General features: G+C 37.3%; 1 protein-coding gene across 2 annotated transcripts; it reads left to right on the forward strand.

Annotated features, from left to right (window-relative positions):
- Positions 1-43,747: 43,747 nt before the first annotated feature.
- On the forward strand, positions 43,748-188,407 carry TTLL7 (tubulin tyrosine ligase like 7). 2 transcript variants are annotated; one of them, XM_035018164.1, is made up of 22 exons: positions 43,748-43,949; positions 87,629-87,730; positions 88,261-88,456; positions 88,660-88,791; positions 94,066-94,187; positions 95,045-95,112; positions 99,319-99,477; positions 100,797-101,013; positions 105,775-105,939; positions 111,278-111,436; positions 116,255-116,349; positions 118,324-118,471; positions 118,557-118,630; positions 119,645-119,780; positions 127,087-127,173; positions 131,737-131,935; positions 135,470-135,675; positions 136,682-136,816; positions 138,761-138,841; positions 159,071-159,231; positions 172,482-172,655; positions 183,651-188,407. In XM_035018164.1, the coding sequence occupies exons 3-22, from the start codon at positions 88,432-88,434 to the stop codon at positions 183,769-183,771; spliced, it is 2,664 nt and encodes an 887-aa protein (XP_034874055.1). In that variant the 5' UTR covers positions 43,748-43,949; positions 87,629-87,730; positions 88,261-88,431; the 3' UTR covers positions 183,772-188,407. The 2 variants fall into 2 exon arrangements, with proteins under 2 accessions (XP_034874055.1, XP_034874054.1); XM_035018163.1 differs by lacking the exon at positions 87,629-87,730 and having other exon boundaries at positions 183,651-183,771.
- Positions 188,408-254,445: the final 66,038 nt, after the last annotated feature.

Raw genomic sequence — 254,445 nt, forward strand, 5'->3', positions numbered from 1 at the left:
CAAGTTTAGGAGTGGCTAGAGAGAGAGCTGAATTGCTCAGTCTAATTAAGGGAGAATTCAAAATTCTAGGGTAATCCAAGACGTAGGGAGTGAGGAAGAGAGATGGGAAGGGAACAGTTAGTAAGATGTCAGGAGTCTGGGGTGTTTATATGGAGTGGTGCAGACAATGGCAGCTAAAAGATCTAACGTGATTCCAAGTTGTGTCCTACATAGCACTTATGGTAGTTCCCAGGTCTTCAACTACATTTTTGCTACATGCAACAGCTTTATATTTCTGGTTGCTCTGAAGGAAATGATGAAGTAAAAAGGACCATTTTTGCCTTTGCCTTAAAATTATGACAAAGAAGTAAATAACCATAGGTAATATAGAACAAGGAAAAAAATTGCTCAGAAGCAGATAATCAGAGCCAGAGGGGTCCATGAAAATATAAGCCCATCAGAAATGTGTATAAAATCATAAGGATACTGGATACTAAAATGCCTGTAGGGGCACCTGGGTGGTTCAGTTGGTTGAGCATCCTACTCTTGATTTCAGCCCAGGTCATGACCTCAGGGTTGTGGGATTGAGCCCATGTCAGGCCCTACACTCAGTGGGGAGTCTGCTTGAGTTTCTCTCTCCCTCTCACTCCCCCTGCTCTCTCTCTCTCACTCTCTTTTTCTCTCAAATAAATATATCTCTAAAATAAAATGCATGTAATAGGGATTTGAATCAACTTTTTGTAGGGAGTTAAGAAGCTGGATTGACTACAGAATCACCACCACCACCACTACGACCAAGAGTTGTAATTGTAAATAAAAGTTTTCTGTGTACCAGGCTCTGCACGATGAACCCAGATCAGTCTCTTTCCAGAACTTTTAATCAGTAAAACCAGCATTTCCAAAAGTCTAGTCTAGACCATCTGCATGAATATGATTGGGGAGTGCTTGTTTTTAAAATGCAGTTTCCTGGGTCCTATTCAAGTCTGTTACATCAGAATTTTTTGTATAAGTTCTAATCAATCTGCCTCTTAACAAGGTATGACCCTTACGTGTGTGTGTAATCCTTATATTTAAGTGTGATCACTTAAGTTTGAGAACCACTACCCTATTGTGTTTCATTCAAAGCCAAATTAACAGTCCCAACACAAGGTTGGTCAGGCAATCCTTAAGAATACTTGGGATAGCACTGGATTTCCGGAATTGGTACTGAAAACTTATTTAGTATATTCATTCTTTGCTATCTGCTTATATATGTGTACAGTATAGGAATAAGTAAGAAAAGAGTTGGAGGTGGAAAACTGTAACTCATTTAATTTCAAATAATTATCCAAGTTAACTACCCTGACATACAGATAATACAGAGCTCCAAGTCTTTAGAATTCTTTTGTGTAAATAACTGCATTAACCTTGTAACAAGTCTCCTACCCTGTCTGTCATACTTCCTATTAAACATTCCAAAAAATGTGAAATAGAGCATATCTAACAAAGACTGTGCAAAATATAAATGTACAAATTCAATGGTAGTAATAAACCAAAATCCATGTATCCATATCGAGGCCAGAAACAGAATATTACTGTATCTCAGATGCATCCTATGAGACCTCATTCATTGTCCCTATCCAAAGATAAACCATACCCTGAATTAATCATTCTCTTGCTTTCCTTAATATTTATTGTGGGACTTTTGTTTTTGTTTTTATTTTGCTACCTAAGCATATAGCTCTTAAAATACACTCTTCAGTTTTACCTGCTTTTGAAATTTATAAGAATTTTAAGAATTCTTCTGTAACTTGCTTCTTTCACTCAACATTGTTTTTTAGTTATAATCATGTGGATGTATATACTATAGTTCATTCATTTTACATGTTTATGAGTATACTGTTGTATGAATATACCACAAGTTATATACCCTTTATACTGTTAATGGATATTGACACTGTTTATATAATTTTTTAAACAATGTTGCAATAAGTATTCTTGCTTATAAACACACATTCAACAATTTATTTAGGCATATATCTAATAGTGGAATTATGGGTTGGTAGAATTTAAGTGTGTTCAATTTTCCTGGATATAGCAAACTGTTTTCAAAAGTGGTTATACCAATTTATATCCAATTTCTATTTTCCACATCCTCACATGCACTTAATTTTGTCTTATTTTTCCATTTTAACCAATCTGGAAAGTGCTTTTAATTTCCATACTGAAGAAATTGAATATAATTTCATATGTTTGAGAGCCACTTTAGGCATCCTCATCTGTGAAATTTCTATTCATTACTTTAACCTGCTTTTCTATTGAGTTGTTACCTATTTTCTTATTGATTTTTAGGGGATTTACTGAATCCCAATCCTTTGTAATCTATATTGTGGCAAATTATCTTCTCTTCATTCATGGTTTGAATTTTTATTTTCTTTATGATATTTTTAATGCATTTAAATTTTTATCAGCTTTACTGAAGAAAAGTTGACATATAATAAACTACACACGTTTAAATATACAAAAAGCTCTTAAAAAATAAAATATACATGTAAACACCCATGAGGCCATCACCACAATCATGATATTGAACATATCCATCATCTTCAAAAGTTTCACCATGCCCCTTTGTAATCTTTCCTTCATACCTCTCCTTGCCCATCTATTTCCAGGCAATGACTTTTTTGCTTTCTGTCATTATAGATTAATTTTTTTTAAAGATTTTATTTATTTATTTGAGAGAGAGAGAGAATGAGAGACAGAGAGCACGAGAGGGAAGAGGGCAGAGGGGAAGCAGACCCCCCGCTGAGCAGGGAGCCCGATATGGGACTCGATCCTGGGACTCCAGGATCATGACCTGAGCCGAAGGCAGTCGCTTAACCAACTGAGCCACCCAGGCGCCCCATTATAGATTAATTTGCATGTTGTAAAATTTTATATAATGTTCTCATGCAATATGTACACTTTTTGGCCTGAATTCTTTCACTTAGTGTAATAATTTTTAGATTAATCCATGTTGTTTCCTGTATCAACAGTTGATTTTTATTGCTGAGTAGTGTTCTATTTATGGCTGTGTTTATACCTATTGACCAATCTTTAGGTTGTTTCCAATTTTTGACTAATTCAATAAGGCTACTATGAATATTTGCTTACAGGTCTTCATATGAACATATACTTTCATTTATCTTGGGTAAATACATAGGAGTAGAATGGCTGGATTATATGGGACATACATGTTTAACTTTTAAAGAAACTGCCAAATTGTTTTCTTAAGATATTCTACCATTTTACATTCCCAACAGCATTGTACAAGGGTTTAAGTTCCTCCACATTAGCATTTTAGTAAGTCATTTCTTAATTTCAGACATTCTAACAAAGTACATTATCTTACTGTGGTTATAATTTACATTTATGTAATGACTGCTCCTACTGAGTACCTCTTCCTGTGCTTATTTGTCATCCATGTATCTTTTTGGCAAAATGTCTATTCAAACTTTTTACCGATTTGTTATTGGGTTTTTTCTCTTTCTTTATTATTGCATTTTTGAGAGTTCTTTATATATCTTGAATACAAGTCTTTAATCAGATATGTTTTTACAAATATATTCCTTCAGTTTGTAGTTTATCTTTTCATTTTATTAACAGTGTCTATCAAAGAAAATAAGTTATTAATTTTAATGAAGTCCAGCTTATCAATCTTTTTTTTTTTTTTGGATCATACTTTTGTGTCATATCTAACGAATTTTTGCCCTAACCCTGAGTCACAAATTCCAAGCTCTGCTGAATTCTACAGAACAGTTAAGAAAGAAAGAATACCAGTTCTGCAGAAAATTGAAGAGGAGGGAATACTTCTCAACTCACTTTATGGCTCCAGCATTACTCTGATACCAAAACCACACAAAGATACTGCAAGAAAAGAAAACTACAGAACAGTATCAATCATGAACATATATGTAAAAATTCTAAGTGAAATTTTAACAAATCAAATATAACAATATATAGAAGGGATAATATATCATGGCCAAGTAGGGCTTATCCTAAAAATGTAAAGTTGTCTTAACATTTGAAAATCAATCAATGTAATTCACATTAACAGAGCAAAAAATTAAAAAAAAACAACAACCCATATAATCATCTCAGTAGATGAAGAAAATCATTTGACAAAATCCAACTTCTATTCCTAATTTGGAAGAAAAAACAACCTCTCAGCAAACCAGGACAAGAAAATTTCTTCAAACAGATAAATGTCCTCTACAAAAGTCCTACCGCTAATATTCTCAGTGGTGAAAGATAAAATATTTTTTTCCTAAGGTTAGAAACATGATGTGGATGGCTGCTCTCACCACTTCTATTTAACATTTTACTAGAGGTTCTATCCAATGCAATTAGGCAAGAAAAATAATAAAATCCATCCAGATTGGTAAGGAAAAAGTAATATTTTATTTACAGAAGATTGTGTAGAAAATATGGTGGGATTTATAAAAAAGCTTTTAGACCTAATAAATGAGTTTAGCAAGGTTGCCTGATACTGGGTCATTATTTTAAAATCAATTGTATTTTTATATTTTAGTAATAAGCAATTAGAAATTGAAATTTTAAAAATAAAGTTTAAATATCATTAACAAATATGGAATGCTTAGGAATAAATCTGACAAAAGATGTGCAAGACTTATAAACTGAAACCTATTAAACATTGCTGCAAGAGGTTAAAGAAGAACTAAATAAATGGAGAGAAACACCATGTTCATGGATCAGAAGGCTCTGTTTAAGATATCAATTCCCCCAACATTCATCTGTCGATTCAGTACAATCCCAAGCAAAATTACAGCAGGTTTTTCCTATAAAATTGGCAAGCTGATTCTGAAATTCATATGGACTGAAAAAGACTTAGATTAGTTAAAACAACTTTGAAAAAGAACCAAGTTGGGAAACTTACACTACCTGACTTACAGATTTATTATAAAATTATAGAGTATTAGGGTTCTCCAGAGAAACAAAACAAATGGGACATAATAGAGATAAATATAAGAGGAGATTTAATATAGGAATTTGTTCACACGGTGCTGGAGGCTGAGAAGTCCCACAATAACTATTTGTAAGCCTGAGAACAAGGAAAGATGGCGGTATAATTCAGTCTGAGTGATGACATGAGAACCAAGGGAGCTGATGGTTTAACTCCAGTTTGAGACTGAAGGCCTGGGGGAGCAGGAGGGCAGCACAGCTGATGTAAGTCCTGGAGTACAAAGGCCCCACAATTGGGAACTCATGTCATCTGTGGGCGGGAGAAAATGGATGTCCCAGCTCAAGAAAAGAGAATTCAACCTTCTTCTTTTGTTCTGTCTGTGCATTAACAGATTGGATAAAGCTCACCCACATTGGTGAGGGTAGATATTCTTTACTCAGTGTCCTGATTAAATGCTAATCTGTTCTAGCAGCACTCTCACAAACACACTCAGAAATTATTTCACCAGCTAGCTGGGAATCAGTTAGCCCAGTAAAGTTGAAACATGAAATTAAGCATATGTACAGTAAATCAACAGAATGTGCTGTTGGCATAAAGATAGACAAGAGATCAATGGAACAGAATAGAGAATCTAGAAATAGACCTATACATATATTTTCAATTGATCCTTGACAAAGATGTAATAAGGTTAAGTTACACATTCAGTGCAGAAAGATAGTCTTTAAACAAATGGTTCCACAACAATTAGATATCTATATTTAAAAAGTTTTGATCCATATGTCACACAATAAAGAAAAATTAACTAAAAAATATATATATATGTACATATATAAATGTAAAACCTAAAACTTCAGAGATTTTCTAGTTAGATTTTGCTATTAGTTTCTAATAGCTGTTGCATAGTTGTTAAAGTACATTCTTTGCATTATTTCACTCTTTGAATTTGTGTATACTTACTTTATGGACAGTTATATTGTCAAATTTTCTACATGCTACAAGTCTGCATAAAAAGAACTTTTCCGGTAATAAGTAAGACAATCTGTTCCATGGCAGTATGTCCTACTATCAGCCCTGAGCTGTTGAGCTCTCTCATTTGTAGATTCCTCGTTGCCTTAATGAAGAATGTGTCTGCTGGGTTCTTCCATGAAATAAAGCTGGGTGGTGGATTCTCTAGTCTCACATCAAATATCTATTCAAAATTTTAACATCTGGAGCTTTCTGAGAGTCTTTAATACTGTTCCAAAGCATTTCTATTATCCCCACCTCATTTATGTAGGCATCATCATGTTCAAGCTTCCAAATGCTGTCTGAAACCATATTAGGACTGGCTCCAGGAATCTTTGCCGGAATGTCAAATCACAAGTCATGGAGGATGTTCCCTATGTCAAAAAAATTTTCCCTATCCAGTCTTATATTTCCTTACCTTCACTACCACCAGTCTACTCCCACAGGTATTCCTCTAGTTCCTGCAAGTACTTCTTAGCTGAAACTTGAAATTCCTTTCATGTATAAGGTGCAGTCAACTCTTGTTATTTGAGGTAGTTATTTTCTATAAAGTCACTGAGCCATTACTTGTAGGATAAATACATGGTTAGATTTCTACTAGTCTGGAGTCAAAACACTTTACTCAACTGATCAATACACACCTTGCTATATGTATGTTTCTGTTTTAAAACACCTTATTTAATATGTAATAATGATTGTGATGCCTGGGTGGCTCAGTCAGTTATGTGTTTGCCTTTGGCTCAGGTCATGATCCCAGGGTCCTGGGATCAAGCCCTGCGTTAGGCTCTCTGCTCAGTGGGGAGCCTGCTTCTCCATCTCCCTCTGCCTGCCTCTCTGCCTTGTGCTCTCTCTCTCTGTCAAATAAATAAATAAAATCTTTAAAAAATATGTAATATCGATTCGTTATCATTGAACTCACAGCCAGTAGCACTATAAATCATGACTAAATGAAGCTAATCTAACAAATATATTTACTCTGTAAGGCATCATAGCTTTCTTGCACTTGGAAACACTAGGCAGCATTTCAAAACTAAAAATCACCAACAAGAAACACAAAAATGTGGAAAACATGATACTAAATAGACTGGGAAAAGGACACTTGTTTAACAGTATGAGACCTGAAACAAACATGGTCTTATTTGACTTCAGCTGGGTGCGTGTGCAACAAGCAGCTCAGATTTTTTTGCAGCTATGCACATGATGACAAATGACCATGAAAGTGCTGTGAGTATTGATTTTGGGTTACAAATAAATTTTAGTGAGTAGGCAAATTCACAAATATGGAGTTCGTGAATAGTCATGATCAACTGTATTTTCTCCTCAAGCAGAGACAACATTTTTCTGCTCAAGGAGAAGGTAGATCTGATGCTGACACACATTATCTTCGAGGCACATGTCTCAGATGAGGGTCTTGCGAGATTTTTAGCTAAAGGGAGACTGCTCTCTTCTAACAAGGGGTAGGGGTCTCTTCTGCCATTCCGAGTATTCTGGTGGTATTAGTTTCAGCTTGCCAATGAGTTTTAGGATCCCATCCTTTTCCTATCAAGGCCCTGTTGATATTGGAGACCTGTATAGGCTGGGCATTCCATATTTATCATAGCACTGATACTCTTATAAACAGATCTTGAGTCTAATTTTCACAGAGTTTGGAGAAGGTAAGGATCACCTTAAACAATACCATTAAGTCACTAATGTATGAATTAATAGTTGGATGACCTGAGCTTGTCTTTTTCTTCTTCAGGCTTCTAAAAGAGTTAGCAAGAGCCTACAGCAGCTCCACAATTCTTATAATTACCATTGTTCCCATACTTTTCAAATGCCATAGCCATCCTGTAATCTAGTGCTTTATTTTTTACCTTCATCCATCCCAATCCCAATCCATCACCACAAAAAAGAATAGCCAGCAAAATTCTGAAAACAAAAAGCAGAAAGAGAGAGCTAGCTTTATTTATCAGATGTTAAAATACATTTTAAAGCCAAGGTGAATGACATCAGCATTATGGTGACATAAGACCACCACGGTTGTTTCTCTCCCTCACAATGAAGGGAACAGCATCAGTTCCCTTTGACCTGCATCATGGCCATTTGTTGGGTTATTTAATTTGTCAGTTTTAGGGCAGTGGCGTAATTTGAGCTTTAGAAAATGTTGATACCACTTAAAATCATTTTCTCCTTTATCTCCCTTAATGAGGTTTCCTGATATCCCATCCTTGTCCCTTCATTTGGGGAGTGTGTTGGATTGGAGAATGGAATTGGTAGAAAATTTGAAGTCCTTATTATTTCAGAGTGCAGAGCTGGTGACAACTTCTGAGGTTCTGCTTAGGTCATGCTTGACCCTATGGGGTGGGGGGTACAATGAGGACAGTAAAATCTGAGAGCCTGGTAGCCCTCCCCCTGTAATGCTGTTAGTAAGTGGTGAAGGGGAGTCTCTTTAGCTCTCAGTGGGGGGACTGGGGGGGCGGAGAATGTTTTCCTAAGTGCAAGGAAGCTGTGATGTATCTTATAGAAAAATATGTGTGTTAGATAAGCTTCATTCAGGCATGGGTTATAGTGCTATTTGCTGTGGGTTTAATGCGTTATTCCCCCTTCCCCAACAACAAATATTCAGCACCCATCCATGAATAAAAGTGACTTTGTGGGAGCTGTGTGATCTAACACCACAGCTGTGGGCCAAGAGCACCAGGAGGAGTCTCACCCACCCATGCATCAGGTAATATAGGCAGATGGACCTTGATCCTGGCTAGAGATAGTGAAATGATGCATTAAGTAGCTCCAGCCCTTCTTGACCCCAAACCAAGAGCCCCTGGAGAACACAATCTTAGACAATCACCTTTGGATGAGAGAGCCTTTGCTGAAGTCTAGGTTTCCAGAGGAGAAGATCTAGCACTCTGTTAGAGAAGAGGAACATGAGTTTTGGGTTTAGATGCACTGGAGTGAAAAAGAGGAACAGTTTGATTTTACCCAAATAACTCCTCCCCCAAAATGGCAGAGTTTAGGGCTAAGAGAGCTTTTCCTGGGCCCATGATTTCTCCTGTGGGGGAAAGGGAGAGTATGAGTGAGCACCCAGCTTCCAGCTGTATGAATGCTGCCAAAGAAACTCATTTCTCTCCTACCCCATTTAGAGAACTAAGTGGAGAGCTCCATGACTGGAGGGTGGGAAAAGTCTGGGGAAGGGATACATATGATCCAGAGGGCATTAAAGGGACAATGGGTCCTATTAACTGCATTATGAACTCCATCAAGAAGCCTACTCACAAAGTGCTGAGAAAACCCTATCTGTGGATACCCCCAATTGGTCCATGGGCAAACCCAGCACCTAGTGTGCCTCACCCACACAGTCTCTCCACTCTGGCAACACCCTGTGCATGGTTCTGAAGATGGTGGGCAAAAGCAAGCTTTAGAGGATGGCTAGTGAGCATGCACAGAAAGCAGGCCTAAATCTGCAGGCCAGCAAGAGACCACAAACTTGAGATGTGGCACCACCTTTGGGAAAACAAGAGGCTGCTAGCACTAAGCCTGGTGTGTTGCAGGATTGAGAGAAGGCATACAAGCCTAAGAATTCTACCACAAGAGGGAGCAAGATGCATGGAGCAGATGTATTAATAGGTTTGAGAAAACCTCAATCTCTAGCAAGGCTAATGCAAGTTACTTCTCACCTGAAGGCATTTAGTAAAGACTGGAGGAGCTGATACCATTTCAAATGAGAAGACAGCAACACAAAACTCAAAGGAACATAAAAAAAAAAAAAAATCAAGAAACCTTGACACCACTGAAGGATCATAATAATCTTCCAATAACTAAACCCGAAGACATGCAGATCCATGATTTACCCAATAAAGAATTCAAATTAGCTTTTTATTTTTATTTTTATTTTTTAAGATTTATTTATTTGAGAGAGAGAGAATGAGAGAGAGAGAATGAGAGAGAGAGAACACATGAGAGGGGATAGGGTCAGAGGACGAAGCAGACTCCCTGCCGAGCAGGGAGCCCAATGCGGGACTCGATCCAGGGACTCCAGGATCATGACCCGAGCCGAAGGCAGTTGCTTAACCAACTGAGCCACCCAGGCGCCCTCAAATTAGCTTTTTAAAGGGAACTCAATGAGCTACAAGAAAACACAGAAAAATACTTCAGTGAAATCAGGAAAACAATAAATGAACAAAATTAGAAGCTTAATGAATAGACATAAATCATAAAACAGAACCAAACAGAAATTCTGGAGGTGAAGAATTCAATGAATGACATGAAAAATGCAATAGAGAGCACCAATAGCAGACTTGATCAAGCAGAAGAATCAGTGAAATTGAAGACAAGAATTTTGAAGTTATCCAAACAGAGGAAAACAAAGAAAAAAGAATGAGGAAGAATAAAGAAAGCCTACCTGAACTACAGGGTACCATCAAAAGGACCAATTTGCAAATCACTGAAGTTCCAGAAGGAGAAGAGAAGAAGGGGGAAGAAAGCTTATTTAAGGAAATAATGGCTGAGAACTTCCCAAATCTAGATAGAAATTAGATATCCAAATTCATGAAGTTTATAGGTCATTCAACAATATCAACTTAAACTCTCTCCAAAACACATTATTACAAAACTGTCAAAAATCAAGGACAAAAAGAGAACCTTAAAAGCAGCTAGTGGGGGGAAAGCTTATAACTTACAAAGGAGTCCCCACAAGGCTATCAGTGAATTTCTCAGCAGAAAACTTGCAGGCCAGGAGAGAGTGGGATAATATATTCAAAGTGCTGAAAGGGGAAAAAAAAAAACAACAAAACTGTCAACTAAGAATACTTTACTTGGCAAAGCTATCCTTCAGAAATGAAGGAGAGATAAAGACTTTCCTGGACAAACAAAACCTGTAGGAGTTCACTACCACTAAACTTATCTCCTATGAGAAATGCTAAAAGGAGTTCTTCAAGCTGAAAAGAAAGGATGCTAGTTAGTACATATGAAAATATATAAAGCAGTGATAAAGTTATATAGGTATATATATATATATATATATATATATATATATATATATATATAGTCAAATTCAGAATACTCAAACACTGTAATATGGTGGTATGTTAACTCTACCAGTAGAGGGTTAAGGGCAAAAGTATTAAAAAATAATTATGGATACAATAATTTGATAATGAATACAGAATATAAGAAGAGGTAAATTGTGACATCAGAAACAAAAAACAGGGAGTAGAGTTTTTGTATGTAATCAAGGTTAAATAGTTATCAATGTACAATAGACATACCTATAAGATGTTTTACGTAAGGCTCATGCTAACTGCAAAGCAAAAACCTATAGTAAATTCACAAAGATAAAGAGAAGAGAATCAGAGCATACTACTATGGAAAAATCATCAAATCACAAAGGAAAGCAGCAAGAGAGAAAGAAAACAATAAAGGAACTACACGACAACCAAAAAAACAATAGGATAGCATTAGTAAGTCCTTACCTATCAATAATTACTTCATATGTAAATGTGTTGAGTTCTCCAATGGAAATATATACAGTGGCTGAATGGAAAAGCAAAACAAAACAATATCCAACTATATGCTTCCTACAAGACTCATTCCAGCTTTAAGGACACACATAGGCTCAAAGCGAAGGGATTATAAAAGATGGACCATACAAATGGAAAAAAAAAAGAACACAGGGGAAACTATATTTTTATTAGAAAAAAACAGACTTTAAGCTAAAAATGGTAATTAGAGACAAAGGTCATTATATAATGATAAAGGGGTCAATTTATCAAAAAGGTATAACAATCCTAAATATATATGTACCCAACATCAGGACACCTAAATATATTAAGCAAATACTAACAGACCTGAAGGGAGAAATAAACAACAATATTATAATAGTAGGGGATTTCAATACCCCATTTTTAACAATGGATAAATCATTTAGACAGAAAATCAACAAGGAAATGTTGGAGTTGAACCAGGTATTAGACCAAATGGACCTAACAGACATTTATAGAACATTCCATCCAACAGCAGCAGAATATACATTCTTCTTAAGCACATATGGAACAGTATCCAGGATAGATGATTCATCACAAAAGAAGTCTTAGCAAATTTAAGAAGAGTGATCCATATCAAGTATCTTTTCTGATTATAATGGTATAAAACTAGAAGTCAATAATAGGATTTGCTGATGTATTGGTTGTGTGATGTTAGAAACGGAGGAATGGAAGACATATAATTTTTTAGCCAGAATAATTCAAAGAATGAAATTTGACATTCATTAAGGTAAGAGAAATGAGGGGAAGCAGGTTTGGGGATTGAGAGTGGAAATCAAGAGTTTGGTTTTAAACCCATTCAAATTTAGAGATGACCATTAGACCTTCAAGTATCAATGTCAATGTCAAAGAGACAACCAGATATATGAATCTGGAGCTCAGGTGAGAAGTTAGAGATATAATTGCCCCTTATGTACAAGTTTCTTAGGAGACTTTATCATTATACCCAAGAACCTGGCATAAGTTCCCTGAACCACTTGTCTAGAAGACATTTAAAGTGACATTTCAGGGCAGACTACATCCAAAATTAGTGTCTCACTCTGTCACCAGACCAAAGTCAACTCCTTCTCACTCTGTCTCTCTCTTTGTCCCTCCCCTCCTTTTTCCCCTCCCCTCCCCTCTCCTTCCCTCTCCTCCCCTCTACTCTCCTCTGTCCTCTCTTTTCTATTCTCTGTTCTCTCTTACTTTCTTCCTTCACCATCTGCTATACTGCTTAGGAGATTAAAGAAGGTTTGGGTCCTGCTTCCTGACTGCTCAAGAGGAGGCAACCACTGGCCCTAATGGCTGGAGTCCTGCCTTTCCCATTGACCAATACTTCCTCAAAGGGGCCTGGATCAGGACTAGCATGACATTACCAAGTAGAATAGGGACAAGAAAAGGCAAACAGTAAATTTTTTAGAGCAGTATAAACCCATCAGAGACCTACCTAACCTCTGATATATATATTATTTGTCCAGTGAAACTACTAGGAATAAATTCTCATGCTAGTAGTATTCCACTGATTTCTCTTTTAATACTTTTATTATGATTCAGTTAAAACTTCATTTTGATAAGTAACAGAATGTTAGTAGATATTATTATTAAGAAATAACCTGTCATAAGAAAATTGATATTACAATTAACTACAAATTTGCTTTTCATTTCCAGTAAGGTTGCTTAAGCAATCTTTCCGTATGGTCTGAATCATTGGCTAGATCAAATTCTTATTTATCACTTTAGCTCAGAATTTAAATCACTTTTTTCAAAAATGTTTTATTTTACTTAAGCCAGGCCACTACAGTAAAGACAAGAGATTTATAAGCATATTATATCACTCCCTTGCTTAATTACCTCTAGTCATCTTTCACTGATGATAAAATAAACTCCAAACTCCATAGCCTCATTTCAGCTGCAGAGGAATGTTAGAGTCTTTGTTGCTCCACAAAGAAGGAGATTCAAGAATGATGTTCTGAAATGGCTGGGGACATGATTAGATAAGAGGGTTTAGGAGGGTACTTTCAGTAGGTGAACAACATGAAAGAACATTCATAAGCAGACCTATCTGGGACTGGAGTACAGAACATGAGCTAGAATATAGAAGAAAGTTGTGTGGGTTTAAATTCTAGAGGGCCTATAAGGCTTTTATTAGAAATTTTAATTGGATTGGACTAGTATTTGGAGACCGTTTTATAGCATCTGAAAACAGGAATATGATATAATATAAATATAAAATATTTTATATTTATATTAAAATATAATTTTTCCTTTAGGAATATGATTCATACTATAATTTGCAAGTTAGATTGGTCCTGAGAGTGTACTGTCTTTGAGGTTTCCAATTTAGTAAAGTAAATCAGAAAGAAACATTTGTAGTTGGTTTAATTGCATTTACCTAATTCTTTTTATTAATTTATTATTTATTAATATTGCAGTTCTGATGAAAGTAAGAAGCCTCATACTCTCAGTGAGGGAACACACAGAATATGATAGTGAACAACCAGTATAATGTCTTTCCTGGACCTATGCCCTGGTGTCCTTCTTAAACATTTCTTTGAAGCTTAAAAATAAGAATAAAGATCAATTTTTCATCCTCAAGGGGTGTGTGTGTGTGTATGTGTGTGTGTGTGTGTGTGTGTGACTAAATTTTGAAGACAATTACAAGGTCAAGAAAGTGTTTGGGTCTTTTTGGCTTTAGTTAGCCTAGATACTAGGTAAATGTAACTAGGACAAGATGCATTTTAAGCTCTCATTGCAGTATTACGTTGGCTAACTTATGGCAACTTGCATACTCTCAAAGCCTTTGATATAATGATGAAAAATAGTTTCTGAATGGAAATAAAAATTTTATATTCTTTGGGCTTAACAAGATCAAGAATTCTCTTCAATTAAAGACATACAATATTTAGAAGGAAGAAGCCAGAGGGGGAGTTTTGTAATTCCCTTGGGATTCTAGGTCTAATTTATGAATTCTAAGCTCATTTTTTTCTAGTTTCAGAAAAATAAATTGATGGAGCCAATAAATAACCTATCATTTATCTTGTTATTCTAAAAATATCAAAATATTCAATTTATATCTTTAGAAAATAAAAGTGACCCAAATAGTTGGGGAAAAGTAGGAAAATAATTTCTAAGCTTTAAAGAAGAGGATCTGAATAAATCTAAAATTCCTGATTTTTCTCTTGAAATATCAAAGCAAGGAAAAGTGTGACTACACCAACATACCTGGAATATCCTAATTCAATTAAAGGAAAGCATTCTGTCTTTAGAAAGGGCATCTTTAAAAAAGGCATTATGTATAATTTTCTAAATACAGAATCAGTGATTGTGTAAAACAGTTTCTGAAATAAATAGAATGAAGTCTGACTCATGCATTTTTTATTCAGGCATCCTCTTAAGATGATATTTTACTACAACTACATTTCTGGGGTTATAGACAGATGATGATGGGGTAGCACATGGGCCATGACCTAAAAAGACTTAATAGTATCTGGAAGGCTAGATTAAGTATTCCGTAAAAAGTAAGTCTTTAAAAGTACACAATCATGGGCCATGTCTAGTTCTGGAAATTTCAGAAGTTATCCCAGTCTACTAAAAGGAGAACATGAAGAGAAAAATGTGTAAAGAGTAGAGCATAGGTACAGAGCTGGAACTCTGGAGACAAAGATGTAAGCTCTGCTTTCAAGGCCAGTCCTTGTGCAGTATTAGGTGCTCTATATTTCTATTCCATCAACTTTCTAACCCTCATTTACCTCATCAGCAAAAATGAGAGAAACTAGTGTCTACTTTATGGTATTGCTGTGAAGATTAAAATGGGTTAAATCATGTAAAGTACTTAGCATAGCATATGATGCAAAGTAAATGCTAAATAAAAATGTTGGTTACCTCTTGCCGGCATTGTTGCCACAGCTTCTGTATCAGCAGGGTTCATTCAGAGAAGAAACACAGCTATAAGCTATATAGAATAAGGGACTTATTTTATGGGATAAACTTTACACAGATGTAGAAGAAGCTAGTCAAGAAGTCTATGTCAGACTCTATGGCCTTTGCATCTGGTGGGGAGCCTAACGTCTCTAGAGGTTAGCTGGGCTGGCAGTTCAAGAGAGCCAGATGAGAATTGGGGGAGAGCAAGGGCAGACTAGATCTTGCAATGATAAATGGAACTGGAAACTGGATTCCATGAGGACAACCTGAACCTCAATGGTATGAGGGACCTGCTAGAGAAGCTGGTATTCTTTTTTTTTTAAATTTTATTATGTTATGTTAATCACCATACATTACATCATTAGTTTTTGATGTAGTGTTCCATGATTCATTGGTTGCGTATAACACCCAGTGCTCCATGCAGTACGTGTCCTCCTCAATACCCATCACCGGGCTAACCCATCCCCCCCTCCCCCTCCCCCTCCCCTCTAGAACCCTCAGTTTGTTTCTCGGAGTCCATAGTCTCTCATGGTTCGTCTCTACCTCCAATTCCCCCCCTTCATTTTTCCCTTCCTGCTATCTTCTTCTTCTTCTTCTTCTTCTTTTTTTTTTAACATATAATGTATTATTTGTTTCAGAGGTACAGGTCTGTGATTCAACAGTCTTACACAATTCACAGTGTGCACCCCAATGTTTATAGCAGAAGCTGGTATTCTTTACCATGGATTTCACATATACCTGGCCCAGGACACTAGAAGACATCTGAGGAGAGCTGGAAAAGCTATATACCCTGTTGGTATCCCACAGCGTCAAGGTTAACTACCAGATTAACAATACCAAGGGTGAGCTGCCACACTGATGGCACCCTGCATCAAACTTTAGAACACAGAAATGGCAGGCTTAAAATTTTTCCACCATACAGATTTTGAAGAAGTTTTTCTTGTGGCCAACCCTAACCTGAGACTATACAGGAGAGGGCATGAGGGGAGACAGAGATCCAGTGTGGCTAAGCTAAAACAGTGAAAAGCCCCTACAGTTCACCTCCTGTCAACTTAACATTTGTACACACTTCTTTAAACTATGCTTAATTGTCAAATGCAGATGACAGCAAAATCAAACTTCCGTCTAACATGTTGCAAATATTTCTTATAGCATCAAAATCATGTACACTCTTTCTCCAAAGAGGATACAAAGTTCCTTATACATTTTGGATCATGAACATTTTTTTCTAGATGGATCCCATACACTTTTGATGCCTATAACTTAAATTCTGAGATACTAGGCTAACTATTTTTAACACATCTTACCTTAGATGATTTGTTTCTGCAACTGGTCACATAGTTGTAGCTGGTATCTATAATTGCCTCCTTTTGCTACCTGTTTGCCCTCAGCACTACCTTGGTAGTCATGGTGCCTTCTTTGGTGAGTGACTCAAACTTTCATTTCTGAAGGGTCTGGGTCATTAACAGTCCTGCCTATATTGGGTTGTTGTAGTTTTCCATTGACTTATTTGAAACAGCTTTGTTGAGGTATAATTTACATACTACTTTTTGTGTACAACTCTCAACGATTTTTAGTAAATGTACTTAGTTGTTTAGCCATCATCACAATTCAGTTTTAGAGCATTTCCATCATCCCACCAAGATCCCTCATGTCCCTTTGGAAACAATTTCCATTCCTACCCTCAGCAAGGAAACAATGAACCTACTTTCTGACTCTTGATTTGCCCTTTCTGGACATTTCATATAAATGAACTCATACAATATATGATCTTTTGCATTTGGCTTCTGTTCAGTAGCATGTTTCTGAGGGTCATCTGTGTTGTAGTATGTATCGGTAGTTTTTTCTTTTGAATTCTATCACAGAACATGAAAGTATTATGAGTTGTTTCCAGTGATCTTTTATGTTCCAGACATATTCTGCCTTACCTCATTGTATAGTAGCAATGCGATGTTCCCTTGATAGTTAGAATCAATCACCCCAATAATACATTTAACTCTCTTTTTTGTTGATTCACAGGCATAACAAACTCCAAACAGGCGGGTAGCAATCTCAACTTCTAATTTAATGGAACTGCTAATGTGTCTCCTGATGGAAATATGCCACCCTTGGGAACAAAGAACTATAGACCAGCAGAGACCAAACTCTAGATCAGCAGCCCAAAGTCATAGACACAGGAAGCAAAACTTTTCATAAAGGATCACAAAGGGAAGTACCTATGTATAAAGGGAAAATATGCAACAACAACTAAAAAACGTGACTATATTGGTAGTGCGCAGTTGCCTAATCTGTTTGCATGCCACTGTAATCCATGGTGGTCTGATGTTCATATGTCCGTACGGGCCTGAGAACTCTGAGCTGATAGGAAATGACTGTTCCCTTTACACAATAACATAGAGTCACAAGGCAAACAAAGATATTATTTAAAATTTTGTGAATTATTTGCATGATTTTTGCATAAATTTTGAAAATATTGCATTAGAATATTATTGATCTTGATTACTTTTTTAACACTCATTTAAATTTTCTACCCTATATGAGTACTTCACTCATTTTATCCTAATTCTGGCCCTGATTAGAGGTAATATTGAGAAGGAACATTCCCATTTCAGCCAATTGATTCCCAGACCTATATACTTCTGGAAATGGGAGAGCATCATGTATTGGTCACTGATTTCGAACAAACACTGTATCCTAGGGGACATAACGCCAGCCTTGTAGTGTTGTCATCTAGCTGATGCTTTTAACTGAGTCTTCAAAAGTCTATTCCATCATCCTATCAAACCAGCAGCTACTTCAGGGTGATGGAGTACATGATGAGACCAGTGAATTCTGTGTGTTTTGTTACCATACTTCATTTGCTATAAATTGAACTTCTTGGTGAGGAGTGAGGGGTGGAATATAAGGATGGTGAATAAGGCATTCTCTAATAGGTTCATAGATGGTGGCTTTGGTAGAAGCATTATAGGCAGGGAAGACAAATCCACATCTCGAGTGTCTATTATAATGAGAACGAAGTGCTCTTTCATGACATAAATAAGCAATATAATCAGTCAGGAGGCTCTCTGATTCCCCTGGGGAATAGTCCCATATGGTTGGTTGGTAGGTTACTTAGCCAGCTCAGCCTTGGTGATTAGAAATCTGTGTTACTAAGCAAATCTATAACCTTTATTCCTGCTGCCTTGGACAGTTTGTCATGATTGTACCAGACAAGGATGAGGTGGCTAGGGAAAGGTTGACTGATGACCACAGAATTGGTCGTCATGTCCACCTGCTTATTGAAAGCTTTTTCTGTTGAGCCTGTTCTTTGATGAGCATTTACCTGGGACACAAATATCTTCATTTCCAGAGACATCTATCCACATATCTCTTCTCCACACCTCCTGTCACCAGTTTTCCAGTTGTGTTCCTACCAATTTTCTGACCATCCAGTCCAATAATTAGCCACTGCCCATAACTCAGAGTAGATTTCCACCTCTCGTATTCCAGAAAAATGAGCAACAAGATGTACTAGTTAAAGTTCTGCCCACTGGCAGGACTCCCTTTGAGGCCTCTCCAGAGTGAGGCTATAATGCTGTGGTAGCCCACAGTCCATCACGCAGAACCGTATGTAAAATTAAACACTTTTTATCCCCTAAGTCAACTGGCCACAGGGAACATCCCATAAGAGGAAGGAGCAATTATAGCAGGAATAGAAGCCATACGTGTCTGGGCTATTTGCTCCTACAACTTACTTGTATCTTCAGGGCCTTCTCAAGACCAGTCTCATATATATAACTTTTATTTTACGATAGAGTGCTATTGTACACACCCAGCATTTATGACTTGGTGGATTAGACAACACTCAGTTCATGATGGACAGCTCTGGTTACATGTTACTTGATGGCCCATGGTAACTCAGTATTCCCTTTCTACTAGGGCCCGATAACAATCAGATGCTGTTTCTTGGAAGAAGTGTAGTTATATTTTGACAGTGGCATAACTTTGTTCCAAAATCTTTAATGTCTGCACTTAATTCATTTATAGATACCTTTCAAAGGCTCCATGCAGCATCCTGTTTACTACATACACTTTCAGCACCAACACGTCCCCTGGGTTATATGACCCAAGTGGAAAAGCAGCTTGCATGACAGCCTGGCCTATTCCAGAACCTTCATTTCTTCTGCATCCCACTCAAAATTGGCAACTTTTCTAATTACACAGCAAATAGGTCAGAATAGCACACCCAAATGAGTATATGTTACCTCTAAAATCCAAAGAAGCCCACTAGTTGTTGTGCTTTTTTCTTAGTAATAAGGAAGACAGATACAACAACTTGTCCTTCACCTTGGTTGAGGTAATTTAACATGTCCCTAGAAATTAGAAATTAGAACCCTAGAAATTCATTAAGATGTCAGGCCTCTGAATTTTTTGTGAATTTATTTACTATCACCTGGCATTCATGCATCTTACCAAAATGTCTAGAAGAGTTTCTATCTTTTGTGTACCAGGTCAATCATCGTGATGTCATCCATGAAATATAGCATAGTAATGTCCTACTCGATGTAGAAGCCATTAAGGTCCCTAAAGACTAGATGTTGGCATGGGATAAAGAGTTGCTATAATGAGGTAGGAGCAGGAAGGTATTTTGCTGGCCCTCATAGCTGAAAATAAGCTGTTTGGGGTAGTTTTCCTAATAGGTTTAGAGAATAAAAGTATATGCTAGATCAACACCTTGCATTCAAGGCTCAGGGATGTTGATTTGCACTAGCAGCAGAACTTCATATGGAACAGGAACCACAATTGACATTAACCTCTAATTAAGTTGTTTACAGTCCCCCATTGTCATTCTTCAAGGTACATCTATCTTCTGCACGGGTCATGGCTATGCTTGAAACACTCCAGTGTTTCCTTCAACCTATAGGACAAAATCTAAAATCCCTAGCCTTACATACAAGAAACACCTCGTATTATTTTTCTCATTACCTTTTAAGAGTTGTAAGCATTTTTTTCTTTATTTAGTGAATTTACTCTATTTTGAGTATATTTTTGCACTTGGAGTAGGTAAGTATATAATTTTTTCATGAGTAGCAATTTTTTACCAACATCTATTGAATAGTTCATCTCCTCACCAATGATTTCTCATTCTACCCTTGTCACATACCAAGATTCCACATATTCATGCATTTGTTTCTGAGTTTTTCATTTAGTTCCACATGTCTGTTCCATATGTACATATGTTTTGTTGTTCCTGGAACCATTGGGAAGTCCATGGAGAAGGAAGCATAAAGTTTTCCCCAGCTCCCCAGCTTTATTCTTTTTTTAAAGATTTTATTTTTATGCAAGCTGGTGCAGCCACTCTGGAAAACAGTATGGTGGTTCCTCAAAAAGTTGAAAATAGAGCTACCCTATGACCCAGCAATTGCACTATTTACCCCAAAGATACAAAAGCAGTGATCTGAAGGGGCACAGGCACCCCAATGCTTATAGCAGCAAGGTCCACAATAGCCAAACTATGGAAAGAGCCTAGATGTCCATCAAAAGATGAATGGATAAAGAAGATGTGAGATTATATATATACACACACACACACACACACACACACACACACACACACATAAACACACAAGGCAGAGGGTCATAGGGGAAGGGAGGGAAAAATGAAACAAGATGAAACCAGAGAGAGAGACAAATCATAGGCGACTCTTAATCTCAGGAAACAAACTGAGGGTTGCTGGAGTGGAGGGGGGTGGGAGGGATAGGGTGGCTGGGTGATGGACATTGGGGAGGGTATGTGCCATGGTGAATGCTGTGAATTGTTTAAGACTGATGAATCACAGAGCTGTACCCCTGAAACAAATAATACATTATATGTTAATAAAAAGAAAAAAAAATGTTTTATTTTTAAGTAATCTCTACACCCAATGTAGGAACCAAACTTAAAACCCCAAGATCAAGAGTCACATCCTCTACCAACTGAGCCAGCCAGGCACCTCCTTCCCCAGCTTTATGTAGCTACTTCAACTCTATTGTCACCCCTGAATGGCATCTATGCCATGGATTTGCCTCCTTATACAAACATTAAAATTCTAGCTCTCTGCTTTTAAGGACTATAGTCAGTCCTGATAAACTTACAAGCTATTACCTACCATTCTAACTTGAATTTCTGCTCATTTCTGGCACTTTGGATTTTCCCTTTCTTAATTTTGAGTTCACCAATAAGTTGAAAAAAATATTTTGTATTTTATGCACTGTTTCTATGTGTTTAAAGCAGGTACATGATATATCTTCCATGTCAGGTCAATCCATCATATCTACCACATTTCTATTATTTGGGAATTTTTTCTTTCCTTGAAATTATTTTCTTTGCTCCTAAATTCTCCACCTACTGGCTTTAATAGTCATTGCTTCAGGGCAAAGTAGATAAAGCTCTACAACAAAGAAGTTTGTAGAAATGTTAAGTGGAATTTTTAAAACACTCAGCAGGCCTCACAGTCTGAAGCCAAAGAACTTTTGATTCTCAAGGGCTAGGACTTCAGAGGAAAGTTGTTGTTTTGATTTCTAAAAAGGTTTAGTTTGGATCATCAAAGACAAAGCCTCTAGGACTAGAGTGTAGATATTATAAAAGATAAATGTTGAGTAGAGCAAAATGCAGAATATGACATAAGCTCCTCAGAAGCACAGAAAAATAACTGTCAGTCCAAAAGTCAATGTATCTACAAGGGAGTCACTACAGCAGGAGGCCAGGGAAACCTGTAAGCAAAAGCTATAGATAGACCACCCAAAATGGGGAGACCAGATGAAGATTCTCAAAGAATCATCAAGCCTGTGAGAGCCAGTGATGCCGGGGATAATTATGCAGTCCTACTCACTCCCAGACATCAGACAACAAGCTACACCATCAGTAGGAGAGGCAAGGAAGGATAAAAGGGCATTAAGAGAACCAGAAACCCCCTCTTCCACTACAATGATAATGGCTAACATTTACCAAGCACTTACTATGTTCTAGAACCTGTTCTAAGCATTCACATGCTTTCTCTAATTTAATTCTAATAACAACCTATAAGATTGGTAGTGTTATTGCCATTATTTTAAAGATGAAGCAATGAAATACAGAAAATTAAGGTTGCTATAATTTGGTAGATTCAAGGTTTTATTTCCTGTGTATCCAGACACTACTGAAGGAAAAAAAAAAAAATGAGAAGATAATCCTTGAAAAGGATGAAAAGCCAGATCAATGTTTGAATTTGAAAATAACTCTATTTACATCCTGAAGAAAATTGCCCCCATTGGTTAAGTTTTTCCAGGGAAACAGAGTACATGCATGTGCATGTCACACTAATTAATTAAGATATTTATTATAAGGAATTGGCTCACACAATTATGGAAAAGTCTGCAAACTGGAAACACAGCAAAATTGGTGGTGTGGTTCCAAAGGCCTGAAAACCAGGAAAGCCATGATGTAAATCCCAGTTCAAAAGCAGAATACCAAGGTCTCAGCTCACACAGTCAGGTATAGAGAGCAAGGTCTCCCATACCTTGCCTTTGTTCTATTCAGGCCGCCAGCACATTATATGAGCCTTGCCCACATTGGGGAGGGCAATCTCCTTTCCTCAGTCTACTAATTTAAATATTAATCTCATGCCTACCCAGAAATAATGTTTTAACAACAAACTGAGGATCCCTTGGTCCAGTCAAGTTGACACATGAAATTAACTATCAGAAGTTTACCCATAAAATTAACCATCACAAGTCTACCCCTTGTCAACTTGACAAAGCCCAATGAGCAAGAAACACTAGGAATCTGCTAAGCAATGGGAAGGATTTGGGGCAGAGCTTTGACATGTTCTAAAGCAATGATTGCTAAGGAATGTTTTCTTTGGCTATGTATTTTGTAATGTTTTATTTGAAACAGTACTTTTGTTATATTCATAACATCAGAGTTTTGAAAAATTAATATATAACCCAAACCATAAATTTTTACTAATTTGCTATAAATAAAGTCTGGAGGCAGACAGACCTGAGTTTGAATCCCAACTCTTCCCCCATATTAGATGTGCCACTTTGGGCAAGTTATTTAACCCTTTCTAGCCTCTACTTGCTCATATATAACATGAGGATAAAAGTAGTACCTAGTTCATAGAGTTGTGATAAGCATTAAATTAGATAATATATGTACAATGGTTAGCACAGCATCTGGTATATAATAAGCATATTTGCATACAACCATAAACACATAGCTATAAAGTTCAAGGAAGAGAAATTTAAATTTGACAGTATCTCATGAGAATTCTTATAGACATATCAACATAACTATGATGCAGTGTGGTAAGTGGCTTAGTAGAAGTATCTAAAAGTGCTATAGGAAAACAAAAAAGGGAGAAAGCAATGTGTAGGGAAATTGGGGAATGTTATAAAAACTAGATGATTCTTTAGTTAGAATTGTGTGAGAAGTGTATTTCTCTAAGGAGAACATGTTGATGAAGATTATTTAGATAGAGAAATGAAAGGCAAAAAGTCCTGAGGGTTAGCTCAAGCCATTGAAATGATTTTGTGATATAATGCAAAAATTCTCATCCATATCCAGTATTATAATCTTATTCATATTTACAATTTGGCTTTTTTTCCTGTTTTCTTTTTCTAAACATCAATTTTACTTAAAAAACTCCTTTCCCCCGTAATGTGATACAACTGTCAAAAAATTGATATGCAGAATCTAGAAAAAGAGATATGATTGGTTTTCTCTACTCTGCACAAAGTATCAAAATCTTTTTTCATTACTATAGTCAGTTCTGAGTACACAACATTAAGAGGGACAATGCAGGGATGACTGGGTGGTCAGTTAAGTCAGTTAAGCATCTGACTATTGGTTTCAGCTCAAATCCTAATCTCAGGGTCATGAGATTGAGCCCTGAATCAGGCTCTGTGCTCAGTGCAGAGTCTGATTGAGATTCTTTCTCCTTCTGCCTCTCCTACTTGTGCTATCTCTCAAATAAATAAGTCTTAATAAAAAAAAAAAGAGGGACAATGCAAACTGTAGTACTTTCAGATGAGAGCAACCAGTATAGTAATAAGAAAGTTGAATTATGATCTATGACAAACATTGGAATGATCCAGAAATAATTTGCCTAGAGGAGAGTGGCCAAAGAAAAGAGAGGGAAGCATATGATCACAGAGAGTAGAATTAGAACCACTGGCTATATGAAGTTAAGGTCAAACTAAATTCCACTAAATGTAAGGAAGAATTTTCTTTTCTTTCTTTTTTTTTTTTTTTTTTAAAGATTTCATTTATTTATTCATGAGAGACAGAGACAGAGAGAGAGAGGCAGAGGGAGAAGCAGGCTCCCAAGGAGCAGGAAGCCCGATGCGGGACTCGATCCCAGGACTCCGGGATCATGACCTGAGCCGAAGGCAGACGCTTAACCATCTGAGCCACCCAGGCGCCCAAGGAAGAATTTTCTAACACGTAATACTCTCTCAAATGATGTGGGCTTCCTTGGGAAGGAGTGAATGTCTCATCACTAGAATTGTTTAAGCAGAAGTTTGTCAGGGATATCATATAGAATATTAAAATGCTTTGTAGGGAATTGGGCTAAATGACATTAGCATCCCTTTTCAAACCTGAGATTTTTGAGAGTAAATGCCTGCCCCCTTTTGAATTTTGAAAATAAATGCTAAGAGCCCTCTATGGTACATATGGAAGCCAACCAAAGATGCTTAAATGATTAAGGATGAGGATGTGTAAATAATACACATAATCTACATGGTGAAGTAATGAAACAGGAAAATATCAAAGCCCCAATTGTAGCAATTCACTTTTACTACGTATGGTAGAGGTATAAACAATCCCAAAATCTTGATGGCTTACTACACAAAGGTTTCTTTCTTACTCTCATTACATGTAAGCTGAAGACTGACTAAACTCTGGACCACATCTTCTAATCTCTTTAGAGTCCAGACTGAAAAAGAAGCCTTTATCTAGACATTGCTAGAATTATGGAACCAGATGAAGGCCCTTACAACTTCTGCTTAAAGTTGGTATCACCATTTCTGCTCCATTTCATTGGTCACAGCAAGATATTTGACTAAGCCTGCCATCAGAAGGACAGGAAAGATGGGCCTGAAAGAGAGTAAATATTTTGACTACACTTAAACATACTACATACTACATACTACATAACTACATACTACATACTACATGACTACTCCTGTAGTCATGATTTGACATTTCACAATTCCACACAGTGAAATAAAAAACTTCTAGGGAGTAAGAAATACTTTTTTATATAGCATTTATTTTGGAGGTACTTTCTCCCACCAAAAGATAGAGTAACCTAAAAACCTACTACCTACTTTATTGCAGAAAGAGAAAATGGAACTCCCAGGCATTCATAGCAGGGATATTTGCAGAGTTGCAGGAAAAAGGCATCTCCTTATATTTCATCATTGTTTATGAAGAAACTTAAAGAAATATAAATATCTATGTCTACCTAATATAGTTGATTAGGCCTTTGTGCTTTCAAAATAAAATTTTAGGGGTTCCTGTGGTGCCTCAGTCGGTTAAGCAGCCAACTCTTGATTTCAGCTCATGTCATGATCTCCCAGTCGTGGGATCAAGCCCCATGTCGGGCTCTGTACTTAGCATGGAGTCTGCTTGAGGATTCTCTCTCTCTCTCCCTCTGCCCTGCCCCTTGCTCACACTCTCTCTCCCTCTCGAAAATAAATAAATAAATAAATAAATAAATAAATAAATAAATCTTTACTTTTTTTTGAATAATTACTCATAGAGATAGAGAATTATTCTCCAAAAGTCCATGATAAGATTTGCTTGGATGATAGGGATATGACCCTGTTTTATGTATGGACTGCTAAGCTGGGTAGAGGAGCTGGTGATGGAACTGGATCAAAATAAAAGAGATAAGAAGACGGAAGATTTCTAAGCATCTTATATCAAACTAAGAGTCTGGACTTACTTTGGAGGCTATTGAGAGCTAATGAAGAGGCTTTTCAAGCAGGTAAAAGACAGGATCAGAACCACTCAGACAATAATATGGAGGACAGATTGGAAATGGAACAAAATTCAAGGCAAGACTAGGTAATCATTAGAAATAGAGTAATGTTGGCCAGAAGTGAAAGGCCCTAAAACTAGGCCAGAAGCAGTAGTAATAGAAAAGTGAAAACAAGTGGGAAACCATCAGAGTTAAAAGAATAGGACTTGGTGACTAATTGGATGAGAAAGCTGAATGAGGAGGACTCTGATGGTTGTCAAATTTGGGGCTTGGCACAGCTGGGCAAGTATAGTTAAATGATTTAAGTCCTAGTTGCTACTTCCTAAATTTGTGACCTCCAACACGTTATTTTATCTTGTTGAGCCTCTATTTCCTCATCTGTAAAATTAAGCTGATGGTAATACTCCCATCATAGAACTGTTATGAGAAGTTATACTGTGTTACTAATGCTAGCTTTCAGAGACCCTCCAAGGTACTTTAGAGACTTGTAGATGCATTAAGATAGACCATTCTGCCATCCAGACTGCCATTTTATTAATACTGTATTACCAGAATGGATAGGCAACATGGAGAATAGAGAATGAATGTTTCTAGTCTTGCTTCAAAATGGATATTCTGAAAAATGTTTATATAAGAAAGTTAAAAACCCTTTCTTTTATCTCATCACTGTGTCAGTTCTGGTTTGGTTTACATATGTTTATCTTGGATGACTTTTATTCTCTCTTTTGTTGCTTACTAGATGTCTTAGAGCTTGAGGCTTCACCCAGCTCCAGGTTCAGTAGATCAAATACTCAGAATTAGTATAGATCTTACACATCCACTAGGGAGGAATGGTGACAATTTGGGGATTAAGTGGTTTAATAAAAAAGGAAATTGCATAGGAAGTAGGAGTAAAATTTTAAAATTCTGGATTAACTATGACTTTAAACCCCAATACTTTAGTGGAGAGTCACAGAATACTTAAATGCCCTTAACACCACCCTAATGCCTATTGCCCACCCCTCTGTAAGCAATAAGTGTAGCTATTACTTTTGTTGTGATGATGATGATGATGATGATGGATAGATGCCCAATTGAAGCATTGTCAAAGACTATTAAGATTTCTTGAAGTACATAAAAAATCAAAGGGGAAAAGTCTAATTGGAAAAATATATTTGTACATATTTACTCTAGATACATAAAATGAGTGAAATCTCTGCTTAATATTTGTCCTTCAATATTCATTCTCCTCTTCTTTTTCTTAGTAATAGAACTTTCGGACTCAGCCAGAAACTGTACATCCCAATCTACTTTGCAGCTAGGTTTGGCCACATGACCATCTGACTAATGACATATAAGTGGCAAGTGCAACCTCCATGTCACATTCTTGAAAGGAAGTTGCTGGTCCCTCACTTCCTTGTTCCTTTCCTCATGGGAATTGAGTGAGTTTCAGTCTTGTGAACTAAGACAAAAAGATAGAAGAACTCCTGAGGACCTGAATAACCTTGAGCAAAGCCACTTACAGCCCACCTACCACCAGACTGATACATGGGAGATCACTAATTTCTATTTTGTTTTAGCCATTGTATTTTTTGTCTCTTCATTATTTATAGCAAGTAAGCCTAATACATGAAATAAAATACCTGGTACAATGCCAATCAACTGTAAAAAAACCCTCCCACATCTTTAAAAGACATACAAATGATAAAAATATATCATTTAAAGATGGTGTCTAAAAATATGATTGTAATTAAGCCTTCATTCCTTTGGTACAGAAATCATCACACCTCTGTTATATGCATGCCTATTATTTGAATTTCACACATCAAATTTATTTGACTTTTGGAGGAGTACATTGTGAGTGAAAGTAGGGGATTCTCAAGTATGATTTTAAAGATGCACAGGCTTTATGAGTATTATGGCTCTCTTGGACCTCAGAAATCATATCATGGAGTATTTGTCTTGGTACCAGCACCAACAGGACTCTATTTATTTTGCCAGACAAGGCAGGGAGTCTGTTCCCATATTATGTATAATGGATATGTGTGAAAGGCTTAAAGCTATGTAACATGATGCAACGATGATCACAATGCTAAAGAAGCAGAGAAAATAAATGCAAAACTAAAAAGAGAAAAAGCATTTTTATGATCACAAAGAAGTCCAAGTTTCTTTGGTTGCCTTACTACCTACACTCCCACCCAAGCTCCTGGTCTTCTCTACACTGTGCTTTGACATTGAATATATTGAATACACCTGAGTATTCAGCCAGTATTATTCTGGTACCTTTTTAATCTCCCAGGTTCTCTACATGTACACACGGTACTAAATCCTCTGAAACTCCACTGATCAGATTGCTTCCCCCTACAATTACAAAACCCCTGAATTTTTATTTCCATAAATGGAAAAGCTGCCAACTGAATTAAATGATAGCTGGACTTCAAAAGATCACTAAACTAGAAGCCAGGCTTCTGGTTCCAGCTCTGTTATACATAACTGTGTGACTTTGGTCTAGTCACATAATTGTTCTGGGTCTGAATTTTTAAATGACAGAATTGATCATTTTCTAATGGCCATATTCTGTATTCTATATATATGGGTGTTATAAGAGGGATATTATTCATAGGGGGTCAAATTTTTGTTTTAGCATATTCATCTCAAGAGGAATACATATAGAAAAGAATTTGTTGCAAAGGGTGTATGCATCATATGCTTTAATGTATTTTAAAGAGAAAACTCCAAAATTATTGAGACTTTAAAAGATTCAAAATATCTTATTGAGTGAATACTAAGTGCTTGGCCCTGGAGATAGAGTGGGGAGTAAGGCAGACTTGGTTCTGTCCCTACAGAGCTCAGGGAAGGCAGATATCAAAAAAAGTAATAACATGCATGATGAGAAGTAGAGTAGGCTTTGGCTACTTAGAATTGGGGGACTTAGGATAGTCTGTGTAGGAGACAGTACTGGCATAAAGAGAGAGAGGTAAATTTTGAGGATGACTTTTAGGGACTAAATTACCATTTCTTTTGTGCAGAAGTCGAGTTTAGAGGTTGTGTAGACCTAGGTTTGAATTCCAGCTCTGCTATACACTGTGTCATCTTGGGTAACATCTTTAAACCAGTTTTCTTAACTATAAAATGGGGTTGATAATTGTACCTACCTCATAAGATTCTTAGCATGACTGGAGGAAAAAGTGCTATGTCTAACACAATAATTATACCAGCTATCATTATAATTGTTGTTGATAAACAGTATTGTGTCTTTGGAACTAGTCTAGCATTGATATCGGTCTTTCAGTTGTCTCCAGGAATCCTACAATTGGTAACATAGTCCTGAGTTGCACTAGAAATTTTCTTTTTTTAGAAATTTTTAATTTGCAAATTAGCAAGCAATCTTGCCAGTAGTGTATCTGAGACAGGGCTTCATAAAACTTTCCTGGGCTCTTGCCCCCACCCTTGCCCCAAGGTGGGGTGGAGAGGGAAAGCAGGAAAGGAATGGGGAAGGAGCAAGGAGTAAGACCTCTCAGGGAGTTCCAGCATATATCCCAGAGCCCAGTACAGTGGACCAATTGCTGTTCCAGTGAGAGGTGGACTTGACTTGGGTATGCAAGATATAAACCTTTGGTAGGTCATGACCTGTCTAATTTCAGATAGTAATCAAAAACAGAGTTGGCAAAACAGAACAAACAAAAAAGAATACAAAAACAACCCCAGGGGGGACAAGAGAAAGCTTTTTTCTTTCTTTTCTTTTCTTTTTTTTTTTTAGCTCAATTGTAGCTATATAAGAGAAGGTTGTATTTTATCTAAGTAACCAGCAGCATACTCTCCCAAATGCTCTCATGCTTCTGCAGGCAGACTTTCCAGTTTGCCAGACAATGAGGTGTCTGCTGTTATATTTTCATCCCTTCTACTTGACCCTTCTAGCTTCCTTGATAGCTTTGACTTCATTACTCCAAATCAGGTTCAGTTGCCTGAAACTTCTTTCTATCAGTCTTGGTTCATACAGCATAATATGATACAATATAATATGATATAATATAATATTATACAATATGATATGACAATAATATACAGAAGAATACAATTAGTTTGGGAAGAGCTGTGATCTACTCCAGAATTAGTATATTAACATTTAAAATGACAAGGAGGTTGACACCTCAGCACCTAATCCAGAATCTGAACTGATTAGAAATTGACAATAGTTGTTATTTACATATACCAATCTCTTCATTGGAAAAAGAATTAGGTAAATGTAATCTACATTTTCTCAATGTTTTAAGGATTCCTTTGGTAGCATCCTCCCCACAGAAGACTCCAACCCCTTGACAGAGAACTCTTTAAATTAAAATAATAATAAATAAATAATATAAATATATATTATGATATATGTATAAATATTATATATAAATATATAAATATAATATATAAATATAAATAAATATAATAAATTTATTATAAAAACCAACAATAAAGTAAAAACTAACGTGGTAATGAATTTTATTTTACATTCAGCCCAATATGAACAATAGCATCCTCTACTTGGGTACTTCCAGCCAATTTCTTTGTGAACTTCTAAATGATATTAACATTGGTATCATTATTAACATTGCTATTTCTAATCTATCATTTTATAAAGCTTTTAGCCAAAACCACCCCGAAGACCAGCACAATTTAGTGATTTTGATTCCTAGCACTTCTTTGAACATAAGTCAGAGCATGGTGTGGCATGGCAAGAACACTCAGGGGAACCTCCATCTATGGGCACCACATGGCTTCAGTGACTCGGAAATGGATGACAGAGAGAGGCCCTGGAAGGATACACGAGAGTGCTCCTTAGACACAGCAGTCAAATCTTTTGGGAACTTAGGGCATCTCCTCTCACAAAAGATACACATTCAGTCTCACTTCAGATTCTTAAGGACAAAAGCTTTCCACATCCCTTTTCCCATATTAAAATATCATTAATTTCCCCTTTAATGACTTCAATAAAAGGATGCCAAAAGAGCAATTCAGTAAGACTCAACTTGCATTAATTTGAGATATACATAGAAGAGGTAAAAATAAAGTGGCTGCACAGAATTAGCAGAAAAGAAAACTGGAAAATACGGTAGAACTGGAGGAAAATTTGAATCATTTCAAAGATGAATTTAAAAAAATAACTCAAAGAAAAAGGGAAAGATGACAAAAGCTACTATCAATTGAAAACCTTTTATCTTGAGGTCTTCAATTATGCTACACAATGAAGATGGAAAGCTTTATTCTCCAAGTTAACACTTCCTGCAGCAAATGAGAGAAGACAACCTATTGTTTGTTTCTCAAAGTAAGAAGCCAGCCAGACATTAAGTAAAACTAGAATTAGGAGGATTTTTGCCTTTTCTGAGCTAGTTTTTTGTGTTTTGGTATTGTTATAGTAAAGCTCCTACTGTGAGGTGAAATGTAGAATGTTTTAGTCAGTTACCTGGGATTTATCTTAATCACACACGGTAAGATGCAAACAAAAATGTGTTATAGAGGAAGTTTATACCCACAGATCCCTGGAGGGAGAAGGTCCAGCACACCCTGCAAGGCCACATAGGGAATATCACGGCCAGTCTAGAGGCAAAGGGAGAGGGGAAAATGTGGGCAAGAACCTTACTGTGGTTTCTGAGGGAAGGAACAGGGGAGGTAGGGTAAGCAGGTTTAGGATTTGCTAGTTTGAATAATTTCAGCAGTCTTTGGGAGATAGGGGCTAGTTGTGTGTACCTGGCCCTGGGGTTATTAGTAAAAGTGGCCCTGAGTTTGAGAGTCCATTAGAGGAAGTTGTTGGGAATGTGGGCTCTAAATCGGTAGTTTCTATATGAAAGACATGCTAGCAGCTTACCAGGAATCTCTAGGAATTAGCTGTCCTTGGGAGGGGTAGTCCTTCCGGGTTCAGCAAGGCCCCAGATGGCAAAGCATCAAAATAAAGAAGCTAGGCCACATGATTATTGCACAGAAATATGTCATACTTCATAACTGAGTCTGAAAAGTATTCAGCCACAATTCTTATTGAAAACAGAAAACTCTGAAAAACTTTAAAGTTTTCTCATCAATATATAAAAGCTATAGTTTAATTTTAACTGCAAATTTACTTTCTTTACTACTATTTGGAATAGTTCATGTTTAAGTGTAAATTTTGCAAAATTTGGGGCACCTGGCTGGTTCAGTTGGTTAAGCATCTGCCTTTGGCTCAGGTCATGGTCCTGGAGTCCTGGGACAGAGTCCAGCATGGGGCTCCCTGCTCAGCTCCCTGCTCTCCCTCTCCTCTGCCCCACTCCCCACCTCATACTCTCTCTCTCACTCAGATAAATAAATAAAATCTTAAAAAAAATAAATTTTGCAAAACCCTTTTTTCCTGCTTTTCTTATCTCATTTGCTACATTGACAGATTTGTATAAATGGTATGACATTTGGCTAAATGTAAATTTTTTCAAAATTAACCACTCTGTACCTTTTTTTTTTTAAGATTTTATTTATTTATTTGGCAGAGAGAGACACACTCTGTACCTTTTTAAAAAAAAAATACTGTATGAGGGGCGCCTGGGTGGCTCAGTCGTTGAGCGTCTGCCTTCGGCTCGGGTCATGATTCCAGGTCCTGGGATCGAGCCCCGCGTCGGGCTCCCTGCTCGGCGGGAAGCCTGCTTCTCCCTCTCCCACTCCCCCTGCTTATGTTCCCTCTCTCGCAGTGTCTCTCTCTCTGTCAAATAAATAAATAAAATCTTTGAAAAAAAAATACTGTATGAATAACAAATGACATTTTTTCATACTAAATTATTTAGCTTTGGCAAAAAAAAAAAATTAAAAAGCTCAAAAACTTAGTACAGGTGAAAAAATATTATGACTTTTTATTTAAATAAAGCATATTTCCAGATCTTTAAAGTGACCAATCAAATATAGCTCAGTGATAACTGTCAGTCTGTCAGGATTATATAACCCCTCATACAATCAGGTGTATCTAGGGATAATGGATCAGTCTCCTTTGTTGGGTCCTCCTCTTCTTGACCTTTTAAGTTCGGAATGCTTTAGGGCTCAGTTTTGGGGCCTTTTCTGTTCCTATGAATATCCATTCTCTTAATACTTTTGACTGGACTCATGACTTTAAATCCCATCTATATGTTTTTAACTCTTAATTTTATTTCTCAAGCCCAGATATCTTTCCCAAATTCCAAACTCATACATCCAACTTTCTATTTGACTGCTTCACTTGAATGTCTGATAAATATCTCAAGCTTAACGTGTCTAAAATGGAACTCCTTATTGCCTCCCCCCAACCCCTGCCCTACACCACCAACAAACCTTCTTCTCCAATATGCTTCTACAGATCAGTTAATGTATGTCCATATTTCCAATTAGTCAGAATGAATAGGGCCTTCTTGACTCCTCTCTTTCTCTCATATCCCATGTCCAATTCACAAGCAAATCTTTCTGGACAGCCCCGTCCAGCTTTCACAGCTCATTTTTTTCTGGTGCCAATTTGGGAACCTAAGTTTGTTTTAAATCTCACAGAGGTAAGTGTTATTTTAGTCTGCATTCACAACCTCTTTGATAATGTAATTTCCTCAGAAATTTAGGAGGCTTTTTTATCTATTTCTCTGCTGAAATTCCTCATTGATTTTTGTGTTCTCTTTTACATTTGATCCTTTAATATAGTAATCATGATTATTTTAAAGATTCTGTCTGATAGTTGCAACATCTGTGTCATCTCTGAATCTATTTCTGTTTATTGTTCTATCTCCTCTCAGTAGGTTGTTTTCTCTTACTTTTTAAAAGTCTTGCAATTTTTTTATTGACTGCTAGACATTATGTGTAGGACAGTAGAGACTAAAGTAAATAGTATTTACTCCTGGATAGGGCAATACCTCTTGTTCTGTCAGATCTTCAGTGTGGGCTTGAGTCAATATAGTCAAAAGTTGAACTGAGTTTGGGTATTCTTTTTTTGTTGCCTTCAGTGTATCACAGGCTTCAGATTCTTCTAACAGTTGAGCTACTACTCCTTTATGACTTGGACGGGAGACAGAGTGCTAAAGGGTTTCTCTCATTGGTTCTGCTCCACTTTTAGTTTTCGATCTCCACTCACACACTTGCCCCTCCCCCAATAGTAGAATGCTGATGCAGGAAAGATTCTCTGTTGTCCTGTTCCGAACTCATTCTCTGGCAGGCCTTAGACAGCTGGGCCTTGGAGGTTGAGCTTTCTCAGTATGTCTACACATCCTGCCCATGGCAACCAAACTCTGCCTTATGTCTGGGGTTGGTCCAGTGGCAGCAGAACTTTGGTAAGATTCAAGATTCAAGATGGGTTTTTTTGCCTCTCCTTCAGAAGCAGGTGAATTTTGCTTCTATTCCTTCCTTAGATGCATTGAGTTTTTGCCTATAACCTGTAGGCAAGAGGGTTTGCTGCCTCTCTTCCCAGTGATTTAAACTTTTTGCTTCATAGGAGAGAAGAAAACAGAAGCAAGTAAGACCTTGTGCTCATTTCTGAACAGTCACCCATTATTTCTTCATAGCTGCATTAGTGATGTGGCTCTCTCAAATCTCCTTCCCTGCCACCAGTCTTTTTGTGAATACCCTGTAGAGGTCTATAGGACAACTTGAGGATGAGTGCAGTCTCCCCTTGTTTCTGGGATGTCCAGCTATCCCAGACTAATGCATCAGTCCATATGTGTCTTTAATTTTTTTTTTTAATTTTAGCTATTCTTTTTCTTACCCATTTGCATGGTGGTGGCCAGTTTTTCCCCTGCTCTGCTATAGGTCAAAATGTTCATGTGTTCCAGCTCTCCTTGAAGGAGCTTGTGCCTCACTGGAAATCAGATTACTCAGTTGCCTTGTGATCTCAACTCTGAACCTCAAGGAAAGTCATGCTTTTATAGATTAACTACCGTTTTCCTTTTCAGTTTTTAGTTTTAGTGTGATAATCTTTACAACTTTGTACATCCTAAGTGGAAGCTGAATTATTGTGTTTTTCATTTTTAAGTTATAGAAATTAATTCTGGATAATTTAAGCAGAAAATCTTGGCGTATTGACATATTGATACTGGAGATTCCATAAAACCCACAGGTAAGGTAAAGAACCAGGCACAAATTAGACAAGAACTAGGTAACTTACTGAGAGGAGATAGGACTCTGAGAACAAGGACTTTGTAATTATCTTGTCAAGTTACCTTTATTGGAAGGAATGAATTCCAACTATCCTAGGTATTTGTATATGCGAGACAATGTTCTTATTGGAATTATAGGCAAACGACCACAAAATAAGAAATGTTTTATGAATTAAATTATTCATTTTTTATTTTATTCTTAAAAATTTTTTATTGTTATGTTAATCACCATACATTACATCATTAGTTTTTGATGTAGTGTTCCATGATTCACTGTTTGTGCATAACACCCAGTGCTCCATGCAGAACGTGCCCTCCTCAATACCCATCACCAGGCTAACTCCTCCTCCCACCCCCCTCCCCTCTAGAACCCGCAGTTTGTTTTTCAGAGTCCATCATCTCTCATGGTTCATCTCCCCCTCCGATTTCCCCCCCTTCATTCTTCCCCTCCTGCTATCTTTTTTTTTTTTTTCTTAACGTATATTGCATTATTTGTTTCAGAGGTACAGGTCTCTGATTCAACAGTCTTGCACAATTCACAGTGCTCACCATAGCACATACCCTCCCCAATGTCTGTCACCCAGCACCCCATCCCTCCCACACACCCCTACTCCAGCAACCCTCAGTTTGTTTCCTGAGATTAAGAATTGCTCATATCAGTGAGGTCATATGATACATGTCTTTCTCTGATTGACTTATTTGTTATATATTCTGTTTTTCCTTGCTTCCATGTTCTTGGTTTTATTTTTGAATATTTAGATAATAATGAGCATGTGAAATGCTAATCTACTTTGTTTTGGCAGTGAGTTATAAGGGAAGAATAGGCAGTAATATTAGGGAACCTATTTTTACTCTCTGAAAAAGCAAAATGATCATGTGAATTATTATAGGATACTTTAAGGAGAAGAGAATAATAGCCTTGGAAGATAAATGTTACCTCTAGTATCAAAAATACTTTTTAAATTTGTATCATTAGATGAATATCACTAATTATTTTCTATATCCTGAAAGTATTATGGGATCTATTAGTCTTGGCAGTGATTTAAGCCAAAAGGCAAGGTCAGAGGTAGTACAGAAATATATTTGATAGAATTATTTCTTGTGAGTCAGATTTTCATTCCTTGTACTTCTAAGGAAATTACTCTTCTTGGAATGTGAGAGTGAGCCAAAAGTTTTGCAAGTTTAATTTTGTATTATTTGCCTGGCAAATGGAATGGGTTTTCCTAAAGAATTGGCCTGGTAATAAAATGTTGTATGTTTGGGATACTTGGATCCACAAATAGGATGGAATATATCAGCTTCTCTTAGTAAGGCAGTAGAGCAGAACAATAAGGATGGGAGCTTAAGAATCAAAAAGAGCTAGATTTAGAAAAACGTGGACTTAAGTCCCACTTCGGCAATCTCTAGCTTTGTAACACTGGGGACGTTACTTAATACACTTAAAATTTCAGTTTTTAAATCTGTAAGATGGGAGTGATATTGTCTCTTCATGTGATTTAAGTGAGGATTATATGAAGTAAATGAAGTACTTAGCATAGTGTAGTTTACTTATTGAAAAGTGAATAAAAATACTATTATTATAAAAAAATAACTATTGTTATTAGCTCTCTTACCATAATAATCTACCTTGTCTGGATGATTTAGGTTAAATTATTTACAATTTTTTCTGGAGATGAACTTGATGAACTGAAATCCTGTTATTAACAAACTGGTTTGTTATAATTATCAACCAGAAATGTTATAGTGTCACCCTTAAAATAACCAGATATGCAAATTACAATTATAAGAAAAAAGCAAACAGAAAGCCTTAAACCACATCCTTGATAGAATGAAGAAGTGGGGTTGCACTGGATAGGAAGAACCATGTTCTTTCTTCAAAACATATCACTCTTTATGGAAACCCTCCACAAGACTGAAGATCACTCTCTTTGCTTGCGGGCCAGATAAGTTTGTAGTCCTTCGAATCCAATCATAAAAATCATAGAGTCAAAGTCAGTAGGACAAATATTTGAGAGTTTTTATTTCTTATCTGCCTCGTTGGTGATTTATTTTGAATCATTCCTTCCTAAGTGAAAGAGGGGTAACCTTATGGGTTATAAGCTAGATAAGCTAGACTTTAGTCTTTGGACCAGTCTTTGACTTCTTGTATGACTCTGGGTAATGGTCCTGTGACTCACCCAAAGTTTTCTTCTCCATCAAACTTTGATTATAAAATTGTTTCCTTAAACTTCAGCAGCTATGGGTCAAATGGAGGCATTGTAACTACAACAATTAGTATTCTTGCTTTCTTTTTCCATCTTTTCTAGATTCTTTCTTCATCTCCTGAAGTACCTTTAATTCCATTCAGTGTGTTCCTCAGTTATTTCAGGGAAAGAAATCAGTCTGGCCAGAGTTGCCTCAGAACTTAGGACATCCAATTATCATAGAGCGTTTGCCACTTTTCTTCCCCTCTGCTTGAACTATTTTTTTAAAAGATTTTATTTATTTATTTGAGAGAGAGGGAGAGAGAACGAGCGAGCAAGCAGAAGCTGGGGGAGAGGCAGAGGGAGAGGGAAAAGCAGACTCCCCACTGAGCAAGGAGCCTGATGCGGGACTCGATCCCAGGACCCTGAGATCATGACCTGAGCCGAAGGCAGATGCTTAACTGAGCCACTCAGGTGCCCCCCTCTGCTTGAATTTATAAGAAATCAGAGTCTGTTGCTGCCTTCGACGCTGTTCCTCTCTAGTTTGCTGGTATTGCTGATCCCTATGATAACTTACTGTCCTCAAAATGGGCCCAGCTGAAATTAGGAAAACAAACAAGTAGCAATAACTCCCAAAGTAAACAAAAAGACTCCCACCCATCTTTGTCAGGGAGGTCCCAAATATTAATGTTTTGTGCCTTCGATGTCCTACTGAGTTTCCAATAAAACAGGTTTTAGTTTTTCTTGAGCCCTCATCTTCCCAGAACGTGAACCTGAGACCTGGGCAAGATTAACAATGTGAAAGTAAGAAAGAGATGAAAAGAATTTTAAGTAAATACTAAAGGTGACTCTGGAGCAGTACATTAAAAAAAAAAAAAAAAAAAACCTAGACGAAAAGAATACTTTCTTAGGAAAATATACATCATCACAAATGACACAGAAAAAGTGAAAACTTAAGTAGACCAATTATAGAAGAGATGGAAAAAGTGATTAATGGTCTCCTATTGAAAAAGGCAGCAGGCAGATGGATTCACAGCTGAATTTTTAATCTGGCCATTAAAGAATAGATAATTCCAATATTATTTAAACTATTGTGGGACTTAGAAAAAGATTGAAAGTTCTCAGTTCATTTTATGAACCCAGAATATTTCAAATACCAAAGCCAAAGAAGGAATACAACAACAACGACAATGAAAGTGTGGGCCAATTTCATCTCTGACTATAAAAGCCACGTGTTTAAATAATATATTAGAGACTATAATAGAGGAATGAACCAAAAGACTAAACCACTATAGCAAAACAGCCTTCAGTAGAGGAGAGAAAAGATAGTTCAATTCCAGGAAGTCTATCTACATATTGATTACATTAAAAGTTAAAGGGGAAAAACCCAACCATTATCAATACATGGTGAAAAGACATTAGATAAAGGTCAAGCAACCAATGCCAAGGGAAACTTGAAGCAAAACAGGAACAGATAGAAATTATTATGTAATAAAGAAAAGCCCAATAACAAATCTTAAATGGCAAAAATTAAATATTTCACTTAAAATCAGGAATGAGACAGGCATCACTATAATCACTTCTATTGGTGATTCTAGCAAATGTAAATAAAATAACAGGTATAAATAACAGAAAAAGAGATAAAGTTCCAGATGCTGATGATATGCCTGTTTTCTTAGAAAACCCAAGATATTTTAATGAAAAAACAATAAGAGAACTTGCTGTGTTGGATTAATAAAAAATAACTTACAGAAATAACCCATCTCTCTCTATTCAAGCAAAATCTCATAGAAAAGGAAATGGGAAGAATATTTCATTTGGAAGACAAGTGCCAAAAAAATAATTTGGTAAGAAAAGTGCAGAACATATATGAAAAGATTATAAAAATAGTCTTGGGAAATGCAAGATAAAATAGAAACAAATGAAGAAGTCTATCATGTTGGATGGAATGACTTACTGTTATCAACATGTTAATTCTCCGAAAGTTAATACATAAATTTAATGCCGTTCTAATTAGTCTCCTTTTTCTCTTATGTAAAATATCATGTAATAATTGAAAAGAGCCTTAAGTTCCAAGTATCCACATACAATAGTAATTGTGAATGAGTATAATCTTTAACTTGAGGATTTCTGAAGACTTTTCAGAATGATCAAAAGAATACTGAAAAAGGCAGTGACAATTTAATAAATACATCTCTGTATAATAAATGTGAATACTAGTCTCCCATTTCCTTTTCAACAAGTGATGGGGTTAAAGGGTTAAGTCTAGGAGACTGGATGTTTGTGAGCCCCACACTGCTCTCATCCTGAGTGGTGTGGTCAAACTGGTCAAATGGTTGTGCATCAGAATCACTTGCAGTGCTTAGTAAGAATATAGATTCCAAGGTCTCACCCAAGAGTTCCTGGAATCAGAACCTGTAGCAAGAATTTAGAAATCACTGGTCAGCTCTATGCTGCAATGATCACTTCTTGTTTCAGGATTTCTTTTCTGAGCACAGAAACCTAGAAAAGGATGCCCAATGTTTCCATTGGGAGGACTCTCATTTAAATCCTCTTTGAGAAATGACTCATTTCCTTTTAGGCGTGAGAGTTGAAAATAGATTAAAAAAAAACAGATACAAAATAGATTTTCTACTGTAGCGAAAAATGCCATGTACAGCTTGCTTTCTGTATAGCAGGAGGCAGTAAAGGTATGTGGAAAGTAATGTCATGTGTTGGTTTGGGTTTGAAACCCAGCTTGGCCACTTTCTGGCTGTGTTACCTTTGACATATTAATTGTTGTAATTCTCAGTTTCTTCACCTATAAAATGAGGATGAAAATAGTACTTCACATAATAATAGTACTTACCTCAGAAATACTATGATTAAAAAAAGTGATAGCTAAAAGCAAACAGAAATAACACTATTAAATATTCTCACAAGAGTACCTTGGGATGTCAATGTCACCACACGCCTTAGTATGTGGCCAATACATAATAGGCCAATACATAGTAGGTACTTAATATTCTTTCTTTTTTTTTTAAACAGTAATCCACAGTGAGAAGTACATTTTATTGATTTCAGTACATATGTGTACTGAACGCAGGGCTTGAACTCATGACCCTGAGATCATGACCTGAGTTGAAATCAAGAGTCGGATGCTTAACTGACTGAGCCACCCAGGCGCCCCAGGTATTTAATACTCTTGAATTGAAGTTGAACATGGTGTGGCTCACTCTGCAGTTTTGTCAAAGGCATTACCTATTTTCTTTTTTTCTAGCTGTCTTATTCATGTCATTTTAAAAGTAATATTATTTGAATGTCTTCAGGTCATGCTGGTTTTGTGAATACAAATAAATCCACCTTAATACTGCAGCCTAAGTAAAGTTTAATAATCATCTAAGTTTAACAATCACCTTCCCCCACCCAACGTCCCTCATTCATGACAGGAAATCCTCAGCTGGGTCTTCCAGGTGCTCAGGAGCAATTCCACTAATGCTCTACTCTTCTGGGCTCCTAGTCAAGTTATCTTGACCGTGTATTGGCTGCCAATGCCCTTCTACTGGCAGAGTCCTTCTTTATTGGTGGTGAGGTTTCACGAAAGCTGATGGCAGACTGGGTGAGAGAATGGCCCTCTCCCCTAGCTCTGGGTCACTAGGGTCCAAAATAGTACTTCTTACACCTGAAATCCCACAAAGTCATTTCTGAAAGTAATTCCTCAGTTTCTGGACCTAACTTCTTCCCTCAGTGGATTCAAAAGCATTTGAAGACTCTATGGGAGAGGAAGGAATGCAGGCATCACACTATTCCCATCATTCCTTTTGACAATTTCTCAAAATGTCACTGGCAAAAATGTCCCCTTCCTCCTTCATTCAGAAACATACCCTCCAAGAAGCTCAACTTATACAACAGATGGCAGGAGATGTCACTGGTAACCGGGTTCTAAATCCTAGTTTGGTCTCAGATAAACCACCCAAGACCTTATCCTTCCTTTTTATATCCCTGCCAATCAGAGAGAGAATACTAATTCAAAAGACATCTTCTTTACTCCAAGTCTGTTCCTTTTTTGTCTCCTTGGAAAGTGAAACAACTGCATGGGGAGAGAAGAATCACACATTTCTGAGGCTGAGGCCATCCCAGCCCTGAGTCACAGCTGCCTGGCCTCACTAGGGATCTAGTACCCCAGCTCCTCAGCAACAGGGAGCTCTGGGGAGTTCTCTTTTGCTGGTACTGAGTTGTGAACATTTACAATAACAGTTAACATAATAACAATGGCACAACATGTGTAACCATTTAATTTTATTCCTTATTTCTCAAAAAGTTTCCTTAACATTCTGTGAGAGTTATTAATGCCTTGTTACTTTAAATTCTGGAAAAGTATATGAGGACCCATGACATTAAGTCCATTTAAAAACTCTTGTTCCTTTCTGGGAAGAATAATAGTGCAAAGTATAATATAGAATAATAGTTTAAGGGTAGTATAAAGCACAACATAGTGTAAATAATGATGTAAAAATGATTAACAAAAGGTAGTAGAGAATTCCTCCTCACCCTCACGTGAGGCTAACCATGCATTTTTTTTTTTTTAATTGATGTTTCCAGGTTAATTTTGGGTGAAATACAGCCTCCTCTTTCAGATCCCTACTTCTAACCTCAGGGTGACATCCACCTTAGATATTTAAATGTCCCTTTCTCCACCATGAAACCTAGTTTTCACAAAGGAAGGATAAATAAGCTCACATTCAAGGGCCAATCTTGGCTATGAGAAAGCTTTGTGTATGTTTCCTGGAGCATTCTAGTGGAAAGGCACTAGTCAAAAACTCCAGATTGCAATGCTTGTTCTGCCACTCATTAACTATGAGATGTGAACCCAGCACAACAAACTTTCTGAGCCCAGTCTATTTTAAAAATAGCAAAGATATCACCAATTTTACAGGAGTTTCTAGAATAAATGAAAGAATGAAACTGGAAACACTCTCAGTGCAATCCATAGTAGGTGCTCAATTTATGTTAAAAAATTATGTTAACTCAAAAAAGGACAAAACCTTAATTCAGAATGAATGGCTTTCAACGGTGGAAGGGCTTTTAACTGAGGTATTTGGAGGTGTTTTTTTTTTTTCCTTTTGCCCCCTTAAATTATATTTTAAAGGTAGTTGTCAACTCTGCTCTTTTTTTTTCTTTCTATAAGGAAAACTATACACTTGTCTCCATCTTCACCGTGGTCTGAAATGAATCTGCTTAAGACTGGTTGTGAAAGGGGCAGCGACCACACAAGTAGCTTTCACAAAAGTTTAGTAAGGGATGTCATGGTGGGAACTTCTCTTTTCAGTTCTATACAAGTTAATTTCATGTAAGGATATGATTTCCTCCCCACTCCCAAGACACTCATCTTTAAAATGGTAGACAGTGAACTTGAAATATTTTTGAATTTCTTTAATGCTCTTTTATAGAACTGTTAAAATGTACATTTTCCAACTGCAGTGGTTCGATATTTGTGGAGCAATAACTCTGTGATTGAAAAGTGTCCCTTATTTTCCTGTAGCTACAAAGCACCTATAGGATGGGGGCCCACTTAATTTTATTTTCTAACTTTCAGGCTGGGCTTGGATACCTTTTTAATTCTTTGCTCCACAAAGATGCTCGGGTAAAAGATCTGAGGAGCCCCTTCAAGGGCTCTGATGCTCCTCTCTGTTTTGTGGTAAGACGTCTAGAGTAAGATATGCACCAGAAGCTGGCGCCATAGGGCCCCACTGTGGAGCAGGAGGAGGTGGCTCGAAGGCAGGGCTCCGGCCAGCGCCCTTTCGCATCTCCCCAGGAGGGGACACCGCCCAGGCGCACCCGTTGCTAGGTCCTCTGTTTGCCGCGTTCTAAAGGAGCCCTGAGCGGAACCAAGGCAAACCCGGAGGGGGTGCCCGGGAAAGCTTAGGGATTGTGTTCGGTCAACAGCCAGGGAGAGCAGCTGCTCCTCTCTCGGTCCCTTTTGCCCCCAAGCCCTCCCGGCGCTCCTGGGAGGCGGAGGGTTCCCCTCGTTCTTGGTTCCTCCCAACCGTCGCCGGCCCTCGGCGCCCTCCGCGGCCGCCCCGCTCCGCACGTCGCGCACCCCCGGCCGCAGCCCGCGAATGGTCTGGCCCGTCGGTAGCCGCCACCCCCTTCGGCCGCGACAGCTGCTCCAGCTGCTCCGGGTGGAGCGCCCGAGCCCCGAGCTGTGGCTGCTTAGGGCGGCGGGCTGGCGGAGGGAGCACCGGACCGCCAGCGCAGGCTGCCGGGCCCGGGGGCAACCGCCCGCGGGAAAGCGGGAAGCGGAGGGGCCGCAGAGGGACCGCCTGCAGCCGGGAGGAGAAGACCGGGGCTGGGCTTTCCTCACCCCGGTGAGTACCTGCTGCCCGGATCCTTCCCGACCCCCTTTCACCAACCCCACACCCCCGAGGTATCGGCCCCCACCGGGGACGGTCATTGCTCTGGGGACACTGGCTCCCGCGGGAGCAGCGGAACCGGGAGCTGCTACTGTTAGGACTAATGATTCAGCACCATTCGTGCCCCGAGAGAGATTTGGGCGGAATGGGGGAGGGTGGTGGGGGTGGGGGGGGGGGACGAGGTCAGTTGCTGTGCTCTCACCTCAGTTTCCAGGCTTCAGAGGTACCACCCAGGCGGGCGGTGTCGGGTGGGGTGAACAAGGAGGCTCCCTGCTGGCTTGTTCCGTAATTCCGTCCTTTTCCCAGAGCATGGTACAAACCTCTGTGAGTGTGCGGTGCAATCTTTAAAGTGTGTCAGGTTAGTGTCTTTTTCCCACAGGCGAGTGAAGTATGGGGCCCTTGTCTATACCTGTCAGTTTCTTTACTTCTTGCTCCGTTGGATACTTAATTCAAGCCATCGTCCACTCAGTTTTTCATTGCATAGCATTCCGCCACTAATGTTGAAATAGAGGCTGTGTCCAAGTAGTCTTGTGTTCAGAGTGGGTTTGCTTGGTCTTGGCATAGGAGGAAAAGATTTAAGGGAGGTAGGAAATAATACTTCCAGAGTCTAGACACTTACTTTTAGGCATATTATTTCATTAAATCATCACGGCAACCCAGAACCAAAGGTGGAAAGTGAGGAGCCTGGAAGTTAAATTACGTGCTCAAGGTCACCGAACAGGAATTTGAATACAAGTCTCCCTGACTCCAAAGCCCATGGATCTTCCACTGTATTACAGAGTTGTATGTCCAAGTGTAAGGGTACATATAGATGGCCCATTAGATGTTAAACATAAAATTAATTTTCATAAGTGATCTCAAACAATAGCAACAACCTGTAAACTTACCGTATATGGAATTGTTGTTCTTTTAGTAAGAAAGGGCTTTGAATTATGTGGAAAAAAAACCCATTTTCTTAGAAAGCGTTTGCCAAAAACTAATATCTGGACAACACTGCAAAGGAGAGCTAGGTCATTGCAGGAGATGTTTAACACATTTTTGGCAGTGATATATGGTGGATGCTCAAATGTTGGAAAAATCAATTAGGAAAGTAAAACAAAACGAAACACGTGGAAATCTTTTTCTTTTTTAAAACTTAATGGAAACATTTGCAATAAGAACAGTTACCTAGTTCATGGGGTGTGTGACTGAACTGTTTTTGTGGGGTGTGTCGTCCCATGATAGGGTGACAGATAAACCCAGACTGATAATGTTATTTGATTCATTTCCACTGTGATGTGGCATAGTAGGTGATAACTCCATTTTACAGACTAAGGAACTGAAATAGAAGGTTCAAGATCATATGGCTAGTAAGTGGTGGCATCTAGACAAGTATTGACTTACAAAAAATATGTGTGTTGTAGCAAAATGTAGTTCTGTACAGTGGGAAACTGCATTGATTTGTTTTTGCTCTGCCCTTCAGAGTTAACAACTATATTGACCTGTGTACTCTTTCTGAAAAAATAACGGATGCTAGGTTTTTCTTTATCTGTTGCTTGGCCATTTGATTTGCCTTCCTTTATGATTTATGTATTCTCCCTTAAGATGTGAAACTCTTGTTGATATCTCCAGAGGCAGGTAGCTATAGTACAAATGCTCATTATCTCTAAGTACTGGAATAGTACTTGATGGCGGATAGGAACATAATCATCTTAGTCTGTCATTTCTAAAGTATTGAACTGTTTACATTGGAGAATTATTAATGAGGATATTGAGAGACTAAAGCCCATTGCCTAAATAAAGCCGTAAAATGGAGGCACAAATTTATATATGTTGTTCACACAAGACTGTGAGAGAAGTAGGATCACGTGATGACCCTTAAATTTGATTTCTAGGAGGTCATTTCTTTTTGTTCTTTATATGGCTGTAGTCTCTATCCTGAACCTCTGTGAGGCATCTTGCAGTCCAGTCTGTTTAACTACAAGGAGGATGGCAGAATTGGTATGAAAAAATAAGCAAAACTACGATCCCACTGCTATTTAAAAAAAAAAAAAAAAGAAAGTGCATGTCCTAGTGATGGTCAGCGGGAACATTTTAAAACAGAGGCAACACATTTTATTTAGATAACATCACCAAGTGTGAATATAATACCAACCTGGTTTGAGCACTGCATCTTTTCTCACTCTTGTCTCTTTCTGTACATATATATGTATTTGTTGAATGACTACTGTCTGCAGACCATTCAAATTCTTGACTTCAAGGAACTTAAAGTCTAGCTGGGGAGGTATTTACTTACACATGAGTAATTAACAAAATAATTAGAATTGGCCTAATATCAGGAAAAGGTGGTGCTATAAATGCTATATCAACACCTTAAGAAGGACTAATCACAGAGGCTGGTTTCATAACAGAATCAGTAACTCTTCACGGATGGAAGTGAATTCAGTCACTCTGCCAGATGGGAAGGATTTGGATAGGAAAAGACAAAGCCAGACAAGGAGGTTCAGCTAAGTGCTCATATACTGTTTGAATACACAGTGACAAATTGTGAAGAACCTTGCATATCAGGCAGTGAAATCTGCTCCTCATCTGGTAGTCACAGGGAACTAGCAGTGTAGGTTACTAAGCAGGCCAAGTTTCTCTTTTTTTTTTTTTTTTAAAGATTTTATTTATTTATTTGAGACAGAGAGAATGAGAGACAGAGAGCATGAGAGGGAGGAGGGTCAGAGGGAGAAGCAGACTCCCTGCTGAGCAGGGAGCCCAATGCGGGACTTGATCCCAGGACTCCAGGATCATGACCTGAGCTGAAGGCAGTCGCTTAACCAACTGAGCCACCCAGGCGCACGGCCAAGTTTCTCTTTGGCTGGTCTTGCTCATATTCTCCATATACCTTGTTCCAAGTGCCCTTCCAGAAAATGCTATAGTTCCTGGGTACTGATATTAAAAGGATTGTCAACTGAACCCAGGAGTTTTCTACACAAGTAACATTTTTCTACACAAGTAACAAAGAAGCTTGCCTTTTTGAAAGCTTCCCCTTTCTGTTATAAAATTATGAAGTTTGGAAACTATAAGAATATAAAAAGGAAAAAAAAATCACCATACTTGTACTAACTAAAGACAAGCACTATTAATATTTTGATGTGATTTTCATATTTCCTTCCACTCTTTTTTCTGTGCATGGTTTTAGTCATGATATATATATTACTTTTTAAAATATTTTTACTTTAAATTTTATAACATTAATTTTCCCTTAATTACAACTGGAAAGTGAACTTTAAAAATATCTACATAATTTTCCATTAGGTAGATGTATGATAATTTCTTAACCATTCCTCAGTGTTGGTATATTTTTGATGATAATAACTAACACTGTGATGAACATCTTTGTTCATAAATGAAATTTCTGGGTTAAAAAGTATGAAATCTTAGTTCAATTTTTTAAAATTGAGATATAATTAATATATCTCAATATATATCAATATAACATTATATTAGTTTCAGGTGTAACATAGTGATTTGATATTTATATATATTGCAAATGATCACCACACTAAGTCTAGTTAATATCCATCACCACACAGTTACAATGATTTTTTCTTATGATGTGTAGTTTGACTACTTCATGCAACTTTTGAAACTCTGCTGGATTCTGCATGTTCTCTGGACATTACAAATTATAAGATATTGGCGTATTATTAATTATTTACACTCACTCCTGTTTGTGGTTCCTCAGATTACACTTTTTCAGGCAATCTGCTCTTTTGGTTAGAGAAACTATTTGAATCATGGCTACTGGGCAAAATAGATGAAGGGGATTAAGAGGTACAAACTTCCAGTTATAAAATAAATAAAGTCATGGGGTTGTAAAGTACAACATAGGGAATATAGTCAATAATATTATAATGACTTTGTATGGTGACAGACGGTAACTACACTTATTTGGTGTAGTGGTGAGCATTGCATAATGTATAGCATTGTCAAATCACTATGTTTTAGACCTGAAACTAATGGAATATTATATGTCAACTATACTTCAATTAAAAAAAAAAAATCATGGGCAGTGCGAGAAAGGCGGGCAGTTGGGGCCTGAGGAGAGAAGATGTAAATGAAGCTGGAGAGCGTGTTTGGTGAGAGTCGGCAAGAGTTTATAGTCAGAGAAGGGAATATATGATGGACTACATTCTGGTTTTAGCATTGTATTTGTGGACCTCAGTTTCCTCCCCTCCATCCTCCCTTCAGGTATCTACCCCGCCCTTATCTTTCAAACTTCAACTTCTTCCGCCCTCCTGTATCAGATTCCTAGGTCTCCAGCTTCAGTATCCTGGCAATGCAAAGCATATGAACTTGCACTCTGATTTAGAGAATCCGCATAGGTGAGGGTGGGAATTTCAGACCTCCTGCCCGTTCTCAGGAGAAGCCCTGGTTACAAGGTACAAGGGAGTGTGGTGGACATCGACGACTTCTGCCCTCCCTCCCTTGTGTATTGCTAGAGACAGCCTCTGAGAACAGTGGCAGTTGAGAGACACAGAGCATTCCCAGTGTTTCCCGTGGGCATTCAGATGTTTCCTTCCTCTTGTTTCCAGTAACCCTCCACCTTCCCCTTGTTTTCAGTGATCCTCCACTAAAGGAAATTCCCCTGAAGGAGAAGAGAGACTATGCCTCCTTTACCCCAGCACTTGTAGGGACGAGTGCCACTACCTCCTTTGCTTTGGCTGGGCCTCTTACCCCCCAGTCTCTCACCTGTGCTTCCTCTGGATCCCACCCCCATCCTACTTGGAATATCAGAAGCCACTGAGGGGGGCGCCTGGGTGGCTCAGTCGGTTGGGCGGCTGCCTTTGGCTCAGGTCATGATCCCAGGGTCCTGGGATTGAGCCCCGCATCGGGCTCCCTGCTCGGCGGAGAGCCTGCTTCTCCCTTTCCCTCTGCCTGCCGCTCTGCCTACTTGTGCTTTCTCTGTCAAATAAATAAATTAAAAAAACAAAAAAAAGCCACTGAGGCAGGGAGGCCATTAAGGGTCTCTGAGGACCAGTGGAAGGGGAGTCACTGGGATGTGAATGTGCCTTGAGGACACAAGTAGGGAGCATAGGCAGGTTTTATAATGTGCCATTAGTCTTGGGAGACCTGAAAGGAAATGAAAACAGAAGCATCAACTTTACAAATCCACAATAGCCTCCTCCCCCCTTTTATGACCTGACAGATGAATTCTGGTGGAAGCTGGACATCGAGGAAGAATTTGTCCTGTGCTTAGTTGAGACCTATTATTTGAAACAATTTCCTTAAGCTCTTAGAAAGTGGTAAATTTATTTCCATTCCTCTTAGGCATTATCTGTCAAAGTTGAACTGGGCTCAGCCAACAGTTTCCCTAGGGTTAACTTAAAGTTAAAAAACTTAAATTTAAATAGGCTTGCCTATTTTTCTCCACTACCCTTATTTCTGTTAATTCCCATTTGACATTTATTTGTTTACACACTCCTGCCCATAGTACACATAGTAGTTGACAAAGCCAAAGTGTTGGGATTGTTTGGGCTCTGGGAAGGTGAGTGATAAAGCTGTTTAACTCTTTTTTTCCTTCACTTTTTACTTGCAAGTGACTGGTTGGCCTATGTTCCTCTGACTCCTTTGAAGGTTTAGAGTTAAGTGGTCAAATGATCACTGGGTCTTCTCCGAGGCTGAGCCAAAGGTCTGAGAACTCCTTCCCTTTGAAATTGATGATATTCTTGATTCACTGGGTACACTGACCCATCCTTATTGTTTGATTTTTTTTAAAATTGTGTTGTGGCTCCTGAGTTTCCAAACTTCTATGTTATTTTGTTCTTCTGCTTAGCCATGTGAAATGAAACATTATGTTTGACAAAGGATTATTTTGAACATTTCTATCTCTTTTACCCACTACTTTGCAAAGTCTGGCCTGTGTCACATCTAATTCAACGAGGTGGCATTAGCTTATTTTTACATAAATTCTCCTTTCTCCTCCATTAGTGTATTTTCGAGAAATGGACTTTTTAAAATAAACTGAGCATTTGTGGATTTGGAAGATGGGTCAGCAGTAATCCAGGCGGCAGCTTCAAGATTATTTTGCGGCTTTTTGTTGGGTTAGAATTTTAGAGCTGCTTAGGTATACCTCTCTTTTAAGGTGGTACCATCTTTCTTTTGTAAGGGAAGTGACGCCACTTAAAAGTTGTTTGTGTAAAATCTGCCTTAATTGATGTGGTTCTAATACTAGGTGTGACTGGTTTTATGATATGGATGGCCATATGTGTGCAGTATTGGTAGGAGAAGTTGGCAGCTATGGATTTAATTTAAATCATTACGTTTGATGGGAAAATATTCATGTGTAATTTTGTCATTATTTAAACTATTTTTCAAGATACTAAATAAATAAAATCTGTAACCATGTGTGATACTCATGGTGATTGCTTAAAAAATCAGGACAATAATTTTAGCACACATCTCGGTTTATATTTAGAATCAGTCAGTCTGCAGTTACCCAACAAATATGTGTGAGCTACTTTGTGGAGATGAACGATATAAATTGGACACTTTCTATAATCAGCTTAATTTACATGAAACGAGACGGGGGCATTTTCATTTACCTTTAGGTTTGATCACATGCAAGATGATAATATTTAGTTACTTAGCATGTCTCAATCTGAATATTAAATATTGTTTCTTCATTTCAACAATATAAAAAATCGAGTGAGAGAGAGGAAAAAAACAAGTATAATTTTTTTTTTTTTAAAGATTTTATTTATTTATTTGAGACAGAGAGAATGAGAGACAGAGAGCATGAGAGGGAGGAGGGTCAGAGGGAGAAGCAGACTCCCCGCCAAGCAGGGAGCCCGATGCGGGACTCGATCCCGGGACTCCAGGATCATGACCTGAGCCGAAGGCAGTCGCTCAACCGACTGAGCCACCCAGGCGCCCCAAGTATAATTTTCATGCACAATCATAGTAGGATTAAAAATTGATCTACAGCTGTCCCTTTAGATACTAATTTTGACAATAGATGCTAGTATTTACTATTATATGTAAACAAAAGGATGACTTTTATTCATTTAATATAGTTTTAATGGTTTTACTTCTTTTAGGATATTTGAGGAAAAAATAACTTGTCAATTCATTGAATATTTTATTTACTTATTTGTTTGTTTGTTTATTTATTTATTTATATTTTTAAAGTAGCCTCCATGCCCAGTGTGGAGCCCAGTGCAGGGCTTGAACTCATGACACTGAGATCAAGACCTGAGGTGAGACGAAGAGTTGGAAGCTTAACCCTCTTAGTCACTCAGGTGGCCCCACTGAATCCTTTTTAAAATCTCTGACATCTACATTTAGTGCACATCAGCATCCCCCTTGATCAACACACAAATTTCAACCCATCATTTCTGGAAAATCGAAACAAGTTATTTCTGCAACTTGCTACAAAAATTAAAGGAAAGTAGACATCTTAAATATTAAGGAAAATTTGAAAGGGGGGTAATCAGTGCTTCTTAAAATCAAGTGGACTGTATTTATGTGGAAAAGCTTTTTCACTTGTCAAAAATCAGTGCCAAATGAGTATTTCAGGAAGAAAGAAAAGTTTACTGCTCCATATGTGAGGCGGCTGTCATTTCAGAATAGGAGGCATTTTCTCTTTTAAAAATTTATCTCAGGCATAGAATATGTGATAGCTATTTTTATCCTTAACTAAGGAATTAAAAGTTAAATGTACTCCTCATTGGTTATAGTATAGCATATTTACTTCAATAACATGCTTGAGAGTATATCTGTGAATTTTGTTTTTAGAATCCATAAGGAACGAGAATAAATATAAATATGAAGTAAGGTTACTAAAGTGTAGCTGCTTCCTTTTTTTTTTTTTTTTAAGATTTTATTTATTTGTCAGAGAGAGATAGGGCTCAAGCAGGGGAAGCAGGGGGAGTGGCAGACAGAGGAAGAAGCAGGCTCCCCGCTGAGCAGGGAGTCTGATGTGGGACTGGATCCCAGGACTCTGGGATCATAACCTGATCCGAGGCAGATGCTTAACTGACTGAGCCACCCAGGCACCCCTAAAGTGTAGCTTCTACTGGGAATAAAATTAAGCAAATAGACTTAGCAATATTTATGAATACATATATTTAGATCTCCAGATAAAATTACTTAATGGTCCAGTAGTTTTCCTCTCTTTGATATAACTGAGCATATTGTGGTATTATGAAATCGATTATCATGCTTTCTAGAAGAAAAAGTTAATAACATTTTCCTTCAGAGTAGTATGAAAATATTGTGATTTATGTGTTTATTTGGGTGATTTCTGACATTTTGTAGGCATTCCACAAATGCAACATTTTCTTCCACTTAATATTTAGTATTTTTTATATAATTTTGTATTGTGATAAAAAATACATGATATAAAATTTACCATGTTAACCATTTTTAAGTACAGTTGGTAGTGTTAAATATATTTACATTGTTGTGAAACAGATCTTCAGCACTTTCTCATCTTACAAATCTGAAATTCTGTACTCATTAAACAACCTTCCTTTCCCCTTCCCCAAGCCCTTGGTAACCACCATTTTATTTTGTTTCTATGTATTTTATTACTTTAGATACTTCATATAGATGAAATCATATAGTATTTGTCTTTTTGTGATTGATTTATTTCACTTAATGTAATGCCCTAAAGGTTCATCCATTTTTTAGTATATGTGAGGATCGCCCTCTCTTTTAAAGCTTAATAATATTCCATTGTATATGTAGACCACATTTTGTTTATCCATTCATCTGTCAATGGGCATTTGGGGTTGCTTTCATCTCTTTGCCACTGAAAATAGTGCTGCTATGAACGCAGGTGTGCAAATATCTCTCTGAGACCCTGCTTTCAATTCTTTTAGATGTATACCCAGAAGTGAGATTACTAGATCACGGGGTAGTTCTATTTTTAATTTTTTGGGAAACTTTCATACTGTTTTCCATAGTGGTTACACTATTTTACATTCCCAACAGTGTGTAAGGGTTCTAATTTTCCACACCCTCACCAACACTGCTTATTGATTGATTGATTGTTCTATTGTAGTCATCCTAATGGGTGTGAGGTGATATCTCATTGTGGTTTTGATTTGCATTTCTCTGATGATTAGTGCTACTGAGCATCTTTTCATGTGCCTGTCAGGTGTTTGTATATCATCTTTGGAGATTTGTCTACTTAGGTACTTTGCCCATTTTTTTAATCTGGTTATTGGATTTTTTTTTTTGTTTTGAGTTGTTGGGAGTTCTTTCTATATTCTGGATATTAGCCCCTTATCAGATATATGACTTTCTCCTACTCCATAGGTTGCCTTTGCACTCTATTGATTATGTCCTTTAATGTATAAAAAAATTTTTGTTTAATATAGTCCCATTTTTCTATTTTTGCTTTCGTTGCCTATGTAGCATTGATTACTTTTAGCATTTTAAAAGTGTATTGACAGAATTATTTCAAGTTGCTCTTTATTCTTTCCCACCTTATTCTTTAAAGTCCACATGATTATTTTTGAGACTATGTAATTATGATGACTAGTGTAATTATTTAACAAATTAAACTGAATTTTGAAAAAATTTTTTGGAGGAGTCACTTTTTAAAATGTCCAGTGTAAGATTTAATTGCTATAATTTAACCATATGTTAATATGAATTGTTTAAACCTATACTTCAATTTAGGGAGAATTGACATCTTTACTGTGTTCATTCTTCCAATCTGTAAACATGGGATATCTCCAGGATTTGGGTCTTCTTTGATTTCTTTTATTAGCAATTTATAATTTTCATCATACAGATATTACCCATGTTTTGTTAGAATTTTTTTTTAAGATTTTGCCCATTTATTTGTCAGAGAGCGAGCAAGCACAAGTAGGGGAGCGGCAGGCAGAGGGAGAAGCAGGCTCCCTGCTGAGCAAGGAGCCCCATGCCCAACTCGATTCCAGGGCCTGGGAGCAGGACCCGAGCCAAAGGCAGATGCTTAATCAACTGAGCCACCCAGGTGTCCCTTTGTTAGAATTATACCTAATTATTTCATTTTATTTGGAGCAACTGATAATGACATTCATTTTAATTTGTTTCCATTTTTTTGTTGTCAGTATGTAGAAATGCAATTGGTTTTTGTGTATTGATCTTGTATCCTGAAACCTTACTGAAGTCACGTTTTGGATCTAGGATTGTAGATCCTTTGAGAATTTTTTTTTTCTTTATCATCTGCAAACCAAGACACTTTTTTTCTTTACAGTCTGTTAAAATTAAAATAAATCTTTAATTGTTTTTCTTGCCTTATTGCAAGTGCTAGGAATTCTAGTATTGTGCCAAATAAGAATGGTGAGAGTGAACATCCTTGCCTTGTTCATGATCTTAGAGGAAAATTATTCAGTCTTTTACTATTAAGTATGATGTTAGCTGTAGGTTTTTTTTTTTGTAGATGTTCTTTATTAGGTTGAGAAGATTCCCTTTCTGTTTCTAGTGTACTGGTACTTTTCATCCTGAATGGAGATCAAATTACATCAAATTTCTTTTTGCATTAATTGATGTGGACATACGATTTTTTCCTTAACCTCTTGATATGGTGGATTACATTGATTAATTTTTGAATATTGAATGAACCTTGTGCACATGGTATAAATCCTTTTTGGTCATATAAGCACATCACACACACATATGTTGCATTCAATTTGCAAAAATTTTGTTAAAGATTTTTGCATTTAACTTCATGAGGGATATTGGTTTGTAGTTTCCTTTCTGTTGTGCTTTCTTTATTTGGTTCTGGTTGTTAGAATACTACCAGCCTCATGTGGTACTAAGAAATTACAGTTTGTTGAATTTGGGTGTTGTGGCAAATTCAAATATCCATAATTACCTGAGCAGGCTATTACAATACTTCTTTTTCCAACTACATATCTCTGTGCGGCCAAATTTTTTCATATACTTCCAACAAAAACAACTTCTCAGAATAAATGCAGAAGTGGATAAGAGAATCTGTGCTCTATGAAGCAAGATATTAAAGAGATTTTTAAAAAGTACAAAGCACCGCTCATTTCTTTTTTTAAAAAAAATTATCGTTATTTAAAAATAAAATGTTTTTGTTAATACATAATGGGTTTCAACATATATCCATTTTAGTTTCTAATAGGGTAAATATTAATAGCTATAACCTACAAAAACTAAAAGTCAACAAAATTTAAAGAGTGTGAAGAGTTCCAACACCAAAAAAATTTGAGAATCACTACTGAGACAACCAAGACAAGGAGAAAAGTGAAGCCAAAGCCATGGGCATGTGCATCTCAAACTGGCATTGGTTTTACCAAGTTGTTCCATGTGCTTGTTTTCCTTTTTCTCCACTAATACTTTTATTTCACTAAAGATGCTTTTTTTCCTCCACACTGATTCACCCATATGTAGTCCTTTCCCCTGGGATAAATATGATAAAAAGACCGATAGAACCTTACAATGCAATCTTTATGAAATGAAATCCCTCAAAATTATCCCCATTCTTAAACCCACATATAGATATATGACTATATTTTAAGTTATAAGTTATAATAAATAGAATTACAATATTAATTCAGTGATTGCTTATGCAAGGAAGAAATAATTTAAAATATTTTGTCAAGAATTGACTCAAAGATAGTATAGGAAATATTTGAATTACTGTCCTTTGATTTTGAGTATTATAAATGGCTTTTCTTTTATACTTTTCCCCAGTACTTTATTGAATATAACTTATATATTGTATAATGTACAACTTGGTGAGTTTTTACAAGATTTTGGTAATTAGCATTTGAAGATTTGTAATAGGATGAACATATAAGATGAGATTTTCAAATCTGAGAATATCAATGAAGAAAAAAAAGAAGAAATGAGCTAGGAGAAACATTAGCTCACAAAATCCATGTTTGAAATCCTGTATGTATATTAGAGCTGGGCACACACTTAATTTTGAGTTTTCTAACTTCCAGGCAAAGAGGAAAACATGAAAAATTTAATGATTGAAAAGCTCATCCATGAGAAAAACAAACCAGTTGCCTAAGAGGAACAAAGTTGTTCCTGTCTAGAATCCAGAATGAAATTTCTCCTATAGTTTATTTAAAAGTGGATTCAGTATAGTGTAATACAGTTTCCTCAACACCCTTAACACTGAAAGTCAGCAGGATTCATTGGGCTATTTTTTATAATGTCCTTCATCTAGACCCATGGTGTGGATCTCTGTCTTTGGGGGAAATAACCTCTCAGGATCTGATTATTTTCTTCTCTAACATGAGAATAACATCTACCTTGGTAAAGACTGTATGTGCTCAATAAATAACTACTCTTTTTCTTAAAGCAGTTCTGTTAGGGTGGCTGTGACCAGCCATGTGGTGTGGCCCAGGTACATAGCTCTCTGATAACTGGCTTCATTCATGAATGGATGGTATAGTGTCTCAAAGAATGAAAGTTCTGCATATCTTTTAGGAATTTCTTCATGCATATTATTTTGAGGGGCAGTGCATTTGAGGCTTTATTCCCTCAAATTAATTTGTTGTCAGTCAAGTAAAGAATCCCATGATTTGAGAGTCTGGTGGGCTGAGTGACAGGAGTTTACCAAGTCTCTGTTACCTAAGTAGAAGGCTATTACAGCTCTGCACTAAAGTAGACTAAAGGAATGACCCTAGACTAATTTTAAAACTTCCTCCGAAGTCAGTTTTGCACCATAGAAGAGTGGATGGTGGAAGTCCCAGATGTATGACATGGAATGTGGCCCCAAATGCTTTTTGAAGGTGGCACAGCCTTCGGTACAAATAAAAGACGTGGGACTACCACTTCCACCTCTCTTACAGAGAAATGTCATTTTTTTTTCTTCAGACCAAAATATTTTTTCTAGAGTGTTTTTTAAGCCATCGGTCAAGTCTCTATAGAGGGAGGCTGAAAACCAAATTGTTGGGGGTTGGTAAATTCTCACTTAGTAAAAGTTGAATTAGGCCCTAGACTTTTTGAACAGAGCAGTAAAACTAGCTTGTAGTAATTTTGCAAGCATTCCAGAAGGTTAGTTTTCTTCCTTAGTAGTCTTTTGAAATCAACTATCAAAACGATGTAATCGGTGTTTGATTTTTTTTTAAATCTTTTGAGTCTTTTTTTTTTTTTAATTTTTTATTCTTGTGTTAATCCCCATACATTACATCATTAGTTTTAGATGAAGTGTTCCATGATTCATTGTTTGTGCACAACACCCAGTGCTCCATGCAGAACGTGCCCTCCTCAATACCCACCACCAGGCTAACCCATCCTCCCACCCCCCTCCCCTCTAGAACCCTGATGGACTCTGAAAATCTTCTGAGTCTTTAGTATACTAGAGTAGAATTTTCTTTCAGTAGTAATCCCTCGAGAATGCCTTAAGCAAGTCCTACAGTCTGTATCCATTTTCTACATCATTAAAAACCCTTCTGGGGCTACCCACAAGGACTAACAGATTCACTGTGGTGGTCTGCAGGCTTCCGAGGCTGGAGCACACGCTCTCCTCTCTGCTTCAGTGAAAGGCCCAGATCTTTCTTGTCCAAACTAATTTAGTAGGAAAGTCATGGTCTTAGGTTCGAATTAGGTACTTTTAATATGTGTTGAACTAAAGAATGAATTAGGATCAAGTTTATATCCTAGCCCCCATAACTGTTTTGAAATTATAAGCAACTAATTTGATAATAACATAGCCAAATGTCTTTCATATGAGAAATTTCCATTTTCATCACTGCCAGATTAGAATGCCCAGGTTTACATAAAGGCTCATTTATTTACAATATATATGTATTATTTATTTATAATATACACATACTATAATTCTATTATATATTTATATAACTATTAGTTATTAATAATTAAAATTAGCTATTAATAATCACTAATATATAGTATTATATGTTATATGTTATAATAAAATAAATTTTAGTTCTCATTTACTTCTCCTGCAAATATGAAAACACCTCTTGCTTTCTTGGAATGCTTTCTGGTATACTTTTGATTTAAACTGATCCCTAAAAAATGAGTTATAAAATGAATTACAAGTCAATTATAAAAATATTGAAAGATTGAAGATTAGATTTGTGCCACCTATTTATTAATCTTGCTTTCATGGTTGGATTTGTAGTTTCTCATAGGAAAGCTAGATGAATGTTTGATTTTTGGCAAAGAGCATTTCTTCTCTATGATATGTAAAATCTCCAGTATGGCATTTTAAAGAGTGATTAAGGGGAACAATCTTTTCTTTTCTCTTCTCTTCTCTTCTTTTCTTTTCTCTTTTCTTCCCTTTCCTTCCTTCCTTCCTTCTTTCCTTTCCTTTCCTTTCTTTTCTTTTTCTTTCATTCTTTCTTTCTGTCTATAATATATCTGTCTCATTTGAGTTTTGGATATGGTTCTGGTTTAGGGTCCCTTGGTTGGGTTGCATCCTTTAATTGGTGAGTTCTTGTCTGAGGAGCCAGCTAAATGGACTGGGAAGCTGAGAAAGAAGAGCTGTTTTGGTTCATACAGCCCCCCTGGGCACATTTGTAACTCAATCTCCCTTTCTGACTGGTGTCTGCATTATTTTTTATCCTGATGGCCTGCTTAAGCAGTTGCCTCAGATTCCATAATAGATGAAGGGTTATTATTTTAACTCTATGATGTTTAGGTAAATAGTTCGTAGGTGAGATAAATGTTATATAAAATCTAATGCACCAAAATGAAGAAAATAAGAAATTCATTGTTTTGTTATAGGCTACCTAGAGGGAGTTTTATTTAAAGTACTAACTTAAATATTTAGCATAGTATAGATGAAATCGTCACACAACTCTTGTTAATGGAATTAAATGAATAAGGAAAACATTGTTGTATCCTAAAAACATTCGTAAGTTGTCCAACCTTAGGACCACGGTATAGTTTTGGAAATTATTAATTGTACCTTCCTCCACCTCTTTTTCTGGCCCCAAAGTATCACATTTGAGTTAAGATTCAAATGTAGCAAACTCTAAGTTATGTCTACTTATAGTCCTCCTATCTGTGCTCTAAGAGGAAATACTTGGCTTATGGCCAATTCTTCACCCTCTTTGGGCATCATCAGAGCTGTGGATGCTGCAGCCTGTTTCTTCCCGAGATGAATCAGCGATGCTGTCTGCCGGTCAGCTCCAGCCACGGCTGGCTGTTGACTCTAATAGTTGGGCGCATAATGTTATGTGAAGCTGCATAATGTAGAAGATCGTAGAGCCATTTAATTTGGGCCCAAAATTTGAAACAAAGAAATGGTATGTGGTTTTCTTTTTCACATTTTAAGATTGCATAAAATTATAAAATTTGAAGGTTAACTTTGCAGAAAGACTGGCAGAATTTTTCACATGGATTACTGAAATAGATTTTTATGGAGCATGCTCTCTGGCATTCTTCCAATTTTAATTTTCATTTCTATCCTATTATAACTTCAAATAACTTTCTCCTAATGCTGAATAAATTTTAGTTCTAATTTATTTAAATTTATATGTTGTTTCCACAGCTACTTGGTACTTACTAGATATAGTGAATGATAGCTATTAAAAGTCTTAATTATTCAGAATATTGTGACGATATTTGACTTTTGACTGGTCAGGAATATAAAATATTAAACTCATATGTTTGCATATTTGTATACATATATTTGTATATGTGTATATATAATATTTATTTTTAAAATAACTTCTTGAATGATTAAATAGTCCCAATATTTCAATAAAGTCAAGAAATGGGGAAGACTTAAGATGCCTTTATTTAGATGAATATAGATGATAAAAACTTTGATGGAGTTAAGATCGAGAGAGAATAATTTTTTTTTTGTTTCCTTTAGATTTGCATTTTAGTAAAAATATTTTTTCCTCTTATCATTCGTAAAATGGAAACAAATCACAACTTATTTAGCATATTTTATTTGGTAAGTATTCAATAAATCTATTTTAATTTAATTTAATAGCAAGTATAGAAATAGGAATTGGAGAAGGTGATTTAATATTAAAATGGATAAGAGAGTAGGCTGGTATAAACAATGTAAGCTCATCCAGTAGAACTAATTCAAAGTTTGTCTTCTTCTTTGATGTAGGCTTTGGCAGAGAAGAGTATCATCTAGACTAGGTGTGGATAAGCCAGATATTAAGGTAGCTCTAGTGCTAATTTGTGATTATTCAGAAAGATAGAAGATGTGATTCATTCTTAATTTATATTTTGTATCATTAAAATTTCATGAGTAAAATAATAGAGAGCTGCTGTCCCTAATTGTAAAAAAAAAAAAAATTAAGCTACACTGTATATCAGGCTCTGTGTTTTGTTCATATTTCTGAGAATGAGAGACACTACCCTTTTTAAATCAAATACTTTAAAAATATGATACAGTGTGGTAGATGTTGTTAACAGTGGTGATACACCAAAGAACAGTTAATTCTGCCTAGGAGACAGAAGGAAAGGAGGGGACAACTAAGATGTGGTTTGAATGCTGGGTAGCAAAGGAAGACATTCTAGGATTAAAGAAAAACATAAGTGTACACAAATCAGAAGACAAATTACAGGGGTACCTGGCTGGCTCAGTCGTGGGGCGTGTGGCTCTTGATCTAGGGCTTATGAGTTTGAGCCCCACATTGGGTGTAGAGATTACTTAAAAATAAAATCTTGAAAAAAAGGAAAATGAATAATATTTTCAGGATTGTCTTTTTATCCTATGATTTTATCCCTACTTAGAATAACTTTCAAACATATTTGGCTGCAACTCATGGTAAGAAATATGATTTACTACTTGCCATAGTACACACACACACACACACGCAGAAATAAAAGTTTCAAGACTCAGTACTTACAGTTAGTACTTTTTCTATTACATGCAATGCAGTCTGGCACGGTTACATTTTTATCTGTTCTATTATTTAATTTAAAAATGCTATTGAATCTCACTGAATTGATTTCATGACCTTCTGTGGGTCCAGGTTTGAAAGGAAAACAAAAACAAAAACCTGTACCAGAGCTCAGAATTCATAAGGAGGCCCCTTTAATACCACTGTGCAGATTTGCAAAGCAACTAGTTGATTTTTTTTCTCAGCAGAGTTTGAAGATTGTAAGAAACTGACTGATGGCTTTGGAATATTTACAGTTCAGAAGGCAGCATGGTATAGTGCAAAGGTTTTGAGAGTTGAACAGATATAGGTCTTTGGCAAGTTACTGTATCTCTCTGAGTCTCAGTTTTCTGCTTTGTAAAATGGAATTAATAATACAATCTATGAGGACTAAATGAAATAACGTATCTATTTAAACAGCAGTTCTCAAACTTGGCTGTACATTTAAATCACACGGGAGCTTTAACAAATTTCTGTGCCCAGGCTGCATCCCAAACCAATTAAATTGGAATGTTTGGGGCTGGGACCCATCCATCAGTATTTGTTTTTTTCTTTTGAAACTTAATGCTTCCTGAATAGCAACTCTCCATATGCCCCTCCCTCCATGTCTTGGCAACCACCATTCCACTTTGTGTTTCTCCTTGTTTGGCTTTTTAAGATACCTTGTAAAGATGGTACCATGAAATATTTGTCCTTCGGTGACTGGTTTATTTCACCTAACATAATGTCCTCAGAGTTCATTTGTATTGTCATATATGGCAAGATTTCTTTATTTTTTAAAGCTGAATAATCATTTGTATGTATACATCACATTCTTTTATCCACTCACCCACTGATGGAACTTCAGGTTGTTTCCACATCTTGGCTTTTGTGAATCATGCCTGCAGTGAATATGGGAGTGCAAATATCTCTTTGTTGTAACCCTGATTTATTTTATTTTTTTAAAGTTTTTATTTAAATTCCAGTTAGTTAACATACAGTGTAATATTATGTAACTTTGATTTAAATTATTTTAGGTAAATACTCAGAAGTGGGACTGCTGGATCATGGGGTAGTTCTCTTTTTAACTTTTTGAGGAATCTCCATACTATTTTTCACAGTGGTTGTACCATTTTGTATACCCAGCAACATCATGCAAGAATTCCAACTTTTCTTCATCCTCACCAATATTGGCTATCTTTTTTTTTTTTTTTAATAATAGCCATCCTGATAGATGATATCTCTTTGTGGCTTTCATTTGCATTTCTCTGATAATTAGTGATGTCGAGCATCTTTTCTTATACCTGTTGGCCATTTGCCTGTCTTCCTTGGAGAAATGTCTGTTCAAGTCCTTTGCTTGCTTGCTTGCTTGCTTGCTTGCTTGCTTATTTATTTATTTATTTATTTATTTATTTATTTATTTATATTTAAATTTTGGTTAGTGTACATACAGTGCAATATTGGTTTCTGGAGTAGAATTCAGTGATTCACTTACAACACCCAGTGCTCATCACAACAAGTGCCCTTTTTAATACCCATCACCCATCTAGCCCATCCCCCACCCATGTCCATCCATCAACCCTTATTTTGTTCTCTATTGTTAAGAGTTTCTTAAGGTTTGTTTCCCTCTCCATTTTTTCTTTTCCCCCATCCCATATGTTCATCTGTTTTCTTTCTTAAATTCTACATATGAGTGAGACCGTATGGTATTTGTCTTTCTCCGACTGACTTATTTCACTTGGTATAATACATTCTAGCTCCAAAATTGCCTTTCTCTGACTGATTTATTTCACTTAGCATAATACACTCTAGTTCCACCCATGTCATTGCAAATGGCAATATTTCATTTTTTTGATGGCTGAGTAATATTCCATTGTATATATATACGTCACATCTTTTTTATCTATTCATCAGTCTATGGACATTTGGGCTCTCTCCATGGTTTGACTCTTGTTGATAATGCTGCTATAAACATCAGGGTACTCCTTCAAGTCTGTATTTTTGTATCCCTTGGGTAAGTACTTAGTACTGCAATTGCTGGATAGCTCTATTTTTAACTTTTTGAGGAACCTCCGTACTGTTTTCCAGAGTGGCTGCACCAGTTTGCATTCCCACCAACAGTGCAAGAGGATTCCCCTTTCTCTGCATCCTCTCCAGCACCTGTTGTTTCTTGTGTTGTTGATTTTTCCTTTGCTCATTTTTATTTTATTTTCATTTAATTTTTAAAAGATTTTATTTATTTATTTTAGAGAGAGATAAGGAGAGAGTACAAGTAGGGGGAGGGGTAGAGGGAGAAGAAGAGAATCTCAAGCAGACTCCACGCTGAGCACAGAGCCCGACGCAGGGCTTGATCTCAGGACCTGAGCCAAAATCAAAAGTTGGACGCTTAACTAACTGAGCCACCCAAGCCCCTCCTTTGCTCATTTTTAAATTGGTTTATTATTATTATTTTTTTTGCTATCGAGTTGAAGGAGTTTCTTATAAGATATATGGTTTGCAAATATTTTCGCTCATTCTGTAGGTGGTCTTTTCACTTTTTTTATTGTTTCATTTGCTGTGCAGAAGCTTTTTAGTTTGGTGTAGTCCCACTTTGTCCATCTTTGCTTTTGTTGCCTGTGCTTTTGGTGTCATATCCAAGAAATTATTGCCAAGGCCACTGTCATGAAGCATTCCCCCTCTGTTTTCTTTCAGGAATTTTCCAGTTTCAGGTCTTACATTTAAGTCTTTAATCCACTTTGAGTTGATTTTTAATGTATTGTGTAAGATTAGGGTCCAGTTTCATTCTTTTGCATGCAGATATCCAGTTTTCCCATCACCATTTGTTGAAGAGACTATACTTTCCCATCATTTATTCTTGGAATCCTTGTTGGAGATAAGTTTACTGTATTTACATGGCTTTATTTCTGGATTTCCTGTTGTTCTAGTGGTCTGTATGTCTATCTTTATGCCAATATACTGTTTTCATTACTCTAACTTTGTAACATATTTTGAAATCAGGAAGTGTGATGCCTTCAGCTTTGTTGTTTTTAAAGTTGTTTTGTTTTTTTGGGGTCCTTTATAATTTCATATGCATTTTAGGATTGTTTTTCCTATTTCTGTAAAAAGTGCCTTTGGGATTTTGCTAGGGATTACACTGAATCTGTAAATCATTTTGGGTAGTATGGACATTTAACAGTATTAATTCTTGCATTCTATAAACATGGGATGTCTTTCCATTTGTGTCCTCTTTAATTTCTTTCATCAATGTTTTGTAGTTTTCAGTTTTTCACACCCTCAGTTAAGTTTATTCCTAAGTATTTTACAGGCATTGATATTTTTTAAAGCTCCTCTGATGCAGTCTATGTTGAAATGCCTAATTGTAAAGCTATAGTGCAATATGTGGGGCATGGTAGATGTTTGCATCATGTCTGGTTTCCTTGGTTAATAATATCAACAATTATGATTGTAACTAACTTTTTTGTGGTGCTTACTGTGTTTTAGGCAATATGCTAAACACTTTTCATATCATGTAGAAAATACTTGCTTTGTTTTCTTATTGTTCTGTCAAATAATAGACTACCATATGGCTGACATAAAAAGGAAGAGCACTTGCTTATTAGAGAGGAAATGGCTACTTTTATCATCAGGAGCTCAGTTACCCAGGTAATTATTTCAATGAATTACAGAGTTAGCTTTCATTGAACTGCCTCAAAAATATAGATTGAATACTTTAAAGTAATTTTAAATTAAAGTTTAAACTTTACACAATGACTTGTAGGGTAGGTATAACAGAGAATTTGTTATGATAAATACCTCAAATATGTAACAATCCTAATTTTAGTGGAAGTATATTGATATGATGTAGTAGATTTTATCTGGTATATATTTTCTAGATTGTACAAAGAAGTGAGTGTTAACCTACAGATGCTTCTGCCATGTTATCATTCATTTGACACCAATATCTGTTAGGCTTAATGTCATGATGACAAGAACATTTTTCATGTTTGTTAACAAGGTCAGTATTTTCCAATGTATGAAGTAGATATATTTAGGAATCTGCTGGTATGCTGCTTGCTTTTGTTGTTTGTTTTGATTTGGATTTTAGAAAGCTTATTATATTTATTTTGCAATACAAGTTTCTACAGTAACTGCTTTAAAAAGAACATCTAAATTACTGCTTTATTTCAAATATATAATTTGTTCTTTTTCTTTGCATTTAAATAAAAATTTACTCATTGTTATTGTAATCTTTAGTTTGCTTCTTGGTTTTCAATAATAGCTTTTATAATGGTGACTGAGAAAGCATTTTTTAAAAACTGTATTTGTAAAAAAAAAAAGGGAAGCATTCTTTTTTCAGGATGTATGTGTTTTTTACATTTAGCACATCTTAAAGTAACAACAAACCATTTCTTCTGTCAAGTAAATAGGTTTGTAAATTGCTACATCAACTCTGCGTAGATGAAATGCATGCTTATCTTATTTTTTCCTTTGTGCATTTTCTTTCACCCTATTAATTATTAAATCATTTGTCGGGTGCGTATAGACTTAAATTTAAATGAGTTAATAAATGTAAAGTTCTTAGAGTAGTGCTTGGTGCTTATTAAGCATTTAGTACATGTTATTCATTGTCCAGTGCCAGTGACTTACAGAAATGCATAATCCAAAATTGTACTATGGTAGAGTCAGATATTTGAAAAGGAAATTAAAGAATTTTAAGTTTTGTGACTAAGAATAAAAGTTGCTATTCCTGCTTGTCAGTGCACTTGAAAATGAAATGCTTGGTAAGCCAACAGGCATCATATATTCAAAATTGAAATTAGATATATTTAATGTTGAAACATCTGATTCCAGGAGGAGAAATTAGCTTTTAGAGGCTTTACAGATAATTTAGTTTAAAAAGCTTTGCTATTAAGAATATTAAGAAAATTGAAGAATTTTAAGCCTAAAGAAGTGCTTAATCCTTTACATTGTTAGCCTTTGTAGACACAAGATTAAATTCACTCAAAAGCAATAGAACAGTTTGGAGGTAAAATATTAGTAGAGAATGGAAGAACATTTTCTTCTTGTAGGTTTCTTGATTGTAGGTTTTGAATGAATGAAGGATTGTTTCTAGGGCATTCCAATATGATAAAACCCAAGCTAGGAATAATTGACTTAGATTGGATTCTAGAATTTGTGAGAAGTATCTAAACTGTTGAGTTGAGTTTTACGAAGACTGACATGTGTTGTCAATGTGATTATCTGCCCTGTCGTCTTATTTTGCTGTCATCATTCTCAAATTATCTCCTTTGACATTGTGGAACTATAAGAATCTCTTGTGACTGAAAATTGAAATACAGAATGTGTCACACAGATAGGTTTTTAGGACAGCTTTGTCAGAGGCCATGTGATTTACTTAGGATTAATGACTAAGCATATTGTGTAGAGGCTAATGAAATCATACTTTCCTATGCGACTGAAAAAGCTGGCTTGATTTTGCTAGGAAGGAAAATTTAACTTTCAACCCTTCCCTCCCACCTTCTTTGTTTCACTTTCCTTCCTTACTCTTTTTCTTTCTTCTTCCTTCCTTCTCCTTATGAAAAATTAGCTGCATCCTTTGAAAAACTTTTTCATATAAATATGGTATGATATACATTTTTCCCCATTCCCTTTTTTTTTAAAGTATTTTTATTTATTTGACAGAGAGAGAGAGAGAGACAGTGAGAGAGTGAACACAAGTAGGGGGACTGGGAGAGGGAGAAGCAGGCTTCCCGTTGAGCAGGGAGAGCAGGGAGCCCAATGTGGGGCTCGATCCCAGGACTCTGGGATCATGACCCAAGCCAAAGGCAGACATCCAATGACTGAGCTACCCAGGCGCCCTCCCCATTCCCTTTTACTATGAGTTTGAAATATGTTTAAATGATCCCAGTAAAAAATAAGCCATGGCATTGTTGGTCATTAGCATACAACTGTGTGTTGTTTAAAGTGCTGTGCTATGTCTTCCCATCACCTTTATTGATTTCTAAAATGAAAATAGTGCTCATAGAGAGTTTACTGTGGAGATCAGTCGTGATTGGAGATTTGGTAAATCTGAATGTGGATCACAGTATAGGGATAAATTTGGGGCCTGGTGCAAGGAGGTAGAGGGATCAAGTTTTTAAAAAAACAATGAACTTGGTGTTGGATCTGTGTTCTAGCTGTAGCTGGTACCTTGTATGGCCTTAGGCAAGTTAACTAACTTCTTAAATATGAGCTTCTTCATTTGTCACATGAAAAAATAAATAGTCCTATTAAACTGGTCTTATAGTGCTGTGAAGGGCAAAGAGATTAAGAGAATGAATGCCTGAGTAAAACTGTTCTTTGCACATAAATGGAAGGATATGAGTCTTACCACTTACAGCAATGTAATTTCATCTATTCATATGCAAAATGAGGATGATAATAGTACTAGTCTCAAAGTGTTTTTGTAAGTTTTATATGAGATAATCTACATAAAGCATTTAACATAATGCTTGGCACAGAGCAAGTATTCATTCATTCATTCACTTATTCAACAAATATTTACTGAGTGTTTACCATGTCCCAGGTGCTCTTCTGGGTTCTTGGAATACACCTGTGAGCAGAATCAAATAAAGTCCCTGTTCTTTGCAAGTTTTTAGGTGAATGAGATAGAATTAATTAAAAATAAATGTAAAAAAGCTACAATAAATGCTATAAAGGAAAGGTACCTGATGCTGTGAGAATAATGTCAGGGAAGGTGGGCTCTAACTAGGCAAAGGCCAGGGACAGGTGGGGGTGGATTCCAGTCAGAAAAAATAGCATGTATAAAGTCTATGTAGTGGGTCTATGCAGTGGGTAGTTATGACACAGAGAAAGTGGCTAAGAATCAAGCTGGAAAGACAGGCAGGCTAGTAGACACATATCTGTTAGGGGTTCCATTAGGGAAGCAGAATCACTAAGAGTGATATGGAATAAGACATTTATGATAGGGATAAGAAGTTTATAGAGGGCTTGTATCTTGTATCTGGTGGTGGGTCAGCAGGGTTAGCAATCAGAAGGAACAACTGAGATGAACTAGATCCCACTAGGATAAATTGAAACCCCTAAGAACAAACTAGAGCCTGTACCTGACTCTTGCCCTCTCCAGTCTTGACAATGGGGCTGTCCTCCAGAAAGAGCTGGTATTATTTGCCAAGAGCTTCACATGTGCCTGGTCCAGGGAAGCTAGATGGGCCAGGATTCAGAAACCTGAAGGTCTGGCAAGGAGCTGGAGTAGCTGTAGGCTCAGATGCTTCCTATGTCAACAAGGGGAGCAGACAGATCAGTGTCAACATGTACAAGCAAACAGTGTGTGGTGCCTTATACTGACCCTCAGAGCACAATGCCTATGGCTTTACTCAAAATTGCATGCAGATTTCTTTTTGGCTAACTAACCTGGAACTAATTTCTAGGAAATATTGTTAGCTTAGTTAAATTGACTAGTACCAAGGGCTTTTTTGGAAAGGTCTTTTTTGGCCATGAGTGGGCTTTTGAATTTTATCAGATGAGCATTTTTTGGAAAGCTATTAAAGGAGTTTAAGCCAGCTAGGGTAGTGGGGGGAAGGGAAATGGGAGAGTAACATGACATGATTTATGATTAGATTTGCATTTTTTTGAATTGAAGTGTAGTTGACACAGTCTTACATAAGTTTCAGGTATGCAACATAGTGATTTGAGGACAACTTTATATATTATGCTATGCTCACAAGTGTATGTCACCATACAGTGCTATTATGTTACTATTGATTGTATTCCTTATGCTATATCTTTCATCCCCGTGAATTACTCAATCCATAACTGAAAGCCTGTATCTCCCACTCCTTTTCTGCTCACCTCCACCCCCTCCCCTCTGGCAACCACCAGTTTGTTCTCTGTATTTATGGGTCTGTTTCTACTTAGTTCATTTGTTTTGTTTTTTAGATACCACATACAAGTGAAATCGTATGGTGTTTGTCTTTCTCTGACTTATTTCACTTTGCACAATACCCTCTAGGCTCATCCATATTGTTGCAAATGGCAAGATCTCATTCTTTTTTATGGCTGAGTAATATTCCATTGTGTGTGTATATTTTTTGGAATCTATACTGTAGAAAGTGGATTGCAGGGGACTCAGAGTGGATATCAGTACATCTATTAGGAACCTAGTGCAGTGGTCCAAATGAGAGATTGATGGCAGCTAGAACTAGATGTGGAGATTAAGGGGATTGTAACAAGTAGATGGATTCCAGAGATAGTCAGAGGATAAAGAAAACAGGACTTAAGGATGGAATTACTAGGGGTTGAGGGAGAGGAAGGTGCCAAGATTATGAGTTTGGTTTGGATATTTTGAGTTTTTGGTGGCATTGAGAATATCCAGGTGGAAGTGTTCAGTAAGCAGTTGATATTAACATTAGTCATTGCTGTAGTCATAGATGTATCAGTAGTAGTTGTTAATGTTTTTATAGTTGGCTTAGTTTCTGGGAGCCTGAAACCATTTCTGATTTGTTATGGGTATTCAGAGCACTGCTCATTTCCTAGCATAGAATAGGACTAATTTAAAAAAATAATAATTTATTTATTTTAGAGAGGGGCAGGGGGTGGAGGGAGGGAGGGAGAGGGAGGGAGAGTCTTAAGCAGACTCTACGCTGATCTCGGAACCCAATGCAGGGCTCCATCTGACGACCCTGAGATCATGACCTGAGCCGAAACCAAGAGTCGGATGCTTAACTGATTGCGCCACTCGGGCGTGCCAGGGATCATTTTTTATATCCCTCCTTTGCTCTTTGGCATGTTGGCATAATCACACATTTTCTACTCTTTTCCCAGGGGTAACCTTCCTAATTCTGTTAATTCTCTTTCTTCTTGACTCCTAGAGGATACTTGTTGAAGGGGTCAGTAAACTTTTCTGTGTGTGGTCAGATGGTTTCTATTACAACTATTCAATCCTGCCTTTTTAGGGCAAAAACAGCCTTAGACAATACATAAAGAAATGGGGGTATCTGTGTTACACTAAATCTTTATTTATAAAATAAGTAGTGCCTGGGTTTGGTGTGTGCGCTGTAGTTGGACCCTTGTACCTAGCCCATTAGGTGTTTCATTTCTCTTGTATTTTTAATTATTTTTAACATACTGGCTCTCAAACATATTTAAGTTTTTTTCTATCATATCTCTCTTCATCAAAACAAAAAAACAAAAAATCAAGAAAACCCAAATCTTTCCTTTAGGGCTTTTTTCCATTAAACTACATGCCATTTTTTTTTCCCCTGTTACTTTTTGAAGGTCATCTCTTCCTCCTATCTAGTAAACTGGTAGTCTTTTTCTGTTGCTGTCTGCAAAATAATCACAACCTGCACTTTCCTAATAAAATGACTACTTCTTGGTTTTTTTCTTTTTGGATCTTTCCTTCTGTAATACTCATATGGTTGCCTAAACTGTACCTTTTTGGAAATCTTGTTCTCCCTTGAATTCTGTGACCCTGGAGTCTCCTCCTATTTCTGATGGTTATATATTACTCCCTTTTTAAAAACTGAGGTCACACACACAAATATATGTAACATATAGAGTAAACTGCACAAATCTTAAGGGTACAGCTTGATGGATTTTTAAGTATGTATACATTTATGTAAAGATCACCTAGGTCAAGATATAGAACATTTCCAGCATCCCAAAATGTTCTCTCATGACTATTCTCAGTCAGTGATCCCTGATCCTGCCTAGGGGTGACCTTTATTCTGACTTATATCACTTTAGGTTTAGTTTTTCCCATTCTTTTTTTTTTTTCTCTTTTACTTCTAGTGTAGTTAACATACAGTGTTATATTAGTTTCCGGTGTACAATATTGATTTCAACAATGTTATACATCACCCAGTACTCATCATGACAAGTGTACTCCTTAATCCCCATCACCTATTTCACCCGTTCCCCCACCCCCCTTCCCTCTGGTACCCATCAGTTTGTTCTCTATAGTTAAGACTGTTTATTGGCTTGTCTCTTTCTCTCTTTTTTTCTTCCTTTGCTCATTTATTCTATTTCTTAAATTCCACATATAAGTGAACCCATCTGGTATTTGTCTTCCTCTGACTGACTTATTTCACTTAGCATAATACTTTCTAGCTCCATCCATGTCATTGCAAATGGCAAGATTTCATTCTTTTTTATGGCTGAATAATATTCAGTTGTATATATATACCACATCTTCTTTATCCACTCATCTATTGATGGATACTTGGGCTATTTCCATAACTTGGCTATTGTAAACATTGCTACAGTAAACAGGAGTGCACGTATCCCTTTGAATTAGTGTTTTTGTATGTTTTGGGTAAATATGCAGTAGCACAATTACTGGATTATAGGGTAGTCCTATTTTTAACTTTTTGAGGAACCTCCATACTATTTTCCACAGTGGCTACAGCAGTTTGCATTCCCACCAACAGTGCAGAAAGGTTCCTTTTTCTCCACATCCTCACTGACACTTGTTTCTTGTGTTTTTTATTTTAGCCATTCCGACAAGTATGAGGTGGTATCTCATTGTAGTTTTGATTTGCATTTCCCTGATGATGAGTGATATTGAGCATCTTTTCGTGTGTCTTTTTGGGTGTTTTCTTTGAAGAAATGTCTCTTCATGTCTCCTGCCCATTTTTAAATTGGTTTATTTGTTTTAGGAGTGTTGATTTGTATAAGTTCTTTTTTTTTAATTTAATTTTATTATGTTATGTTATAAGTTCTTTGTATATTTTGGATACTAACCTTTTATCAGATATGTCATTTGCAGTATCTTCTCCCATTCAGTAGGCTGCCTTTTAGTTTCATTGACTGTTTCCTTTGCTGTACAGAAGCTTTTTATTTTGATGTAGTCCCAATAGCTTATTTTTGCTTTTATTTCCCTTGCCTCAGGAGGCATCTCTAGAAAAATGTTGCTACAGCTGATGTCAGAGAAATCACTGCCTGTGCTCTCTTCTAGGATTTTTATGGTTTCAGGTCTCACATTTAGATATTTAATCCATTTTGAACTTTTGTATATAGTGTAAGAAAGTGGTCCAGTTTTAGTTTTTTCCATTCTTGAACCACATCTAAATGAAATAATACAGAATATATAGACACACTATTTTATACCCAGCTTTCTTCACTCATCAGTGTGCTGTTAGCAGTTCATGTTGTGAATAGCTGTAGTTCATTCTTTTGTATTGTTGTGTAGTTCCATCATATAAATATACCACAATTTATGTATTCATTTTATGTTTCATTGATATTTGGGTTGTTTCTGGTTTGGGCTATTATTACTAAGGCCGATATTAACATTCTTGTCTGGGTCTTTTGGTAGACATATGTCCTTATTGGGATTGTTGATGTTTTGAGATAGAAAATGACACTAAGTATGAAATGTGAGGGAAAAGCTTTGGCAGTAGGAGCTGGAGTTCTAAGGAGAGTTAGGAACTAGAGGTTCAGCTGGTCTAAATCCCTTCTTTCCATATCTTTTTTTGTCCTTCACTTACCTTCTATTTTTAGGATATCTAGGACTATTGATGGGTTTTTACAGGGCAGAGGGACTAGAATGGGAAATTCATTATTGGAGATGGCAGAGGTCTCAGAACCTTAACAGCAGGAAGAACCAAGGATTATGTGCCAAGAACTAGAAGATAAGACTGAGTGGGCTGTAAAACTGCAGGGTCCAGAAGATGCATTCTGGGATGGGATACAGAGCCGAGAGTCCAGCAAACTCCAGGGAATGCAGTAGAGTTGACAGACAATTAACGTTCTGGCTGTGGGCCACTGAGGGGTATCCTGTGGATGTGAGCCACATATGACCATTCTCGCATCAACTCCATCAAAGTTACACACACACACACACACACACACACACACAAACCCAATCTAAGTAAATATAGAAACCTGCTATGCAAATACAACAAATAAACAATATAAACTATAGTATATTTGCTATGCAATATCAAATCTTCTAGCACCACCCACCTAAGCCAGACTGTCATTCTTAAATCCTCCATATGGAAACTGGATACCAGACCTTGCTAAGAACCAGTGCTAATATTTTAATATGATAACCAGGCTGTGGTGGATGTTCTATTGGTTGAATTTAAAGGTCATGTGTGAAATGGATCCATCAGGTAAAGGATGATTGAAGTCTTGGGCACAAATAATGTAATTTAGGGATAGTTGTTTGAGTTGATGCCCTCAGTGCCTTGCCCATATCCCTGGCACCTTACCACCTCATTATGCTCTTCCTATTTTCAATTGCCTGCCAATGTCCGCATTTCTTCCCCTAGGGCTTAAGAGGACTTTTCCAGAAGCCTTGGGACTAGGGACCCTTTGTGCAGGCCTCCTTCCCCTAACTCTCACTCACTTTCCCAGGAGGGCTGGAAGTGCCATGAAATTAATACATACTGCACCCCTACAGCAGTGCTTAACCAGTGATTGACCCCTGTTTGGGTTAACTCTGAAGCAGTTGTATTTTACACTGGTCTCTGAGTTCCCTAGGGAATTAAACTCCAGCCGCCCACAGTGTAGCTGGCTTTGTAACTTACCCTTTACTGGCTGCCTTCTCTTCCCTGTCTCACTTCCCTGATCCCCTATCAGTATTTCTTGCACATCCCTAAATAAACTACTTGTACTTGAATCCTCATTTTAGGGTTTGTTTCTGGGGAACTCAAACTAAGATCTTTTGAATAATACCCACAAGTAAAAAGGCAGGCAAGGGAAGAAGAACTGCAGGTCATTTATTTATTTATTTTTGATTAGTAATTATTTTAATTTCCGACTGCTGCCTGGAGTTTCTATGTGGACATGATGTTGATAATCTCAAACCTGACATGGCCAAACTGAAATCAGTTGCTCCCACTTTGATTAGGAAAAAAAAGATTTCTAGGACTTTACTTTCTTTCCATTTGTCTCTAAAGGGAAAAATTTTTATTTTTTTATTTTTTGTTTTTTTAAAGATTTTATTTATTTATTTGACACAGAGAGAGAGAGAGCATAAGTAGGCAGAGCAGCAGACAGAGGGAGAGAGAGAAGCAGGCTCCCCGCTGAGCAGGGAGCCCGATGCGGGGCTCGATCCCAGGACCCTGGGATCATGACCTGAGCCGAAGGCAGACGCTTAACTGACTGAGCCACCCAGGCACCCCACAAAAGGAAAAATTTTTTAAATGAATTCAGTATGTACTGTGTGTTCCTAATTTTTCTGATTTGGGGTGTGAATAGCATTTCAAACAAATATAACTGGTACTGTAACTTCACTGCTAGCTATTTTTACTTGATGATCTGAGTCTTGGCTTGAATTCCTGGAATCTGGGATCACTTAGTTTACATTTTGATTTACTCTAGAAGTGTTAACCTCAGAGGTAGTTTAGTAAATATTCCAAGTACCAAAATAAATGCAAAATGTAATTCACACTCATAATGCTTATGTACTACTTAGAAATCAGTCTCTTTTGGAATTAGCCAATTTTATAGATTTATTTTAAGAGGTTTTATTAATACTGTATAGAAAAATTCATCCTGACATATGATTCCTAATTGATTATTTCCATAGCTTTGCTTTAAAATATTCTGAACTTTCACAAAAAAAATGGATTGTGACATGTAAAACAGATAGATGGATATATAATATAATATATTATATATATTATATCCCAGCTGAGGTATATTTGTTTAGGTTTAGTAAATTAAAATAGATATTCTACAATTTTATCACTCATTCATGATAAAATAAATGATATTATACAATTTATTGTAAATCATTTATATTCTTTCTCAAATAATTATATGCCTCCCACATGAGTAAAAATTTTTCATAGCCAGTTTTAATGATTATACAATAACCCATTGTTTGGCTATGTCATAATTTACTAAATTTCTCTATTGGATATGTTTAGGTTGTTTTCAGTTACAGCCGTAAATAATGTCTTGATGTACATCCCTATTCACTAATATGCCTCAACATTTTGGGTGATTTTATTAGGATAGGTTCCTAGAAGCGGAATTATCAAGTTAAGAGCTTAAACACATTACATATTTTAGATTTTTGCTGTATTTTTAATTGCTTCCTAGAATATTTTCTTTAGTGGGTGAAAAAAATTATAAGCTACCTTAAATGAATGAATTAGTAACATATTGTTTTGAGTTTGGTTTCAGTTGTTGGGATTTTAATTTATTGCGTTCGGTTTTCTAATGTTAATAGTACTAAAGTCAGTGGATTGTTCTTAAAGTGATAGTTTATGTACACAAAAGCAGTATGTTTAGCTTTGTGTTATATGAATTATTACTTATAAATAACATTTCAAATTTATTAATGTAACATTGATTGGAGTCAGTATTATCTAGAGAGTAAACTGCAAAATTTAACCATTATCTGTCATGACCAGCTTGTTCTAGTGTATTTGCATCCTCCCTAGAAACCTAAATATTTTATTTACCAGATTACTTTATTACTTCATGGTCATTTTACTAACAGTAAACCTGAGTAAAATAATGTAACCAGGAAACCACTAACATTGAATATCATCAAATGGATGTTCTCGATAAATTTCTAAGAATATACATGTTTACTTTCAGATAATAATTGTAAACAATAAAATGAATAGAAATTTTTTGCAACAATTGTTTAAAATTATTAATTTAATTCAAGACACTTATGGAGTGCCTATGGTGCTCAGAAGGTGTTGCTGTATTCAAGGGAAAATTGCTCTCTTGTGTAAATTTTTCTTTATTACAATGAATAAGAATGTTCTCATTCTGAGAACATAGATTTTATATTGAAATAAACATTTGCCAATCTTTAACTCATTCTTGTCAGTAAGAAGAATAAATTATATAAAATTAAAGCATCAGCAGGGAGAACTTCTTTAATATTCATTATTAACTTTACATCTTTAATGTTTATTATGAATATTCCTCACTGCAACTTACCACCTCTTTGGGTGAAGGAAAATTCCATTATCCATTGTTATAGATTGAGATTATGAAGTCAGCATTCTCATTTTTCTTTGACAGCAGAAGATGGGACGTCAGTCCTAGGTTGAGAAAAATATCTCTGTTCTCTAGCCTCAGTGTCACAAGAGACCAAAAGAAATGGTAATTTTCCAGGCCAGTATCCTCGCTGACTCTTATTAGTGTTTGTAATAAAACCTATTCTGCTTGGAGCTCAGCTGCTTTACAGTCTTACCGACCTAGAACCCAGTTGAGAGTTAAGAAGTAGATATAATTGTCATCTGCACAGTGGAGGTGGAGTAATGTCTTCATTGAAAACATGAATTTAGGTATAATCTGTTTGCCTTTGGATCTCATACTAAAATTCTTATCCCCATAGTGGAAGGGTGAGGAAAAGAGGTGATGAGTAAGGAGAGCAGAGAAACTGGCAGGCAACTTCCTTGGGGATTAGGTGTGATGGAGGGGTAGGTACTCACGATTTCAGTATTTTTCTGGTCCAATAATGTTAGCCAGGGTCATAACCGCACACAGCTATGATATTGGCCTCCTCTGATTTTTGCCAGGGAGCTTGCTATTCTTTTTGACAGTGCCTGGGGCATGGTGCTTTCCCACACTTTTCTCCAAATCAGGTGAGTTCCCTGAAGCAGCAGAAGTGCTGCCTTTCATGCCTTGCCCAGCCCAGGTAGAACAGCTGCATGGATGGAAGTGGAGGGTGATGGGGTATGGGGACGTCTCCAAGCTCAAATGCCGCTTCCACTGTTCTTACTCCGAGTTCAGTAGTTCTTGTTGAATAAAGCCTTCTTGTAAGCCTTTGGGCATTTTCCAGGGTCCTGAAAAGGGTTTTGACAATTCTGGCAGTTTTATCATTGTTTTGGGAGAGCAGAATTGCTGAACTCCTCACTCCACTGTTTTGGAAGTTCTGCATTCTGGGTCCAATTTTAATCAGAATGTTGGAAGTTATATTTTGAGTGAGACCTGAGTAGAAAACCTTTCCAGATCATGAGTGCCCTAAATTATACTTTTTTTTTCTTTTTTTGTGGCCAAAGATTTTAGAATTTTAGAGCTAGAGGGGGTCTTAATTCCATTTTCTCTTTTTTCAGATTAATAATTGGAAACGTTAGTGCCTTGTGCAGTTATGACACAGATTGTTGGTGTCAGAATTGGGTTTGGAAATGGATCACTCACAAGGCAGTCCTTGCTTCCCCTTTTCCTGTGCAGGGGCAGGTACTGATGTCCTTTTTCTGCAGACTCAACTCTTTGCCACTGAGCTAATCCTGCCCAAATCAAAGAGTACATGAAGATTCTCAGCCCTGCTGTTGAGTGACGTCTTGTATGAGTTGTGCTGCCTTGAACCACAAGCTCAGGGTTGGGGCCTAGCAATCTTTAAGCTCTCCAGGAGATTCTGATGCACATTTAATTTTGAGAACTGCTGGCATAGAGTAAAGGCCCACCATGTCTTTGAAGTTGTCATTAGTTCTGCACTCTAGAAATTCTGATAAGCCGGTACACTGCTATTTTTCATCACAGTTAAGATCATTTTCATTGTAAGACACATTGTCTGGATATAATATTACTGTTCTCTGGTTAACTTCAGGCACTGCTTCTATTCTGTGTTCCATTATTGTTCATTAGAATAAAGGACAAAAATAGTTCTTACCTTTGCATTGCCATAAAAGGACTAGTTTCACATCAAAGATTATAGTGCCAGATAAACAGTGTTTTAAAATGCCTGGAATGACTTTTGGGAAATATTCTTATTTTAAAATAGGCTAAACTTATTGAAATATAGTTAAGTTTAATTAGTTTTCTTAATAGTGGGCCTGTTAAGGGGGCACCTGGGTGGCTCAGTCAGTTAAGCGACTGCCTTCGGCTCAGGTCATGATCCTGGAGTCCCGGGATCGAGTCCCGCATCGGGCTCCCTGCTCGGCGGGGAGTCTGCTTCTCCCTCTGACCCTCCTCCCTCTCATGCTCTCTGTCTCTCATTCTCTCTCAAATAAATAAATAAATAAATAATCTTTAAAAATAGTGGGCCTGTTAGATAAAGCCTATTAGTATTTTATTTCTTTACAAAGATTGATCTTATAAATTCACTTTGCACCTAGAAACAAAATAGTTGTATTATTCTTTCCTTCCTTAAGATCTAACAGTTATACACATCTTGGTTTAGCTGATGGAGGCATGCAGAGCATTATATGAGCTCAGCCTGTACATTTTCTTTTTTCTGTATGGATTTTCTAAACTTTGACAGCATGAATCTCAGACCATGGTGTAATTTTATTGGGATTTAATTTAATTTACAGGGATTTGAAAACTGTGTCAAATTTACCTGATTCTAGAAGTTAATACAATTGAAAATTTCTTATTTTAAGTTCAAAACCCCCTAACAAATAGTATCCCTCTGATATGGTAGCTCAGTAGTTTAGCTCCGATGTTTCAGGCTCTGTGTTTGAGATTGAAGAATATGTAATTTAAAAGACATTTTTAAAGCTGCTGCCTGGGAGCCAGTTGTCTTATGGAGGAAACGTACAATGAAGCTTCCTTTTATTTCATTTGAGTTGTGGCATTTTATGGAAGGTCATTTTGTGGTAATTCTCTTTATTTAAAAAACAAAATTAAAAATGGAACCTAAGTTCATTATTATTTGTAGTGGTTAGGAACCTGGTTTAAGCAAAAAAGAAATTCTTTAGTTCGGGAATATGTTATCTATCTTTCTCTCTGCCTTCTTTATGTGACTTCATCCTTAGGTTCTGTGTGGGTGTGAGGTGGGGACCAGCAATGCAGGTAGGTACCCTCTCAGATTCAAATCCAGCTCAAAAGAGAAGCTATATTCTTTAAGAATCTGAAAATGAGTTCTGGGCTTGACTCTTGCTGGTCTTAGTTGGATCCTGTGTTCGTCTCTGAACCAGTTCCATGGCCAGGAAGATGGGATTCCACAGTTATTTTAGATCTAAGTCATTTGGCCAGTCTTGGAGCCAGGATCGGCATCAACCCCATCTAAAGCATGTGGATCAAGGGGGAATAGTGCTTTACCAGCAGATATCCAGATTACTGCTCACAGAAAATAGGTGAGTGTAAGCTGTGGCAAAAATGATATGTCCAAAGGCATTGTGCTTATGACTTTGCATTTAGGCTGGTATATCTTCTTCAGAAACCAAAACAATAAATTCTGTAGGAATAGCACGTCCATTACAAGGTGCATTTAGATGTTGGTAACAGAAACTTAAAGTAATAATGAGTTAACAAGATGGAGGTTTATTTTCTCTGGATGTAGGCAGTCCAAAACTTATGTAGCATTTCCATGATAAAACCAATGTATCTTTGAATTGCTGCAGCTCCTGCAGTTGCATTTACATTCCAGGTGGAAGGGGGAAAAAAAAAAAGCAAGTAAATGAGTGTCCACCAATTGTCTCCCTTCCTGCTCAACAACTTCCACTTATATCTCATTAACTAGGATTTGGTCACATGGCCATATACACTTGTAAGGAAGTCTGGGAAATGTGGTTATTCATACTGGCACAATGCCACCCTTAACAACCCAGTATTTTGTTAGTATGGAAGAACTAGTGGATTGCTATTAGGCAGGTAGCTAGTGGTCTTTTGACATGTGTTAACTTATTAACTGATATGGATGATGTAGGAGGCTTATTTAACAATGCAATGAATTTTATATATTTAAGATTTAAAACTCATTTTAGAAGTAGCTAGAAATACAAATAATAAAACTAATCATACCCTAAAATTGGTAATGAGGTATGCACTGAATTGGTATCAAATAAGGTCAAAGGAAGAGTTAAAGATGGTTCTAATTGGGGCACCCGGGTGACTCAGTCAGTTAAGTGTTTGCCTTCAGCTCAGGTCATGATCTCAGGGTACTGGGACCAAGCTGAGCAGGGTTGGGCTCCCTGCTCTGCTGGGCGTCTTCGTCTCCCTCTCTCTCTCTCTGCCCTGCCCCCCCCCACTCGTTCTCTCTGTCTCTGTCTCTCAAATAAATAAATAAATAAATCTTTAAAAAAAAGATGATTCTAATTTATCTGTCTCTTGGATGTTTGGCTATAGTGATGTCCTCTGCCAAGATAAGGAACATAAGAAGAAGTGCCAGGTTTTCAGGGGAAGTTAAAGAGTTAAGTTCTGGACATTTAAAACTATAAATGTTGGTATCAGATGACATTCGGGTGATGTCATTTGTTCACCAGCTAAGCAGCTGCACATTTTGATATCTATTGTGCATTTTCTGGCAGAGAACAGAGAACTGGATATTTTAGAAATTTTCCGCTTCTCCTAGTCCCTCTCTTTGACCTTGTGATCTAGGTTACTGAAAGTTAGGGAGAGCTGGGTCCACAGGACCACAGTTCCAACTCCATAGCTTAGAACAAGAGAAGTCTTGGTGTAGTCAAGCATAGGTTGGGTGTTTTGAGGATGTGAGGTTCAACTGTCTTAGATTTGGTACTGTTCTTTGCAGGGTAAGGGAATGAGAGGAGGCAAAAATGGATTCACAAAAGTGAGTGATATATGCAAAAATTAACTGATAACATCACATGTTATTCCTAAGGAGCAAGTGAGACTTTTTTTAAGCTACTGGAGAATTAGAACTGCAGTATTATATTCTAAAGGAAATGCACCCATAGAGGCTTTTGACCCTACTTAAGCATTTTATGAAATCACCTTGTCTTTTGTCACTTTATTAACTGAATTATAGATGTTACGTTTTTGAACTTTATTTAGTTCAACATTTACTGAATAAGATTTTTGCCCTTTTCATTATTCTAAGTACTGAAAATAAAACAACTATTAATATGGGAAAAATGCCTTCAAGGTATGCTGTAGTATCATTACCTATTTATCAGTTTCTGTTTTTTTGTGTCATACTAGGCTAAGTTTCAAAGATAAGACATTCTACAGAGCTTAGTGGACATTTTGTATGGATGCTGTAATTTAACGAAAAACATCGAACCAATAATAAGCAGGCTAAGGCAATTTGGAAAACAAGCAGTACATTAGTGGGAGCTACTGTTGCTCAAAGTCAATATTAATTGTAACTAGAATGAATAAATAGTAGTTCTGTTTATTCTTATATAATGTCACACTTGGCCTCTTTCAGGTTTTTAGAAGTGGTTGATCAAATGGTTTTTTTTCAGGTCTAAAACACTACAGATCTAGCTTTTGGGAATATACCCCGTCTGAGAAAGAGACAAAAGTTTCTATGTTCAGGGAGTAAGTAGCTTCTCTGAAAACCTTTTTAATTTGTGCACACACTGAGTGGTGCCAATGTATTATTGTTAGGACTGTTGTTTGGGTGATGTCATTTGTTCACCAGTCAGGCAGCTGGGCATTTTGAAAATCTATTGTAATTTCTTGGCAGAGAGCACAGAAATGGGAGCAGTTAGCTTTGGAATGGACCTTTCTGTTTAATTAAAACTATTTTATATATAAAAGTAGAGGTTTTCCTTATCTACAATCACTAATTCTGTTGTGTTATTTTCTCTTTTTTTCTATGCTTTTCTGCAAATATAAAACTGAAATCATCTTACCCCTCAAAATGACTCTTCTTTCTGCAGGCATTTTCTTGATGAATGACGCCATCTTCTACCCAGTTCCTCTAAACCAGAAATCTGCAAGCCATCTGAGATTACTTTTCCTTTACTGATCACCAACTTCTGTTCCTATTCTGTAGTAGCAGTATTCTTTTGCCCTCTGTCTGTTGCTTCTATCTGTGATCAAGCTCGTACCATCTCTCTTCTGGACTTTTGTAACACCCTCTTAGGACCCTGTGTCCATTCTTGCCCCTCTCCGATCCAGTGCCCATGATTACTGTCAGCGTAATCTATTAAACAGAAAGTTGGATTGTGTTACTCCTTTTTAAGTCCCTCAGTGACTCCACATTACTTGTGAGTCAGGATCAGACCTAAGTTTCCAACAGTGTGACTGACTTAGAACACAATTCTTCCAAGGAAACATATGATGGTTCAAACAAAAGAATCTTGGCTATTTTATTTTTACCTATTATTTCAGAAGCCTAAACCATGATAAGGGTATATTCATTCTTTGTAATAGGAATGACATCTTTGGTGCCCTTTCTCTGTAGAACAGGACTGGCTAATTGCATCCTCTCCCTTCCTCTCAAGAGGTATCAGAGTTGGTCTTTATCATCCCCATGTAGTTCTTTACACTTTTATTTCATATGCATTAATTCCTAAGTGATCTTTCTCTCTCTCTCTCTCAGTGTATACCATATGTTATTATTTTATGTAATTTTAAACTTTATATTAATAATATACTAGTTTGTATTCCTCAACTTTTTTTCATCTGCATTATTTGTGTGATTCATCATGTAGTTCTAGCTCATTTATTTTTACTTGTGTATAGTTCTCTCACTGTATGTATGCACCAACAGTATACGCAATGTTGTTGTCCATCTGCAACCCCTCTCCCCACAACCCACCACTTTTCATTTCTGAAAAGGTCAAGTTACTATGCTCCTGGCTCAGTGCTTCAGAGAAGATGGTATATTATTGATCTTTGTGGTTGCTGTTAATCCTCCTCATATGTTTAATGATTTTTGGTAAATTATCTTTAAAATGAATGTCTTGACTGGTCAGCATTGGTAGCTGGTTTGGGCTCAAATAAGGAATGTAAACTATTTTTTTAGATTAACAAAATCTTACCTCACTTAGCAGGGCTGTCTCCAGTAGTAAATAAGATCCTTTGTAGCAAATATCTTCCTTTCTAGCTGCTCAGAGTCCTGCTTGACAAACGCTTTCTCTTGCACTTCTTGCTTGGCCAGGTGATTTCTAAGTCATCCATGTGGTTCTACTTTAGAAGACCAGTGGGGAGGGAATGGACTCCAGCAGTAATGTCCTCCACTTTCCTGGAGTATGCCCATGCTACCAGCTGTTGGCCCTCTAGTCCAGTGGTTCTCAAACTTTAGCCTGCATCAGAATCACCTAGAGGGCTTGTCAGTTGTTGGGCCTCATTTCCAGAATTTGATTAAAAAGTTCTGGGGTTGAGCCCAAGAGTATGCATTTCTAATAAGTTTGCAGGTGGTGCTGACACTGTTGTTCCTGGACCATATTTTGAGAATCACTGCTCTAGGCCAACATTTCCTAATCTTTATTCTATTTTTTTGACTCATAGGGTCCTTTAACATTAATGTGTAATTTCATATCACTTATATGAATTTTAAAATTGTTTCATAATTTTGTAATTTTCACATGTTATACAGAAAGACTTTAAGTTAAAAAAAATTTACATCAGTCTGGTATTAAACATTATGGTCATCTAGAGCCTTGCTACTCAAAGTGTGAGCTGTGGACTAGCATACCTGGGGACTTGTTAGAAATGTAGACTCACAGGCCCCACCACAGAACTAATGAGTCAGAATCTGAGCTTCAACAATATTCCCACATGATTGGCATGCACATTAAGTTTGAGAAACCCCTGGTCTAGAGCTCACATTAAATCCAATCCTGATAATATCAAATAAGAAACATTTCAGATTTTAATGTTGAAACATTGGCACATGTTTCACTTACCTTCATTTTCTTACTTGTACTTGAGGAAAATCACTATCTCTTTGAAAATAAAAATAATATATAAAATTTGGTTTGGGAACCAAGTGCTGAAATTTAATGATGTGTTACAGTGCAACAATAGGCAAAATTGTATTCATGACCTGATGTCTGGAAATATTACCTTCTTTACACACAAAAAAATAACTGCCTCATTTTGATAATTTTCATGAAGTAATAGATTTCTGACCGCAGCTTGCAATAACCTCTCTCCAGTAATACACTATATGTGTGGAGAGTGTTTTTTCCCCAAAGTAAAAGCTTAATTGTATATAATTTTTGCTATATTTATTATTTTTCAATTATTTTGAAGCAATAGTAGAAACATCTTTCATCAGATAATTACAGTTTAGAAATGCAGAGAGGATTATTTTGAGGCAGATTTGCAGAATTAACATTTAAAAATTTTCTTATACCTTGTGTTTCAATGTCATTGTTCATTATACCTCTTTTCTTTAGACAACTATTTATGTGGATAATAATAACAGGGCACATTTTAGGGTTGTGAAGATCAGAGTTTTATATGGAAAAACCTAGAAGAGTGCCTGGGCACATAGTATGTTTTATATTAAGTGACTGCATCAACCCCATCCTTCCCCTTTACTTACTTGTGTTCTTCCTTTTCCTCATCGGTGTTATTACAGTCCATAGCAGCTAAGGATGGAGAAGTTTAATTATCCATTGTATAAAATCAAGGGGCAGATGGAGCTCAGTACAAGTCTCAGCCTTTTTTTTTTTTTTTTCCCAGTCAGAGGAGAATACTATAAAGTGGAGCTATGGAGAACGAGAAAATAGTGTCCAGGGGTAGGTGGCAAGGTTCAAATAGGGAGTGATTAATTGGTTGGAGTCTGTAATGGGTAATAGTTGTTCGTGTTACTTACTGGCTTTCATTCCTTTATGAGGTGAGGGGAGGGGCAAAGGGAGAGGGAGAGAGAGAATCTTAAGCAGGCTCTATGCCCAGAATGGAGCCCCATACGGGGCTCAATCTCACGACCCTGAGATCATGACCTGAGCCAAAATCAAGAGTTGGATGCTTAACTGACTGAGCTACCCAGGCGCCTCCTAGCTTTTATTCCTGTTGGTCATATGGTATGATTCTTGTTGGCAGGGGTCATATGACTTATTTAGGCCATTAACTTGTGAGTAGAAATTTTGTGTGTCATTAGTTGCCTATCTATACAAGATCCTCCAAAACTCTTTCCCTCTGGCGCAGTGACTGTTTTAGGGTGATGGCTGCTCTAACAGCTTGGGTTCCTATGTGACTGAAATGCAGAGCATCCCTGGTTGGTATGTAGCATGATTAAGAAATAGACCTTAGGTACTTTAAGCTCCTGAGATTTGGGGGATGTTTATTATTGCCGTGAAATGTAGCCTGTCCTAAAACAGATTCTTCTTGATGGGTTTTGAGAACTGAAAAGTCATACAATAGGATAGCGAGTATGGAAGGGGGATGGGAGTAATTCAGATGCCAAGAACTATGATGCTGGGAGACAAGAACCAAAGAGAGTCATCAGCAGTGTGTGAAAATTTAATATCAGTACTGGGGACACAAAGTGGAGGGAGGGGTTGGGATCTCTCTGCCCCTCCTCTTTCCCTGTCCATCAGAAGAGTGATACACTATCAAAAGTATATAAAACTAGTTATATACACTGTGAAACGTGTTTGTTCTCCTTGTCAGTGTGAAAATAGTAATTTAAAAGTCAATGTAGAAAATAAATACCGAGGAACACCAGGATTTAGGAAAAAGAACCATATTGGAGGGCTTTAAGAGTGCTCACTGCCACAGAAATGTTTCCCCATTCCCTCCCCATCACACATGTTCACACCCTCACCATGCTTTCATGCACATATGTACACATACGCATCAGATTTTTATCAACTCCACTTGTGACAACAGGTCATTACTCCCCTTCAAATATCACCTTCCCCATGAGGACTATCTGGATTCTGTATTTAAAATTGCAACCCTTCTCCTTCCTTTCCCCCCACACTCTTGATCTCCTAACCAGTTGTGCTCCCTCCCTCCATAGTACTTAGCATTTTCTATAGTTTACTTAATATGTTCGCTGTTATTGTTTGTCTCTCCCGCACTAGAATGCAAGCACCACAAAGAAAATTGTTGTCTCTTTCATTCACTGAGAATAGACACTGATATATAAAAGTATTTGTTGAATTGTAGTATCTTCATGAAGGAAAAAAGCAGAAAACCGTCTGAATATGGATAGCTGCCTTGGTGTTCTGAAAAGAGAGATTAAATCTGATGTAACTTTGTGATCTCAACTACATTTTAAACCACAGCTTGTTTCTCTTGCTCTCATTCCCTAGCTTTTAAAATAGCTCCAGTCAAGCAGAATTAAGCTTCTTTGTGAAATTTTCAATATGTCATATTTAAAGACTGAATTTTGAAGGTAAACAAACTTTGCAGCCGAGTTTAAGAAACCCTTGGCTAAAGTATTTCGGAGGTAACTGAAACATGCTGTGTGCTTCTGAAAAGTAGGTAACCATGGCTCATTTGAGCGGTGTGATCAGTCTGTCCTCTCATGTCTCTCACTAAGAATAAAGTGAAATGGTTAGAATTGGGATGGTAGAAATTAAATAAGGCCTATAAATGGATAGACTAAATTTAAGGCCTTTAAATTCCTGTGTGGTGGGGGAAGAGTTAACAGTTCTTGTTTTGAGCTTTATACTAATCAGAGTAGTTCGGCTCATTATTTAAGTCAGAAATTAACAATCTGCTTTTAGAGCCTGTAACAACTACTAACTTATTGTCAGTATAGTTAGGCAGACATTGTCTCACACTCTTGTTGACTTTGTCACCTACTTTAAATATAATACGTACTCTGTTACCATAAGAGGATCTTTGTTTACTCCAGTAACAAGTTGTTGGACAAGGACTTGTAAACCCAAATAGTTACCTCCCTGAGGTATCAGAGAGCTTCCAGAAAGAAATCACACTGAACTTTAGACCACTCCTTTCTTTATTCTGAAAAGCAATCCAGTCTATTTCCAGCTTGGAATTGGGAGCTGAGATCAGGCTAGGGATGTTTACTGTGATTTCTCTGTTTGGTTTGAAGTATTGTGATTTCCCACAATACGCCCATATCTTGCAGCTTGTACTGCAATTGGGTTGCCAATTTTTTTTTTTTTTTTTATGTCTATATAGTATATTAGCACAGTGTCTGAAAATAGTGGGGCTTTGTGAATAGTATGGACAACTGGACAGAATGGGGTTCAAAACCTAGGTTTTCTATTTTATAAACTGTTACCTTGGCTTATTTAACTTATTTAGCCTTAATTTCCACATATGGAAAATTGCAGAAATGATATCTAAATTCCAGGTTTGTTAATGAGGTAAGATATTTTAGATTCTTAACAGTGCCTGCCCACAGTTGGTCTGTAATAAATAATAGTTTCCTAGCTTTCAGATTGAATTATTCTAGATAACTATTCTACTAAAAATGGTACCTGAGAACAAACTAAGTTCTAAATTTTCTTTAATAATGAATCTTCTTCTTCTTCTTATTATTATTTTTAAAGATTTTATTTATTTGACAGAGAGAGACACAGCGAGAGAGGGAACACAAGCAGGGGGAATGGGAGAGGGAGAAGCAGGCTTCCCACGGAGCAGGGAGCCCGACGCGGGGCTCGATCCCAGGACCCTGGGATCATGACCTGAGCCGAAGGCAGACGCTTAAGGACTGAGCCACCCAGGCGCCCCAATGAATCTTATTATTAATAATGACTATTGGATGTGATGTATATAAGAGTCACATTTTATGTAGCTGAATTTCTGATAAACCTAATAATCTCCTGATAAAGGTTTTGATACCATACCTTTGTTTATCATAATAGGTTTTATAATTTTTCAATGTGTTTAGAGACAATTTTACAAGAACTCAAAGATTCTTACATTGTGAAGGGAGAAATTAGAAAATTGATAGTATAGACTGGGAAGTATAGTATAGTCAGGGCATGAATACCTAGGTTCATACATACACAGTGAAAATACAGGTGTAATATAGGCCATGCTGCGGTGTAGCCAAATCAAATTAGTTCATTAAAAAATGTTTATAGCGGGGCGCCTGGGTGGCTCAGTTGGTTAAGCGACTGCCTTCGGCTCAGGTCATGATCCTGGAGTCACAGGATCGAGTCCCGCATCGGGCTCCCTGCTCGGCAGGGAGTCTGCTTCTCCCTCTGACCCTCCTCCCTCTCATGCTCTCTGTCTCTCATTCTCTCTGTCTCAAATAAATAAATAAAAAAAATCTTTAAAAAAAAAAAATGTTTATAGCATTCCTCTGTGTGCCCAAATAAGCTCGTTGTAATAACAAAATTGTTTTCATTTTTTAAGGCACAATTCAAATGTGGTCTACTTTATGGGGTCGTCACCTTCCTCCCCGCCGACTGCTGCCCCCCTCCTTAATGAGAAATCCCTTTTCTCTGTATTCTTCTGGTATGTGATCTCTGTCCTGGCACCTACTTCACTGTCATAAGAAAAGTAATGCTGCACCTAAGTGTCAGACATTGGGTTGAAGGTTGTGTGGAGTCCTAGTTAAGGGCACTGACTTTGACATCAGAGAGATGTTAATTTTAATTTGTCACTTGTTGTGTAAAGATTTGTCCTTTCTGAGATCAGTTTACTTAACAGTAAGACAGGGATAAAAGCTTCTGCCTCATGGTTTTGTTCAAAGATTAAGTGGCTTAAGTGGCCCACGATAGTAAGTGTTCAATAGATGGTTATTGTTGGTGTATGGCACGTTATTTATTGTGTGTAAATATGACATGCGACTGAAATAAAATCTCCTCCCTGTGCACTTTTTAGGACAGGGAACTATCACTTGGCATTTTGCATACGGTTTAGTAAGTTAACAAATACTTGTTGATAGAATACATTAACTTTCACCTTCACTTGACTTTTAAAAAGAACAGAAACATTTCATAGAAGTTGTCCTCTAAATGACTTTGTTTTAAAAATCCCTGCAGGTACTTTCTCATCCCATAACTTCAGTGTCCTGAAATCTGAGGATTCCGCCAAGATAATATGCTGGGAACTTGCAGTGAGTTGGAGCCATATCCTACTTAGGCGAATGCAGGCCTTCCAGATTTCCTGAGAGCTTGGTATAGCAGCACACACACTAACAGGCGCAGGCAATAATGCCGTCTTTGCCTCAAGAAAGAGGTAAGCGGATTGATGTAGTCACGTTATTATACATCCTCACTGAGAATTTTTTCTAAGAATCAAAAATTAATTGAGGATTCTTAAAGAACCAGAATTTATAGTTTTACTTTTTTTTTTTTTTTTTGTGGTGGGGCAGCTGTGTTCTCTGCTATGGAATTTTTGTTATTTTAGTGATATCTGATTGGTTTACATTTCTTTTAAAGTTATTCAGGGACCCTCTCCCCTGGATCTGAATACAGAATTGCCTTATCAAAGCACAATGAAAAGGAAAATCCGAAAGAAGAAAAAGAAGGGAACCATTACAGCAAATGTTGCTGGGACAAAGTTTGAAATTGGTGGGTCTCCTCAGAATCATGAGGTTTTCCTCACTGTTGGAAAGACTAAATTCAGGGAGATATCTTTTGTGTAATTGATTTTTAAATGCCTTCTCTAAATTGTTCTTTTTTATGAGATATTTAACATGTTAATAAACAAAAACATCAATGTAAACTAAAAGCTTTAGCTACTCATGGGATGGTATTATATATATGTGATTTTGGTTAATACTTATTTTTTAAATCAAGTATGAAGGAAACATTAAACAGATTAAAATGTTAGATGTAAAATTAAAAAAGTACAAAATTTGAGATTTTTATTAAACAATGACTGACTTCAGGAAGAGAGTAGAAACACATTTCTCTCTGTGTTTTAAAAAATTGTTTTGATGACGCTGTTGCTTTTTATTAATGAAATTCCAGTTTTAATGTATAAGCAGTATCTGTGGTATAGAGAATAGATAAGAAGAATAATTGTTTTAAATTAAGATACACTTGCCTAGCATTGCAGAACTCTTAACAAATACCAGAAGTACTCAACTAATCTTCCTCTTAGCCATTCTGCTTTAAGAGAGTTAAGGAAAGGGGCGCCTGGGTGGCTCAGTCGTTAAGCGCCTGCCTTCGGCTCAGGTCATGATCCCGGGGTCCTGGGATCGAGTCCCACATCGGGCTCCCTGCTCAGCGGGAAGCCTGCTTCTCCCTCTCCTGCTCACCCTGCTTGTGTTCCCTCTCTCGCTGTGTCTCTCTCTCTGTCAAATAAATAAATAAAATCTTAAAAAAAAAAAAAGAGTTAAGGAAAATCATACGAAGTTCAAGGATGTTAATTATTCTTACCCTTATTCATCTTTGAGAGTCTCATTTCCATTTACAGTAATTCACCAAAGTTCTTGGGCAATCAGTGGAATACTTCATTGGAATTGAGGTGCCCCGAGACTCTCTTCGAACAAGTGGTCCTCAGAGGCGGGGACTTGAAGCAAGTTAGCATGGGAGGGTGAGATGCAAAAGATTCAGGGTTTATTTGCAGCATGTTTTCTAGAAACAAGACTAAGGTGACCATTGTTAAAGTGATTGATGGTTGGTGTTAACTTATCCTCTTACTTTTAAGGTTCTGGTGGGGTTCATAAGGAACCTTGATCTATAGGAGAGTGTTTCAGTTCACTTCCCTCTCACTTTCCCAGGAAGTTTTCCCAGGGCTGAAGTTGCCTTAGCATTCTTTATACTGATTCCTACCTCCTTGCTGAACCTTTGCCGTGGTGTTTAACAGAATTCCTGGCTCAGTCCTTGGATCAGGGACTGTTGGGAGAACACAGAGCCAAGTATGGGGAAGGAAAAGAGAGAATTGGCCATGTGTCAAGGAGAAAGTGCTACCTTGCTTCTCCCTTATTTAAGCAAGTGATATGCAACAGCTTACTTCTTATAATTTAACTCCTGCTCTCTTGACAGTTTGAATTACATAATGAAAATACACTTAAGCCATAGTCAGCACACCTGTGTTTTTGCCCTGGTGTTGCCTGTTTCTTCATGTAGACTACTTTGCTGTAGTTTTAATAGTAATATTTTTATAACCATTGACCAAACATTTCCACATGCAGTATCTCATTTAATCTTCCAAATAACCCTGTAAAATAGGCTGCATTACTCCCTTCCTCTCTTTTCCTTGCCTTTCCTCACTCTAATAGTGAGGTAAATTTGAAGTGGCTTATAGCCATAAGAAAATAAACATGGAAAAATAAAGATAGTAAAATAAGATGAATCTTGTGGCTGGCAAGAATCCAAAATACATACCATGAGACCCTCTATAGTTAGAGATGGACATGGATTTAACTCAGAGCTTCCTAGCAACCAAAGCAAATATTAAATCATAATCAGTTACAGGATGCACAGTGCCCAGAAGATAAAATCATACTGGTTATTCAAAGGACATATGACTTCTGTATTCCTGAGTCTTGAGAGAAATTTCTCTAATAGTTTCTTATGAAGACATGTTGTGGAATAATGAAGTACATTCTCTCAGTAGTTCTATAATTATTACATTATGAAATTCCACATTATTTTTTATACATCCTTTATAGCAAAGTTGAAGAAACAAGTCCAGAGTTAGCAACTTACCAAGTTCACACAGATGGCAAAAGTGGAACTTGAACCTGAATTCATTTGTTTCCAATTCAGTTTTCTTTTTACTATATCATATTGCCTATATAAAATGTGAATTGGAATTTAAAATGAGAAACACAAATGTTTCTTCTGTATCTAAAATTCAGAGAGTTGCATGGATTCCTGTTTTTAAAACTCCTGAACAGCCTTTGAGAGCTCTGTGGGTCAAGGCAAAAGATCATAGGACAAATTGTGAGGAATGTATTTTTGTTAATTTTTATTAAATGCGGACGAGAAAGATCAGAGAGCGGGGTATGTAAGTATGCAAAGGGAAACGTGAGGAAATGGTTCATATGGTTATCCCTGTTTTACCAATTAGGCGTTTGGTTTGGTAGAAATTCAGTATGGAGGCAAGTATTTCACCCCCTTTTAAAAGAGAGCTCCTAAAATATCAGCATTTAAAGGCGTGGAGTTAGGCGTTAGCTGTCAACAGCTTTCTATTTGGAGCTGACGCATTAAACGGATTTCTTTTCCGTGCAGTGGAGGATGATATCCTTAAAAGATTCCAATTGATTTCTAAAATTTCAGTTCAAATAAAAATTTGATTAAATAGCTTACCTGAAAAAAGTGACATTTTAGTACGCGGCATTGTATTTTTCTTTGAAGTTCAACTTTGTCAGCTCTTCAAGCTTTGAATTTCATAATAAAAGAGATTTATATATGACTGACCTTACAGATTTTCTTTTGTGAATCTAAGGAAAGAATGGATCTTTTCCACTATTGTTATATAACCTGAATGTTCCCAGCCTCACTGGTTCATGTACACATTCATAACCACATTGTAGTAGCTCATTATACTCCCTCCCTCTGTAACTGCCACCAGTTCCATTTCTCTCTTTAAGGTCTTCTTGGTTATTTCTGAGCAGCCCCAGACAACGTCTCTCCTGAATTCAGGAACAGGTCTGCTCTTGAGCTGCTATTCTGGCCTCATTATTATTTTCTGCTTATGAGTGAGGTAAAGCAGTCTCCCAGGCTGGGTGGCTATGGCCCTTGTCCTTCCTGTGAGCCCTAGGTGGCACAGCAAGTCCCAAGCCCTCAGGTCACCAAAGCTGCATGGTGGTCTGGGGCAGACAAGAGAACAGCCCTTCCCCCAACTCTTACTTTGTACATTGTCACCCGGACCTTCAGAACAGCCCCAAGTTTTCCCGAGCCTCTCATGGAAAATGGCAACTTCAGCTCAGCATTCCTCCCCGACCCCAGCATCACGCACCTCCAATCACTGTTCTCTTCTTTTATGTCTGTGTGCTAGGAACCATTGCATAAAAAGTCCTTTCTTTCTCCTCAGCCAAAAAGCCATCAAGAGTCTCTAGGACTTGAGACTGACAAGTGTCTGCTCATCACTTTTATACTTGAGCCAAGTAAATTCAGACAGTTGATCCCCTCTTACCATTTCTCCTCATATGTAGGGTATACAGTAAAAGGAAAACATTTAAAAATAAAACATTGAAGTGCTGCTATATAGTTACACCTTTCTATTAAGACTCATATGATCTCACTGATATGAGGAATTCTTTTTTTTTTTTTTAAAGATTTTATTTATTTATTTGACAGAGAGAGACACAGCGAGAGAGGGAACACAAGCAGGGGGAGTGGGAGAGGGAGAAGCAGGCCTCCCGCCGAGCGGGAAGCCCGTTGCAGGGCTCGATCCCAGGACCCTGGGATCATGACCTGAGCCGAAGGCAGACGCTTAATGACTGAGCCACCCAGGCGCCCCGATATGAGGAATTCTTAATCTCAGGAAACAAAAAGGGTTGCCCGAGTGGCAGGGGGTGGGAGGTGGGAGGGATGTGGTGGCTGGGTGATAGACATTGGGGAGGGTATGTACTACTGTGAGCGCTGTGAATTGTGTAAGACTGTTGAATCACAGACCTGTACTTCTGAAACAAATAAACATTATATGTTAAAAAAAAAAAAAAAGATAGCAGGGAGGGAAAAATGAAGGGGGGGAAATCGGAGGGGAGAGATGAACCATGAGAGACTATGGATTCTGAGAAACAAACTGAGGGTTCTAGAGGGGAGGGGGTGGGGGGATGGATTAGCCTGGTGATGGGTATTAAAGAGGGCACGTAAGGCATTGAGCACTGGGTGTTGATACGCAAACAATGAATCATGGCACACCACATCAAAAACTAATGATGTAATGTGTAGTGATTAACACAACACAATAAAATAAAATTAAAAAATATTTATTTATTTATTTTTAAAGATTTTATTCATCTATTTGAGAGAGACATAGTGAGAGCAGGAACACAAGCAGGGGGAGTGGGAGAGGGAGAAGCAGGCCTCCCGCAGAGCAGGGAGCCCGACGCGGGGCTCGATCCCAGAACCCCGGGATCACGACCCGAGCCGAAGGCAGACGCTCAACGACTGAGCCACCCAGGCGCCCCAAAATAAAAAAATATTTTATAAAAAAAAAAGACTCAGAATTCTGTTGGAACCCAAAATTTATCCTAAATATTTTGCTTATCTTTATTCCAAACTTGAAATTCATTGGAAGACAAATGTTAGTATGTTAATCAGAGGGGAGCATATAAATAGTTTGTACTGAAAAACAAGCATTCTTCCAAGCATAAATTTTTTCAATAGGATTAAAGGGTTAGGAGCAGATAGGAGGGCCAGTTTCCAGATCTCTACTGTGAATTCTGCTTCATTATTTCATATACTGAGTCAACATAGCTGACTTGGTTTTAACTGCTAAAAATAATTTGAACTGGGAAGGTGGAAAGTATAGGATAGGTCTAATGATCGGGGACTATTTTTACCTTTTCCCTTTTAGCCCAAGGTCACAAAAAAAGCCATGAAGTACATTTGCCTGAGTAGAGGTGTTGTCTCAGCTGTGTGTATGTTTTCCCTGGGCCATGAATAATCACTGAACTCTTGAGCAGTGTTGTGTACCTGCTAAATCTCAGAGGGTTGAAACCAAGGCTTTTGAGTGCAACTTAAAAGCAGTTCTCTGTTACTGTGAGTATAATTTGGCCCTAGATAAATTGTTGTAACTAAAAATAAGGGTATGCTGTAACTAATGGATATTTTGCAAATGAAATACTGTGAGATAAAATTTAAATATATCAAAAATGTTTCCACAATGAATATATTTCAGTAGTATTTTAATTTTCATTTCACTTAATCATTTATTTGCAGTTCGTTTAGTAATAGATGAAATGGGATTTATGAAAACTCCAGATGAGGATGAAACAAGTAACCTTATATGGTGTGATTCTGCGGTTCAGCAGGAGAAGATTGCAGAGCTGCAGAATTACCAGGTGGGGATTAATCATGACCAATTATTGGTTTTAGGAGAGTTATATGAATTCCATTATAATTTTACTTAGATAGGGTTCTTAATGTGTGGACATATTAAATTTCAGTTCTAACTTACCTAAATAGCCTGTTCTGTTGCTGTCCGGTTGTACTCACTCTTTGCATAAAAGCCTGAATTCCTTCCAATCTAACTTTTAACCTCTTTCCATCTTTAAGGAAGAATTAATAGGAGAAAAAGCTTCCTACATGGGTATTTTGCATTATGCTTAAAGACGAGTGACATGGAATAGATTGCACAGAGAGATCAGGAAGTGGAAATACCTTGTAATGTCTGCTATGTGTAACCTGGCTTCATTTATTTTTAGACTGTCAAACAAACATATTAAAAAAGAGACATCAAGCTAAAAAGCCAAATACACAGAATTTTAGACAATCGACATTTTGTATAGTTTGTCAGTGTAGAGTGTAATACAAAATTGACTATAGGAAACAAACAAGGTCATTTTTGCCAGTATTTCTACAATGCTTATCTGTATGAATATAGTAAATATAGAATACTAGAAATAATTTGGACATTGAATCACCAGTTATTCAACACAGAAAATTGTAACTTTAATATCTGTGTAAACACCATTTTCTAATTTCTTAAAAAATTTGCGATTTTATTCTTTGATTATTATAGATTCTTTAATCCTATAAAGTCATTATAAGTCATTTAATTTTAAATGTTTTACATTAATAGTTTTTTTAAAACATTAAACTCAGAGGATGGATATAACTCTATTATAATATAAATGAATATATTCATCAAGTCCATGAGAATATTAAATTAAATATTAAATACCTTTGTATTTTTCAGAGGATCAACCATTTTCCAGGAATGGGGGAGATCTGTCGAAAGGATTTCTTAGCAAGAAATATGACCAAGTAATCTTCATCTTCTTATAATAGAGAAGACCTTCTCAAAGTTTGTTTTGAATATTATAGTGTATCTTTCACCAGGTTACACTGATTTGAAATGATATATATTTTTTTTTTTAGATTTTTTATTTATTTGACAGAGAGAGAAACAGCGAGAGCAGGAACACAAGCAGGGGGAGTGGGAGAGGGAGAAGCAGGCTTCCCGCCGAGCAGGGAGCCCGATGTGGGACTCGATCCCAGGACCCTGGGATCATGACCTGAGCCGAAGGCAGACGCTTAATGACTGAGCCACCCAGGCGCCCCGATTTGAAATGATATTTTGATGGAAGAGATAGAATTTTAGAGCTAGCAGGTCTTAGAAGTTTCCTGGTTCTTCCTTCATTTTGCAGAGGAGGTAACTTAGAATCAGAGAAATGAGTATCTTGCACAAGTCCAACAAATAGTTAATAGCAGAGCTGGAGCAGAATCCTGGTCTCCAGAATCTCAGGCTTCTTTTTTACTGCAATTTAGCAACATAATACACTGTGTGTGTACGTGTATGTTCATATCCTGGTTATTGAGCATCTGTATGTTATTGAGCATCTGATGTGTGCCAGACACTGCACAGGTGCTTTTGTTCACTCACATACACATAGACACATGTGTATGTCCCTACCCAGGGATATATGTGTATGTGTATTTACCTCTGAAGAGACCACTATTTGGAGTGACAGTCTGCTTTTATGGGAAAAAACGTTCACAGTTTCTCAAGTGTTATACCAAATGAACTGCAGAAATTTTATGCAATTTATATTTCTGTGGATTAGGGTTTTTTTCGTTTAAGGAAGTTGAGTGATAATTTGAGAAAATTTTTAAAAAAGAAAACTCAAACAGAGAAAGGTTAGTAAACTTGGTATGCAGCTGAATATTTATATGCATCATGTGAAAGTTTACACACCCACTCACTCAACAAATATTTTTTGTGTGTCTACTATAGACTAGAGACTGCTAACAAGTAAACAAGACAAAGAAGGCCTGGTCCCTGCCTAGAACTCAAATTTTAGTAAGAGAGAAAGAGTGATACATATAATACAGTTTGATGGTACCACATTAGGGGAGAGTCAGTGTATGGCTGTGACAAGGATGATGACAGAGGTCATTTCTAGGAGGGCCCAGATGGTTTTCTGGAGAATTCAAATGCAAAATGGATATCGAAAAGTGTATAGGAGTTCACCCTTTGAGAAGAAGGCAAGGAGACTATAGGCAAAGACAACAGTGGGAGAAACTGTATGGAGACTTAAACCAATATGATATGTTTGGGGAACTACTAAGCAGTTTCTGTGGTTTTGTAGGGTGCCAGGAGGCTCAGTCTGAGATGATGCTGCAGATAAATGCAAAGGCCAGGCTGGGTACACCATGTTACTATGTTTTATTCAATCATTTAATCATTGATTCTTTACTCTCTTTATGCAGCAAATATTTCTGTTTATCCTGAGAGAAAGGAGAACTTTTTTAATGGGTTTAAGCAGAGAAATGTTGTTTTTGATACTCTTGGTGGGCCTGTAGATAACGGATTCAAAGAAGGTAGGAAGGAAGGAGGAAGCCCTGAAGGAGGTGATTGTCAACATCTGATAAACCAGAGGAGAGATAGTGGGAATGGGGTAGAGAAAATACTTCTGGAAAACAGGGAAGAGATAGAATTGACAGGACTGGAAAGCTGCTGTGATGTGAGACTCAAAGGGGAGGAGGAGAGCAGTGTCCAAGATGGCTTAGGAGATCGTGTAGGTGGGGCAATTTAGTAACACAGGGTTATAGGAAGAACAGACTTCAGAGGAAAGGGAATTCCCTCTGTAAAGTTTTGGACATGTGTTTCATTGAAGTCATTTACTTTCATCTAACATATTTATTAAATATCTATTATATGCTGGGCAGTATGCTGGCCTTTGGGCACATGAGGTGATCAAAATCACATTTTTGGCTTTTACAACTTTGGGTTGCAACTGTGATAAGTGCAATGAAGTAGAGGTACATAGTTGTAAATCAGTGCACAGTGAAGGACTTCTGGCTGAGGGAGGCATTGGAGAGTTTCCCTGAGGATGTGATGTGGAAGCCTAAATATGAATGCTGAGTAGGAGTTTATCGGTGAAAATGGTAGAGAACAGCTTTCTGGGCAGGAAGAATAGTATGGTCTGAGGTCATATGGTGGAAAACAGCAGGAATAGTCAGGATACTGAAATAAAGCCAGGTGTGGCTGGAGCACAGAGACATTGATGGGAATGGGAGAGATTAGCTGAACAGTGATGGTTGGGATTATAGTCCTTATCCTAAATTCCACAGGAGAGGAGGGGTGGGGGTGAAGCTGTTAAAATGACCATATTTGCATTTTGAAAAGATCATTCTACCTGCTTTGTAGAGAACAGAAGTCGGTATGGTTGGGAGAGGCAAGAGGGTTAAATGTAGACCCATTAGTAGCTATTACAAATAGGCAATTTCTCATTTTTATAGAATCCTTGGAATTTTCCTTAAGGAAAAAGGAATCTTCTATTAGATGGAAAGTTATGACCTATTTATATAAAAATAGAATTAACTAAATTACATGTTTAATATCATTTAGTAAATCCATGACAGCTATGAGCAGAAATTATTCCCTATTTCCAAATTCCTAAGACTGCATGTCTGTTTTGAAGCTATACATTTTTACATCAAATGATTTGTGCTAGATTGCTAAATGGAATAAAGTATTTCTCTTGAATATATGCATGCTTGGATTTTTTCCATATATATATGTGAAAGAATGGTATCATTCATAAATACTCTATGTGGTTAGTTTAAAATATATTATTTTAATTAAAACTTTAAATTGATCTAATTTCATATCATTGTTAAAAATATAATAAATACATTTAAAGGTATTGGAAACAAAAACAAGGACATTAGCACTGTTACTGTGTTTCCTTTAGCTTTGTGTATATGTGTGTATGTGTGTTTTTCAAACCAGTCAATGTTAGCCTATTTTGTATTGAGATTATTTAGCTTATTGGCTTATTCTGGATTTGACAGGTGGAGTTGGTAATTATTTCCCTTCTCATGGTGGAAATATAACCTTCTTAGAGGGTTTTCTTGAAAGAGCACTTGAAATATGATAACCATAGGAACCTACAGTTGTGGAGGCCAAGTGGCTTATATATTCCATACCCTAGTTTTAGAATGTAGGCCCAACCTCTGTGCACCCCATGTTCTGTGGTCCCATTTTAGATTTTACCAATCTCATCTGGAGACAATATCTCCTTATCTATAAAAGACTTGCATACATTTATTAAAAGGGCCTTTTTTTGAAATAATCAAATTTTCTTTAATAGATAATATTTTAAAATATTTCCTCTAATTTCTTCATTTTTATTGGGATGTATATGTACATGTACAAAATCAATTATGTACAAAATCAATATGGGATCAATATGTACAAAATGGTTAATATTTGGGATTAATCAAAAGTAAACATTTTATACCTAGTTTTATCCTTAAGTTATGTATCAAATAGGCAGCCTGATTAGTAGCAAATATAAAAATATCAGGACATACATTGTAGCCATAAAACCACATGTATAGGCATATGTAGTTCATGTTAAAACAAAACAGAACAAAATTTCTAGTATACTCAGAGGCTCACATGGTTTTCTCAGAAAAGTAGTTAAACTTCAAAAACAGTATAGTAAAAGTTGATCAAAACTGCTCCTGATGGGTGCCTCAGAGGACTTAAAATTATCTTTAAAGAAGCAACATGAATGGTACCTGGCAGTGAACTATTTCCTGCTACCCAACCTCTCATCCCAGAGGCAGAGTTAATGACTATTTCCACATGTTACCTTGCCATGTATGTCTTTATTGCACTTACCACATTGTATTTAATAACCTATATGTAAATTCCTTAGGGTAGAGACCATATTAATTTATCTTAATATCTCTAGTGCCTAGCATATAGTATATACTCGTATGATCTATCAATATATTAATTACTACATAGGACAGAGAATCTTGTCTGTATTTTTCACTGATGTATCCCCTGTGTCCAGAATAATGCCCAGCACATAGTAGGTACTTTATAGACATTTGTTGAATGAATCAGTAAATGAAGAACTGGTGGGAATTTAAATCCTTGCGATGTTAGTAGCATAAAGAAAATTTAGAAAAGTTTGAATAGAAATTACTTTTCATATTATCTCTAATTTACAGAATGATCAAGTCCCGGCCTCTGGATTATACCTTTGTTCCTCGAACATGGATCTTTCCTGCTGAATATATGCAATTCCAGAACTACATGAAAGAATTGAAGAAAAAAAGAAAGCAGAAAACTTTTATAGTAAAACCAGCTAATGGTGCAATGGGTCATGGGTAGGTATTTTTCACCCAGAACATATAAAAGTTTAAAAAAAAAATTGGGCAAAAAGAATAAATGTGAGCATTCACTCATGGTTGAATATGAAAAAAATAATAAAATGGGTCTCTATTGCTTTTTTGGAACTACTTATTGAGCCATTTTACCCTGTCCCACAGGCTTCTGTTATTCAATTTAAAAATTAAGTCAGTTGAAAGACTTTAATAGGAGACAACAAAACAGAGAAAAAAAAATGTTTTCTAATTTTTTCTAAAACATAAAATTTGTATTTATAATAATTTTAGAGTAAGCTTGGAGGGTAAAACTCAGTTGATGTGGTAGAGCTAAACTGACTTGGAGAAAAAAGTGGTAAGGTAGTTACTCTTTCAATAGCTAGAAATTTAAAGCAAAATAAGTATATTAAGCTATTCCTTATGTTCTGCAAATAAGTGAAACCATATGATAATTGACTTTCTCTGTTTGACTCATTTTACTTAGCATAATCTCCTCCAGTCCCTACTAGGCAGTTTAAAACTCTGCCCTACTCTTCATTTCCTGCTTGTGCAGAGCCTGATGGTTAGCCAGAGGTAAGAGCTTAGGTAGGGCCTTTCAAGTGTTTCCTGAGCATGCACATGGCATTCTAGATTTCCAGAAATATGTCTGAACTTTTCAAAGCTTTTATTTCCCAAAGATTCTCATACTTCAGTTTTTCTTCCCAATATTTTTAGTTAGTATATTGTTTTCTCCAACCTTTATTGGTTGTCATAGGCAGCAGGAACTAATGCATTTGTCTTTAAATGTTTTCACCCCCCCCCCCCCCCCCCCCCCCCCCCCCCCCCCCCCGTAGCTGCCTCAACACTAGGAGAGTTCCTAATTAGGCAAGATAAGAGCAGTCCTTGAGTTCCTTCAGGGAGCCTCCAGACAGGTAAAACAACAACAGTAACAACAACAAAACTACCACAAGAATAAGGTCTATTCTGCTCCCTCCAGAACCAGAACCTGTACTGGGAACATGGGCTGTTGTTCAAGGCCATTGATAAGTTGAGGTTGGGGGATGGGACCAGAGTAAGTTAAAATGCCACAAAGCTCTTTTACATAGATTAGGCTTTTTTTTTTTGATTAAGTGTTCCCTGGTTGTTACAAGCTTTTGGTCAGTTTCTAGGTTTCCAAAAAAGTTGATTCTGACAATTTTTTGGCTGTTTATTGCATTTGTGGAGGGACAGACTTTGGAGTTCCCTACTCCACCATTTTCCTCTTGAGTATTATGTGTAACTTTGTAAACATCTTGACCCCATATCAAATTTGTCATTTAATTCTCTTTTTTTTTTTAACTTAGGATTTCTTTGATAAGAAATGGTGACAAACTTCCATCTCAGGATCATTTGATTGTTCAAGAATACATTGAAAAGCCTTTCCTAATGGAAGGTTACAAGTTTGATTTACGAATTTATATTCTGGTGACATCGTGTGATCCACTGAAAATATTTCTCTACCATGATGGACTTGTGCGAATGGGAACAGAGAAATACATTCCACCTAATGAGTCTAATTTGGTAAGTGATACCAGACAGAATATATGGTTTTATTCATTTGTTCAACTTGTACTTTTTAGAGCATGCATTGTGTGTAAAGATTATATGAATCAAAGTACCTCTTACCAGGTTTTTATAGTCAGGAATTGTGTACATAAACAAGACTGCTTCTAATTTATAGACAGATTTGTGAAAATTAGAAAAAAAAAAAAAAAGGTGTCTCCTCCAGCAGGCTAATTAGGAGAGGGCACTCCCTTTGGGTGCTGTGAGCACAAGGATGGATTTCAAAGCACATGTGTATGTAGTGGCCTTGCATAGAAATGACATGTACACATGTGTATACAGTGACCCTATATAGAAATGGATTTCAAAGCACATGTGTATGTTCTTTGGCCCTGGATGGAAATGATTTATTTAGAAATGTAAATAAAAATAATATCTCATTGAGAAGTACAGACAGAGTGTCATCGAGTTGAGTATAGGGGTAGTTTATGTTTAGCTTCTCATGGAGGAGGTGGTATTTGAGCAAGCTTTATATGACAGATATGGTTTAACATGTAGGATGTGGGAGAAAATATTTGAAACAGAGAAAGTGAGAGTTATCAGAAAGTAGAGTTATTAATTTGTCACTTTGCACAAAAGAAAACATGGTAAATTTACATTGACCAAATGTAAAGTAGAGACATAAATTGGTAGTTTCAGTGTGTATTTTAAAATCTATTAAATGGAACTTTCTGTAGATATTTTTCCATTAAGATTTCCTTTATGCAGCCATAACTCATTGATGAAAGTCATAACTGCAGTTTATGGTTTATGAAGGTCGAACTGTAATTTATTATGATAATTTATCATGAGAGTCACAAACTTTATTATCCATACTTAAAAGTTTAGTTAACCTCTACCCTATTTTTGGACCTACTAATTATAGTAAAAATTATATTTAATTAAGTATTATTTCCCATTTTGTCAAAAGCCTGGTTATTGTTCTTCTCCAATGTTATGCACACAATTAACTGCACTAAAAGTGGTCATATTTTAAGGCAGCACCTGGGTGGCTCAGTCAGTTAAGTGTCTGCCTTTGGTTCGGGTCATGATCCCAGGGTCCCGGGATCGAGTCCTGCATCAGGCTCCTTGCTCAGCGGGGGAGCCTGCTTCTGCCCCTCTCCCCTGTTCATGCTCTCTCTCTCTCTGTCTTAAATAAATAAATAAAAATTAAAAAAAAATCCTAAAAGTGGTCATATTTTAAAAATTACATAATGACTGTTCATAAATGTTACTATGTTCAATTAATGAAAAATACTGTAAACCTGGCAAAGGAAGAACAAGGGAACTGTAAAAGTTTTCACTGGAAAGGAAGATAAAGGAAAGAATCATCTCTTTAAAGGTCATAAGGTGTGAATATATCCAGTCACCAAGTAATATTTGAACTCTACTGGATTCTAGGCATTGTGCTGGTTATGGAAAAACAGTGACCAAGACAGCTACAGTGCTTGACCTCTCAAAAGCAACAGTCTAGTGGGGAGGCAGAAAATAAAATAAGCAATTATAATACCTGATGGTAAGTGTAATGGTCTAAGACACTGAGGGGGCAATGGCAGTGCATAGCAAGGGCGTCTAACCCAGTTGGAGATGAAGTTTAGAGAGGGAGTTTGTAAAGTGAAATATGAATAATGGAGGGTTAGCCAGGGGCAGGGCAGAGTGGGGTGGAAGTCCATAGAGAAAAATGGCCCAGACTTATGGTGCGTCTGGAGAAAGCACTCATACTCAATATGGCTAAATACAGACCATGAAGGGGTGGGTATTCAGAGATGAGGAGGAAGAGCCTAGAGGACAGATCCTTCAGGGCTTTTTAGGCCATGTCTAGGATTTTGGAATTTAACCTAAGAAGAAGGGAAGCATTGAAAGATTTTAAAGAAGGAAAGAAGGAATGAGATTTTTGTCTTAAAAAGGTCACCTGGTCTGTATGTGGGGAATGTGAGAGATGGATGTAGTTGTAGATGAATGGGAGAAGTGAGAATAAGGGAGAAGCTCTTTTCTAGTCTAACCATATGTGAGAGGAAAGATGGCCTTATCTGAAGTAGTAGCAATAGGACTATACGAACAATAAGAACATAGATTTAAGATATATTTATGGTAACATGGATAACATTGATATACTGACAGGTTGGATTTATAGAACAAGGGAAAGGGAGAGAGAAATTGAGGATAAAACTCAAGAATTTTGGCATTGGCCAGTTGGGTGGATGATGTATTATTGACAGGCTATTAAAGGTCTTGCAGGAAGCTGGTGTGTTTGGTTTGACATGCCTGTGCAGCCTCCAAATGGATCTGTGCTATAAGTATTTGGATGTATAGCATAGGTCTGGAGTTCAGATGAGAGAACCAAGCTATAGACCTAATCTGAGACTTGTCAGCTCTTAGATTATAATTAAAATAATTGGTGTGGATAAGAATGGGTTATAATACATTGTAAGGCAGATAGTCATGTTTTGAGAGAAAAGAGTTAGGGAAGACATAGGAAAGGATAAGACTTGTAAGCTCATTTAAGTGATTTATTTTAATATCTTAAATTATACGTATGTGATTTGCTTAAATACGCTGGATTAGGAGATCGTAAGGAAAATCTGGGAGTCAGGAAACGTAACCTCTAGGTCTCACTTTGCCAAGTGCTTTTGATTCACGTAATCTTGTGTCTTTGGTTCACATGTACAAAGAAGATCTTGTCCTATATAAGTGTCAGTGTTCCTTATATATCTCTAAAATCTAAAAGTTCACCTTTTTCAACTCCACGATCAAATTCCTAGATTAAGATATGAAAGAGTAAAAAAAAAAAAAAAAGAAAAGAAATATAAAATTTTATCTAAAGTGAGATCACAGTTATGTAAAAGGTAAGCTTCAGAAAAAAAGGCTGGAAAAAAATAAATCAAAATGCTCTCACTGGTTGGTTTTGGATGGCATACTATTGCATATTTGTTTCTTTCTTCCTATTTCCAATTTTTAAAATAGTGAGCATGTATTTTGTGAAGAGCTGTGTGTATGTATAAGAATTAAATATTGGTAAGCTACATATAAGAAGATCATAAGACAGAGAATTTCAGGCATTGAAATATAATAGCCATTTATTTTTTGCTACCAGTATAGCAGTTGGCCAGTTTTTGAAAAGTTTTGTATAACCCAATTCATTGTATTGAGCCTATATGCTAAAAAATAAGGCAGAGAATAGTTATATACTTTTCATTCCTTGCAGGTTGCTGTTTGGTTTATAGCTGTCTTCACTGCTTATGGCCAATGTCCAACTGGCAATGAACTGCTTAGAAGGGGATTTTTGTTGAGGTAGATGTGAAACTGGAATTTCCAATCCTACTTACAAAGATACTGTTTTAAGAAAAATGCACAGTTCCATTTTTTACTCACTTTTTCACTAGGATAGCTAGAGTTTTTATTACTGCTATTATTATTTATTTTTAGAAATTCCTGCCAAATGGAGAGCTCCTCAATAAATTATTTTCCAACTCTTCAAATTGAAAAATGATTTATATTTTGGAAACTAGGAAATGCTATAGTTTGATTAATTTCCTTTTTCTTCAGATCAAGCACTTACAATTAGACAAGCATAAAATTTATGCTCTTTCTTTTAAATATCACTTAATTTAAAGCTTTTTCTAAGTTTCATAGCGTAAGGACTCTGTCTATCTTGTTTATCTATGTATCCACAGTGCCCATTACCAGTTCTGCAGATAGTAAGTAGGTGCTCCTTAAATATTGTTGAATGAATGAAAAAGTAAATTCCTAGTTAGTGATGGGCACATGGGTTTGTAAACAACATGTAACTCAAATGATCACTTCTGCACATTTTATACTGTAGACCTAAGTAACTGCAGTGAAAATAAAATATGATACAAATATACTTGGTTATTAAAAAACATAAATAGTAATCATGTACATGAAGTACATATTCACTGTGATGCAACATTGCTCTCTAATTTCTGGGAATAGGATCATGAGGGTAGGATATATAGGTTTGATGAATGTTTATGCTAGATTAATAAGGAATCATTAGGTGTGTATTAGTTGACAATTATGAGAGGATTCAAATTTTGGATTCTGTTTCAAGTTATTTGAGGATAACAGTATCAACAAATGTAAAAGTGTAAAGAGACTAAGGCATAACAGCTCCAGTAAGGAGTACTGTAAATTTACTGTTAATCATTTAGACTCTGTACAGCATGTGTAGTGCTTCTGTCTGCTGATTCGAATTGCGCTCTGTCTTGTGAATGAGTTCAAGTGGCCTCCCAGTCCCTGTGGGAGGCAGAGGTTGTGTTTGGTAGTCCTGCCTTTTGATTTATGCTACTTACTTGAGATATCATTTTTTACTTTTCTTTGAAAAAAACATAGAATTCTCTCTCAGAAAATTCTCTTCCCAAAATAAATTTGGGTGAGAACTGTCCCTAAAAACATTAAAAGCAAATTAACAAAAACAGACAGTGTTTTTCTTGCTTAGCAGTGTGTAATTTCAGTTTCATGCAATTATTTTAATGCTTTCTATAGTAGATATATTTTGAATAATATATAAAGTAACTTTGTAGATGACTACATTTGTAATCCTTTTATTGGAAATGTGCCATTCCATTTAATTTGAAAATTATCTAAATCATGATGAAATTGTCGATCTGTATATTTTAAACTTTAAAATTGTCTTTCATCTTTGGTTGCTTTATGTTCTGTGAAACCTCATAGTTCTAGAGTCTCATAGGTGATAACTCTCGTTCTTACTTGTTACAGACCCAGTTATACATGCATCTAACAAACTACTCTGTGAACAAGCACAATGAGCGTTTTGAAAGGGATGAGACTGAAAACAAAGGGAGCAAACGTTCCATCAAGTGGTTTACAGAATTCCTACAAGCAAATCAACATGATGTTGCTAAGTTTTGGAGTGATATTTCAGTAAGATTATACCATTTTCACAATTATAACTGTCTTTCCTCAGATTAATTTAAAGGATCATCAGCATTTTAAATAAAGAACAGATTACATTAGATTGGGCAAATAAACTATTTTCATGAAGGAAGTGGGAACTGTGACAGACCTTGATAAGCAGTATTTTTACTGCTAGGATGGGAGAGAGGGAGTTCTAGGTGCAAACAAAAGCATAAGTAAAGGCATAGATGTATGAAAATAGTGATAAGTGGCCCAGGTTGGCACATATGGTATTTTTGAGAATTTTGTGGGGACTTAAGGCTGAAAAGATATGTGGAGGCAAAATTTTAGGTCTGAAATTCAAGGCTTAGCTTGATAGGCAATAAGGATTCATTCCTTCCAGACTTTAAGGGAGGAGAGTAATAAGGCCAAAGACTATGAATTTGAAAGATAAATCTGAAAATGGGTATAGTACAGAACAAAAGTAGATAGAGGAAGGCACCTAGAGGTAGTTTAAGTAAAAAGAATGGCCTGAAATGAACCACAGTAGAAGAGGTGACAGTGAGGTCAGCATTGAAGTTAACTGAGTGTCCAAAATCAAGGAGACGTATTCAAACATTCCTCTGCAGTTTTAAGGAGGAATTATAGGGAGAATGGGTTTGAAATAGAGTAGAAGGGAATTTATTTTGACAAGATCTAGAGCCTGGTTTTATAGGTGACGGAAAAGAGTTCTATTCATTCATTTCATTCAGTCATTCAGTAAACATTTAATGAACTCATAATATATGCTTGTTTCTGACTGATAATCTGAAGATTTTTATTTTTAATTTTTATTTATTTATTTATTTATTTTTTTAAGATTTTATTTATTTATTTGAGAGAGAGAGAATGAGACAGAGCGAGTACATGAGAGGGGGGAGGGTCAGAGGGAGAGGCAGACTCCCCGCCGAGCAGGGAGCCCGATGCGGGACTCGATCCAGGGACTCCAGGATCATGACCTGAGCCAAAGGCAGTCGCTTAACCAACTGAGCTGCCCAGGCGCCCAATCTGAAGATTTTTATAAGATACAGCTCCAATCCTCAAAAAACTTAGAGTTTGGTAGGAAAGACCCACACAGAAGTTGTTAATAAAATGTAAGCACATACAACAACAGAGCCATGCCCTGGATTCTGTGGGAATGTAGAGGAAGACCACATATAGTAGCTTTCTGTGGGTGGAGATTGGAGGAGGGCTTTCTGGAGGCATTAACACCTGGACTAAATTGTTAAAAGGTCATGAGGCTATGATAATGAGTTCTACTGGAGATTTATTGAACTTAAAATGTTTTTTCAGGTAGAAAGATCAAGCAGGCAGTTAAAAGTGTATGTTTGAGGTGTGATTGATAATTAAAGCCATGGCAGTGGATGGCATTGCAAATGATAAGGGTAAAGAGAAAAGGAAGCAGATCTGAGAAGCTAACCTCGGTGAAAACGACCCTTTATTAATCTTAGCAGAAGTATCACAATGGTATTCAAAGTTAGAAGAGGACTTAATATGATAGGACGATGCAATATGATTTAGCTTTCCTTTTGGGACAAATACTATATAACTTACGTATATCTACCATGGAAAATGGACACGAAAGTTCATAGTTGAATTTGGTTCTCTTGAGAAAATCAGAAAAATCAGCATCATTATATTTATCCTTTTGTTGTTTTGTTGGTTGGTATTTTTTACACCTTATTTCTATATCACAGAATGTAATCCAGAGACCCTTGGGTGTTAGACAAGTAAAAAGGAGTGAAATGGTCTGGATAGAAGTAAATAGGGTGTGCTGGGAACTGTGGTAGTTTGAAAAGCGTAAGACATCTGAAGGGGTGGACACTACTCAGCACCAGTCTTTTGGTGCCCCATGGTATTTTGGGCCCAATATGGCTCGTTCTTCTAATTTGTCAGTGGAAGCTCTAAGTCTCTTGACTTATAAATATTGGCAACACATTCAGAACTTTTTAGAAATTCAGGGGCTCCAGCAAAAATGTTTGTCAACTGGATTTTGTAAGAGGCCCATCAACTTGTTAACTTTCTAGTCTATCTTCCTGATAGCCTAAATACATCCAAACAAGAAATTTGATTACGATAATGCTGTGTTTATTTATCTACTTATTTATTCTACCAATGCCAATTTTACAGAAATTCAAAAAAATATTTTAATAATGATAGTTTATTTTCATAGCAGGTTAGATGCATCGAAGGGGTGAAATTTGTTATTTTGGGGCAATAGCTCATTGACGGAAGATCATTCATGATGACACCTGGATGATTTAATGAATGGATCATTTGATGAATAGCTCAGTGAGAACAAGAAAGTTTTTGATGCCCTGTGATACTCCTTTTTCTTTACCAAATTTTTCACTTCCATCTGGTTTTTCACTTCTTCAGAGAGGTCCTTGTGGAAAGGTGGAACTTCTTGGACTGCCGTGGTGAAGAATGTATAGAGAGAATCAATCAGAGAGAAAAATTGGCTTTAAGTGGTACTTTCCCTACATAATTAAATTAGGAGAAGGCATAGAAGTAAGACTAATGTTAATAAGAAGGTCTGGAAATGAACCTTTTGTTAGAGTCAAAAATATAATTCTCATATATAACTTCAATATGGGCAATGTACACCTGTTAAGCTCTGACACATTTATGATCCCTTCTATAAATGGGTAAATTTTGCATCATTCTTGCCTACATTAGTTAAAATGTATAATAACAATCTACAAATAAGCAATGATTTAATACTTAATAAGTTATTAACTTTTCCAAGCACATATTTTATAATTATATTTATCTTTATTAAGAATTGCATATAAAGATATCTGTTTAAGATGAGTTAATGAAATAAGGTATTATAAAAACAGGAGGAGGGGCACCTGGGTGGCTCAGTCATTAAGCGTCTGTCTTCGGCTCAGATCATGATCCCAAGGTCCTGGGATCGAGCCCCACATCGGGCTCCCTACTCAGCGGGAAGCCTGCTTCTCCCTCTCCCACTCCCCCAGCTTGTATTCCTGCTGTCGCGCTCTCTCTCTCTGTCAAATAAATAAATAAAATCTTTAAAAAAAAATAAAAAAATAAAAACAGGAGGAGGTAGAGAAGGTGGTCAATCAGTAAATTTTTATCTTAATATCGTAGTTTGCAAATTTCATGAATTTAACTTAGGACTTTTTTCCTAATGACTTTTTTTGGGGGGGTAATTTCTCTAAAAAGTGACTGTCTCTTTATGAAAACTAACATACAGTAATACCCCCTATATAGCACAGAGATGCGTACTTTTGTGGAGGTCAAGAATGAATAAGAAATTAATAGAAAATCAAGCCACAGAGATTACAACCTTTGTAATCACTCATAAAACCATCCTTACTGAATGCTTTTTTTTTTTTTAAAGATTTTATTTATTTATTTGACAGAGAGAGAGAGACAGTGAGAGAGGGAACACAAGCAGGGGGAATGGGAGAGGGAGAAGCAGGCTTCCCGTGGAGCAGGGAGCCCGATGCGGGGCTCGATCCCAGGACCCTGGGATCATGACCTGAGCTGAAGGCAGACGCTTAACGACTGAGCCACCCAGGCGCCCCTGAATGCTTTTTATATACTTACATATATGTACAAATCTACAAATCACATTTCACAGCAATGACACTAGGTTGGAAGTTCTCAAAAGCGTTAGTGGAATTAGATTCGTGTTTGGTTCCATCACTCCTGATTTTCACATATAGCTGCAGTCTTGCGTTTGCATTCCTTACAGATGTGTGTTTTATGTAGAAAAAACACAGATTTGTAATTCAGGGTTCATTAATATTCACTCTGCCCATCCTGCCTGAGTTGTTTCATGCAAACACTTATTAGCCAAGGTTTTAACCTCTTTTCTCCTATTCTCCTGTGACTTCACTAATATATCCAAAGACTTATATGAAGTGGTTTTTTGGCTCTTATCTTTGTATCCTTTAGTGTTACTGGCAATTTTTTATTTTGATTAAAATTTTGTAGAACAACCTCTCCTGGCATCTCTGATATTTACCCCAAATATGATCTGGGTTGGGATTCTGGGTAACAGCAAGGTTAATTTCTGTCTCTCATTTTTTTCTCCCATGTAGTGAATATTGCTCCCACCAGGTAGTGGAATGTTTGTTTCTGACCTGACATAGGAGATGGGTTCTGGAGGAATGATAGAATGACTATAACAGTAGTAGTAGTTAACACTTATTGAAAGTTTACTCTGTTCTGGGCACTATGCTGAGAGTTTTACATTGGAGTCTCATTTTGTCCTTACATCAGTCTTTTGCAGTAGGTGTTACTATTTCCCCTTTACCTTTGCGGAAAGTGAGACTCACAAAGTTTGAGCAACGTGACTGAGGTTATACATGTAGCGAGTAGCAAAGCCAGGAATAAACTCAGAAAGCCTGATGTTAGAGCCAGGTTCTTAACTGCCATGCTCTATTGCCTATACCCGTAGAGGGGGACTTAAAAAGACAGTATATTCTAAGCAAAGAAGCCCCTGCCAGACAGCTTTCCCACAATCCGTAACTTGTTCTTAAACTCCAGTAAGCCAACTTTTTGCTTTACGAGCATTAGTAACTCACTCTGGTAGTATTGTGTGTCCTCACAGAAAGTGTTGATAGCTGTTTATGGAATCGGCAGGCCTCTCGTCTCAGGTCAGCCTTACGAAATGCCAAGTCAGCAGCACACGGAGAAGCCCACCTCTCCTGGGTTCTGTCCCGCCCTTCCAGCTTTTGTCTAAGTGGAAGTTCTATGCTGTTTGTGAAATAGTTTCCTCTCCTTGGGATTTTTCCTCCCTGTCACTGCTAAACCCTTCTGTATGGTTCCTGAGAAGGCTAGCATATGACCTTATGATAGATAGAAGCCGCATTTATCAACTCCTATTTTACTTGCTCACAGATATTTGTGAGCATCTCCTAAATGGCAGGAACTAATATAGGCACAAGGACACGGCCCTCACAAAAACAAAAAAGGGAAAAGATCAGCCGAGTCTACATTGTACCAAGTGGTGCAGTAAGGGATGGCGGCGGCTACTTTTGACTCCAGTGTCAGGGAAGGCCTCTCTGAATATCAAGGCGGGCATGGGAGTATCTGTCGGGAAGCGTGTTCCAGAAGGGGGGAACCGTTATCACCCGGGGCCCTAAGCCGGCAAGCGTGGCCGTAGTGCAATGAGCAGGGCAGGAGTGGCGTGCAGTGAGTGGAATCAGAGTAGTGGCCGGGGCCACATGCCATAGAGCTTTGGGGACTTGGCCAGCGTGCTGTTTGTGAGTCCAGGCCTTATTTCCATATATGTAAACTTGTTTTGTAAGGCATTTTCACCTTCTGTTTTTCTTAATCACTGTATGTGCAGGAGTTGGTTGTAAAGACTTTGATTGTGGCAGAGCCTCATGTCCTGCATGCGTATCGCATGTGCAGACCTGGTCAACCTCCAGGAAGTGAAAGTGTCTGTTTCGAAGTCCTGGGATTTGATATCTTGTTGGACAGAAAACTAAAGCCGTGGCTTCTGGAGGTAAGGCATTTCTTTTAAGAAGAAAGAGAAGTTACTACTGTTCTTGTGCATGAAAACAAATGTTTTTTAAATGTGTACTTGGCACAGTTGGCTCGTTAACTGAGCAGAAAGAGGCCTGAATGGAGCATGTCGGAGGAAGAGAACAAAAAACTGAGAGAATAGAACAGTTCCAGGACTGGACCAATATATGTTTGATATTACTTTCCCCAAACTGATGTTGAGTGACTTTCTAGGCCAGGAATTTCGAATATATGCGTGGATCTGCTTTTACTGATGTGTTACCTACTTCTTCCTCTATTTTCCCAGCCTCACGGCCTCTACCACTTTATGACTTCTGGATGTTGTCTTTCCTCTGTGTGGGTGCCTGGGCTTTGGGACCACAGCCTCCTTGTCTTCATTGGGTTCCCATTCAGACTCTCCAAGGAGAGGCTCCGATTGGTTCACTAATCAGTATTCAGTACCTCCTACCCCAGCTGGCATGGATTCTCCCTGAAGGCCATATAATACGCCTGGGGTTCCCCTCATGTCCAGCCTGCTAACTGTGTGCCTTTGGGTGTGCTGCCAGTCCCTGGTATGGTCAGAGTCCTCATTATTTTTCTGTCAGTATAAAAGATCACTTAATATTAGGAAAAGATGAAATGATATAAGGGAAAAATAAAAATAGTCTCTGTTTAAGATTTTTGTACCTTTCCTTCCAGTCATGCTTGTTATAACATTCAGAAGAAAACTCAGAAGTCATGTAGTCCTATACTACCCCATTCAGCAGTTCCCTCTCAGACCCCTGATCTGGAGTCATAGAGCGCATGGGCACAGAGCACTGTGTTTAGGAAACTTTATCAGGAAAACAGCACATACCTAAACACCATTGTTTACTAGATGAGTTACATTTTGGAGCATATTGCTATAGAAGGTACAGTCAACAAGTACCTTTCATTTTAAGTTCATCATCTCTTTTTTTGGTAATGATTTTGAAGTTGGAAGTTCCATCTGTAACTTGAAAAAGCAAATTGAATGAGTGATAGATAAGACATTCAAAGTATATTTTTAGGAAAGAATACTTTTCCAATTTGAGGGCTAATGGTGTGTGTGTGTGTGTGTGTGTGTGTGTGTGTGTTCAATCTCCTATGTGTCAGGAATGTATATTATATTTCCAATCAAATACAGATGTCAGATGTTTAAATTTTGCCCTTGCCTGGGTCCTAGAAATAAGATAAATGTGAAGAATTTTGGTATCTTTTTGCTTCCTTCTTTACATGTATATGAAAGCATTTGACTCTGCATCTTACTAGAGCCTGACATTTTCTTCCTTAGGTTTCCTACTTTGTCTGCAATTATCCTTTCCTGTTCTTAACTGTATTTTTTTTCCTGCTCCTGCTGCTTGTCTTTTATCTGATGGGTTTGGGAAGAAGTGAAGGCACATGCCTGAGGTGGAACTGAAAAGTAGAGCAGGGAATAAGGACTATAGATAATTAGTTACCTGTTTTTAAAAGCATTTGTCTAATGAGCTTTGTATGATCTTGGTAAATCAGAATTGACTGAATGGTTGAATTTTGTATTTTTTTAAAGGCTCAAAACACCATTGTTTGCATTAATGTTTCTTCATACTTTATTCTCTTCTTCATCATGTCCAGATCAATAACCACTAAAAACCTCGACAATAATCAACAGCTAAATAGCATTGTTTGCATTAACATATTTTCATTTTCGATTCATTTCTTCATCATTTCCAGATCAGTCAGAACCATTACAAAAACTTTAGAGTAACCAACAGCTATGGATAATGAACATTTATTATATTAAAACAATTAAAAGAATCTTATTTAGATCTTGCTTCTTTGTGTTTTCTCCCAGCTGCAATTGTAGTCGGTCTAACATATGTTGGTTAAAAACCTTTTGGCACCATCAAGTGGAATAAGATAGAAGGTGCATCTGAGAATATGATAACTTTTAGTTAACTGGAATAATTGCAGGTACTTTCATAGTGGCAAAATTGCAGAAATTTTCAAGCACAGAAACCTTTTTCGGGAAAAATATGGAAATTGGGTAGGATATGAATATGCTGCTAATAATTTAATTACCCTTGAATTAATTTCAACAAGTCATTGTGTAAGGGGGTGGAGATCCAAGAAGACAGAATACTTACCCCCACCTGGTCGAGTGGCGGACTCAGATATGTGTCTTATGATAATAGTTACAAGTACAAGTAGGGAACAGGGTTACCAGCACAAGCAATAGAGTGATTAATCTCTCTGTGTACAAGTGTGTATTTGACAGTTAAAAAAATCTTTGCAGAGGAGGGAACACCTGAGCAGGGTGTTTAAGGCTGTGGAAGGTGTGGTGGGGACTGGGGGTTGGGAAAGATGGGGGTTAGGTGGGGAGAAGTTACTGGGCCAAGGGAACAGCACTAATTTGGGAGCCTAGAATCTATTATGGATACTTTGATATGTGCATGAAATGATTGTGCTTGTTTTGATAGTAAAATTATGATTTGGTTGGTTAATAAATGGTATTTATTAATTTAATTTGCTTTCTAGTAGTTTTCATTTTTGCATGCATTTACAAGCTACTGAATTTTAAGACTCTAACATTTGCTGAGCTCTGCTTGTTCTAGAATTGGGGTAGGAAATGAGAACCAAAGAAGCCATCAACATCACAGAGTATATATTTTTTTAATAGTTATTTATTTATTTGTGAGAGAGAGGCAGTGGGGAGGGGCAAAGGAGGAAGGGAGAGAGAGTACAACCTGAGCCAAAGCCAAGAGTTGAGCACTTAACTGATAGTGCCACCCCGGTGCCCCAGAGTAGAATTTTGACTGAATGGAACCTGAATTTTCAGAGTCTCTTCTGTCTTTAGTTCTTACTTTACCTTTATCATAAAACTTTCGAAAAATCCAAAATGTGACTTGAAAAAAGTCTTTTTCTACCTTTTCACATATTCGTTTATCTTGTGTGGGTACATTTCTCCTTAGACCCAATTTCTTTTTTATGGTAGTAGAGGGAATATTCTGACAGGTAAGAGAGGGTCTGAGGTTACTTCCATCCTAGAGGACGGATATGTCTGGTAGAATTCCAGATGGCAATTTTGGAATTCTATAAAGATAGATAACATTTCAGTGAACCACTTAGTCATTGGTTCCTAAATGTCTGGTTCATTTTATAATCCTGTCCCATGTAGCAGCAGAACAATTGTTAATGTACTACAAATTGCAGAGATTTGAATCAGTATGGAATGGTTAAAATTTTCCATATAAAATACATTACTGTACCCTTTCTTCGCACTTGTAAGAGGAAATACTTAGAGTTTTGAAGTAGCAGATTAATAAACTCCCTTTCTTAAAATTTGCTTGGAATAAATGGATGTTGTTGCAGTTACCAAGTTGTTCCCTTCTCCTTGAGACCATATCACATAGGCAGAAATATGTCAATCACCTTCTAAATCAGAGATCAGCAAAAGCATAATATACTTTGGCATATCTCTATAAATGGAGTACCATGCATCAAAATGATGACATGAAAGATTTTCATGATATATTGTTAAAAGAAAAACTTGGATTATAGAATAATATTGTTAGTATAGGTATGTATTTGGAAGATAAAATAAATATTATAAATATGTATGCATAGCAAATATTTATCATTTATCAAATGATTAGCAGTACACCATTTATCAAATGGATAACAGTATACTGGGTAATGGGAATACAGGTGATCTTTCTGTTGTCTGTTTAGCTTCTATGTACATACTTCTACTTATTTATATTTCTTACAGCTGCCAGTTGTGAAATGCATACTGTCAATTATTTTGTCTCTTGTGGAACGGGATTGTATAAGACAACCCTCTTCTATGACAGTGGCATCATATTTTTTTGAGATAAGCTGTGAGGTTAGGTGGTGGTCATGAAGCTAAGCTGTAGTTTTGAGCTCAGCAGTGTTCTAGCCAACTGAATTAATTAACTTTCTTAAACACTTGCTATTCCAGTTACATTTTCATAGCAAGAAAGACAAAAACAAAAACTCCAGCTCTTGAGGTGGTAGTAGATTGTATAATGGATTTCAGGGCATATACAGTTACTGTTACTTCTTATTTTTCCTCTTAATGAAATCCTGGAAATGATGTTGGAAAGAACACCCACAAATGGCTCCTTTATTCCCCTGAGTCCTAATGCAGTTAGAGAAGCTCAGAGGTTAGTCTGCAGCTACTTTTAATGGTATCTTCTGAGTTATATAGTAAGTGTCTTTGGGAATGAAAATCGATGATTTATTGTTTGATCCAGGTAGAAAGAAAATAATTTATTTTTTAAGCAGCAATAGATGAATCCATCCAGAAGATCTGAAGCGTGAAAAGAGGGTATAGTTTCTATATGCTAAATAAATGCATTTAATTATTACTGTATTGGTAACATGCATATTATTTTTGTTACATCATTCTTGTTATGGTTAATACTGGTCTTCTAACCTTTTTGTCAGAATGAGTCACTTTTAACTTCCCTAAACTTAAAACCTAGAGTGCGCAGGGTGTTGGGTTGGAGAGGGTGCAGAGGAGGGAGAGGGCACAAAAGCTTACCAAAGATCCTGAGCTAAGGCAGCAGGGAGAAGGGGACGGTGACAGCAGTCAGTTCCTTGAAACTCCTTGACTTAGGGTGGTGGGGAAGGGAGGTGTGGCAGTGGTAACTGGGCCATCTATCATGTAGAGCTTTGAGATTTATTGTAGAGTTTCTCTGTTGGTTGGGGATCTTGCATTAGTTTAATAAATATGTATTGAATGTTTATTAACCTACCAACATTTGGCTATTCTCATTGTTTTCTTTGTAAATTTCAGATTAATCGTGCTCCAAGCTTTGGAACTGATCAGAAAATAGACTATGATGTAAAAAGGGGAGTGCTGCTAAATGCGCTAAAGCTACTAAACATCAGGTAAAGTATTTCCTCCCTCATTTAGAAGGTTTTCACCACTTTTGGCATAGAACAATCACTTGTACATGGGATTGGCTTATAATTTTTTCATATTTTATATTTTGAATTTCTTGATTCCATTCTTCAAACTCATTTAGTGTTTTCTTTTTAAATATATTTCCCTCTCTACAAACTGCTTTTCCTTTTCTCCATATCATGCTCTGAATCTACAGTAAATAGTTAATTTAGAGTGTTGGTATAATTATTCAATATAGAGTGTAAGGTTGAATTGGAGAATACCTGAGGAAAATCTCTAGATTATCTTCCTCACCTTACAAGAAGAAACTAAAGCAGAGTTCATTCAGGAAGTTAAAAAAAGTAACAACCCTCAAACACATGGATTTTCTACCTTTCTGTTCAGGGGTCTTCCCACTGTGTCATGCTGCCTGGGTAAACAGAAGAAAGAGGTAGTTGTTAAGACAGGGTTAACAGGGCAGGGTAGTTGTTAAGACAGAGTTAAAAAAGGATTTTTTTTTTTTTTAAGGCTGGATAATATTCCATTATATGTGTATGCCACATTTTTTTTGTCATTCATCTGTTGATGAACATTTAGTTTGCTTCTATGGCTTGGCTATTGTGAATAATGCTGTAATGAGCATGGGAGTGCAGATATATCTTTGCATCCTGATTTCAACTCCTTTGAATATATACTCGGAAAGGGGATTGCTCCATCAACAGAATATTATTAGGCTGGTTGCAGTGTATGTGATTATGGATCTCAAATATTTGAAATGCTGTTTTGTAGGAAAGCTTTTGGCTCATTATGAAAGAAATTTGTTAGAAGTTTAATTGAACTGCTTAATGAAGTAGTGAGTCATCTGCCATTGTTAAGTGTTCAAACAGTGTTTAGGGTGTTGGATTAAAGGACCTCTGAGGTCATTTAAGCCCAGGGATTTTATGATTTCAATTGATTCTAATCATCATTTAAAGAACTCTAAAAGAGTTGGGGAATGCTTCCAAGCAATTTATTTATTTTAAATGGTTCTAAGCATTTAGCAGTTGCTTGCTTGAGAAGTAGCTTTATATGGAAAGCATTATTAAAAAAAGATCGATACATGAATTTGTTTTTTTCCTATTTTTTTGATATATATATTTCTTAAGAAATTTTCATATGGCCCCTTCTTTTGCTTGATCAAAGAACGATTTGCCTCAATTTAACTGACATTTCAATTATCCTAAAAGAAATGAATAGAAGAGATATAGAAAGTGAAATTTTTGTTTATTTAGCTTACACAAGTGCATCAAATATTTTAGATTATTCAAACAGTATACCTATACTTTTTTTTTTTGCATTTACTATTATTATGTAAGTAGGCTTATGTTTTTTCATGTCTTTGCCAACCAATTCAGGATATAATCTATGGGTGTTTTTGTCTTCTTAAAAGTTCGAATAGTGAGAAATTTCTAGACTTAAAAATAAAGGAAAGTTGGAATTCATTTTCCTTATTTTTCTTAGTGTTGTTCCAGTAAGAGAATTTAATACAATTCTTAACATTTTGAACATACGCTAATGAAGTTTACATCATAGATGTGCCTTTTCTCTCCATCCAGATGGAGTGCTCCATGGGCATCTATGTGTTAGACTTGTCTTTCAAGCCTGCACAATTCTTAATACAATGTTTTACTTATAGTATGGCTCCATATATACCCCAAAGTTCATTTTGTAAGCATATACTTTTAATCTCAAGAAAATCCAAAAGAATGTAGATTGCTCAGAGTATTCCATCACAACCCCTGGGAATAAGGAACCTCCAGTTTACTATATGGAGACCCATATTTGATGGATGATTAGATGAATATGATGTATGTGAATATATATATACATATATATATATAAAACATTGATTTGTATCTCCACTGTGTCTCCTCTTCTGCTAATTCTCCTCACAGGGATAAGATCAGGGCTTATTTGAATTCCTGTGTTTTATATTTCAGGACCAGTGATAAAAGGAGAAACTTGGCCAAACAAAAAGCTGAAGCTCAAAGGAGACTTTATGGTCAAAATTCAATAAAAAGGCTCTTACCAGGTTCCTCAGACTGGGAACAGCAGAGACATCAGTTAGAGAGGCGGAAAGAAGAGTTGGTATGAAAATTTTAACAATATACCTACAATTTGAATTGCATAATTCATTGGTCAGATTTTATTTGTAAAATTTCTTCATTTCTAGAAAGAGAGACTCGCTCAATTACGAAAGCAGATTTTAAAAGAAGAACATGAAAATCGGCATATGGGGAATTATAGGTAACTGTGCTTCCGTTTTCTTATAGATTGAAGAAATGTCAAAACAACTATTCTACATTTTTAACCTTTTAGACTTATTTTGAGCACTGTTTATTTCATTCCTGCTAGCCAGCGTCATGGGTGGTTGTATGAGATCTTTTAAATCTGATACTATCCTGTGACCTTATTTACTTTTAATGTAGTATTTTGAGAAAGTCAGGTTTTAGGTCTCCTGGTTTTCTTTCTCTCAGTTCAGAGTGGTTGCTCTACTTTGTTTAAACTCAGATATATCAGGAACCAGGCAAATAATGAAAATATTTGAAGGAGGCAGGTATGAGGCAATACAGAGGGGTGTGGACTGTGTTGAACTGGAACCTCTCCATAGAATCCTTTGATAGGATAAAAGAGGACACCCCCTCTAAATTCCTTGTGTTCTTGGAAAGACTGCTCCTCTTCCCAAGCTTGATGTTAACTTAACAGAATTAGGAGGACTGGGGGCCACAGAGCTTCTCACACCCCTGGTAAAACATTCTTTTCTGCCTTAACACCATCAACAGCAACTCTGGGAACACATTCTTCTCATTCTACCTCTACCCTCTTCTCTTCTTTGGAGAGGCACATTCCACCACCCCAAAAGAGAATACCAAGATGAATGCCTGTATTCTTGTATATGTCAGTAACCACACCGTAATTGCACACTTCCAGATTATCCCTCATCACCTGCTCTCTCCCATGAAGATATTTCTTCAATATGCCCGATTGCAATTCTCCAACCACCGCTCCACAACCAAATCCTTATACTATGATTTATGGAGCCTCATTGTTTAATGACCATTCTCTAGATAAACTTTAATTTGTGTAGGTAACTGATGAAAATTTGTGTGAATTTCTTATAACTGCATTCATCTTTATTTCTAGCACCTAGTAAAGTAACTGGCAGAGAGTAGGTGGTCAAGGAGTATCTATGTAATTGAACTTAACTCTTGCAATGCAATAGCTTCTTTTAAACTAGTTGGTTTATCTGATTTATTGTAGACGAATTTATCCTCCTGAAGATAAAACTCTGCTTGAAAAGTATGAAAATTTGTTGGCTGTTGCCTTTCAGACCTTCCTTTCAGGGAGAGCAGCTTCATTCCAGCGAGAGCTGAATAATCCTTTGAAAAGGATGAAGGTAAAGGAATGAATGTTTATAAAGAGAAAAATGAATGAAGCTAAATGATATGTCTTTAAAAACAACCCACTTTAGTCCCACATACAAAAACATTTGTTTTAAGATGCACTTTCCTTCTATTTTAATAGTTGGTAGCATTTCATAACCAACCAAGTGATTTCATAAATAAGATGTCTAACAGGACAGATTATGCAGTAGAGAATGTTATTATGTTGTAATATCAATCTATTGTAATAAACATGTCTTTTTACAGAGGTGTGTATATGTAACTGAATAAAAAAAATCCATTGAATTAACCTAGTGTTTTGCGATGCTCTCATTATTTGGATTGTAACTAACATTATACAGTATTTTTTCCCCTGATATACTGCATAGACCTGGCATATGAGAAATAATTAAAACACACACACACACACACACATACACAGTAGGCTCTTTATCAAAATGTCTACCAGTTATCTTTTGTAGCATAATAAACCACTTGCTTGCTCATATTCTGTAATCTTGGCTGGGCTCAGCTGAGTAGTTCTTCAGCTTGGCCTGCTTGGAGTGAATCATAGTTGCATTTATCTGGAAGCTCAACTGGGGCTGGAAATCCAGGAAGGCTTCACTCACATGTCTGGTGTCTCAGTTAAGATAGCTGGAACATCTGGGGAGCTGGCTCAATGTCTCTTTCTCTTTACATGATTTCTTAGCAAGGTACCCAGATCTCATAACATGGTAGCTTGGAGTTTCAAAAGGAAGCATTGCAAGAGGACAAACCCAGTGTGCAAGCGCTAATCAAGCCTGTGCTTGCATTGTGCTTGCTAAAGTCCCATTGGACAAATAAGTTTATGTGGACTCATTAAATTGTACTTTATATTACTGGACATTTCACTACAGTGATAACCTCCCATTTCCTGTATACCCTGTTAAATTGAGTGATTCAAAAATGATAAAGTTCATTATAGGTAGATTTTGCTATGGTCTTTTCACTTAAATTCTGCAACAAGATATAGAGCCACTTTTGAACTGGCTACACCTAAGAGACAGAAGCAGAAGGAATAATGTATACCTCAATGTTCTTTTCCTCCAAAGTCTTTCTTTTGACATACACAAACGTTTCCACCAGTAGAATTATATTCTGTGGCCTTTTGTTTTTCTTGATCAAGACAGTAGGAGACCTTTGTTCATTTTCCATCACCTGTTCTGTACTGTTATTTGTCTCTCCGGTGGATACTGCATCAGTTTCATCTTCTCATTACTCTTCTCCCCTAACCGTACTTTTTCTGCTAGAAAACCTAGGCATTTTGGAGCCAGATAGACCTACATTCAAATTCCAGCTCCCCCATGTGTTAATTATGTAACCTTAGACTAAACTATTTGATCAACAGTTTGCTCATCATTAATACAGTAGTATTAAAACTATACTTGACAAGTTGGTGGTTAAAATAAAATTGAGGGGTGCCTGGGTGGCTCAGTTGTTAAGCGTCTGCCTTCGGCTCAGGTCATGATCCCAGGGTCCTGGGATCGAGCCCCGCATCGGGCTCCCTGCCCCGTGGGAAGTCTGCTTCTCCCTCTCCCACTCCCCCTGCTTGTGTTCCCTCTCTCGCTGTGTCTCTCTCTGTCAAACAAATAAATAAAATCTTTAAAAAAAATAAAAATAAAATTGAGGTTAATTAAAATAGTCTACTTAAAGTACTTGTCACATAATAGGCTTCAAATCTTAATTCCCTTCTTCCTTGTCTTCTTCAAAATCTAGTTTAAATGTCACCACTTTGCCTGCCCTGGTCCATTTGTTTGTGAGCCTCTTCTTGCACAAATATCACACTATCTTCAGTACTGTTGTTTTTGGCCTTTCTAGGTCCTTTATGCTTTGATATACATTTTAGAATTGACTGGATTTTAAATTTTGATTAATTTTTGTATTACAAAGTGGCTGCTGGATTTTATTGGGACTGTGAGGAATCTATATTAACAGTAATATTAACAGTACTGAGGAATTAACAGTTCCGAGTTTTCTGATCCATAAATATGGCATATCTCTCCATCTACTTGAGTCTTTAATTATTCCGCTGTGTTTATAGCTTTTGGTGTATAGTTTTTGCACATCTTTAATTAAATTTATTGCTAAGTATTTGATGTTTTTGCTACTATTGCCAATAATATAGTTTTTAAAATTTTTCATTTTTAAATTTGTTTTCAGGATGTAAACATCTGATTTTTTTTGTATATTCCCCTTGTATCTAGCAATTTTTACATATTATATTTTTATTAACTGCCATCCTAAATTAATTTCTGGTTTTTATTTGGTTATTTAGAAGTTTTTTGCTTAATTTCCATACATTGAAACTTTCTTGCTTTATTTTTGTTAAAAAATTCTAGTTTAGAAAACATTCTGATTTTAATATTGTAAAATGAATTGATGCTTGCTTTAACTCACTAGAGTACTTATTTTGTGAATGTTCCAAGTGTTTGTGAAAATAATGTGCTACTTCTACAGGTTATAGAGTTTTTACATGTCATAAGTAAATTTGGCTATTAGTGTTGTTCAAATATTCTATATCCTTTCTGATTTTTTTGGCCTACTAGTTCTAGCAATTACTGAAAGAGATTGTTAAAACTTCCAGCTGTGATTGTGGATTTAGTTCTGTCGATTTTTGTTTCATATACTTTGAAGTTACGAAGGTGTCTTTCTAATGAATTCATCCTTTCTATTTTGTCATTATGAAATATTTACCTTTCCCTTCGATAATATCCTGTGTCGTAAGTTTACTTTGTGTGACTGATGTAGCCAACTAGTTTCTTTCTTATGCTACTGTTTGAATGACATATCTTTCTATTTATCCACTCATCTGTGTTCTTATATTTAAAATATCTCTGGTAAATACCATTGTAGTTGGGTCATATTTGCTTTAAAATTCAGTCTGACACTATCTGTCTCTTAATCATTTCACACATTTACTGGTATAGGTGGGTTTATGTCTTCCCTTTTGCTCTTTGTTCTCTATTCCATCTGTTCATTATTTTTTTGTTGCTTCCTTTATTCTTCTGGAAAAATCAATTATTTTTTGTTATACTATTTTATCTTCTCTTTCGGCTTTTAGTTATATTGTAGCATAATATTTTTAAAAAGAAATTACAATATACATCCTTAAATGATAATAACCTTGAATTAAGGATCCTTGAATTAAGGATCATAACAGTTTAGTTTCATTTAGTGCCTCCCTCTGACTTTGTGCTGTTAACATACATTTTACTTTTACTTATGTTAAAAACCTCAGAATACATTGTTAGTATTGTCTAAGCAATCAGTGGTCTTTAATAGTTTTCTAACTAACCTTTCCTATTTACTCACATATATACCCTTTCTTGTGTTCTTCATTTTGTCATGCAGATTCATGCTTCTAACAAGGGTTATCTCTCTTCAGTTTGAAGAAACTTTCTGTAGTACTTCATATTCCTTGTAGCATAAATGTGTTGATTAATTTTCAGTTTCTCTTGTTTTTTGGTCAGAAATTCTCTTTCATTTTATCTTTTTTAAGTGGAGTTTAACTGGGTATAGAATTCTATCTAGGTAGGCTTTTTTTTTTTTTTTTCTGTCAGCACTTTTGTAGATGTCACTTATTTTTCTTCTGGTTCCTATTGTTCCTATTCAGAATTCAACCATCATTATTTTTGTTTTCCTTCTAAATGTAATAAGTCTTTTTCCCTGGCTGCCTCCCCCCCTCCCCCCAGCATCTTGACTTTGATGTGTTTATGTGTGGCTTTCTTTGTATTAATCCTGCCTGTAATTTTCTCAGTTTCTTGAAGCTCTGGCTTAATTTAGTATTTCATTGGTTTTGGAAAATTCTCCTCCATTATTTCTTCAGATATTGCTGCTGCATTATTTTGTTTTTGTCTCTTTATGGGACTCTAACTACACATATATTAGGTCATTGGAAAGCATCCTGTGTTTCCTGGATACTCTGTTCTATTTTTCCTTTCTTTATCTTTCTTTGTGCTTCAGTTTGGATAATTTCCACTGACATATCTTTGCTCTGCCCAGTCTGTCATAATATCTTCTTAATTTTTTATTATATTTTTCAACTCAAGAATGTCCATTTGGTTGTTTTTTTTTTTTTTTTTTTAAGATTTTATTTATTTATTTGACAGAGAGAGACAGCAAGAGAGGGAACACAAGCAGGGGGAGAGGGAGAAGCAGACTCCCTGCAGAGCAAGGAGCCCGATGCGGGGCTTGATCCCAGGACCCTGGGATCACAACCTGAGCCGAAAGCAGACGCCTAACCGACTGAGCCACCCAGGCACCCCTATCCATTTGGTTTTTTAAATCTCATTTCTCTGTTGAAATTCTGCATCTTCCATTCCTTTTTTTCATTTTTCATCAATTTTCTTTAATATGTATATAGTAGTTATTTTAAAATCCTTGTTTGTTAATTTTAACATCTGGATCATTTAAGGACCTGCTCTTTAAAATGTTTTTTTCCTTTTTATCATGGGTCACATTTTCCTGTTATTTTGGATATCCTACAATTTTTATTTGTTTGACAGTGTCTATAAAAGCCTCATTAAAATTGAACTGATATTATTTTCTCCAAAAAAAGGTGTATCTTTCTTCTTTCAGGATGCTAAGGTAAGGGGCTAATCACTTTCAGCCAAAGAAAAGTTGAACAAAGCAAAAATCAACAAGTGGAACTTCATCAAACTTAAAAGCTTCTGCACAGCAAAAGAAATAACCAACAACATGAAAAGGCATCCTGCAGAACAGGAGAAAATTTTTGCAAACCATATATATGATAAGGGGTTAATATCCAAAATATTTAAAGAACTCATGCAACTGTATACCAACAATAACAAAAAAGAATCTAACTAAAAAATGGGCAGAGGAGCTAACCGGACATTTTTTTCCAAAGAAGACATCCAAATGTCCAACAGGCACATGGGAAAATGCTCAGCATCACTAATCGTCAGGGAAATACAAAGCAAAACCACAATGAAGTGTCATCTCACATCTGTTAGAATGGCTATCATCAAGAAGACAAGAGATAGCAAGTGTTGGTGAGGATGTGGAGAAAAGGGAACCCTTGTATACTGTTGGTGGGAACATAAATTGGCTCAGCCACTATAGAAAGCAATACAGAGGTTCCTCAAAAAGTTAAAAATAGATCTAACATATGATCCAGCAATTCCACTTCTGGGTTATACCCAGAGGAAATGAAAACAGGATATCAAAGCAATAAATTCACTCCCATGTTTATTGCAGCATTATTCACAGTAGCCAAGATTTGGAAACAATGTAAGTGCCTGTCAATGGATGAATGGATAAAGATGTTATGGTATATATGTACAATGGAGTATTTTCAGCCGTGAGGAAGAAGGAAGTCCTGTCATTGTGACAACATTGATGGACCTTGAGAACATTATGCTAATTGAGATAAGTCAGACAGAAAAAGACAAATACTATAGGATTTCACTTTTATGTGGAATCCAAAAAAGCCAAACTCATAAAAATAGTGAAATGGTGGTTACCAGGGTTCAGGCATGGGGGGATAGGAGAGAGATTGTTTAAGGATACAATCTTGCAACTAGTAGTAAATAAGTCCTAGAGATAAAATGAACAGTATAGTGTATATAGACAACATTGCATTCTAATCACCAGACTTGCTAAGAGAACAGATATTTATTATTCCAATCTCAGAAATGATAATTATGTGATGTGATGGAGAAGCTAACTATTACTACACTGACAATCATATTAAATACATAAATGTGTCTTTGCACAATGTTATATGTCAAATTTATTTCTAGTAAAAAAAAAAAAAAAGAAAGAAAAGTTGAACTTGGTCCAGTCTGGGCTGTGGTAGTTTTAGCGTACTGTCTTGTTTCAAGGGTCCGAAGGATGAACTTTATTCAGTGTTTATTACAGACCTCATTTTCTATTGGTATTAAGACTACAGAGGAGTATTACTGGCTTTCACATGCCTCTGTCTTACCACTCCTCTACAAGCTCACTAAAATTGCTGTCAAAGAGACCCAGCAGGTGAAGAGAACAAGCTCTGTGGGGTGATTCTAGATGTTACACTAGCCCACATGACCATTGAAAACTCTATTAGATTCTCTTTATCCCAGCCTATTATAGACGTGGTCTCTGCCCATCTGTGTGCAGACTTGACAAATGATTCCAAAGTAGAAAATGGCTACTCATATCTGCTTACCTGAACTTTTCCCCTTCTGGTATTTAGTTTATTTTACACTATTTATCCACAGTTTTCTGATGTCTTAAAAAAATATGATTGTTTAGTTTATCTTTTTCTAGTTGCTATAATGAAAGTATTATCTATTATGATCTTCTTTCTCCTAAGCAGAAACAGAACTCTGAGTTTCTTTTTAACTATCTTGTGTTGCTGTCACAGGAATTCGTTGTTGGATTATTATTTAATCAAAACATTATAGCAAAAGTATTTTGGTATTTTAATAGCTAAGCTTTGTTGGACTGGGATGGAGAGTAACTTATTTTACAAATTTCCATTGCACAGTAAGATTTCTAGTTTCTTCAAAAATCTTTTTATAAGAGACACTGAAATATGTCATAAATATATAAATGGAGATGCGGTATTTTTATAGGTTGAATAAATAACTCAAGGAAGCCATTGATTATACCTCTTTCAGTGTAGCTATTATACTCTATTTACTCTGGTTTGCTCAAAATCTATTTCAGTATATGTTTTTATAACTTTCCCCTTGACATCACAGTGACTCTAGAAGAGCAAGTATTATGCCCAAAGAATGAAAATCTTTCATAAAGTTCTAAAGATACTCTTGCACAATAGTTAAAATTTTGAAAGAGTTACCTTAAATTGTGCCCATTTACCAAATACTAACATTAGATCATTCTAAATGAAACTATTAGGCCAATCATCAATTTTCTTCTGAAGTCATATTATTTTGCACTAATTAATATAGAAATGATTGATGAAACCGTGCTCTGGAAAACTAGAGTGAACTTTTGGAAATTTTAAAATGTTCAATAGGCTAATTTATTGAAGTATTGTACTCTAAGATTTTAATAGTGTACTAGAACATAAGGATACATTTGTTTATGATATTAATGCATAATAGATTTCAGCTATGTATAGTTTAAATTGCCAGATTTTAGTGAAGGTTTCTTCCAAGAGATTTTTCCATAACTCTTTATTTCTCATTTGATCTGAGCAATCTTCATTAAATAGTTCCAGGACTCCTTATTGCACACTATTTTATGGAGATTAATGATCTTGGAAAAATTCTAGAGTGCATTAGTGATCACAGTTTTAATATTTTTTTTAAGGAAGAAGATATTTTGGATCTTCTGGAACAATGTGAAATTGATGATGAAAAACTGATGGGCAAAACTGCCAAGCCTCGAGGACCAAAGGTGCTGTTTCTATACATTCTTTACTATCAAAGTAGATGATACTAAGTACAGTTGATTTTACCTTTATAGTTCTTACTGTAAGAATGACTGATGCCCCTTTCAAGGAACTGTATGGACTATGTGTCCAGTGTAGATAGAGTTAGGGAGATATACTCAGGAGAAGTTTTGTTTTGTTAGTTTCTCTCATTTTTAATTTTTTTTTTAAGATTTTATTTATTTATTTGACAGAGAGAGAGAGGGCTAGCACAAGTAGGCAGAGTGGCAGGCAGAGGGAGAGGGAAAAGCAGGCTCCCTGCTGAGCAGAGGCAGAGAGCCCGATCTGGGGCTCAATCTCAGGACCCTGGGATCATGACTTGAACCAAAGGCAGATGCTTAATGACTGAGCCCACCCAGGTGCTCCAAGTTTTCCTCATTTTTTAATTCTTTCCCTAATGCTAGTGAAAACCCTATGAGTTAGGACCAAGAGGGACTTAAAACTAGTACCCTTATTCTATACTCAGTATTACATTTTTCTCATATCTCTAGACATACAATTATCAGAGATGTGTAGCATTATAGGTTAGGCAAATCATGACTCTGGAAATCCTCATGGGGGGGGCCCACTTATTGTTGACTCAGTAACATTGAATTGTGTTAGTTAAAATAGGTATGGTTTCTAGGAATAAACAGAAAGCTCTCATGCAAGCAAAAATGGGCAGGTGTTTGCTTTACCTTTATCCTCTCTTTAGTGATGATCTACATGTTCCTTTTTTTATATGATAAAGGCCTTGCTAGTAGAGTAGGAAAATGGTGAATTTGCAAAATCTTGGAAAGTTTTTTATTTAGTTGTCATCGTTGTTGTTGTTGTTGTTTTAGTTTACATTTCAGCAATACAAAGCTATCGCTATGTCCTTATACACATCATCATGCTCTGTCATGCTTTCATGCCTTTTCCATGCCTCTGGAATGCCTTCCTATTTTAAAAAAATTATCCATTCATTGCTTGATTACAGATCCCCTTCTAATCCAGCTGAACCATTGCTGCCTTTGTGAAATCTTCCCTCACTCCCCTAGTTAGACTTAGCTCTTCCTTCTTCTGCTTCTTCTACTGTGCTACAAATAACACTTTAAGAGCATTCGTGACAATTGTGTGCATGTTTGCTTTAGAATGAACTTGTAAGAACTTTGAGGGTAGGAAGCATATTGTCATCTCTAGCAGCTTGCACAGTGTTTAGTACTTAGAAGGTTATCAAAAGCCACTAGTTAAATTTGTTGAATGTGTCCACAAGGACCTCATTGGCTAGTGGAAGAACAGATAGGTGAACCAAAGTCCAGCGTATATTGTGGCAAGTGCTGTAATAAAGGGAGTGGAAAGTGCTACAACAACATAGAGAAAAAAGGGATTGGTAGACTGTGGATGGCCTCATTGGAGGAAGTGACATTGGAATTGGGTCTTAAAAAATGAGTAGTGCTCTAAACATTTAGGAGCAGGGGAAGGATATTCAGGGTAGAGGGAATACTTAAGGCAAGGACATGGAGGTGTGACATTGCATAGAGTATTGGAGAAACAAGAAAGAATTTGGTATCACTCATATGGAAGGTTCCTGGGAGTAAAATAGTGCAAGATGAACCTGGCGAAAGATGTGTATCTGGTGGAGATCAGAGACCTTGGATGTCAGGCTCCGTTCTTCTGAAATATGTGCTTTATACTGAAGAATTCTGGACAGTGCAGTTAATAATGCCTCCAATATATTTTAGAGTATCTGTAAAAGTGAATAGGTTCTAAGCTTTGTGTATTAATTATTGCAATTCAGCAAACCAGTTGTGAGACAACTTAGGGGCACAATATTTATGGCAGAATGGCAAATGCAAAGGCCCTATCTATCATACTTTTCTTTGCTTCGTTAAATAAGGCTTATCATCCAAATAAAAATATAAGCTCCTGGAAGGCAGAATTTACATTGTATATTTTTTCAACCCCTCTTATTCTAGGCAAGAGTAGAAACTATCTGTATTTATTGAAATGAAATGAATTGACTAGTTTCTGTAGGTATTAATGCTGGTAATATTTCAAAATTGTTGAAAGCTGCATAATCAGTCTGAAGTAAAAGCATTTTGATAACTTTTAACTTTATGTACACTGAGGATCTGGGGTGAGCCAAACTTCCAAGCAGCCTTTCATTTTTAGAGGGATGATATCACATGGTAAACATTAATTTCCGGTGTGTTTATGGTAGAAGAATAATGGAAGATAGTGAAGACTAAATGAAACTTGTACTAGGAGAAATAATAATTTTTCAGTTATTTGAGAAACTAAGAATATTAATTACCTATATAAATAATAAATACCACATAAAGTATCACCTATTAGCATTGTTCTTTTTTTCCAGCTGGGTGGTAGGGACATACTAATCTTTATGCTATTTACATACTTTTTATGTATGGCCCAGTTCATAATAAAATTGGACATAATAATTAGTAGTATGGTTTGTGTCCTAACTCAATGCCAATTTACAAATTCCATTTTGTAGTTAAGGTACTGTTCGAAGTTCACACTGCTATCACTTCTTATTAATTATTGCTTGAACAGTGTGTCGGTCCAAAAGTCCCAAATGCATATATGACACAAAGGTTCAGCTATCCGTTTCCCTTAGTGATTCTTTATAGGCTCAACTAACTCATTATGTAGTCAAGTTCTTTAAGAACCCCTAAAGCTGTTTGCCTACGTGTAAGAGGACACTACTAGCAAGCCTGGTTGTGCCACTGTTTCTTTGGGGTCTGCGAGACTTCTGAAGAAACATGCCTCGTCTAGAATTCATATTCCCCAAGACTATCAAACTCTTCCATGATTGTGTACTAGTCAGTGTTTTTATGCATATCTCTTTGAACATTGTTAGTACTCAGTAAATATTAGACTATCAAAAGGAAAACATACTTTCAAATACAAGTTGGTACCATAGTGCATTAAATTACTTTTCCTGCTTTCTTTGGTTATTTTTCACCCTTTGCAAAGGCAGTAACTTTAAGAGGATCATGCTTTGGCTTACTGTGTCTTCCAGACACTTCATGAAATGCTCTTTCTCTCTTTATCTTTCATCCTATACCGATACACGAGAAGATATACCTTATTTCAGAGAAATCCCATGGTAACCAAGGGCTTCATGATGGTGATTGCTAGCATCAGAGCATTTTTGTTTAACAGAGAACAAGAATCTAGTGTATAGTGACAGGAACCTTTCCCAGCAGGAGTAAGAGGCATATGGTTTGTATAATAAATAGTTTCTTAAAATGACTAAGTCATAAAAATGTCTTGTTCTTGGTTGTGCACATTCTTTCCGAAGTGAAGCTGGCCTACTTCCCTTATCTTTTATTCCCTGGGCTGGCATCCTTGGAAACACATTGATTGGGAGGTTTGGAGACAAGTAATTCTAATGGAAATATTGGAACATAACAGCAGGGCATTTTGTATCATTACAGATTTACCCTTCTACATGGCACCTAGCCTCCAAAAATTCTTGCCATGCTGATTTTTACATGATACCACTTATTTTATGTAGCATGGGCAATGAAGAGCAATGTTCCTCCATTATGGCCAGACCTATAAGTCAGATTTAGAAATCCTACGAGAAGAGGCATGAGCTGTTCAGAACCAATTTGGAAAGTATACAATTAACTAAAAATTTTTATTTGGAAAAATATCCACAGCAAATTAGACATGTGAGGAATACCTTGCTTTGGGTTACACATTATCTGAGTGGATAGGCTCATAGGCTGTGTTTAATGATGTAGCCTTACTATACTTACAGTAATTTATCTTATTTTATTTACAGTGGGTTTTTTTTTTAAAGATTTTATTTACTTATTTGAGAGAGAGAGAACGAGCAGGGGGAGGGACAGAGGGAGAAGCAGGCTTCCCACACAGCAGGGAGCCCAACGCGGTACTGGATCCCAGGACCCCAGGATCACGACCCGAGCGAAAGGCAGCCGCTTAACCGACTGAGCCACCAGGCACCCCTTTCCTGGCAGTGGTTTAACTGGCCGCTGCTTTCTTACTCTTTCTGCCTTTCTTCCCCCACCCCCGCCCTTCTCTCTTCTCTCTCTCACAAGCTACACACACACACACACACACACAAACACACATTTACTGAGTGACTCTGCACATCAATGATACAACAAAAGTACATGTCTGCGTTTTGATGAGTAATGAGTAATCTCTCTGTATGGAATGAAGAAAAGCTGATTACATCTCTGATTTTTATATTTCCATTTTCATCTCAAATACTTTATTTTGTTATTCTTTGTGGGTACTCTGGTCATTTCCTCAAATCACGCAGAAACAGCATTTTCCTCATCACAACTGAGCTGTGTAGCATTGAAGAAGGACCATTTGGCCGAAGCAGAACCATCAGTGACTAGCCCGGCGGCCAACAGCAGCCTGGAGGCAGTCATGCTTTGGGGGGTTTTCAGGCTTTGGCGAAAAGCAGCAAGCATAAGCGGGAAATTAAGAATAGTAGCTCCTCATGCTAATAATTTATTAGCAGTGTTGTGAGTTCTGACAGGAGAACCCATTTCCCTCTCGTTTAGCCTCTGTCCTCCATGCCTGAGAGCTCTGAGGTAATGAAAAGACAGAAATACTACAGCAGTGACAGCAGTTACGACAGCAGCCGCAGCGCTTCAGAATCCGAGGACAACGAGAACGAAGAGTACCAAAATAAGAACAGAGAAAAGCAAGTTACGTATAACCTTAAACAGTCCAACAACTACAAATTAATTCAACAATCCAGTAAGTTAATTTCTTCTAATTTCGTTGTTATGTGAAGAATTATGGAACGGAAATTACTGAGCCCAATAAAAGACCTTGGGCCACAAGAACCCTTGTCGTGTGTGAGGGGACCTGGACTCCATCCCACTTCCTTCCCTCACCTGACCTGGGCACACCGCACAGTCCCTTCCAGGGGCTGCAAATGGAAAACAAACAGGCTGAATGAAGGATCTCTGCGAGTCCTTTCTGCTCTCTTTCATAGTTTTTGTGAAGTCCTGGATTGTTGCATGGATTTTGTGAAATGGGCCTCATGGCTGCTGATCTGCGGGCTGCATTCTCTTTTAAGACAGTTATGTTCCCTCGTTTCATTTCCCCCCACTTTGCCTCCCTTTTGGTCACCAGTTTTATTTTATATGCTCACCTCTTCTTAAAAAATGTGTGTATCTCTCCAGGCATTTGACTTGAACCTCTCTGTGAGCCACGCAATTGTGAAATAGTTGAAGTTTTGTTCCCTCCTGTTTTCATCAGGGCTAAGCACTTAAGTGAGGACTTTTGGGATACCTACAGCAAGTATTCCGGACAGTAACCAACCAGCTGCTCTGTTGGCTTCCTTTCCGCCTTCTTCTTTTCTCTTTCTTCCTTTCTTTTCACATTTTCTCTCTCCTCCATTCTGTCATTCATTCCTTTTTTTGATTTCACATATGTCCACAATTCTTTCATCTCCCGAAGTCCAGTGTGGCATTGCTGTTTTCTCAGGCTCATTTGGATCCCTCTTTCCCCATGCTGCCTCCAAGGCAGGGCTTTTCTTAACCCCTATCTCTCTTGTCTCTGCCTCGTCCTCCATTGTCCCAGGGCTCCATGAGAAGGACCAGTTCAGTCACGCAGTAAACACAACTGTGATCCTTCGTTGATTTCCAGCAATGGTTTACTTAATATTAATATGTTAGTTCTCTGGTAATGAGAGTGCTTTAAACCTGGCCTTCCATACTTATGGCAAAATGCCACGAGGAATGCAGCACAAACAGATGAAGATCTTTAATTATCTCTTACCAAATTATCATGAAGACTTTTAATATTCTTTCTTTTCCTTTACTTTCTTTTACTGAATTGTTTTTATAAAGATACATGCTAATGTTCCTGTCTTTGAGAGTTCATGTGTTTGGAGGGGAAATAATGTATTATATTGCATTTCATTTATTTATTTACTCATTTAAGATGTCTATTGTGAGCACCTGTTCTAGAGTTTGCTAGCTATTTTATCAATTACTTCCTTTTTTCCTTAAAGATGCCTTAAGTACTTTCAGTGTGTCTCTGAATGTATGACTCTGTTTCTCTTTTGGAAGCTGACGTTGTCTTGTCCAGATCTCATCGGTTGTTTAACTCCTTGTGTAAGGTGTGCATCCCTAAGAGCGCAAGCCAACAGGGATGAGGGTAGGGTTGCGAAAATGTTGCCAAGATTTCTATAGCTCTGACATTGTTCTTTGTTTTCAGACCAAAAATAAATTGAGATCAGAAAAATAGTGCACTAAAAATGTTTTTAAGTGTGAATTCACATTTTAAAGCTAACTTAGCTCAGTTATATATCTTCTTCCTTATTAGTTATATTTTATTTTTATAGTCATTAGGAATTACCACAAAGGTTTCCATTTGTTTTATACTCTCTCTTTAATATTACACTAAGGAATACCATAGCCACAAAACCTCTTTGAGCTTTCTCTCCGAAGTGATGCTAATGATGGGACAAAATCCAGATTATGTGTAACATTTTCTGGTGTAGAGAGCTAACTTAGGAAATTTACACTTGCTATAGTTTCAGAGATATATTTTGGGTTGATACAAGATGTTCATATATAAAACTATATGAAAGATTTTTCTCAAATAACTTGTATATGCAAGTTACAACCATTTTTTGCTCATCTACCTAAATATTATTGGCGTATCTAGTGATTTAATTATTCTGTCTGAATTTCCATTGTATGCAGGGGAAAAATGGGAATCTGTGCTGATTCAAGAGAAAGGATATTTTCCTTCTGCACCTGTGATCAGGTTATACATGTCCAAACTATCACCTTACGCCCTTGAAGAGGGCAGAAACAAGGTGTAGGTAGTAGCACATGCTTTTGTGTTTTCCTAGTAGCAGATTGACTAGTGATATGTTCCTCACACAGCTCTTTTCTAGAAGCATAGTCCTTTAAAAAAATTGGATGTGACTTTTAGGTTCAGAAGAAGGTTAATAATTGGAACAAGTGGAAATTTTTTTTTAAACATCTTTTATAGCTTTAATGAGTATATTTTTTATACTCACCAGAACCAAATGGTATTAGGCTCAAAATATCCTATAGAAATACATCCCTAAATATAAGGTTTATGTCCATTGCCTTTAAAAGGCTTAATTTTTTTTCAACGGCTAATGAAGAGAAATATTTGGGTATTCAACCTGCCTTCATGTGAGTTTTATTATATTATTTAATTAATGAAGATTGATGTATTCCCCGAGGAGAGAGAGAATATAGAACAGAGGGTATTTACAAAATGAACTAAAAAGGATATAACTGTTGATGATATTGAGTGATATTCTATTTCCCTGTGCCAGGAATCAAAATTTACCTGGAACAGTTGGTTCTCTTTTTTAAATGGTCTCAATATTCATTGGGGAAGATATTCTTTGGTTTTCCCTCGTTTGTTCTGATAACAACCCTCTAGACCTAGAAATTTTTTTCTTGACTTAAATCTTCTACTATGGGAATTTAAATCTAGGTTTTCTTTTCATTCTTTTCTCCTGTGAATAAGAAGACTACCTGTCTACTACTACTCTTATAATACCAATTATATATTTAAACTCTATTAGGATAATCTTTATGTCTTTCTTCTGTTTTACTGGTTTTGTTTTGTTTTGTTTTTTCTTACATGCCCTAAATTCTATAACATCCATTTATTCTGGCCACTCTCTAGACTCCTTTCCATCCCTCCCTATGAATCTTGCTATAAAATATTCTATTTTTAACCTATACACAGATTCTAATAAATGACCAGTCTAATGCAAAGATAGTAGGTGGCATCATGCTATAGAAAGAAAGGGAGGATACTGACATTATATAGGTCAGGACTTAAACCTGAGGTTGGCCATTTTCTCGTCATGTGATCTTGAGAAAGTTCTTCTTCTGAGCCTCCAGACAATGCAGATTCCTACTTCAGAGGGTTTCTGTGAGGATTAAGATGAAAGTGTAGCACCTAGCAAGATGCCTGGCTTATAGAAGGTGCTCCATAAATGTTAGTTTTCCTTTCTTCTGGTTCTTTTATGTCATGTTTCAAGAACAGAACTGTTTAAAAAATTGTTCTCATGGTAACCATTCTTAATACATGATAGGGGTTCTGCACCAAATTTACTGTTTAAATTGAAGAATTAACTTCAAACTCATATTCTCATGATGATGTCTATGCTTTCACATTTATTGCCGTTTTGCTACCATGTGGTCTAATTGTTAGTTTAAATCCAATACAGTGGGAAACTTACTAACTCTGCTACTGTACTGTCCCTCCTGTCCATTATCATAGGCTCCATTAGGCGCTCAGTCAGTTGCCCTCGGTCCATCTCTTCTCAGTCACCTTCTAGCGCGGACAGCCGCCCCTTTTCTGCGCAACAAGTGATACCAGCATCCCGGCCAACTTCAGGGTCCCGGTCACATTCTTTAAACCGTGCCTCCTCCTACATGAGGCATCTGCCTCACACTAATGATGCCAGCTCTCCTAACTCTCAGATGGTAAGTCACTGATTCTGCTCCTCTGAGATTACAGGAAGCACAGTACTCAGGATTTAGATGGCAAAGGGATTGTCTGGGAGGGGGGCAGATTGAACCCCCGATCCTTTCTGTAACTCAGCTCATGGTCTTCTGGAATTTGAATTAATTCATCTATCTTAACCTGTAACTTAAAAAGCAGACTCCTCTATATCATAGAACTTGAGGATGGACACTGAGAATAGCATTTTATTTTCCATTTGCTGATGGTGTAGGATAATTTTGTTGAATTTCATCTGAGTAGGTATATCATTTTGCAGTGTATTGTGCAGTACAGCTGTAAATTTGGGGGAATTTGTTGGACAGTAAATTTTCCTTAATGGGACTCTTGATTAATAGGTTAAAAAAACAAACCATTGATAAATTATCCTTAGAGCACTGAAGTATTAACATTGTTGATAATGTTTTCTTTATATTTAAATTAACATGTATCATTCTCTCCTTAGCATGAATCCCAGAGATTCGTGTTGAAGAAGTCAGCGAGTTTATTTTGCAACTAGGCTCACTTGTAGATGCTCAAATAGATATCTCCTTGTACCTTCACATAGGCCAGGGATTTATTTAATTTGTTTATTTAATGTGAATGATGTTCCCAAATAGAAGAGTTTAGAAAATATAAATGAATGAATGAATTTCACTTGGTATCAATCAATAATTATTTTTTCTAATCAAGAATTGCCTAGGGTATATGTAACAAATGAACTGACCAGGAAGTCTTTTTTTAAACACTTATATTTTTATTTTAGTATTTTGAGCTAAATAAACTATAACTGTGTGGAAGTGTGAAAGACACTCTTGGGAAATTGTATCCAGTTAACCCTAAGAATAAATGTAAAATAAATTATTTTCTTTTTCATTGTTTTTTTTTTAAATTAAAAGTGCATCATTTTTACCTAGAAATATCTTTCAGATTATAGTGGCACAATGAAATAAGACCCCCTCCAAATATCTGTATTCTTTCAAATTTAAGAGTGAGTCTTTGCGGCAACTGAGAACAAAGGAACAAGAAGACGATCTAACAAGTCAGACCTTATTTGTCCTCAAGGACATGAAGATCCGGTTTCCAGGAAAATCAGATGCAGAATCATTACTTCTGATAGAAGATGTGAGTATCTGACGTATATGAAATTTCAAGGAGCTTGCAACTTTTTATTATTCTTCTTAAAATATTAAAATTTATTTCCTGATGGCATTATTCTCAATGACATGGTAAACTTAACTGGTGTTCTTTTCAACCTCCACAAGCTTTAGAAAATACAGGGCTTATATTAATTATTATGATTCATGAGCAGTGAGATCACGTAATCAGTAATGCAAAGTATCTTTTAGTATCTAGTCTTATTTTAATGATGCAATTGCTTCATCAAGTAAGAATAATTACTGTTTTTAATGATGAAAGAAATATCAAAGTTAAGCTTCCTTCTGTAAAGATTTAGAAGGATCTAACATGGGATGAGTTGTAATGAAAAAAAATAGGGCCCTGGGTATGAAATGTCAAGAATATTTGAATGTGATACCTTGAATGGTTTTTGTCAAATTGTGAAATGGCTTATGTCGGGTGTGTTTTTCTTCTTATAAACACATTTGCACCACCCAGTGGAACATTCTAAAATGACACAGTCCTGAAAATTCACATTAAAGTCAATGACTTACTCCTATTTTAGAAAGAAGTTCCAAGTTATTCAGATATTTCTGGTGAAAGAGCATTCCTTCAGAGATTGATTTCATTTAAACATCTGTTTCAAATTGACATTCCTAGGTAATCCCTCAGTAACAGAAGATTGTTTTCTGGTTTCCCTGTTTTGTTTAGTTTTGTTTGGGGTTTTGGTTTTTGGTTTTGGGTTGTGGGGTTTTTTTTGGTTTGTTTTGGTTTGTTTTTGTTGTTGCTGTTGTTGTTCCAGAGGAGAAGGCACCATCTAGTGGCCAGTAGTAGGATAAGAACCAGAACGATGCACTTGGCATTTTTCACATTTTATCATTACTTTAGACCTGTCTGAAGCAACGGTCTTTCTGAAACAAAACAAACAAACCAAAAAGCCCTACAACAAATAATAACAAAAATTTAACTTTCTTAATTTAAAAAATTAATAGTGGCAATTTCTATTTTGTAATCATGCCATAGTTATGAGCAAAATCCCCAAATATTATACATTATTTTGTTATATGAATATTTTAAAAAATGAAAATGGCATCTTACTTACAAATGAGCTGATATTTGTTACATCAAGGAAAAAGGAGGAAAAATTAACATTACTTGTAAAGCATTATGTAGATGTGTTTTTATTTACATGCTATTTTATTCAATCAAGTTCTTTTCTAGGTAAAGACAAAAATTTTGTACCATTTTACATATATTTCTTAGAGATATTAGTTATAGACCAACCTTTTGAATCAGGTAGAAGAAAAATCAGATAATCAGAAAGTAGAACTCATATTTGTGGCTGATGTGATTGTTTTATAAAGAATTGGCTTATATAATTAGTAAAATATAATGAGTAATTATATAAGACATTAGGTTGTTTACTATATGTTTACTATATGCAGCAAATATTTTAATTTGTTTGCTACAGTATATATTACTAGAATATATATTTGGAAATTTTGCAGATTTGTAACAATAAAAACCCAATAAAAACAAAACAAAGGCATAATAGAATCCTGATTACATATAGGCTATCTTCTAATGTATTGTTCAATATTCTGTTATTATATAGGGTGATGTGTTAAATATAGCTCTTAGAATTAAAATGGAAAATCTGTGTTTTGGGCTACTTCCCCAATCCTATGTACCTGAAGACATTTGACTTCCATTTATTAGAGACTGTGTGCTTTTTATATCAAGAAGAGAAGAGTTTGGATTCTGATGGCTTCTTTAACTTAGAAATCTTTGCACACGTCTTTATGAAAGTAGACATTCTTTATTGCAAGTGATATTATAGTGCTTCTGTTTCACAAATTAATAAAATTGGCTTCAACCCATTCATTTGCTCTTTGTTACTTTTGAGGAAAATTTTAGATTAAATTTCTTAATGTTTCTTCCCCAAAACAGATCATTGATAACTGGAAGTATCATAAAACAAAAGTGGCTTCATATTGGCTCATAAAATTGGACTCTGTAAAACAACGGAAAGTGAGTAATGCCAAAAAATAGGTTTGCCCTTTCGGGTGATGTATTAAGATCATTAAACCATATTCATAATCAAACCATGTTCATGTTTATTTGTTTACTCATTTCTTTACCAAATATTTATTACACAGCTACTATGTTTCAGGTGCTGTTCTAGGTTTTGAGATTAAAAAAATGAATTTAAGAAAATTCATTTAAGCCCCGTCGTCTCATAGAGCTTATATTTTAGTTAAGGTGTTTGATAATAAACAATATGTACTAGAATGTAGGGTAGTTTTAAGTACCAGGAAGAAAAATAAATGAGGGTGAAAAATAGAAGGTAACCGTAGAGCAGAGACCTAAAGGGAATAGTGCTGTGCAGATCCCTGCAAGTACGATGTATCAGGAGGAGGGGAGAGCAGTTACTGAGGCCCTGAGTCACAAGTCAGCTTGATGCATGCATGAGGCACAGAAGGCATCATTTCATTCCCTCATGTATGGGATAGTTGGCCTTTGGCGTTCAAGAATGACGTGGTGGTGAACACTGAAGTGGGATACATGGGCAGGGGTCAGATCACAGCTTCAGAGGCTGTATAAACACCATGGGTTTTATTCCAAGTGATGGGAAGTTGCTGGAAAATTTTGAGCAGAAGAGTTATGTAGTCTGGTTTACAATTTAAAAGGATCAAAAGAGCTTAGAGAATAGAGCTGGAGGAGAGGGAATGTAGCAGAATAGAAGTAGAGACCAACTAGGAGGTTTTTGGAGTGATGGAGGCAAGAGCTAATGGTTGCTTAGCTAGGGTGGTAACTGAATGGGCAGATGCTGGGAAAGAGCAAGCGTTTCCAGCTATTATTACTGTTGTTTCATTTTACTTTGATTTTGGTTTTGGACTTATTAAGCCTGATATTTTGATTAGACATCCAATTGAAGGTATTGAGTATGTAGTTGTATATGTGAGTTTTTGAGTTCAGAGCTAAGGTTGTGTATGGAGATAGAAAATTGAAGAGTCAACTAGGATATTTAAACTGGCGGGACTGGATGATTACCTCGAGAGTGAGTGTGGTCAGAAAATAGAAGAGCTTTAAGAACTGAGACCTGCGTCACTTCTACATGTAGAAACCAGAGATGTGTGTGTGTGTGTGTGTGTGTGTGTGTTGGGGGGAAGGTGGATAATTTAAGGGGACTGAGAAGGAGCAGCCAGTGAGGCGTGAAAAACCATGAGAACTGGGTGTCTCTGAAGCCAAGTTAGGAAATTATTTTAAGGACACAGTGATCAGTGGAGTCGGATGTGGCTGCTAGGGGCTGTATGATGAGCAGGAAGACCTGACTGCTGTTTTTGGCAATGTGGAAGTTAGTAGTTACCTAATCATAACAATTCTGGGGAATGGTAGGGAGTAAAACTTGAGTGGAGTTGGTTCCAAGGGATGAAAAGCACAGCTAGCGCAGGCACCTTTTCAAGTTTTGCTGTAGAGAGGAAAGGGAAAATATGGTAGCTGGAGAGCGACGTGGGTTAATGACAAGGTTTTGTTTGTTTTGGTTTGTTTTTAAGATGAAGATATTTGCAGTTTGTGTGCTGATGAAAATGATCTAGAAGACAGGAATGGCACAGGAAGGAGAGGTGATAGAAAATCCTTGTGTAAGTAAGCTGGGATGGTTTGTCCTAACCAGGAGCATTTGTTCTCATAGGAGGGAAGGCAGGGTCTGGCCTCATGGAGGGAAGATGTAAAGGTTTTCTTCTGATGGGGAGGGGCTTTTAGGGATTGAAGGAGACAGTAAAAGGTATGTGATAGTCATCATGGACAGGAGAGGGGAGTGGCCAGCAGCCTGAGCAGCCCATCAAGTGCATTGCAACATCATTTTGGAGGATGTATACTATTTTAGTAGCTTTAATGAAGTTGTGTTCCTTCAGGAATGCAAGCTATCATTTCCTCTTCTAAGATTTATTGCTAATAAGCTGAAAGTTGACACTGATCAAATGATGACTTTTAAATTATATACTTTTATCTGAGTGAAGTGAACTTACAATTTTGCATTAACACATTCAACAAATAATTGCTTGGTGTTCTGCCACGTGCCAAACACCAGGCTGCCATCGAGGAGGGTATAGCGAAGCTGGTACAGAGGTAGACTGAAAACATACTATAAGTCCTGAATACATGTTTGCCAAGTCACTGAATGTGGCCTTGATTGATTAAAATAAGGACTTCTTATTAGAATTGGAACCCTAAATTTCCTCAAGTCCATGTACTTTTTGTAATCTAGAAGGTGAAAGACTGTAGGTGAGTTGCTCATTAAAATAAAATATCCAGAAGCAGATTACAGTGTTTATAAGACATTAATACATGATAAATGTGACATTTTAAAGCAGTGGAGAAATGATAATTTTCCCCCTAAATGATACTAAAGCAATTGGCTATCTATTTGTAAGAAAATTAAGTTGGAGCTTTAGCTCTCACTATATGCAAAAATAAATTCCAGGTGGATTAGAGCTTTATATGTAAAAAAAGAAAACATTAAAAGTTTAAAAGGAAAGGATATGTTTGTAATCTTAGAATGGGGGAAACCACTTCTTAAGAAAGACTTCAAACCCAGAAGACTTAAAGAAAATATTGACAGATTTGATTACATGAAAACTTTAAAACAAATTAAAAAGCAGCAGCTGTGAGGAGAATGGGGGAGGGGCATTGAGGAAGATAGATATTTGCAGCACATAAAATACAAAGTAACACCAATAAACCAAAACCTCCTACAAATCAACCAGCAAAAGACAAACTATCCTATAAATATTAATAAAAGAAATGGCAAAGTACATAAAAGGGCCATGAAAAGACAATTTATGGATCTTCACATAGCCAATTAACATGTAAATAGATCCTGGCCTCACTAATGATGAAGGAAAAGCAAGTAAAAACCTTTATATTGGCAAAAATTAATAAGACAGAGGGGGCGGAGCAAGATGGCGGAGGAGTAGGAGACCTGGATTTTGTCTGGTCTCAGGAATTCATCTGGATGGGGATGAAACCATTCTGAACACCTACAAACTCAACAGATCGAAGAAAGGAATAGCAGTAACTCTCTGAACAGAAAAGCGACCACTTTCTGGAAGGTAGGACGTGCGGAGAAGTGAATCCGAGGCGATATTCGGGAGGATAGACGGTGGGGGAGGGGGCCTCCGTCGGCCGCTTCTGGCAAGTGATAGAGCCCTGGAGCACAAAATTGGAACTTTTAGAAGTCGGCTCCACTGAGGGACGTCGCTCCAGTGACTAGCAGGGGGTGGAACCCTCATGGGACAGTGTGGTCTCAGAACCCTCGGGGTCACAGGAAGACCGGGGGTGCCTGAGTGCAGCAGAGCTCCCAGGTATCAGAGCGGGGAAGCCGGCTGCAGAGACGGAGCCGAGGTGTGGGCTCTCAGCTCAGGGTTGTCATAAACCGTGATCCAGGGCACAGTCGGGCCACTGCTCCTCCGGCAGGGACCCAACAAGTGGCAGATCCGGGGAGACTCCCCTTCTTCCCCTGGGAGGAGTGGCATGGGAGCGCACCGCAGGGATCTGCTGGGTTTGGAGCCTCCACACCAGATTGGGTGCCAGAGATAGAAATGCTTGGTCACAGGCCGGGCGAGCACGGAGTGCGGCCGGAGACCGGGGAGATGGGAGTGACTGACTGCTTTTCTCTGGGGTTCCGCTGAGGAGTGGGGCCCCGAGTTCTCAGCTCCTCCAGGGCGGAGATTGGGAGGCCGCCATTTTCACTCTTGGCCTCCAAAGCGGTACAGAAAGTTTGCAGGGAACAAAAGCTCCCGAGACCAAACCCGAGCAGATTACTTAGCCCAAGGGCGGGGCAATTCTGCCTCCAGCAAAGACATTTGGGAACCACAGCAACAGGCCCCTCCCCCAGAAGATCAGCGAGAACAGCCAGCCAAGACCAAGTTTACCGACCAATGAGAACGGCAGAACTCCAGCGCTAGGGGAATACTGCACATAGAATCCATGGCTTTTTTACCATGACTCTTTAGTCTTTCAAAGTTAATTTTTTTAACTGTCTTTTTTTTTTTTCTGAATTTTTCTTTTTCCCTTTTTCAATCAACATCTTATCAATCCCTTTTTAAAAAAATTTTTTTTATTTTTCATTTTTAGAGTCATATTCTATCCCTTCATAGTAGTTACCCTTATTTTTGGCATATATATATATATGTTGTTCTCTAAAATTTTGAGATGCAGTTTCTTCTAACAGATCAAAATATACCCTAAATCTCTAGTGTATGGCTCTGTTCTAGTCTCCTGCCTGATCATATTCTCTCCCTTTTTTTTTCTTTTTTTTTTTTAAAACCTCTTCTTTCTTTTTTCAAACAACTTCTTATCAATTCCTTCTATAAAATTTTTTATAATTTTCATCTTTACAGTCATATTCCATCCCTTCATCATATCAACCCTTATTTTTGTACATATATAAGTTTTTCTTTCTTTAAAATTTTGGGAGGCACTTTCTTCTAACAGACCAAGATACACCCAAAATCTAGTGTGTGGCACTGATCTATGCACCAGCCTGATCATATTTGATCCTACTCTGTTTTTTTGTTTTGTTTTGTTCTGTTTTTGTTTGCTTTTATCTTTTTCTTTTCTTTTTCCTTTTTCTTTTCTTTCCCTTTCTTTTCCCCCAGCTTCAGGTCTTTTCTGATTTGTTTAGGGTATATTTTCTGGGGACATTGTTACCCTGTTAGCATTTTGTTCGCTCATTCATCTGTTCTCCTCTGGACAAAATGACAAGACGGAAAAAATCACCTCAACAAAAGAACAAGAGGTAGTACTGACTGCCAGGGACCTACTCAATATGGACATTAGTATGATGTCGGATCTAGAGTTCAGAATCATGACTTTAAAGATACTAGCTGGGGTTGAAAAAAGCATGGAAGTTATTAGAGAAACCCTTTCTGGAGAAATAAAAGAACTAAAATCTAACCAAGTCAAAATCAAAAAGGCTATTAATGAGGTGCAATAAAAAATGGGGGTGCTGCTAGGATAAATGAGGCAGAAGAGAGAATCAGTGATGTAGAAGACCAAATGATGGAAAATAAAGAAGCTGAGAAAAAGAGAGATAAACAACTACTGGATCACGATGGCAGAATTCGAGAGATAAGTGATACCATATGATGAAACAACATTAGAATAATTGGGATCCCAGAAGAAGAAGAAAGAGAGAGGGGGGCAGAAGGTATATTGGAGCAAATTATAGCAGAGAACTTCCCTAATTTGGGGAAGGAAACAGGCATCAAAATCCAGGAGGAACAGAGAACCCCTCTCAAAATCAATAAAAATAGGTCAACATCCCGACATCTAATAGTAAAACTTATGAGTCTCAGAGACAAAGAGAAAATCTTGGAAGCAGCTCAGGAGAAGAGATACGTAACCTACAATGGTAGAAACATTAGATTGGCAACAGACCTATCCACAGAGACCTGGCAGGCCAGAAAGGACTGGCAGGATATATTCAGAGCACTAAACGAGAAAAATATGCAGCCAAGAATACTATATCCAGCTAGGCTGTCACTGAAAATGGAGAGATAAAAAGCTTCCAGGACAAACAAAAACTAAAGGAATTTGCAAACATGAAACCAGCCCTACAAGAAATATTGAAAGGGGTCCTCTAAGCAAAGAGAGACCCTAAAAGCAACATAGACCAGAAAGGAACACAGACAATATACAGTAACAGTCACCTTCCAGGCAATACAATGGCACTAAATTCATATCTTTCAATAATTACCCTGAATGTAAATGGGCTAAATGTCCCAATCAAAAGACACAGGCTATCAGATTGGATTAAAAAACAAGACCCATTGATACACTGTCTGCAAGAGACTGATTTTAGACCCAAAGACACATCCAGATTGAAAGTGAGGGGGTGGAAAACCATTTACCATGCTAATGGACACCAAAAGAAAGCTGGGGTGGCAATCCTTATATCAGACAAAATAGATTTTAAACCAAAGACTGTAATAAGAGATGAAGAAGGACACTATATCCTACTTAAAGGGTCTATCCAACAAGAAGATCTAACAATTGTAAATATCTATGCCCCTAATATGGGAGCAGCCAATTATATAAGGCAATTAGTAACAAAAGCAAAGAAACACATCGACAACAATACAATAATAGTGGGGGACTTTAACACCCCCCTCACTGAAATGGACAGATCTTCTAAGCAAAAGATTAACAAGGAAATAAAGACTTTAAATGACACACTGGACCAAATGGACTTCACAGACATATTCAGAACATTCCATCCCAAAGCAACGGAATACACATTCTTCTCTAGTGCCCATGGAACATTCTCCAGAATAGATCACATCCTAGGTCACAAATCAGGTCTCAACTGATACCAAAAGATTGGGATCATTCCCTGCCTATTTTCAGACCACAATGCTTTGAACCTAGAACTCAATCAGAAGAGGAAAGTCAGAAAGAACTCATATACATGGAGGCTAAAGAGCATCCTACTAAAGAATGAATGGGTCAACCAGGAAATTAAAGAAGAATTTTAAAAATTCATGGAAACCAATGAGAATGAAAACACAACTGTTCAAAATCTTTGGGATGCAGCAAAGGCAGTCCTGAGAGGAAAGTATATAGCAATACAAGACTTTCTCAAGAAATAAGAAAGGTCTCAAATACACAAGCTAACCCTACACCTAAAGGAGTTAGAGGAAAAACAGCAAATAAAGCCTAAACCCAGCAGGAAAAGAGAAATAATAAAGATCAGAGCAGAAATCAATGAAATAGAAACCAAAAGAACAGTAGAACAGATCAACAAAACTAGGAGCTGATTCTTTGAAAGAATTAACAAGATTGATAAACCCCTGGCCAGACTTATCAAAAAGAGAAGAGAAATGACCCAAATCAACAAAATCATGAATGAAAGAGGAGAGATCACAACCAACACCAAAGAAATACAATTATAAGAACATATTATGAGCAACTCTGTGCCAGCAAATTAGATAACCTGGAAGAAATGGATGCCTTCCTAGAGATGTAGCAACTACCAAAACTGAACCTGGAAGAAATAGAAAACCTGAACAGACCTATAACCACTAAGGAAATTGAAGCCGTCATCAGAAATCTCCCAACAAACAAAAGCCCAGGGCCAGATGGCTTCCCAGGGGAATTCTACCAAACATTTCAAGAAAAATTAATACCTATTCTTCTGAAACTGTTCCAAAAAATAGAAATGGAAGGAAAACTTCCAAACTCATTTTATGAGGCCAGCATTACCTTGATCCCAAAACCAGACAAAGACCCCATCAAAAAGGAGAATTACAGACCAATATCCCTGATGAACATGGATGCAAAAATTACCAAAATCCTAGCCAATAGGATCCAACAGTACATTAAAAGGATTATTCACCACGACCAAGTGGGATTTATCCCTGGGCTGCAAGGTTGGTTCAACATCCGCAAATCAATCAATGTGATACAATACATTAACAAAAGAAAGAACAAGAATCATATGATCCTCTCAATAGATGCAGAAAAAGCATATGACAAAGTACAGCATCCTTTCTTGAACAAAACTCTTCAGATTATAGGGATAGAGGGTACATACCTTAATATCATAAAAGCCATCTATGAAAAACCTACAGTGAATATCATTCTCAATGGGGAAAAACTGAGAGCTGTCCCCCTAAGGTCAGGAACGCTGCAGGGATGTCCACTATCACCACTGCTATTCAACATAGTATTAGAAGTCCTAGCCACAGCAATCAGACAACAAAAAGAAATAAAAGGCATCCAAATCGGCAAAGAAGAAGTCAAACTCTCACTCTTTGCAGATGATATGATACTTTATGTGGAAAACCCAATAGACTCCACCTCAAAACTGCTAGAGCTCATACAGGAATTCAGTAAAGTGGCAGGATATAAAATCAATGCACAGAAATCAGTGGCATTCCTATATACCAACAATAAGACAGAAGGAAGAGAAATTAAGGAGTCGATCCCATTTACAATTGCACCCAAAACCATAAGATACCTAGGAATAAATGTAACCAAAGAGGCAAAGATTCTGTACTCAGAAAACTATACAATACTCATGAAAGAAATTGAGGAAGACACAAAGAAATGGAAAAACATTCCATGCTCATGGATTGGAAGAACAAATATTGTGAAAATGTTTATGCTACCTAGAGCAATCTACACATTCAATACAGTCCCCATCAAAATACCATCCACTTTTTTCAAAGAAATGGAACAAATAATCCTAAAATTTGTATGGAACCAGAAAAGACCCCAAATAGCCAGAGGAATGTTGAAAAAGGAAAGCAAAGCTTGGTGGCATCATAATTCCAGACTTGCAGCTCTATTACAAAGTTGTCATCATCAAGACAGTATGGTACTGGCACAAAAACAGACACATAGATCAATGGAACAGAATAGAGAGCCCAGAAATGGACCCTCAGCTCTATGGTCAACTAATCTTTGACAAAGCAGGAAAGAATGTCCAATGGCAAAAAGACAGTCTCTTCAACAAATGGTGTTGGGAAAATTGGACAGCCACATGCAGAAGAATGAAACTGGACCATTTCCTTACACCACACACAAAAATAGACTCCAAATGGTTGAAAGACCTCAATGTGAGACAGGAATCCATCAAAATCCTAGAGGAGAACACAGGCAGCAACCTCTTCGACCTCAGCTGCAGCAACTTCTTCCTAGAAACGTCACCAAAGGCAAGGGAAGCAAGGGCAAAAATGAACTATTGGGACTTCATCAAGATAAAAAGCTTTTGCACAGCAAAGGAAACAGTCAACAAAACCAAAAGACAACTGACAGAATGGGAGAAGATATTTGCAAATGACATATCAGATAAAGGGCTAGTATCCAAAATCTATAAAGAACTTATCAAACTCAACACCCAGAGAACAAAGAATCCAATCAAGAAATGGGCATAAGACATGAACAGACATTTTTCCAAAGAAGACATCCAAATGGCCAACAGACACATGAAAAAGTGCTCAACATTGCTCAGCATCAGGGAAATCCAAATCAAAACCTCAATGAGATACCACCTCACAACAGTCAGAATGGCTAAAATTAAGTCAGGAAATGGTAGATGTTGGTGAGGATGTGGATAAAGGGGAACCCTCCTACACTGTTGGTGGGAATGCAAGCTGCTGCAACCACTCTGGAAAACAGTATGGAGGTTCCTCAAAAAGTTGAAAATAGAGCTACCATACGATCCAGCAATTGCACTACTGGGTACTTACCCCAAATATACAAATGTAGGGATTTGAAGGGGCATGTGCACCCCGATGTTTATAGCAGCAATGTCCACAATAGCCAAACTGTGGAAAGAGCCAAGATGACCATCGACAGATAAATGGATAAAGAAGATGTGGTATATATATATACAATGGAATATTATGCAGCCATCAAAAGGAATGCCATTTGCAATGACGTGGATGGAACTGGAGGATGTTATGCTGAGCGAAATAAGTCAATTAGAGAAAGACATGTATCATATGACCTTACTGATATGAGGAATTCTTAATTTCAGGAAACAAACTGAGGGTTGCTTGAGTGGGGGTGGGGAGGGATGGGGTGGCTGGGTGATAGACATTGGGGAGGGTATGTGCTACTGTGAGCACTGTGAATTGTGCAAGACTGTTGAATCAGAGACCTGTACCTCTGAAACAAATAATGCAATATATGTTAAGAAAAAAAAAAGAAGATAGCAGGAGGGGAAGAATGAAGGGGGGGAAATTGGAGGGGGAGACGAACCATGAGAGATGATGGACTCTGAAAAACAAACTGAGGGTTCTAGAGGGGAGGGGGGTGGGGGAGGATGGGTTAGCCTGGTGACGGGTATTAAAGAGGGCACATTCTGCATGGAGCACTGGGTGTTATGCACAAACAATGAATCATGGAACACTACATCAAAAACTAATGATGTAATGTATGGTGATTAAGATAACAATAAAAAATAAAAAATAAAAAAATTAAGACAGTTAATATCAGTGATGGAAATAGTATGGATAAGCGAGCCTTTGCTATACTGTTAGAGGGAAAATACATTGGTACAACTCTTCAGAACAGTGATTTGCAGTATCTATTAAGATTACAAATGTTCATAACCTTATGACTCAGCAAAATTACTTTCAGCATTCTATCCTACTGAATAATTGTCTGAGTATATGATAGATTGACATACATGAGCATTCACTGCAGTGGTATTTGTGAAAGCAAAACATCTGAAGCAGCCTAAATGCCTTATCAATAGATTTATGGTTAAATTATAGTGCATCCACACTATTCAGTTGCATTAAATTTAATACTATGCTGGAATCATAGATCTTAACCTGAGAGATAGCACAGGATTATGACTTGTAACATATGAAACAAGCATACATTAGTAAAATTAGCCAAACTTCACTAATCATGAGTGAAGGATACAATCAGTAAGCCGTCACCAGGAGGCCATGAGCACATCAGCTTTCAGGTGTCCCTTTTCAAATGTCCAGAGGTATTCTGGGTTCAGAGTGATAAGTGCCAACTATGTGTGGATCACCTTAGCATAGCGGGAGCCTTCCAGATTTGGGTGGCCTTCATTTTCCTTCTCCATTAGTCACCCATGTAGTCTTTGTCACTAACTTCCATTCTCTAGCCAGCTGAAATAAAAAGATTGATGGACTATGAATGTTGTCTGATAGAACTCTCTACAAAGATGGCCATATTCTTTATTTGTGATGTGCAATACAGTGGTCACTAGACACATGTGGCCATTGAGTGAGCATTTGAAATGTGGCTATTGTGACTGAGGAACTAAACTTTTAATTTTCATTAATTTAAATTTAAAAAGCCTTGTATGTCTAGTGGGTACTGTAGTTGACAGTGTGGAGCTAGGCAGACCCGGGGTGGCCTTCTAAATATGTTCTTAGGTAAGAACTTTCTCATTTATCTTCTCGCTGGAAAACTTCATTAGAGGGTTTGCAAGAATGTCCAGTAAGGTCATCATTGCCATGGGCTTCGAAGGCATCGAAGAAGCGATGCCTCTGTCAACTTTATCCCTTCTATATGCCAGCCAAAAAGGATATCAAGATAGTAAATTAAACAAACATGTCATGTTGCATAATAATATGTATTGTCCCATTTTAAATGACTTATGTGTATATACTATTTTATTAAAATACTATTTTATTAAATACTACTTATTAAAATACTGTTATTTAAAAATTTAAAATGACTTATGTGTATGTACTATTTAAAAAAATTTTTTTTTAGTTTTTGCAAATTAGGTACCAAGTTGTTAAGATGATGTTTTTCTGTAGGGTAGGTAGACTTACTGAGCCAGGGGAATGAAAGTGGTGACATTTGGTGTCATTTTTCTTTTTGTTTTTGTATATTTCTCTATATTTTTTTCAAGTTAAAATAATCTTTTTAAAAATGGCAGAATGACAGGGAGACACAGGCATTCCTGTGAAGCCTGTCTGGACTCCCCGCCCCTCCAATCACATGTTAACTTTCCTTATTCTAAATCCTCATGGTATTTTGTACTCATTTGTACTTATGATCTGCCTTGAGAGGTTTTTGTACTAATTTTTTTCCACTTCTCTAAAAGCCAAGGGCTTGTCTTACTTTGTAGTCACCTGTAAGAGGATTCCTATAAACATTTATGAAGTTGATTCAATTCTAGACTCTTTTATGAACTCTGTCAATGGCAGGCCAGCTTCTTTCTGCTTCCGTTTTTCTTAACTAGTGATGTGTGTTTATTTGAACAGCAACAACAAATTAAGACAGTCATTCTGTTTTTTTACATGTGGTTTGAGAAGGTCTGATAAACATTGTGTGGGATAATCAGATGATGTGTGTGCATAGTTATATTTGTGAATTGGAAGAAACTGTTTCATGTTTTAGGCTTGTTATGCTTCAATTGGGTTTATAAATTTTGAGTAAAATTAAACAATTGCTTATAAATTTACTTGCAAGTACTTTTGCCAGTATCTATTTCTCCTCTGCTGATTTACTCTAAGAATATTTGGAGTGAGTTATGTTTGTGTAATCCTTTCCTCCATATCTCCACGTTTATCCTACACTGTTACGTTATAGGAATAGAAGCACCAGTGTGAGGGGGCATGGTGTTTAGTACAACTTATATACCTAGTTACCTTTTCTTTTAGCCCTTTTGTTGCTTCTTCCATTTTGGCATAAGCCAAAAGTACTATATATCCTCTGTCCTTGTAAAAATTAGTAGTAAGACATCCCATCTTCAATACAAAGCTTGTTACGTTCCCATAGTTTAGACTACCCCAGCAATTACAGTAAAACTTCTACATAGGTAATTTAATAGTTCTATTTTTGGCAGAAGAATTTGTAGCTTGAATTTTGACTCTCTAAGCAGTAAGGGCTGATCTTAACTAGAGCAAGTTTATCCTGCCAAGTTGCATACTTTCACCGAGGCCCTGAAAGATGGCTCAGGGATGGTAGGCTGGCTATGATGAGAAAGGGAAAGCCCAGAATTTACACACTTGCAACTTACTTGTGGCGATTTTCTTGCTGTGGTTATGGTCACTGCATTTCCTTTTCTTCCCTCAACCATTTTGTTCTTTAAGACCGTCTTCCAAAACAGACTAATTTCTCAGATACGTGGTAGAAGGTGGGACGTTCCTAGGAAAAGGAACAGAAGGCAGCTTTCAGCAGCATTCATTGTGTGATGGCATTCCTCCCCTTACTTAAGCAAGGGTCAGTGAAGAGCCCTCACCCATGAGTAATTATTTGAATAATAAGGAAATGAATTTCTGGAAAACTTTCCTGTTTTGTAAAATTAACACTGCCAAGTTTATAGGTTCTTTCACCCATGCTCACAAAAAGAAGCATAACAAATACACACATCATGAATGCAAATCATCAGGCCAGCCACTAGTAGAGGTCTTGAGCTCTAACATAATCAAAGAGTTTTTAATTGGGAGTTTTTTTTTTTTTTTTTACATTTTGTTCATTTAATCAGTAGCAGTAGAATGAATTAAGTGAAACTTAAAACTTAGCCCAGATAGGATAAGTATAGAGATATATTGTGAAAATAATCATTGAGACAAAGTTAAATATGTTTGTCTGATTTCTATATAGGTATATATATATTATGTTATATATAAATTTTTTTTTCTCTACCTCTTCCCAATCTTGTTTATTTCAGATGAAATCAGAGGTAAAGTGGGATCAGAGAATGACTGACTGAAATATTTTTTCTTGCAACATGAGAGCCAATATAATAATGAGTTGAAAAGTGCATTGAAAAAACTTTTTAAAAGCTGTATATGTTTATATGTTAATATTAAATAGTGCAAAGAGGTACTAGACTTGTAGTCACATGGATTTGAGTTCACTACTGCCTCTGCCCTTTACTTCTTTGAGATTTGTAACATTAAGTATTGGAGTGTTCTTGTGAAGAAGTGACACATCATATGGGAGGGTACTCTTGCCCTGGAAGGTACGAAATGCAAGCTGATTTCCTTCCTTAGTACTAAGGCTAGGTAAAGCTGAATTTATAAATTAGGCACAGTAAGAGATTAACAACAATAATAATGAAATAGAACAATTATAACAATATATGGTAATAAAAGTTATGAAAATATGGGTCTCTCTCAAAATATCATCTTGTACTGTACTCACCCTTCTTCTTGTGATGATGTGAGATGATTAAATGCCCACATGATGAGATGAAGTGAAGTGAAGGATGCAGCATTAGGAGGTGACTGTTGATCTTCTGACAATAGGTCAGAAGGAGGATCATTTACTTCTGGACAGTGGCTGACCTCGGGTAACTGAAACCGTAGAAAGTGAATCCACAGAGAAGGGGAGGATACTGTACTAAGAATTCTTCATATGTAGAATTATTTTATGTAGAATATGTAGAAATGAGGTATAAAAAAATTGTTGGGTTGTAATATATTAACCATTTATTTGACTATCTCTGTGCTATTGCTTATTATAAAGCCAAAACAGCATCCAAGAAAACAGAAAGAAACCTAGAATGTGGGTCAGCTGTGGAATGTAGAATTAGATATTATAAAAAGTTACCTATTTAGAAGGCCAAAGACCTAACTAATTTACTAATTAGTTAGTCTAATCTAGATGTGGATTAGTCAGATCTATCCTTCTTTTGGCTGGGATGATAGTAATCATTGGAAGGCTGTGTCAGTTCAGTCTCCTGGTGAGCAGACATAAGATAGAATTATAAGTGAAAGAGATTTATAAAAGAAAACACCCAAGAAAGATAAAAGAGAGAGGGAGAGTTCAAGTGGATAGGAAGAGCTTTCAGACTGCAATTTGGGTCTGACAGTGGTGAAGGGAGGGCAGGAGCGTTGGGGAGGAAGAACGTCAGACTAGTGAAGTTCTGAGAGAGCCTCCTCGTAGGGCTGATGGGGTGCCAGATCAAAGGTTGTCTGTTAGAGGGATCATGCTAGGTGGAAAGAACCCTTCTCTGGTTTCCCATCCATGCTCAATCCTTTGGTTGGGAGCAGAGGAGAGCGTAAGCTTGAATGTTGCAGTGGATCCTGAATGAGGAGGCTGTCAACTAGTTAACTGCATTCTTGAAAGCAGGGTGAGTCAAATGGCATGCCACAAAGGCTGTATGTGATACAATTTAACTTGACAAATATTTATCGGTTGTCATTTTGTACAAGAACTATGCTAAGCACATTGGAGATTTTGGGAGTTATTCATTCATTCATTTAGTTATTTGCTCATTCTAACATGCATTCAAAAATATTAATTGGAGGACTACCATGTCCCAAGCACTATTCTAGGTGCGGAATGCCTAAAACTCTCATTGAAATCTCTTAATTCCATTTATAGACCATTGTTGAAATATGTATCTCCCTTTTTCTGTTACAGGATCAAAGCATTTGCTGGTTGCTTATTAAAATGTTATAAAACTCTAAGACTAGAACCCACACACACAAACTCTTTCACATGCCCTATTTCAGATTTTCCTTCATGGATGTAAACTTTAAAGGTCAAGGATGAGGGAATTAAATACTGAAAAGAATCCTCACCAGGTGAAAACGGAAACAGCTAATCTTACTTAATATCATGTTGTGGTAACTCCACACTTGCATAACTTAGCTTTCTGCCAAGAATGCAGCTGCTTTATATAATTTATAAGGAATAGATGTGAAGTATGAAAATATTGCAGTGTTGGTGGACTGTGAAGAATGCCGAATTTGCTGAGAAGCTTATTCTTGATGTGATATCTAGGCATAAACTAAGATTGGAGGATGAAGAGAAATACATAGTGATACTAAGTTTCTACTATATTTGCATTTATTTGGGAGTTCTAAGAGATCTTTGTTGGTCAAGTGTTTCTTCTCTAAATAGCAATTTCGTTTTAATACCTACTGTAGTTGCTTCTGCATGCATTTTGATGTTGTTATTTTCCATCTCTTTTTCATTTGGGCTGACAGAGATGCTGTATAGAGCTGTTCCTTTTGCATCAGCAAAAATGCCTGTGCCTTATAGCTGCGGCTGCTGCATGCATCATTAGTACAGCGTGCAGGGATTTTAGTGTTATTTCTAAACCTCCCTCACCTCATGCCATTATTTTAATTTAGAACCAACTGTTCAGCCATATGGAGCAGTTTGTCATTCAACATCTGTATGTTCTTGCAAAATATGAATTTGTGTACTTTATGCCTTCAAATGTGCTCTATTTCATATGGAAAAGACAGATCTTTTCATTTCATTAATGTTTTCATTGACTGAATCTCCCATTTATTTTTTTCCCATGGAGAGCTTAATGTTGGATCAGGATGCTTTTAAAAGTCGCAGTGTCAAGAAATGGATACCTGTGTTCTATAACTTAGCCTCACTTGAGTCCACAGATAAACACAAAGGGCACCTTGCTGACCATTTGTTTTGTGTTTCACAAATTAGTCATCTTCCATCCATTTTGTTCTAACCCAAAGCACCCAGATATCCAAAATAGCATTACAAATGAACGAGCATTAATTTACCTCTGATTTCTTGCCTGTCTGCTCTCTGCCTTACTAAAATTATTCAGTGGATGTTTTGCTAAAGGTGCAGTCAGTGTCCCCCATCTGTATAGCCTTTTAAGCAGATTAGACCCTTTGCCCTGGCCCTGATGGAGGGGGTGCTGGGCAGTCTTGTCTGTACACAGTGACCCCACCCATTTTCCCAAGTATTACTTGACTAGAGGCGCATCTGAATCTAAGAAGTGACAATTTGATTCTTTTCTAGGGTTTGCTGTTGACACCTGGATAGATCGAATTAATTGTGAGGCAGTGTTGGGTAGTGCTTAGGAGCAGAGATCTGTCTACACAGCTGTCCATTTACCAGCTGTGTAATCTTGGCGAAGTTACTTATCTGCTCCATGCCTGAGCTTTCTCCTCCATAAAATGAGATCCAAAAATGTCCTCAAAACCAAAAAATTTTCATAATCACCAGGCAGCACAACTTAACTTACCTGAATTCATTTGGTGACAATGACCTGACAGGAAGTTATGTGTTATTTTTGTCTTGTCTCTTGGTTTTCATATTCACATATTTTCCTGCAGAAATAGTAATGTGTATGATTATGGAATCTAGCCTCAAGATCTTTTGAAAGGGAACTGTGGACCAATTAGTATCTACCTTATGTTTTTGTTCTGAGGATTAAATGAATTGCTATATGTAAAAGTGTTTAGAACAGTCCCTGGTCCATAGTGAGGTCCATAGTAAGCCCTCAATAAATGTTAGCTCTGATTTTTACCTTGGATGCATAGTTTTCACTTTACTGCAAGGAACAGTTTCACTAAAATAAACACCTGCTGAGCCTTGGGGACATGATAAGTTTTTTACCAAGGTGGGCATAATACCTCTCTTCATGTGGGTAACAGTCTAATATTAAATAGGAAATTAAAATAAAGCAAGCTAATTATTAATAGGGAAGAACGGGGGCTGAAGGGATCATGGGTCAGTGGCAGGTAAAGGTCTGCCTGTGTAGGTTCACCAGGTAAATAGATAAGGGAGACTGTCCCAAGCAGAGGAAGGAGTGTATGTGAATGCTCAGAGGGGAAATGAGGGAGTCAGGTTCTTGTACCCTTGGTTTGCATGCCCTCATGCCCTCCAAATTATAAGTCTCTCTAACCCATTCCTTTCCCCAGGACCAGGGAGCTTGCCTCCTTTAAAATCGAAGGCAAAGAGAAGCAAAGGAGAATGTATGTTCCCCATGAGCTGCTCAGGAAGAGAAAGGGCAAGTTCCTGGGTTGCCTAGACCATGCTAGCCTCACGATTCTGGGAGATCACCCAGGCAGAGATGCTTGTGTTGCAAGAGTCCTAGAATATTTTATTATCTCTCCATATTGGAGGAAACATCAGGAGTAGAGCAGAAGCATTCTCCACCCCTAACTCCCGGCCACTTTCAGAAGTTGCTTTTGTCATGTGTGGGTGGGCTAGAATATTAGACCATCATGGTTTTGAAATTCCCTCTAAACTAAGAATAAAACATGTACAGAGTAGTGGCCAAGAGAGTCTCCACTAAGTGAAGTACCAGGTATAGTGCTTAGTATAGAGCAGGTAGGCGATAACACATTAGTTGCCCTTCTCTTCGGTTCTTACGCATCATATACATTTTACCATAAAATGTATGCAAAAGAAACTAATAGATTAAACTAATAGGAGTTAAACTAATGATTAAATGAAAATGGTAAAAAATAAAAGGTATGCATTCATGCCCAGTAGGCATATCAGTATTATTGTGAATAATTCATATTAAAGTTAAAAAAAAAATCCTTCTTACTGTTTAAGAATTTGTTATCTGTAGTAATAAGCTCTTCCAGGACAATTTTTTTCCCAAGCAGCATTATTGCAGATTGCATTCTCTCTCCTTATTCTCTGCCTCCTCATCTGACATGCCGCTGACCTGCTGTGGGGGTTGCAGTACTGTTCCCACTTCATGGTGAAGGAAGCGGGAACAGGAAGGGAAGGCCTGAGGCTGCTCACACCATTCCTCATGAGAAGCTGGAGTTGACATTCTTCTCTAAATAAAATGATATTTTGAAAATTATTTACTGAATTGATTTTAAACTGATGTTTGTTCTACATTTGCCTTATCAGAAATAACTAGTATCACTTTTTAAAACATGGCTGTTAGGGCACCTGGGTGGCTCAGATGGTTAAGCGTCTGCCTTTGGCTCAGGTTATGATCCCAGGGTCCTGGGATCGAGTCCCGCATCGGGCTCCCTGCTAGGTGGGGAGCCTGCTTCTCCCTCTGCCTCTCTCTCTCTGTCTCTAATGAATAAATAAATAAAATCTTTAAAAAAAATAAAATAAAATATGGCTGTTAAAGAGAGACAAATTAAATTCTTCTTTTATCTGCTTCCAATTCTCTATACATTTGTGCCAATTGAGAGGAACCTGTCTTCCTTCAGCCTTTATATTTGCAAGCTTCTTTCTCTCCTTACCACTCACTCACATATTTATAGGCAGTTCCTTCAATTAGGTACATAAAATAAAAAGCAAAAACCTTGGTAGAGCATACAACTGTCAGGGTTGTGAGTTCGAGCCCCGTGTTGGATGTAGAGATTACTTAAAAAAAAAAAAAAGGTAAAAATCTACTTTGGTGAACTGAAATTTGAATAACTGTATTTGTTGTTGCTTACTTTTTTAAAAAGAGTTTTCACTGGAAATACCTGCATTGCATAAATATTAAATACATGTGAATTGGACAAAGCCGCTTTTTGTGTTTACCATTTTTTTTAGAACCTCTAGGATTTCAGTTGTTCAGAATTAGATGAATCATAGTCCTTATTTCATGATAATCTCTCATTATTGGTAAGTCTTTGGCCTGCTTTTATTTAGTGTTTTTAAAGTTAATTTTACCATTTGTGACCCCAACATCCAAAACAAAAGCTATGTTCCTGGCAATGACCTATTATTATCTAACCAAATGACTCTCCTCCATCTCCCTGGACCTCCTCCCAATGTCTCAGGTAGTCATTTTCTTAAATTCAGGATTCACTAGTTCCTTTTGTTCTTTATAAATTCTTATTATGTCTATGCTTCTTCCCCATATGTATTTTAAATTTAGTTGTTTTTACTTCTATTAAAAAGGTTTCATACTATATATAATCTCAGGTTTGCATTTTTAAAAAATTTACTATTATATTACTAGGATGCTCTGTTTTGTGCATTGTTGTATTTCATTCATTTTGATTACTATATAATAGTTCAAGGGAATGAGTGTACCAGTTTATTTGTTCACTTTCCCACTGAAGGACAATTAGGTCGTTCCCAGGTGTTTGCAATTGTGAACAGCTGTTAGAACATTCTTGTACATGAGTCTTGTTTTTAACCCCTGAGTTTCTCTTAGGAATAAAATTGCTGGGTTATAGGGTATATGAATTTTTAACTTTAGGAAATAATGCCAAGCTATTTTTGAGTGACTGCACCAATTGGTACTCCCACCAATAATGTCTAAGAGACCCTGCATAACCCTAGCTCTCCAGCATTTGGTATTGTCAGACTTTTAATTTTTTGTCAGTTAAATGGGCATGAAGTGATATCTTATTATAGTTTTAATATTTATGTCTTATATATATTGGGCAAATTTATTTCCTCTTTTGTGAAATTCCAGATCATGTATTTTTGTCTGTTTTTTTCCCCTAAGTCATTAGTGTTTGTTAGCAATTTATTAGGCATTTATTATGTATTTCTGATATTAATCTTTTGTTGGAGGTATATGTTTTAAATATATTTTCCCAGCTTGTAACTTGATCTTTTATTTTTCTTAAGGTATCTTTTGATGTCCAGAAATTCTTAACTTTAATATAATCAATCTATTAATATTTTATGGTCCATACTTTTTTATGACTTAATCTTTTTCTAACCTAAGGACTAAAAGATATTCACCAGTACTTTTCACTAAGATATTTAATGGTTTGTTTTTTAAGCTTAAGGCCCCAATCCCTCTAGAGTTGATTTTTGTTAATTGAGTGAGTGAGGATTCAACTTTACTTTCTTAATAAAACTTAACTATTTAATTTAGATTTAACTTAAATTTAGATTTTAAACTTAATCTCTTCTTACTCCAATGGTCTGACTTGCCACTAGAGAGTCATAAATGCATGGACCTATTTCTGGGATTTTTACTCTGTGCTGTTATTGAGCGAATGAGTGTGTGTATGTATTTATCTTTGAATTATATATATTCATCTTTGAATTTTAGACATACACTTATACACTTAGATTTTGAAATAACTTTGGTTTCTCCACTAGGTTTTGGACATAGTAAAAACAAGTATTCGTACAATTCTTCCACGTATCTGGAAGGTACCTGATGTCGAGGAAGTAAGTTTATATCGGATTTTCAACAGGGTTTTTAATCGCCTACTCTGGAGTCATGGCCAAGGACTGTGGAACTGTTTCTGTGATTCAGGGTAAGTTCTAAGTTACCTCTTATTATTGTTACTTTTAACATTTTACTATTTAGTTACATAGGAAGCCCAATAAAATGGTTGAATTTCTATAATGATCTGTTAAATTATGGATTTTTTTTTTTTTTACTGTATACAGTTTTTTTGTATTTGGCTATAATTTATAGCAGTTAAGCTGATTTAGATGAGATAATGAATATGAACACAACACCTAACTGATTTGAATTCAGTGGAAAGAAGGTAGTTTTTAATTTAATTTTGTTTTATTTAAATTCAATTAATTAACATATAGTGTATTATTAGTTTCAGAGGTAGAGTTCAGTGATTCATCAGTTTCATGTAACACAGTGCTCATTACATCAAGTACCCTCCTTAATGCCCATCACCCAGTTACCCTATCCCCCCACCCCTCTCCACTCCAGCAACCCTCAGTTTCTTTCCTATAGTTAAGAATCTCTTATGGTTTGTCTCCCTCTCTGCTTTCATCTTATTTTATTTTTCCCTCCCTTCCCCTATGATCCTCTGTTTTGTTTCTTAAATTCCACATATGAGTGAAATCATATGATAATTGTCTTTCTCTGACTGACTTATTTCACTTAGCATAATACCCTCTAGTTCCATCCACGTCATTGCAAATGGCAAAATTTAAATTTTTTATGGCTGTGTAATATTCCATCCATTGGATGTCTTTGCAGAAATGTCTGTTCATGTCTTCTGCCCATTTCTTGATTGGATTTTTTGTTCTCTGGGTGTTGAGTTTGATAAGTTCTTTATAGATTTTGGATACTAGCCCTTTATCTGATATGTCATTTGCAAATATCTTCTCCCATTCTGTCGGTTGTCTTTGGGTTTTGTTGACTGTTTCCTTTGCTGTGCAAAAGCTTTTTATCTTGATGAAGTCCCAATAGTTCATTTTTGCCCTTGCTTCCCTTGCCTTTGGCGATGTTTCTAGGAAGAAGTTGCTGCGGCTGAGGTCAGAGAGGTTGCTGCCTGTGTTCTCCTCTAGGATTTTGATGGACTCCTGTCTCACATTTAGGTCTTTCATCCATTTTGAGTCTATTTTTGTGTGTGGTGTAAGGGAATGGTCTAGTTTCATTCTTCTGCATGTGGCTGTCCAATTCCCCAACACCATTTGTTGAAGAGACTGTCTTTTTGCCATTGGACATTCTTTCCTGCTTTGTCAAAGATTAGTTGATCATAGAGGGTCATTTCTGTGTTCTCTATTCTGTTCTACTGATCTATGTGTCTGTTTTTGTGCCAGTACCATACTGTCTTGATGATTACAGCTTTATAATAGAGCTTGAAGTCCAGAATTGTGATGCCACAGCTTTGGTTTTCCTTTTTCAACATTCCTTTGGCTATTTGGGGTCTTTTCTGGTTCCATACAAATTTTAGGATTATTTGTTTCAGCTCTGTGAAAAATGTTGGTGGTATTTTGATATGGATTGCATTGAATGTATAGATTGCTCTGGGTAGCATAGACATTTTCACAATATTTGTTCTGCCATTCCATGAGCATGGACCATTTTTCCATTTCTTTGTGTCTTCCTCAATTTCTTTCATAAGTGTTCTTTAGCTTTCAGAGTACCGATCGTTTACCTCTTTGGTTAGGTTTATTCTTAGGTATCTTATGGTGTTTGGTGCAATTGTAAATGGGATCAATTACTTAATTTCTCTTTCTTCTGTTTCATTGTTAGTGTATAGGAATGCAACTGATTTCTGTGCATTGATTTTTATATCCTGCGACTTTGCTGAATTCCTGTATGAGTTGTATCAATTTTGGGGTTGGAGTCTTTTGGGTTTTCTACATAGAGTATCATGTCATCTGTGAAGAGTAAGAGTTTGACTTCTTTGCCTATTTGGATGCCTTTTATATTCTTTTTGTTGTCTGATTATTGAGGCTAGGACTTCTAGTACTATGTTGAACAACAGTGGTGAAAGTGGACATTCCTTTTGTGTTCCTGACCCTAGGGGAATAGTTCTCTGTTTTTCCCATTAAGAATTATTTTTGCTGTGGGCTTTTTGTATATGGCCTTTATGATATTGAGGTATATTCTCTCTATCCCTACACTATGGAGAGTTTTAATCAAGAAAGGATGCTGTATTTTGTCAAATGCTTTTTCTGCATCTTTTGAGAGGATCATATGGTTCTTGTCCTTTCTTTTATTAATGTAGTATATCACATTGATTGATTTGTGGATGTTGAACCACCCTTGCAGCCCAGGAATAAATCCCACTTGGTCGTGGTGAATAATCCTTTTAATGTACTGTTGGATCCTATTGGCTAGTATCTTGGTGAGAATTTTTGCATCCATATTCATCAGGGATTTTGGCCTGTACTTCTCCTTTTTGGTGGGGTCTTTGTCTGATTTTGGGATCAAAGTAATCCTGGCCACATAGAATGAGTTTGGAAGTTTTCCTTCCATTTCTATTTTTTGAAACAACTTCAGAAGAATAGGTATTAATTCTTTAAATGTTTGGTAGAATTCCCCTGGGAAGCTGTCCTGCCCTGGACTTTTATTTGTTGGGAGATTTTTGATTACTGCTTCAATTTCTTTGGTGGTTATGGGACTGTTCAGGTTTTCTATTTCTTCCTGGTTCAGTTCTGGTAGTTTACATGTTTCTAGGATTGCATCCATTTCTTCCAGACTGCCTAATTTGTTTGCATATAGGTGATCATAATATATTTGTATAATTGTTTGGATTTCTTTGGTGTTGGTTGTGATCTCTCCTTTTTCATTCATGATTTTATTAATTTGGGTCCTTTCTCTTTTCTTTTTGATAAGTCTGGCTAGGAGTTTATCAATCTTATTAATTCTTTCAAAGAACCAGCTCAGTTTCGTTGATCTGTTCTACTGTTCTTTTGGTTTCTATTTCATTGATTTCTGCACTAATCTTTATTATTTATCTTCTCCTGCTGGGTTTAGCCTTTATTTGCTGTTCTTTTTTCCAACTCCATTAGGTGTAATGTTACCTTGTGTATTTGAGACTTATCTTGTTTCTTGAGAAAGGCCTGTATTGCTATATACTTCCTTCCTGGGACTGCCTTTGTGGCATCCCAAAGGTTCTGAACTTTTGTGTTTTCATTTTCATTTGCTTCCATGAATTTTTAAAATTTTTCTTAATTTCCTGTTTGACCCATATGTTCTTTAGTAGGATGCTCTACTCGAGAATTGTATTACATCACAAATCAGGTCTCAACTGGTACCAAAAGATTGGGATTATTCCCTGCATATTCTCAGACCATGATGCTTTAAAACTTGAACTCAATCACAAGAGAAAATTTGGAAGAAACACAAATACATGGAGGTTAAAGAACATCCTACTAAAGATTAAGTGGGTCAACCAGGAAATTAAAGAAAAATGTAAGAAGTCCTCTACTCGAGAAGAATGTGTATTCTGTTGCTTTAGGATGGAATGTTCTGAATATATCTGTGAAGTCTATCTGGTTCAGTGTGTCATTCAAAGCCCTTGTTTCCTTGTTGATCTTCTGCTTAGATGATCTGTCCACTGCTGTGAGTGGGGTGTTAAAGTCCCCTACTATTATTGTATTATTATCAATGTGTTTCTTTAATTTTGTTTTTAGTTGGTTTATATAATTGGCTGCTCCAAGTTAGGGGCATAAATATTTACAATTGTTAGATCTTCTTGTTGGATAGACCCTTTAATTATGATATAGTGTCCTTCTTCATTTCTTATTGCAGTCTTTGGTTTAAAATCTAATTTGTCTGATACAAGGATTGCTACCTCAGCTTTCTTTTGATGTCCATTAACATGATAAATGGTTCTCCACCCCCTCACTTTCAATCTGGGGGTGTCTTTGGGTCTAAAATGAGTCTCTTGTGGACAGCATATCAATGGATCTTGTTTTTTTTTTAATCCAATCTGATATCCTGTGTCTTTCAGTTGGAGCTTTTCGTCCATTTCCATTCAGAGGAATTATTGAAAGATATAAATTTGGTGCCATTGTATTACCTGTAAAGTCACTGTTTCTGTAGGTTGTCTCTGTTCCTTTCTGGTCTTTGTTAGTTTTGGGCTCTCTTCGATCAAAGGATCCCCTTTAGTATTTCTTGCAGGGCTGGTTTAGTGATCACAAATTCTTTATTTTCTGTTTGTCCTGGGAGCTCTTTATCTCTCCTTCCAATCTGAATGACAGCCTTGCTGGATAAAGTATTCTTGGCTAAATATTTTTCTCATATAGCGCCTTGAATATATCATACCCATCCTTTCTGGCCTGCCAAGTCTCTGTGGACAGGTCTGCTGCCAGACTTATGTTTCTACCCTTGCAGGTTAAGGACATTTTGTCTTGAGCTGCTTTCAGGATTTTCTCTTTATCTCTGAAATTTTCAAGCTTCACTATTATATGTTGGGGTATTGACCTATTTTTATTGATTTTGATGGGGGTTCTCTGTGCCTCCTGGACTTGAATGCTTGTTTCCTTCCCCAGATTAGGGAAATTCTCAGCTATACTGTGTTCAAATAAACCTGCCCCCCTTTCCTCATCTTCTGGCACCCTTATTATTCGAGTATTATTGTGCTTTATGGTATCACTGATTTCTCAAAGTCTCCCCTCATGATCCAGTAGTTGTTTTTCTCTCTTTTTCTCAGCTTCGTTACTTTCCATCATTTTGTCTTCTAAATCACTGACCCTCTCTTCTGCCTCATTTACCCAGCAGTTAGCGCCTCCGTTTTTTTACTGCATCTCAGTAATAGCATTTTTAATTTTGGCCCGATCAGATTTTAGTTCTTTTATCTGCAGTAAGAGATTCTCTAGTGTCTTTTATGCTTTTTTCAAGGCCAGCCAGTATCTTTATAATCGTTTTGAATTCTAGTTCCAACATCTTACTTATATCCGTATTGATTAAATCTATGGCAGAGTACTACCTCTGGCTCTTTCTTTTGCTGTGAATTTCTCCTTCTAGTCATTTTGTCTAGAAAAGAAAGGAGGAAAGAAAGAGAAAGAAAAAAAGAAAAAAGAAAAAAACCCAGCAAAAACAGCAACAACAACAACAACAACAACATGTGCAGGGAGTGATTCTGGTGTATGCTGTGTACACTCTGCTGTTGTGTTTTGGCTGCTCTTTCCCACTGGTCCTTCCTCCACATAGTTCCTCCTTGCTTGTAGTGGGGAGTGTTTGTTCCTTTAAGTAGGTATGCTTTGATTTGTTTGTGAAGTTAAGCTGGAAGCTGATGTTGTTCAGCTTTCTTTAATCGGTAGACTTGGTAGATGGAGGGGTTTGTGTTGGTCTTCTGAGGGAGAGGCCTGCTGTGCTGGCTCACAAGCTGACTTGCTCTCCTAAAGATACTCCTGCCAGGTCAGAGGGGAGGGGTTTAGTGTAGGGGACTCCAGCCTCCACTAGAGGTGCTGTGTTTCTCTCTGGAATCTGACTGTGCTGGTGGGTGCGAGGAGGGAGGGATGGTGCAAGAAGTAGAATAAGGCGTCACCTCACCCTTTTGTCTCTGGGGAACAGAACTCCCAACAGCTCCTGCTCAGCTGGCCCTCTTACAAAATGTCCTGTGACCTGGGCCCTTGTCAGTTCCCTGCCCTAATCTGTCTGTGCCTGGGTCATTGGCATGCCCAGAGCCACAGATCTCCTGTATTTTATCTCTGGCCAGAGGCTGGGATTCAAAACTCCCAAGTTTTAAAGGGCCTAGTAATGTGTGCGCCTGCTCAGTGGGGAAGCTCAGGGTGTGCCCAGCACCGACCCGTTCCTTAAAAGCCGTCACACAGTGGGCAGTCAGAGGCTAGAGTTTATTGCAATGCTCAGTGAAAAGCTGGAGCCAGGTTATCAGCCATCCGCACTTGACTCAGTCCCCTACTCCCCTTTCTCCCAGAAAAGCCATTGCAGAGGCTTGAATCTATTGTGGCAGACAGCAAAAAGCAGTGGTCATGTTACCCACCATCTGCTCCAGTCTGCACTTCACTCTGTCAGTCCTAGCAAAGGGGTTGATTGGTGCCACACAGAGGTTTAAGCCTATTGTGGTTCACACCAAAAAGTTAAGAGGTTTTCTGCCCTCTGTGTGCCCCTCTGATGCTGATGCTGAGCTCCACTCAAGGGCATCCCAGCTGTTCTTTGTCTCTGGAAAGGACAAATATGCTCCTCCAAATGCCCTCCAGGAAGGGGGGCAATCCCTTCCTGAGCAACCCACCCATCACCGCTTATTGTGAGGTTACAAACCGCTGCAATCTTTCCAACTTTCTCCCTCTTCCTGACTTTGCTCCTCCAACTGGGCTTCCTCCTCTTCCAGCTGCACTGCTTCCCAATCCCCCAATACAGGGCTCTGAAACTTGCCTCTGCCAAATTATCTGGCTTCAACTCTGCAGGTTGTTTCCATACTCCTTTGATCCTAGTTGCGCAAAATCATTAAAGGTTGATCTAGTTGTATTCAAAGGACAAGGTAAGTTCAGGGTCCCCCTACTACTCCGTCATCTTGGAACTCTCCCTGCCCCCCCCCCCCCGGTGCCAAGGTAGTCTTAATGAAAAATCTCCATTACAAATGAATATCTTTAAGGTTCTTCTGCTCTTGCCTTCATGTAACAGACTTCCAAAATATGGCTACACTCCTGCTCTTCTCCAAAATTTCAATCCTGCCAAAGCTGTTGTGACTCATTGTCACTTTAGCCTTAAGATATTTAAAGCCAAACATTAGGCACCTCCCTTTCATTCAGAAATAGCTTCCTTTCTGGCCTTCCCTTAATCCCATTGTTATTCTCCCAGTCATGCAGGTTTGATATGTCAGGGTCATCTGTATCTTTCTTCTTCCCAGTCTGTATTCAGTGGTTTGCTAAATCCTGTTAGTTTTTCTGTCATATTCTCACTGTGGCTACTTTAGATTCTTTTTCATTGTTCTTAGTACCCAGTACTTTCTACTGTGTTAAATACTTTTGGAGAGACAAAGTTGATTTTGACACAGAGCCTGACTGCAAGACTCTTAAATATGATAATAGCTAAAGCTATACTACTTACTATGTGCCAGGCATTGTTCTAAGCACTTTATGTATATTGAGTGATTTAATCCTCATAACAACACTTTGAAGCAAGTTTTATGTTTTATCTCCATTTTGTAGGTGAGGAAACTGAGGCATAGATAGGCACTAATGACCTAGTGCAACTGGGATTTGGACTCAGGGAGCCTGGCCCCAGAGTTTGTGGTGTGAACCAATAAGTTCTGCTGCTTCTAGTAGATAAAATAAGATATATATATAAATATTGATTATATAAAAGAGACCTATATAAAGTATTATAGGATTTCAGATAGGAGGAACCTTTTGGTAGAAGGGCTAGGTAAAATTAATAGATTTCTAGACATTTTTGTCTCCAGTTTTTTGTTTCCCATATCTATCCTACTGTCAGGGTCATTTCCTAAAATCTATAGTGATTTCCCTCACTTATCATTAAAGTCCAGACTTCTTTTTTTTTTTTTAAAGATTTTATTTATTTATTTGAGAGAGAATGAGAGAGAGCACATGAGAGGGGGGAGGGTCAGAGGGAGAAGCAGACTCCCTGCCGAGCAGGGAGCCTGATGCGGGACTCGATCCAGGGACTCCAGGATCATGACCTGAGCCGAAGGCAGTCGCTTAATCAACTGAGCCACCCAGGCGCCCTAAAGTCCAGACTTCTTAGCTAGAGACACAACACTCTCTAACATGCTGGTTCTTTCTTATTTCTCTAATCTCTCTCAATACTCCAAATGAGCTCCAAATGTCCTCCATTTAAATATTCTAGTCCTCTAGTACCAATTTATTCATACCATTTTCAGACTTATTCTCACCACTATCATGTTCCTCAGTGGCCATTTACTTTTCTTTCCCTTTCTTTCTTTCTTTCTTTCTTTTCTTTCTTTCTTTCTTTCTTTCTTTCTTTCTTTCTTTCTTTCTTATCTTTCTATCTTTCTTTCTTTCTTTCTTTCTTTCTTTCTCTTTTTCTTTCTTTTTTTTAAAGATTTTATTTATTTATTTGACAGAGAATGTAAGCAGGGGGAGCAGCAGAGGGAGAGGGAGAAGCAGGCTCCCTGCTGAGCAAGGAGCCTGACGTGGGGCTCGATCCCAGGACCCCGGGATCATGACCTGAGCCAAAGGCAGATGCTTAACTGACTGAGCCACCCAGGCGTCCCCTCAGTAGCCATTTAAAAACAGGAAGAATTTATAAGGTGCTCTGGGTTGTAGTAAAATCTGAGAGTAATCTTGGCTATAAATTATTTTCTACAGAGATTTAAGTGGAACATTTGAACTATATTCTGTGGCCCATTAGTTGATGGTTCTCTGTAGAAGTTCTCTCAATCTAGACTCATAACTGGAATTTTGTTTCTGTTTGTTGGTCCATTGGTTGTGATATGGAAATGTTGGGGTTCAGAGTCAACAGCTAAGAAAGAATACTTGAGATGTCTTCGATGTATAAAGATGGTTTTATTAAAGCATGGGGACAGGGCCCATGGGCAGAAAGGCTGCCCTGGTATTGTGAGGAGCAGTTAGTTATATACTATGGAGCTGGGGGAAAATCCAAAAGGATTTTCATATGCTAAAGAAGACTCATAGGATCCTGGAGACCTAGCTATTGTCAAGCTAAGGTTGTTTTTCCCTCTAGCAAAGCACTAATGTTAAGACAGTTGGGAGTTCCTGGAGGAAGGTCACACTCTGCTTGCCTCAAGTATTTGTCAATGGGCTGCAGGTTATAAGGAAATTTAATTTTATCTACATTTCCTTCTGCCTTTGTTCTCCACATCAGTTAGAATGCTAGTTATTCTTCAGCAGGGAAAGCAGTCAGATAGTCTGCTACTGAAATTGGTGCTGGTAATTTTGAGTCCATGAGGTAAACTCCAACTCCAGACCCCAAAGATGCCATACAGTGGTTCTTCTTTGCCTCTGGGACTCCTCTTCCCTGAATTATTTTGGTAATATATTCTAATTGATTCAGAATCTTTTTCTCTTGTTCCTTGAACAATACTCCCCTTAAATTTCTCTGGTGGTATCTATTACTACTAGTATTGATAATGAGAGTTAATAGCATTTGACCTGATACTACTATACATATTAAATATTCTTATAATTGCCACTTTAATATTTTGAATAAATTATTATTGTTATTATTCTCATTGTACAGAGGAAGAAATCAAAGCATAGAGAGAATATAATTTGCCCAAGTTCTTATAGTAACTAGGTGAGCCAGGATTTAAACCCAGGTTGTCTGACTCAAGAGCCCAAGCTCTTAACTGTATGCTTTATTGACTCGCCTCAAAGCAGCATTCCCAGTGGTTGACAGGCTTGCTTGATTTAAGTCCCATAGCCTTAGCCAAATCCCCAGCCCCTTGCACCTGGGCAAATAGAGCAGGAGTAGCTTTGAGTCCAATTTGACCTCCGCTCTCCATCCATTTCTTTAAAACCTTGGTGGTCTGTAGAGAAGAGTTTAACACTGGATTTTATTTTGTAGCCTTACAAATGGGTTTCTTAGGCTTCTTCAATTTAATTAAGTCACAGAGTGTTGTGTGTGTTTGATTCCCAGTTTGGACCCAGAATAGGTCTATTAATCCTTTGAATCATGTCTAGTCAATGAATACTCCTTTAACCTTTGGTCTAACAGCCTAGTAGTCAAGGTAAAAATCTACTCTTAACTCACTTCTAAAGGAATGATTTTAATAAAAGGCACAACTGTCTTTCACAGTTAGGTGTAAAATCTTGGAAAAATATAATCCAAATAACTCTGGGCCACCTTGATTCTTGCCTCTGCCTGTCAACACCCCAATAACAAAACTAAATAAACCACTCCCTGTCCACATCCAGAAACATCAAAGAATACTGTAGATCTTTGTGGTATGTTTCCCTAGAGTTGGCCCAGGGGTTTTACTAATACATCAAATAGAATACACCCTTATCCCCCTTTCTTGTTCTTTCAGGCTGCTGAAGCCCATGCTCAGTGACCCTTGTTATCACATGGAAACTTTTCTTGTTATCACATGATGCTCTACATTCTGAATGTGTTCTCTGCAGGAGAACAGCTCTTGGAATTTTCATGAATAAAATTATCCTCCATGTTCTACTGGGATATAGGAAGCTTAGGTGCTATGGGATTCAGACTCAGGCCTGAGAGCTCAGGAAATGTGGCCAAAGGACGTAACATTTCAGCTGAGACTTGTAGGAAGAGGAAGAATAGTTTTCCAGGTAAAACAAAGAGGAGGAAGCAGGGGGTAAATGGGAGAAGAAATATATTGTTTGGAAAAGTCCTCTCTCCACTCAAAACTATGATATGTGAACCCCAAAGAAGAGAATCTGTTTAGACCCTCTAGCCAAAGGCATTTTCCCATGGAAGTTTGTCATGGAAAAGCTTTTCTTTTAGAATCTTTGGGCAAGAAGAAATGGTAAGGAATATTCTAATCAGTCCACTTCTAGATTTACTATCCCACTTAAAAATGTATGCATCATACAGAGTAAAAATGACCTGACTCTTACTGTTCTCATATCACTTTCAGTTGAATATGTTATTGTTAGTACTTTCCAGCTCATTGTTCCTGTGTATCCAGTTGGTATAGTCCAGTTTTGGTTGGTTTTGTTTTGCTTTGTTTTGCTTTTACTTTCCTTTCTCCTTTCTGCTACTTAACTTTGGTCCACTCAGTCATCCATTCAGACATCTACCAGAGAAGGAGAAAGAAATGAATCAGTTTTACTTTTTAGATAACTGCTTTATTAAATGTTTCGATGAGAAAATTGGTGAAAAATACTGGATTGCTGGATAATGCAAGGCTTTTCGAGTCTCTGGATTTCATTAATAACAACTCCCCTTTGTTGCCAGAGGTTTTTAGAATTCTGTACCTTATTGTTATATTACTAAAAAGTATCATATAAAGTTGTTTCCTGTTAAACATCTCTGAGGATTAGGGAGTACCAAACAGAACTTCTTAACCACTTAATTTTTCTTTTTCAATTCTGTTTTTTTTGGAATTTAGATTCAGAAAGAAGTCAGATAAGACCTTGAGTTCTTTGATAAAGGCACTGGTATTGTAAATGATTTCTACATCCTTTCACCTTCTCAAAACTGTTTGTGTTAGTATTGAAGACTGAGGTGCTGTAGTGTTACGGAGGTGTTGCACATTCACTCAGCTGTGCCAGGTGGTGGAGAGGAGGTGAGGGACACAGTCCTAATACACTCAGTGTGAAGGATGGGTTTCCTTTGTGCAGAAAAAGTTAACCTGGTACCAAGTGAAGCAAGTCCTGCTCATCTTCTTCTTTTCTTTATGAGGAGTTCTGGTGTGCTGACACTTAAAGATGAATGAATAGAGTAGAATGTGGTCTTTGGCTAGAGGTGGTGAACATACACACCAAAAATTGGTAAAGGACTTTGGTCCATATATTTATTTTAAATATTTAAGGAAGAATGAGAGAATGAGGAGCCAAAGCTGGTCAGATTATAACTTACATAGTATTCAGAATGTTACATCAAATTAGAGTGTGATAGAAGCTCTTTTATCTTTCTTCCATTTTATTTGTTCTTTTCTTACCTCTATACTCCAAATCAGAAAAAGAAAAATTACCATGATGTGTGTAACTTGATAGTGGAGCTAATCAAATGAGTCCAAAGGATCAAAATTAAAATATATCCAAATTGAGAGGAGAGGATGTAGCAATGTTCAGAATTTCAGTAGAGAGGAAAGTGCTAAGCAGACAGTCATAACACAGAATGTTTTCCTGTATGTATTTGTATTTATATGAAATTTTTATTTCTCTGGGCCTAAACATGTAGGGCTTTGAAATTAGGAAATACTAATTATAAACACATGCCCTAATTGGTATTCTCCAGTATTTTTCTTGATCAAATTAAGTTGGTTATACATACACACATGCATAGGTATATATGGGTATATGCAAACACATATGTATTATAGCCAGTTTTTCTTATATTTAGTATTAAAATTTATTTTAGAGTTAATTTAATTAGCATATTACTGTTTCTTAAATAAAAATAACTTTTTAAAAATAATAAAAATATTATATTTAGTCCCAAACATCTCAGAATATGGAAGAAAATTTATTCCTTTCAGTCTACTCATTTGAATCTTACTCCTTTTAAGAAAACCTGTCATTCACAGGTGACATGCTATCTGTTTAGGGCCACGTTTCTCCTGAAAAAATAAACAGTAGCCTTTCTACTAAAAAATACCTTTTTGAGTTTCTAAAACATTTTAAAAAATTCCAAAGATATCAAATATCCACAGAAGATTGAAAATGGAGTCTTTGAATTTCCCATTGGGAAGTACATTTTGTCAGAAAAATATTTTCCTTAATATTTTTTTCTTTCTGAAAATCTACTCTTTTCTTTCTCTAAGGGTTAAGTGAATCGGTTTATGTAAAATGAGACTTGAACCATTACCAAGTCTCAAACAAAACCTTCCCCTTGAGACTAGAAAAGTTTCATTTATACTAAGGAAATAAGTCTCTCTCTGTCTCTGTCTCTGTCTCTGTCTCTTTCTGGTGGTGGCTGGTGGTGAGGTGTTTCCTGAATTGGATTGTTATGGTAAATTTAGGAATTGTAAGTACATTTATATGTATTTGTTTACCTGTGCGCATGCATACACACACACACACACACACTTGAAGTTTACCAAGAAAGTGTGTACTCCTGTGTGCTTTGGTAGAAGCTGAGTGCACTTAAGGAGGCAGGATACTACCTTTGTGATTATAGTCAGGCAGTACTCACTGAGATAACATGACTTCTAGAATATAGAACCTGTGCTCTAGGAATATCATGGACATAATTACATCTCTAAGTGTTTTGAGAGGAGTGGTCATAATCAAGGGATTCACTTAAATTCTCCTAATCCAGAGAGGCCACAAATTAAATTGAAGCAAATTTTAAATTCTTTTGTGGGATCATTATCAATGTAAAGGTAAAGGTAGCTTTCAAGGAAACCTAAAGTTTTAGAATATCTAACTTTTGAGAAATAAGCTCAGTATTTTACATACACTTTAATATAGAGTAACTCAATTTTTTAGGAGGTGTTGGGAAACCATCCTGATAGCTACCTACAGTTGGCATCAGTAAAGTCTTTAAAGACAAATAGTATATGAATTCTGTGTTATGTTTTTTAATATAAAGATGAATTTTCAAATATATATTTGTTTTATACCTTTCAACCATCTGCAGTCACTTCAAATGTCTGAGGCCATTTCTACTTTTCCTTACTGGTTTGCTGCTAGGTAAGTGATAAAGCTGGTTGTCGTTTTTAACAGCCATATGAGGTCATGTCTGTTTCCATGCCAACAGATCCTCTTGGGAGAGTATTTTCAGTAAAAGCCCGGAGGTGGTGACTCCTTTGCAGCTCCAGTGTTGCCAGCGCTTGGTTGAACTTTGTAAACAGTGCCTGCTAGTGGTTTACAAATATGCAACTGACTCAAGAGGATCACTCTCAGGCATTGGTACTGATTGGGGTAATTCCAGGTACTTGTTTACATTTCTACACCCTGTGAGTTTTATATAAAGTAATGCCACGGTGCAGTTTGAAATTGAAAGTCTCTTTTTATTTACATAGTTAGAGAAAAAGCTAAAGACCAAAAATTCATACATGCTGTTATCTACAAAAGACTTTTAATTTGCACCATCTTTACCTTTAAAGGACCAAACAAGGACAGCAACCACAAACCTGAAGGTGACAGAAATAACCTACTTGGAAATGAGATTATTTGGCTTATATAATTTTGCTTTCAAATGCTGAGTAAAAGCATCCAAAAATGGTCATAAACTTGACTTTTTTCACCAATAGGGAGATTTCAAATTTATCCTTCAGCCTGATAAGTTGAGAAGATGCCTTTAGTTTAATCTTTACTCCCTTCATCATGACATGCATCTATGGGAGGTGAATTTTGTTAGGTTCCATTTAAAAATTGAATTTTAATAAATACTGTCCAGTTAAAATAGGTGGTTTTCCAAATCATGAAAAAGAATATTGTTTTTAAGCTGCAAAAATATGCAGATTGAAAAAATAGTACATTTTAGCATTTCTCTGTACAATCATAGTGCCCAATAGAATTAAAGATGAACATGTGACTTTATTTTTAGTATGTATAAGTTGCAGTACTACTCTGAATAGAAGCGAATAAATCGTGACTTTGAAAAACTAAGTGATAGTCAAATGATGATAGTATTCAACTACCCCTGAATAGGCAATGAGGAAAAATAACCACCATAGCTGGGACTGTCTTTTGAAACACCTAGACATTGATCTGTTTCTTAAAGAGATCATAGGAAGTATATAATAAAGCTAACTTTTTACAAAACTGATCTGCACCAGCAGAATGGCTTGGAGTATATTTCACAAAAAGTGTTGAAAGATGTATTTTTTTTTAAAGATTTTATTTATTTATTTGACAGAGAGAGACACAGCGAGAGAGGGAACACAAGCAGGGGGAGAGGGAGAGGGAGAAGCAGGCTTCCCACTGAGCAGGGAGCCTGATGCGGGGCTCAATCCCAGGACCCTGGGACCATGACCTGAGCCAGAGGCAGACGCTTAACGACTGAGCCAGGCACCCGAAAGATGTATTTTTAATCTTTGTTTGTTTTGGATTCTGACATTATATTATTGTCGTACCTTTAACATGTTTTAACTCTCCCCCTGCAAATAGAAGCTGAGTGATCACAACAATGATAGAGGTAAAGCTAGCCATTAATATTTGAAATATGTAAATATCAAAGCAATATTCTACAGTTTAATGGTTTGACTGAAGCAAATTATTGAAATAAAACTTACGTTACTTTTTTTTTTTTAAAGATTTTATTTATTTATTTGACAGAGAGAGGCAGTGAGAGAGGGAACACAAGCAGGGGGAGTGGGAGAGGGAGAAGCAGGCTCCCCGCGGAGCAAGGAGCCCGATGTGGGACTCGATCCTGGGACCCCAGGATCATGACCTGAGCCGAAGGCAGACGCTTAATGACTGAGCCACCCAGGCGCCCCAAAACTTACATTACTTTCATTAATATTTTCATATAATTTAAAAGAATGATGGTCATCATTAAGACCTTACAGCATATAAATTAAGTGGTTTCACTTTAAGGAGTGATACTCTGGGAGCATGACCAGGAAAATCTTAAGTTCCAGTCTAGGAAGGATGGTTTCAAACTCTTCAATGTTACTCTTGCGATTATAGATTTTGTAACACATTTTCTATTGAGGGCTCTTGTAACTTTTGTAGGTGGGCAAATAGACTGAGGTCACTCTGGAGAAGAAGTTACACCTTACAATTGTGTCAGGCCTTTTTATTTTCTTCGTTTTCTGGTGGTCAGAAGAGATATTCCTACTCTGGAATCTTGAGTTCTGGACTTCGGATAAATGCTCAGTATAACCCCAGTATGATGATTATAAGCATTCTGGGGAAAGAGGGGTTAGTAAAACACACCCTTTATTCCTGCCCAAGTTCAGAACCATTTGAGAGAGAGATGTAGGAATCAGACAGACGATCATCAGGATGTAGCTTTATTACTGAGTAAAGCCACATTGAGGGACAATGGTGTAGATTTGAGCCAAGTGAGTTCTCTAAAATTGAACTCTAGAATTAAATGTACTGATCCAATCATGGGCAGAGCTAGATCAAACCAAATCTTCCACTAACACTACCCCATAAAGTCTAGTTCTGTTAGTGTTGGCTAGTGAGCTAGTAAGAATGCATCCTTTCTGCAGATAGGCTGATCCAACAAGAGAAAGGGACTGAGCCAAGCATACCTGGTTCCTTCTTTTAAACCTGGAAATCAGATAACTCACTTCTGGTAAAAGGCCAGAAATTTGGTGGAAATTCTTCTACTTGGAAACACAAGGAGGAGAGAGAAATAAATATCTAGCTATTAAAACCTAAGTCAATGTCACATTAATTTAAAAACATGAAAACTGGCCATATTTTCTTTCCCTTATTAATTAGGAACCTATAGCTTTTTACTTTACATGTAGAAGTCGCTTAATTTGTTATTTATTAATAGATAAATTTCATTTATGAAGTATACCTAATAAAGTATAAATTAATATATATGCCTAATATAAATAATATATGAGGTATACCTAAATAGTTTATGAGGAGATATATATTTAGGTAATTTATCTATAAAATTAAAAGAGAAGAAAATAGAGATAACATCAGTCAGGTTTATGGACCATATTTATCTTGACCAAAGATCTGCATGATCTTTCTGAAGAGGCCTTAAGGTGTACATGCCATCCATTCCATGGAACAGAGTAGCCTTGAATCTTGAAGTCTTAGAAAAATAATAACTTAATAGGCATACCAAGTGGAAAGCCATTTCTCAGAGGTAGACTCATAACTAAGCAAGTAAAACTGATAAATAAACCCACATATATATATGATATATATATGAAACTAGAGTTCTTGGGACCAGCTCAATACTTTAACTATACTTACTTGGGAAGCTTTGGGATCTCCAAATACTTTGTATCATCAACATCTCTGTGTTTCTATATTTCATGTACTGAACTTCCATATAAGCTCATTTCACAAGGGGTTTCATGGTTAAAAACATTTTTAAAAACCACTGAGTTCAAACTTCTGCCTTTGGTAATAGAGCACTGGGTTTTGGACAAATCCTCCCTTTAATGACAACTAAAAAAGCTAGACAAAATATCAAAACCTTGTTTGAAGACATCAGAGTGTTAATCAGGTACTTAGTGAGAACTTGTTATACTGAATAATACTTCTGATAGACTCATGGGCCTAAGGGAAAAAGTAGGAGTTCAAGGCCTGCCAAAGATGGGGATGTTGGTGAATATCCTGGATTCCTAGGAGTAACAGTGTTCCCAGTGTTTTGCAAGGCTAAAGTTAACAGAATTACAAGGAAAAATAGGCAAATCTACAGCCATAGATGGAGATTTTGATATATATGTATGTATTGTGATACATATATATATACATATATACACACATATATATGTATTATACATATGTATATCATAATACATATATACATGTGTTATACATATATATATCAAAATACATATATATATATGTATTTTGTTAAAGATATAGAACATTTTAACAATATAACTAACAGACCTAACTATCATATATAGAAGTGAATCCAATAATCTTGGAATATAAAATACCAAGCACACCAGGAACTTTTACAAAAGTCTATCATATAGTATAATAATAAAACATATTTCAACCAATTTCAGAAGACTTAAATCATACAGAGGTTTTTTTTCCTGACCCCATGCCACTAAGCTAGAAAACAAAAGCAAAAATTATAATTGGAATATCCATACTTTGGAAGGATAAAAAATATATACTTTTAATTACCTCATGAATCTAAGAAATCATAATGGACATAAGAAAATATTTTGAACTGGATGATAACACAAATATTACAAACAAAAAATTGTAGTATGTAGACAAATCATTATTGCAGACATATTTGTAGACTTACATGAACATATTAGGCAAGAGGAAAAGCAAAAATTAAATGACATCAGCAACCATTTTGAAAAGTGACAAAATGACATTAAAATAAACCCAAAGAATATAGAGAAAGGAAATAAAAATGACAGTAGAAATTAATAATATAATGAAGCAAACAGAATAAAGAAGATCAACATGGCCAAAAATGTGTTTTTGAAAAGACTAATAAAACTGATAAACAACTGGTGAGACTGATCAAGAATATGAAAGGAAATAGTTGACATCAAGAACAAAGATAGGGTTAGCCTGGTGATGGGTATTAAGGAGGGCACGTACTGCATGGAGCACTGGGTGTTATACGAAAACAATGAAGCGTGGATCACCACATCAAAAACTAATGATGTATTGTATGGTGACTAACATAACATGATAAAATAAAATTTTAAAAAAAGAACAAAATAGAGACATCACTACAGATCCTACAAACACTGAAAATTTTATAAGAAAATATGAACAATTTCATGCTGATAAATTTGGTAATTTAGTTAACAAATTTGTTAATTAAGTTAACAAATTCCTGGAAAAACACATATTACCAAAAATGACAAAATTTCTTGTTAGAAAGTCCTATATAGAAAATACTAAATAGTCTTAACTATTGAAGAAATTGAATCACTAATTAAAAACCCTCTCACAAAGATAATTCCAAATTCACAGGTCTTCACTATTCAATTCTATTAAACCCATCCAGAGAACAGAAAAGGAGGGGACATTCTCCACCTTGTTTAATGAAGCTCCCATACCTTTGATACTAAAACCTAACCAAGATATGTCAAAGGATAGTGAAAGTTCATTGTTACTCCTGAACATAGATGCAAAAGTCTTAAATAAAATACCAGCAAAATAAACCCAGGAACTTTAAATTGGATAATGTATTGTGACCAACTTCTGTTTATTGCATCAATTTAAGGGTGAAATAACATTAAAAAGTGATCAATGTGATTTTAATAGAATAAAAGATCATTTCAATAGATACAGATAAATATATACTGAATATATATGTTCATGTTTTTAAAAAATGTTTAGCAAGCTAGAAACAAAAGGGAAATTCCTTAGTCTAATAAAGAATAACTACACAAAGCCTATAACAAACATACCTAATGATGAAATGTTGAAGGCTTTCCTTCTGAGATGAGGAATAAGACAAGAGTGCATGTTATTGCTACTTGTTTTTAACATTGTAGTAGTGGTCCTAGTTGGTTCAATAAGGCAAGCAAAAGAAAAAAAAGGCACTAAACTGAAATTCTTTACTGATGGATATGATGGTGTTTGTAGAAATCTAAATAAATCTACAGATAAATTATTAAGTAAATTTAAGAAGTTTAATGAAATCAATGTCAAGATAAGAAAATCAATTATATTTTTCCTATATCAACAGCAAACAGCAAGAATATGAAATTTTAGGTATGATATCATTTTCAATTGCATCAAAGAATAGTTAATACTTAGTAATAAATGTAACAAAAATGTGCAAGACTTTTATGTAGCAAAATGTAACATCATTGGGTCAGTATCATCAAGTGTCAGCTCTTAAATAGTTCTAAACATCTCTAAATGCAATGTAATCATAGTATAAATCTCAACAAATTTTTGGGGGGAGGCACAGTCTGACCAAAGCTTGTTCTAACATTTATACAGAAAAACAAAGGGCCAAGAATAGATAAGACACGTTTGAAATAGAAAAATAAAATGGTAGGGTTTATTAACTGTAGTGTACTAGGACTTAGAATAAGTTAAAGTAATTTAAGACAGTGTAATATTGTCAAAAGGACAGACAGACCAATGAAACCATTCAGAAAAGTCCTAAGTAGACCTAGGTGTATAGAGAGACTTGATTTATGAGAAAAGGAGGTACATTTGATTTATGACAAATGGGAAAAAGAAATTTGTTTTAAAAAGTGGTGCTGAGACAATTGGGTTTCTAAATAATAATTAAAAATAAAGAAACTTGATTTTACCCACACCATATGCAAAAATCATCTCCAATGATTTAACTACACAGATGTGAAAAGCAAAACTAAATATTACAGAAGATAATGCAGGAGAATATTTTCATGACTTTGAGGTATGCAAAGATTATAAAAAATAGGGTCAAAAAGTGCAGATCATAAATGAAAAGATGAATTTTACTATGTTAAAGTTAAGAATATCTATTCCATAGAAGATCCTGTTAAGATGGTGAAAAAGCAAGTCAGTGAATGGAAGAAGGCATTTGCAACCCATTTATAACCTATATAAGATTCTTAGGTCAAAAAAGAACTCCTACAAACTTCTAAGAAAAAAAATGAACACTCTATAAAAAAATGGGGAAGATATTGGGAAGAAGGGAGGGTGCTGAAATATACAGGGATCTGGGTACTAGGAATATTCAGTTATTTAACCTGGGTAGCAGTTATACAAGTAATCACTTTATAATATTCATTAAGCTGGACATTTATGTTTTATGCTCTTTCAAATGTGTACTATACTTTACAATTGAGTTAAATACATGGTACCATTATGGCCCCAGGCTCTGATAGCTTGAAACATCTCTCAGAACAAGGATGGTCTTGCCTTGTGAGGCTGATGTTCATAACATGTAAATAATATTTCACTCTTGTGCACTATTTCATTGGCTTTATACTCTGTGAGCTAGGCATGGAAGAAACTACTGGACTCTTTTCACAGATGGGAAAACTGAAAACTGAGGCCCGAAGAGGTTAAATGACTTCTCCAAATCCACATTGCTAGCTATGGCAGAGGTGGGTCTTGAAACTAGAGCTTCCCGCAACCCCTAGCCCAATTAAAACAATGGAATGATCCACATCCACTAGGATGGCCATTATCCCCCAGATGCAAAATAGTAAGTGTCGGTGAGAATATTGAGAAGTTGGAATCCTCATGCATTGCACTCACTATCTCAGAATGTGAAATGATGTGGCTGCTATGGAAAAGTTTGCTAGTTCCTCAAAAAGTTAAATATAGAATTGCCGTATGACCCAGCAATTTCACTCCTGGGTATATACCCCAAAGAATTAAAAACAAGGACTCAAACTGATGCTTGTACAACAATGTTTATAGCAACATTATTCACAATAGCCAAAAGGTGGAAACAACTCAGGTGTCCACCAACAGATGAATGGATAAATGCAATGTGATACAGACATACAATGCAACAGTATTCAGTCTGTATAAAAGAATAAAATTCTGACACATGCTACAACATGGATGAACCTTGAAAGCAGGCTAATTATATAAGCCAGACACAAAAGGACAAATACGGTATAAGATTCCACTATATATGAGGTATCTAGAGTAGACAAATTCATAGAGACAGAAAGTAGAACAGAGCTTACCAGGGAATGGGGAGGAGGAGATGGGGATTTAGTGTTCAGTGGGCAAGGAGTTTCTGTTTGGGATGAAAAAGTTCTGAACTAGATTGTGGTGATGTTTACACAGCATAGTGAATGTACTTAATGCACTGAATGATACAACCAGTAAGTTTCATGCTATATATATTATACCACAGTAGAAAAAAATTTAAAACACAGGATAAATATTATGATGAACTTTATTTACCTTTGTTCCCCAAACCAGGAAGCTGAGTTTATTTTGGGGGTATCAGGGGTCCTCATCTTACTCCAGGAAAATCTCAGAAGGTGGGTGTAGCTTACATTTTCAAGGCTAATTCCCTACTGGTCTTGAAATGTTCATGTTCTAGAGATCCTCCATGGTCAGCAATAAGTTGGTACATGACAGACCAATTCTACATCAAGTAGGAATTGGACAAATGCATGTTTTATGTCTATGTGATGGATATGTGAGGTTGTGTACACCTAGCCTCTGTGATGAGGAGTGAGGGTACATGTGTGAAGCAAATAGGGGTCGGAGGTACTTCTCAATTAGCTATTAGTTACAGATTAGCTGTTTTTGTAAGCTAGAATAAAGGTAAAGCTGTAAACTTTTCACATTTTTTGGTGCTTTAATGCAAACTCTTTATATATATATATATATACACACACACACACACACATATATGTATATATATGTGTGTATATATATATAGTCTATAAACGTACTTCCCAGAGATATTCTTCTTTTTTTTTTTTAAGATTTTATTTATTTACTTATTAGAGAGAGAGAGAGAGAGCGGCAAGAGAGGGAACACAAGCAGGGGGAGTGGGAGGGGGAGAAGCAGGCTTCCCACCGAGCAAGGAGCCCGATGCGGGGCTCAGTCCCAGGACCCTGGGACCATGACCTGAGCCGAAGGCAGACGCTTAACGACTGAGCCACCCCAGGCGCCCCCCAGAGATATTCTTCTTGCTAAAAACAATCAAATTGTATTATTTAATTTCATTGCAAAGAACATTTCAAAAATAATCTTTGATGTTCAGCTAGTAAGGGATCTCCCAAGAGATATTAATGGAGATATTAAGGCAAATAATCCATTGTGTTTCCCTGTAATGCTTTAAAATACCCCACAGCACTTGCTTTAGGGAAACAAAGTGTTTCTTTCAATGTAATTTCATATGCTTTTTTTAGTTCATACTGAACTTTTTTTCTTACAGAAGTTTCATTTTAGCTTTTTCTGCTTCTTTTAAAAAGTTTAGGTTTGTGGATGTATAATCTTTTTCTACTTTCTAGGTTACTGTATACTTTGTAGTTTTGAGAAAATGAGTATAATCATTGTATCCATTAGTTTTAAAACTGAGATTCATACAGAGAAATGACAATATAGGTATAGCTGCCAGGAGCACTGATGCTGGAGTTGGCACACGTGGGCTTGAGTCCGAGCTCTGCCATTTACTAGCTATGTAACTGTGGGCAAGACATTTGACCCCTGTATGCTTCAGTGTGTTCACCAATAAAATGAAACACACAATACCTACTGTATAGAATTGTTATGAGAAGTAAATGAGTTAATATTTGTAAAGCAATTAGAATAGTGCTGAGCACACAGAAAACACTAAGTATGACATAGTGTTAAATAAAATAGTACAGGTTAGCTGTAACCCTGGATTTTGTGCTTTTATTTTTCCTCTGTGGACTGGAGATCTTTAACTCAAAAGGATAGGTGAATGTTATCGTACATAATGTCAGCAGTAACTGTTGCTTGGAAATTCTTCAAAAGGAAGTTGGTAGAAGTTATTCTTTACTCTGATAATTATCTGTATAATCAGAATGCATTTTCAATAGAAGGTAGAATAACTCTCAACTAATAAAAAGTAGTGGATTTTGATCAAACACCTTATTTTCTTTTGTACCTTTGCCTTAGGTAGGAAGGGAGCCTTTTCATGACAGAAGATAGCAGATTAATCATCATGACTCCACTAGCTCTTGACATAATAATTAATCCATATAAATTACCCAAGTGATATTAAGAAAATAATTCATATAATCTGTGATGTGAGAAATCGGTTGTTTCATTATTCATCACCCATTGTGCAATTTTGATTCGATTTGGTTTGTTGTGTATTATTTTACTGCTCTATTAACTTAGTGATTTGAGCAATTATTTATAGTTTGTGATACTAGGTAATAGATTTAGAAGATATTATTAGATAATTCATGATAAAATGATGTTTATGGATGTTATGGAGAATTCTTCCATTTTAATCTGAATGTCGTATGTAGCTTGATCATAATGAATTCATATTCTTCTACAAAATTCATATAACACAACTATAAATGTAACTTTCCATTGGCATGGAAGTATAGTGGTATCAACATTATTTAATGTAGAATAGGTAGCTGATGGTACTCTTGGCCCTCAGTTTCATTGCGTATCTATGGAAAGATGACACTGTTGCTGGAAGATTCTCATGTAAAGTGAAAAAAATAAATGAGTTGATGCTCTACCATTGTTTATTTTTTCAAAAATTTCAAATCTCCTTCTATTGCTACCCCTGGTTTTGGAAATTCCTCATAGATGTCTTTGTCCTGATTTTATAGCATGTCCTTGTCATTACCAAGATTTATACTTTTAATAATAATGTTTATGTGCTTTCGCTCATGTGGATTTCCTTGTGGATTTCCATTTTTCTCTAGATATATAGATTGGAGTGGCCTAACGCTAACCAAAGTTTTTCCAGAGAGAAACAAATTATACAGGTGCACATTCTTATTTATAATTACTTATTCTCAAATCTCTGAAAACTAAAAAGAAAGGAAGAGTAACTTTTTATTGGCAAATCTGACCTGACCTGAATTGACATGAAGTTATTTGTTGTTTTCATCCTGTTTATTGTGAGTATTCATATGTTTCGCTCAAACAGAAAGATTAATGGTTTGATTTCAGGATGCTGCACCAAGGCCCCAGTGGAGATGTTATATTATATATAGTATATACACTCTATCATTCTAAAATCTGGGAAATTCATGTATTCTGAAATACATTTGGCTGTAAGGTTGCATGTAACCTGTAATCATGATTGTTTTTGGTGTTGTTATCATAAGAACCATGTGGTCTAGGAAGATAAATTTTAAAATTATGAATTTTAGTCTTTAACTTTTTCTCTTAGATTACCTATAGTCATAATACATTGATGAAATATTATTAAATTATAATTAATGGTTCCAACATCCTTGAAACAATTATTGGTAATGTGGCTAGCCAAATTCTCATATCACATGTTTTTAAGAAATATTTAACTGGTTTCACATATTATTTATAGAGATTAATGATGAATTTCAAATTAACATGAGCCATGGAAATAGTTTCCTAGCATGTGAGTATAATGGCTCTTTATGGGATGTCTTGGGATACTAAGATCATATGTTGCATCTATATTCTGCTCTTTAGGTGAGGCTTTTATGACCATCTTCCACCTTCCCACCTCAGTCTGGGAGAGAACATTTTTTTTTTTTAATGTAGAATGCATTGTTGTTATAGTATTGTTTCTCATATAGCATACATAAATTATTAACCACAGAACACTTTAGTGAGAGATGTTAATATTAACTTGTTTGTAAAGTATAATTTTTTAACTGTCATTTGTAGGTATTTATTACCAGGAAGTACACAATTCTTCATGAGAACACCAAACTACATCTTGAAATACAGTTCACCTGGAATGACTCGCTCCAATGTTTTGTTTACATCCCGATATGGCCATTTGTGAAACAGAAAGGAAGATTGCCATGGATTATGCATAATAGCAATTCATTTTTTTCCCTCCAATTTAAACATGCAAAGAAAGTGACCATTAAGTGCTGTTTTATGTATATATGACATATATGTGTGAAAATATATACACGTGCACTCAAATAACACATATATATTTATTATAATATATGAAAGAAGAATTAGCAGAAAACTGGATATAAGACTTAACCTTTCTGGAAATGTAATAAACCATTAAATTGTTTACACAAAGATGTGAATGTCTAGAATTTGCTAGGTTTATAATTAATTCCTTCCTACTAGAAATGTTATTTTTGCTGCAGAGTATATAAAACAAAATTGATCTTGAATATCCCATTTCAGTGTTAAATTATTTTCTAGATAATACTTCTTTTGACTTGAAAAAGCATTAATAGTATAATACCTTATTAATTCTCTTATATATAGTAGCCATTTAAAATGAAAAACAAAGCTAGAAGCCTGGTGTTGCTTGATGATAGGATTAAATATAAAACGGGTTTATCATTACTGTAGCACACTTCAGAATACTATAAAAATCTCAACCTGATTTTCCCAGTATTTTTATTCCTCTATGTGGAAATTTAGCTACTTGTGATAATGTACATTTTCAGTAAGGCTTTAGTAAGATCATATAGTGATCCAAAATGGAAGACAATCCAGTGGGTTACAAGTAAAAAAACGTACACTAGATTTTATTTTCTACTTTTCATTGGAAGTCACATAAAGAAACAGAAAATGATGTTAATAACAAAATCTTTCCATCTGATTTTTGTATCTCATACCATTCACTTTTATTTGGAAAGTATATCTCCAGTGGGTACGTATGGTCAAATACAATTTCTTCCGTTCTCCAGAAGTAGAAGAGTTGACATTTCAAACTCATTTTGGTGTTATAGGATAATGTGTCATACTTATTTTAGAAGTCTCTTAATGTTGAGACCAACTTACATTGTAAAATCTAATATAGTTTCACATTGCAGCATAGAAAATAATCTAATTATTGCAAATAGAAGATTCTGATTACTAGATATTATTAGTCATGTATGTACCCTTGAGAATTTTCTAAAATCAAAATAGAGGATGAAGTTTTCTTTGTGTCTGAAGTTATTATGCATACATTTCATAGCAATTTACTTCCTTTTCTTGCTTATAGTTTCAAAAACAATGAGTGAGCTTTCAGTTTTCCATAAAAATATAAACAGCACTATCACTGACGTGGAAATCCTTAGAAATTACAATATTCATCTTTTAGAAGTTCCTTTAAACTTCTCCCGACAGTCTTATTTTTTCACAGATGCTAATTATTGGCAAAATTTAGGAATGTTTACCTTTTACTGTCCTAGAAACTACTTCCAGTAAATCAAGAAATGGCCCCAAAGCAGGAGAACTGAGAGAAGCAAACTGTCCTAGTTTAATTTGCAAAAAGGATTAATTGGCAACCTAAAGTTGACTAAGTTAGATATATTTTGCTTTTAAAGCCATATTCTGAGGCTGTGATAGGCTAAGATAGGATTTTCCTTAAATCATCACTACTTGATTCTTTATGACTACCTAACATCTATATTCCAATAGATACTTTTCCTTGTTAAATGCATCCCAAAGAAGAATTTGTTATTGTCTTTGGGGAAAAAGAGGATAAGGTCAGGATAAAAGAAATTACAGTGTAACTCTGAATGTTTGTGACTCCATTTTGTGAATTCTTAAATATATTACAGATTTCTTAGAATAAATAATGCAAAAATTGGGATATTGTAAAATCATTGTAAGAGTATAAACAAGTAGGTCTTTTCGTGAAGTATTTTTAATAATTTTTCTTTTAAATTCATGAGTTGTCCATGAATGAGACATAATTTCAAGTGTCTGGTATATGATATCTATCCAGTTTGTTGGCCACTCACTTGCATTAATTTAAATCAAAATGGTTAGTATGCTAGAGTGGGTGCTTTGGGACTTCTGTCTTTAGTGATAGAAGAGTGAAATTTTTATTTAAAACAAATAAGAAGAATGTTCAACATGGGGATGAACCCTCTCCCCCTAGAAAACACATACACACACACACACACACAATTTAAGAACCTTTGAAAAATAAGTTAAAATGTGTGAAACTACCTAACTAATTAATGAACAAATTTAATTTATCTAGCTACTTAGATCTGGCTTTTTTTGAGCACTAGAATTTTCTTGCTTACATTTGCATATTTATACTGATCTAGTTTGATGTGATAAAATTGTGAATAAAAGCCATGTGCTCATTGTTTATATATACTACCTGGTATGCTGTGGATTATGGTTGCTATAAGTGCTTATTCCATAATGAGAAACTACGAAGAGAAGATTCAGTAGTAAACCACGAAAGTCTCTAGAGGCCATAGAAATGTTTTAGAGGTATAAAATATTCCTTAGTTTTTATTATAAATTTTTTATTCATAAAGTGGAAACATATCAATATAAGTGATAGTACGGGTCTGATTCTCTCTTCTAGGAGAGAAAGTAACTTTATTTGAAAAACTTCAGAAGTTATTCAATATTACCAGGAGTTTTTAATAGGGAATTTGGTTTACTTAAGATGAAAATGTATTTTCATTCTGTTATAAAAAAACATATCCCTACTCATTCTGTAAATCTAAGATTAGAATGCTTTCCAGAACTGTATATGATTGCAATCATTTCCAGAATTATATAAAAAGCAACCTTTATTTTAAATCTCATCTATGAACATGGTATGAGATGGCAGATTTGTTTTCACTTTAATTATCCAGCATTGTAATTAGTTACCATTTGCTTTATGTAATCTGTTGAAGGAACTATTGTGATTCATATTATGTTTATTTTTACTAGCAACAAATTTTATTTTACTAGCATTTCACTTACCTTGCATGTATAAAAACGAAGTTATAACAGGATCAAATATGGAAATAACCTCTGCCAGACCCAAAGATTTATACAGATTTTTTCATATGTCTAACTTAGGTCTAAATACACAAAAATTGCCTACTAATTCCTCCTCCCTAAAACTAAAATGAACCAAACTCAGACAAACAAAAAAACACAACTTTCTTTTCATGTAATATTTACAAGCAACTAGATGATAGAGGCTTCTAGACATTAAGGACTTCATTCTAATCCTCTTTTTAATTTGGAAAGCATATGATTATAGAATTTTGTTATCTAACTTGAAATTTCACATTTTAATATAAATTCATCCAAATGCTTTCATCTTTAGCATGTCAAAGCCATTCCACATAAAAATTCTTTTTAAATCTGAATATACACATATTTGACCTTTTCAAATGTACCAAAAAATTGATAGTTGCATAAGCTCTATTATTTCTAGGTTTTTGCAAAGCACTGATTCATTCTTAAATGTGTTCTCTTTAAAAAATAATATCAAATACCCCTAGATGAGTGACAGAAAATTCCTTCCTTTTCTGTTCTATAATGCTAATTTACATTTTGAGTCTTGGTTTACCTGGTTCTAAGGGTTAAGCAATAAAAAGTGTAACTTCAGTTAGTTGTGTTGCTGTGATCTAATGATTTTTGAAAATTGGCTTTTCTCTTTAAATTGAGAAATTTATGTTTTCAAGTTCTGAATTAGTTATCTAAATATTTTGGGTTAATATTATTTACAAATAAATAAAAAATTTGGAAATATATGCATGATCAAAATTTTATTCCTTACACAGCTTTTTCTCTCTTCCTTTTTTCCTTCCTTCACCTCCTCCTCTTCTTCTTCACTTTAACCTTTGAAGTTTTGACCTTTGATGGGCAAAGTCCAGAAAGGATCAATCCTGCCTTTTAGATATTGGCTTTCCTTGCATTTTATGGTGGTATATTTTTACCTCAGAACCAATAAAACTTAGATAAAATGTGTTATTAGATCAAGTTCAGTTTGTCTGCTGGGGCTTTTAAGAACCAAGTTTCTATGCCTAAAAAAACATTGTCTAGACTATTTGAACCAAGATACATGGCTACAAATAACAGTCTTGCAACCCAAAAGTGGTATATTAAAACTTACTGCAGTCTTTGAGATTGCGGCCCTTTTTCGTGATTTTTTGCCTTGTCATAAGTGGGTATATGGTATATCGAAGAAAAACTATTCAGATAACATATTTTGCATTAACTGGGCTGTATTATCTAAGAAGGGCTACATAAAACTTTTATTTTATCCCTACCACTAACTTGAAAACTATTGGTACAGTTATTGCTCAATAGACTAATATTTTTTAAGTGGGTAAGAAGACTTGCAAAAGTAATCAGATAATGCTGATATTTTTCTTTCAAAGGTTAACAATGGCAGTTCTTGGTCCTGAGCTGGTTGGTTCGTATAATTACCACTGTACATGCTACAATATCGACTATTAGTAGATTTGTTGAAGATTCTGGGTTTCAAGATTAGCTTGAAAGCAATACATTTGCTACCATGAATCATGACTCAAATTATCCCCATGTGGTTTACTACCTGTATATGAATGCAAATGTTGTTACAGAAAATATGCTTGAAATGTCAACACAATGTGCAATTAATATTGCATTGTCATGCTTCAGCATGTGATATCTGTATGGTGAAGTTATTTCAATTACTATAATAAAAAATGTTTAACATAAGAAAGCAACAACATGTCATCAAATGGTTATTTCTGTCTTACACATACACACACACAGACATACACACACACACACTTTTTAGTAGTACAGGAGACTGGTTCTAATTAAGCTTCCAGGTGATGAAATGTTTTCACAGTAATTTTCTTCTGCTGTACAGACAGCAATAGCATTATGGGGATAATTTTTACTGCTATTAAAGTCAGGACGAGTAAACAAAATTGGTGTCAATTTTTCTCCTAGTTAGCTGAAAGGCAGACCCTTTTAAAATTTAGAAATGACACTTTTATATCTCTCTAGTATCATTGATTATAACAACAGTATTACTAGTCTGAATAGAATTATGTCAGCATCTTAGTTATGACTTTTATTTTTCATAGGAATTTATAGTTTTATCATCGTTAAAACATCATACTGAGCCTCAATAAGAAGCATATCTTAGTTTCATTGCTGTTCATACCGTTGTTCTTTAAGATGTTTATATAGAAAGAAGTGAGAATATTCTTCCTTTAAAGAAAGGAAGTACTTTGGTTAAAAATCTTGTTATGCGGTAGTAACATTAATGCCATGTGTGACTTAGTTTTTGGAATTGACAACCACTTGGTATAAATATTGACTTTTAAAAATATATTTTTTAAAATTTGTCATTATTTTTATAAGGTTAAAATATTCTATGAATGCTTTACAAGTTAACTTTTTGAGTTTTTTTTTTTTTCAGTGACAGATAAGGATGAGGCCAATGTGAGTAGTTTGGTATGTCCCTATTTTATAAAATAATTTATAAGATATATAGATAGATAGAGAGATAGATTTACATATGTATATATTTCATTCAATTAAATGACTGGAAATCTTTTTACATTATAAAATAAATCATCCTGAAAGAATTTCAAGTGTAGAAAACTTCATATAGTGCCTTAAATCAAAACTAACACATAGCTTTTTTGCAGAGAGGAAGATAATAGATCTTTAAATTAATTTGGAAAGAGTTATCTCTTAATGATTGTTCATGTATGTATAGGACATGGTGACAACAATGCTTAGCCCCATGATCAGGTAGATTTGTAAAACAGTAGGTGTAAAAATTGGAATGTGTTTCTCTTCTTTCAGGACCTCTCTTAGTCTTTAGTATCTTAAGATCTGGAGAGAGTCTTCAGCAAGAGACTAGAACGTACATTAGTTTCTAAACAAATTTCACTATGGTACCTTTAATTGAAATGCATCTCCCAGGACTAGTCTTCTGTTGACCAAACTTTGGAAAACAACACACTAAACCAATTCATTTATTAATAAAGTAATCAAGGTATTTATTTAATCATTTATCAAATATGCATTGGTGGTATAATTATGAATAGTGACAAATATAGTGCAGGAATTTACTTGCACTTGTCAGTTGAGAATTTGGCCATTTCTAGAGGAATATTTGAACCAGAGTTTCAAGAAGGCTGGTTTGACCCAGGAATAATAATCCTAGATAAATTGCCTTAATGGTAAAAATGAGTTATATTAGATATTTGCAACATAATGGTGATATGCAAAGTGGTGTAAAATGCTTTAGAATGTGGTCAGAATGAGGTCCAAGCTCTTACGAAAAGATATTAATGATAAAGTTTGTCTTTAATGAGAATCTATTGTCACCCATCAGCGGATAAAAGCTTTGTATAACACATAGTATATCTAGAAGCACCATTGGAAAATATCTTCTTATACAAACGAAAAGTCCTGTTGGTTTACAACAAATTTCCTTCAGAGCTAGAATGTGTTAAAAGTTTGTTGTATTATTTATGAGAGACAAAATTTATCAAAACAATTTTTTTCTCATGTCTAGGTTTTCCATAAGCAATATGTTAGGCACTTTGGAAGTTTTAAGAAGTTTCATCTCACTCAGTCCTGTTTTGTCCCATGTGAAATATTGTCCAATTAATCTCCCTCTTAAAAATGTAGTACATATATGACTATTCAGTATATCTACAGAGTTATATACTGAATGGTACTCTAATGGCCTAAACTGAACTATTCTATATAGTTATCAAAAATGTTGAAATTTTGGGCACCTGGGTGGCTCAGTCGTTAAGCGTCTGCCTTCGGCTCAGGTCAGGATCCCAGGATCCTGGGATCGAGCCCCACATCGGGCTCTCTGCTCAGCGGGAAGCCTGCTTCTCCCTCTCCCACTCCCCCTGCTTGTGTTCCCTCTCTCTCTGTGTCTCTCTCTGTCAAGTAAATAAAATCTTTAAAAAAAAATGTTGAAATTTTGACTTAGAAAGTAGTGTCTTGATTATTGTACAGAAGTGACACCATCTTTATACCTTTATAACAAGCCAGACTTCAATATTTGATACAGTAATAAAAACATACAGTAAGAAAAAGCAAATTCCAAATCTTGTCCTAAGAACAGGTGTAAGCAGACATAAACCCTTTAAGTACTAAGTTGACACTGTTGTGACAAAAACTTGCAAAGATAATTCACAGCTATATAAATTTAGCCAAGTTATGTTCTATTATAGATAGGCTACTGCTAGGGTTATAATAAATAACTTTAACAAGGTCAAGGAACATAATAAAATTCATTTTTAAGCCTGCAGTATTCTCTTTTTTTTATTCTTATGTTAATCCCTATACATTACATCATTAGTTTTAGATGTAGTGTTCCATGATTCATTGTTTGTGCATAACACCCAGTACTCCATGCAGAACGTGCCCTCCTCAATACCCACCACCAGGCTAACCCATCCTCCCACCCCCCTCCCCTCTAGAACCCTCAGTTTGCTTTTCAGAGTCCATCATCTCTCATGGTTCGTCTACCCCTCCGATTTCCCCCGCTTCATTCTTCCCCTCCTGCTATCTTCCTTTTTTTTTTCTTAACATATATTGCATTATTTGTTTCAGAGGTATAGATCTGAGGTTCAACAGTCTTGCACAATTCACAGCGCTTACCAGAGCACATACCCTCCTCAGTGTCTATCACCCAGCCACCCATCCCTCCCACCCCCACCACTCCAACAACCCTCAGTTTGTTTCCTGCAATTAAGAATTCCTCATATCAGTGAGATCATATGATACATGTCTTTCTCTGTTTGACTTATTTCACTCAACATAATACCCTCCAGTTCCATCCACGTCGTTGCAAATGGCAAGATCTCATTCACACCAGTCAGAATGGCTAAAATTAACAAGTCAGGAAACGACAGATGTTGATGGGAAGCCTGCAGTATTCTGTTAGCAGTAAAAATATATCTGCATGTTTGTAATATATCTGACTTAGGGAAAAATATATGACATAGTGTACATGAAAAATCTAGAGTATGTAAACCTTAATACAACCATTCAAGCATATTACTTCATTGTCATTAAAATGATGAAATTGTGAATTCAGAAAATCACTTAGTCCTTAGGCTAAAAATAGGTAGATCATCAAAACCTAATATCATTTTAGCTCAAATTAGTATTTATTCAGTAAATGTTCTACATCATAATGTGAAAAGTACAAAGGAAAACTCAAATTTGGGGAAGAAACTGAAGGGATTTTTAAAATAAGCAACGTTAGGTAATTCCACTATGTTTTTGATTCTTCCCAAACTGAAGCAATAGACTTGTCATAAAACATTTAGTACAAATAACAAATAAATAGATTCCTCAGAAATTAGCTTAGGTTTCTCAGCCAAAGATTACTTATAATTTGCTTTTGAATTCATTTCTTCTGACCATTTCTAAGTTTCTCCATTTCATCTCATTCAGTTCCACTTTTCCCATGTGAAGAAGCATTGCCATATTGCTCTCATTTTAAGAAGTATAATCATTGCCCATTTTGGTTGTTTTAACTAAAACACTGAGTTCTTATAAGTGTATGGAAAGAGTAAAGACAGATCCCAGTTCTGCATTATTATTTACGCTTTTGGATTTTTATATATATATATATATATATATATTTTTTTACCTATTTGGCTCACAGTCCTAGTGTCCTATTTATTTGGGCAGCAGGTAAATGGTTACAACTTCTCTAAAGTCCTGTGGCTGCTCAGAATCTCTTGAGATCATATGTCCTGGAAAACCATGAGAAGCCCACTTCTAGACCTGAAATATTCTAATATTGATCTCACTTCTCCCTGTACATGCTAGAAATTTCCACAGTAGTTTCCAGATCTGACCTAGGTAATTAATTATTAAATGGGGATTACAGATTTCTACAAGACTCCATAGCATCATAACACCTTGCCAAGTAATCCCAAGACTTTGGGGAAATGAAATGAAGCTCCTCACAAAGACTGGAGTTTCTATTATTTTCCTTAATTTATTATTTTTAATCTACTTTATTATTATTATCTCTTATGTAATAGAAAATACAGTGGAAAAGGAGGCAGATGATGAATTCCAACCCTGGTTCTGGTGTGAACTACATGGGTAGGGGAGTCTTCATTTCCTAAAAATAAAGGCAACTTTGTCTACAGGACAGTTTTGTTGTGAGGAAAATAGGAAGCACTAGTTTCTGTAGCAAAGTATTGTAATTTCCTCATTGTATATAAAAAATGTCTCACCGATGATCCAAAGACTCTACTTTGTGATTCTAAATCTGGTGGGGTACCACTGGGCTTCAGGTTCTGCAAGAATGGGACTAAGGAGGGCGCCTGGGTGGCTCAGTCGTTAAGCGTCTGCCTTCGGCTCAGGTCATGATCCCAGGGTCCTGGGATCGAGTCCCACATCGGGCTCCCTGCTCGGCGGGAAGCCTGCTTCTCCCTCTCCCACTCCCCCTGCTTGTGTTCCCTCTCTCGCTGTCTCTCTCTCTCTGTTGAAAAATAAATAAAATCTTTAAAAAAAAAAAAAAAAAAAGAATGGGACTAAGGAAACTTGTTACCAGATGGTAATCATCTTCATTCATTCAATAAAAACCTTTTGTGGACCCAGTAATTTCACTCTCAAAATCACAAAGTAAGTTATTTACACAGCCAAGAATTTTAGACAAAACAAAAACCAAACCCCCTAGATTTTGTTATTCCCAATGAAGTAAGATGCTAATGAAAAGAGTGACCTCTGATGCCAGATGACCTGGGTTTCAATGACTCTGGGCCTCAGTTTCTTCATGGTTGAGTAGGGGTTTCTTCATAGTGTTGAAGGGAATTAATTGGGATATTCCATGTAGAGTTGTGAGCCTGGCACAGCCTCCCAATAAATATTTGTTGTTGTTATTTTTATTTCCACATAACTTTCTCTACTGTCTCCAGAGAAACACAATTCTGTTAATGTATTTTAGGATTAAGGGCTCCTAAAGCCAATCTGGTATTCTGGACCAAGCTCCAGGTTCTCCCATCTCACATTTTCTAGCCTTGCTCTCCACCTTGTTCTTCCTCTTATAGCATGTCAGTTTTGGACAAGGGGACAATGTAGTTGTTCAGTTCCCAATAAGTTCCTCTAACCATTGGATCTCTGAGTAAACACTGAATTGAAGGGTGAATTCAACAATCTGTAAAGAATAGTCATATTCTTAGGAAATGGTAGGTATAAATATTATACAATTACCATACACAAGCCTCTTCTGAAACAAAAAGGTGTGGAGAAAAATCATAATAAATGAAAGATATTTATTGACTACTCCTGGTTTTGTTCAACAGGGCATGATGAGTGTTAGTACCACGAACAACAATAGGCCTCCTACCTGCCAAACACTGCTGAACTGAGCTCTGGGATATGAAGAGCTCACATTCTGGGTGGGTAGATACATAATCACTCATTACTAGATAATCCTAATGCAATGGAGATATGAAGGGTCTGTGGGAGTAGAGCAGAAATTATGAGTATGCTGTATGGGAGGCCTGGGGCCAGTGTCACAAGAGAGCATTTCAGCTAGGTCTTAATATATGAGCAGGATTTCAACATATGGGATTAAAAAGGGGGGGTGCCAGACTCAGGGGGTGTCAGAGGTGAGAGGGCCTGACTCACTCAGGGAACAGAGAAACTCAGCATGCCAAAACATGGGTTGGGGTGTTGATGGAAGGAGAGAGGTAGATTGGGGCCAAATCACCAAATCCTTAGATAACACTCTTAACAGTTTGGATTTTACCCTTTACACAGTGGAATCAATGATCTTTTTTTTTTTTTTAATATCAAGTAATGAGGAGTTGGGGTCTGCATGTTATGGTGTTGCCTATATTGGTCTTGTGGAGAGGGAGGAAGACAGGCGTTGGGGGCAGGGAAGTAGGACACTGTGACTGGAGTGCAGGCAGGTTAGGACAAGGGCCTGAACTGGTGGGATGGTCATAATCCAGATTTAAGAGGCATTTCTGAGGAATAATCCTTAAGACTTTTTGACCTATTTTGTATGAGGAATGAAGAAGAGCAATCAAGGAATTGTCTAAACATGTTTTCATTGTTGTGAAAAAAATTTACTTAGTGTAAAAAATGATTATCTTCAGAAAGGACTCCTGGACTTTTTACAGTTCTATCTTTAATCCAAATGATGAGAGGTATGTAGTATACTAGCTAAGAGAAAGGATTCAGGAGATGAAGTGAATCTGAGATTTGAATCTGAGATTTGAATCTCAGCCCCATTGCTTCCTACCAGTCTGCTCTTGAGTAAGTTCCTTCATACCCTGTTTCTCATTTTCCTTATCTGTAAAATGGGGATAATAGTGATAGTAGCCATAGGGTGGTTATGAAGATTGATTTGTGCATTTCTGAAGACATCAATGAGATGAAGTCTTTTTGTCATTTTTTTATGATAAACCACCTTCAAAATAACTGTACCAGAAGTCAGGTTTTTATTTTATTAAATAAATACCTTACTGATTTGGTGCAGTTTTTAAAAAGTTATCTTTATATTGCATGGTTTCATAATAGATCTCGATGATGTATTTAAAACTGATTCTCATATATCTTCAATTTAATGACTTGTAACATTGAAAATTGCGCTCCCATTGATTGTTCTTTGCAGTGTGATAGCTCTTTCTTTCTATGTTACTGATATGATGATCTTCTTGTCCTTCTGTCAATAATATTAGAAACAATCTTACATCACTAGATCTATTTCCATTCCGAGGTTTTAATGATAAAGAGACAAGTCTTGCTGCTTTAACGATTGTATCTTCTCTAACATCTTTTCATCTAAAATACGCTTTTGTTATTGGTTTTCATCATGAAGAAATACATGGAAAGATTAATTTAAATGGCACTACTTTTGCCCTCGATGTCTGGTACTGTTTATCAATTGCTCAGCTGTGCTGTCACTGTTAGTGACATTGTTGGAGCCATTTAACTGAACTGTCGCTCGATTAGTCTCTTTCCATTATTTATATGTAATCATTAATTAATATTATATTCTTTTCAATAAAATAATAACCTTGAGGTATAACATCTTCAAGTGGGTCCAGGGGGCAGACAGAACTGGCATAATAATCAATCAAAACCTTCCCTTGATCATCCTCCCCACACAGTGAGCTGGACATCATACAGATGCAGGCTGCTAGGCCGTGTGAGGAGCTCACTTCAGTGCCTTTGACGTACGTGAGCTGCAGAAGACTCTGATACTTTAGAAGTTCTGTTTTCCTGATGCCCTGCTCTAAGCTTTAAACAGACTAACAGTGGTTTCTTGAGTTTATTTCTCTAAATGTACAAGTAAGCCTTCCAAGGGAAAGGAAGACTGAAAAGTCTGAGTCTTGCTTCCCAAAGGGAGTGTAACCCAGGGAGCACCCAAAGGGCTTGGCTTGTGGAACATCATTTTCAAGTCTTTGTCAAACAAACTTTGGCTTGCATCTTTTATGCCTTCATTCATGCCACTGAACACCCACTTTATTCAGTCTCGTATTAAAAATACAAAAGCATACAAAACACTCTCTCACTTCGGTTGAGTGTGGCATTTTGATAAGTTAAAAACTTCCCAAAGGTTACCCAGCTCTGTTTGACCGTTGTAGAGATCTGTTTAAAACTATGATTGGAGTGCTTCTCTGAAAAGACTCTTGATTTGGAGGAAAGGATATGATGAAATAGTCATTGTAAATAGTTTCTATTCTGACAAAGTGCTATATATCATTGGATTTCTAAGTGGATTAAAGAGGGGGAAAGATGCCTTTTGTTTCAAGATACTACACTAAATTTGGTAGTATCTTCACTTATACATTGGTTAACATGTAATGACTTCTGAGAGGTCCTTTATCCAGTATTCACATTCATTGCAATTAGGAAAATTTGCTAATTTGATATCAATTGTCATTGATCAAAGGCAAAGGTTTTTTTGGCATGCTCTTTCACATTTTGGCATTTCTAGTGGTATGCTGGTAAATGTTTAACTGTGAGGACCCCTCCCCCCCAAACACACACACATACACACACTCTCTCACAAACACACACACTCAAACAAAACTCTAATTTATATTAGCGTTTGCCAATTTCTGTCATGTAAACACTCCCGCCATGACAGATCTCAACTATCAACACTGTGTCACTAACCATGCAACTAGGAAGTTACGAGCACGGTCAGCTCTCGCCAGGTGATACCAGTTGGCTCCAGTAAACCACTGGTTCTGATTCTAAAATTGGTCATCACCCAAGTGTTGTGTTTTTTTTAAACATTTGAACCTTCTGCCACTGCTTGTGTCTGTCTGTCCACGAAATTTTCTTTTCAAATGGATTGTGGTTTGTTATTGCAAACGTGTTAAATCAGTAGAGCACTCAAAAGACTGCAATTATTTTTACCTTCTTCCAGTGAATCAGGTTTCCATGCTCACATAGCATTTCTCACATAGTTAGTACCCTCCTATTCATTCTTTTTGCTACTTTGCTTATTACAGAATGAAATTTCCTGGGGGTCCATAAATGAAAATGTTTGAGTGTGTGCTCTAACTGGCTTTTAATTCATGTCAATTTAGAAACTTAGAATTATTTAAAGTAGTTCTAGCTGTTCTAAGGTTGGCAATTAGCACCTTAATTTGTGCAAATGGCACTGAAAATGCTGTATCAAAACAGACTGTTTCTCTTAATAAGAAGACCTTAAAAAAAAGTTTAAAAAAACCCAGTAGCAATCAATTTGAACAGTACCACTTTTTCGCCAAGAGAGAGCAACATAAGCACACTTTACAGAAATACATTTCCATGGTCATTTTATACTGTGAGTGGCATCGTCCCCATGCTTTATTTAGGGACCTATTACTTAACCTGCCTCTGAACTTGGTGGACAAGGTGCAGTGATTAGTTAGGAAAATGGCAGTTGATGATGCATTCTGTAAAGATCATAGTTTTATTTTCAGGTGTTTTTTATGCACAGTGTGTTTCTTCTTTATGATTTCACTTTTCCATGTGTATGAGTTTCTGAATATTGGCATTGTTTTTACTGTCAGAAATGGTTTTCAACAGGATCTATTTTCTCCAACTGGTATAATGAAGTTAAGTAAAACTGCAAGAGTTTTAAACGTATGAGTGGTGGGTTTTTAATTTTCATATTGTTTTAACATAATCAAGGCGCATAATATCTAAATTTAAGAAAACTGGTATGTCTGGAAATTGTCTTTTGGAAGACTTCAGTACTATAAAATGTACTCACTGCCCTGATTATAAACAACTGACATTTGACCATAAAACAGAAGTGTGAAGATTTCACCAATAAAGTATGTACTTTCAAAGAACTAATTATGATTAACTTTAAAATTTTTGCTAGATTTGTGGCTTAAAATCTTACCTTAAGTATTTTAGAGACACTATTTCCTCTCAAGGTTTTCATACTTCAGTAAAATATGGTGTCTTTGGGTTGCAGTAACTAAATATTAAACTTATATTGCTTCCATATAACAGCAGGAGTACCTGCAAAACATATCAGTTTAAACTCGATAAGGTCAAATCTTAAAAATGCCAGTGACAAATGATTTATTATACTTATTAAATTCATGTTTTATGGGTCTTTAGATACTCGTCAACCTCTGGGGGGTCATTTACCAGGGTGAGGGCAGAAAAAGAAAAAAAAAACCAAGGTCATGTCTACAGATAAATGTATTAATTCTGTGCTTTTAGGAAAGTTGTTTTCATGTGATTTTAAATTCAGGAAAATTTTTAAAAATTAAAATACATCTAAGACATTTATTTTTTAAAGGTTTATTTTTAGAAGTCTTTATAGGAATAAGCTTGTGGATTTAAAAAAATTCTGTGTAAATATTTGCATGGTTTCTGTAGCTTGCTCTCAGGAATATTGACAGGCATAAGTTAGGAATGTTAATGCCACAAGGAGGTGTTGCCCGATGTCTTTGTACCCTTGAAGTCTGGTACTGCTCTTGTCCTTTCATACTTAGTTTTTAAAAAACAGTAATTATATCTAAGACCCTGGGTCTAATTCCATACTTGACATGGTTACCTCAGAATATAATGAATTTTATGTATTCAGTGAGTCACCTACTTTTTCTAAAGCATCCCTAGATCGGAGATCGATCGATCTATCTATCTATCTATCTATCTATCTATCTATCTATCTATCTATATAAAATAGCTGCAGAATAACTATATAACTTTAAAAGTCACAATTTTATAATTATAATTTAAGAATTATTCTACACATTTAAAACTATTTTACTTCGGAGTCCCTTTACACAGAAAGCCCCCCTAAAGAATTTAAACTATAAATTAGATGAATGAGATCGTGACTTACAGACTTTAAAAAACCCTCAATCAAGCAAGCAAGCAATCAAACAGGCATATACTAAGCACATACTATGTTTCAGGCACTCTTGTAAGAGCTGGCTATCCAGTGGTAAAATATCTCTGCCAGTGAAAGAACATTCCACTCAAAGGACCTGGAATGGAATAGGATAGTGTGTTGAAGGAACAGAGAAAGGCCAGTGGCGGGCCTGTAATGTGTCAGGGAGGACGGTACAGATGAGGATGGAGAGGAAGGGGCTATTCATACAGGGCTTTCTAGGCCGTGGTATGGACTCTGATTTTTAAGTTCAGTGGGAAGCCACTGGAAGTTTTAAGCAGAGGGGTGATGTGCTGCTATGCCTTTTAAGAAAGGTAATTCTCACTCCTGTGTGGAAAACAGACTGTAGTGTGGCAAGAATGACTAAAAGAAGGTCAGCTGGAAGGTTACTAACATTGTTGAGGTTAGGGGTAATGGTAGTTTCAATTAGGGCGGGAGAGCAAAGGTGAAGAAAACTGGAGCGATTTGGAATATATTTGGGACGAGGAGCAGATGGAACCTGCTCGTGTTGGGAGTCAGTAAAGGGAAAGAATCAGGATGTTTTTATACTTTTTTGACTCGAACACCTGAGTGTATGGTGGTGCCATTTATTGATGTGGGGAGGAACATGTTTGTGAGCGCTAGGGAATATGGAATTCAGTTTCGGGACATGTTCAATGTGATACTCAAGTGGAGGTGTTGAGAAGATGGTTGTACATAAAAACAGCTACTATTATCCTCTCTACTTTCAGATGAGAGAAGTGAGGCTTAGGGAGGTTAAGCAGCTAGCCCAAGGTCACCAGCTTAGTCAGTGGAGCTGGGATCCGAATCCAGGAAGCCTGGCTCCAGAGTCTACACGTTTGTCATTTTGGCACACAAGGTTGGAGACACTTACAACAGTGGTATTGGAATGAGCTCACTTTGGAAGAGAAGTTAGATGGAGAGTAGAAAGACACACAGCCATGCCTGTGTACTCTTCGGTTAGAGGTGGTGAAGGAGAGAAGGGAGACTGAAAATGAGCAGCCATTGAGGTCCAAGGAAAACCAGGGATATGATGGGTCATAGGAGCCAAGAGGAAAGATTAGTTCAAAGAGATGAAAGCTCCACAGATGTGGAGTAAGGCGAGGAGAGAGGTGCGTTGGTCAACATGGGGCTGTTTGTGACCGTTACGAGAACAGTTTCAGCGGAGCAATGGGGAAGGAAGCCTGTTGAAATTAGGTGGAACATACTGTGGGAAACACAGGCACGGACACAGCATTGAGAAGGCGTCTCATACTGTTATCTATGGGTACCGGGGACAGTGAGTCGCGTTCTGTTCTGAGGCAATAGTATGGTGAGCACGGACTCGAGTCAGATAGACCTGAGCATTCATTCTCAATCCAATGTTATCACTCCTCCATCTTAAGCCTTTTACATAACCTCTCTGAGCCTCTTTTTTTATCTGTAACATTTGTTTCATGCAATTCTTGGAAGAAGCGGTTGTTTACCTCCTTGCTTTTCCTTTTGTAAAACGCTTTTCCCTTTACCTGAAATCTGTTGAAATCTCTACCTGCCCCTAACATCCTCATTAGGAACTGCCCTGGTTCTTTATGTTAAGGCTGATAGGTCTTCTAAAGTTGCATTAAAACCTTTTTTTGTGATGATTCATATCCTTTTCCTATTAAATTGTGTGCTAATTAATTAAAGCAAGGTTCCTCTCTCTGTGTTTTGTATCTCGAAACACCTATCAGATTGTGTGGCGCAGAGTATGTATTCCAGAAATCTTGACCTCATTGCATTCCTTCAGTCCCGCTGTGGGAGCTGAGCGGGGAGCCTGCACGGACCAGGGTGGGGAGAAGTAGAGCACCAGCAATGTTTGAGCTCAGGGAGGCTCGAGGTGGCCTTGCAAGCGGTGCCATCCACTTGCACTTTAAACTCCAAATGCAGACAGGTAACACGACCCAGAGGGAAGGCAGCTGTCAGAACAAAGGGTGGAAGGTCCCCGCAGAGAGCACTCAGAGCTGCATGTGGCCTCAGAGAAAGGGGCAGCTGCAGCAATCCGAAGCTGGGAGTTCACAAGCAGACTGGAGGCGAAATTTCCAGGAAAGACCAGCTATGATATAGTCAGTCAGTACTTTGAGCTAAGGCTAAGGCTAACGCTTAATAATGGAGAGTCCCAAAACAAGAATGAATGACGTGAATAATTTGATTTTAGAATGTTGGAGTTTCAGAAACTAGGGGGCAATTAATATACTTGTAAAACTTGATTTCCTTTTGTAACCAGGGAGTTAATTATATAGGGATGTGAAGTAAAGTAAAACGGTGATTGAAGCGGGTTTGTTAATATGTTATTCTCTAGGTATTACAGACTTTTTATTTTTCTTCATAATCCATCCATTTCCTGATTTCTTTTTATTTCTTTTTATTATCTTATTGCTCTCAAATTAAATCGCTTTATCCTGGCTCACCTACTAGGAAGATAAAAGAAATCGGGTCAAGCCTAATGAAACCCATAGACTAGGACTTTTGCTATCAGACAGTAAGTAGAAATGAGAAAGGAATGTAATCATCCCTCTATTATTTATGGGTTTTTATTATTATCATTGTATTTCATAGGGACCTGTTTTGGGATAAAATCTAAACATATAGATATATTCATACACACACACACAAACACACACATATATACACAAACATATAAAAACCTCGAATCTGTCAGCTAGGAAGATAGGGAATGTGTTTTTCTGTCAAATTCTACTGACATGTAGAGGGAGAAAATCATACAAGGGCTACATAAGTAATAAAAAATCAAAGTGTAAAAATTAAAATTTAAGATCAGGGAAACACAAAAATCTAACAAATCTAACAAATAAAATGCACCTTCATTTAACTCATCCAGGAAAACAAAATCAATACGAGGAAGTTTGATGTGGAGGGAGGCAGAGAACCAGTAAAAGAAATAGACTTCAGACACTCATATGGAGAGCCACAAAGAGAGGGAGGGAGAATCAGATTTTCCCTCAAACATAGCAACGTCAGTATGAATGCAAAGTTTCACATGCACACTTCATTTATCTAGATAAGTTGAACAGAAAAAAGAAGAGAATGCCATATAAATACACCAAATAAAAGAGATTATGAATTTCCTAAAGGCAAGGCTTATTTCCCATTTATCTTTGTGTTCTTAGCTTCTAGCATACCAAAGTAGGTTCTTGGTAAGTGCTTGTTAAAATGTTGAAAAAACAGAAAACAATTTTATCGAGTACCATCTCGTCTTATAGCCTACAAAGTACCTCACAACTATAGTAGTGAATAGACTATGTAAACTGTAGTCACTCCCCCAAGGACTGGAAGAAATGAACTGAATGTTGAAGCTTTTCCACCTATGCTTCAGGCTGTTGATGTGGAAAGTGATGGAAGGTAGGAGTTGTAACTTGGAATTGCTGAGGTCAGCACTGATAGGTTCTGAAATGGTCAATACAAATTCATGTCAAAAGACCTGGGAAATTTCTCTAAGGCTGAATGGCATACATACTTGTGATTATCTAGAGAAATGTGGAATGATGCAGTGTCAGTGTTTTCTAGGACCTGGTAAATTTTAGGTATTTAATTTGGAAAATGGAGTATTACCAAATTCAGTATATAGTGTCTCTACATACCTATGTTGATTTGACTTTGGAATTCCTCACAAACTTACCACTTCTACATATTCTCCTTCTTAGTTTTCTTTTGATAAGGCAAGAAACCTATATGATGTAGCTTATAGCTTCTAGAAAAGAATGAAGTATTCTCGTTATACTGTTCATGATATGTAAGACAAGGGAGAAATTGGTTTGAAGCGTAGCTCCCAGGAAAGCCCATATTCCTGCATGTTCAGGTGGTGAAAGGGGTTATGATAGCTGATGTGAATAACTTGTAGTACTAGGATGGAAACTTACCTTGCCTTATTCTGCTTTTTCCAAATTTACAGGTTTTATTTTTGTTGTTGTTATGCTTCTCTGCTAGGTAAGCCATGATTTATTGTTTTAAGGTGTGTTTAGACCTTATCATAAGAGAAACAACATGTAACTGTAGTATTTTGGCATGCGGGGATAGTGCTAGGGGTATTGGGTGAAAGTAATCACTCAGTACAATCCATGTGTAGCAGCCGAGGGCTGGGGGTCTCTCCTTCTGCTGGGATACTATCACTTGAAGATTTTGGAGCAATGTGTTGGAAATTTGAGGTGTCCTGAGCTACTGAAGGGCCAGTGGGAGGGTGTGGATTATCTACAAAGGATGATTCAGTACAGAGCTGTACCTATAGGCATGATCACCAGGTGATAAATACATTGCCGTGCAGAGTAATTTCCCGGAGGGTAATGAAAGAACAGCTGATGGAATTTCTCAGCGTAAGTGATGTGCAGTGGTCCATTGGATGCTCTTAGAATAGACATAAGACAACGAGAAGCTTCTCTATGCCTCTCTGGTGCTGGTAAAACATGGCTTTTGACCTGGCCAAGGCTGGGCAGCTTCTGGGAGCACTGTGTTTCTCCTCCTGGCTCACGCCCCCATCCTGGGCCTCACTGGCCCTCTCCCACCCATCACATTCTCCTCTTCCAGCCCTCTGACTCCTTATCTCCTCTGCAGTGCCATAACCCAGCTCTTTTTTGGTCTTTCTAATGAGTGTTTATGGCATAAACTTTACGGCCTGAGCTTCTTCAATGCTTTTCCTTCTTATTCTTTGCCCAGTTCCCCAAACCATGCTTTTGAGTTAAAAGAAAAAAATTTATTTTTTTGCAAAATTGCCTTTCTTGTAAGGAAAAGCTTGCAAGAACCTTCACACTTTTGTCTCCGCTACCAGAGACAAAAGTCTCCCTTAAAATTTAAAAATTACCTTAAAATTTAAAAACTGAGCATCGGAAGAGGAGATGAACCATGAGAGACTATGGACTCCGAGAAACAAACTGAGGGTTCTAGAGGGGAGGGGGGTGAGGGAATGGGTTAGCCTGGTGATGGGTATTAAAGAGGGCACATACTGAATGGAGCACTGGGTGTTATACGCAACCAATGAATCATGGAACACTACATCAAAAACTAATGATGTAATGTATGGTGACTAACATAACATAATAAAACAAAATTAAAAAAAATAAAAAAATAAAAACTGAGCATTGACTGTTTTTCTTTCTCCTTTCATTCCTGTTATAACAAGGCTGATCTCCCAGAGACAAAGAAGGCTATTCATTATTGAGTGATGGGTTCATCAGGATTTTGTGGGGCTTATGGAGCCACCTGTGCAGGGAGAGGGGGCAGCACCTAGGCAAGCCTCTGCTCCCATCATCCGGTGTCACGCAAATACGTATTTTCTGTAGAGCAAGCGTTCAGAGTCACCAGGCTGCAGCTGCTTTCACCTGAGTGTGTGTGTGTGGGGGGGGAGGTAAGAAGTTAGGTGGAGAGGGCTCACATCAGTGCATGAAGGACTTGTAGTACCCACACAGGGACCGTGCAAAAAAGATAACATGAACACACAGATGGTATATAAGTAAGTAGGAATAGTCAACACCGAACTACAGTCAGCACCACCTAAGTGAAAATGTTTTGTTCCTTTCTCTACACACTCCTTGCTTTGCTCAGACTCTAGCAGAGCCAGAAGTTGGCGGTGGAGGAGACAAAGGTGAGGAAGGAGACCGTGCCCAGCTTCTCTTCAACAGGAGCCTGGTATCACATTGGCTCTGAGCTTGTGTTGGGGGAAGGGAGAAGCTTTGAATGAGATGTGAGATTAAAGTCTTAAATTTAACAGAGCCTTCTACTACCTTGAAGTGAGTCATAATTACTGACATGAGATGGATTTTTGTTGTTGTTGCTGAAAATGGCCGGAAAGCTATTGGAGCTGCCCGAAATGTCCTAAAGCTACGTGAAAGGGGAATCGGACATGTTGAAAGGCAGCGGTAGGAGGAAAATACAGCTGCTTCCTGTTTGTACTCCTTACGTTCAGCCCTTTTCAATAAACTGGTTACACATCTATTGATTCTTATGTAGTCCTACAGTGACGAATAGCAACCCACACTGCATCTCAATAGCACGAGAGCTAAAAGACGGAGAATCGGAGAACCATAGGCAGAGCATGGAAAGGTTCTGATTGCCCAGCCTAGGGAGAGGGATGAATGAGCTGATCCGTGTGGCTCTGCGTCTGTGCCTGGAACCCAGAACTCTCTCCTCTTCCTGAAGCCCCCGGCTGAATTTGTCAACGTTCTCCTTTTAACCTCTTTCTCATCCTATGTTTTCTGATTTCTGTTGACAAGATCATCATCACCATCACCTGAGCTTGACTTTGCCTTTGACACGTCACTTAGCTTTACCACTCATGTTTAACAGGCAACGAACCTATCTAGTAGCCCTCCCTTATCTGTGGTTTTGCTTTTCCTGGTTTCGGTTATCCGCCATCCTCAAGCAGATGATCCTCTTTCTGAAGGATCATCTGAAGGTCAGTAGTAGCTTAACACTACGTCACAATGCCTATGTATTCACCTCGCTTCTCACTTCCTCACGTAGGCATTTTATCATCTCACATCATCACAAGAATGGTGAGGACCATATCATACAACATTTTGAGAGAGAGACCACATTCACATCATTTTTATTACAATATATTGTTATCAGGGCTCTATTTTAGTATTTGTCATTGCTGCTAATCTCTTACTGTACATAATTTATAAATTTAACTTTATCATAGACATGCATATGTAGGAGAAAAGGCAGGATATATATTGGTAATTCTGTGGTTTCAGGCATTCACTGGGGGGTCTTGGAATGTATCCCCCATGGATAAGGGAGGACTACTATAAGTCTATCTCAGCAACAGCCCTCAAAACACCCCTCTGCAAAATGGTTCTCACCAAACCATTTATTAATTTATTCACAAATGTTAGGGGGCTTGATGGAAGTGATAAAGCTGACAGCTGGGCAAGACATGCTTCTTGTTTTTTGGGTCCTCGTGGTTTAGAGAGCAATGGGCTGGACACCGCTCTGATGCAGTGGGATGCGTGTGCTAATGGAGATACGGTCAAGGTGCTAGGAAGTTTGGTGAAGGGAAAAGCTAACTGCTTAACAGAATGGAGACAACTTGTTAAGGGGGACGTTTGAACTGGCCCTTTAAAGATAAAATCCAGGGCGCCTGGGTGGCTCAGTTGGTTAAGCAACTGCCTTCGGCTCAGGTCATGATCCTGGAGTCCTGGGATCGAGTCCCGCATCGGGCTCCCTGCTCGGCGGGGAGTCTGCTTCTCCCTCTGACCCTCCTCCCTCTCATGCTCTCTGTCTCTCACTCTCTCTCTCTCAAATAAATAAATAAAATCTTAAAAAAAAAAAAATAAAGATAAAATCCAGGGAACTGAAAAGCAAGGGGAGGGGGGTAATATCAGCCAACAAGAAACCACCAAGCAGAGGGAGACCATGTGCAAAGGCAGGAAGACAAGGAAAACTGCAAGTAGTTCTTACACCTACCTGGTGCTAGGGAGTGGGGTGTGAGATGACAGGAAATGGGACTAAAGAGAGACATTTTAACATGATTTTAGCATAGACACTTTAGATGATTTCTTTAGAATAAATTCCAGGAGCAAAAGGCTAAATGTCATTAGAATTTTTGCTGGAAAGGAAGGGGAGCACAGAGCATTCCAACAGAGGCTGAATGGGCTTTCTGGAACGTTGGGAGTGTGTGTGTTGTGTGTGCACATTGTGCTGGAAGCAGATAAAGGAAAGGTAGGCTGGGCCAGCTTTCGACTAACCTAGTATGCCATGTCCTTTGTAATAGGCAATGGGGAGCCATACGTGGTTTTGAAGTGGATTGGTGAGGAGCATACATCCACTTTAGAAGCATGATTCTAGCAATGATGAGAAGTGAGGCAGCAGGCTCTTGCACTCCTCCAGATGATAGGTAACGAAGGCCTGTGGGAGTGAGTATGAATTGAGGAGACCGTTGAATGGGAGACAATTGAAAGCAGCCAAGGCTCCACTAGCCCCTGGCTGAGTTTCCAAATGACTTATGGATAATTATAGCTACATAGATTCAAACGCTGTACACCAGACCACCTCAGTCGGAATCTCCTTGACGATTAACCAAACCTATGAACCATAGCACTAACTGGTCTGGCTTTGCCTTCTCTCCTATTTTCTTTCACATGTAGCTGTGATCCAGCCTAACCATTTAGGCTGTAGTGGTAACTATGAACTACTCCCAACTACAATTCGTGCTCCCCTACAAGTATCTTCTTTGTCCCTTCCTGTGCCACCACCTTCTCCTGGAATGATCTGTTTGCTCCTTTCCTGATGGCCCAATTCCTACACATTCTTGGGGGACCACCTCAACTGAAATCTCTCATGTAAAGCTTTCCTGCATCTCTCCTCCTACCTCACAGGACTCTGCCCTGCCTCCCCCAGCGAAGGAGATGGTAATCCTGTCCAGCGCTGGGCTCTTCCTCAGACTCCAGAATAATTTACCTATCACTTACTTACCATCACCTTCTACCTTGTATATATGGTTATATATGGATAGATCTTATCTCTTCTATCAGCCTGTACACGCCTTAGGAGAGGAATTGTGTCTGGGATACAGTAGGTCCTCAGTAGGTAATAAGTAAGTGAATATCAGTAATCTTTATCAACTCATGATTAAAGAATGGTATGAGTTTTTTTCCCCCTTTTTAATGGGGGAAGATACAGGAAATTTAAAAGATACAAAGCATGGTCTTTTAATTAAGTCTTCAAGTTCGATCAGTATATTTGTACAATTTTGCACAATTGAGGAATGTATCTTCTGACATTAAGGTCTAAATATATCAGTGCTGTTAGTTCCTTTATTTTAAGTGGGGATTAATTCTCTTTCAGAGGAAAACTATAATCCTTTCATGTTACAATTCACAAAATTGAGTCCCATAATTCTGTTCTAAATGGGAGGGAAAACCCCAGAAAAATAAATGTTACAGGTAACTGCATCCATGTTATTGTGACGTGTTAGAGCTCTCCAGGGAGCCCATAGTAGATAGCTTTGCTGTTTTCCAGCAGGCATCTTTATTTTTCCCCCTGTATATTAAGTTGCTTGCTTAGGGTTTACTAGAATGCTAAATTATCTCTAGCAAATTATAAGCAACATGGATGAATGGTCATGTAGTATTTCATTTTTGCCTCATTATGCTTTAGATTTGGGATCTCCAGTTTTGTAAATGATAGCTACGATATATCACTCCATCTTTACACGCGCTCATGCTTGAACGCGTCCTGCTTCTCCTCCCATATGGAACAGTGTCAATCATGATGTACAACTGTTGTTAAGATACAACTTGAGTCTACAGAATATAACCCAAAAGTATTTGTTATGGAATAATGTATAAGATTGCAGGAAAACACAAGAGAATTACCCTTGGCTTTAAAAAAAAGCAAGCAAACAAACGAAATTCCAAAAACCTTTGGTGTATTTTTAGGTAGAAGGCTATAAAGTAAGTATTCTCTTTTCTCTGGGCTCCAAGTTCCCCTCATAGCTCCTCCTACTCCCTGGGGAACCGAGGTGTTTGCCATCATCTTCCTGTACCTCAGTTTCTTCATTTGTAAGTAAGACTTAGAGTTGACAGCATTTTGTAAGGAACAACAAATAAAAATGCCTTGAAAGAGCTTTGCAAGTCTACAATACTCTGTAAATGCTTAATGATAATAATATACAGTAGGGCATCTTCCCTTGAAAACAGCAGGAGTGTTTCCTTACATAATGACCTGACAGATGGGTTATGGTATCTAATCCCCTTAAACCCCCAAAGCTCTTTGATAGTGAATGTTGTAAAAGGCCAGATTAGAGCACATGCTGCTCTTTTATTGAGCCCTTTCTTTCGGTATCTATGCCATATTCAATTGCTTCCTTCTCTAAGTACCGTTATGTGTTAACCTACTACCTGCAGGAACAATTAGGAGCAAAAATAGAGACTAAAGGACGGTGCACTCCAGTAGGAAAAATTAGTTAATGCTTGTTGTCCCCAATATTAAAAATCCACTTTGGCCTTTACATGTGGCTTTTATCGAAGGTTCCTGCCCTCCTAATTCCTGACTATTAATCTTAAACTGTGGGTATTTGTCGATGTTGAGCGCAGGCTTTGTGTGTGTGTGTGTGTGTGTGTGTGTGTGTGTGTGAGAGAGAGAGAGAGAGAGAGAGAGTGTCCTGTATGTGGTGCGAATGGAGTGTTGATATTAATTCTAAACCAGTGAGGCTTGCAGAAATCACAGGCTGTTAAGGATATGTGCGGCATTTATGGAAGAGCCGGAGCTTGTAATCTGTTCAGAATGAGAAAAGCATGATTAGCATTTGTTCTCCTGTAACCTTAATTCAGCTCTTGAACCTGAATTGGACCAAAAAGTTTTTTATATTTCCCCTTTTTGCTGTGCTTATCTTTTGAGAATAGCTATTGAAGTTATCAGTTTCCAAAACCTTTGTCACCATCCATTAACCCAAATTCATCCTCCTTCATTAGTTAACAAAATTTGCTTTCTTTGCATGCTGGAAGAAAGATCACATTGTTGTGAAATCTCACCCATGGTGTGTGATTCTGTGTCATCACAGAAGAGAAAAAGGAACAGCAACAGGAGTTTGTTTGTTTGTTTGACAACTGAATATAACAGCAATAAACATTTTAAGTGCACCATCTCTTTTAATTTGGGATGTTTAAAGAAACCAGGATGGTTGTTCAAAGCCCTTTCTGAAAAGCCCCTCTACTCATACGCTGGATCCTCCCCCATTTCGCCTTCTCAGAAACATCACTTCTACATTTGTGTCCTCTTCCCCTGCATCTTCATATGCTCCCTCTTTTCCAAATCATGGTGCAGAAATTCTGGAATATCACCCAACTTTATAAAAACAACCTTATCTTTTTCTTTTTTTTTTAACAATTTTATATATTTACTTGAGAAAGAGAAAAAAAGTGTGCACAAGTGGGGGGAGGGGCAGCAGGAGAGAGACTAGCAGACTCCCCGCTGAGTGGGGAGCCCAACACCAGGTTCAATCCCAAGACCCCAAGATCATGACCTGAGCTGAAGTCAGACACTTAACCGACTGAACCACCCAGGCATCCCCCCAGAAACCTTATCTTGAGTCCACATTTCCTTCATGTGCCATTTTTCTAAATCTCTTTAGAGCAGAACTTCCCCAAAGGGTTCTCCCTACTTGTCATCTGCACTGTCTCTTTTCCTATTCTCTCTCTCTCTCATTCCCTATCCCTGCTTCTCTCTCCTTTTCTAGCCTTGTCTCTCATTGAGATGAATCTGAATGTTCCCCATCCCCATAGGCAGTGTTCTGATTTTCATGCCTAGATTTGTTCTGCCTGGTTCTAAATTTTGTATAAATGGAATAATAAAGTATGTGTTTAGTTTTTTTTCCCGACATAATGTTTTTTGGGATTCATCCAGTTGTTGTTTGTATCAATAACCCATTCTTCTCGTTATTGCTTAACAGTATGGCTATGCCATGGTTGTATTGTTTTTTTGGTTTGTACTCTATCCTTCTGTTGATGGATATTTGTGTTGTTTCCACTTTTTGGCTATTATGAATAAGGCAACTATGAGTATTTCTCATAAAAATATTTTTGTTGGCATATGTTTTTATTTCCCTTGGATAAATATCTAGGAGAGGAGCTGTTAGATAATTGGGTAGTATATTTGTTTAACTGTAGAAGAAACTGCTAATTTTGACAGTGGTTGTAGTATTTTTATACTCCTGCCAGAAGTGTATGAGAGTCCCACTTGCTGCACATTCTCACGAACATATGTTGTTGTCAGTATTTTAATGTTGGCCAGTCTAGTGTGTGTGAAGTGGTAGGACATTTTGGTTTAAATTTGCACTTCCCTGATGAACACCTTTCATGTGCTTATTGGCCATTTGCACATCTCTTTTTATAAACTGTTCAAATCTTTCGCCCACTTTTAAAAATGGGGCTGTTTTTCTTTTTATTATGGATTATAGTAGCTTTTTTTATATTCTGTTTACAAATCTTTTCTTAGATGTATGTATTGTAGTAATTTCTTGCAGTGCATTGCCTGCCTTTGTATTTGCTTACATGGTATATATTTTTAAGAACAAGTCTTTAATATTCATGCTGCCTACTTTATCAACATTTTCTTTATGGCCAGTGTTCCTTTTTGTGTCCAATTTAAGAAACCTTTACATACTGCAAGGTGATGATGTTCTTTTATATTTTCTTCTCCAAGTTTTATGGATTTAGCTTTTATAGTTAGGTCTACAATCTATCAGAAATTTGTGTACTGAGTGAAATAGAGGCTGAAGTTTATTTATTTTTCCCTAGGTGTATCCTATTGTTTCAGTACCATTTGTTGAAAAGATTTTGTTTCTCCCCATTGAATCATCTTTGTACTTCAGTCAAAAATCTCTTGATCATATATATATATCTTCACAAATCTTTTTCATAGATTTTTTTGGTCTATCTTTACACTAATACCACATACATATCACCTAATTATTGTAACTTTATAATGAAATCTTAAAATCCAGCTTTATTTTGCCTTCTTTTTTGATGTTGTTTGCTGTTTTAATTCCCTTTATATTAAAATAGAAATTTGAGAATATGTATGTCAATTTTAATAAAATTCTTCGGGGGTTTTGAGTAGGATTACATTGAATCTATACATCAATTTAAGTAAAGTTAACATCTTAACATTAGTGAGTCTTCTACTCTATAAACATGGTTTTTTCATCCATTTGTTGAGGATTTCTTTAATATCTAATATTTCTCAGAATAATTTGAATTTCTAATATACATGTTTCACTTGGTTTTTGTTAAATGTACTGCTAAGCATTATAAATTTCAGTGCTTTTTAAATGGAAAACTCGTACTTTCCAATCTTTTGCTAAAAACTCTTACTTTCCAGGGCGTCTAGGTGGCTCAGATGGTTAAACGTCTGCCTTCAGCTTGGGTCATGATCCCGGGGTCCTGGGATCGAGTCCTGCATCAAGCTCCCTGCTTCTTGGGGAGCCTGCTTCTCCCTCTGCCTTTCTCTCTCTCACTCTCTCTCTCTGTCTCTCATGAATAAATAAATGAAATCTTAAAAAAAAAAAAAAACCTCTTACTTTCCAATTTTTTACTACCAGGATACAGACATACATGGCGTTTATTATCTTGTATCCTAATTTTATAGGGTATACTCTTCATCCTTCACATTTCTGCCTGGGATGAGAGCCCTTGAGAGTATTTCCTTTCTTACATAACATGGCTCCTCAATTTCTTGCATTTAATTCATTTGTGGTTCTTTCTATCCTCAGTATTTTAATTGGTTTTATAATACTGTGATTTTATAGTTCATCTGATTTACCTTGTTTTGGTTGGTAGAGTGAGAATGATGGTCTCTTGTAACTTTCTATGTCTAACCTAGGAGTAGAATGGCCCTAATATAGTTTTCAGTTCTGTAGGATCTGGAGTCATAGCTCCTCTTACTGATTGTTCTTCTGTCTTGATTTCTTGTTCAGCCCACTAGAACTTTATCAATTATTTTAGTTTTTCAAACAACCATCTTTTAATTTTGTTAACTTTCTCTGTTGTTTGTCTTCTATTTTACTGATTTCTGCTCTGATATTTATTATTTCCTTCCCTCTACTTGCTTTGGTTTTCACTTGCACTTTCTTTTCTAGCTTTGTAAGGTAGAAGTTTAGATCACTATTTTTACACATTTTTTTTCTTTCTAATTTATGTATTTGAACCTATAAATCTCCCTATAGGCACTGCTTTAGTTGCATTATACAAATTTTGATATGTTCTATTTTTGTTGCCATTCAATGACATATTTAATTAAAATCTATTTTAATTGAACTAAAACTTATTTATTTTTGGCTCATGAGTTATTTAGGAATATTTTGGCATTTTGTAGATCTCTTTCTGTTTTTGATTTCTGATTTACTTCTATTGTGCTCAGATAACATAGTCTATAAAATTTTAGTCTGCAGTTATTAACTTTTGTTTTTAAATGTCAATTAGGTCAGCTTTGTTATTCAAATCTTCATTATCCTGACAGGTATTTTTGTTTAGTTATTCCATCAATTCCTAAGAGAGGGATGTTAAAAGAACCAACTGTGATCTTGGATTTGTCTATTTATCCTTTTAGTTTGGTTAATTTTTTTTCATGTATTTTGAACTTCATTAAGATTGTTATATGTGTGTTGAAGGACAAGATCAGTAGAGTGAAAAAGCAACCAATAGAATGGGAGAAAATATTTGCAATTCATATGTCTGATAAGGGACTAACATCCAGAATATATAAGGAACACCTACAGCTCATAAGAAAAAACAAACAACCCAACTGAAAAATGGACAAAGGAATTGAATAAAAACATCTCTCCAAAGAAGACACAGATGGTCAATAAGCACATGAAAAGATGCTCAACACCCCTAACCTTTAGAGAAATGTAAATCAAAACCACAGTGAGATACTACTTCATACCCATTAAGGACAGTTGTTACAAAAGAGAGGAAGGAAGGGAGGAAGGAAGGAAGGGAAAATAAGTGTTGATGAGGAGAAATTGGAACCCCTGTGCAGAGCTGGTAGAAATGTAAAGTGCTATAGCCACTGTGGAAAAGAGTATGGCTATTTCTCAAAGAATTAAATACAGAATTACTACATGATCCAGCATTTCCAATTCTGGGTACATACCTAAAAGAATTGACATTAGGTAATTGAACAGATATCTGTACACCTATGTTCATAGCAGTGTTATTTATAATAGCCAAAAAGTGGAAGCAACCCAAGTGTCTATTGACAGATTAATAGATAAACAAAATGTGGTGTATACATACAATGGAATGATATTCAGCTTTAAAAAGAAATGAGATTTTGATGCATGCTACAAAATGAATGAAATCTGAAGATATTTTCCTAAGTGAAATAAGCGAGACACCAAAGGAAAAATATTGAATGATTCCACTTATATGAGGTATCTAGAGCAGTCAACATCATAGGGATGGAAAGTAAAATGGTGGTTGCTGGAGGAGTGGGGTGGTGGCAGGGGGGAAATTAGAAGTTATTGTTTAATGTGTACAAATTTTTAGTTTGGGGAGATGAAAAAGTTCTGGAGATGAATGATGGTCCTGGTTGTATAACAATGTGAATTTACTTAATGCCACTGAACTGTATACCTTAAAGTTGTTAAATAGTAAATTTTATGTTATATACATTTTATCATAATAAAAAATGATTGTTATGTCTTTCTGATGAATATACCCTTTTAATATTATAAAATGTCCTTCTTTATATACTGATGATGCTTCTTGTCTTAAAGTCTCTTTTCTGACATTATTATACCTATACTAGGTTTCTTATGGTTAGTGATTATATATATTTTTTCATCCTGTTACTTTCAATCTTACTGAATCATTATATTTAAAGATTCTTATACACAGCTGTTTCTTACAGATAGCATATAGTTGAATCTTGCTTTTAAACCAGACTGACAATTCTGATTTTTAATTGGTTTAGACCATATGTATTTAATGTAATTATTGATATGGTTGGATTACATCTTCCATCTTGCTATTTGTTTTCTATTTGTTCCATCTGTTTACTTTTATTTTAATTTTTTCCCTGTATTCCTTTTCTATTTTTCAGTATTCCATTTTATTTTACTCACCTCCCCACTTTCTCACTCTACTTTATCCACTGCAGTGAGCAAACCAAACAGTCCCACCTCAAGGCTTTATTTTATTTTATCTACCTATTAAGTTCTACACCCAGAAATCCATACAACTCATTCCCTCACTTCCACGCTGCTCAAATGTGACCCTGAGAGGCCTTCCTTCATCACCCTTATTTGCTCTCTTTCTTACATGACCTTATTTTTCATTATAGCACTTTCACCACCTGATGTTATATTTATACTTGTTTGCTGATTTTTTTCTCCTCAGACTAGAATGTAGGCTCCAAAGAATAGACCTTTGTCCTTGTTTTGTTCATAAATGTATCATCAGCTTAGAAAAGGATCTGGCAAATAGAAGGCCCCCAGAAATATTTTTTGGAATAAGTAAATTAAAAGGACATGGATAAATTATTGAAATAAGGATATTTAATCACAATTAAAAGAAAATGGACTCAACCTATACTAATAATATCAACCAGATTAAAACACAAAATTTATTTAATTGTTAAGGACTGATGGCATAATATTGAAAGAAAAGAAAAAAAATACTCCACAACCCCTTAATTGTTTTTGCTTGTTGTTTGTGAAGGAAACTAATCTTGAAACTAAATATGACAGAACTGAAATTATACAGGGAAAACAGAGCCAAGGGGACAAAGAAATTTTAAGAAAACCAAGATATTCTACATGATGTTGAGTCTCCTAGCACAGAAGGTTGTACTCTAAATGTCATTACTCCCATGACAACGGAACATGTTAGGAACCCCGAGATTTGGTGACTGGGAGTTAAGGAAACTAAGGAGAATACATAAAAACTGTGGTGCCTTGGTGGCCCAGTTGGTTAAGCATCTGCCTTCTGCTCAGGTCATGATCTCAGCGTCCTGGGATCGAGCCGAGCATCAGGTTCCTGCCCAGAGGGGAGTCTGCTTCTTCTTCTACCTCTGCCACTCTTCCTGCTCATTCTCTCTCTCACTCTCTCTCTCAAATAAATAAAATCTTTTAAAAAACTATGTAAGAACTTACAAAAGAGCTACTCCTTTTTTTATTATTAAGTTTTTTGTGTTAATTCCAGTATAGTTAACATATAGTGTTATATTAGTTTGAGGTGTATAATATAGTGATTCAGCAATTCTATATATTACTCAATGCTCATCATCATAAATGTACACTTTAATCCCCATCACCTATCACCTATTTCATCCATCCCACCTCCCCTCTGGTAACTATCAGTTTGTTCTCATAGTTAAGAGTCTGTTTCTTGGTTTCTCTCTCTCTCTCTTTGCTTTGCTCATTTGTTTCTTAAATTCCACATAGGAGTGAAATCATATGGTATTGGTCTTTCTTTGACTGACATATTTCATTTGGCTTTATAGTCTCTAGCCCCATCCAAGTTGTTGCAAATGGCAAGATTTCATTATTTTTTGTGGCTGAATTGTACACATTGTACTCATATACCATATCTCCTTTCCATTCATCTATGGATGGACACTTGGGCTGCTTCCATAATTTGGCATTGTAAATAATTCTGCAATAAACTTAAGGGTGCATATTTCTCTTTGAATTAGTGTTTTTGTTTTTGTTTTTTGGTAAATACCCAGTAGGACGGTTACTGGATCATAGGGTAGTTCTATTTTTAACTTTTTGAAGAACCAAGTCACTTTGGAGGACAAAATGACTAGTATGAATGAAGATATTGACAAGCTGAAGGAATAAGCAGAATCTAAGAAGACAAGTTTTTAAAGGATTTAACTGTAAGGTCATGCATGTGGGTCTAAATAAAAAGTCAACAAACTATAATGATACAGAATTAGGGAAAGAGGGAGGGAACTAGCTTGGCAACAACTTCTGTTAAAAAAATGGTTTGGAGATCTTAGTCAATGGACCATGTGTGATATGACCACCTATAAACTAATGTGATCTCTGTTTGCAAAAATGGGTACATTGTCTGAATGGATCAAAGATCTAAAACTAATAAAATAACTCGAGGAGCATCAGAGAAAGACAACCTGGAAGATAAAGGGACTTAAATCTTGGCATGATGGGAAAGGTTAGAAAAGCTGGAGATCACAGGCCTCGAGATAGTTTGAAAGTGGAGAAGGACATATAGGACAAAGTAGTTGCCTTCACGTATCTGAAAGCTGCTGGGGAGAAGAGGGAAGAATCATTATTCATTTTGCTTCAAGAACTAAAATTTGTACCAATGAATATAAATCTACAGTTCAGTACATTTTGAGGCAATAGAAGGAAGAACTTTCTAATAGTCAGAATAGTCTGAAGGTGGGCTGGATTGTATCAGAGGGACCTAGAGAGGGTGCATAAATATATAGATTGCCAAGCCCACCTGAGAATTCTTTCCAGGACTGGGAGTCTAGGAGTTGTATTGTTTTTAAACTTCTTTGATAATTTTGATATAAAACCAAGTTTGGAAACCACCAGGTCAAACAATCTTTTTCAGATATGATATGTAATAGGATACCAATAATTGATAGGGAGGTCAAGATGGAGTTAGACTGGATTATCTATAAAGCCTCTTCATTCCCAAACTCATAAAGTGGCATTTGTCTTTTGAATTCACTTTGGCTTGGGCCCTGGCCCTTACCCTTGCAGTCTTAAGAACTTAAATTGGTCTTTGTCTTACATGTCCTGAGTCATGTTAGAAAAACTCAGGACAAAATTAAAAGTTGGTCAAAAAAATGAGTAGAAAACCCACAGACTTGGAGAAAATAGTTGCAGAAGACCCATTTGATAAAGGACTGTTATCCAAAATATATAAAGATCTCTTGAAACTCAACAATTAGAAAGCAAGCAACTGGATTAAAAAATGAGCCAAAGACTGTAACAGAAACCTCACCAAAGAAGATACTTAAATTGTTAATAAGTATATGAAAAGATGTTTCGCATCTTATGTCATCAAAGAAATGCAAATTAAAATGAGATACCACTACACACCTATTAAAATGGCATAAATCTGGAGCACTGACAACACTAAATGCTAGAGAGGATGTAGAGCAACAAGGATTCTCATTCATTGCTGATGAGAATACAAAATGCAACAGCCATTTTAGAACAGTTTGGGGTTAATTACAAAACTAAACATACTATATGATCCAGCAATTGCTTTCCTGGTATTCACCCAAAGGACCTGAAAACTTATGTCCACACAAAAACCTGTCCACACAGATGTTTAAATAAACTGTGGTATATCCAGATAATGGAATACTATTCAGGGATAAAAAGAAATGAGATATCAAGCCATGGAAAGACATGGAGGAAACTTAAATGCATATTACCAAGTGAGCCCTGGGTGTTGTATGTAAGGGATGAATCACTAAATTCTACACTCGAAACAAATATTACACTGTATGTTAACTAACTGGAATGTAAATGAAAACAAACAAACAAAAAGAAGTCAATCTGAAAGACTATATACTGTATTATTCCAACTATGTGACTTTCTGGAAAAGACAAAACCATGGAGACAGAAAAATATCAGTGGTTTGAAACCAGGCTTGAGGTGGGGGAAAGGGATGAATTATGTGGAGCACAGAGGATTTTTAGGGCAGTGAAACTACTCCGTGTGATACTGTAATGGTGGATACATGTCATTATACATTTGTCCAAACTTACAAGATGTAGAACACCAAGAGTGAACCCTAATGTAAACTATGAAGTTTGGGTGATTATGATGTGTCAGTGTAGTAGGTTCATCAGTTGTAACAAATGCATCACTCTAATGAGTGATGTTGATAATGCAGGAGGCTATGTATATGTGGGGGTAGGAGGTATATGGGAAATCTCTGTACATTCCTCTCAATTTTTTTATGAACCTAAAACCTCTCTAAAAAAACCCCAGTGCCAGGGTGTCTGGGTGGCTCAGTCGGTTAAGCATCTGACTTGATTTCAGCTCAGGTCATGATCTCAGGGTTGTGGGATAGAGCCCTGAGCCGGGATCCATGCTGAGCGGCAGGTCTGCTTGAGATTCTCTCTCTCTGCCCTTCCCCCTGCTCATGCTCTCTCTCTCTCTCCTCCTCCCTCTCTAAAAAATAAATAGGTAAATAAAATCTTTAAAAAAACCCCGTCTCTAAAAATCTGAAAAAAAATTAAAAGTTGGCTACCCTATACAAAGTTACCAAATCTATGTGTCATTATTTAGCGATATTTCTAGACACAATGTTAAAATTCACCAGTACTGTTGATATGCTGTATTGGACATGATAAAATGATTAAATATAATTGCAGTTTCTTTAAGGTCAAGCTGAGTCCGATTAATTTTTTTTCTCTTGCAGAAGTATTTGCCTGGGAAGCCAGATATGCTACATCTAGTCTCACTAATGATTTTTCCCCTATTTGTCCTGTAATTGGCCTGTTGTTTATTAGAGGATGTACATTATGAGATAGTCTTGAGTTGAGAATATTTACATAAGAACTATCATACGTATCGAATCCGGGCTCTCCTCACATGACTAGAGAATAAATTCTCAACTGTACCAAAACAATTAGAGTTAGAATATGAAGAATCAATTTACAAGTGATTACTCCCTTGCATATAGAGGATCTAGCTGTAAGTTTAGGCTAATGTCCAAATAACATCTACTTGAGATGCTATGTTTTTAGTAACAAGTATTCAGGCACATAAACCCATGGATACTGATTTAATCAGATAAGAGATTCACGATTAAGAGGACAAAGTATGAGATACTAGTGACAGTATGACAAAAAAGAAGTCAAATGGTAAAGTTCAGTTCAAGACAGAACTGAGAGTCTTGTCTTCACCCCTTATTTATTAGTTGTGTGATCTTGGGCAAGCTGCTTAATCTTTGAGTTCCACTTTCATTGTCCATAGAACAGAGATAAAAAATAATAATTGCTGTCATATTTTGTATCAACAGAATGACAGTGGCATTACCTTAAGAAAGATTTGAGACTGCTCCTTTGAGTAGCAGCATTTCTGCTGCCTCATTTGAAGTCTCTCTACTAAGGTGTCTACTTGATGTAACAGGATGTCAAACTGAACTGTTTCTGTGCCTCAAATATGCAGCTAAATCCCCTAAAAGGAGAACAGTAGGCCTCCCATTCTAAATGCAGCCTCCCCAAATCTTGCAGAACCTACTTAAAAAATGGTCAAACTAGCTCTTTTATCATCCTCTCCATTTTATAAAGGAGTCAAGAAGAATAATCAGAGAATTTGTCCGCTTAGTGGGTATTACATTCTTGGAACATCTACCTCCTCCACCCACCGAATAAAGTGAGGGGGAGATCTAAGAGAACCTCTTAAATTTGTAAGGGGGACTTTAATAAGAAAAAAAAAGGAGACTGGCTTCTTTTCTACAGGCGGACACCTGCATATAAAATGGATTTGCTGATTTGAATAAAGGGTAAAGGAGCTGGTGAGAGATGGGAATGAAATATTATCAGGAAGAGAGGGAATGGAAATATTGCCCACAGTCATACTACTGTTTATCTTAGTAGAGGTCTATGAGTTCCTTTTGGACCTTTAGGACTCTGTAGGAGCTAGTTGGGCTTGTACCATCTGGCCAGGATGCCGACCAAGTGCCAGATGAAGGGGCACCAGCAGCAAGGAGGTGCAGATAAAGAGAGGCGATTGGAAGAAATCATGTCAGGGCGTATCTCTCCTATAAGAAGTATGCAACAGGACTGAGCCTTTTAGGGTTCAGATTGCTCAGTATACCATTTATACTTGCTTTCTATGGGATTCTTATCTGCACCCCAACAGGATCACATTAATAGTGGAAAACAATAATCTCTGGCTTAGCCCCCACCGGTGAAATCCCTGGAACCCTACTTCCTGCAAATCCTTCCTATCAATGAAAGAAGTGTCCTGTGGTCTCTTATCAAGTCTTTTCATACAGCTGACACCTACATGTCTCATCTTGTTATTTCTGCCCTGATGCTCAGCAATGGCTGTGAGGCTCCCAGATATTTATGGTATTCTCTTCTGCTATTTTCAAGTAGCTTAGTTCCAGTTGTTGTTTGGTCCTGCTCCAGTGGTCTCCACATGGAAGGGGGAAAACACTCTTCTCTCTCTTGCTTTATTCATTTCTCATCTCTGACAGCTTGCCTCTTCCATGTGATTCAGTATTTATTATATGCATTTTCCTTTGAAGATAATGAGTGTCACCAAACTGAGAGATATTCAAAGTCATTCCTCCCCTGTGACCACCCATACCCCGCCCCCCAATCATGTCCCTTGGTCAAGTGTTGGACTTCCACTTTCTCTTCTTAGGATGGCTTCTTTCCCCCAATGGACCATCAGCATCATCTTCTTCATCCCTTCACAGTGTCTATCCAGGTGCACTGCTTGTGCTTGTGGGAAGCCTCCCTCCTAGGCAGTGCAAGGATCTTAGCCCTGGCAGTCATGTGTCAGCCCCCGTATCTCTAAGGCTTTCCCAACTCCTTGAGTCTTCTTGCATATAAGACCTGGCTGGTCTTCCTTACCAGCCTCTGGGACAACCAAAGCCCATTGGGTTTTTACAGTAGTATATATTCAGTTGAAAACTTGGTTTTGGCAATCCTTTTTAGAGCAAACAGTTCTTGCAGGTGATGCTAACGGGGGAAAAGATCTGAAGAAGAGGGTGCGTGTTCACAGCATTTCAAAAATTTGCCTCCGTTTATTTTCTCTGATGAATCATATCTTCATAATCCAGCATTACCATGTGGGCAATCTTAAGGCTTTGCTTTAAAAAATGCCAGTAGCTGCAGGTGATTGCTAACAACTATTCAAGTTATGTTGCAATATAATGGATAGTTACAGAGTTTAATAAAAGAGAAAGGGCCAAGCAAAAATTTGTGACAAGAATAGGGAAATGGAACATTTAACAGGATTTGTTTTCAAGCTGTTATTTGGGAGATTTAAATAAATCCTCTTAAGTGCTCCAATTTTTTGAGCCCTAAGTGTGCCTTAGTTAGTTTTAAGATTTTTTCTCTTAACTTGGTACATGGGAGTCTTAGGAAGGACCATCCCAGTTGCTGGGTGTGATGAAGTCTTCTTTTAGGTTATGCTTCCACACTAATTATACTACTTAAAAAGCTGTCTCCAGTTCTTGGGGCTTTTAAAGACAATGACAGTATTTTCAGGATTCAACCATTTTGAGATCAAAGTCCACATCCTGGGTCAGGCTAATTTGGGCAGATATTTCAGTGCTTAACAATCATAGATGCACTCCTCAACTATAAATTTCAGTTTCCTGTCATAGAAACCCCAAGAGTATATCTGTCAAAAATGGAATATTTAGATTAATTGGGTCTTTGCAATGGCATCTGGCCCAGGAGGACCTCGTCACCCCGGGTGGGTTGTGGACTGTCCTTTGGAAGACCTCCAAGCATGGAGGTTCCAAAACCTTCTTTGGTTATTCTCATCTTTTAAATGTCCTGTGCATTTGAGGGCTTCCTTTCCTAATTTAATTTTCCCCCTTCTAATGAAGATCAAGGACAGCTGGTCCATATCTGTATACAATTCCTTTATTCATGATAAAAAAATGATTAAAAAATGAAATCCTGATTTATTTGAAATACTCCTTAATGAAAAAAATGAAATCCCAGTTTCTTATAAGTTCAGTAAAAATTGCTACTTATTGAAACCATAGGAAACACATTGTTTTGAAAAATGCCATTTGCCACTAAATCCAGTTTCAAGTCCCATTGTAATAAATATTTATCAAGTAGAGCAGTTTTCTTACAAGAAGACTGTCTTTATGGAAATTTAGGTAATTGGATGTGAGTCATGGGGTGGTTTTCAGAAGCCTTATTTTTCCAGGGAGTCCTCAGAGACCTTAGATGACACTGTTCCCTACAGTCATCCCCAGGCTCCCAAATTTACTCAACAACATACAAGGTATGACCCTGGTTGTTTTATTAATGCTTTTAACTGGTCAAGGCTGATCTGTGAGAATTAATTTAAATAATAGTGAAGTACTGAAACACCAATTAAGAGAACAACCAAATTGTGTCTAACATTCCTAAACTTCACACATTTTAATAATTTTGTAGTTTTGTACATGGATAAAGTATTTAAAAGTCAACTTTTGCTTTACAATAAGTAGATGTTCACAGCTGTGTCAACTGGCTTTCCTCATATTTCTCAATTTATGACCATTCAATGAGAATAATGTTATTTCATATCTAGAGACATTTTAATAAAAGCCTTCAGCATTTATGTCCTTTCTTCAAATGTTTAACAGATGACAGTGTATCACTCTTGATTCTTAAAGAGATAACTTGCTTTAAGCAGTATGAAAAACACAAACTTAATGTAAAACACTAAAGTATATTTCTTGGCCAGAGGCTGGAGACAGAAAAAGACTGAAACCATGTAAATGGGGGATTCGTGTCCTTTTACAGAAATTTCTTACATCTAACAATGCAAGTGAAAGCAGCGATATAAATTATTGAGTGGTTCTTACGTGTTGATCATGGTATTAAGCTCTTTCCAATATTTCATGACCCGAAGAGATAGTTATTACCTTCTCTACTTATGACTCTACTAAATAACTGAACTTCCAGAGGATTAGTGATTTGTCCAAGGTCATTCATTTAATAAGTGGCTGAGCTAAGATTTGAACCCAAGGTATCTGACTCCAAAGACATACTTTTAAGCCATCTGATGGCACTTCATTCTCCACTAGAGAAATATATCAGTTATTCACTCCTTCAGGTCTTTAAAGGTTTTCCATTTTAAAACCACAAAGTCATATGCAAGCAGTTTAAAAGGATGTTGAGCTCAGCCATCCTGAATGTCAAGACCTTGTCTTTCTTGGGAGATTTAGTCCACACCAGTGTTTCAGAGACACGTATTAGTTGCAGCAATTATATTTCTTCATTAGCAGAATTCAGAGAACAATACCTTATTCTAAAGCTGTTTTTTCTCTTTTTTTAATTGCTTGGAAGGAGACTGACTTTTCCACTTACTAAAAAAAAAAAAAAGCTAAGCCTTTCCCTAGTTTATGTGGAATTGCCTACACCCAGTCTATCTCGTGTTGACCTTTGCTCATTAATTGCATTTCTCTTATCTCTGAAGGACTGTTCCTTGATTAAACAATTCGAGTGGGCATGATGACAGAAGAGCATCTCACATAACTGCAGTCTGTTAGATGACTTATAGATGGGGATGCTTCAAATATATTGTCTATCTAAGGATTTTGACCATTTCTCTTTCATTTTCTGTTTGATTTTTTTGTGACCAAAAACCACTCAAGTCCTAGGAGTCATATTAACTGTAACTTAGGGCTAGAACCATCTTCAGCTTACCATATCTAGTTTGCTAGCCAGAAAGGTCTCTGGCTCTTTCTAAATAATGCAATCCAAACAAAAATAGATCAATGAGAAATTACTTTATAATATCCATTAGTCCATTACTAGAGATTCTCTATATTGGAAACCACCCTCATTATTTATAAAATTTGAGAATTTCAAAATCCAGTATATTGTACAATCAGGCTTACCTATAATTTCGATTAGTATTGAATTCTTAAAATTAAGGCCCTGTAGTTTTTCCTAAATTTTGAAGTTCAACTTACAAATATGGTTGTTATTAAAAGTATAAATTTTTTAATAACTAAGAACCATGACTTTAAGGAATTGATTATGTGTCTGATCGATTTAACAAACCAATATCTCTTTAAACAATCAGTCTCATTTACAAGCGTGGGCATTTTAAACTGCAGCTGTAAATGTAATATTCAGTCTTCTTTTTAAGCACTTTAGGTACTTGACCAGACAAGACAAGTTTATATCTCTAATGAACAAAACTGTCTTCCAGTCTAATAAATTATTAAACATATAAATATAGTAAATCTAGTTCTCTTAAGCATTCTTATTCTGTTTACAAACTTAGTCAAAAATCTTACACCTTCAACTTGAATCACAAATTAATTACATATTTTAAATTGGAATCACAAGGCTAATCTGTCAGAATCTCTATTATGTCAATTCTAAATCATTACAAACACTTTAAATACTGAATATAAACAGAGTGTCCCAATGATTAAAAACCTATTCTTGAACTTGACACAAAAGTATTAATACTTCATCATCTGTATAATTAATACTAAACCATCCTGGATTTGGAAAGACACTCATGAAGGGAATAGTGTTTTCATCTCAGATGTGAAATCTGAGGCTTTGCATGTTCAGGTTTATTCTTTTTATCTCAAATATGGACACCTGGAGCTCTTTTTAGTACTCTCTATGAAAACGAAGACTTCGAGTTACATCCTTTAGATGAGGTTCGTGTAGCAACGCTTATCTTCTGGGTTCAAGATATGTTTTTATCTAATTGCTTCAGGTAATTTGGTTAGGTGCCAGTCTCTGCCCCCAACCAGGATATAATGAATTGCCAACAGTTTGCTCTTTATTTTCTAAATTTCCTGATTAAATTCTGGATCTTTTTCATATTCTCTTTGCTTCTCTGGGCCATAGCACTTAATGACATCTAATTGTATTCTGCATATTTCTCATACCTGTCTGATTCTCCATATAACTACAAAGACATAGTACTGACAGACACATGTTTTGGGGAAATATATTACAAATTGGAAACTAATTTTAGTGAATTCTTGATCAAAGATAAGTGGCGAGGATCACAGAAGACTGCTTTCCTCTTTCCAGGTCTTGATTAATAAATTAGTTTTTCTTTCTAATTGGTTTGTGAGTCAAGCTTTAAAAAAATAAATATCTTCCAAGAGGCTTTTTCAGATATACCAAAAGCACAAGCAACAAAAAAAATAAAGATAAATTGGATTTCATCAAAATTAAAAACTTCTGTTGATCAAAGGACACTATCAAGAAAGTGAAAATACAAACTGCAGAGTGGAAGAAAATATTTATAAATCACATATAATAAGGGGCTTAGTATCCAGAATACATAAAGACCTCTTACAACCCCACAACAAAAAGACAAAAACCCAATTAAAAATGGGCATAGGATTTGAATAGATATTTCTCCAAAGATGATATACAAATGTCCAACAAGTACATGAGAAGATGCTAAACATCATTAACATTAAAGAAATGTAAATCAAAACCACAATGAGTTACCACTTCCTACCCACTAAGGATGGCTACAATTAAAAAAAAAATGCAGAAAATGACATGTTGATGAGGGCGTAGAGAAATTGAACAGTGGCATGTTGCTAGTGGAAATACAAAATGGTGCAGTCACTGTGGAGAAGAGTTTGGCAGTTCTCAAAAAGTTAAATATAGAATTACCATATGACCTAGAAATTCCACTCCTAGATATATACCTAAAAGAACTGAAAACAGATATTTTAAAAAACCTAACTTACACATGAATGTTCATGGCAGCACTTATTTACAATATCCAAAAATGGGAACAACTCAAAAGTCCATTTACTAATGAATAGATAAACAAAACATGGTAAATCCATACAATGGAGTATTATTTACTCATTAAAAGGATCCATGCTACAACATGGATAAACCTTGAAAACATTATGCAAGCAAAAGAAGCCAGGCACAGAGGTGACATATAGCATGATTCTATTTATATGAAATATCCCCAGTTGATAAATCCATAGGGACAGAAAACAGGAGATTGGTTTTCAAGGGCTCAGAGGCCATAAGGGATGGGAAGTGACTGCTACTTAATACTTACAAGATGTCCATTAGGGCTATGAAGATGTTTTGGAAGTAGGTTGCACAACATTTTGAATATATGAAATGCCATTGAATTGTACATATTAAAATGATTAGTTCTATGTTATGTGCATTTTACCTCAATTTAAAAAGTTTAAAAATATAAAAAAGGTTTTTTCAACAAAGTCCCATTTTTTATCTCTACTAAGGATGATATTGAGAATCAGATTATTGGGGCACCTGGGTGGCTCAGTTGGTTAAGCGTCTGCCTATGGCTCAGGTCATGATCTCAGGGTCCTGGGATTGAGCCCCACGTCAGGTTCTCTGCTCAGCTGGGAGTCTGCTTCTCCCTCTCACTCTCCCTCTGTGCTTTCCCCCTCTCTTTCTCTCTCTCAAATAAATAAAATCTTAAAAAAAAAAAGAATCAGATTATTACTTGCACTCTTTCTCGTAACTTTTCTGGTGAAATTTTGCCACTAATATGGAGGCTCTCTCATCTGTGTAAGGGGTGAACAATGCTCTACAGAAACAACTGCTCCCAGCTTTATAGGAGAAACATGACCTAACTTACTTTTATAAGTGAAATGATTGACAGTGATGACATCAATTATGACTGTTCTTTCTCATTCGCACTGCCAAACTTTACTAAGCACCAAGACACATAATTACTCAGGACTGAGATCAATAAAATTTTCAAAATATTTCATATATGACCCTCCCCCACATTTTTGTTTGTTTTAAGATCTGTAAATTATCTTCTGCAAATGAAATGGCTCAATTCTTGTGGTATCATGCCCTAGAAACACTTATATTCAAAACTCATAACACTGAATTCTCAGAAAAAGCTTATTAGATATGAAGTATTATTATCCCCCTTTTATAAGGAGGAGAACGAGGGACAAAGAGATGAAGTGACTTGGTCAATATACTTAGCTACTACGTGGTGAGCTAGCATTCAAACCCAGTCTTGCTTCAAAGTCCGGGTTTTAAACTAATGCTTTTCTATTCTACCTCCTAGAATTGCTTATCAAACCTATCATGTTCTAGGTGAAGGAAGATTTAGCAAGGGTAGTTTGTGCTCACCAAACACCCATATGCTGTTCTATATTTTCCAGCCTGTTTTGCAGTTGAGTTGAGATCACATGACGAATTCTGGTCTATTCACTTGCAGTAGAAATGGTATGTGTCACTTCTAATCTAAAGCAGTTGAGAACAAGGGTGAGTTCTCCATGCTCTTCTTGTCTATTTGCAAGGCTGGAAAGGAAGAAGTTTGAGATGTTGGAGATGCAAGGTGAAAGCAGCCTGGAGGATCCCTGACTCACTGTTAAAGGAAAGTTGTCTCTCTCCTCTATCCCTAAAAAGGCTACCAGACCCACATCAGACTTTGACATGAATGAGAAACAAACCTTTAGTATGTTAAGCCATGAGTTATTTTTACCAAAGCATATCCTAGTCTAGATTGTCATTGATAAATGACATAAAGTCTTGACCCATGGGGTGGGATTTTTCCAAGGGCCTCACGGCGTCTCCTTAGTGATTGTTATAGGTTGAATCGTGTCTCCATCCCCAAATCGTTGTGTTGAAGTCCAAACCCCAAGTACCTCAGAAGGTGGCCTTTTTTTTTTCAAATAGGTTCATTACAGATGTAACTAGTTAAGATGAGATCATTAGTGTGGGCTTTAAGCCAATATAACTGGTATCATTATAAAAAGGAGAAATTTGGACACAGAGGCACTCACACAGGAAGAATGCCATGTGAAGATGAAGGCAGCGGAACCGAATCCACCCGTCCTTACCACTGTCAGAAGACACCCTGCCGATGGATTGGTCTCAGTGTTCCAGCCTCCAGAATGGTGAGACAATAAGCTTCTGTTGTTTCAAGCCACCCAGGCTGTGGCTCTTTCCTGTGGCAGCTCTAGCAAGTGAGGGTAGTGATGAACACACGCCATCCCCACGTGGGCTGGCCGGCCCAGCGCCCTCTGAGCTGGGCCGACTGACCAGCACTTGGGCACTGTGCATGCGCAGCTCTCCTTCCCCGCTAAATCCATTAAGAACTACCATGAGCCTGTTAAGAATCCTTTGGGACACTGGATAAAACCGCTCAAATGAAGTAATAATTCCTCTGTTTTAAAGCAAAATCCCTTTATAAACAAACATGGAAGGGATTACAGGGTGAAAAAAGATGTTCAAACAATGATAGGAAGTGTATTATAAATACATGGTATGGACAGAACTTGAGGCCAAGCAAGACAATTTTAAAGTCTGAAATTGAAATTTTTCACTAATAAATTCTTTACCCTGTGACAAAGGGGAGCCTCGAATGGGAGAGCTCACTAACCCCTGGGAGCTTGTTCAGACACCGATAGCAAACGCAATCTTCCTGGACCAGGCAGAGGTCGAGCCCAAAATGGAATCCTTTTTTTTTTTTTTTTTTTTTTCCGTGTCTGCCTGTGGATTCTAGCTACTCCCCTGATTGTCTGAGCTACTCTCTCTGCATTGTAAGTGAGATACATACCTGGGGCTAGTAGGAAAGAAAGATGCCTTCCTCATCTTAGCAGCCTGAGCTTGAGAAAGGAACGAGCTTCAAATTCCAGCCTTACAAAGGAAATATTCTGGGGCAAACAGCATCCTTGTAACAAGTCCATACAATACAGCAAAGGCCCTGCCAGGTAGATCTGGACCTAAAAATTGCATGAAGAACAATTTTTTTCTTTGAACAAAAACTAACAGATGGTTAACAAATCGCCCCCAGCTAACCCCAAGTGATATGCCTTGAATCTGAACTGAGCAATCCAGGCCCGTGTGCAATTTACAATCTTCATTGTTTTCTCCTCACATACCCTGAGTAGAAGCAGATTAACCACTATGAAAAGTGGTTGGCCTTGCTATTTATTTACATAGATGGCTTTTATTCCCTTAACAGAGGGTTTGGAAAAGTGGTTTTGCTTTGCTGGTCTACCTGTCAGGTTCCCTGGCTATGCCTTTCTTCAAATACCCTCCAGCGAGGTTTGTTTAGTGAAAGTTGTAAAAAGGTAAGATATTGATTGCCAGGGGATATTACAAACCAATAACCCATGCTAGGCAGGGACTCGCAGGAGCATAATGAGTTATAATTGGGGGCTGGGATTGTGAGGCGAAGGGAAATCATTTAAACAGGACTTCAGTTTCCACTCCGGATAGTACAAGACTGCTATACCTGTTTTCCCACCGTGCGCTTCCTTGTGCTGAAGGAGGAAAACCTGAAAAATGGAAAGAAATGGTTGCCTCCATGGCAGCACAACAGGTCTCTGAGCTCAGGATGTATATGCCAAAATAGAAATCCTCTAGTCAGTCGGCAACCATTTAATGAGCACATCTCTTCAATTCAGTTCAGTTATTTGTTGAGCTCTCATTTTGTGCACAGCCATGATAGGAGCTATAGAGATGTAAACTTGAAGCAAATAGAGTCTTGCCCTCCAGAAGTTCATAAAGACGAAAAAATGGACACGCAGGTAACTAATGCAAGGCCCATTGCGATGAGTATCCTAACCTAATCCAATTTCATTAAGCAAAGATTCATTCATTTTCTACAAGGAGCATGGAGAGACAGTAGAAGTAAAATTCGGGATGACCTCATGGAGGAGGTGGGGTTTTCTCAGGGCCTGAAGGATCGGTCTTTGGCTGACCCAATGGGCATTCCCAGGTGGAAAGGGTATGCATAGACTAAGCTGGAAAGTGCAGGACCTCGGAGGAGTGAAGAAGTGGGGAGGATGGAACGCGGGATGCATGTGGGCAGGAGGGTCGTGAGGAAGGTGGCTGGGGATGAGACATATCTCAGAGGAGATTTCGAAGAGTGATACACATAGAGCTGTGCTTTGGAATAGAAGCCTGCCATTTATATAATTTGACGGGCCCTCTTTAAGAAAAAGAATAGAAAATTGTGGACGTAAACTTACATATATAAATTAGAAATTATTTAGAATAAAAAAAACCTCACCAAATTATTGGAGCCTTGAAGATTCAGGTCTCCATCCTCTGAGATTTTTTTTTAGATGAGTTACCAGCAGTGCCTACATCAAAATGCTCATGATTGCAACCTTCACTCCTTCCGCACTAGGACACTCTATAACTCCCAGCATGTCCAAGACCCCCAGGAGCCTGTTCTAGTAATGCACCCGAAGGATTGAACCTCTTTAGCTTCACAGTAAATCCATCTGTGCAGAAGTCTCAAATTTTGCTGATTCCATACCAGTAAAAATTTTGAGCATGTACCCCGACTGTGGCAAAGGCAATGGAGTGCCATGATTAGTCCCCTCCAGGTGAAGCGCTTACCCCTGTGTCTAGGAGGGAGGATTTATGATTAGGAGCATCTTCCCCTCAGCCTGAAACATAGGGTTTAAGAGGGACCCAACAGCTCTCTAAAAGAGTGGAAGTGGGTGGATATTTGCGCTACCCAAATAGTATTTAAGGTCTACACAACCAATGTCAGGTTGGAACGAAGGGATTGGAAAAGGGAAAGTCTTCAGGTAGGAGCCCAGTTAAACAGGTCTAAAAGGATAATGCCTTGGATGAAGCTCTTTTTTTTTTTTTTTTAAGATTTATTTATTTATTTGAGAGAGAGAGAGAATGAGAGCGAGAGAGAGCACATGAGGGGGGAGGAGGGTCAGAGGGAGAAGCAGACTCCCCGCTGAGCAGGGAGCCCAATGCAGTACTCGATCCTGGGACTCCAGGATTATGACCTGAGCTGAAGGCAGTTGCTTAACCAACTGAGCCACCCAGGCGCCCCATTGGATGAAGCTCTTGACCATGGGAAAAGCCACGAAGCAACAGAGGGGATTAAGAACACTTGGACATCACAGCATTCACCACCATTTGTGTATCTGTAACAGCTCGGCAAAGAGCTGAATGTCAGCCAGTCTTTAGTACACATCGGGCTGTTTGGAGTTTTATTTCATATCTATTCAGTAACCTCAAGGTGAGCCCTGGTTGCTAGCCGTGACTTGTTTCCAACTCTATAAATGTATGCCAACTCACCAATTCTCAGGGTAGAGCTTCTTTCCTTTTTTTCTCTCTTTCAGTGGGGTCAACACACATATTGTCCCTGCACATCGAGCTGGCAGAAAACTAGTGCCTTGATTCCTCAAAACGATCTCTTAGGACAATCTTGTTCTCTCTTTGCAATAGTCACATTATTATTTTTTGAATACCAGTCTCTGGCCCCCCTGGTAACTAACAGTCAGGTCAGTTTCCATATGTAATGGCTCCCGCTCGGGCCATAAAATTTTGATAAACTAGTCTTTCACCAAAAGTTAGCAGTAAACAACTGGCCTATAAAGCTTTCCAAGAGGCAAGAGAAGCCCCGCTCTGTTGCTATAATTATGACTTCTCTCTTCGTGATGACCCTTGAGGAATGTAGTTAAAAAGCAGAGATGGTGGTAACCTTTCTATGTTTCTCCATCTGTTTATTTTGCACAGCACATTGCCAGCCCTGTGTTTGGCAGAGGGGTAAAACACTGCTGTGCCTCTTCTCTGGAACTCTTGAGAATGCAGCAAAGCACATACCCTTTAATTCCAACATAATCAAGAATTTACTTCCCACAAACTGCATTTCATCTCCTCCCCCCCTCACGTGGTCGTTGGTATTTGGAGTAGTTGCAAGTTGTTTGAGAATGTGCTTGCATCTACAAAATCGGCAATTTATTTCTGCACACAGGGCAGAGACAGAGAAATGGGAATTCCGGTGAAGTTAACGGGAAGTCTACCTGTGGCAGAATTGTTCTTCTGGGCTGTGACGCTGTTACTCGAGGTATACTTAATTAGGCATCACGTCATAACAACAGAGGCCCCAATCGCCAAAGTGGCAGGCCAGGTGACGAGGATTCTAGGATCATGTTGTGTGGCTCAGAACCTTCCCGGCTGAGGGAAATGGAACTTTTCTCAGTACTTGAGGCCCTGTTTGGCCGTATCAGTTAAGCAATTGTGCCTCTGAATGGCATTGAGTGGGGCAGGTTCCTTCCTCAGGGGAATTTAGGAAATGGAATAATTGATTGTGCTCTAGTCGTCATGTGCTCAGAGACTGTTGAGATGCTAATTAATGCACACATCTGCAACCATCGGTTCAGTTGTATTCAACAGATACTTGCTGAGTTTTTTTTATCCTCTGTATCAGAGACCAACGTTATGGGCTGAATACCCAAAGCTGAAGGAAGTCCGGGCTTACTCCTGTCTCAGTGCAGATTCTGTGGGAGGAGGAAGGGCTGCTCACAGATGATGTGAAGGCAGTGTGGCAAACTCAGTGATAGCCCGGGGTATGACACAGGGTAACGCGGGATCAGGGGTGCCTGCCCTGTCCACAGGGGGTCGGGGAAGTCAGGAAGGCCTCAGGGCAGGAGGAGCTGCTGGAACTGGATCTTTGAAAGGGAGTAGGGTTTAGGGAAACAATGAAGGCAAAGACTGGGAGGCATGGAACAGCATGGAGTCCCAAGCAGCCTGAATTGCTAGTGATTAGAGAGTGAGATAAAGAGTGGAGCAGGGATGTCTGCCTTTGGCTCGGGTCATGATCCCAGGGTCCTGGAATCGAGTCCCACATCAGGCTCCTTGCTCAGCGGGGAGCCTGCTTCTCCCTCTGCCTGCCGCTCCCCCACTGCTTGTGCTCTGTCTCTCTCTCTCTGACAAATAAATAAAATCTTAAAAAAGAATGTAGCAGAGGGTAGAAAAGGCAGCAGAGACACATGGTTGCCGCACTAGGGAGGTGAAGTGGTCTGCCATAGGTCGTGGTTGGGGGTGGGGGATTCAAACTGAGGCGAGTGACTAGTATGGTTTAGTTTGCGTTTAGCAGCTTGGGTGGAATGGATTTGAGAAGAAAGACTGAGGGAGAGGATGAGCGACACTGCAGTGGTCCAGGAGAGAGCTGACGAGGACGTGGGGAAGGACAGCAGGAGAGGACAGGGAATGCGAGGACACAGGAAGCTCAGGGGAGAGTCCAGGCTGGACATGGAGACGTGGGGATCGTTCCCATGTAGGCTGGGGCTAAGGCCAGATTCAGCACACACACGGAGTGTGTGCAGTAGGAAGAACAAGAAGCTAAGCTCAGTCCCCTGGGGGATACAGCATCTTTGAGTGGACAGAGGAAGAGAATGCCAATGAAGGAGACCGGGTGAGAAGAAGAATGAGAATCAGCTACGCGTGGTGTGACAGAAGCCAGGGGAGCAGAGTTGGCCATGTTGTCACAATGACGCCGAATCTTCCCATCTGGCATGGTCCTGTGAAAGCTGGGAGAAATTTAGTAATTCGACAAATACTCACCGAGTACCAATTATGTGTTGTGCACGTGATCTTTTACGGTATTTTTAACTTCTAACTTTCCTAAGATGGACTTGCAAATGACCAGCAAAATATAAGCTACCAAATCGGTTTGTTGGATTCCACTCCGTCAAGTATTTCTCTGCTATTTTGCTTTTGCCCCATCGTTGTTTTGCCTTTATTTCCACTTCTAACTTACTATTTTTTTACACATTGCAAAAAAAGACAGGGACTTCCATCTGAGCATGGCATTCAGAAGGGCGACGGCAGAGATGGTGACTGCTTGCAGAATAAATGCGATAGAATGAGAAAAGCATTTGTTTTTTCCATTCCTCAAAGTGAGGAGGCTGGACTGTGTGGGAAGAGATGTGCGTGTTCCTCACTGTTTAATGCGAAGATGGCTCTTCATTAGAGAGCTCTCCTCTGTGTGTGTGTGCATCTAGTTCCCATAATGGTCAGTGTGAATGTGTCCTATTCTTTCCACATTGTCCTGTGCACACCTACGCTTAATACCTGCTGAATGTCTGACATGAGGCACTGAGACCCAACGTACTTAGGCCAACCTAAGTACGCGTCAGACTAGTGAATTTTGCTTCTGGTTATCATCTCCTAATATGGCAGGAGAGAACTGAGCTATATATAGGCAGTTAGGGATGTTTGATTATTTCAGTAGTTGGTTTTTATCCCTTGGTGTGTCCAAGCTGCACATTAAAGTCAAAGAATCATCACAGGTGTGTTGATCAATGAGACCAGTCCTTCTTTAGTCAACAGACTTTTGCTGAGCAACTTGTTAGGCCCACACCCGGAGCTGGGGTAACAAAGATGGATTAGCTTTACTTATGGCCTTTGAATTATTCATCATCCAGTAAGATAGTTCATATATGTCAGCCTTCTTTGTCAACTCTTAAGTTCCTTCCCTTTACCACCTGGCCCTTTAGATCTCGTACATCTCAATGTGCAGATAAAAGCAAGAGGCAAGATGGCTCACATGAAAAGCACAGCATCTGTTGTAGGCAGTTGCTGGTCTCTGCCATGGCATCCTTGTTTTGGGGACTGATTTCAGCTCCCTTCAGACTTTTTTTTCTTGCACAGCTCCTGTCTCTGTTCTCTGAGTTGGCAGGCCCCAAACTGTCACGGATGAGACATTCTCGGCTTCTGTCATGGCCTCACAGGACTCTCTGCTGGGAGAAGTGAGTGGAAAGATTCATATTCCTGTACAAACATTAACATCAGTAATCGTACATCAAATGCCAAGATCACTGCATTTGAGCACTTGTAATTTCACGTGACCAATATCTTATTAATTAGTAAAAGACTTGTTTAATGTAATATTCTCAGCAATATGCCCCATCCTCCTTCTAGCTAAGTGTTTATGTATATGGATTTGTTTTTATGGTAAAAAATCTTATAATTACATTCTTTTCATACTCTCAAAATACTATTTGGCTTAAAGAACTGATGTTTTCTCTGGTAACTTCCACATGGCATCTGCTCAAACTACCCTTCAAATTACTGCATTAATTTGCTAAATGTTTATCTCTTTGCACTTGCCTTGTGGAAACCGATCTTTTACTAGTTCTCTTTCCCCTACATCAGCAAAACCTCAGCCTGTTCCATCTGGCATTATCATTGTTTTCCACTTGGCAATATGGTGTAGTGGTTATGAGCATGGGCATTAGAGTCCATGAGGTCTGTGTTTGAGTCCTAGTTCTAGAACCTTCTAGACATGCACTCATGAACAATTTATTTCAACTCTCTTTGCTAAAACAGTAAACTAAAGTTAACCATCTTATAGGGCTATTGTAATGTGAGGAGCACAGTGTCTGGTCCAGAATAAATGGTCAATAAAATTTTTTTTCCTGGTTATTGTTATAATTTTCTTGGCATAGCGATAAGCACACAGGCATTGAAACTGGATGCACTTGTTCGAACTATGTCACTGGACAAGCTGGCTGCCTTTTTGGGTCTCAGTTTTCTCCTCCGTTAAATAGAAATAGCAATACCTTACAGTGACGACATGCTTTTACAAAAATTAATTGAGATAAAATATATAAAAAATAAATCTGGCATGCTAAAGTGATAAATATGGCCTCTCAAATCTTGTCATGGATTTCTGCCTTGACTCAATCCCCACACCTAAAGCATCCCTCCTTGTCATCAATCACTACTATCTACAAGAATATTAGTACCAAAGAAGGTTTTAGTAGATGTAAAAATACAGTCTTCTTGACTGGTGTTATATTCCTTTATTAATCATGGATCCTTTTTCTAGTTACTTCTCCCTAGTTACATGTATAAATGTTTTAATAAAGAATATTTTATCTCTTAGTACCCTAGAGAGCTTATGCTATCTCAGTTGCTTACGTTAAAGCACTGCTGGGCATGAGTCAACGCACACTCGCATTCATTCACTCATTCAGCAATATTCGTTGTACATCTACTATGTCTTAGGCTGTGCTCTAGGTGTTTGGAATAATCAATAAACTAAACAAACATATTTTTCTTTTTTTAAAGAAAGGTTTTATTTATTCATTTGAGAGAGAGAGTAGGAGAGCACGCACAGGAGCAGCAAGGGGCAGAGAGAACATGGAGATGGACATAGGGCTGGATCCCACAAACTCAAAATTATGACCTGAGCCAAAATCAAGATTTGATGCTTGACTGTCTGAGCCACCTAGGTGCTCCCAGACATGTCTTTCTTTTCTTTTTTTTTTTTTTTTAAGATTTTATTTATTTATTTGAGAGAGAGAGAATGAGAGAGAGCAAGCACATGAGAGGGGGGAGGGTCAGAGGGAGAAGCAGACTCCCTGCCGAGCAGGGAGCCCGATGCGGGACTCGATCCAGGGACTCCAGGATCATGACCTGAGCCGAAGGCAGTCGCTTAACCAACTGAGCCACCCAGGCGCCCCAGACATGTCTTTCTTTATGAAACTTCTATTCCAGTGAGGGAAGACAAACAGAAAAAAAACAATAAATAATTATAAATGTAAATTATATAGAATGTTAGCAGTTATATTGATAAGTTTTATGAAAAAAAAGAGTAAGGCACATGAAGGGGATTGGGACTCTGAGGTGAAGTTGCAATTTTAAATAGAGTGGTTAGAAGTGACCTCACTGAGATGATATTTAGACAAACATTTGAGATAAAAGTTACTCAGAAGCAATTTGAAGAGCGTACTATACTTTTTCTGAGTAAAACCTCAGTACTTTAAAAAAAATTTTTTTTATTTATTTATTTTTGAGAGAGAAAGAGTGAGCAAACAGGGAAAGAGGGAGAGGGAGAGAAGCGGACTCTGCAGTGAGTGCAGAACCCAACTTGAGGCTCCATCCTATGACTCTGAGATCATGACCTGAACCAAAATCAAGAGTCAGATGCTTAATGGATTGAGCAACCCAGGTGCCCCAAACCTCAGTACTTCTGACCTGATTGCTTTATCCTTCCATAAACCCTGCTCTGCCTTTGCCTTAGTTGGATGTCATTGTAGCACCCTTGCCTCCTTCTGGTCTCCTTGTCCCCAGCGTTGGTTCTCTCTGATTGGCAGTCCCACACTGTCACAGTGATATTCCAAAGGACATTTGCTATTTGCCACAAATAATATTCCAAAACTATATATTGAACTGTGTAACCTTCCTCCTCAAGGGATGCAGTGGCTCTCTATTTCTCTTTGGGGCCATACTTCATCTACTCTGGGCCTCCTGCTCTTTACACCTCTTTGCCTTTGCCATTATTCCCATCAGAAATACTTTGTCCTACATTTCATGCTTATTAGAAATTGTACTCATCTTTCAGGTCCCAGCTCTAATGCTATCTTGTTTATGGATCCTTCTTATGCCTTCTGAGTGAAGTCTGTTGTTTCATGCATTTCTCCATTTCCTATGCCCTGAATGCTATATGGTTAGTGGGTTGGATGGCTGCCTTCTCTTAAAATTGTCAGGTCTACAGAAGATGGTCCTTACTTATTGTAGGATCTTCTCAGTGTAACACACTCCTTGGTCCACTGGAGACAACCCTGCTTTCTTGAATTAATCAAATTGGACAAGCCACCTACCAACTTTGATCCCCAGTTTCCTCATCTTAAAATGGGTTAATAACACATTTACGTGAGGAATAAATAAGGATTAAATGAGATTACATGAGATAATGTTTCATTATTTGAATACTTCTTGTGGTGGTTGGCATGTAGCCTGCCTCCCATAAATATCCTATGACTACGGTTTTGTTTTCTAGATTGTCTTTTAGTAATAACAGGGTTCTGTCATTCTTCTTTTCATTGCATAATGGTGTCATAATTGTCCCCATTATTTCTTTCTTGATCTTTAGAGGAAATCGCTCATTTAGTATTTTTTTCTAGATGACTTTCATTATGTTCCCTCTTTTTCAAATATTAATAGCTTTTATTTTTCAGAACAGTTTTGGGTTCACGGAAAAATTGTGTGGAAAGTACAGAGAGTTCCCATATACTCCTAATACACACAACCTCCCCCACTCTCAGTATCCTGCACCAGAGTAGTATATTTGTTACAGTTGACAAATCTATACTGACACACCATTATCACCCAAAGTCCACAGTTGACATTAGGGTTCACTCTTGGTGGTGTACATTCTGTGGAATTTGGACAAATGTATTATAACATCATACAAAAGAGTTTCCCTGCCCTAAAACTGCTCTGCATTCTGCCTGATCATGCCACCCTCCTCCTTAACCCTTGGCAACCACTGATTGATCCTTTTACTGTCTCCATTGTTTTACCTTTTCCACAATGTCATATAATCAGAATTGTATAGTATGTAGACTTTTTAGATTGGCTTCTTTCATTTAGCAGTGTGTATTTACGATTCCCCCATATCTTTTCATGGCTTGATAGCTCATTTCTTTTTGGCACAATAAGTTTTAATATAATACATTTCTAAAAAATACTGTCTTGACCCAATTTTGAGCCCACGGCTAGAGAGACCATTCCGTTCCCATTATTGAGCAGTTGATTAAATCCCTAGTCATCTCACTTATTAGGCTCTCACACTCTGGACCAGGTACCAGACAACCACGGAGAGCCCCTATGTCCCAGAGCCAGCTGAAATTATTCAAAGTAGTAGGTATGTATTAAAACAATAGGTTAAAGGATATTGACTACTAACACCACTCTTGCCACTTACCAGATGTTAATCAATCAACCAATCAATCAGTGAAATATTTATTAGGCACCTAATATTTTTTTTAGACACTGCAGGAAATAACAAAAAAGTAGAAGGATGGTCACGACTTCCAAGGTATTTATAGCCTATTTCGAGAGATAATTTAAATAAAAATACAGCGCTGGCTTTGTTGTACTGACTATAAGTGCAATAGAAATTCAGGCAACAGGAGTTCATATGGATTAGAGTCATTGAGGAAAGAGTCACAGCTGGATGGCATAAGGGGTGACCCGAGCGCCGGACGATCCCCGGGGCCGGGCGGGCGCCCCGAGAGCGCCTGTGCGCTCGCCCCGGGCCCGGGCATGTCTTACCTCCTGCCGGCGCAGGCCGCCTGCCGGGACCCCGACCCCGACCCCGACCCCGACCGGCAGCTGCCAGAACTCGGCCCGCTTCTTTCCCGGGCTGAAAGCCAGAGGATTACGGACGGCCGGTTTGCCCGGAGAGCGCCTCTCTCCGCGTGCAGGGTTTCAGGCACAGCCAGCACGTGGGGGGCGAGGTCGCCTTCTTCCCCGGCTTCCCCTCGCCCGCGGTGGGCGAGCTGACGCTGGACGTGGGTCCCGGGGACCCGGACCGGCCCTCGGACCTCAGCCAGACCTGCCCCCGAACGAGCGAGCCCGCCTCCGAGCCGAGGTCGTCGCCCGGGCGGCGAGGGGGACGGCTTCGTTGGCATCGAGGACTTCGTCCGGTTCGCCCCGGCCTACGGGGCAGAGCAGGTGAAGGACTTCACGAAATACTTGGACCCCGGCGGGCTTGGTGTGATCAGTTTTGAGGACTTCTATCGAGGTTTTGTTTATTTATTTATTTATTTATTTATTTAATTTTGAAAGACTAAAAATGTCACTTGGAAATAAAGGGCGGGGGGCGGGGGCGGAACACACAGAAATGGGTTGAGAACAAAATGGTTGGAGGGGGATGAGCTGTGAATACAGCCACCTACACGCCACATATCTCAGAGGAGCAGGCTCCCGCACATACGGGCTTCATAATACCAGGCGATCCATTTGTTCACAATATCAAAGGGCATCCAGAAGTAGCTACAGTAAGGGATCGAAAGTTGCCTGAAGAATGGGCACAGAAAGGCTGCGTGCGAAGATGGCCTGTCACTTGGGAGGGTGAAAATGTAAAATGTAGAATGAGAGGTTGACAGAGCTCCCTTTCCTAGACGGCAGGGTTTCTTCTTTTTTTTTTTCATTTTCCCCCCTGAACAATTCTCCATAAAGCCCTTAGGGAGGGCTGAATCTACGGAGTTGTCTTTTTTTTTTTTTTTTTTTTTGAGAGAGAGAGAGAGAGCGGAGTGGTGGGTCAGAGCGAGAGGGAGAGAGAGAATCTTAAGCAGCCTCCACACCCAGCATGGAGCCACAGGGAGCCTGACACAGGGCTTGATCTCATGACCCCGAGATCATCACCTGAGCGAAATCAAGAGTCAGATGCTTAACCGACCGAGCCGCCCAGGCGCCCCCTACCAGTTGTCTCCAGGAGGTGAGAGGAAGCTTCTGTGGGCCTTCCAAACTGGCGGGAGAAAAGTGTCCACACAGCTGGTCACAGCCCAGTTTGGGGTGTTCGGGTTAAAGTGAGGCAAGCAGGGCTGCCCACAGAAGTGTCTCCATGTGATGTCAGAGTTCAAGCACAGGAGGCAGGTGTCTGCAGGAGAAGACTGCAGTGGCCTCAGTAGAGCGTGATCAGATAAGTAAATATATTCAGTGTAATGTGAAGCAGATTTTCCACTGCTAGAAAAGGGAATTCCACACATGGGATTGGGAAAATGAAATTGAACACTATAGTGTTGTATTAGAATTGGGGTTTCAGTGTGAACTCATGATTTTCGATATGTGGAGAGAGATTCAGGAACAAATATAAGAGTATGCCTTGTTTTTGTTTGTTTTGTTTTATTTTTGTTTTTGTTTTTGGTGTGTGTATATATATACTTCCCCGTCCTGTACACCGAGGGTCACAGACCTATAGCAACAAACATACCAAACACCCAGATCTTTGGCTGATTCAGTAGCTGGGCAGGAAAAGAACAAGATGAGTCTGCAAATTCTGGTTGTTTTGGAAGCACTGAGTTCAAAGAATGATGAGAACATGCCAAAAGGACACAGGATCCAGCTTGACTGGGGCTCTCACTGGCCAATCCTGGGACAACGTGAGTATCAAAACAAGTAACACTGGTAACAGATTATATACAACCTTTTGAATAAACTAGGAATCTGTGTACTCATGCTGATATATGTAACTGAATGAATACATTGAAAGTTTGATGAGGAATGGGACAACTGTGTAGGTTGAATCATTCCTCACAAAATACTTACTAATTAGAAAAGGAAGAAAAATAACTTTTCAGTGGAGAAGCCTGGCAGAAACCACTTTAATTAAGTAATCAATGGTAACATCATCAGGAGTAAGAAAAGCCCAAATCATGTGCGGCCTGATTATATATCATTTCTCTGATATTCTGGCCCAAAGTGTAAAAACCTGACTCTTACCAGACACAGATAAAGGGAGTTCATTCCTCAAAACTGTCCTGGAATTTTTGAAAGTGTTGAGGTCACTGAAGTCAAGAAAACACCCAGGAACCATTCCATGTTGAAGAAGGCTGTAACAACTACATGTATATTTCATGATTCTGACTGGACTCTTCTGCTCTAAAGGATGTTTTTTGGAAACAGGAAACTTGAATGGAATCTGTGGATTAGATGGTAGTAACGTATCAGTGTTGTAGTTCCTAATTTTGATGATTGTATTTGATAATATAAGAGGAATATATTGAGAATTTGAAAAATGATATAGGAGATTTATCTGTGTTTATAGGACGTATAAACTCTAGTACGTAGGGATTCAGGATATCCTGTGAGCAACTTGTTTTCAAAGGGTTTAGGGAAAACAACTCTTTGTACTCTATGTACAAATTTTCTATGAGTTTGAGATTATTTAAAAAAGAGTTGGGGAGAGAAGCACCTATGGAGAGGCCTACACCTGTTTTCAGCTACCATGTTCCTGGGGGCTTTTTGGACAGTGCATCGAGAACACAGCTCTGGAAAACACAGCACCAGGGAGATTTGCTCACGATGGCTCCATGCACAGCTGGGGTGGGCGTTCTAGGGTCGTGGAGTCCAGGCCTGGCTTTGCAATTCAAGGTGGAATGTCTTTAGAGAAAGCACCTACTTCCTCTGGATGGCTCTCTAAAGACATTCCACTTGGCACTCCCTTTCAGCTCTCAACTTCAACACGGTGATTCCAGTCTTTGATGTATTATAGCTCACCACTGGCTCTGTGGTGGTCTTTGTTCCAAAGTTCTCCGTTCTCTGTATCTAGCTATCCCAGGGAGGTCTGACTAATGTGGGGCTGCCTGGTTTGGCAGTTTGGTCACCTTGGCCTGATTTCATTCTCCTCAGGCAGGAGGATTAGTGTCTCTGACATGCAGATCTCCAGGAAGGGAGCACACCCTGGTCTAATACTACAGTGATGGCCTTCGAGATAAATCCATACTCTCTTCTGGCGTGAATAATTCCAGCAGAGTGACTTGAGGTTCAATTGGGTACTGGCCACGGAGAACATTTCCTTGGAGGGCCTCCAGATATTAATTCTGGAGATGCTGGTGGAACCAGAAGGTGGCGAGCCAGATGGGCAACACTGGTCCATGAAGGGATTCTCATCTCCCCACACTCAGCCCTGAGTTTCATAACTCATGAGGAAGCTTTAGCAACCTCTGCCTCTGTCCACGCACATGCCAACCACACATAAAAATCAGTCATTCCAGTTGACAGTTTGCCAAAGGAAATTAATATGCTGTAGTGTGCTGAGAATGCTCTCTACTTAATAATAACCAGACTTAAGAGAATAAGAACAAGATGCAAGACTACTGAAAAATAAAGGGCAATAAATGGTATGTCATATTTTTTCATATTGTGTAAATTTCCAAATTCCAAAGGCAGTAGATTTTATATACAATTTAACTGGGGATCTTTCTGGTCAGTATTTGTTTTTAAGAATTAGTGATGTGTCAGGGAGACTTGGTTGCTTCAGAATGAACACCAGCAGGATTTAGAAATTTCTTTGTCAAATTATCCCAGTGCCTGGCACAAAATTGATGTTCAATAAGCATTCGTTGAATGAAGGCATAAAAGGAAGTATTAACCAGTGATGATGATATTCATGGAGGTGGACTCAGGCTGCTGACTATGATTTAAAAACATTTTGCCATTTAGGTTCTCCGTAGAATTCCAAAGTAGGTAGAGATTTAATAAGAATTGGTTAAAACTAACAATGAATGTTTCCTGCATGAAAGGGAGAGCTTGATGTGAGAAGTCTTTTTTTCATCAGCTGGAATTCTGTTTCCCTTTTTATTTATTGGGTTCCAGGTAAAAGAGTTTTGGGGATATTTCCTCCTCCACACCCCACCCCTCTCATCCAGCAGGTGAGGGCACTGTAAACTAAATGATGCTTCTTTATGTGTGCACTGAGATTTCTCTGCAGCTTGGTCCTGCCACAGGGAGATGGCTTGTTTATAAACCCTGGGTGATGAATAGCCCAAGATTTATTTTTACATTTATTTAGGACAATCTTCTCACTGTTGCTGTGCCTACTCCATCAGTATAACTAGATGTTGCATAAAAAAGCACACGCTTTGGGGAAAAAGTAAAAAGCCTGATCTTAAATGTCTGCTCTGTCACTCACCAATTGCATGACCTTGGACTAGCTATTGAACATATCTGAGCCTCATTTTCCTCACAGGGTTGTTGTGCCAGTTAAGCAAGATCGCATTTGTGCGGAGCTTGGTGCCTCATAGGCCTGCAGTGTTAATTTCCTCCTAGTAAATTTCCTGCAGACCCACTTTGCTTCCCATCACCCTGGCTTTCTCCTTTCACGCCTGTCCTTCCCTCTTCACCTTCTCGCCTGGCCCTAATCTGAGGCGAATAATCACCAGCTCACTCTGCAGTTGGACCATTCCTGTGTTACTCCATCAGTGTCTCCTTGTCCATCTCAGAGGGGAGGGAAGAGTTTGGGATTTCTGGAGGTGCTCCCCGCTCACTTTATGCCAGAACAGAAGTCTGTTACTTTGTAGCATAATGGCTTCAGTAGAAACATGTAAACTTTCTGGGGTGCCTGGATGACTCAGTTGGTTAAACATCTGCCTTCGGCTCAGGTCATAATCTCAGGTCCTGGAATCGAGCCCCAGGGCTCCCTGCTCAGCTGGAAGCCTGCTTCTTCCTCTCCCTCTTCCCCTCTCCCTGGCTTGTATGCATGCGCTCTCTTGCTCAAATAAATAAATAAATAAATAAATAAATACCTTTAAAAAAATGTATAATTTTTAAGTCATATTTATGATTTAAGTTCACATTCCTGCTCAATTCATATACCCCCACCTTAACATTTTCCCTCGGGGGCAGGTTTGAATTGCCTTGGCTCAGTTTCTGTGTGTGTTGAGGGTGGAGACACCAGCAATCAGTGCAGTTGACATTCAGTACCACGGTCACCTCCAAACCGCGAAGTGGCTGTCACCTATCATTAGTATCATTAGATATTACGGTCTGTTTCGTTATTTATTATTATTTTTTGCTGAAGTATAGTTAGCAACACAGGGTTGCTTTAGTTTCAGGTGTACGACGCAGTGACTGGACACGTCTATACATTATGCCATGCTCACCACAAGTTATGATGGTCTATTTTTGAAATAGCAGCCAGAGTGGAGTGATTCTTTAAAATTTGTCAGATAATAAGTACTCTCCTGCTCAGTGTCATCCAGGGGCTTCCCATCTTACCTAGAATAAAAGTCAGAGCCTTCCTTGCATGGCCTAGACGCCCCTAAGAGACCTGGCTCCGTCTACTCTGCAACTCTTCTCCTCATTTTCTCCCTTATTCACTGTGTTCCAACCCCACGGGCCTCTTCCCCATTTCCCCACCACACAGAAGTGAAGGTCCCACCTTAAGACTTTCCCTCTCATTGCTTCCCATGCCTGGATGCCCATCCCCCCACATAGCCACGTCATTCCAGTTTCTGCTCAAATATCACCTCTTCAGGGAGCACTTCCCCAACTACCCTGTCTAGATTAGGGCCAGCTAATAAGCACTACTCCTTTCTGTCCCTTAATCAGCTTACTTTTTCTATACATACAACATACATTTGTTATTTGTTCAAAGCTTGTCTTTCCTCTGGAATGTAGGATCCCTAGAATGTAGGGATTTTGTTTCCTTCACTGCAGTATCTCCAGAGCCTAGAATAGTGCCAGGCCTAGAGAAGGCCCTCAATAAATGTTTGGTGATTGAATGAAGAGAAGATTCATTTAAGATGAGCCCTGATAGGTTCCATGGTTTGGTTAGAGATGAACTGTGGAAATGCTTTTGCTCTAAAGACATCAAGATACTATGTCTCCATAATAAGAACAAGAACAACAATGTAATAGTTTCAATTTATTGAGCATTATGATGCCTTGCTCAGTAGGAATCTACAAGTTGTTTGTGATCATTCATGAGCTTATAATTTTATCACTTTGGTCTATGAAAAATGTACAATAGTTTATTGTAAGGTTATTACAAAGAAAATGTGCAGTCTTTAAACTATTGTACTAAGATAGTGCATCATGAAAATTATGCTCTCATTTACTGATGTACACAGAACGTTGTGTCACAGAAGGTCCTCCTACAATTTTAGTCTTTTTCCCTAACACATGTTCCAATAGTCTGCCCTAATACCTCCTTCCCCCCATCTCCTGCTGAACAAATCTAGACAAAGCATCTGGGAGCATAAGTTTGGTTCCAAAACTTGAGTGCTAGGACAGGACAGGTCTGTTTCAAATGTATATGGCCTTGAATAGGCTACTTAGTCTCTATGACTCAGGTTCCTTATCCCTTAAAAGGGGAGAAAAATAATACCAATGTCAGGTATGAACATGTGATGAGTAAATGAGATAACATATAATGTGATTAGCATAAAGTCATCCCTCAACGATTGTTAACATTTTTTTAAAAAGGGACCTAAGTATTTGAGATTAAGAAAGTCAGTTCTTTCCCACCCCCCCAAAGTTCTTTTCTAACATGAGACAAAGAAATATTTTTCTTTAGGATATATATTTATTTTTTAAAGATTTTATTTATTTATTTATTTAACAGAAGAGAGAGAGCACAAGCAGGGGGAGCAGCAGGCAGAGGGAGAGGGAGAAGCAGTCTCCCCGCAGAGCAGGGAGCCTGATGCGGGGCTCGATCCCAGAACCCTGGGATCATGACCTGAGCTGAAGGCAGACGCTTAACCAACTGAGTCACCCAGGCACCACTAGGATGTATATTTAAAATCCTACCAGTCTGTAGAAATTCATACAGATTTGCCAGTATGCAAATGTAAGATGGTGGCAGACCTCTGCTCTCCAAAATGCCTTTTAACTCTAACGTACACTTGTCCTCACAGCTTTGACTATGGCTGGCTCCCTGAACCTAGCACCTCAGGTCTCAACTGTGGGGTGGAGTGAGTGACTCTTCAGAATTTATTTTTGTAAGCCATTCTTCCTAGTTTTTTTCCCCTTGTTTGTTTTGTCTTTGCTTTTGCTTTTATTTTTAGCACCATTTGCACCAATTGCCCATAGGAAACCTGTTTCTCCCCTCTGAGTGATGTGGGTGAAGTAGTCCCAGGAGCATGCCTCAGGAATGACTGGATTGCCTGTGCATGGGGTCAGTGGGAGAACTCCCTGGGAATGGATTCAGCCCAGGGCCTTTTGTGTCCCTCAGAGGGAGATACTAACAATTCCCTTTCTTCTCAACCATGTGCAAAAGCATGCATTACTGACCTCACCTATGTACTAGGCCAATTACATTAGTATTCTCTTTATTTAGCATTGGCTTTTATTTGGAGGAAGAAATATATATTATTTCAAATGGTTAAACACACACACACACGAATGCCCACTCACATTCATACACACACACACACACACACACACATCTGAGGCTAAAGAAGATGCCGAGAGAATAAAAAAGTAAGATAATCCAACGACATATCCCTGAGATGATCCTGAGTCAACTTTTTGAGGCAAAAATTGCTGCATATCAACACTTCGTGTCTCCAGGGGAGAGTTTACAGTCAGAGGAAATGTGCGTGCAGAAGTCCGCAGAAGCCCAGGTGTATATGTGTGTGGTTGCAGGGGCACCAGGATAAAGGGAGGACAAGGAGCAGATATTGCTCCAACAGAAATCTTTTCCTATTTCTTGCATATCCTCCCACTCACAATAAAATACACGTCTCCAAATTACACATCAGCTGTTTTCAGTGTCTGAGACCGAATGCCTAGGCTGTGATTTTTTTTTTTTTTCCCAGCAGGAAACTAGGAAATGAGTCATAAAACATTAATACTGCCTTAAAATAACTTAGGGTAGGGTGATCCCAAGATGAACTCAGAGTTGAGCACCGGAGGGAAGGAGGCTGCAGCTCCAGAGGAGAAATTTCATTCAAGAGGACTCGCCCTTTTCCACAGAGGGTTCCGGGCCTGGCTTCTCCATGCTGGGTGGGCTGTGTCATGCTGAGTGGGAATCCTGGCTGCCTCACACATCTGTGGGGTGTTCGTCTTCTCAGAGACAGAAATAACTTCAGAAGGGAGGCAACCTCTTTTTTCTAAACAACAAGATTCTCACACATCAGCGGGGCCCGTCATAAAGTGTTTTTAAGTTTCCATCAAGCTTAAGCTCAACCAAATTTAGTACTTCGCTGATTCGGACACGCGACAACGTAGGTGCAGCCAGGCTGACATATAGAGTGGTGGCTATGTGCAGAGGTCTGGGAGGCAGACAGATCAAGGTTAGAGTCCTGGCTTTGCCTTTTATTAAGCTGTGTTCTTGGACAACTTCTTTACTCTCAGTTTGTTTTCTCTTCTGTAAAACTGGGAGAATGGCAACTTTAAAGTAGTTTTGAGGATTAAATGAGGTAATGAATGCACAATAGCCCATGATTAAAAAGTAAAGTCACATTCCCTTCCAAAAATGAACCCTCGGCCCTCATCTTAGTGATTGTAGGAAGGCCGGTTTTCCATTGGATCCCCTTTCCCCAAGTTATTTCTGGGAATACCAGAAAAAATACAAGTCCTGCAAATTAATCCTGGTAGTTATTATTTCTCTGAAAGATGTCTGCTCCAGATACCCCCTATAACCCCATGCCATTGCATACCTCACTTCTCTGAACTTGAATCAGTTAAAATGAAACCTCAGCTAGCCCATATAGTGCAAAAGGTGTCCCCACTAGATAGGGTCATGGCCTCCAGGAGAAGATTAGTCCTTTGGATGAGTGAGAAAATGGTATCCACTTTATCCAAATGCACTCAGCTTCATCTCAAGATTATGGTTTGTTGAGGGGTTCAGGCCAGATTTCAGGCCCCATCCCTCTTATTCTGTCAGATACTTTTGGGCAATAAAAAACTCAATACAACCACGACCAACAGGGCAATCCCTCACTACATGTAATGGAAAATCCCAAAGTAATACTAGCTTAAACAAAATAATAGCTTATTTCCTGCTCATGCAAATGAAGTAGAACTTCTAGGACTGATTTGACCACTTGGTAGTGTCATGAGAGCACTAGGTCCCTGTTTTTCTGTTCCACTATCAGCAGTATATGGCTTCCATCGTCAGGGTTGTCTGATGGCCCATGATCGCTGTGGAGCTCACACTATTTTATCCAAGTCCTAAGTGGTAGGAAGGAGGAGGGGATGAAGTGGGTATGCCCATGTGCTTATAAGGATCATTTTGCATAAATCTTATTGACGAAAAAATAATCATATGACACACGTGTCTGAAAAGGAAACAGAAATGTTAACTTATTAGCTGGGTACATGGTTATATGGTGATTCTATTATTGAGGAGGAGGGGAAAATGGATGTTGGAGGTAGGCAACTGGTAATTTCTCACTAGGTTTTTCTCCCAGTTCTACTTTGCTCTAAACATGGACCCAGTCACTCCCTTACCATTACCCCCTCTACCAGCTCAAAACCATTGAGTCTTATTTGATGAAGTCTAACTGAATACAGAGAAGAATAAGAAAATAATACTACAGAGAGCTGAAGGCAGTTAAAGTGACCCATTAAGTGGGTTCTAGAGTCAGATTGCTTGTGTCCAAACACTGGCTGTATAATAATTCTTAGCTGGAAACATTCAGTAGCTTTTCCCAAAACTTTCTGGGATTCTGGTTTCCTAATCTGCAAAAAAATAGGGTTGATATGAATTAACATTCTAAGGGATATAAGAGCAGACAGGCTATGACCTGCCTCTGGCTGTTAGTTTCTCACAGATACCGTTTATAAGAATGTTGGCATACCCTTCCATTCTGCAGTGATATTTATGAAGTCCTTCTTAATGTCAAAAGACCCACCAAGCCCTACTGCTTGCTGATCTTTACCCTTGGTTTGCTCTACTGTATCCTTGACTGGCCGGAAAACTTGCATTTGAGTGATTGAGTATAATTCTCATTCTTTGTGGCAAATTGAACACTTCATTTACTTACCTTTGTTAGCTATTATGCATCAAAACTATTTGCCAAAAATAAATGGCAGGAAGAGAAACAACAGAGGAGTGAAGATTACAGAATGTGCTCTACTCTTTGAGAGTGTCTGGAGCACCCAACCCCCTTATTCCTTGGCACCCCCAGCTCTCCTGTACTATCCATACGAAAGTATGTGGACTATAGTGGACGGCCAATTAAATGCTTATATTCTAAATTTTTTTATTTTGAGGAAAATATTTAATTTTTTAAAGATTATTTATTTATTTATTTGACAGAGAGATTGAGAGAGCACAAGTAGGCAGAGCGGCAGGCAGAGGGAGAGGGAGAAGCACGCTCTCTGCTGAGCAGGGAGCCCAACGTGGGGCTCGATCCCAGGACCCTGGGACCATGACCTGAGCTGAAGGCAGACACTTAACCGACTGAGCCACCCAGGCGCCCCTGAGGAAATCATTTTAGAGTAAAACAAATATAAGCCAGTATTGTGGCCAATAACATTAAGTCAGTTAGAAGTATATATAAAAATCACACTACTTGATTAAGAGGAAGTCCTCAATAAATGTTCAGTGAAGGCGTAAAAATTATGATATACACTACTGCCAATGGTAATTACTTTTGGGGTTTATAGGCTCTGACCCCCATTTGAAGGTCTTTGCTTTGCTCCCCACTGGCTTCCATGCAGGAGAGGTCCCACTCATCATGAAACTATCTAGAGATCACAGTGCTTTTCACTTCAGAGCCCCCACCTGTCTCAGTCCTCAGCATGAGATTGGGGTGTGAACACCTCCCCTCCCTCTGTCCAAGGCCATGTTGTTTCCCACCTGGTAGTGGAAATTTGTATTTCCTTCAGGGAAGCTCCTAACCCCACCCAGATGTATGTTCTGAACACCATTGTCCTGACAAGACAATCAAGCTAAAAAGCTGAGAGTATATTGTTCAAAAAGTAGGCTTTTTCCAACTTAAGCAATGTTATGTGTGGGCTCTAAATTCAGTCTAAATCTATGTTTTGGAAACACATTTCTCAACATCTGCCAAGATATAGCATAGTTAAAGCTCAATCTAGTTTATATTGTAGAAATAAACAAGACATTCACTATCTTAGTTTCATGATCATTAAAATTTATGGCGACGTCCAGTTTTTTTTCTCCCAAAAAAACTATGGATAGGAACTTGCTTTGCATTACAGTACATTTTACATTACATTACAGTACATTTACATTACATTACAGTACATTTTCCTGGTAATAATCTCAACCTCCTACTCCCAATAGGATATTCCAAAGGTCTCTATCTGGAGAACGGAAAACTGTAAACCACTCCCACATTGAACTTCTATTGCTTGAAAAGAAAATAAAAGTTCCTCCTTTACTGCAGACCTCACTACACATATACAGATTTAGCTAGTGGTTAACATATAATAAGCACTAAAATATTAATGGTTGTTCCTACCTGCTTTTTTTCTAAAAAAAAAAAAAATACTTTTCATGGCTTTGAATAAAGGACTGATGTAAAATAAGGTTACAGTATTGTAAAATCAACATAATGTAAAAGAAGAGACCTGTGTTAATTGCAAAAGACAGTACATTACTGTGAGTTTCCTTGTAGCCAGAACAAAGAAAGAACGTCAAGCTTTATAACTCAAGAGATGTCTAAGTGCACTTATTCTTCACGGGAGCAATTTTTTTCCTGGCAGACCCTTCTAAAAGATATCTCTCCAATGGGATCTTTTATAAATGGTACTGAGAGGCATAGTATTTAGTGTCCTTAAAAACAGATTTACCAAATTTTTACTAACAGGTTTCAGATGGCTATTTCTTGTAAGAACCGAGAAAAGCTAAAGGCACAGGGCTTTCGTACAACTTAAGACAATTCTAAGGGCAGCTAGGCTGATGTGGAGGTCAGCCTGGACTGAGGGATAGACACAAAAATGCCTCAGGGAGTAGAGAGGTGTGAGGCCTGTGCTTTAGGTTTGCTTCCCCAAATCTTCCTTCCTCTCAGAGTATGGTGGCCATTTGAGGATGAACTGTCTGTGTATTAATTTCAGGGGGTGTGATAAAGACCAAAGGAGTAATTGACAGAGTTGAATTTGACCTTTGGAGGTATCTTTTTTTGAACAAAATTTTGCTGAGTGCATTGAAATACAGAGATAATGTTTATAATGAAAGGCAAGTTTATCTTTTCAAGTTTTTTTACTGTAAAAATACAATACAGAAAATTGGTTAATAAAGAAAAACTTACTGACACTCTTTTAGCCTTAATTTTGATTAATGATTACTGTGGTGATTTTAAAATATATCCATAAATTCTTTGATAATCCTCCTTTCAAAAGATATAAGTTAATTCTTCCCTTTAGGTGAGGGCTGGACTTAGTGACTTGATTCTAACAAACAGAATGTGGTGATAATGTGGGGCTTCCAAGCCTTGGTCATAGAAAGCATGTGGCTTCCTCCTTGCTCTTGAACCATTTACTCTGGGGGAGGACAGCTGCCATTTTGAAAGGACATTCAGGGAGCCCTATGGAGAGGTCCATTTGGTGAAGAATTGACAGTTCCTGCCAAGAGACAACAAGGAACTGAGGCCGCCCACCACCAGCCATGTGATTGAATCTTTTTGGCAGATCCTTGAATCTCAGTCAAGCTTTCAGATAGCTGCAGTACTAGCTTGACTGTGACCTGTGTGATTTGTATTTTTACTCTGTTTATTAGTGGTTTTTTTTGTGCACAGTTTTTAATTTTCATAAAGTCCAATTTGTTTATTTTTTCTTTTGTTACTTTTGTCTTTGGTAATATCCAAAAAATCATTGCCAAACCAATTTCATGAAGCCTTTGCCCTGTATTTTCTCCTAAGAATTTTATGTTTCAAGTCATTTGGGGACCAACTCAAATGCCCGTTTGAGTCACTTTTTGTGTATGGTGTAATGTAAGAGTCTAACTTCATTCTTTTACATGTGGATAGCCAGTTTTCCCAGCACCATTTGTTGAAAAGACTGTCTTTTCACCATTGAATGGTTGGGGTATCCTTGTTGAACATCATTTTTTTAAAAGATTTTATTTACTTATTTTAGAGAGAGAGAGCATGCATGAGTGGGGAGAGGGACAGAGGGAAAGAATCTCAAGCGGACTCCCGGCTGAGCATGGAGCCTGTCATGGGGCTCTATCTCATGGCCCTGAGATCATGACCCCAAGCCAAAATCAAGGGTCAGATATTTAACCAACTGAGCCACCCAGGTGCCCCTGAACATCATTTGACCGTATATATGAGGGTGCATTTCTGGACTGTTCTATTCCTTTGGTCTGCATGTGTGTCTTTGTGCAAGTACCATCCTATTTTGATTGCTGTAGCTTTATAGTAAGTTTTGAAATTAGGAAGTGTGAGTTCTCTAGCTTCTTCCTTTCTAGGATGATGAGATACCATATGAATTTTAGGATGAATTTTTCTATTTCTACAAAAAACATCACTGGGATTGGTAAGGATTACATTATGTCTGGAGATTGCTTTGGGTAGCATCAAAATCTTAACAATGTTAAGTCTCCCAATCCATGAACGTGGGATATCTTTCCATTTAATTGTCTTCTTTAATTTCTCTTAGAAATGCTTTATAGTTGTCATTGTGCAAGTCTTTCACCTCCTTGGTTAAGTTAATTCCTAAGTATTATTCTTTTTGATGCTTTTATAAGTAAAATTATTTTCTTAACTTCATTTTCTAGATTGTTCATTGCTAGTGTATAAAAATGCAATTGATTTTTGTGTCAACTATGTATCCGGCTTCTTTGCTGAATTTGTTATTTAGTTCCAACAGCGTTTTTTTTTGTGTGTGTGTGTGTGGAATCTTTAATTTTCTATATGTAAGATCAGTCATCTGTGAGGAGAATCATTTTACTTCTTTTCCAATTTAGATGCCTTTTGCTTCTTTTTCTGCCTAATTGCTCTGGCTAGGACCTCCAGTACTATGTTGAATGGAAGTGATGAAAGCAGGCATCTTGCTTTGTTCCCGATCTAAGAAGAGAAGCTTCTAGTCTTACATCATTGGATATATTTGCTGGGTTTTTTTTTCACATATTGCTTTTATTATGTTGAGGTAGTTTCCTTCTCTTACTGGTTTTCTGAATGCTTTTATCATGAAAGGGTGTTGAATTTTTTTATCAATTGAAACGATCATATGGGTTTTTTTTTCCTTCATTCTGTTAATGTGGTGTTTTATATTGGTCAATTTTCCTATGTTGAACAATCCTTGCAACCCAGGAATAAATTCCACTTGCTCTTGGTGTAGTAATCCCTTTAATATGCTGCTGAATTTGGTTTGCTGATATTTTGTTGAGTACTTTTGCACCAGTGTTCATAAGAGATATTGATCTATAGTTTTCTTTTCTTGTAGTACCTTTGTCTGCCATTGGTATTAGGGTAATGCTGGTCTCATAAAATGAATTATGGAGTGGCCCCTCATCTTCAATTTTTTGAAAAAAATTTGAGAAGGTCTGGTGTTAGTTCTTCTTAAAATTGTTGGTAGAATTCACCAGTGAAGTCATCAGCTCAGGGCTTTTTGTTGTTATTGTTGGGAGATTTTTGACTACTGGTTAAATCTCTCTACTAGCTAGAAGTCTATTCAGATTTTCTATTTGTTTTGTGGTTGAGTCTTGGTAGGTTTTGTGTTTCCAGGAACTTTTCCATTTCATCTAGGTCATTCAGTTTATTGGTATGTAGTTGCTCATTGCACTCTCTTATCATCCTTCTTGTTTCTGTAAAATCAGCAGAAATGTTCACACTTTCATTTTTGATCTTAATAATTTGAGTATTCTTTTTTCCTAGTTCACCTAGCTAAAGTTTTGTCAATTTTGTTGATCTTTTCGAAGAACCTACTTTTGGTTTTGTTAATTTTCTCTGTTGGTTTTCTATTTAATTTATCTCTGTTCTAATCGTCATAATTCCCTTCCTTCCACTAGCTTTGGGTTTAGTTTCTTCTTCTTTTTCTAATTCCTTAAGTTGTAAATTTAAGTTATTGATTTGAAATCTTTCTTGTCTTTTTTGTGTCTCTTCTTGCATCTTTGTAATAACAGTCTGGCATGTGGTCTGAATGTGGACAGCTTCCAGTGGGGCTTGGAGATCTCAGGTATGAATTTCAATTGAGTTTTGCTACATCAAAACTCACAAGTGTGCCAAGGTCCAGACAGCAGGGATGGTGGTCCCAGACACAGGAATCAAGACACCTGAGTTCAAGTTCTGGTGCTT

Source organism: Mirounga leonina, unplaced genomic scaffold (genome assembly GCF_011800145.1).
Source record: "Mirounga leonina isolate KUSES-001 unplaced genomic scaffold, KU_Mleo_1.0 Mir_173, whole genome shotgun sequence".
NCBI classification, from domain to species: Eukaryota; Metazoa; Chordata; class Mammalia; order Carnivora; family Phocidae; genus Mirounga; species Mirounga leonina.

What these genes read in the sequence shown, in the direction of transcription:
- TTLL7 (XM_035018164.1), top strand. Translation starts at nt 88,432, where the DNA reads ATGCCGTCTTTGCCTCAAGAAAGAG. An exon ending in CAGAGCTGCAGAATTACCAG is followed by an intron (nt 94,188 to 95,044) that starts GTGGGGATTAAT and finishes TGTATTTTTCAG; the next exon opens with AGGATCAACCATTTTCCAGG. An exon ending in AACTGTTTCTGTGATTCAGG is followed by an intron (nt 159,232 to 172,481) that starts GTAAGTTCTAAG and finishes CCATGCCAACAG; the next exon opens with ATCCTCTTGGGAGAGTATTT.